A 244,468-nucleotide genomic window follows, 5' to 3' on the forward strand; every position below is an offset into this window, starting at 1 on the left:
TCTGCATAGCCGTATACACGGGAGCGGTGCATTATCAATGCAACGCAATATCCACGTACGCCCACCAGTATCGCGTTCGCAATCTCTTCCACAAACCCTTCTCACGAGCGGGGCGAATACGTAACAGAACGGCTCGGCGTGTGCGTCGGCTTGATACATTCGACTGGCGCTTACGTGTACACGCTAAACACACTCACGGACGAGCGTACGCCCATGCGAACGCATAGGTGCACACGTACGGGCACGCGTACACGGACGCGCGTGCAAACGCATACACGGACGCCGATACAAAGACACGAGAGCGAGACACGTACACGGCCGATCTTTGGAATCGACGTAGGAGGACATTACCATATCGCTAGGTCGCCTATTGTCGAGATCCGCCGTAGGATTTGCATTGGATTCACATTCGGTCAGGAAAGTAGATCGCCGCACTTTGTTCTACGAAGACGAATAGCCGGGTACCGCCTGTTCCTCCCCCTCGGAGCAAGGGCGGAACCAAGGGAGCTCTAGAATGCCACGATGCCCCGAGACCCGCAGTTCCGTCAGCCAGCCCCGAAGAAGAATCGCAGGATGTACTGGCAGTATTTATTCGGATCCTTGAATCGCGTCGAGGACTGAATTTTAACGGCGCTCCGGGGCTCGGCCGCGGCAGAGCTACTACGGTTCCGCTTGGGGGATAAACTCTCGGCAAGCTTTCTCGCTTGCCCGTCGATCGTTCTCTCTTGATCGATGTGTACGAACATAATTAAGCAGTTCGAGGAACAAGAAATGTGACTTTATTCGTGGGTTTATTTTTACTTGCAAATTTTAAGCTGAATTAAATGAATCGATAGGGGATGATTCGCTGTAAGTGTCTCCTACAGCTGGAATAATGGGAAACATATTTTGCAAGTAATTTGCATGATGAAGTTGCACTGAAATGTTAAACGTTTTAAATGTAACTATTTATGATAGTAGTTTAGATAATAACATATAAACTTAATAATATAAGAAATAGGAGTGATAATTCAATGAAGGTTTGATTTAGATATTTAAATAAAATAGTGATCAATTTAGTGACAACATATTTATTGGTAAAAGTTTAGAATTAACTTTATAACTACGATTCAATTAAAGATTAAAAGCAAAATTTAATCTTAATATCAAAAATAGAAGTAATGATGGTCTGATTTAGATATTTAAATAAAGTAGTAGGCAATTTAGCATATTTATAAATAAAACTTTAGAATTAACTTTATAACTACAATTCAATTAAAGATTAAAATGTAATACTATTGTACTATGTAATAAATAATAAATACTATGTAAATAAAAAACTACTATGTAAGGCTATTTATGAATAGACGATGAATAAAATGATTTAACCTTGGAAATGATTACTCTATTTAAAAAGAATTTAGTGTGAAATTATATCTGTATATACAAATATTGTGAAATAAAAATGTTTAATATCTGGAAAGCACTATAATTACAAGCAGCCTTGTTTTATAGCTATTGTGTTGAAAGTAGATCTCAGAATAACATTTGACGAATATTTGGTATTTCTCTTATTTCGAAGCATTGATGTCACAGCTATGCGAATAACTGTTATTTTGTATTTCAGTTATGAGCAACGTTATTCAATGATTATTCTATAAATCACAATGGAACATAGAATTGCGTTACTTAAATGAGAATAATGGAGGTACAGCAAATATCACTGCGACCTTTTGTGTAGAGGTTACCTCGGGACGAATTTTCTCGTTGCTACTGAAAGGGTTGGATCATATTTACTTCATAAATTTGCGCGCGGGTTACAGGATAATTATTTGAAAAACTGAGGAATCAAAGGGCGTAACGGAAAGTTTTACGTGCAGCGAGGCGGCAATGCGAATTTCGCACAATGCGCAATATTCGCGGTGTAAACCATTGTTTTGCTAAAATGTCATCTACAGGCTGCCGGAGTTTATGCGTTCGCGGTGTCTTGTAATTTACGAGACTTGTAACTGTTTTACACAGCAACGTTACAGAAAATTCTATATCGTAAGAATACAGTATAATTGCCACTTTTACGTTGTATTTTCTCGACCACAAAATAGCTGGCTAAGACAATACGAATCCACGTAACAATAAATAAAATCGCTATCTATTTTCTCCATTACAAAATGACAATCTAAAGCATTGGATCCACGTAACAATGACTAAAATCAATCTATACTTCCCTCATCACAAAATAACCTAAAAATTGAATCTGCGTAAGAATAGAAAAAAATCAGTCTCCCTTGCCGTTCCCCAAAAAATTGCTGCCTAAAATATTGACTTTACACGAAACCGAATAAAATCAGTCTCTCTCTCCTTCTAAGACATCAACACCACGTGAAACTAAACAACCATAAAGCTAGCTAACATCAAGCATTATTTTCCCAACGACAGAATTCCTATCGAGAACGGCGAGCCCAAAGAACCTCCGCCATAGACACAGAGTCCGCGGAAGCCGTCGACCCAGTGTCGAAGAGCAAGGACCGGTCGCCAATCCAGTCTCTCTATTTACCAACGAAACAATCTTACCGTGTCCCGTAAAACCGTGCCTAATGCGCAACCAAAACACCGTGGCCGGTTCCTCGGCCGCTGGTACGTAGGAACGCGGAGGGTCTGAATCCGCGGGGGTGGCCAGCGTACAATTCGTGCACGGTGGAAACGCGTTCGGGTAGCCGGAGAGCCTGGAGGAAATCAAACCAATGGGCGTCGTTATCTGGATATTATACAGTCACCGGTACAACGGAATCGGCTGTACCAGCCGGATCACCGGCACACAAACCCTCCGGTGTACCGCGTTCGGAATATCACGACAGGATATATCTGGATGTAGCACAGCCGCGGGATCAAGGTGAGGGATGTCGGAGGCGGCGGAGGATGAGGACGCGGAGGAAGAGGGACGGCGAGAGGTCGGGCCAGGAGGGAGGGAGAGGGACGTGCAGTGGACCTGCATCGGGGAACGGAGGAAGAACGGCTCGGTGTGAGTGAAAGCGTCGATGTTGGGTGAATGTGTGCCGGTCGGATAGAGGCAGGGAGGCACGAGGAAAGGCCGATACAATGCTGGCCTCTCCCGCGAGTCGACTTTCCTTGATACATCGCCATTCAGCCATTGTCCGCCTCCCAATGCCCGAACGAAAGACTCCGAGGACGAAAAATTCAATTCAGCTTTTAAATTATTTCTCCTCCTACCCCACCCTTTCCGCCTCTCTCGCTCTCTCTCTCTCTCTCTCTCTCTCTCTTTCTCTTCCTCTTCTACCCCGGCTGGTTCCATGCTCCCTCCACCAGATCTCTTCTTCTCCCCGCCGAACCCCCGCAGCCTCTATCCGGAGGAGGCAAAAAAATAACGTCGGTTACGTCGCTCGTCGTCCATTCTCTGTTGGCGGCGCGGCGACCGACGACGATTTCGCCCCCGTAATCGTAACGAGATCCATTCGTCTCGCCGCCCGTAATGAGACGTTCCCCGGAGAGGAATGCCACCCCGGATGCTTGACGCGCGACCAAAGCCGGGGGTGGTTTGCAAAGATCGCTGGACCAGTCTCCTGGTACAGAGGTCCTCTCACTTTTCCCAGGTCCTCTCCGCGGCGGGCTGATCAGCTGACTCTTCTCGTTGCCGAACTTGCCGCGGACGCCGTCGATTGTAATTACATGAATTTGTAAGCTTGTTCTTGTTTGCAATTTGTAATTGCATCAATTTATAAGCTTGTTTTACTTGATTGTCAGAAGGTGATTGATGTCATTCGTAACCTTCGTGGTGGAAGCTCTTGTGAAGCGAATGATACTTTCGAATATAATAGGAGATTCTGTGTGTTATTTAATGCTATTATTTGTTACCCATAGGCCGACTAAATTGGGTTTATTTTGACCCGCATTGTTTACGCGACTCGAAGATTTTGACCGTCACTTTTCTATGCAGCGGTGTTAAAGTTCACCTTCGCGAATTTTTCCTGAGATCATCGTTGCACTTTGGTCGACAACCGCTAGTGCATTGCAAAGAGTACATCTTCAAGTACAATTTACTATTTTTGTTTGTTTAAGAATGCTGGTTAACAAGAAAGTTACAGTTGGTGCAGTGGAACCTCGCTTATCTGAGCTAATCGGAAGAGCATACTCGTTCGGATAATAGAACGCAACTTATTTACAATGCAAGATCGAATCTTACGGCATTTCGTAGCCAAAGGGACGAACTTTCTTCTCCCCTTTGTTCCATTTCGATAGCTGCTTTCGTTTTCGAGATATAGGCTATAGTTCGTTACTTTTCAGCCGAACCTCGCGTTTTTCTCTAGAATAATTATCTCTACTTTCGAAATCTTAGTTAAGTAACGAGCAACACTTTCGGTATGATTTTCAAAGCGGAAGCATGTATATCATGCTTTCGATCTACCAAATGAATTTCGCGTTTCATAGGGATTATGATCGTCGGAATTGCTTCGGCGAGAATGGTTCTGAATAAGTACAGTTGGCGGTGGATTTTTTTAGGTACATTTCTCGTTAACAATCGCGAAATGTTATTGTACCGCTGGCAGGTGTCATATAGTTATTCGTCGGGGCAGAAATATATTGTCGTTACAAAAATACGAAAGTAATACAGAATATGCATTACAATGGGTATTCAAGCTCTGTTGGAGAATGGTTAATTGGGGTGCACGAGTTGATCCCCATTTCTGTGGGTTTAGATCGTTACAATGTATCTGTTATTCATTAAAATCTGCAATCAGGTGTTGTTTTGTGAGTTTCAATGGTGGCTCGGCCTGAAAGCGTTCCGTTTTAATAATACAACTTTATTGCAACGAAATTGTATGAGAGCATTAAGAGAATCAAACGAACCGTCGATACGTTTGTCGCGCTGAGCTCCCGCTGCTAACAAGAATGCCACGTTATAATAAATAATAAGAATCGTTGCGATAACGAATAATAAGAAACGTTGTAATAACGAAGGAGAAGAATCGTTGTAACAACGAATAATAAAAATCGTTGCGACAACGATTAATAAGGAAGTTTGTAATAACAAAGAATAAGATTCGTTGTAACAATGAATAATAAGAATGGCTCTAGTAACGAATAACAAGAATAGTTGTAATAACGGAAAATAAAAGAATCGTAAAACGAATGATGAGAATCGACTGAAATCTACACGTATACGTTCGGAAGCATTCGCCTAACTTCCACGAAGTTTCAAATTGCTCGATGAATAGCTCCAAAAGTTCCGTGCTACATCAAAGAATAGTCTTGTCTGTAATTAATGTAATCTTCCTAACAAGCCAACCTGCTTTCCCGGATTATACTCCGAAAATTCAAATTGTCGAATTTAATCTATTTACGGGAGCTTCCGGTTAGATGGTTTTCGCAGTCATAACGAGATTCATCCATCTCGCCGAACGTAATGAGACTTTCCACGAGAGAAATGGCTCGGGAATACCTACTCGACGTGTACACCCGAGGGGACGACGAAAATACGGGATCGTACCCGGAGATTCGTTAGCGAAACTTGTGAAAATCTTTAATTATGCCGTTACAACGCGAAACTTTGCGATTGTTCCCCGAAAATTCCCACTGTTCCACTCTGCCAACTACGAGTGCCCATTTTCCGTCGTAATTTCGAAAAAAGAAGAAAAGAAGAAAAAGGAAAAAGAAAAGCGTCTTCCACGCCTCCGAAACCGCTCCAAAGCATAATTAGAACCGTGTCGAACGAAACTATTCCGTCGACGAAATTAACTTCGAGCCTCCAATAAACAAAATCTGCTCTTTGCGACTTTTCATCGTTGTTAAACTTCGTTTCGGGGACACCGATATTAGTCTCTGATTGTCTTACGAATACTATCATAACTTCTTTCATAATCAATTAGCAGCTAATAATTATCCTGAAAGAACGAGTCAATTTTTGTTTCTGGTGTGCCTTCGTTCACTTTCGTTCCGAGATTTTAGCGATAGAATTATTAAGCTTTGCTTCGACTTAGAAGAAACGAATAACATTCACGTTTAATAGATTAATATTTAATGTTAATTAAAATTTAATTATTAATTAAATATATTAATATATTTAAATTAATTTTTCTGTTTTTATTCAATACACTTTTATGTGAATCTGGACACTGTTTCGTTTGTAATAGAACAGGTTAATAAAGTAAGCCTAATATTAAATAGAAATCGATAAATATCCTTTTCAATTTACAATATAATTCAAATTAAAAAGAAATTGAAATTATTGCGAGCAAAATTTACAAACTATTTAAATCCCTTTTCAATATCGTTGATTTTCTAATAATTCACAATTTTAAACAGAGAAAAGGCAAAAGAATGTGTAAACATCATGGTTTTTTTAAACGCCCACCAAGTTCGAGCTTTGCACAGAAAATGTTTGCTACTCATTTTCACTAAAGGAGTTAATGTGCATATTTTCACAGATATCAGATACCTGCGCGTATAAAAAATGCGAAAAGATCCACATACATGAAACAGAGCGTGCTTCTTAAATTCTAATCATCCGAAGACGTCTCGCAACGCCAATCCATTTGGCACTTGGAAACGTCCCCAAGTTCATATTCATCTGTTGCAGGTCTCCGGTAAGGTGACCATTGACGCAGCAACGTCATCCACCTTATTCAGACGCTTCAGCTGCGCAAGAAAGAGAGAGAGAGAGAGAGAGAGAGAGAGAGAGAGAGAGATGAAGATGAAGGGAGGGAGAGAGAGATAGAATCTATCTGTCAGAGTAGGAGGGCTGAAGGTTTAGAGTCGGTGCAAGGGCGTCAATTGATGTGCTCGCCAGTACGAGGTACCACCGACAGGGGCGTCGGGCGCCACATTGTTTCAACACAATATCAGCCTCCCACCCCCAAACCACCCTACCCATCACCGCCACGATTCGCAACCTAACCATGCCCCTCGCCCCTCGAGCCAGTCGCCAGCCCCCTGACTAGCAGGAAATCTCTGGAGGACACTCTCCTCGCAGCCTCGTTATTTTAATCATCCCCCATTTTAAAGCCCGTAACACGCGGACTATATGCGGCAACCCCACCGACTGCGAAACGGATCCGTAGACAGCGTCGTCTACGTGGTCGCCGTCGCCGTCGCGCGATTCCAGCCGCTTTAGTTGCCCCGATCCCGTCGACGATCGGCTGACGATCGTTAATGGCCGCTACCAGCCACCCTCTTATCGGGCTTCGACAGGGGGCGGTTTACCTAACGGCCGACAATCACAATTAGGGCCACTCGTCGGGAGCCTCTAATGTCGGGGTAATGTGGCCTCCTTGCGGCCAATCTGTCCAGCTTGCTGATCCGTCTCAGAAAGCTGTTGCGTGCTCCGTTTCCTTTAATCGTGACAACATGTTTTATAATATTTGTACAATATTGGTGGTTATATTGTATGTTTCAAGATATTTATATTGTAGATTTTATAATCTTTATATTGTACGTTTCATAATATTTATATTCCATGTTTTATAATCTTCATATTGTATGTTTCATAATCATTATATTGCATGTTTTATAATCATTGTATTGAATGTTAAAATACAAATTCGTTTAGAGTATTGTATTATTCTCTGAATACTTTATTATTGACTAAAATGGTTAGCGATATCTTAAACAATTATTGTTTAAGATAAATGTTTCTAATAACAAAGATTTTGTGTCACATTCTTCAGCTCTTCTTATCCAATATTTAAATATTACGTAGTAGAATGTGATTTCTTGTCAATGTTGTATTACAACTATGTAGATTGCAGATCTATATGCAAAATAAAAATGTCTCGAGACGATAGTAAGAAACAAAAATTAAGTAAAAAATAAATTGTTGGTACCATAAAATGTAAGCACCAAGCGCAGAAAAACGTGAACAAACCAAAATGAAGAACAACAGCTCCCTTACAGCTAAAGAAACGGAAAATTGCATTGCATTCAGTTAATTATTTATTCTTGTTTACGTGCTTAGGAGTACGTATTTCCTCCTTTTACACCGAAAATTCCATTGCATCGTAAACTCTTTTAAATTAAACTCTAATTAAATAGTCCTTAAAAATAAGATCCTCTTATTCAATTTTCTTCAAAGTAACTTCCCAATCGACTTTAGCTCGAAAAAATCATCTTGCAGCATATTGTCTCGTGGAAGCGAGACAATTCCGAAGAACGTAAATACGAAATAAAGAAAGCCAAGAAGAAAAGAGAACGAAGAACCGGAGCCACTTCGTTGCCGAAGGAAGCGAGAGGCCTGGAAGCATCGGACCAGAAGGGTCGTTCATCGTCATCGCTCGAACTTGCTCCCTCGCCGAGACCCGAGGCGAGGATGAGAGTTTTCGATCATGGATAGTTAACGAAACTCAATTTTTCCAGCCCCGAAGGACTTCTCCCTCCTTGGTCCCCTCCCCGTCAACCCTTTTCCTCTATTTCAGTTATTCCTGCTTGAACGAACCCTCTCCGACGTCCGCCCCCGCCGTCTCCTTTCGTTTGTCTTTGTCTCACTCTCTCTCTTTTTCTATCTTCCTCTTCCTCTCTCTCTCTCTGTCTTTATCTTTATCTTTCTCTATCCATCTCTCTCTCTCTCTCTCTCTCTCTCTCTCTCTCTCTCTCTTTCTCTCCCTCTGTCTATCTTTCTCTCTCTCGTCACTCTGCCTCCTTTTCCCTCCTCTGTTCTTGGTGGGTCCTGCCGGGCGCCCCGCTCCATTATGACATTATGTTCCCGGCATTGTCTACCGCTGAATGCCTGAACGTTGGCTACATTGTCGTGGCACATTGAAGCCAACCATACAACACTGCGAACGCTAACTCGTTATCGGGTTGATAGGGAGGCGGAGGCTCTCTCGTTCTCTCGCTCGCACTCTCTCTCTCTCTTTCTCTCTCTCTCTCTCTCTCTCTCCCTCTCTCTCTCTCTTTCTGCCGTCGCCAGCCAATGTCTACCATTACCGATACTCCTCGCCTCCAGCCGCAGCCGCCTGTCCCGTAAACTTATCTTTTCTATCGGAGTGATCGATTGCTGGCTACCAGACACAACGGGACTACTTTGTCCTGTCGCGGGACGGGAATCGTTGCCGCTGTTTCTCCAGTAAATTAGCGGATGACGGATCCGCGGACCGAAGTCGCGCAGTCCAGATCAAAGGTAGTGGTCCACGGTAAGAGGTATAACGCATTTTCCTTGGCCATGGAGATGATCCAATGGTCATATTTAATAATCGACGGTCAAATGAACGATAAGGAAAAAACCTCACACATCAAGTTTTCTTTATTTTCCTGTACTATATACTTTTACTATATCTACTGCATACTTATTATACACATTACACTTTCTCTTACTTTTCTTCCTACTTTGTGTTTATTTATTCATATATACGGGTGAAATGCACTTTGTTATAGAAGAAGAAATATTAAGAAAGAGAAAAATGTCATATAGATATATTTATTTATTTATTTATTTACAATATATTTACGATTTTATTGTACTCCTGCGATGGTTATATAAAATCTCTTTCTTTTTATCTCATTCTCGGTAACAGAAAGTTTTTTACCCCTATACACGAACAAATAAATTATTATCATTTTTGTTGAAAGTATCTCAACGTTCGTACAAACGTATTAAGTATTAATCTATAGCACTTTCGGGAACAAATATATTTTCCTTCCTTCGTGCTTCCACGCAGAAACATACCTTAGCCTCTGTTGAACCGTTTCAGAGTCCTCTGCTACAAAATATCAACAAGAATAAAAGAAGAAGCAGAAAGGACGAGAAAATTATACATTAACCCAACTTTGTATCGAATAATTTCCAACAAGTTTCGCTGCTTGGCGCGTCAAAACGCGACAGAAAGAAGCGATCCCGAAGAACGAGGAGAAGAAGAGCGCACGCGAGCTGCACAAGGTGTTCAGCACAATTCCCCAATTATCTCGCGAGGGAACAGAGCGACCCGGCGTTCCCGTTTTGTCGCGACGGGCACGCTGTTTAGAAAACCTCATCAATTTTTCACGGACCGGCCTGTACAAACGAATCACGAAGAGAACAACGCTCCGCGGAGCAACGTTCTCCATGACAAAAGGAAAGTATCCCCGTTCGATAAGCTCGAGGAGGGAACGAGAGAGAGAGAGAGAGAGGGGGGAGAGAGAGAGAGTTAGAGAGAGTTAGAGAGAGAGGAGGGGGTGGTTCAGGGGGCGGACGGTACAAAGAAAGGATGAAGACGATGGGATAGAGAAAAGACAAAGACGGCTTGTTACGCGAGCCAGGACCTTTGTGGATCCGCTTTGTCTTCGCGCTTTATCGTGCGACAATGTCGCGACAATGGCCAGACAATGCCGGCATTACGACGGCTACCAGCGACGGCAGAGAGAATGGCTGCTCTCTCTCTCTCTCACTCTCTTTTTATCTCTGTTTCTCTCTCTCTCTCTCTCTCTCTCTCTCGCTCGCTCTCGCTGGCAGGAAGGAGGCCCGGTGAAAAAAATGGGCGTAACAATGGATTTATAATTAGTGGCTTGTACCGCCGCGCTCGCTGCCATTGTTGGCCACCGTCTTTTCTGGCCGGTCCGCGGAAGCCTCGACGTCGAAGTTACCTGGAACCAGCCGTAACTCTTTCGCTGCGCGTTTCGTCGCCGCCGCGTTAATTGACACCGGCCGAAGTCTCCTCCCGTTTATTGTCCAAAGGTTATTAGATTGTAACTAGACGGTTCTCGCGCGCGATTACACGATTCGAACGCGGGAACATAGATTCTTCGCGAGCTGCTGTACAGTCGCGCACAAAAGTAAGCGAACACATAGAGACGATAGGTAATAACGAATGAGATTTACTTACGATCGTTAACCGATCGTTCGATTGCGGATCTTCGCGCAAAATGAAAATTGTCCGCATAAATTGCGGGACTTACAAGACGAGCCCAAGTTTATTTATCTTTTTGATCGCTTTAATTGGTTCAAGTTAGTGTATACTGACATTCTTAGTTCCTTTTAATCTTCTCAATGTTTATTTAGGCATTTATTTATTGAATGCATATGGGAAGTTATCTATTAGTTATAAAATTACGAAAAAGGAGTGAAAATACAGAGATTTAGAATGAAAAAATATGTTTGAAATTATATCTACTCGTTTCTGCCATAAATCCATGAAACCCGCAGTTTCAGTCTGTATCCTCGGAATTTTTCTTGAAGATACTCTTTGAACAATTCCAATTAATATTCACGTTTACGACGAAGGCATGTGGAAAAAGACGCGTGGAAAAGAATATAAACAAATTAGACGAATTAATCATGATGAATCCAGAAACGAATGCGAAGAACACAATAGCATCGATACGATTTCACTGTCCTTTCAATTTACCACAAATCTGATAGCGAAATGAAGTATACTCGATTTTCGTTTCCCAAAAATTGTCCATAAAAGTGTGACAGAATAATAGAATGTTTCGAAAAGATTTATGTTATTTTCGGGCGAAATAGTTTCTACTAGAATATCGTATTTCGAACGGTAACGCGGTAAAGTTTATCTCTGCAGGCGCAGATATTTTTTTCTACAAGCTTTGTCGCGGAACGTATGATCGGAGGTGAGAAAGTATTTTCAATGGACCCTTTCTTTCACGGTTTTAAAGGTTTCAAGCGAACCTGAATTTTTTCCATCTTCTCTATCCGCCGCCACCTTTGTCTGTGTTTCGGTATTTTTATTGAAAACCGATCGTTAAATCGCCGCCGGAAATTTTGACATCTCTTTGTGCGAACGCAAACATAACCGTTCATAAGACCATATTTCCCTTCAATTATAAATTTTCCTTTGAATCGGTCGTATCTTCCGAAATATTTGCGCAGAATCTAATTGATCTGTACATAGAAAATAGCTTCATGAATTTGTGGAAAAAGTGAGTAGGTCAAATAGAAAACGGTAAAACCAACAGTATTTTTACCTCAATAAAATTATTCGGAAACGAAAGCAATGTTTATGTAGCTTTTCTATATTGCAACAAATGCAGACCGGAGTTGCGCATTATTCAATTAAAATTGTATTCGAACAACATTTCAAACAAATTTTTCGAACAAAATTGTACACGTACAATCTTCCGAATAAATTCTTCGAATAAAATTTTATTCGAATAAAACTTTATTCGAACATTATATTGAATAAATTTTTCGAATAAAATTTCATTCCTTATTCGAATAAAATACAGCCAATGATCGTCGAGAAATGATCGTCTGACTCCAGCGTCGTACAATCGGGCAATTTGTTACCCGATTTAAAATTCTCCGCAGTCGGAAGCAATTAAAATCGCATCATCGAGGATCGCGATCGAAAGAAAGCCGATCATTCTACGAGATCGAGTTCCACCGATCCGAAAAATGCCGTAAAAAGCCGTCGAAGCCCTCGGAAACGCGCGGGTGTCGCCGTGTCGCGCAAATGAGGACAGCAGGCGGACGCATAAAGAACCGCAGTCGGCCGATAATTAACAACGTTCGAATAATTATTGGAGCCGTACCGCGACGGGATCCGGGAGCCGTGATCGGCAACGCTCGGCCGCAGAGAGCGGAGTTCCATTATTTTTACGCAACGGGTAGCACAAAACCCGCGAAAATCCCGGCGGAAAGTCATTAACAAAGTAACTGAGCCGGCCGGCGCGCTGGCCGTCGATCGTCGGCGGTCTGATTTTCGCAAATTAGCACCGGCCACCCCCGTCGCCTGTCCGTCCACCCTCTTTCCCCGCCATTATGCCGTGCGTCGAACAATGACCAGATAATGCCATTACGTCCACGTTAACAGCCATAATATCGAGCGACAACGACGCGACGACGGTGCCGGTGTTGCCTCGAATGATAAATGTCACCGGCGAGGAACGGAATCACGGTTGCGACTGCAAGGGGGTGGCAGCAGAGGGGGTACGAACGACAGACAAGGGTGAGTCGATGGCGGGTAAAGAAAAAAAAAATAAATACGAGCCAGTGGAGCGAACTAAATGCCACTAAACGGGGGAAACTGGGGTAAAATACATACGTTTCCGCTTCTCACCGGTAATACGTCATCGGCCTGCGCGAAAACCAGTCCCCATTGTGCCAGTTATTGTGCAAGGATAACGAATGGACGACGGTGATCCTTGCGAGCCGCTGTCATCGCTCCTCTCGCCCCTCGGCTGTTTTGATCCCGCGATTTTCACGGATCTCGTTCGATGGTTCCACTTTGCCACGCATGGCAAGGCTCAGGATCCAGCTAAAAATATTTGAGAAAGTGTTGAAAATCGTTAATGAAATTGTCATATTTGTCCGAAATAATTTTTCAAGATTTATTGGACGTCGTAATGCAGGCATTGGAAATATTTACGTAGTGCTAAAGAAAATTATTAATTGAGAGACTGAATGTAATTATTTGAAATGTCAAATAGCATTTCAAATAATTACTTAATCTACATTACATAGTCTAAATTTTTATTAAAGAGACACTGTAATCAATGGTGATCTTATTTTTAAAATTGGTGCGACAGTTGGATTTTTGAAGAGTGGATGTCTGATCACTGCGATCACATTCTACTTGAGAGTTACTTGACTAGTTTTTTCGCATTATAAAAATCGTTTCTTTTCATTCCCTCACAGTTTATTATCGGGTATTTCTATGTTTAGTATTCTCAGAATATTAATTAACAAGTGTGTGAATCAAGTTTGAAATTATAATACTCAATTGTATTGTTCTTCTAAAAAATTCCCAAAGATTGCGCTTATTCAACAAAATAATATAGTTTAATTTAAGAAAAAATCTTGAACTTTCCGGTACAAAAGAAAAAGCTCCTAAGGCATCGATAAATCATTTTTAGAACCGATGCGAGATACGGGGACGGTGCACTGTTGTCTGATCATTGCGTTCACGAACTACTTAGTTCGGTAAAGGGATGTTCTTCAGCTTTACTATCCTCTGTATTCCACATGTAATTTGTATTTCTATTCTTCGTTAAAAAAATAAGTCTATTTTCTTTACTTTTTAAAATCTTGAATCTGCATGTAGATTTATGAAAATGTACTTTACAGGTTTCCTGTAAAAGGAACAATACTCCTTAAAAAATATCCTAAAGAAAATTAAAATATCCTATTTAAAAAAGTACATTTCCAATTAGTGTATCGATATAAAAAGTACACAATTATTAACAATATTAAAATTATCAACAATATATATAACAGAATTGAATACATAGGTCGATATACAATACATAGCGATTCGTACAGATCATTTTTAATATAGAAAGTTGCTCGGGGAGAACCTCGAGCACGCGTTTGTTCGAAATTCGCGTACTTTAAACGTGCTCGGACACGTCGCAGGATTAATCGAAGACGCGACAATGGCCGGCAAATTCCTGGCCGCTCTAATTACATCGACGCAGGACCTGAGAGATTGAGTAGACTCCATTAGCGTCCCGTTTGCCCAAATAATTCCGTCTCTCGACCGGCTCGGGCAGGAAGCAAACGCGTTATCAAAAGGGATCGTTTTGTTCGGCAACAAAATCGCCCGGCGATGGAACAGGAAGACGGAGGGAAGGGTTTCTGGTACGAAGGGAGAGGACAGGTACACGATTCTGGTGCAAAAAGGAATCGAATCGACGGAGTAACACATTGTAGTCTGTACAATGGCTGTTTACTGTCTCCACTCCGCGACCTACAATGCCTGGCCGTTCCGCCGTCAGTTTTTGTCGATTGTCGTCCATCGCATATCTGTACAGGGTGCGCCAAAGTTGACCGATCGAGTTATGCTAGCATAATACTCGCACAGATCCGTGTGCAAGATCTTATGTACGCCCACGGCGATTATTTGTTAATAATAACGAATCGACTGATTTTTATATGCGCAGTTTAATTGGCACTTAGGCTTGCGTAACAACTGACAAAATTTGTAGAATCTTAGGGAATTTATAAAATACTGAACGAAGTAACAATTGATATGCATGCAAAATAATTTTCAATTTTTAGTACAGTTAAGGAGCTTTCATATTTAATTGGGGCTGCGTAACAGCTGAAATATTTGTGCAATTTTAGGGAATTTATAAAACACTGAATGAAATCACAGTTGGTATGCATGGAAAATAATTTTCAATTTTTAGTACAATTGTACAGATCTCGTAATTTAGTTATTGTATTTAAATGAACAAAATTTGTGTTCAATCTTCGGTGTTTTATTAAATACCGAACGAAGTAACAATTTAATGTTTTCAATTTTCAGTTGCGGAAAGTTTCCTGCTCCGGTTAATATACTTTAGTAAACGCTGATGTGAGTTTTAATACAGTGATGGTTTTTTTCGTGAGTTGTATGCAGCTGTGGATTATACCGGTTGAATTTGATCGTTTCATTTGGATCATCCTGTACACAAAGAGAGAGAGAGAGAGAGAGAGAGAGAGAGAGAGAGAGAGAGAGATAGGAAGCGAAGAGAGGGTTCGAAGCTGTCCGGAAAGCTTCCGCATAATTTATCAGGTTTGTTTAATCGATCGACGGAAAGGAGACGCTCGCGAACTCCGTTTGTTTTTTTATCGAGTTTCTTCGTCGACCTTTGTCACCGCGTATTTCGCAGTCGACTGTTGATTTCGTTTCGTGCGAATCGAAGTGTCGCTGGTAGTGGTTAATAGCGACTTTAGCGATTTGAAAGTGCAAAATTGATCGATCTTATCAGCTACGAATTCTAAAATATTGATTCAACTATTGACTTAGAAATTCATTCATTTGCTGTTTCGCCGAGCCCGTTCAAGTCTTCTGTTCACCTTTTGTTGAACCAGTTACACGTAAAAAATCTGTTCCAATAATTAACGTAAATGCTTTTTTTCTGTATTAGAAAAATTCTGCAAGCTGTAAATCTGTAAAACCGACTAGCTAACGCTAACTAACGGACTAAAATTAACTAACTAGAAAAATTTTGGTAGAAGAAAATTCAAGGCTATAAAAAAAATCAATAGCGACATTTGGTTATTCAATGGATGAAAGATTGAAGAAGCGAAGTTGATCAAAATTCGACGAAAGTTCCCCGGAAAATAGTGCGCCAGTGAATTGTGTATTCGACGGGAATCGATGATCGATTTCGCGTGGCAATTAATAACGATTGTCGGAGACAGTGGCGCTGCATGATCGTTATTGACACGGCGCAGTGTACGGTGTATTACTGCATTAAATCTTCCGTTTCCATTTCCCGGCCGCGCAGCCAGCCAGCCGACGCGATTTTCGAGCCCGGGAATATGTATTCCCCTCGTTCCTTTTCGCCGAGGCATCGTCAAGGTAACAGCACGGTTTCCTGCTCACTGATCGCCGACAAAAGTGCACGTCGGGAGAACCCCTTTTCGACAACGATACAGTAAACGACGAATCGGCTTCCACGACAATGCCGTTGTCACGGGTTCCATGGGATTAACGTTTGTTAATCTCGCGTGGTTTCCGCGGAGAGAGAAAAAAAAAGGAACGCTAATGCCGTCTGTTCCATAGAAATCACCGTTCACGCGCCGATGCCTTCGGTATGCTCGAAATTGCACTTACGATAAAGACGAAATCGAACATTATCTTAATGACGGCGTCGCCGAGACAGAGCAGGGACACGCGATCTTCAAATGTATTACGGAAACCGTCGCAATGTTGCACGAGAAGTTTCAGTCGTGTGTCAAACTCAGATTCGAACAAAATATATTTATAGTAGCAGCTTAATTTTTAGACATTTATCTAGCACTCTTTAGCGATTCCAGCACAATCTAGCGATCACTTTAACGAAAATTATTGCTCTCCGATTTCTGCATTGAAATTACGATTTCTTATTGTTGCTTTTAGATTGAAATTTTTAATATATTCGAAGTATGTTGTTCTAGGTTGAATATTGGATATTTTGGATTCATATCTGGCCGAAGTTGCACTTTCTCAATCATTTCTTAAACGGAAGTTGTAACTTCGAAAACAGATCTAGACTAACATAACTCCAAACTAATTACATTTAGAACTTACATTTGAGTTCGAAAAATTCAAGCTACACTTGCCTACACATTTCTGTCAAAACGTTGTAACGCACTTCGAGGATATCGTCCTATATTGTACATTGAATCTTCGAAGGTCAAACCTACCCTCTTTGCTACATTTTATTGCACGCCATCATTTCCAGCAAAACATTTGCCCGTCGAAAATTCAAGTTACCCATCCTACAAATTTCTCCCACAAAATTTCCGACAAACTCGAAGCACTGCATTCTAGACTGTACACCGTGTAACATAGTTCCGCCGGACAAATCACATTTCATTGTGCTCCTGTTTCTCCGAATCTCGCGGAGGGTAGCCGGTTCTTCAACGACAAGACCGTACACTTTCGTAAAACAAATATTTGCGCAGCACCGAAATGGACGATCGTGAAGAAATATTATTTCTTACTCGCTTCCAGTGTTACTCGATCGTACGGAGAGGAAGAAGAGAGAGAGAGAGAGAGAGAGAGAGAGAGAGTGAGAGAGAAAGAGAGAGAGAAAGATGAAAAAAGAGAGACGACGCCTCGAGACATCTTAAGGCAACAAAGGTAGGAGGGAGGCAGGCAGGCAGGTACGTATCGTGATCCAGATGCGCCTACTGAACCGAGATCCACCGATAGAACAGGTATTCAGGTGATTACAATCCACACCCACGCGGCGACACGCTGCGCCCATATTACACGTGCACACTAATCGGGATACGGACATTATACGTGTGGCCCGGAATAGGGACATTAGACACGTGCACGCCGGTGCACCGAATAGAAATCTGGCCGTTGTCTGTCGCACAATCGCGATATGAATTACACGGAGCAGCCGTGAAGAATGCGGATGCAACATCTTTATAGGTCCCTCCTTCTCTCACCCCTTTCCCCCCCGCCTCCTACTTTATTCCCCTTTTCGGAGAGGCCGCGCGATTCATCATTCCCAATCTGGATTATTCATTGCGCCCCGGATGATTCTGCGCCCGGTTCAACACGACTTAAATTGCCTTCCTAAATGCTGCTCGGAAACTCGATACCTCTCGGAGAATCTTCGCCGGTTCTTATTCACTTTCTGCCATCTCTTCTCCTTCTGCCTCCTCGTGCGAGTCGATCACGTTTGCAGAACATGCCGGTGGTTTGATGCTGTTTGCATTGGTGTTTTTGTTCAATTTGTGGTGCGTGTGCACCGCACGAACTTGGAATTACTCGATGTTGATGGAGATTGAGGAGTGTTGCTGATGGTTGGAGTGAGTATGAAGTGGTTTGTGATACTCAACAGTGATTTTATAAAGTTTGTGGTTCATGTTCACTGTCTATGGTTCTAACTTATGAAGATGATTGGCATTGGCAGAGATTGAAGAGTGTTGCTGATGGTTGGAGTGAGTATGAAGTGGTTTGTGATACTCAACAGTGATTTTATAAAGTTTGTGGTTCATGTTCACTGTCTATGGTTCTAACTTATGAAGATGATTGGTATTAGTAGAGATTGAAGAGTGTTGCTGATGGTTGGAGAAAGTATGAAGTGGTTTGTGATTACTTAACAGTGCTTTTATACAGTTTGTGGTTCGTGCATAGTCCTCGTACGACAAGAAGGCATCTTTGTGTTTACAATCCCCCTCTTACTAGCTGTCCCAATGCTGCAGCTAATAAGAGGGGGGATATAAACGCAAAGGTGGCTTCTTGTCGCGTGAAGACTATACATGGTCTATGAGTCGAACTCATGTGCACCGCTCTCTGTACGAACTTGGAATTACACGACGTTGATGGAGATTGAGGAGTGTTGCTGATGGTTGGAGAGAGTATGAACTGATTTGTGATACTCAACAGTGATTTTATAAAGTTTGTGGTTCATGATCACTGTCTATAGTTCTAACTTATGAAGATGATTGGCATTGACAGAGATTGAAGATTATTGCTGATGGTTGGAGAGAGTATGAAGTGGTTTGTGATACTCATCAGTGATTTTATAAAGTTTTTGCTTCACGTACACGGTCTTTGATTCTAATTTACAAAGATGATTAGCACTGGTAGAGATTGAAGAGTGTTGCTGATGGTTGGAGAGAGTTTGCAGTAGTTTTGCAGACTGCGTAGTTCACGTACATTTTTCTCGATTCGAATAAATAGCACCCAGATGGTGCTGGCAATCGTTTCGAGTCCTTCTACGTAGTGATTGGAGGTAGTTTCCATTGGTTTGTACCAGTCCGCATTATCTTCGCGAAGTTCGAACTTCCTGTACATGATTCCTAATTCAAATTAATTGCATCCACCACGGATCTGTACTTAATTGAATAAAGCTCCTAACGGTTGCAGATGGTATCTAACGGTGTACAGTAGTCATTATGCCCGGCAAGTCCACGGTTTCCAAGTGAATGTAAACGAGGAGGAAAACTGTACGCAATGCCGTCAAGATTCCGGCGATTACCCTTTACCGTTCCGTACGCACAGTCTCGATAAATCACACAGGCCGTGCTCGTCGAGCAAACCACGAGTCCCCGCAGGGACATTTTTCTTTTCATAATGAAATCAACGCGAAACTACTCGGCCACGTGGCGACGAGTGACTTCTGGCCCCATTAGTGCAATCGTCTTGCAATGAGCCCCGTATGCACGACAACGCGCCGTCATCCGTGAAACGTTCGATCGCTGTTAACCTTCTTGCGGCGAGGGTGAGCCTAATGGATCACTAGGGGACCGGAAGGGTGGACCGACAATATGATCCGACTTGTCAGCGAACTTGTGTCAGCTCTTGCCGAAAATGCCCGGATCAAATCGCTCGTGCTCGGCGCCTCGCAATTTAATATTCAACCAGCCGACGGATTCTGGCAAATGTGATAACTTCCTCGCAGACAAACGTTACATAACGTACAATAATTATAAATAAATAGCTATAAACGAACGTTCTATAAAGAATTTGAAGAACTTGACATGCTCTTTCACGATATTATGATTTTATAAATCAATTTTCACAGATTCCGCATTAAACGGTTACCTCATTGCAATGCACAAAAATTGTTTTTGATATTAATTGTTCATCAACCAACCAAGTTAAATCCGTTTCCTTAATTCTACCGTGGACTTCCACCTGTTATACAAAGCAAGAAAGTTTCTCCGTTCAGACTGTTCTTGTTGTATTCTTTATAATTTTATTCTTCGTTCGGGATCAATAACAAAGTAATACAGTTTATGTTTCCAGCAGATGTTCATGAAAATGTGTCCAAGTATGAATGAACGCACAATCGGCGATCTCTGTTCTCATTTCGTCGAGAATGCCGTAAACTGTATTACTCGCGCGAAGAACGAGGAACTCGGTCTGAATTACACGAAAAGGGGAGGATGATTTTCTGCAGTCATCATCAATAGAATCTCCGCAGCAACAACACGACACCGAGAGTACTTTCGCACCCCATCGCACAAATACTCGAGCCGCATCGCCGTAATAGGGACATTCCGTTTTGAAAGGGGGGCGCGGTAAGATGCTTGAAAAGTTTCGCGGGTCTTTTGTACGGCACTGCCGGGGCCCCTTTAATTCGATTGATAATAAATGTTTACATTTTGCATGTACACGAGAGCGTGCGCCGGATGCGTGGCATGTGGCAAGGCCAGTATTTGTTCAGGTACGAACGGCAAATAGTGGTCCGGGCCACCCCCGGTTCTTGTCGCCGCGCGTCTACCGCTATATTGTATTTCCCTACGTCGTCGCATAGATCCGCCAATGACGCAAGAACATCGGCTATTATACGGCGGGGACATAAGGGACACACGGTGGCATATTTCCGCTGCCCTCGAGTGATGTTGCCAAAGACTATCGTGCGCATCGAGTGGAGGGTGCGAAGGATACTTTGATTACGTTTATTTTTCGACGGGGCTGCGCACAATGGCGAGGAGATTTTTTTGGACTGCGGGTGTCCCGCGATTCCTGGTTACCGAATTTGCAATTTTAACGCATCGTGTGCGGGAGAGGTATTAATATCTTTTCAAACAAATACTGAAAATTCTCGATATATACTTGTTATTAAAACTTTATTGTCAGTTTTGCAAATATTGAATATTTCTTTAATTAAAAAGAATTAAATTGTTTAGAAAGGTATTAATACCTGTCCCGCGCACATGATGTGTTAATAAATCATCGAGCATGATTAATAGATTATCAATACTTTTAAGAAATGTTGGTGGAAACATCCATTTTAATGTTTTATTTGCCTGGAAAGTTATTAAAGTAGACTTTTCAATGACTGAATAATACATATTGTATCTAAAAGAAGCTGGATAATTTTAAATAATAATTTCAAAAGCCCTAACTACGTTATATTACTAAATATTGTTCTTTTAAGAAGCTCCCAATAATTACCCCATATTTAAAATACAAAGTTGTCCACAGGGTACTGACAAATAATAAAAATCAATATTTCGGAATCATGAAAAGACAGATTTATTACTATTTCTGTTTAAAACCACTAAAGCATGAAAGTTAATAATGAAATAGTGTCCACCATATTTGACAAAATGTTATAGTTCAATTTAAGAAGAAATTTTTTATATTCCAAGTCCAACGAAAAAGTTTCCAAGGCAACAATGTTTAATGTAACATTAGGAACAAAGGCTAACAAGTCCGCAGGAAATATCTTGGAAAGTACGATTGAAAAAAAATACAGAATAAAGCTTAAAACTGTTCTGAACATCGTCGAATAGTACAGTTGTGAAAATGGTCCGCCGCCGGAGAGTTAACCCCTTGTCGTACTTCGACGAGGGTTTTTTTTTATCAAGTATGAATATTATTCTGTCCTTTAAAATTGGAATAAAATTCGAATCTCTTGTCACCAATATTTAAGCATTCCAAATTTATAGGCACATAATAAACAAAAAATTTCTACGCCTTCTAAGAAATCATTGCAATCGTAAAATTTCTAATCGTAGCAACTATGAAAAAAAAATGGTTAACGGTACGTCAAGGGGTTAATAAACACCGCAAACAAAGATCCTAATATTTTTCCACGCATCGCGATCCTCGAACGACAACGATCCGACTAAAAATAAAAACATCCCCCGGGCTCCCGAGCGAACGAGGAATCGGCGTTGTTCACGCAAGAGAAACATCAGCGGGTCAAAGACATGCGTAACAGTCCCGTCCGTCGACCGGCAAAGGCTTGTAGCACTGGGTAGCAAAGAAGCCCACCGTGGGGGCACACACCTGCGCTAATAACGCGGCAGGAGTGGTTCGCGCAAAGTGCATCGAACTCGTGCGCGCCGACGAAAAAAAAAGTATTTGTAAGGAGAGCGCGGCAGAGAGAGGGGAGAGGGGGTTACGAACAGAAGGGAAACGCATAGAACAGTGGAAGCAGTGGCGGGTGGTAGGGAGAGAGAGAGAGAGAGAGAGAGAGAGAGAGAGAGAGAGAGAGAGGGAAGGAGGGAGGGGGTAGAGGAAATAGGCGTACAGTCGCTGGAAACAGAGCTGGAAAGGCGGACAGACAAAAGGGGTGAATAGAGAGAGAAAAAATGGGGGGACAAAAGGCAAGAAGAATTCAGGCAGCAGTGAAACACGGGACGAACAGGAGAGGCGAAACGCAAGATCCGACTCCGCGAGCGTGGAGGAGAATGGTGAGTAGACGGACGGGGCGGCGGCGGCAGCGGCGGTGGAGGAGGGGGGGGGGGCAAAAATGGGAAGAGTGGGTGGAAAAAAAAACAGCCACTGGAAAAAGTTTTCCACGGATAAAGAGAGCGAGACTCGCGGGCGGCACTTGTGTCAATTGCCGGTCGCTGTTAGCTTAACATTTCCATTGTTCCGCGGAAAGGAGCGTGGGTCGAGTGCTATTTGCTTTCAGATGAGGACGGGCGCACTTCTAATTTCACTGAACAGAAAGCGTGTGTCCCCTCCTCGCCCGCGTCGCACGGGGCCCCTCTTCCCGCCGAACCGAGCCCCGGCATCGATGCGGATCGCAGCGCGACGGAACGGTTCACTTTGCTGCGCTCTGCGCTCCGCGATGCTAAATCACCGAGCGGAGAAGAAAAGGAGCGCGCGGAATAAGGAGCGGAGCAGCCGAAGAGGGCAGGGGGGCCACGGACCGACGTGTCCTCCACCTCCACCTCCTCCTCCTCCACCTCCTCCTCCTTCCGTTCGTTGTTGCTCGAGTGTAAATATCGTTGCGCCCTTTGTCCCCGGGACCCCGGCCGTGGTAATGATGTAACGAGCCATGGAGAACCGTTTCCGCGATGCTGCGCCCGCATTCGCGGACCGCATTCAGCCTGTCAGCAGCGGTAATCGCAAAGACGCGACGCCCGAGTGCCGATTGTCAACGTTTTTTTTCAGGGAACGCTGATGGAGTGGAGGACTTCCGGTGGAGCACGCTCCTACGAACCCTGCCACCAAAGTGCTTCATCCTGAGAGACTTTTCTTCCCGCGGATGCGATCGCGGTCCCGAGATACTCTCCTTTTCGTTGATCCCGTTGTTCCCGGGTATGTATACGTTGTGCAAAAGAAGCACCCGGAATTCGTAAATGGAGCATCGACTGTTTTAGCTGCTCGTTGAAATTGTCGCCTTCGACACAAGTCGATTTCCAAACGCTGTTCTTTAAGCTCCTCCCTATTTCGTGTAGGTTTGTCGGATGGTACCAGGTGTCCCTGCAATTGTAGTGAATAAGACATTGACCACATTGCAGAGAACGGGCATGGTGGTTGGTAAAAACAGTTTTAAGCTACTCAATTGATATAGATTATAGTTTTGTGTTTTATATAGTCGTTTTTATTAGACATCCATAGAATCCGCAGTTTATTTGTGAAAGACTATATATGCAAATTTTATGGATTTTATTATATATTATATTATTATATATTATATATTATTAAATATTATATTATTATATTATATTATTTTATTATATATAGATTTTATTGATTTTATTATATAAATATATATAGATTTTATAGATTTTATTATATAAATATATATAGAGAGATTTTATGGATTTTATTAGATAGACGTGTATAGATTTTAAATAACGGCTAAATAAGACTGTAAGTGCACTTGAACAATTCAAGAGACCATTATTATACTGTTAAAATCTAAATTAGACTAAACGACTTGAATTTCTCTTAGATTATAGAGGGACTAGTTCACTAAACAATGACTAAAATGCTTTTTTTAATTTTGCTATTACTTGGAATAACAAATAAAAATAAAAGACTCAGTTTTCGACCTTTTCATAATGAAAATTTAAAAAACTATATTTTGTAGACCTCACTAACTTATGTGCATGGTGAAGATTCCACTCACTAAATTTGCTAAACGAGGAAACACGATTCCACCCAACTGCTGATCCTCAAAATTGTTTGAAAACATTTTTGCATAAAGATCCACACACCATTATATATCCACACTTGCATAAAGATCCACGCACTATTAGTCAGTGTTAATCTTAACACTCGTTTCAATCACCGTTTCTTACAATTTCTATAGAACATCTTTACGTTACACAAAGACCAGCAATCCAGATATTGGCACACAATTCCGAGACTCTTCTAACATCGGCACAGTTTGGTACTTCGGCGATCCATTCCGGTCGCGAGCACATAAAATCCTTGGCTCAGTGATGAAGATCTGCTCAGCCACAGCGACTCGAGATTCTACGCAAACAAGTCGCCCCAGCTGCAGCCTCGCAGATCACACAATTTACAAATTGGACAATAGTATCGCCAGCCCGAAGGGAATACCGAAGACCATCGAGCAAAGACGTTGCCTGGTGAAACAAGGAACGGTCGGTTGCTTCCGAATCGAAGCTCGCGGCTAGATCAATGATCGGCGCGTCCCGGTAACAGGATCCTGCAACGACCAGCATCGTTTGCACTGCAAACAATTCCCGGAAAAGTCCCCGCTTCGAGTCCACCTGGATGTGTTCTGCTGCGGCAGCATCTATCTACCGAGGTTCCCAAATACGCGTCGCCGATGTTCTCTGTATTCTAGCCTTCTTAGAGGATCGTCCTCTCTGGATGTCTCGTCGCGTAGAAGTTACAGAAACGATTCACAGCTCGAATACGCTCGACGCATGCTTCATTTGCGAAGTGTGCCGTTGGCAGCTATGGAAACGAGTATGTTAGGGAATTCACTCGAGGGTGTTCCGTCTTCATTCGATGTTTGCGTGGGACCGAGATTCTCTCTTCATTTGCTACCTGTGTCCTTCGGCATAGGCTGCAGCTCATGCTGAAAGGATCGCTTTGTGGACGAATTGTGGTTCGACTGCGGATCTTTCGGCTTTCGCGGTGCTCGCGACGTCTTACGTATGTTCGCCGTTTGGCATCCTTTTCGGTAGTGGTGTTGTCGATGAATTTAATGCTAGTCGGTAAATTGACTAACCGTTGCGTTCGTGCAACAGTCGATGTACAATCCGGTTCAACGTGGAACTAGAAAGTTTCGACGCAGGATGCTCGCTGCGTCGTATGTTATGAAGAAAGGCTACTTTGCGTTCATGTTTTATTAACGCACTATCGTCGGGAAGGGTGTTAATACCTTTTTAAATATAATAATATAGGATTACACTTAATTTTCTCATACAATTATGAGAAAATACCGGCGATATGCGGCTAAAATTTTAGTCACGCTTATTGTAGATATAGATGGATCAATCTGCGAAATTTCGTCGAAATGTCGTAATTTCTCAAAAGATTTCTCAAAAGATGGACAATTTAGAAAGAGGAGATGCGACTATTCAAGCCTTGCGGCTAGTTTTCATAGTTACCAACTATAAAAACGAGACGCAAGGCTGGAATAATCGTATGGCATCGTTCGAAATTGTCCATTTTTGTGCGCAATCTGAGCGCGAATTAGAGAGAAATTACTGTACATATTTCGCTTCTGATCGACGGAAAGCGACGATCTAAAGGATCGCTGTCACGCAATCTCGCATCTCCGGGAAAACAGCGCGGCAGGATAAAAATCCGCAGTCTTGTTCATTACAAGCGCGATTGCATCGATTGCACCGAGCTCCCGGGGCGTCGCAGAGAACGAATTAATATACGCGGCCGCCCCCGCGCCGTCAGTTTTCCATTTCTTTAAAACGCATCTCCCCGAAGTTCTTCAATTTACAACGGAAGATTAAATGCGAGTCGTCGCCGGGAATGAACGGCCGTGGAGTTTCCTGCGAGCATCGAGCAATAACGCCAAATTGAATCACTTTTTTTCCGGAATCCTCTTCGTCGTCGGTGCTAAAAGAGAGAGAGAGAGAGAGAGAGAGAGAGAGAGAGAGAGAGAGAGAGAGCGAAAGAGAGGGGGGGTGGGGCGAGAGGGAAAAAAGTGAGGGAAAAAGTGAGAAAGAAAGCGAGAGAAAGAGGAAGAAGGGCGCCGATGGATGAGAAACAATCCGCGCGCCCTTTCCTCTGTCGCCGAAGGAAACTGCCGGCGAGGAGGAACACGGTCTCACAGAGAGAACGCTCCCGTGGAATCGTCGGCCGAGATCAAAGGACGTCGGACGTTAATCTCGTAACGTTTCACTCCGACGACGAGCGGCTTCCTCGTCCCGCGAGCCCGGAACCGGAGCGTTGCAGGCTGCAAGTTGCAGCAGCCGCGCGCGGCCCCGTGCACTTCCGGCGCCAGCTTTTCACGCGAGCCCGGCCCGGCCGGCCTTTGTCGCGAAAACTCGGCGAAGTAAGAATGTCGTTAAAAAACTCGGGACTCAATGTCTCTTCCCTCCTCCGAGATTCTTCTTCGTGGGGCGCCTTTCTTGCCCGGCCTTTCTCTTTTCCGACTCTGTCCGCGCGTTTCCGCGCCGCCGACGCCCACCACCCTTCTCCTCGTCCTCCCGCTGCTCTTACTCCACCTCCTGCACCCTCTTCTTCTTCTTCTTCCTTCTCCTCTTCTTCTTCCTCTTCTACTTTTTTTACTTCTCCATCTTCGCGCTTTTCTTCGGTGTTTTTCAGGACTGTGCCTTTTATCCGCGAGTCCTCTTTCTTGATCGCTCTCTCGCGCGAGATTACTCGCCATATTGACCGAGTGTTCATTGTGACGTTCTGTGCCATCTACAACGGCCGTTGTTCCACGCGCGCATCGGCGGCTGCGTTTGATGAGGAGTTTACTTGCGCGGGAGGCCCGCAGTTTCGGCAAAGGGCTCGAGGCGGGTCAGCTGGATTTCTTTTATGCAAGTTGCTTAACTCTAGCTGCGTCACTGACTTCGTTGTATTTATCGTATTAAATGCATTGTATCCTCTTATGAAATATGATCAAAGTGTCGTCGAAGTTATAAATTCTATAAATATCATGCTATGTGTTACAATTTTAAATAATTATATTCGCGAAATTCGATGTAAAACAAATCAAATATATCGTATCTTCTTATACAATATAATAATAATGTCGTCGAAGGGGAGGTATAAATTCTCTAAACATTATGCTACATATTACGATTTTTAATAAATAAAGTATTAGAGTATCTATTTTGTCAGGAACTAAAATCTTGACAAACTCTTCACAGATTCTCAAAATATATATTGAAGATAATTAAATTAAAATGAAATGTAATCAGTGAAATCGAATCAGTTCGAATGCGTCTAAAGTCTAGACGCAAATTGGATCATATTAGTCAAATAAAAATAAATTCATATCGTCACGATAGTCCGGTAAGTTTTTTCTACAAATAGCTCGTTTCTGTTCATATTATTTAACGTTGCTCAGATTGGACAGTTGCATTCTAACCATTCGATAGAAAGACACATCCTATAAATAAAACTGTCTTCAGACATGTCTAACAGAAACCTTACCTCAGATTTTCTTTTATCGATATTCTTCTACAAAAAAGCACTTCTGAAGATCGCTATAAACCAGGGGCTATCGACTGATCGACCGCGTATCTATTCGTAGTCGCCCGCCTGTCTGATATTATCTATGTTTATCCTAAATTTAAACTTATTTTTGGCTTCAAATTACTGCTTTTCTTATGATCGCTTAACACACACGACGTTGCTAGACCGCCGCCTATAATTTAAAAAACAAGTCGCCACTAGTAATCGGAAGTTTGGCCACCCCTGCTGTGAACTCAATGCCACCCTGCTATGAGCTCGAAGCGTTAGCCAACTAAATCAGCCACAGCCTCGCTCGTGACATCCGTAAGAGGATTAATCTCGATCCCGAAACAGAGTACCTACTCAAAAATATAATACCTAAAACAAGATTGACACGCAAGAATTCGAATAGATCTAGCCACGGTTGCTGTAACATCGTCGCAGAGGTTAAGATGGAAGCCGATTCTCGCAAATAAATTTGAAAACGAATGAAGCGACCATCAGAGCTAAACAGAGATCGACGCAGCCACGCGCGCTGTTTGCCCAGGCATTTTTGGGCCACCGTCCCCACCGGGCGTCCCATCGATCGCGACATCGGAGCAAACAAGATGAACAAGGAGAGCACCGTGTACATTTCTATTTAGCGATTTCTCATGGGAAGGATCGAGGCGGTTCGGATTCTTAAATCACCTCGGCTCGCGGTTCGACGGAAGCAAAACCCCGAAGGTGCACCCCATCCTAGGAGGAGCGTCCCCGAATCTTCGCCGACACAATGGGCCGCCTCGTATGACGCTGTGGGGACGACACTTTAAATTTAATTTGAAGGCGGCATTGTGCCGCCAACACCGTCGGCCCTCCACTCGGAGGGGGAGAGATGCACTAGTTTCAGGCCTGCCCCCTATCTCGTCGGTTTTCATAATACCGATTCCCCTGGCCACCCCTTTTCTGCTTTTTCATCCTGTGTCTCGATTTTCCTACCCGTCTCGCGCCCTTCACCCTTCCCAGAGTCGGCGAAGCAAAATCCTTCGTTTGTTTACTTTTCGAGAAGCAGTGAGAAAGAGAGAGAGAAAGAGAGAGAGGGGGGGGCTATGGCAGTCGCGAGGCGACACGATTCTGTTACATAAATATTGGCTCGATTTCGGAGTACACACCTTTCGCCGCGTCTCCTTCCGGTAGAATGGCGGCGGGAGACGACTGCGAACCCGGAGCCGATGTATCTCGGATCGGTTAAGAGCCGTTTAATGTCGACGCGGTAATTCGAAATCGACCGCGGCTCGAGGGCAAGCAAATTGATTTTTATTTGAAATGACTGGCCGAGAGAATCGGTGCCGCCCCGAACGGCGGGGTTGTGATCTGACGCGGTGTCGGGATCGTTGAGGAACGTAGTTCGGATTATGTGATTTTGAAAAGGATCAGAGGTTTTTCCGAAATTTAATTGCTCGCTTTTCGATGAGGCAACCCTATAATATTGTGTTAGGCTCGTTACGAAAATCTCAAACATAATCCACTAAATGCGGGTGCTCGTCTCGTAAGGCGAAATCAAATTTTACTGCTCTTTCATCAATATTTCAACGTCGAGGTACAGATCGACATGCAATAAATATAGCAAGAAATATAATAGATATAGCAAAGGGTTAAATAGACAAATTTTTCTGCAGAGAAAGAGATATCGTCGATGAATAAAACGGTGGGCCCTTTCAGCCCTTGCGAAATTTTCTGTAATGTAAATTTCGTAATCGATTCTTGAATTTGCACAAAAATCAATAGAACAAATACGAAACTATCAAGACATTATAAAAGATTGCCTTGTCTACATTGAACTTAATAATTTTAAAATAATCAACAGACATTTAACTTCTGTTTCTCACGATAAACACAGATGATTTTTATCGTGTTTATTCGCATGACCGACCAGCCCGTGTAAACAATTTCACTGTGTAAAATATAATAAAACCAGCGACTCTAATGTTCGCAATTCTGTCATTATCGAACGAAGTAAAACGAAACGGAGAGCAACGCAATGTTGATTTCGCTGGTTTCCATCTATCTAGCTTCTTTCTGTCGACGATTTATCATTGTTCCCCAAAGTCCCATTCTTCTGCTCGGAATTCCCGCGGAACACACTTACACATCGGCATCGGAACGGACAATGCAAACAGCAGCAACGCAACAATTCCTTTTAACACAATTAAAGCGAACAGAGAAAATACATTTCGCTTCCATTTAAGGCCATTTTGTTGAATCCGCCGGCCGGGTAACAACGCCAAGCATCGGCGAAGGGGGTGAGTCCGCTAATGAGAGCATTTACCTTGGCCGTATCCCGATTTTTTCGCCAAGAAGCAAAAAACCGCTGTTCCGTCGGAGAGAAGAAAAAAAGGCAAAGAGAAAGAGAACGAGCCAACAACGTTCCGGCCCGGGCTTCGAGTTTCGAGAAAAGGTAACATTAATCCACCGCTTTACCTACGGGCGCCGCCGTGCGCGAGTTCCTTTTACCTTCGCGTTATTGCGAAATCTATGCCGGAACCTCGGCCCGGTGCTCCACAATGCCGATCTATATTTACGACTGGGACGAATAGAGACCTCAGCCGTGCTGCCGATCCTTCAGGGGCGCAGGTTTCGCGAAAGGATCGCGAAAGGAGATCGAGAATGGTGCTAGGAGATCGTAAATCCCGGACAGACAATGGAGCCGAGCGTGTCCCGTTGTCTCGGGGCCTGGCTGGCCCATTTTCACCCCGTTTCCTACAAGACTACGGACATCTTTACGATCCGGGATTTATAACCGATACGGGGCTCGCTCGGCCCGTCTAGGTTTCACGGTGTACACGGTTCGATCTGGTTCGATTATTGCCGACGGAACCGCCCCGAACGTCACGGCCGATTTATATAGGTCGGCCGGATCCGACGAGCGGAAAAAGGGGTTCGAGCGTCTAACGAGAATCGTATACACGCTTTATTACCATATTATTGCCTAGCATTGAAGCGTTAGGCGCGCGTGCTTCGACACCCTATGAAGTCTGGGGGCCCTGCATCTGCTTCGAGATTGTTACTCCCCTTGTTCCGCGCGATTTTCTTTCGGTTAAATAATTTCGCTCGGAGAAGACGGCAAAGTGATAATAATATATTGATGTGTATCTTATTAATTTATCACAAAAACGTGTAGATCGAATACAGAACGAAACAGTCGAAGAATTTAAGAACACTGTTGCATTACCTTGCATTACCTAAAATAATTAGAAGATGAAAGAAATGTCTGTGCAGCTTCTATGTCTTGCAATTGATACAGGCGAGTTTTATTTTGCATAAAAATCCTCAGTCTGACAGTTATTCTCACCACTGTAAAACAGAATAATCAGTGGGACTGAAGGAAGCAGTCTTTTTGCATTCGTAAATTGCCTCGAGGAAGGCCGAAACGCGCCTAATGTTATCGGGGCATCGTAATATTTAATAGAATTGATCGCTGTTTGCAGAAGCACGCATCTCGCAGGCCCCAACCACCATTTCTTCCCCCGAAGTCGTTGCGTATCGGTAATGCGAGCAAGCTGAAAGGCTGCCCTCTCGATTAGCGTCCGCTCGCCAAAAGAGTGACCCGAGCACGCGAGTGGACCCTTTCAGAGCCCGGGGAACGCCGGTGCACGTATCCCCGGAATGTAGGCGCTCTCGAGATTCCAGGCTGAAAGGCAAAGCCGCGGGTTAAGCCGCTTTGTAGCCTTAACCGTAGCCGCTTAAGAGGGTGGAAGTATATTATGAGCAATATTACGGATGAATGCTGGCCAGTGCGAGAAACAGCCACTTCGGGCGATAATCTCGTTACGCGAGCCACGCCGGCGTGTTTCTAATGTCCCTTCGAGGGCCCACCGGCTTCCCCGAATGGATAAAAGTGGATCAGAACGGAGGTAGAAGGTTTCGTTGACATCAATTTTGTGAAACACATGACAAATATATGACGTTTTTACCAAGAGAACATATTAATATTTTTTTCCGAGATACTTTGTGAATAGTATTTTTTACTACTTTCTCTTAGATATCTTGTAGATAGTATTTTTTAATATTTTTAGTATTTTAGCATTTTCTCCTTGTAAATACTATTTTTTACTATTTTCTCTGAGATACCTTGTAAATATGTTAGACATATGCGAGACATATTTAAAGGTATAGTAAAAGGGTGTAAAAGTGTGTAAAAGAGTGTGAAAGGAAATGAAAGCAGAGACTTCGCCCTTTAAAATGGGACCTGGCAGAACGTTGCGAGATTTTCTTACGCGAAGTTATCTCGCGCCGAACGACGACTAAAAATTGCTATATCGTTTTTCGAAACAAAATTCACACGATTAAGTTTGTCTACATTTAATCTAAATTGAATAAATCAAAAATATGTCTAATTCTTGCACGAGCAAACAGATTCCATACCATCAGCATAAAATCGAAATAAACCATAGAAATCAGATGAAATCTCTTGACTTTGAAGTTAGAGTGGCCTCGACTGCGAAGAGTTAATTACACGGGATAATGCAATTAAAGAAGAAGACATGGAAAATATATTGAGCTAAGTTCTTGGATCGTTGCTCGACGTTATTATGAGAAGGGAAGAAGAAGAAGAAGAAGAAGAAGAAGCAAGTCACAGAGTCGGGGAGTGAATGCCGAAGACGAAGATAGCGAGGGAGTCGAAGTGGGGGTGAGTCTGCGGTTGGTCTGATGGCTGATTATGAGGACGTAAATGCGGTGATGAGTGAATCGTGGATGTGATTACCAGAGAAATATTGTTCGAGGGACGACAGGAGGTGAAGAGTGATGTTCTTGGTAGCGGAATGGGGAGGGTGGTGATATAAGAGAGGGTGATTGGCGCAATTGTCGCTGGGGAACGTGCTGCCTTAAGCCTTAAGGCGATCGCGAGAACGATGGGAACGAGGTAATGAGAATTTATAATTTCGAACTTGCCCGAGCTTCCCTTAATTCTGGATTAACGATTGCTCGACTCGTGCGCGTTGCTTAATCGTTACAAGCCATCCGCAAAAATACAACATGAAATTTCTCTCATGCCATCCGAGTCACAGAGCTGAATGTATTTTTTGCCTGGAACTAAATTACCTCGCTTAATTCATCCGCTTTCTGTTTCTCGATGAGATACAATTTTTTATTACCTCCCGTTTCTGTTGCAAAATACATTCCTTAATAAATCATTTCAAGTAATAAATCATTCATTTAAAGTATTAAATTAAGTATTAAATTATATATTCTAGGATCTGTGAAATTACTTCTTAAAAAAAAAAATAAATAAAAAAACGTAGACAACCATGAAGCTCTTTTACTATGATTTCTTTCACAGCTACGTTGATTAATATTTCTCTCTCGTTCTCTTTGATCAGATTATATGCATTCATAGAAAAAATAAGTAGACAATATTCAAAACATTAAATACATTTAAAGAATTATAAAATAATCTTGTATTAACATTAACGTAGCTCTTGGATCTTGCAATAAGTGCCGACGATTTTTATTTTGCATAAAAATCGGCTGTCCATCGATAAAACCCACACAAGAAAGAAAGTATATTTTATTGCATGAATATTATATTTTATTACATTGAACTTCATTTCTATTTAAAAAGAAAAAGAACAATATTTACATATATAAGAGATACAAAGCATTAATTTCAGAAAAGTATGTACACTTAATGTACGCTTTACTCGAACAATTTCGAAGAATATCGTTTAAGAACAGTAGTAAAAACAAGAACAAGAAAAAACAAACAACAAACAATCCAGAAAAGGATTTCTTTAAAAGATCGGAAATCAGCAGAAATCGAGAACGATCTTGTTGCTTGGAAACTGTACGAGGGTTGGTCGACCGGATCCGCAGGGCCCGCGAAGATCGTCCACCGTGTCTAAAAGCCACCCCCGCAGTGCGACAACGCACCCTGTTTCGCTTGGAAACAGCGTGATCGGGGGTGGCGCGTGCTGTCGCGTAGCCGCCGCCCCGTAATGTGTATATTATGTTAACAAATAAGTGGTCGCGGTAATAAAAGCTCGCGGGGGTAGGGGCCCATTCGCCCTCGCGACTCGTAATGTATGCGCGGGACGTCTTGAACAATATTCGAGCGACTCTGTCTGATATATAATGCCGCGTATAAATAATAACGTCTTCGCATCCCTCGTTCCAGATTTCAACCCCCATCCACCCCTTTCTGTCTCTCTCTCTCTCTCTCTCTCGCACACTCCCCCTTTCTCTCTTTTCCTCTAAAACGTGGAAGACGCGGGGGTTGGACAGAATGGAGGAGTAGGGGCCGCACGCGAGACTGAAATATGTAGAAACTTGCGGCTCCTTGTTATGAGCGGTGATAAATTACCGCGGCGGAGGGACAGCAGGTTGAAAAGAGAGACGAGGAGCCAAGATCGCCGTGGATAGAGCAAGAGGCGGAGAGAGAGTTGAAGAAAGAGAGAGAAAGAGAGAGAGAGAAGGAGAGAGAGGACGTAGGAACACCGAGAAAAAGATGGGAAACGAGAGGGGTGGGCGGAGAATGGTTCCATTATAAGTACGCGGTTATAGCGGTCCCGGGGAAGAAGAATGGACTGTGTCGCGTGTTTCGGTAATTTTTCACGGACAATGTCTGGCTTTCGGACGACCCACATGCTCGCTGATTTTATGCAGATCAAGGATGCCGCGGAGAGAAGTCGGATTACGATGAACGCCGAGGGGTGGTTCGATTGAATGCCGCATAGAGAGATTGTTTCGGGGGTGGCTGGCGCTTCGCTTCTTCCAGGACAAACTTGGTTTTACTGTTTAGGGGAATTCTTATCGCTAGACATTAGACCAAGCGACATTTAGTGTGATCACTATTGTTTTCGTTCAATTGTTCTGTGGAGACTGTGAGACAGAAATCTGTAGCCATTTTTTACTGTGTAAACTGTGTAGGGTGAAAATAACTAAAACTAAAAATAATTAAAGCAAAATCAACCCTGTTTACGCTAAAAGAAGAATTAAGCAGATTGCTTTTATTCTGTACATTTTATACATTTATGGTAAAAATGGACAAGTGGAAAATTAAATAGTAATGTATTCAAATGAATTGTTTTGAAGTAAATACATTTTCATCTAACTTCCACTTTTTACGAACATCTTAGAAAATTGTTATATTTTACACAAAAATCTGCAGTCTGGTTATCAACAAGAAATTTAGATTCTTACCGCAAGAGAATTTCTCAAAACTATTGTTACATTATATACATTGTGTATTTCCTTTCAGGACGATTTACAATAGAATAACGTTAAGTATAAAAACAACGTGCTAACACAAAGTATCAACGATCATTTTAAATTCTCCGGAGCAAAATATTTAAACCCGAACCGTCTTTTTCGAATACCGTGTCTTCCACAGGGTGAGAACAAAACGCGCGATAAGTGTCCCCTAAATCGAGGCAGGAGCCGATCAACCATGAGTATCGATTTGTATCGATATCCATCAACCCTCCCCGCGTCTAGCCAGGTATTAACAATAGTCCGGGCTAATGACTACCGGAGACAAGGGGTGACATCGTCCAAAACTCCCCATCTGTTTCAGCCACTAAATCTTCCCATGGTCATACGTGCACGTCCTAATCGATTATGGGCCTCTGTTTATGGGGTAAGTGCCGAGAACGGGAGTCGAATCGTCCCCTCGTGAGGCTGCGCGCGTCCGCTTCCCGTTTCCGGTCGAAGCGCCGTCGGAAGGGTTGATGGCTGACTCTGTTTTCCAGTAAATAACAACCCCTTTTTATTTTACAATGTAGAAACAACAGCAAATGCATTGTACAATTTTATACCGAATTCGGTATAAATTCGGCATTGCAATTTTTGTATAAATTGGTCATCCAAATTCCAATTGTATAAACTTACATTACGTGAATTATTCATGAGTACTGTTCCTATAGCTTGAAAGGATAATTAATCTGTTTATAATCTATTTTACGATCGGCAGGCACTCTAAACTTTATTGAGAAAATTGCATCGCTTCCGAGTGAACAGAGACGCGATTATTTATTAGCAATCTTAACAGTTATTCGAGTCTGCATGCAAATTTCATGCACTTTGCGTCACCCGCGGTTTTCGACTATTGATTTGCTAGTATTTTAATCAGCTGATAATTGTATCTGTCCAAACATAACCTAAACACTGGGCGCGCTAGCTTCGGAGAAAATGGCGCCGACATTAGAGGATACCCGCGGGCCAAACCACTCGAATCCGGCATTCTTTCTCATAAGATTCGATAACTGGAGGCAACGAAGCGTGTCGCTTGATACGAGAATATGATTTAATACGTGACTCGGCCGAGCCGGCAGAAAGCGAGCGCATCGACGCACGATGATCTTGCAGGAACGATCGAGCCCCGGATGAAGAGACGATGACGAGATGGGAAACCGACTTAATAAAGAATTACGCGGGACCCCGGCAGGCAGGTGCTGATCAAAGAATCACTGAATCGATTTATCCCTGAATCGATCTAATCATCGTCGTCCGCCGCGACCGAACCGATTAACGGCGGGGGCGAATAATGCGCGTTTATTAGCACGCGTAATTAGGAAATTGCGACAGAATCGCCGGCCGGCATTATTACGCTTTCATAGTGATTGCTTGCAATTGTAAGTGCCGTTTTGTTCGCTCCTGCGATCCCTTCGGCCGCCATTTGCAGTCTACCGAGTCGCCGTAACGACGGCATTGATCGAATATTGGCGAAATATTCGCGGGAAAAAAGCGTGATCATTATTTGGCGTGAGTTCACGCCGCTATCTTGCTCTCGACAATACAATTAACATTGTTGGACAAACTATTCTGAACGAGAAAGATTAGCGTTGTTCCCTGTCGCGAGCATCGAAGGCTGAAAACTCGAGAAATTTAGTATATCCTGTCCTCTGAAGACTCGATAATTTAATTTAAAAGATCAGTCTCGAATACTGCAGAGACTCGATAATTCAACTTACTGTGGATGCAAAATAAAAATTGCCTGAATCAATTGCAACATACAGAAGCCACGTAGACATGTCTGTCTTCCTTTGATTATTTTGTTCAGTTAAAAATAATGTGATAGTGCTTCCAAATTTTTTGCATTTGATTCACTAAATGCATAAAAAATTAAAACTCGAAAAATATCACTTAGAAGATTGTCTCCTTTTATCGCGATCGCTTTCACCGAAGACTTTAAAAAAGGAAGAACGGGTAAATGAAACCTGAAACGAAATCTCTCTGGTTGTCAATTCACGCGCATCTGCTATGTTTATTTGAGGAACGGATCAAGCCTTTCCCGGGTAATGATTCTATATTAACGCGAGTTTCAATCACGCTATTGCCGCGATTGTGGTTCTGTCTGAATCCGTGGTATTGAGCAGAGCAGAAAAACATAAAAATACATGTATATATATACATATAAATATATGTACATATACGCAACGGTCTTTGTTTCTCGCATCATCTTCGTCGCTTCCAGTATGCGATCCCGCTACTTTCCCATTATCACCCGCAGCCTCGTTTCACGTGTGCGCCCGACAGGATGCATTGAGCCTCTCGGCGGAGAAGGCTCAGCCATTCAATCGTTCCCGCGATTTTTTTCCGGCTCCGTTCCGCGGGGAATTCCCGAGGTCAGAGGCCATCCAATCGTGAACCGAAACCGGTGTCGCCGGAATAATCAGGCGGCAAGAATCCCTGGCGAATTAATGCGCGCCGGAGTTTCGGCGATGGAAGAGAACGTCGAGCGTCGATCCCAATTTTCGTGCCGGGAAAATGGCGACCGCGTCGACGAATTGAAATGAACACTGCTTGAAAAGCATCCGAGCCTATTGTCCTCGATTTCAAGTAAATGAAATCTATCGCAGACCTTTCCATCGCCCGCAGAAGTAGCCACAGAAGAGATCACCGATGGTATCTTATTCGTAATCTCGTATTTCGGACGAATTCATCAAAGCGCGACGTAATTGCAAGAGAAATGGATTTTAACATTGGTATAATTTTCGCGAAATTATTGTAACATGGTGAGTGATAAGAGTAATTATGCGGGATCAAATTTTTCTTAATATACATTAAGATTAATATACAATATATTTCATATAAATTTCTTCTTAAAACAATAATTATTATGATATCTAAACATTCACTTGCCCATTTTTCTATCTAAAATTGTGTCGTTATAGTTGTAAAGACACATTAGAAGATAAAAAATATTCGAAAGGAATTCAAATAGTTTGTAAATTTTGTTCACAATAATTTCAATTAGCTTAAGAATTGTTTTCTTCATTTCATTGTATATAACTTGAAAAGGATATTTTTATTTATTTTTAATTTATTTAATATCAGCATTACTTTACAATTGAGATGAAATAATGTCCAAACAGTGTCCACATTTTACACAAACATATTAAATAAAACCAGGAATATTTTAGTTTTATTTAGCGATAACTCCTCGCACGTTCCTTTGGAAATAAGTCGCAAGGCAAGGGTTTAAGAAAGAATCTTTTCAAGCCGGCAAGCTGCAAGCCACACTCTTCATTTACGAAGTACAATTAAATTTGCCGAGGCACACGTGTCCCTGTCGCAGCCTCGAAAGACTAAATCCGTCCATTCGAATCGTCGAAGTGCTTGGTCACTCTGTTGATTCACTTTTTACAGCGAATCAAGAGCCTTGTGTGCTGCGCGTCCCGAGAACTGTTAAGTACATTGTGAGCGCTATTTCACTCCGCGGTAATCTACTACCTTATCATACAATTTCTATCGCTCCGCGACAACAAGCAATCTCGTATGAAGATTTCTGTCTCGACAAACGTCACCTTACGAATTCGTTTTTGCGACCTACCTCGTCATTTTACCTTCAGAAAAATCACTTGCATTTCCATTTGAAACACACGTGGCCTTCACTTTCGTTAGCTAGGTTATTTTCAGACCTTATTATTCAAATTATTTAGTCTAAGATAATGCAACATATTACATATACAAGTTATTACCTAGAAGAAAATGATCAAGCTTCTCTTAGACACATTTCAGTCATTGAAAAGCCTGATAACCAGTTAGCTATTGCAATCTCTTTGAAAAGTGCAAGTTATTGTAATTATACTGCATATGTTTGATTTTCTTCTCATTTTGTTTAAATAGATTTTTTTTAACATACAATTTAAGCAGAAAGATCAAAGTATATATTTCTTAACTAGTTAGCTGTTTACGACGATTATATTCGTCACGAAGAAATGGCAATATTTCGTGTTACGACGAGTATACTCGTCACGAAGAAATGGCAATATTTCGTGTTACGACGAGTATACTCGTCATGAAGAAATGGCAATATTTTGTATTACGACGAATATACTCGTCATGAAGAAATGGCAATATTTCGTATTGCGACGAGTATACTCGTCATGAAGAAATGGCAATATTTAGTGTTTCGACGAATATACTCGTCATGAAGAAATGGCAATATTTCGTGTTACGACGAGTATACTCGTCACGAAGAAATGGCAATATTTCGTGTTACGACGAGTATACTCGTCACGAAGAAATAGCAATATTTCGTGTTACGACGAGTATACTCGTCACGAAGAAATGGCAATATTTTGTGTTACGACGTTAACAGACCTGCGTTAACATGATCGAAACACAGCTTTTGAACGAACCACCTTAACAATGAAAACAAGCAGTGAAAAAGTGACGATATAGAACATAAATCATTTTTCCCAGAGCAAACACCTCCGATAGACCATTTACGAAACGAAAGATGACCGTTTGGAAAGCAAGCGTCGAACAATTGATCGGGAAAAGTGAAAGACCGCTGTACGAACGGCGACCGGGAATCTATTAGGGCAACTGTTGCAGCAATAGGTAACACGAATTCGTCTCTGAAGTTCCCCGTTTACCTCTGCGACGAAGAAAAGGTGGTCGGAGGGGGTGAGCAGGGGGATCGAGAAAAGATCGAGACAGTCGGCCCGCGAAAATGTGTAGTCACGTTGTTATATTGGCTGGTAGCTCGCGCGAGCACGGCCTTGTGGGCCGCGTCGCGTCTTCTATAGCGTGATTAATTCTATTTACCTGCGGCCGGTGCACCGGCGGATACACCCGTGGTATAATTTATCAGTTTGTCGGGGCTCATTGTCGCCGGTACGGCTCGTTGCTAATAGTCAACCATTCAGGAATCGAGGGAAGCCATCTATTCTTATTACGGCTGCCGTTGTCCAAAGGCTCAAGACACCACCGGCCTCCCCTCTCCCCTTAGCCAGACCACCTTTTCTCTTTGCCGGGAGGATCGACTGTCTCCTCTCGATCGTCTTCGCTGCGGATCCATCAGCGGCCCGCGATCGGCACGTCGATCGAAGATTGCGAGTTCTTTCACCCCTCGAGGGTGCACGAATATTTTCAGTTCTGGCATTCCAGTCGCGTCCCGAACTTGCTTCCGCTAGATTGACGCAAAGTTGGGCAAAATCTCATTCGAATGACGGATAAAAGATGAAAACGAACGAATAAAATTTTAGTCGACACCGTCGAATAGATATTCAATCGAATGAACATTTATCTAGATAAAAATATGTATTCGAATTCATGCGAATGAGATTTTATTTAAATAAGAATTCATTCGAAGATGAGATTTCATTTGTATAAAAATTCATTCGAATAAGAAGTTATTCAAATTATACGGAAAGTAATTGATTTGAATAAAAATGATGGAATGAAAAGTGTTTTTTCATAGTTTATTTCTTTCATATTACTTTTTTAAGGATTATTCAAATAAAATAATTTATGACGAATGATGAATTATTCGAATAAAATAATCGATGAAAAATAACGAATTATTGGAATAAAATAATTCATGACGAATAACGAATCATTCGAACAAAATATTCGACTAAAAGGCGTTCATTCGAACGATAAATAAATATTTATTCAAAACTCTTCCAACAACCACTCGAATTTTCCCCCGAACCTCAACTTAGAAAATTAGCTCCCAATAGGCAAGCGCAGGTAAACAAGGCCTCGATTACGCTCCATTCTTCCCAACCCCCAAATTAGACCCCACCTCCTACCTAAAAAAAAAAATGGAAGAAAAGACTCCGGTACCCCTGACGCAACACATTTTTTCCGTCCCCGTGTTGTGCCAGGTTTGACGCGGGAAACGAAAGGAAAGTGTCATGAATCCCAAAGTTTGATGCCACCGGTCGTAAAGGTACAACCCCTGGTTCCGTCTGGTACGTAGATGCATGGCACCGTGTCTAATCGCATAAAATCGAGCCGAAAGTGATCGATACAGGGTCAATGCAGTCAGAAATGACCGTGAATTGCTTTCTCACCCTCGAGAGGAGCCTTCCCTCTCTGTTGCTCGCGCCGGGACGAACGACAACTGCGTCTCTGTGAAGAGGCAGGGTCGGAGACAGTGGAACCTCAACAAATTGACATTGTTCCCACAATAGCTAATAAATTGTTCTTCACGGTGAGCGTCTTTTATGGGTCCGGTGCGAAAGGTGTCCCCGGACCGTTCACGGATCATCGGCGCCCCTTTCGCCGGGACGCGATTTTTGAGAATCTTGCCGAATCTAAGCGAGCGTATTTTACAAAATGTCCGCTCGGTGGGCAAATAATGGTACGCGTTTCTTTGTTGGTTCTCTGGCACTAGATTGAATTCGTTTTATCCGGATACCTAGCTCTTCTACGATCTGTCGCGTTCAGAGAAGCGCTACCGATGTTTCATGCTTCGTGTTTTCAACCCTTCTGAGTTCGTCGAGATTTTAATAGACGTAATACGCAATTATGTCTTAAAATGTAATTTATGCATGACAAAATGTTAAAAAGACAAGTGAGATTATATTATTATATAATTATATTATATATATTATATTATTATATATATAATATATATTATTATATAATTATATAATAAATTATTAGTAAAGAAACAAGTGAAATAATAATATAAATTATGAAGATAAATTGACAGCTCCGCCGATTGACTAAAAATCTCTTGACCGCTCGTGAAATGCAATTTAAAATAGAAAATCCAACGATAAAATTTGTGTAATTGAATCTAAATAAAATCTGTTTCGAACGAAGCAACATATCTTGTGATTTCACTTAACTGTCCGATATTTAATTGTCTAATATCCATTTTTGCGAAACGACGCAAGAACCTTGTAATAAACAGTACAGATGTCAATAAACAACAACGCTTCTTGTTTCCTACAACGAGAAAAATCTGTCTTCCGATTCCGATCCACTCAAACGAAGGTATCAAAGTGTTTTCCCGGATTTCCATCGGTTGATCGAAGGGGTTCGCGTGATCGAGCCCCACTCGATCCCCGAAAAATCGGCGTCTGCGATCGTCGGGGGCCGAAAAACAGCCAGGTTTCCCTTCGGTTTACTTTCTATTTGTACATGGGCCATTGTGCCCGCGGCTCGCGGCCGCGTTCCCGGCTCCTTGAGCGTGTGCGGCCGCGGAAGGCGAAAGGAGAATGAAAATATTATTGCTCGATCCGCGCGCGCGTCATGCATAAATGCATCGATCGCGCGGCGGAGGCTTCCGCTCTCCTCCTTGTCGCCTCCCGTGACAGCCAGCAGGCGGCTGTACAAACAACGATATCCATAATGTTCGAGTTACAAGCAACGGATTAGTAACCGTGCCCTGTCTCGCGGAAACGCGCGCTCGCTGTCTTCTTTCGGCGCGTTTTGTCGCCGGCACACGGCGCGCCGGCGACGCCCTTTCGGTCTTCACGCGGAGATACACCGTCGCGGATCATCCCCGAATAAACAGCGGCGTAATCGTCATCTGCCGATGGAATTTATTGGCGGCGAGAATCGCGGCCAACGCGGATCGAATCGTCCGGAGCCGCCTTTACGAGGAATTTCGTTCTCGTCGCGGCAACATCCGGCGAAATCTTGCCGATATTTACTGTCGCTGTTCACGATTGTGGGAGTATTTTAAAAATCGACGTTTTGTGGCTTTGGATTGTGTAAAGAGGCTAAGCTTTCCGACGGTCGTTTATTGGGGAAGGTAAGTACAGTAATTTCTCCCTAATTCGCAATCTGAGAAGATTGCGCACGAAATTTGATAATTTGGGAAAGGGAGATTCGATTATTCGAGCCTTGCGTCTCGTTTTTATAGTTGTTGGCAATCGGTAAGTATAAAAACGAGCCGCAAGGCTCGAATGATCGTAAAATTGTCCGCTCTTTGTGCGCAATCTGAGCGCGAATTAGGCAGAGATTACTGTAATCACGCGCTTGGACGAATTGATTTCCGATAGGAGACTCGACTGAATTAACTTGAGCATGATACATTAAATTTTTGTATTCGAAAGTAAACGAAACGAGAGAATAGAAAAATGAACGCAATGAAAGCATAGAAGAATAAACACGATAAAATCTATCAACGAGATATAGGTTTGCTGTAAAACAGAATTCGGCGTAAGATCGCGTCGATACGGGTTCCCCGAAACAGAAATTGTTGATCCCGAAGCGTAGCCGCAATCGTCGCCAGCCTTGTTACGTCGCCGGGATGGCAGCGCAGGGTGCATAATTGTGTGGCGAAATGAAAAGTCGTTCTAGGCGGCACGTAATGCAGGAACAGTTTAGCAAGACGGTAGACGATGAACTAATTAAAGGAGACGGGCGTAACAAGAAGCCATATTTCGATCGTTTCACGAGCGTTTAAAAGAACGAGCGGGGTGAACGACGACGGCGAGGGGCGCGGAGGGGGCGGGGCGGGATCGATGCCGGGAACGAGCGTAGAAAGCGAGCGTAACGGGTCGATGGTGAAAATTCAAAGGAACAAATGAGCAGAAATCGAAGCTGGAATCAAAGTACCCGTCGGAAGGAGCAATAAACCGAGGCATTCTGGTGTTCCATCGTCGATGCGAGGTGGAAGAAGAACGGCGGAACAACGCGGCGGCGTATTGGTCCGGGCAGTCGCGGAACTCAATCCCGGATGGAAAAAGGGCGAGGACGGGGGGAGGGGGTGGAAAGGGAGCGAGAAGAAAGTCTCTCAGCTGGCGGAGACGCGGATGGATGTACAGCGAGTCCCATAAGTATTCGCAACCCTTTTGAAACGGTATAATTTTGTTTAAAACTGGACCAAGCGATCTGGATTTTCTTTAAACGTTAAACCAGCGACCGGTTTATATTGTACAACGATTAATTGTAAGACGTTCGAATTTTGCCGTCACTTGGAACGACGAAGAAATAGAAAGATCTCTCGTCTTTTGGAACTTGGACGAAACGATTTGACGTGCACGTGTATAACTTACCGAGTTCTACGAAACGCATTTCCTAAGTTTTCGTTATTAGCTCGGACAGAAACGTTGAAACTCTCGCGGATTCTTTATCGTATCTGTCATTCCAGGTAACAAGTGAAAAAATTAAGAAAGCGTATTTTAGTCACTGCGAGTGTAAAAACTTTAACATCCGTAAGAAAGAAATCTCAGTCGTCTAGTACAGTTTGAAGAAAGTTATATACCGTTTTAAAGGGGGTACGAATACTTCTGGGACTCGCTGTATTAACAGGGACGCGGCTCCGCTTCGCGCCGCTCCGCACCGCTCCGCACCGCGCCGCAACGGGTCTCCGCGCGCGCGGGCTGGAGCAGGAAAGAAAATAGCAGGTCGAGCGCAGGAGCCTCCAGAAAGAAGACAAAGGGGGAGCAGAGAATTAAAAGTATCGTGGACAAAGCCGCGGGACAAGACGCGGGAGCTCATTTGGTGTCTCCTGGTGAATGGGCGTTCATTATGATGCCTCCCGGACTAACAATCGGGTTCATTTTGTCTCTCCTGCTCGTGGCAACAATGCTCGGGCCGGGTGGAGGAGGTGAAGGTTACCGGGAAGAGAGAGAGAGAGAGAGAGAGAGGGGGGAGGGGGTGTGGGAGGCCGGGAAGGACGGAGGTGGAGGAGAAGGTGGATGAGCAGGAGGAGAAGGAGGAGGAGGAGGAGGAGGCGGCTAGGGGGTCCGGGGGATAAAAGGGGACAGAGGCGCGCGGTGCTTCTGCTACCTCGAGATCCCTCCGCCATCTTGACTCCGCCGCGATGTTCTTTTGTCGACTTCTAAAGCAGCCCCGGGGAAGAAAAAGACGGCGGCTTCGCGACTGGGAAAAGGGTGGAAGTCGCGAGGGCGGAGGGGGGCCCGGACGGGGGTGTGCCGATTCGAAGGTGGATGTATACCACGCGGCAGAAAGAGAAACGAGTGGAGTGGAAAACCGGGCACAGAGAAACTACCGGCGAAGAGGAGACGGGAGGAAAAGTTCAAGAAGCGGCGGAGATACGTCGCGGGGACGAGGATTCGAAATTAGGAAGCGCGGGACTCCCCGGGAAAATGGGGACACCGTGCGTGTTGGGGGCGGAACAAGCGGCGGAGATGTTCGGGAGAAAGGACTGTTCGGTTCTGACTAATTTTCTGAAATTCGCGAGACGAGCGTGGTAAACGAATACAGCAGAATACAGTAAGTTCTCCCTAATCGACGCATAGATTGTGCACGAAAATGGACAATTTGGGAAGAGGAGATACGATTCTTCGAGCCTTGCGGCTCGTTTTTGTGGTTACTTATCTCCTCTTCCTAAATTGTCCATTTTTGTGCACAATCTGAACGTCAATTAGGGAGAATTTACTGTATTGTCCTCTGCCATTCAAGCTGATCGATGATTCAATCAGGCACTGCTGATAGCATCTTCACAGAAACAAACACAAGAACAAATTGAAGCGATAAGGGCTCACGCGTTTGTTGTCTGATCTTTTACACCGATGTTTATCACGGGGCATCAAAATCAACAAAATTCTTGGCGGAAGTGAATCGTTCGAATTTTCTGGCAAATCATTCAAAGAAGCATTAGCTTAAACTGGGGAACTCTACGCGAATTAAAACCTTTCTACCTCAATTTCAACAGACTGAAGTAAATTAAAAGTTTATTTTCCCTTTTAATTGGTTTATTTACTTATTGCTTTGTTATTTAATTCACTCGCCTACACAGTTTTGTCGTAAATGCGTAATATCCGCAGTCTAATGATCGTCCCTTCAAAATCTACGCAGTCCAAAGCTCGAACCTAACGAAATCATGTTTCGAGCGACTTCATAGTTGACTTCGCGCAAGTCACACTTTCGGTACAAGAATTAAAATACACCGTCGATATTGAACCCAATGGAAACATATTTAAATGAACTAAAAGCTGACTCTATGCGAGTACATTGTCCATCGTACTATCACGAATTGGTCAAAATGTCGACGTTAGATCAGTTTGTTGCCTAACAAGAAAGACCGTTGGGACAACCGAGCCAAAGGAGCCAAGTTTGCCAAGAGGAGCGGAAGCGAAAAATTGCGTTCCCTTACAGTGAACACGACGCGAGACAGTGCCGATCAAATTTTATCTATCGCGTCTCACGAACAGCGTGTCGCAATTCGAACCTCCGCTCCCGCGGTTCGAGGCCTTTTCTAACGATTTCTACGCCATAAAAACGCATGCCCGAGTTTCACGGTAAAGAGGAATGTTAATTCGACAATGTTTCCGTTTTAATGGGGCGAACGGCGCGGACAGAGAAAAATTGCGACACGATCCACGGCTTCATGGTCGAGCGATCCCTTCCGTTTATCGCCGGTGGCATTGTAACACCAATATGGCGGCCGGCGGTCAACGATACAAGGAGAATCACTTGCCGTGAGTTCTTTCGGCCACGCTGGGCGGTCGGTAACAGCTAGTTTTCTTTTTGTTTCCGGCAACTCCGCCGTCCAATCGGAGACTCGAATGAAACTGGCCCCCTGAATCGCGTTCCTCTCGGCCGAGAGACAAAAACTGCCCTTCCAGAGGCGCTCGTTTGGAACAGAATGGTGGACACCGGCCCCGGAACCAATCCCGAAGACGGGCGGGGGGGGGGGTCTGTGGGGGGAGGCATGAAAAAAGGAAGCATGTTGCCGCGTCACGTCGGTTTTAATTCTGCTAATTAAGACCAACAATTGGACACGTTTCTTGCAGCTTTACGGGTCAGCCTGAATGGAACGCGTTCGATTCTTGTTTCGGATCGTTCCTCTGCCATTAACTGGGTCGAGAGGGCCGGCCCTTTTTGTGGCCGCCGATGCGGCGCAACGGAGTAACTTAATGTCCCGGCTTAATAAATCATCCGCTGCTCCGTATCGCTAAATTGACTTTGTCTTAATTATTTCAACTTCGGCCGGCTCTGTTCACGGCTCCGTAAAGTATTCCTCGCGTTGCGAACACGTCCACTGTTCGAGAAGCGAAGGGAAACCGTTTCGCTGATACGTTCCTTCGAATTCTTCGAGAACGACGAAGATAATAATTATAAGATAATAATAATAATATAATATATATATATAATAATATATATTATATGTAAATAATTATATAAATAATATATATATTATAATAATAATAATTATATAAATAATATATATATTATAATAATAATAATAATTCGCGCTTAAATTACGTACAAAAATGGACAATTTGGGAAGATGCGGCTTCGTTTTTATAATTATCAATTATCAATTCAATATCATTCGAGTTTTGCGGCTCGTTTTTATACTTACCGATTGTCAACAACTGTAAAAACGAGACGCAAAGCTCGAATAATCGTATCCCCTCTTCCCAAATATTCCATTTTTCTGCGCAATCTGAGCGCGAATTAGGGAGAAATTACTGTAATTACACGGGAGTCGTACCCAGACTGCGAAATTTCGTGCGAAATAAAAATGTTGACGAGTAATCGTTTAAAACAAGAATTGAATAACAACGCGTTTCTTCGTACAATAGTTTCAATCGATCGAAAGCAATGTAACGATACCCTTAAAAATCCTTCGAATGTTTTATTCCGTATTTCTCGCGCGAATTTTTGCAATAAATGAATCAAATCCGCGGACTGGTCGTATCTTTCACGCCGGCTGGTTTGATAACGAGAATGATCCCGAGTCGTTCGATCCGCGTTTGGCAGGAACCGAAGTGGAAGAGAAGCGAGCCAGAACGCGGGACACGCGTTCTCCTGCGGCGATTTACGATCTCCTCGGACGGGAAAGTCAACGTGCAAGACAACACGGCGGATCGACGGGGCCAGTGGGTCGACATTGTGCGTGTCGAACGCTGCGAGTTTTTCCCCGGCATCTGGCCGGCGCGACGCGCATCGCCATTTTTCTCTCTTTTCTCTCCGCAGATTGTTCAATGGAGCGACAATGCGCGGCCGGGCCGGCCGGTGGTCAATTTGTTTGAATGGACAATGACAGACCGGCGGGTACAATGGCCGCGCTCGCTGTCAGGGGGCATAAATCAATTTCGAGAAAACGCTCGAAGGTGGCACGTCGCATTGAGAACGCCGACCCGCCGCGGTTTTCGCAGTTGACAAGCGCGCCCCGACACCCTTCGACTGTCGATCCCGCTGTACCCCCTCATCCGCCGGCCCCACGGTTTCCAACAACCCCCCTGCCGGCTCGGCCCCGGCACACCTAACCGGCCCGCTGTCGTCACACCGGCTGGAAAACCCGGGAAAAATACGGTTCACACTCACACTTCGACGCGCTCGCGACGCGTACCGTTTGTGCATCTCGTCGAGAATCGGCTGCGCTTTTACACGGGGAAATCGTTTAATCGGGGAAGCGGGTGAAACCTGCACGCGATTTCTTCGATTCCTTTCCGCCAACTTTTAGGGAACCGGCTCGACGAAGATCGCGTTCGGAACGGAGACAATGACTTCGAGATCTGTTAGGTGACATTTTTTATTGGAAATAAACGTCTTATTCGTGCGCGTCTCGTGTCTGGGCTACGAATTTCATGCGTCCGCGATGAGGAAATTAGGCATTTTCTTTTAACCCTTTGCACTCGGAGCTATTTCAACTCGGTATAATAGTTTATAAATAAATTTAGTTTATTTATATAAATAGTTTTCCTGATTTACAGTATTTCCATTTTGTATAACTTAAGTGTATTTTATATATATTAAATTGAATTTTGTGACTCGAACAACAATTATACTTTCGACAGTTTTTAAAATATAAACGAATTTGACAATGTTAAAATTATTTTGAAACGGTATATAACAATTTTGAGTGGTTTGTGGAGTGCAAAGGGTTAAACATTGAATTGGGAGAAACAATTCTTTTAGCAATTGAAAGATTCACTGTGCTGGCAGAACTAAATTGGAAGAGCTGTTATTTTTTTAAAATAGAATGTATAGTGAAAGATTTGAAACAATTGAAGTTCTTTCCAAAATATTCTTTCCTCCGCGATTCATACGAAAAGTGCGTCATTTCCCCCAGATACATGGAAAAAAGCATAAATTTCATATCAAATCTCTCGTTGCCAAAGGTTCTCTTAAAAATTACGAAAATTAATTCGTTCTATACCAATATAAAATTATTGATATATTTTTCTAAACATTTCAAGGAAAATGTGGGTCCGCGTAAAGATTTGTGTCCAGAAGGATCAGAAAATTAGCAGTCAGTGTATTAATTTTGTACAAATAAGCGCATTAATATGAATCAATATAAGGGAGAGTAGGCCAAATCGCCCTACTCTGGACATTTTTATTGATGTATTAATTAAATGAAATTTTTTTCAATCATAATTTTATTAATATTTTCTATATAAGTATACTTAAATAATTGTTGTAAAAAGGCCTGTCAACAAACGTAAACTCTTGCTCATACCTACAGCTAGATGCTTCTTTGCTTCTACTATACAATAATTTAAAAGAAATACAGAAAATGCGATTTAATAAACCAGTACGAATTAGGCAACCTAGCCCTATATGTATCAGTATGCATTAATATTTAATAATAAACTATCGCTATCAATTTCTAACTGGAATGCGATAATCGCGTTTCTAATAATCACGTTCACGTAAGAATCGCCGTGAAAAAAATCGAAAGTGTCGAGGGATGAGAATTTCCCGCGAACGACGATCGTCGGATCGTTGTTTTTTTCTTTTTTAATTAGCGATCGAATCGTCGGGAACGGCGGAAGCGTTTCGGTCGCGTACGCGTAAAAATATTTTCAGAGCGACCGGCGTTTTGTGTCCGGTTGAATTATCCGGGTTTTTTGAACCGGTGCGTCGACAACCGGCTTGTGAAACATTTTTCGCCGTTCGAACGCGCCTCTATCCGTTCGTTTAATTCCGCGCGGCGAACGAGCCCGCCATTGTCCGGCGGCGTGTAATGAAATTCAATTAATATAACGAGCCAATTAAGCGCGTCGACACACTGACACGGTGGTCCGGTCTGTTTTCGAAATGAAAAAATCGCGGCGGACAAAAACGCGGCGATTCGATTTTCATCGCGGTCGGCGGGCACGTCATTTGCGCCCCCGCGATTTGTAAACGCAATAGGAACTCGTTACAGCGCGCGTTAACGCGATTGTGGTGTCACAATTAACGCGACAACCCCGCCGCGAATGATGAACCATTTTTGTCGACGCGATCGGGAATGTAAAGCTGTGGGCTCCTTTGACGTTGCCGCGATGATCAGTGGCTCGTTGTTCATTGTAAATTGTATTTTAGAGGAATTGTTTGCGACAGGCGGAAGAACGATTTTATTAAAAATATTACGGGTTAGTAGAAATAGGAAAATATGTTTTACCATTTTTATATTTTGTTATTAGTAACACAATCGATGTCATCGATAGAATTTCATTTTAAGAGAACGAGTATGCGTGTTTCATAATAATAATTGTTCCTTTTTTAAATTATTATCCGCAGTTGTTACAATTAGTTTCTTGGTGAAGTTTAGTGACAGTTAATAAGGAGGGTTCCTGTAGTATACTACTGAAGTTGCCATTAAAAATAGTAGGATCACATTGGCAAGTTGTAAACTTATTCATAAGGATTTGAACAAGTTTCGAGATTGTATTCGAAAATTTTTAGACATATTAGTTCACGTGGTATTCGAGTGTTACTAGTTACTGGTATGGCAGAATGTGATGCGAATTCATAATGACAGCCTCATGAACGACAAGAGAAGATTAAAAACCGTTATCGTTTTCAAACAGATCGATACTTTGTACATTTTATCCTCCATAGTGATTAAGATATCTCAAGAGTAACCATAAAATTGAAATCGTTGCAAAATTTATTACCGTCTCCATATTTTAATAGTGATTTCAGTTAACACTCCTCTTGAACAACATTTAATTGAATCGAAACATCCGCTGAATGCCGAATTATTTTCTCCGAGTTCGTGGTCGACGTTTATTGATTTTTCAACGTGATACCGAATTTCTTGTTAAACCTAAATCAATCTATTATGAAGTACAATTCTTCGGCTTTAATTTAAGCTCACAAAAGTTTGGAAATTCTCATGGCAATACATTTTTAAATCATTTCAAAGTACCACTGAAAATTGAATCATTCTATTAATTTGTTAAATTCGAATTAGACGCTATTAACAAAATTGTGGCGAAATTAAGAAGCTACCTTCAGGGATCCGTAAAGCGCCACTGCACGTAGCGACAAAACTCTCAAACTGTTCGCCAAAATTATCGACAGGACGAGATTTTCTTCGATCCTCAGATGTCGCCACCACTGATTTCTAAAATAATTACCGACTTGAAACATCCCTCACAGGCTAAGTCTGTGCAACCCTCTTCAAGATTTCACAGATCAACGAAATTTAAATGTTTCTTAGTGAAGATCGAGTGCTTTAAAAGTTCTTCTGTACCTCGAGTTCTGTTACCTATTTTTGTTTAAACATTAGATTTTAAAACAGACGAGAGAAAATTAGAAGTGATCATAAAGAAAAGAAATTCTAATAATTATTAAACAGAGGTAGAAATAATAAATTTATTTATTATTATGAATATTTATATATATAAAATGAATTATTATTAATATTATTATATTATATTATTATGAATATTTTTGATGTAATGATTCTTAAACACATTGATGCTTTAAAAATCACTCTGTATGTTTGACGTTTTAGCAAAGGGCACGAGGAAATTTCTGATTTTTAGCGATGTCGGTATTTCAGAACATGTGACATGGTACCCCATATGGTCTGAGATCTACTTTAATACCGCGTCTGTAATAATACAGTGAATGCCAGGTCTACTCCTATACCTTATCTGCGATTATAGTTCCCAATGGATAACACAAATTCCTTGGCAGGGACCTGTATTAACCAGCGCTGGTAAGTTCGAAGGGTTGGATTCTGCGAAAAGGGGTTGATTCCTTTTAGAATGGCCAGCGAGTTGACCATTGGCTGGACAATACATTCAAGCAGGATTTAAGGATCTGGAGGAGATTGTGTTCAGCTTAGAAAAACTGAACTGGATCGTATTACCACAATGCCGAAAGAGATCATCCATCTTATCATCCCTTCTTGAACCAACAGTGTTCCTTCTACTGCTTTTCCTATTGTTAGCGTCGGCAAAAATTCCCCAGACTTTGTCACATGGAAGAATGCAATTTCTTTTGCCCACAATTCTCCAGGTTGTAAGATCTCAATTTCTAAGTTACAAGTAGCCTGATATTTTCGTTTAGATATTTCTATCAGTGGTCAAGAATCTATGTAGCCTCAAGCAAATAAAAATATGTAGAATCTATTTGCGCTAATTAAAAGTTAAATAAGAACTTAAACTCATAGTTGAGAATTTTAAGATGCAAAATTCATTAAACTTTTAATATGCTTAATATGTAATATATTGTATAAAGATAATAATATATTAAATAAATATAATATAACATAATATAATATAATATAATATAATATAATATAATATAATATAATATAATATAATATAATATAATATAATATAATATAATATAATATAATATAATATAATATAATATAATATAATATAATATAATATAATATATAATATAATATACATTGCATAAATATAATATTTCTAGTATAAATACATAACGTCTGCAGTCTAGTGATGAGTCAAACCATTTATTTCACTCAGAATTGCATTAATATCGTGCAAATTTCGCTGAGAAAGAATTTAAAGCCAAAGTGCTTGAAGTTTAACGCTAGAATTAAATGTCCCGGATCTAATTAGATGTAACTTTACAATCATTAACATTCGGTCGCCACTATAGCAACGTTAAAAAGTCAACTAATGTTCTAAAGCAGCGACCAGCTCCCAGGGGAACGCTGCCAGCCGTAAATGACTCTCTGGTAATTTCTAAACGCCTGCTAGCACGATAGTGACTCTAATGTTCCTGCATGGTATCTACCGATTTGCTTCATTTCCGCAGTCAGCGTCGTGGCACGTTCTACCGGGGCATTTATGCGCAGCCAGTTTCTCCTGTTCGATGTGCCGACTTTATCTGCCACCGTGCCAGCAACCCTCGTCTCTTTCTTCTCACCTTCCTCCCTTTTTTTTCAACGCCGCTACCAACCCCGGTAATTCAGCAAAACAAGATATGGAAAAGGAGAAACGGCTCCGTTCTTCTACCAATGATTATCTGCCCCGGCGAATCTTTCATTCTCTTCCCAGCGAATAGAATTTTACTTGTTGACACTGATTGCGACGATTCTCCTCGCGCATCATTTTGCACAAAGTGTATCAACAATTTATTTCGCGCTTGTCGATTACGTGAATTCTATTGACAATTTATTTTCCATTGGCTCTAGGTGATTTCCATTGCGCGGTTTTGCTCAATCGCAGACATCATATTGACATTATATTGACACTTATTTTACACAAATGATTAAAATCGCAATTAAAATTGCATTTTAAACTTCGCGCGCTATAATTGGAGTTACTGCAATCCTAAATGAATCACAGGAATATGTAATACGGTTACGCTGAGCATTCTTATTAAATCCGAATCGAGCAAATCATCGTTGGCCCAAGATAAATGCAGACGAACGAAGAAAAATAATCCAGCGTTATATCTAATTGCATATTGCGATTCGCGCGGCGGGCGGGAGTATCATAATGGATCCTTTTTTAATGGAGTCCCCGGGAATTTCGAGTGCAATTATTCCCGCCATAGATTGTAATAAGACTGATTCTTATATTTAAGCTCGTACGGCATTATCGTAAGTTAAGGTCTCACGAGGATAACGGAAATGGAACTGTCGTAGACGTTCGCTTTCGCGCGTTCCTCGAGTTTAATTGCGAGCCGTCTTATTCCGCAGATTGTTGAACGATTTCCAGAACTCATGAATACATTTCTGTCTCGGAACTACATCTTTTTATCTAATTTTCAATCCGGCTTGCCGCCTGCTAACTCACCTTCGTCGACGATCTATTCTCGTTTCTTCTTAATATAATAATACAGGGTAAATATTTTTTATTTCACTTTTTATTATATTTTCTATTTTAACTTTAAATACGGAATCAATGTTTTGTTGTTTTGACGTGGAAAGAGCAAGGAATATTCTTGATTGGAAATGCAGAATAAAATAATAGAAGCTGGACGATTAACTACTGTCATAAACACATTTCAACTTTATTTATAACATTCGTAGTATTTTGTAACGTCTTAAAATAAATTATTTGTCTGCATATATTCAAAATAAATCGGCTCTCAGAACGCCAATGTAACCTAATCTAAGTTAACATTTTATTCTGAACGAGTACTCAAGTCAGACGTTCGTTATTCCAGTTTTGTATGTTCGATTGTTATTTTCTTATCAATTTATATTGTACAATAAGTTTCTATAACTCGTCAAATAAATAAATAAATATTAATTTTCGTTCACAATCTTCTATTTTCCCTTTAATGAATTCGACACAGAGTTGTTCTTTCATTACGAAGAAACAGAAATTGATGTGTTCGACGATTAGTTCGGATAAAATTAACAAATTCCATCAGCGTCGAAGAAATGATCGTCGACGATGATCAGACGGGTAGAACGAGGTCAGCTTCCTGTTCGAAGGTGACGCGAAATCCTGTAAATGAACTATTAACCCTAGGCAGGCCGCGATAGTGGTTTCATTCACTACGGTCACTTGTACGGCAGATAATACGATAATCTTCGGAAGAGGCAATTTTCACGGGGCTCCGCCGTCCGCGGAATATAATGCAATAATATAAAATTGTCTTCCAGTATCCTGGAAAAAGGAACTCGCCGGGATAACGCCGTCGGCTTACTGCAGCGCGAGGAAGAAACGCGTTATTCCCCGGGGAAGAATGAACGGCACGGGTTCCAATGAGAATCGAGTAAGAAGATTTGCCGAAAGATTCGCCGAATTGACGTGGAGAAGCGGAGACGCGGCCGCGAATCGATGGGAACGCGAAGAGAAAGGAAAAATACCCGGGAAAACTGTAGCGGCGAATCGCTCGAGAAAATCTCACTTTTCGACGCATCCAGCGTTATTTTACTGTTTCAGATTTACACCGATAATATCTTCCATTATTTTTGTTTAACAACGGCGGCCATTTAACCGAAAACATGCGAAATTTGTACGTAATATGTAAAGGGTGTCCATTTAAATTTGTCCATTTATTTGACATTTGACAAGTAGAAACATCGGGGCGAACGAAAATGAAGAAATAAATTATTACAAATTTGGCGAAAGTTACGCAGAAGTTGGAAGAAAATTTCGTACACGACATGAAAGAGAAAACTGTCAATCGTACATGCGAATCGAAAGGATAATTAAAAAATTTGAAGAAAGTGGTTCACAGTTAAAGTTAGTGAACAACATCATCGCAGCGTTTTCTTTAGGACGCGAACACATTCTCATCCCTCATTCCCATCCGTTCGTCCCTCTCGATCCGATCAATTTAAAAAGTCCAACTTCACGCGCCGACGAACTGCCAGCACGATTTATTAAAATGGAAGGACGCGTCCCTCAGACGCGTTGTTTTATTTAAAAAAATAATCCTCTTTGTCTGCAGGGTTGTAAGGTAAATCGCGGGGGATTTTTTCCAGTTTATTAAGCGAACGATTCCGCGAGGCTCTGGATCGGATAGATACACAGATTCATTGTACGACGCAAATCTTTCGACAGGGGTGTGAATAAGCCTTTTATCTGCGCGACCCTGTACATTTTAAACGTATACCGTAAGTGGGTGTCCGCGGCTGGTTTGTCGTGACAACGGCCCTCTTTTCCAATTATCGATTCGATCGGCCCTTTCCGCTGCCGGGCATAAAAAAAGGATTCACAATGGCTGAAAACATACATTACGGTGTAATCTACATTCACAGGAGTCCCGCCCGCGCCCCGGAGGCCCCGGCCGGCCGACGGTAAAATCGAAATTAAATTCGCCGTATGCATCATCGTTTATTGGGAAAAATCGCGGACACGATTTTCCGCGATCGGAGGATTCAATGGAGCCGCGGTTGAATAGACGGCCAATTAAAATAGATATAGAACCGGCCACATAATATTATAGAAAACTCATGAATGGCCGGACCGAAACAATGCTCTTTGTTCGACGTTTATGATTTGACCATTCACGGTTTTTCAGCCGCGTCATTCGGCAAATTTGAATTTCATCCGAGTGCTGCAATTATTTTTACGTTTCGGGAACGTGCTCGGAATGCATCGGTTTACTCGAAGTTTCGGCGGTACGGATTTCGTCTTCATTGGCAACGGAATGCGCCGTAATTAACCCTCTGCATTCGAATATTCGTTTCAGAGAAACGCCCATCTAAACATTATACAAGACTGGACCTCCAAATGGAAAATTAAAATCAATGAAGCCAAATCCAGTCGTATAACCTTCACTCTCAAAAAGGGTCTTTGCCCCCCCCCCATATTATTCAACAAAATTCCTATTCCCGAAGCTACAACGGTGCGATACTTGGGCCTTCACCTAGACAACAAATTAACCTGGAAAAAGCACATTACAAATACAAGAAAACAAGTAAACCTCAAACTCAAAAACATGCACTGGCTTCTTGGATACAAATCAAAACTTTCACTAGAAAACAAAATTTTACTCTACAAAGCTATTATCATACCGATATGGACCTACGGACTAGAACTCTGGGGAAGTGCCAGCAAAACCAACATAGTCACCATCCAAAGAACACAATCCAAGGCACTTCGCACAATTATTAACGCCCCTTGGTACGTTAGCAATGAAACAATTCATAATGATCTCGGTATTCCCTTCGTCATTGACACCATCCATGAAAGAAGTAGGAAGCACTTCACTAAATTAAGCGAACACACAAATCCACTAATTATGCCACTCATACAACAACAATACAGCAGGAGACTAAAAAGAAGATGGCCAATCGACCTTAAATGAGGTTCAGGAGGACTTTTCATTGGGAAAGCCCTCATCATGCTATTAACGGACTACACACCAAGTCCCCAGCGATCACATCGGCCCATAGAATTTGTATTCTGATTGCTGATTTCTAATAATGAAAAAAAAAAATAATAAAAAAAAAAAAAAAGAAACGCCACACGACTGCTGCTCATTATGCTACCGACACTTTCATACCAAATTCTACTTAACCCTAAAACTACCGGGCCCTAAACATGGCTAAGGTACATATGAGCCGTTTATTTTAAAAGAGGCATAAGTCACTTTACCGTAATGAAAAGTGGTGATTTTTTAATGTTTATACGAAATTATTTATACTGAGAAAAATATCAGTATCCTGAGATAACAAATACAAGTGAATCTTCTCGAAAGTTAGCATCCATATTTTTAAACGTGTTAAAACGCAAACCCTTAAATATATCGACTTAAAAACAAAGTGACTTATGCCACTTTCAAAATAAACGGCTCATATATTGTTTTGTAACAACAATAAGAACGGATTTGCTTAAATTCCTACGATTTTTATTATAATACGTGCTCGAACGAAGAAGTTTTCGTACAAAAATTTCTAACAAAAACATTTCTTTACTATCAGCGACTGTAAAAGAACAAATCAGAGACCAGTAATTTTAACTAGTTTGGTAATTATAGTATTAAACGGAGCATTCATTTCCAACGTTTTTTTGATCATTTTATAATCGATTTCAGACAATTCTAACTCGATTAAAAATGGTGCCTGGTATGTTCATGTTTTTATATTAAACTACTGATGAAACTTTCGATCGCATAATTTCCAGGTACTTTTTACTTCGGATCGATAAGGGGAAATTTTCGTGGAATCTGGAATTTCGATCAAAATTTTCCAATAAGAAACGGTACGTTTTTGGCGACGGGATATTCCGAGTGCATTTCAAGGGAATTTCTGGAAAGTCTCCGGTCCGCGTTTTCTGTCTCGTAATCGACATCCCCGGGATCGCCCTTCTTCCTTCCACCTTGGTCTTGTGTAATCGATTTGCGGAAGTGCCGATAAGTAAAGCGTTATCGTCAGTCCTTCTGTGGGAAAGATAAACGGCCGAGCAGCTTGTCTTTCTTTCTGACAAAAAAAAAAAAGAACCGTAGCGAAAGACGATCACCGTGAATCGAGCCGTTATTTCCATGAATACACGTACTTCTTCTGCCATATCAGACACTTTCCCCCACTGCCTTAAACTTATTCCTACCAAACGTGCATGAACTTAAACGATTCCTTTCGACCGGACGAATTACAACGACGTCGCGCAAATAAAAATAAAATAAAGTCTTCATAACGCTTTCCGCAACCGTTCGAAATTTCCGAATAAATAAAATACGTTTAATGACCGATTCTATCGGCAAGCCCGATGGATATTTTTTACAGTTGATTTGTCGATTGCACGATTCAATCACGACGGCTCCCCTACATTATTATATATAGTTTCATTAAGTCGGACGCGAGCATTTCCGTTCATCGCCGCTAATAGTTTCAAATAGTCCCTAAAGGGCAGCGTTTTTTGATTCGTCAGGCTAAGGTATTGTCGAATGGGGCTGGATCCTGAATGCGCGCAAACGAGGACGATCTTTAATATTAGTTAGCAGAAGCGGAAGGTAAACAATCGATCTAACAGCCGTGGTTCGACTGCCAATCATGCTCGTGTTATATTATATAGCATAACACGCGTTGCAACTATTGAATTCTGCAGGCAGTTTCCCAATAATTTGAGACACTATTTATACACTAACTTCTATATACATCGCTATAAAAACAAGCAGAGTAATCATAATGAACGCTAGATCCTTGCTACAAATGTTTCGCTCTAATCGTTGAAACAAATCTTTCGCTTGAAATGCAGTACGGTAATCAATAATAATAATGATACGATAACTATTAACAATAAACATTGCAGCTCGTTTTTATAGTTACCGATCGCCAGCAACTATAGAAACGAGCCGAAAGGATCGAATAATCGTATCTCTTCTTCTCAAATTGTCCATTTCTGTGTGCAATCCGGGCGTCAATTGGGGAGAATTTACTGTACTTCAGAATTGGCCGTACTCCGAATTTGCATAAAACACTCGCGGGCTAATAATAGAGATGCAATCTAGCACGTAGCCTCTCTCCATTAGCATGCGAGTTTCGGCGAGCACGGTCCCCAAACAGCCTCGCACAAAGACAAACCCGTCCACTTCATCCATCCCAGAGGTCGATCTATCCGGGCAAAAGAAGGCACAAAGGCCGCAGGAGGTAGACCACGATATTGCTGCTTGTATACCCGAGGCAACAGGGCTCATATCACGCCGGCGACAATGTCCCCCATAATGCCGACAGTCCAGCATTGTCCGCTATTGGCGTCCGGGGATATCTTTGCCGGTCGCGTGCAAAACCGTTCGGCAATCTCGTCCTTCGGGAACGTCTTGCGGTGGTGCCGGCGTCGATATTGATGGACATCGGACGGACGTTTAATCGTTCGCCACGGCCCGTTTCTTCCTCACGTGTCGTTTATTTTCCGAGCCGGCCCCCGTTGTTGTGTCGCGCACCGTCAAAATTACAATGGCCGCGGCCCTCCCCCACGGACCCCGTAGCCGCCGGCGATCGCAGTCCCGGACACCTCCGAAGACGGTTTACCAAGGAGGAATCGCGGTCTTTGGGGATTCCTCCGCCACCAGACCTCGGTAACGAGATGTTATTGTAATTTCTGATGCCTGCGACGACCGAGGACCTCGCCCTTCCATGGGGGCCTTCGTGCTTCGAACCTCGCGACTCTGCGTAATTATCGAATGCTTCCTCTTCTCTTCGATTTTTTTCCGATCCGCTGCGATGAGGATCGGTGAACTCGGAACGATCGCATACGTATCGATTATCGAACCTGGCATCTGTTTTCTGAAAGACATTTTATACGTCATCAGGAATAATTACATGGACACTGCCAAGACTGTATTACCCCAAAGTTTTACCACGGGCATATTACTTTGTTCATTCGTGCTTTGCAATGTTACGAAATGCGTCTTACAAACCAATGATTTATATTATAATGTCACATCTTTAGAGAACACAGCTTGCATCATATAGTAATGTCTCCCTAATTGACGCTCAGATTGTGTATCAAAATGGACAATTTGGAAAGAGGAGATACGATTATTCGAGTCTTGCAGCTCGTTATTATAACTGTTGACAATCGATAACCGTAAAAAACGAGCCACAAGGCTCGAACAATCGTATCTCCTCTTCCCAAATTGTCCATTTTTGTGGACAATCTGAGCGTCAATTAGGGAGGCATTACTGTACATCTGAATGTCAGATTTTAATAAAATACATCAGAAAGTCAGATTTTAATAAAATACATCAGAAAGTCACATTTTAACAAAGCGCATCATAAAGTCGCTGTTTAAAGAAACACAACTTACAATGCAATGCTTTACTTTACAACGACAAATCTTCAAAAAGGAAAACATGTCTCACAAATTAATACATCAGAAAGTCACGTTTTGACATAACCAAATGCGTCATAAAGAAACACGTAACTTACGATCCAATGCTTCGTATCATAAAACCACGTCCTAAAAAACACGTCTTACGACCCAATACATCAGAAAGCCACATTTCAACAAAGCGTGCAAAGCGAATAACGTAAAGTTACATCTATAGAGAACACATCTTACAACCCAATGCATCGAAAAGTCGCATCTCAACGAAACGCATCCTACAGTCGCATCTTAAAAAGACTCGTCTATTTTCCGTATCTATTTACCCCGTATCTATTTGCTCTAAAATCTACATAGTTCCTCAACAATCGGAGCTCGACGTGCTCATTGAAAGCGCAAAAAAATCCCGAGCGATTCTGAAACGTGGAACTCGTGGATCACAGCTCGCGAAGACGAAAGTATCTCGTGAACGCATGATTGACCAACAGATCCATGGATCGTCTTGCACCTGGAAACGTTTCCATCTGACGGAGGGGGAACGGTTCCGCCGATAGCACACATCTTCACGAAGTCTAATATCGAGCGAGGGCACTCACGGAGCATATATCGTCTGTCGAATCAGCGATCGGCGTAGCCCGACGCGGGACCATTCCTCACAATTAGCGGCGATTCAGGTGCCGTTTTACCGTCCCGACGAGCCGGCCTACCCCATTCGGCCGTCCTCCACGGAACTCGTCGGCCGTGGATAATTATTTTCCGATTATGATTGATAATCCGACGACGGGCAACGATACCGCCGCGTCCCGCGGTTATCTATCACCGTGAACACGTTGTCAGCAGAATGTTAGTCATTGAACCGAGCCCGCGTTTTCAATAGAATCCTGTGTGCCGCTCGGAATCGCAGCCGAATGGGATACGGTTGCTCCGTGATAAGGCGGATATACGCGGCCAAACGTCTTCCAAGGATCGGCGGAGCCCCCATGACTATTGACGTAATAGCGCGTTACGAGAAAAGTTGTTGCGTCAGTGGGCAGTGTTCTTCTTGTGAGAAATGACTGATTCGGCGGTGAAGGCGATTTTAATAAGCGTTCGTCAATCCATTATAGTTACGTCCTTCATTGACAATTTCTTTACCGGTGCCCCGTAATTGTTCACTCGGTTCGAAAACTTGCTAAGTCCTCGATGAGAACTTCGATCACCGACGTCAACTACTATTTATCTCGCTTCGATCTTCACCGAGCTGGCTAGTAATTGATTTTCACTATGCTATGATTTTCACTTTGCTTCGCGATGCTGGAAACACTGCGAAACAATAGCTTTAACTTACCACCGTCGGTCAGATTACCGGTTTCACAGTTTTTTATTTTATAATCGTTGAAGTGACACAAAACTGCTTCCATTAGAAATTGTTGAATTTATTTGTTTACTCAGGTACACCCTATTATAAAAAATGTGAAAAATTTAAATAAATCCTATCGCTTTTAGATCTCGGTAGCTTTAGTGTTAAATTGAATGCCCTGCAAACTGCGAATTTTTTGCACTCGTGGCACTAATTATCTTTTAAGACTCGGCACAAGATTAATTCCGTTTTCAATAATTTTCTGGAGAGCTCGCAGAAATGTCCAATTGCATGATTATTAAATAGTTGAATTATTACTTCTACAATACGACAATTCGCATCAACGTTGAAACTACCCTCCGTTCTACCATTTAACGTCACATTTCATTTCAACTTGCCAATTTTATGCTTGCTTTAATTTTCAAGGAATCCTCGGACTAAATAATGAATAAAATAGGGTTCGACTTTGGACGAAGGCCAGATACGAATCGAATCGAAGCGGAAGGTAAGGCGGGGGTCGATTCATCCCGAAAACGCGCACCCTTCCGAGGACCGGTGTTCCGATTTACCTGTCCCGGTAAATTGTCCACGGCTCGCGACACCCGGGCCAGCTGCGCATCGGCGAAAACAATGTCGCGAAGCATCATCGTCGCGATTGCTGAAGCGACAACAACGGTGGCCCGCGATGCCGAATGGTAAGAGGGACGGCGCCAAGGGGGTGGGAATGGGTGCGTCGAAAAGCTCGCTGATTACTCCATTGTCGAGCCGGTTGTTTCAGTTAATCGCAACGCCCCGTGGCGTTTTGTTGTCCTTTTATCGCGCCGTTCGGCCGACCGGTCGCCAACTGCATCCACCCGGATACCGGGGTGGCAGGGGTGCATCCTGAAATTCAAGGTAACGACGACAAGGCGGCGCGGAATTCTTTAACTTCGTCGATCACTAACAAATCATCGGACGCGGCGAAATTATCAACGAAATTTCGAGCGAAGCTGTCGTGCTACGTTCTTCAGCCTGGGTTTCTAATTGGTTTCTAATTGGACCCGTGATGCAGATTTCTAGTAATCGCCATTTATGTTGTTGAGATTATTGTATTTTATTTAAGTATAATTCCTTGTATTTTATTCTGTTCTATTTCACTTTGTTGTATTTTATTTTATACTATTTTATTTATTCTACTTTATTTATTCTACTTCATTTTATTGTACGTATTTTTTATTTTATTTTTATTTACGTATAAGGAAATGGACCACTTGTAATCCGTAAGAAAATCAATGAAGTTCATAATAATCGTCATTTAAGTATAAACGTTGTCCTGTTCTTTTATGTCGGAATCAAATTCCGTGCTCTCGTCTTCAATATTTAATTACTTAAATAATTATGACACACGATAAATATTTTTCGTGTAAAACTCGCAGTCTAATTACGAGTGACACGAACACTCATACATCACGATCGTGTCACCTTAATTTTCCATTATCAGAAACATATTTGTTAAATCACTTTCCGCCCGTTGCACCGTTGCAAAACTAATGGGCAAATTAGCGTGTAAAAACGGGCGAAGCTGTTAAACGGAGCATGGTCAAACAGACGAATTGATGTTGCAGGGGATCAATATTATGCCGGGATAATATTCACGGCAGGAAATGCCCAGCCTGAAATAGCAGAAAATGCGACCGATTCGAAATAACCGGCTGGTTCCACCGCAAATGGCTAACAAATTCCAGCAGAAAGACAGGGACCACTTTGGAGCGTCGCCACAAAGGAGGATATCACTGGCACCCCTAATCCGGAGGAGCGGGCGTCGACAGGTGACCGGGGGTGTCGCGAGTCCATAGATAAAAGAAGAGGACTCGCGGGAGGGCGTTCCCCGTAAACGAGACTCGATTGTCCGTATCGCGCGAACGAACGTTTCTCGAGGCCCGGCAAAATCGAATTCCACTTTGTTTGGCCGAATATATATATGTGTATATACATATATACACATGTATACATGTATATAGTATATATATAGTATGTGTATATGTATATATGTATGTATATACATATACCTTGTATTCGGTATTCAGCGTGCGGCCGGTCGGCCAGGCGTCGCCGTATCAAAATAGAGCACGCTACAATAACTTATTCGGCCGAACAAAATCGCGTGGAAGGGTAGTATTTTATGGAGTCCCGTTCGGGTTACATACGATGAATACATCGAACGGCGGAGGGGCTCGGGGACCGTCGTATGTGACTCGAATGTATCATAAACCCGGCTACGGGGCGAACCACCCCCTCGAACCACCCCGAAGCTACGCCACGCACGTACACTTATCTCGCCATTTGACCACCGCCGATCCCTTAAAGTGTTCTTTGATATTCTTGAGGACCCGGTCCACGTGGAAATTCGTTCTGATCTCCTCGAACCGTCCTGATCACCCTCGCCGATCCCGTTGTCTCTGCGTTTTTACCATTCATTCACGCCATGACTTTGTGTTTCGACGAGAGTCGCAATCTCACGCGTTGTTCAATCCTACATGATCGTATCTAATTCGAATGTGAGAAGTTGCATAAATATTTTGTGCAAATTATTTCAGCTAGTCCGCGTTGTGTTAGTTTTTTATAATATAAATATTTAAACAAAGAATGAATATAATAATATATCCTGCATAAATATTTTATATGAATTATTTTAACCCACAGTGTTTCTTTTTTCATTTATACATCGGATAAATGTGTCAGCAAGATTTAGTGCTTACACAGGCTGAAACTACCCCTAAAAGTCTGACCGTCGCACACTCTCTTAGAACAATTAATTGGTACAAATGCAACTATAGTAATTAAACTGCGGATCTTCACGCAAGATAAAAGATTGTAAGAAATATAAATTAGATGCAAACGCCTTCTCTTTTTTAATAATAGTAATAAGTTGAAAATAATGTAACAGTAACCATAAATTCTTCTTATTTCTTCTAAATTCTTCTAATTCTTCTAATTCTTTTAAATTCTTCTAATTCTTATAAATTCTTATAAATTCTTCTAATTCTTCTAATTCTTCTAATTCTTCTAATTCTTCTAAATTCTTCTTTGTATCCATATAACCTGTCTATTTTCGTCACAAATTCATAAAATCCGCATTCCGGTCATAAATTATCGAATGAACTGTGCAACTATGGCGTTAATGCATCGAAAACCGGAATGCAGTAATTTTTCCTGAGGAGTAAAGGACGGTCGAGGACCGTCGGAACCTAGACCACCGTCCACCAAATAGAAGTCGACAAACAAATACAAACAGCGGTAATTGATCGGAGAAGAAGGACTCGGGAAGGCAGCATCCGCGGCGCAGTATCCCGAAATTAAGGAGCCGTCGGCGATGAGCCGCCGGAAAGCCGAATTGTTTCATTGATGAGGGAGCATTCAAGGCCGTAGTAGGCACCGAGACCAAAGTGGGCACGCTGGTAGGGGTTGGTGGGGGTCGGCGGGATGCTACGACGTTTACGAGTCCGCTTGCAACCCTCTTTTGGCCCACGCTGCGCGATGAATGGTATAATCAGCGGTCGCGTGGCACCCCACCGCCCTGAAGAGAGACCAAGACGATAACGGAAGGTGAGCCACGATGAACAGAGACGGCGAACCGATAGAGAAATTCCCCACCCGGTCGTGCCTTCGCTATCAGCCGGATCGAGAGAAACCTGGAAAAGTCACTTAACGCGTCTTCCTTTGCGTTTCTTCTCTTTAGTCTTTAGTTCTCCTCCCCATCACCGCTGCGTCTTTCGGGGGAGGATCCTGGATTTTCTACCCTGGCGCGAGTCGACCTATTTGTCTTCTCGTGCTGCACACATTTTGCGGAATCGTAATCGTTTCATTAAAGAATTTGACGCGACCAATGTTTTGGCGGTCTAATTATGTCTTTAAAGAACAACGTGTAATCACAGATTTGATTTTAAGGAATTAAGTTTCACTTTGGAAGATATTACATTTCCTGAAGAATTTAAAATATTTTATACAATGAAATTAGTTGTATTGTATGAGTTGTATTGTTGTCTTCTTCAACGTTTCTTAATTTAGTTTTACTCGATAAATGGCAATTTCGTCTTCCAGAAATTGAGAAGTAAATTTGTCAACAGCTTAATATCTGCTTAGATATTTCAGCTACTTTACGATTTGATTTAATGTCTGAACAATTTATAAGACACATTAATATTATCCTGAATGTTTCAACCGTTGAACAGATTGATTTATATCCGAACAATTTATAGCACACATATGAGACTCCCACGAATTTCCTACGTGCAACGTATTATTTTCTTGCATATTTATAACTATTGATCAATTTATCTTGCTCAACGTATATTGAGATATACGAGACACTTACGAATTTCTTAACGATGAGATTTTGTTATTGATCGTTGTTCGTTATGGATCTTTCTTAATAACGTTTAAAGAGCTGTTGAATTCTGTACGAACGAAGCAGCGATAAATCGGTGAAAGAGCATGTCGCGAAAGAGGGCGCGATGTTTGCCGGCGATATTGACTAATTGAAAGTATCGGCTCACAGATAAGGGTCCCGCGCGGTGACCTAACCCAGACCTTGAAAAGGGGCGCGCGAGCCCCCTTTTCTTCTCGCCGATGACTGATAAAAATCGTGTTCACGCCCCATGAATAACGGAGACTGTGTAACGAGGGGGGCGATAAAGGCACGCCGTCAGAATGACAGTCGAACCGCAGCTACTCGTGCACCGTCGTGCACCGAATTTATGATTGAGTTAATAACAGAACAAATAGCTGATTGGCTTCGATAATCTGCGAGCCCCTCGTCCCACCCTTCCTTCTTCTGCCATTGATTCGCTTCCGTCTGTCGCACGGTCAATTTTCTGCCCCTTTCTAATCTATGGTTCATCTTATTCACAAAAATCGATTCAATGGAACAAATGATTCATTCGTTGACAACATGAGTTTGGTGGAAACCGTAGGACAGCGGCTTTCAAACTTTGTTCGTTCGGTGTGAAATAGTCAACGTTTAGTTCATTATTCATTTGCGATCGGACTGCGGATCTTATGCATTTGTGATTAAATGCAAGACGGCGAGAACATTTGAATAATCGCTGAAAATAGTATTCTGTTATTTTCAGGGCATTCAAGTTATTCGGAAAGGAAACACTGGATCTTTCAATTAACGCAGAGCATTCTTATCTTCTCCAAAAAGTATATAAAAAGTAATAAAATGGTTTATATCTATCAGTGAAGTAAAAACGAAGGATCAGGATTTTTGCACATAAAATAGTTACATCAAACTTTCTAAAATATGTTTTATCGTACGATTGTTCATGCAATTGATCGTACGATTGATCACACGATTTATCGTACGACTCATTCTATCTATTTTCGTTTCATCATGCTGCTTCATCTGCGCGTAATTTGCAATATCGCGAACGCTTGTATTAGCATCAAAAATTAATGGCTTCGGCGAAAATGGTCACCGAGTCCCCGATTTTTTAATCAAGTTTGACATCCGTGTCGTTTGAAAATCGTATTTTTCTCTTGCATTGTTTCATTTTTCCTGCTCGTGACACGGATTCTCCCTCGCGCCGGCGACAAATGGATATTCCGAAACCGTCCGGAAATTCAATCGCAGGACTATACAGCCGCTGCTTTATGAAAGCTGGAATTCGTTGAGATGTTACCACTAACACACAGCCCTCTTGTCTCGTTTTACACCTCCTCGCTTTATCGTCTTATCACTGGAGACGTCTTCAGCCCCACGTCCCTACTCCCCTCGCCCCTTTCGCCCTCTTTCCGCGGCCGCTTCTTCCAGCAAGACATTGCCAGGACTGATAACATTTATTTCGAGAAGTGCCCCAGCACGTTCTTCTCGTTCACCGGACGAACAAAGTGGGGGGAAAAAATGTCTGCGTTCCATCGCGTGGACATAAAGAATACAAGGGGCTTAGGAACAAAATTTGGTCGAGGGCGTTTGTACTTGGTCGTTTTTAACGATTACAAAATGTACTCGATCGTTCAAAAAGTATTCGATCTCTACGATTCAAATCTCGAGGATGCAAATTTTCTACCTCGATTCCGAAGATGAGAGACACGGAGTAAAGAAAAATATATTTATTCCTTATATATCTTATCCAACAGTAACAAAATTGTAACAAAATTCTTCTGCAAGATATTAACAATTCGTAAAAAAGTATTTGAGAATTTTTGAATTATGTTCTCGACAAGAGTAGAAATTGGAATATCAAATGGAATATTCATAGAAAATAAAAATTGTCTGCAATTTTTGTAAAGTATAGAAACTATGTAGGACTTTCTTCCTGCTTTTAACAATTCTAATGCAATGACGATTGTTATATCGACATTCTTCCAGTCCTCTAATCTTATCACTGTCTTCAACTGCAGCTATTCATTGTTATCATAAATGCATAAAATCCACAGTCTAATCATCAGAAGCACAACAATTTCTTTTAGATAAGCATTAAGAAACTCGTTAATCCCTTAACGCATAATAATTTTCATCTGCTTACGTGTTATTCCAGAATTCTAAACAAATGAAACTTGTTTTCGCATAGTTATGAACAGAAAATTGACGTGACTCGATTTCCTTATAACAGATGCGCATAAAACATGTGAAACATATTTTCGAATTTAATAAAATTTATACGATTTAGAACTGTTCTTTTTTCATTCGTATGAAGCATTGTACGAACGAAAAACCTTCGTTTAAAATTATCATAACTCTTCCATGCAAGGCAGACATCGAGGAACCTGTTACCAAGCTTATAAAAAATCAATTGTTTATTAAACCTCGAATCGCGGACGATATTCACAACTATACTATCGACGATGTTTACAACAAATTCTTAGTTTTAGTCGTCAATTTCTCAAAACACATTTTTGAAGATATTTCTTGCAGACTTATTAGCCTTTCAGCAATTTATTTCATTTAATCGCCGAAAATTGAGTAACTAAATTAAAGTAAATTAAATTAAATTAAATTAAATTAAAATAAATTAAATTAAATTAAATTAAATTAAATTAAATTAAATTAAATTAAATTAAAATAAATTAAATTAAATTAAATTAAATTAAATTAAATCAAATTAAAATAAATTAAAATAAATTAAATTAAATTAAATTAAATTAAATTAAAATAAATTAAATTAAATTAAATTAAATACTCTAGATCAAAAACCGCCTCGCTAGGGGTAACATTAGGACTACCGACCCCTAAACGTGACCACTGCATACATCGTTTTATAACAACGACAAGATTGGATTTATTTAAATTTTCTACGATTTTTATCATAATATATGCTTCAATGTCGAAGTTCACACAAAAGTTTCTAACAAAAAGATTTTAATCTATCAGAAAAATTGTATAAAAGAAATCAGAAACCAGTCGTTTTGACTAGTTCGGTAGTTCGAATATTGAAGAACAATGATTAAATTCTTTCCGATCGTACGCAAACCTTCCAGGACCGGTCTCCGAAGTCTGATCGATCTCTCGCAACTGGATCGCGCCCGTCCAATCCACTTAAATCCGCGGATCTCCGGCCGAGCGGCATTGTCTGAAGCCATCAATGTCCCGGAAACGGGCTGACCATCGGCGTCGCGCAAAAAGGTCAGAAAAACGTGATAGTATACGATAATCTGGCTAACAGAGACATACCCGTGGCGGACGCCGCGCGCCGCTTCGTTCCGCTTCGTTCCGCTCCGCGCCGGCGACGATAGCAAGGGAAGAGGTGAACGGGATGGACAGAGAAGGAACACCTCCACCTGTTGATCCCGGCGGTGTCCTCCGTCCGCCATGTCTGCGAAGGAGCCAATCGTGTGTGCCCGACAGCCGCGAACCATAGTGGGAGATGAGGAGCATTCCTGGTTGGCCGATCCTTGTTTCCACCGCATCCCACGGGCTCCAGCTACTCCACGGTTCCCGATTCCTCCCTGGCTCATCCCAGACCCGACGCCGGAGAGGTCCTGGCTGGACCCTTGCCAGTCCTCGACACGGTATCAATCAAACAGCTCCTCGGCCCGCTGGTGTTCACCGTTCGCCGACACGTGGGGTCAACAGTTGACCCGATCCCGATCCCGGGAGCATCGTCGTCCGAACAGGTACGCGATCACGATCGTTCATGGCACTTGAGAAATCAACCCGAAGGAGGATCCTGTGAGCGAAGGTGCCCGGAAGCTGACGAAACTGTCGAGAACGCGAGGAGTGAAGCGATCCAGGGTGTTTAGGCGGCCGAAGGTCCACGAGGAGCCGGACGGTCACTGAAAGTTCAAGTTGAAGTTGAAGTTCCGAATCGTACTAGTTGACTAATCGGACCGTGTCGTGCTGAGATTGGTGGTTCCGGCGGCCACGTGATTCCACGCTGCACACGAGGTGCCTGGTGCTTCGACGACAGCTGCCGGTTTTTGGACAATGACGCACGAGGTAGGCGGGAGAAGGAGGGTAGCTCTGCCAGTGGATCCGTACGAGACTGGACGACTGTCTGGAAGCGGGAATTGAGGAGTCTAGATTGTACAACACGGAAGTCAACGAAAGAGCTAGCTATGTCGTCGAAAACGCTGCACAACGAGCACATCAAGAGGCCGATGAACGCGTTCATGGTGTGGTCCCGCGGACAGCGACGGAAAATGGCACAGGAGAACCCGAAGATGCACAACTCCGAGATCTCGAAGAGGCTCGGCGCCGAGTGGAAGCTGCTCAGCGAGAGCGAGAAACGACCGTTCATCGACGAGGCGAAACGGCTCAGGTGAGGCTCCATGATCTAATTAAATAACGTTCGTTTTGTTCGGCAGGACACAGTTCTTAGGAGGAGCTCCGTTGCTTCGTTGAAAGACTGCGTTTCTGTAAATTAGAGTGGATCATGAAATACGATCACAGTGTGGTACCATTTATTAGAATCTCGATGGTTTTAAGATTTAAGGAAATTCTCCCTAATTGTGTGTGTGACGCTCATCTTGGAAACAAAAATGGACAATTTGGGAAGAGAAGGTACGATTAATCGAGCGTTGCAGCTTGTTTTTATAGTTACCGATTGTCAACAACTATAAAAACAAGCCACAAGGCTCGATTAGTCGTATCTTCTCCTCCCAAATTGTCCATATTTGTTTACAAGCTGAGGGACAATTGGGGAGAATTTACTGTATATTTGAAAGTCTGCAGTCCAATTGTTTGATAAAAATATTTCGCGTTTATTGTAGAAACCGAACAATCATTGTTTCCTTTGATCGTTTTAATAAATTGGGATTGACACAGCGACATCCTTTTGAATTCTTCCAATCTTCTTGCTCTTCTAAACTTCACCTGGTAACTTTAGTCAGAAATTCCTAAAAACCACAATCTGAGAATGATCGACAAGAAATTCGTCACGGTTAAATTCTCAATATAAAATATTCCAACCTCGCATCGTTCACTATATTCACAAAATTGATGAATCGATCGATGACTCGTAATATAACAATGAAGTATAAAAGAACGAGTTATCAATTTATAATTTATACGGCTCGGGCTGTTTGTGCGAAAACTTTTGCGCGCAGCAGGCACATTTCGAGGTGGTTGCATCGCTTTACAAAAGTGGCTCTATCTTATAAGATATCAGACGGTTGTATGAAATTATAAAATATATTGCTTCGTTCAGAATAGATTTTACTTCGATTCAATTGCACGAATAAATTTTACGATTGGATCTTTCATCTCAAACCGCATTTCCCGAGCAAACAAGAAAATGAGACTATTCTTAGCCATCCGAACGGTAACGTGTTAATAAACTTCTCTGTTATAGAATCTTCTAGTCAATGTAAGAAACATTTCCCAAGATTTTGCTTCACGAACACGCACGAGTGCGAAACGCATCGTATCCGATCTCGCGATAAGAGAGAAAAAGGTGGCGCAAAGTTTTCGGAAGAGGGGGTATCGATCGTAAGTTCCAATTATCGGCGCATTCATCGATTGTGATCTTCGCGGCGTCGGTTGAATTGATTCGTCAATGCCTCAGTATCGTTAGTGATCGACTCCGCGATTTTTTTCTTTTGCACGCTAATTGCTCTTTAGTCGCGGCGGCCGCTCGTCCGCACGGAATTATCGCGTCGGGGCGTATCTGCAATAACCGATCGAGGGGGAAGCACCGAAACGAGAAGGGGGGCCCCCGTGAGTTCATAATACGGTACATTGTTGCTAAAGCTAAGGACCGCGCTGCGCTAAGCTAAGGGGTGGAATAGGGTGAAGTAAGTGGTATTTATGGAGGTAGAGAGGGGACAGGCTCTTTATTACGGCCCTGAATATTTAATCATTGTTATGAGTTTATTTAGTCCGGCGAGTCGGGGAACAGGTTCAAGAGATTTCAATATTTTTATCGTCTGCTCCCGGTTTAATTACCTCGCTCGTTCGGCGAGATTAAATCCCGGCGAATTTTCCGGACCGGGAACTGCGACTTTCGATCTAGCTTCAGAATCTAATCATTGTTATTTAATCGTGTACTTCGGTTACATTCGTTTTGACGATCATTTATGCGCGAAGGAAACAGTTGCTTCGAGGTGAAAGCAATAATTAGACTGTGCATTTTGTGCCATTTATGAACAGGGTGAAACACGAGACGGTAAAATAACAAAACAATTTAAGGATTCTGTTGTATTGTCTGCAACTCGCTGGATCATTGATGAAAGACAATTTCTCTATGAATATCCTATTTCTTGTAATCGATGCATGTATTTTTATTTTGTGCGAAGATGTCCACAATCTAATGGTACAGGTTATGTTTAAAAAAACGTACGAATCTCGGAATTGTCTATTTTTAGATTAATAATGAATTATGGAATTGGATGAATTGGTTTTCATCGTTACAATTTGTACCGAATTAATATTATTAATAATAAAGTGTTGATTCAAAGGATATTCACTTCCTCGTGTACTTTATAAATGATTTTTGTAATTTATTTATAGTTAATACCTGCCAAAGGCATTATTCAAGCAACAATCGCTTTTTAATTGAAATAAACGTGAACGTAATTATATGATGTCAGTTATTATCGATTAAATGCATAGCGAGCAAATACTGTTTACAACACAGAGTTTACGTAAAGAACATTCATGTAATATACAAACGATCGCGGTATTTCCTTAAATTAACCGTTCGAAAAAAAGCACTTTGAAATTCAAATAGCTGTCTGGAAGTTTATACCGCATCTCGGCTGCACTAATGCAATTCGCGTTTAAGGATTAAGGAACGGATGAAAAGCGGAACGGTCAAATTAGAGGATCGCGGTGGGGGGGGGGGGGTAGAAAACGGGACGGCAAAAATGGAAAAGGAAAAGCATAAGGGTAGAGAAATAAGCTTTAATTGAAAAGTACGACGCCGGGATGACCGACTCGAGAGCTTTATCACGGTTTCCCAAAGCAAAAAACTGCCGGTTATAGGCAATTGATAGAAAGCAGCCGTGGTCGGTTATAAACTCTCCGCGGAATCAGCCGCGCCGCGACGATGGCCGCTCGTAAAATAAATAATGGAATAATAAAGTCGTTTCTTCGGAAAACGCGTCACCGTCGATTCGCTTTCAATTGCCAAGTGCGCGTTTCACCGGGCTCCGATCCGTTCGTTTTCTCCTCCCTCCGAAAAGTAAAAAAATCAATCGATTTGGCTCTGCCGGTTTCTATCGGTTCAATGTAACGTCGAATCCGCTTTCCCCTCGATGACCGTGAACGATCTGTAAAACAAAAAAGAAAAGAAAATTGCCTGTCGATAGTGTTGCTCTGTGCCGGTTAACTATACTACAGTTCTTTCATCGTTTCACCGTTTTTTTTTTCCTTTTTTAGTATTTTTCAACGACCCGCGTTCCGCGTCTAAATCCTTGCGCACCTTTGAACTATACTTTTTTTTTTCTCTCCCATTGTTGCACGCGCAGCATTGTCGCGCGTAAATTGAAGCGCAGAAATCAATGGCGTATTGTGGATCCTCAAATACGACAATGACAACGATATTTAATAATGATGATACGTGTTTGATATCTTCTTTGAAAAGAAGCGATCAGACCGGTGCAAAGTAACGCCAGAAATATTTCATCTGTGATAAATATGAGTATGTTATTATTTATTTAGAAAGATTCTCTCGAAGAGATATATGCTATCTAGTTTTGCAAAAAAGATTCTGTTTAACAGGTGAAATAATTACAATAATTTAAATTTAAGAAGAATATTGCTATAAGTTTTAATACACAACATATTTCATTAACAATATTAAAATTCTATGTCTAAAGAAATATTTTCTACTTGTATCATTGTATACAAAACTACCCCTCGTAGAAATACTCCTTCGATTATAAAAGTAAGTTCTTCGTCTACAATTGCTTACAGAACTACCCCCATAGACGAAATAATTCTCTCACCATAGAAACAACTACTTTTGCAACAATTACCTAAAAAACTACCCCTTCAGAAGAAGCAATTCTTTGGTTGCACGGTGAATTTTTCTGCACGGTATAAAAATCGAAATGTTTCATAGACGTTAATTCGATCTAATCGGAACGCTCGCAAACCACGCGGAACAAAAATACACCCCTGACTCCTAACCTCGAAATTCATCTATCAAAGACGACAGAGAATTACACCCTGGAACACCAGCAAATCCTTCGCATCGAAGAATCTCAGACATTTTTCTCAGCAGCCCTTTTCAGAGACAAAGTGACTGCCACCTGGCAGAGCGATCGTTCCGAGATTTCGAAATATTTATAAGAACGTTCCCGAGCGAGCAGGGGTGGTTGGAGCCCGTGATTCTCGGAAGAGGGGCGAGTTTTCAGCGGGAGGAAAATTTCGGGCGGATAGAGAGATGTGTAACAGCGAATCCGCTTTTCTGGCGGATGGCAACGTCGGCTGACGACTTTGGTAACGGCGTCGGCCGCTTGGAATCCGGCGAATGCGGAGGGGTGCGGCGACGCGGACGCTCGTAAAATAAAGAGGAGAAGGGCCCCCGATAAAAGTCGTTCCCTTGGAGCCTTGTACCCGGTAGGAACGGGTTCCCCTGGAGCCGAGCCGTCACTGGCCCGACGTAATCTGTCCGTTCGTTCACGGCGACTCACAATGTGGCCCCCGAGATAACAAATAAAGCCCCATTGTCGCAATTGTGTGGATTTAAAAGGATTTGCGCGCTCCTCTGCTGGCCCCTACCCTTACACCCCCCTCGCAGCCTCGTTCACCCTCACGGCTGCTCGTTGGCTGTGCCGCTGCCACTGCCACTGCTGCTGCCTGTCCGATGATTCCCTCCTCCGACCCTCTTTTCGCCGGCTTCTGCTACCCCGTTGTCTCCCGTTCCCGTTCTAGTTCTCGTTTTCGTTCGGCAGAGGAAAACCCGGTGGAAGGGAGGAAAGGAAAACGGGGAGAATTAAAACGGTGTCGCGGAAATGGAGGAACCCTACGCGATTCTCCGCTGCGAGGGGGGTTGCTTCTCGCACGTCATGACAATGAAGATTGCCGATGTTCTCGAGACGCTCAGTTTTGGCACATATTTTTCGTCGGTTCGAAAATATCGACGCGTTTCGAAAATTTCGGATTATTCGATTGTTAGCTGTTTGTAATTGTTTTAAATACTGTTTTCACATGGTTAGAATTAACCACCTTGCGCTACGATTTTGTTCACGGTTCCATTGATTAGCACTTCTTCGATTTTTACACATTATGCGCGCGAGGGGTGTTGGTGCCTTTTCTCAAATTTAATCTATTTTTTCAATTTTGTTTTTAATTTTCTTATATATTTGAAAAAATCGCCCTTTGAAATCATGGAAATTACATAACTGTTATGAAAATCATATTGTTAGTTTTGAAAATATCGAATATCCTTCGAAAAGAGGATTCTTTCAAACGTCGCTGATTTTCGCCCGCTAGGCGTGTGAGTAAAGCTCGACCTGTGAGCCGTACATAATAGGAAAATAATTTTCCTAACTGAACAAGAAAATCTTTATTCTTTGTACGTAGACTGAGTATCTTTATGCAAAATAGAAATTGTCCACGTTAATTATAAAATATGTAATTTAGATTAAAATGCTTTCTCTCTTCGAATAACAGCAATAAGTTAAAAATAACATACCAATATCCTCAAAATTTCTCCTAATGTTTTCACAATTTTGTATTCGATCAATTCATTATCTCTGCCATAAATGCACAAAATCATCTGCATTTAATTTAATTCCTGGTAGATTCTAGTAGATTCAGAGTCTTTGTTACGCGGGATGGGATTAACATATTGCAAACAACGTGCTGCAGAATTCTAGCAGAGATTTCGGTAGATAGGTAGAATAATGTGATCCGCAGAGCGTCTCGTTGCCAGGTGGCCCCGGAGTTAGTCGAACCGCGAAAGTTCACCGTGGTGGGATCGCGAAAGTCCGCCGCCGGTCGTTGCGGCACAATGACATTTATGACGAATCGTTACACTAATGACATTCGCGGAGCACCGGCGGACAATCGTGACTAATTGTTATTGTTTCTTGTTACGGGGGCCGCGAGCGCAGCTACCGCGCGGCTTATGTCCACCGATATGATATAACGCGTTGTTTATCGCGCGGTTGGAAGTGGTGGATGCTGGAAACGGTGGTTGCCGCGGCGGCAACGCTGCCGTTGGTGGTGACGGGGGTGGGTGTTTGATAGAGAGAGAGAGAGAGAGAGAGAGAGAGAGAGAGAGAGAGAGAGGGAGAGGGACGGGGGCTCCCAGCGAATTGTAAAGATTACGCCCGATGTTTATGCATTTATGCTGAATTATTGTCGGCGGGACTTTACCGATGTTTATGCTGATTTACGCTTTGTGCTATCTGCCGGGACACATTGTCCCGGAATTATTATTCCGCTGCGTCACTCTCGCCGCGAGAAACCCAAATTTCGGATTTCGTTCGCCAGTCGGAAAATTTTGACTACACCCTCCCCAGCTCCACATTCCGCCGCCGCAATTTCACCTGGCGAAATCATTGAACGCTCGTCGGATTCGATTGATTTTTCTAGAAATATTTATACGGAATCTCTCGCGTTTGTTTAAACCGTTCGTCGAGATTTTTACCTGATTTTCGATCGTTTAGCGAGTCCCTTTTGCAAATTTCTTTATAACGTATTTTATTGGATTTCTTTAAGGATTGCACAAACGTATATTTAGCAAAGTGTACAATTGTTGTAATAATTGGTGTCTCGTTCCTTACCTCGAGCCCCGATCGAAATTTACAACGATTATGCACGGTTAATTCTAATTTGAATTCCAATGAGTGGCCACTTCCGGTAGACGTTAACAGAGGTCAACGCGAATATTCTATATTCGAGCGTCGAGCACAATGACAACGATGCAGCGAGTCCATACTTATAACGCAACATGACATCATGCATATTCAATGAAGCTTTATACGCTTAACAAAATTGTTCACGATTTATGTACGGTCTTCCGGTTTACCCAAAATCAACATTGCCGAAATCGTAACTGGAAGCTTGCGCTCTTGTCGAGAACGAAAATTGCGCCTACCAAAAGAATCCTGTATGAAGCAATTCAATGTGATCAGCGAGGTAAAGGCGTGCGGAACAATCTTCCCTGTTGAAACGATGTTGCTGCAGAAGGGGTCAAGAAGAATTAAATTAAATTAAACACGCAAGGGGGTCCGACCAAGTTGACTTTCCATGATCGACGTGCGCGACCCAACGCGACGACAAACACGCTTCTGATATTCTTCTTTCTGGCCATTATGGCCAAATCTTTTTATATTTATTTATAATTTATGAGATATATTTATTATATTATATTATATTTATTATATTATATTATTTTTTTTTACTGGCGCGTACCTTGACCACGTTGAAGTTCACCATTTCCTACGTTATCCGATTTCCGTCGGCCTCATCAGAAATATGTGTGCATCGACAATGGCGGACTCCTTCAGAAGACAAAATAGATTAAATTCAGAAATAATGAGCTAACTATCAATCTAGTTATTGGGCGCGTCGTGTGAATATTTGTCCGGTGTCGGTGCTGCAAAATCGGTTCGGTAGAGTGCTCGAAATAATTCGTGTGCAGCCCATTGTGGAGCGGTTTCCGGGCGGATTCCCCGCGCGGCGAGTCGGTTAGGAAAAAGAGTTCCCGGGCGTCTCTCTCGCTTTCTTTTATCTACGCGAGGCGAAGCATAAATAAGGACTGCGTTTGTGCGCCTCTTGGATACATAATGGAGTATTATGTGACGGAGATACCACGCGGCTCTGACTCTTCTCTCTTCGCCCCGCTCTTTCAGCAGCCCTGCAGAGCCCCCAGCCCGGGGTGTGTGTACAAGATATTTACTACAAATACCCATGGTGGCCCCGTATCGTGTTCTAGCACCATGATAATACGTCCCTTTGTACGGATAACGGTGTCGAGAGCAAAGTTTACTGAATTCTGAAGTGTCTCGTCGCGCGATTCTTCGCGTGATAACGCGCGCCCCTGGATTATCGAAGGTAGATACCGCGTTCCGTGCATTGTCTAAGAATAAAAAGGAAGAAGAAGACTCTCTCTCCTGTGCATGGTCTCTCGCCGTGGAACGGCCGTTCTATTTCGCCGGGCCGAGATCTCGCCGGAAATTCTCGTTTGTTCTCTTCACTTGTTGATGCCGAACGAATAATTTTCCAATTAATGGTTATTTATTATGCACTTCATGAGCGCGCATTGTCGGCGATTAAACGGTGCTTGGATTATGCTCGCGACCCCTCGGAAAACTATTGCCGCACCCCGTCGTGAAACTACTCGATTAGGCCACCCCTGTTACGTTCGAGCGCGAACTACCCTCCCGACGATCGCCGATCCTGCGATTTGCGGCAGCGAGTGATGAAATTGTCGGGCGAAAAATTAAGATAATATTACTCACGGATATGCAAATTGTTTGTCGATGCAAGCTGCAAGCATTTTCCTTGTTCCGCTGATATCGTATCTTTCAAAATCTCTAAATAAATAGTTTTATGTAGAACATTTAAATGAAATATTCTCATGAATCTTTTTGTACAGACTTCGACTACCTCGAAAACCGTCTATGAACACAGAAATACTTTATGATGTTCTAAATAATCTTAGTTAGCTGGAAAATAAACACTTGCTATTGCTATACCATTGGCGTACGAATTAAACGAGATATATGAAAGTTCTTCGATAGTCTTAAACAAATGATAACTTGAAAAGTAAACGGTACAATAGTGATAACGGTGCTAATGATAACTCCATCTATTAAGATAATCTAATAATACTCGCTGAGATAATATCGAATGATATTGAATAATATTCGCTGATAATATCGAATAATATTGAATAATACTCGCTGATAATATCGAATAATATTGAATAATATTCGCTGACAATATCGAATAATATTGAATAATAATAGCTGATAATATCGAATAATATTGAATAATATCGAATAATATCGAATAATATCGAATAATATTGAATAATATCGAATAATATCAAATAATATCGAATAATATTGAATAATATCGAATAATATCAAATAATATCGAATAATATTGAATAATATCGAATAATATCAAATAATATCGAATAATATTGAATAATATCGAATAACATCGAATAATATTTTACGTCGAAGTGTGGAATGTCATAAAAGACATACCAGAGACATCTACACATGTGAAGGAATTAACGAGAGAACTTCGCAGTACATCGTTCACAAAAAATATACAAAAACGAATCCCGATCTGTTAATAGCTGTCAATCGATTCCAACCGAACGATCCGCCTACAAGTTCGACAGCGAGTGAACAGGAACAACGTTTTGGTTTCAGAGCCCTCCACATGAAGGAGCACCCGGACTACAAGTACCGTCCCCGCCGGAAGCCGAAGTCGTTGGTGAAGAAGGAGAACAAGTTCGGGTTCTCGATATCGCCGCTGATGTCCTCAGGTGAGACCCTGAGCAACATATCGAGGGGTCTATTGCCGCCGCTGGCGCCGCCCTCGCACCACACGCTGATGAGCCACGAGGACCTGAAGATCCCCCGGTTCTTCCCGCCGTTCCCGTATCCCCTGTACCCGATCCAGCACAAGCTCGGCGAGGAGTTCAACGGCGGCAAATTGGCGGCGGATCTGGCGTTCCAGGCCCTGTACGGTGGTAGCACATTCTACTCGAGCCACCAGACGATGTCCTGGCCCAGCCTGTCGACGGCGGCTTGCCTGCAGCCGAACTGCGGTTGCCCGAGTCCGCCGAAAGACCCGAAGCGGTCGTACCTGCCGACGAAAATCGAGGAGAGACCGTTCCCGAGCCCGGGGAAGCCGGAAGAGGACAGCTTCCCGTCGGACAGAGACTCCAGCAGAGAGGACTCCCGATACAGGAAGATGGAGGAGGACAGTTTCTCGCCGTCCGTGGACAGGCACCAGGAGGACAGGTCCCAGGACGACCGTTTCTCGTCGTCGTCCTCGTCCTCGCCGACCGAGCAGTCCGAGAAGATCAGCCACACTGCCCCGCCGACTAGCCTGTCCACGTCGACCAAGGTCGAGAACTCGTTCTCCGTTCAGAACCTGACGTCCTCCAGCTCGAACTTGGGCGCGCACCGCGGCCATGTCATATGAAGGCCGCTCCCGGTTCTCCCGGACTTCAACTTCCGGGGGAACCTGGTACCACCTGGATGGCCGACCACAGACTGGTGGAGGGTGCCGCCGATGCTCTCGCCGATCCCCCAAGCCACCGTCACGAACCTCACCGCGCCGAAAGAGGACGAGGTCCAGTTCCAGGACGGACAGCAGAGGAGCTCCGTGATGGCCAGATCGAGGACTATCCACATCGCCAATGTACAGTGATTCCTGACGGCGGGGAGAACAGACGGAGGGGATGATCGTGGAGGGACATCGACTGCAACCGATAGCGAGTGCAATGAATGTGGAAGCAACGGAACCGCGTCGGAGGGACCCGAGGAGATCTCTTGTGTTTTGTGATAGCGTGGTAGCAAACGCCTCTGACACGAACAGTTCGCTGTCGCAAGGAATCGACGATGAAGTGTTTGGACGCAACGGGGGACGGTCGAGTGCGAAGACCAGGGTCTGGACACCTTCTAAGAACCTGTTGCGTTGTGTGATAATTCGAACGCCGTCTTTTCTACGATGAGCACACGACGAGCCCCCGATGTCCGGGGCGCCGTGGTCCGTTAGCCGTTCGTCCGCAGGAAGTCGCGGTTTTCCGGGCGGAACGCGTTCTACCCCTTTCGACGGCTCGAGGCAAAGGGGGGGCTCGAGCGAAAAAGGGGGCCGTGGGTAGGGGTCCGCGTTGCATTCGCAAAGAATTCGTTATGCGAGCGGTCGGCGTCGCCGCCGGTGGGACAGGAAAGCCGAATCGATAACTCGCCACGGCCGAAATCCCACAAAGAGAGAGGCGAAAGGGTCTTTTCTGGTAAAGCGTGTACACAGAGGCGGCGCAGGATGCCAGAAGAGTCCAATTTTGATGAGATAACCAACCCTCTCGTGGCACATATTACCGCACACGCGAGCCAAAGCGGGAGAGGACCGACGGCGCGAGCACCCACCCACACGGGAGAGGACACGTACAGACGGGCGCACATAGACGGCCGCGCGCACATGCACGGGGATAGAAAGAGCGGGCTCGTAACGCGGGAGGAGAAAAAAAACCTCTTCGGGAGCGGAGGCAAATCTCTTCTTTGGGACGCGGCCATGCGAAATAAGCCAAACATTCTGAATGCTAACGTAGATGCGACAGCGGACCTGTGTACGCGTTCCAAACCACCCCCTCGCGGCCGGCCCCGCGCGCGAGATGATTTCATTGCGTCGCGGTGGCCAGCGTTGCGCATCGATACTGCAACTCGCCAATATTTTCTCTTTCTTTGGTGCAGCCCCTACTCGGCCGCAAAGTTCCCCTCGTTTCTCTTCGCGCCGTTTCTCTCCGCCTGTAATTGCTTGCGCGATCGCGGGGGATCCGCTCGCGCGACGTTCGCGTTGCGGAGGAACGCTCGCGATATTTCGCTGTTGTTGCGTTATCTCGGTGCGCTTTAACCATTGGATGGCGGGTCCATTTTAACCCAGAGTTACAAAGATTCCGTCTGAACGCTGATTTTGTGGCAGTCGTTTGTAATTATCGACTGTTAATATTGAGTCGAATAAAAGGGTCAACTTTGGCCTTCGATGAAACAGGTTTAAAAATATACAAATGAATAGAAGATTTGAATGGACCCAGCCACCATAACTACTCAAAAATGTCCGCCGTCCAAGGGATAAGCTAGAAACATACTAATCTCGCGTTCAACGTGAAATCGTGCGACACTCGAAGACTGTGAGTCGGCTTATTTCCGTCGGATTGTTACGAAAGTAGTTTCTGTCTTTTTTTTTAAGCTATCTATTTGGAAAATCGAAATTATTTTTGCAACAATCCAATATTATTTCAAATCTGTTGAAAACAGATCGGTATCACCACACGCTGATCGTATATTGTCACGCGTGGACGGATTTCATTGCTATGATTTCACGCGATTTCACGTCATGTGACGTTAGTATGTTTCTACACTTAAAGCCCTGCACTAAGATTTCGTTCACAACCTCGGCGATTTGCATCTCACTTAACCCTTTGCACTCGAAGCCGATTTAACTTTAAATGTAAAACAGTTAAATTTATGTGACTTACGGAAATATAAATGTATCATATTTATATTAAATTTTATATGACTTACGGGAGAACTGATGCACACCGAATTTGATGAAACTCTGCACACGTGGTTAACAGCTTAACTAGTTGCCAAAATTGATCCTTCTTGTAATATATTCGGACTAAATGAATTTTTCTAAAATGCAAAAGAGTTAAAATATCAGCCGTTATGATCAATTTTTCATGGCTAAATTGTTAAATAGATCTTTTGAACACTCGAGCAAATTTTCATCAAAATCGATGCCTCCTCGCGCCAAAATCACGCGAGTTATGCATGTGAATTTGTATCTTTTAGGCAACAATTACACTCTGAACAGTTTTTCGAATATAAACGTTGATAATATAAAAGTTATTTTGTCGAGTCACCACTCGAGTGCAAAGGGTTGATAATTTCTCTGATGGAAAGAGACAAATGTTGAATCTTATGAGTTTTTTATTTTCATTTCGAGACTTCGATAACAGAAGAATCTGTTTCGCTTTGGAAGAAATGAAAAATATCTTCGTCGCGAGTCTCATTCGTTGTTACAGCACAAGGGATTAAGAATTTCTTTATCTTGATGGGAAATATCGATTTTTAGGCATTCTGTTTTGAGACGGGAAGGTGCGATTTGTTTGGAACTCTGTTTCGATGTTTGCAGGCATTTGTTGAAGTTACTTTGGCAATAATTTCGAGAACATCGCGGATTCTAACTCGAGATTTTATAGAGAAGTTTCTCCGAAGTTAGATGGTGGAAGATTCTGCGAAGGGAGATCGATCGTTTTCACCAAGGAAGAGAAACTCCTCCTTGATTGTTTTCTTTTTCTCTTAGACCATGGACATTTGTTCTATGTTGAGCTGTTATAAGTTTCGTCGTGTAAATAATTGTTGAGACTCAGGACGGTGGTTTCTGTGAGAAAGTTCGTCCTAACGAAACGAACGAAGGGGTAAAGTGCCATATCGTTCGCGTCTCGTTTCACGTTTGCGTCTAAATTCTGTGATCGCTGAGCGAACCGATCGACGTGTGTTCAAGTATAAAATACTTTACGCTCTAATTCTGTAAAATTTATTTAACACGCGTGAGTCTTTTCACGGAAGTGTCGACCGTTTTGTAAGCAACCGCCCCGACAGAAGCTATCCCTCGTTGACGCGGAATAAACAATGGCGACAGGGCTCGCGCGAAAGCCGCGTAGCCCTTCCCGGATCTCCAGGAAAATATGGTGTGTAATTAATTGAAAGGTATGCAATTAATGCGACAGTCTATAATCACGGTCGAACAGGGACACCGGGTCCGGGCGCGAATAATCGGCCGATAGGAATAAAACCGTTCAATCTCGCGCAAATTGTTTGCATTCTACCGGCGAATTGTTGAATTCGTTATGAACCGGCCGGGCATTGTCGCAGTTTTATCGGAGTCGATTTTTCCGCGATCGACGCGCACACCTGTCCGCGTTTCCGAAATGTTGCGCGACGGCTACGTGTGTCGATCCCCCGCATTTTCACCGAAAATTCGACACCGACGACACAAAAACCGACGCGTGCTGTCAGCAGACCAGAATGGAGACTAATTTCCCGCGGACACTTTCGTCCATAGAAAGAGAGAGATACAGAGTGAGAAAGAGAGAGAGAGTGAGAGAGAGAGGAAGAGAGAGAAAAATGTATACTAAATCGTAACGATCGTAGGAAATCGGCGCGCGTCCCGTGACACGTTGCGCGATCATGCCAACGGGAAACGCACGCGTTAAGCTATAATGTAAAGCGTATCTATAAAGGATAGATAAACACATATCCTCCCAGTTATTCACGTAAGTTCCTCGGCCATCGTTCGTGTTGCCGTAATGAACGAAAACGAAGATAGTAGAGACCGTATAATCCGTCGAGTTTCACATTTTACTCGGAAACGCGGCTGCGTTCCCGCCAACCCCCTCTCACCGACACGTCACGCACGTAATTATTGTTAATTATTGCTGTAATATAACGCGACGTTTGTAAATAAATTGAAACTTAATCGACAAGCCCATTATTTTCATTTCCAGCGGCGTCCTCTTCGAGATATTAAATCGCGAAACGTAGACGTAATTTCCAGAATTTTCTACTTCGACTTATCTTCGCGAGAAAATGAAAAATTGACAATTAAACCGCGGATTTTTTGCATTTAGAACAACGTTTTTACGTTTAAAACAACGGAAACATTTAAAGAATTTAAAGATACTATTGAGATAAAGAATGACAAATTAAAAAGAAAAAAAGAGAAATTAGAGATAAATTAAAAAATTTGAAGATACTCATTACAATTATTAAGAAAACAGATAAATGTCTGTTAGGCTCCTGCATCTTGCAGCCAATTTAGACAGTTTTCATTTTACATAAAAATGAATTATATTTATATACAATAAAAAAAGTCATCATCATACAATCTCTAGTTGTACCGTTTTATAAAATTCTAATTAAAGAGGAGAATACTTCGAATCACTGAGAAAATCTAATTTGATATCTTCAAGATTAAGTATCTTTTCAAGGATATTCAGGATTGTACTTCAATGATGATCTCTTCGCGTCGTTTTCGGATCTTACCTTGATCGAATACGAAAACCTTTGGTCGCGTTAATTTGATTCACTCAGTCCGTTGTCTTTGCGAGTATCGCGGTTAAAAGTCACTCAATCAACAGATTAATCTTTGCAGTGCATTGCATTCCATTACGGTTGTCCGCAATTCGCAGCAATATTCTATCATAACCAGTAAAACATCGTGAATTATTCATACGGTGGACGAATCAATTCGCGGCGCGTTCCATGGAAATAGGTTCCCGCAGGTCCTTGACACGGAGCCCCCAAAAGAAGCCGATAGGGTCGAGAGTATCCACGAAGACACCTACGAGCTCGCAGGACTAATCGGAGGGTATGTGGAGGAATCGTCGCCGAGGAAAATCTCTGGAACGAGAGCGGAGGGGAAAGCCTCGACGATCCTCCCCTTGGACCCTCGAGCAACCCCTCCGTTGCGTCGTGTTTTATTTCTGATAGCGACGCCTCCGTCGCCGCGGCGAGGACATTATCGCCACCGCGAAGGACCCTTTCTTCCCCCATAAAGGCAATCACGCTTTCTTCGTGGCGAGATAACAGCAGAATGGAGAGCCAGAAACGTCTCCGTGCACACGGGCGAATTTCAGGACGATTCTATAATTCTTCCCGCGACGGTGCGGTCCTTTCAACTCGGCCCGAGCATTTTTCAAAACTATTCCTCTCGATCCTAATAGAATCGATAAAGAAGTGACGCTCCGCGAGTAGATTTTCTTCGCTTGAAAAATCACGCGATGATTAACCTCTTGCACCGTGACGTCGTGCCAGACTCGTTACCAAGATTTGGGACACGATCTACTAACTATGGATATTATTCTCGCGTCTTTTAAGTTTAATCATAATTCTACCGACGAATATTTAAACATTAAAGTAATGATTGACGTACGATAGACGTACATTGATTAATTACAAACGTTAATCAACGTAGTTGTGCAAGAAATCGTAGTGTAACGGATTGGATAAGCGATCATTAGACTGAGAATTTTTATGAATATATTACAGAAATGTGTAGGTGCAACACAAAATAAAATCTTTTATTCCATCATAACTGTGTTGTGATTTTAAATAATTGTTTGAAATGTAAGATTATATGTAAGATTATAAAAGCCTCTGTAATGCTGTCATATTTCCTATACGAAGCACGTATGTCGTACAAATTTCGGAACAACTCAAAAACTAACGATGCTATTGAGACCCAAAAATTTGAGAATATAATTTGAACATTCTAGAACATCGTTTCCTTGATTAAAACTTGATATTCTATATAATATATTTAATGTACTTTTCCAAGTATATTAACCCTTTGCACTCGAAGCCGAAGCCCACGGTTTTCTCTTTTTATATGACCTAATGCATTTTATGTATATGAAGTTGAATATTGTGGCCCATGCAACAGTTGCTGTTTCAACAGCTCTTTAATTTTATGAATCAAATTTGTTTATATTTATTCTGAGACGTGACATAACAATTTTTAACGGCGCCTCGGAGTCGCCACTCAAGTAAAAAGGGTTAAATCAATTGTTAATTTCACTTTTTCGAAAAAAAAGTGTAGGCCATTTTGATCCTGTGTGACAGCGAAGGGTTAAATTAGCCTAAAGTGCTAATAATTATTTTCAGAGCGCCGCAAAAACTTGCTCTTTCCCCTAAGCCCTTTGTGCTCCTTCCGAGAAAAACCTCGGAGAGTCCGCTGGTAGAGAAATTCGCAGAGAAGAGAAAAATGGAAAACGCAGGTCCCGGTTTTTCCCACAAGCGTTACGCTTAGCCCCATTTGCAAGATGAGTCCGCGGTCGAGTCTGCCGTGGAAGTCCCTCAGAAAAATCCATCGGGTTACAGCGATTCTGTCCCGGCAAAAGGGAAGAACGTCTTCGTAGAGCGAGAAGTTTTCCACGGGGCGCACAAAGCGCGGTGCAGAGCGAGGGCGGCCGCGGGGGTGGCATCGACTACTGGCTGGCCAAAGGAGTCTAGGCGCTCTCCATTAGTATGCGCGGAAGTGCTGCTCGCTCGATTGTGGCAGGTATTGTCGGGGAAGAATGTCCTCGTTGCTGAGGCTCTGTACCAGCGGAGACTGCCTTTGGGTAAGGAGGCACGAATCCAAGTCAAATGTAATCACTTTCGAATCGGAACACCCACCGCGCGGAACGCGTTCCACCACGGTTCTTCGTCGCTTCCGCTCGTTCCTCGTGCTCTTCAGGGTTTTAAGCGTATCGGACCGTGTTAGGCTCGATCTCGGACCGCTGTACAGGGTGTTTCATAATTCGTGCTACGAATTGTTTCGGGTAGATTCTAGACGAAAGACAAGAATAACGAAATTGCTGGGGAGGCTTCGTTTTCGAGGAAATGATTATTAGTTATTCTTATAATTATAATCAGTCGAATGCATGCATTCTGAACAATATCCTGACTGATGATAATAAACTAAATTATAGACGAAAGTCAAGAATAACGAAATTGCTGGGGAGGCTTCGTTTTCGAGGAAATGATTATTAGTTATTATTATAATTATAATTAGTCGAATACATGCATTTTGAACAATATCCTGACTGAAGATAATAAACTAAATTCAACGAGAATGATAGTGAACAAAGCAAAATAATTGTATGCAAAATAAAAATGTGATAGAATTGTCTAAGAGGAACACGAAACTTTTTCAAGACAGTCAGGTGACTCCACCTTTCGAACGACACCCTCCTTTCGCCCCCCAGGACACGCTCGTGTCCTCGAGAGCAAGAAGAGCCAGAGGGTGAGGAAAAGAAGGCGGCGCGTCGCTAGACATGTTAATTGCGTCGGTGCGTAATTATATAAGCGCTTTTGTAGGCGCAGTCGGGCCGAGAGAGGGCCGAGCTTGTCGCGCGAATCGTTTGATTGCGGAAAATGACGGGCGACGATGGCGCGAGTGGAAGTTTTGAGTGGGCGTCGGTCCTGGCAGACAATGAGGCATTCAGGGCTGGCATTGTCGGGCCGACAACTGCGTTACCGTAGACAAACCCGAAATCACCGGCGCTATCGCCGTCCCAGATCCGATTATGCAAATAATAAAATGCAGTGAAACGGGGGTTGCATCGGAGGAGCATGAAAAGAGGGTGGGCGAGAAGTTTGTTAATGGCGCCCGGTGTCGCGTGATCGGGCCCCGCTGTCTTATCCTTCGTTTTTCACGCTCGTTACGGGACCTCGTTTCTATTCTTTCACCCTCGAATTAACGACTACCCCGGGGTGGAAGTGGTATCATCGCGGTCCTCGACCGTACAGACGTAAGATACAATGAAACAAAATTTGGAGTGATTGCGTGTTTAAGAACTGATCGAATGAGAAAGAGCAGGTGTCTGATTTCGAATTTATTATAATAAAATATTTAATAGAATAGAACAGTTGTGATTTTTAGACTATTTTTTTATCGCGATTCACAGTAGAATTTTTAGAATAATTGAAAGAAATCACAGAAATAATTGAAATTAATCAGTGATTTACATTCACAAATTTATTAAGCCAGAAGTAAGATGAAGAACGCGTTAGAATAACCAACGATACTGTTGACAAATTCTGTATGCTTGAAGAAAACTTTCATTTCATTCAATCATTTGAATTTAATAAAAAATCTTGTAATATTATTTTCTTTGTACTTCATTTTCTCGTATACGAAATTGATGTTTACCGAGTGTCTACATCCACTTTATTGCTTATACATTAACAACGAATGAATAACATTCTATTTAGATTGAAAAGAGATGCGCAGAATTTTCGTACTTAATAAAAAGATTTAATCAACCACACTATCCTTCTACCTAACATCATTGTCATACCGAAACAAAGAACAAGCAGACTTTTTGAATAACCTAACAGTAAATCTCCGTGAATATTCGCAGTATACTGTGTGCATAACGGAAAACGCAGAAAATCCAGTGACCAGTCCGCGCCGTAAAAATAAATTCGAGATCCCCGAAACCGTCAGGCAACGATAATTAGCCGACAGGCACCGCCGGATTACGCGTGTCAAGGCGAATCAATAGGCAGAAGTGGGTCGTCGTAAGGTATTCGTCTGGAAACTAGGTAACAAGGGCGATCATTGGTAGAGACCGCCGGAAACGAGGCCGTGGACCGTAGCTATGAACCGCACCGGTTAGAATACCAGGTATAATTATGCATTAAGGGTCGTCAAGTCCGGCTGAAGTTGGTGAACTTGGTTAATTAGGAACGGCAGTCAGACGCCGCCGTCGCATTGTCCGGCACTGTTGACTTCCGGCCTCTTCTCACCGCCTCCGAACCGGGCGCTAGTCGGCGCGGGTTGATTGTTTCATTGTTTCCGACCCCACTGTCAAATGCCACCGCGTTGAATGGGGTTATTGTTGTTTCAGGCCGCGGCGCAGGCAATCCAAGGGTTTTCATGATCCCACCCGACTCGCAGTTTAATGCGCAGGCATGCCGACTTCGAGGTAGCTGGCAATCGCGTTACTTTCTTCCAAAAGCGCCATAAATAATGGGACGAGAAATTATTATACGAGGGATAGAACCGATACCTTTTTGCGTTGCCGCGAACAAACGGTGCTAATATGACGCCCAAAGACAAGATTACCAACGAATGGTCCAAACCGAATGGCGGTTCAACTCTTCGGGCGCTGGTCTTTTGGCATGTCGACTTCGCTCTTCCAAAAGCATCATCAATAAACACGAATAAAGGGACGAGAGTTAATCCTTCTGTGAACCGGTAGGTTCCTCGCATTGCTGCGAGATGATGTAAATGAACGTCATCGTTAAGATAGCGTCCGAAGACATTGAATAACATGAATTTTCGAGCGAACCCCCATCAATCGACCGATGCCGATCCTACGAGCACCAACCCTCCCCGGCTCATCTTGACCGGAAGCCGGTCGGGGCTGCGGTCGCTGGCCGCTTTCGGTTTTTCAATTTCGCATAATGTCTGGGCATGGTCTATCGGCGCCATGGAAAAGCGTAGCCGTGATAAGATAGCCGCGGCCAATACCAGGGAATTTACGCTCGGCATAAGTTTGCCTTATATATGAGCGTCCACGGGAAATGCGACGATCGTATCGGCCGCAGCCGGGTCATGGAGATCCGTCCGTGAAATGTTGCCCCGCCTAGTATTTTACTAGTTCCCGGGTGGCTGACGTGCCCGAAAAGCGGTCGCCGCTGGCCTGCAAAAGTGCCGGGAACGAATGGAGATAAACTGCCCGGCCGCGTCCTGAAGAAGACTCTTTTAAAACGTAATTTGTTACCAGCAACATCGCGGCCGATCCTCCGAAACTGGCAAACATTTTCGCGCAGCTTTTATTTAACGCTCACCCTTGTATTTCAAGCTGTGTTCTTGTCGGAGTCATAAGTAGACCGTGGCTTCTTTATGAGGAATAAAAGTTGTCTGTGTTACTTACAAGACGCGTATAAGCTGGATGCAGATGTCTTTTCTCTTTGAATAATTGTAACACGGTGACGGTAATGTACAGACTGCGGATTTTTATGCGAAACAAAAATTGTCCAAATTAATTGCGAGAATCGTGAGTTCGATTTTGATCTTTTTATCCTTTCATGCATCTTACTCTAATCATTTAATCCCTTTAATCATTTCAATAAATTGTGTATAATGTCAAAGCATTCTTAATTCATTTAGCAGTTTCACAGTCATTTTTGCCAAAAACGCATAAAATCCGCTGTCTGGTAATGTAACAATATTCTGAAACTCTTCTAATCTCGTTACAGTTTTTTATTTGACACAGACTTTCGTCGACGACATTAGCAAACGCGAGTGCATTACACTACGATGCTTTAGTACAAAAGTGTTTTACCTTTTATTGTTATTTTACTTTTTTTAGTGTAGTTTACTTAGTACTTTACTGAAAGTATTTTATAAAAGTATTTTAGTAAATGATATTCTTAGACAGATACAAGTGTAATGTTTGCAATCTGAGGAAACAAACTGCCACATTTCAGAGTTACATTATTAATTAACGAACACGCGTCAAGTTCCGAAAATCAAGCCTTTTTCTGCAAAATTACAATAATTGAATTAACGGAACCGAAACTAGGAAATTCAAATTGATCATAGCAGACGATAAATCTCCTCTGCGAATTTAGAAAGCTGCTAAAAAATTGGGGTCACCCTAACGTGTTAACATCTTTTGCGCGCCATCGTTCGCGTCGCAGGCCAGGAACAGCAACGCCCGAAAAAAAAGGGCAAAGTCGACGACGGTAAACCCGATTGCCGTGTTCCAGACACCAAGAAGAATGGCGCGCGAGTTCGGCAGCCGGTCCGCGAGATCCGTAGAAAGAGGAAAAATAAGGTCGGCAGAAAGAGCCATTCCGGGAACACTCCATCACGATTTAACGCCATAAAAGTCGAATAAGGCCCGGCGCCGGTGATGCCCCGACACTTTCTCCCGCAGATTGGAAACAAAATGTCGTAAAATATCGGGGGAGGGGGTTGAGGGTTAGGACAGAGAGAGAGAGAGAGAGAGAGAGAGAGAGAGAGAGAGAGAGAGAGAGAGAGGACGGAGTGCCGAACGTTCTCCTTTTCTCGCTCAGCAATCAGCTACCCTCTTCGGCAACGGGTTCCGAGTCGTTTCCCTCTCGTTTCCACGCGTTGTACCCGGTGACCCGAGAGCAACGGATATATAATCGGGGCTAGCAGGGGCTGGCGGCTCCGCGGCGGCGGTAAATATAAATAAAAATGGAAAGCCGGCCATAATGGCCGGTCGAAAGTATGACGCATACCTATACCCGCGGCTGTTTCAAATTGATATTTCGAAAGTGCCCCGATGCAGCAACCGTACACACATTCTTTCTCGCACCGGTTCCAGCCGCCCCCGATCCTCCCGAACCACCCCCGTTCGCCGCTCTCCTCGCGCTTTCCGGTTCCACGACGTCAGATACGAGTCCTCCGCCCTCTAACCGCGACACCCTTTTTCTCTTTCTTCCCTTTTCTTCGCTCCTTCTTCGCCTCCGCGCCCCCCGCTGCCCGTGGCCGAGCGACCGAATTGATTTTATTTCCTTTCGGCGATTCTCAGCAGACCCGGCTTATCGCGACACCTCGGGCCCCGCACCGCCAATTTCTTCTTCCGACCGCCCGAAAAATCGGGCCACTGTTCTGCGAGACACTTCCGGCTTCCCTTGGCCTCGTGCATAAACCCCGGCTAGCAGGCTGGATTCCATTTTGCTGGGGGATTCGATTCTCCACGATCCGACAACGCCTCGGTATTTCCAGCTCTTTCCTCCCTCTGTGCTGTCCATCTTCTTCTCTCCGTGGCTATTAGGGTAGTGGAGCCTTTGGTTTGTTTTTGGGCATAGTTAATCTCATCGAACAATGCACATTATATTTTGTTATTCTTTTGTTTTGACTAGTTTTGAAGAAAAGTGTTTCTTTATTCTTTTGCCTTGTTTATTTTCGAGTAAAAGATTTTTTTATTCTCTTATTTTATTCATTTTCGGATAAAAAGATTTTTTATTCTCTTATTTTATTCATTTTCGAATATAAAGATTTTTCTATTCTCTTATTTTGTTTACCCTTGATATAACAAAATTTAATATGCCTTATTCGACAAATATAAAGCTAATTGTGCCCGAAAACAACACAAAGGGTCAGTAATTGGTCATCTCGCAATAACCAGTAGCAGTACCCTAATTTACTTCCATTGGGGATGATATTCTCTGTTTCCGGAAATTATTGTTTGTTTCACAGGTTTTCGTTAGAATTGTCAATATTTATGTATATTAAATAAACGCTCAACCAACCGAGCCTTAAATGTTATTTTATAAAAACGACAAGACTGAACTTATTTTGACATTTCACCATTTTTATCGTAACATCTGTTTCCATTAAGAAAATTCAATCATTCCCTATGAAACAACCTCCATGACTTCAACAATTCTAAAATAAAAAATACGGAATCGATTAATTCGAACGACATGATGGGTTCAATGTGACACTTGAAACTGGCGAATCATTTTATAAGTAGTGTTTAATTTAATTGTTATATCGTTAATAGTAATTTAAATTTAAATATAACGTTTGATAGTAATTTAATTGTTATGTTGCATACACCTGTGTTCGATAACGCCTGATTTGTTAAATAATCCTATGATCATAGATGGAAACATAGTTTTAGAAAATTGACCTGCACGTTGCGGATTCGCGACTGAAAGCTCGGGCAAGCCTCCCAGACAGGACTCTAATCGATCCCGAAGGTAACAGTAACACCAAATAGTCAGTGACACCTAACATCAGTGGAAAGGGACCACTAGCCCAAGCAAATCGCTCGACAAATACATAAACCCCGGCAGACCCGTGATCATTATCGTTTCTCTGACGATCCACTTTTGGTAACACGGCAATAAATATGCAAACGGCCCGAATGCCAGCCGAATCTCGCGGAGTCTATCACTGACAATTTTGTCGGAACGACGGATATTTTTATACGAATCTGTGGCGAGCCGTGGAAGACGTCGTAAAACTTAACTGCTTATGAAGTGGCTTATTGCTTATAATTTAACCTACATCCCTAACACAGTTCCCATTTCGAGAATCGAGGACTCTACCAATTATCGAGAACGTGACCTTAGAGTCTTGAAAAACCTATTGGTCTTCCTCGTGCTTAAATTATGAGAAAAGCAGGAATTAAAAGCGAATCATTGTTTGCTTAAACGACAGCTTGTTTGACATTGAGTTCCGCTAGGATTTATTCACTTGTTTATCGATTGTTTATTATTGTCTATTGTAATTATTCGCTATTTTTTCATGTCGCTAAATGTTTAGAAGATCGATAGGAGTCAAAAGATAATAATTAATTATTGAAATAAAATAATTTTAACTAGATTAAATATATCGATAGAATAGATAGAACTAGATTAAATATATAGATTAAATAAATAGATTAAAAGTAATATATTGACATTCTTAAATTCTCTTCATTCTGATCCATTTATTTCCGATCAAAACGCCCCGTTACCTGAACTTCAGCTGCAATTGCCTAGCCTGTAAAATGTTGCGTTTGCACAAACGTCGACGGTCTACTGGCAAGTCGGGAAAATAGTTTCCATGTTTAGAGAACTCGCGGCGAAGAGCGGGAATAAGTGGAAAGGGGGGGATGTCTTGCGCCGCGAGAGACGACGCGTCGCGGGTGCAAATTATTTTTCACGTGACAACCGTCCCCGATAGAAGCTCAGGAATCCATGCACCAATGGATATGCAGCCGAGGTAAAATATAATGCAACGTTCGCTCCTCTTCTCTCCGCTCTTCTATTTCCCGCGCCGGGGCCAACAAAGGAGGGATTTGTCGCGAAGCGAAGCTCCGCCGCCGACAAAACCTTACCCTCCCACACCCTTCACCTGCCTATTCGTACGCTTTGTAAAGCTTTTAGCCCATTACGAAAGCGTATGCGTTCGGCTCGTCGATTGGTGTAATGCCATTCTTGCTCGCGAGCATATTTATGCTAGCACGTTCACACGTGTTTTCCATATTTTAACCGATTGCACAATACGTAATACCTGCCGCGGCAATATTTTCCACCGGGAATCTTCACAATTTTTGTAAGGTAATTCTCTTCACGCCATCGGATCGGAATCTGTTGACAGATTTCGTTCGGCGCCGAAAGCGAACGAAACGGTTTTATTTTATTCGGGAAAAGTGTACAAGTACGTAAATCGCTGTGAAAACAATATGGAAGTTAACAAAGCGTGCCAAAAGGACTGCGCGAGAGTTAGTCGCGCAAATAGAATGAGTCCAGGTATATTTTCTTCTACGATTGCAGTCCCATTTTCGCGATCTTTCTGATCCCGTAAAATCTAGGAGATCAAAGACGTAAATTGAATTCTTATTTTGGGTCCTGTGTTTTCCAATTTTGGGGATAACTATTAGATTTATTTATCGTATTTCGATTCATTTCCTAACAAAAATAAGGGAAACATCTCTCGTACGTCTTGCTAATTTTGAAAGACAATAAGTCCTTTCTAGATCTCTTGAAAAAATGACATGAATTTGTAAAATGTGACAAGTGTGAATTTGTAAAAATGACAAGACTGAATTCATTTGGACATTTCGTCATTTTTATCATAACGTATGCTTCCATTCAAATATTTGTTCAACGAAAGAGTCTTCAAAACTTCAGCGTTTCTAGAACAAAAAATGTCGACACCATAGCTGCAGTGTTGAATAAAAATCGAAAGGCAACCGAGAAGACGAACATCGTCGTTTCAACAGATTTTTCTCGAAACCCGCCAGCAAGGCTCGCGTCGTCCGAAATTGCTGTTCATGCCGAACAGTCGGTTCCACCGAGAAAGAAGAAGAGAGCCGGTTCGCGTAACTAATACGTCGAGCATAATTTCTGTTTTTAAATCTGGGTCCTCGCTTACCGCGAGTAATTGAATTCTCGGCCGAGATTACTTTAGCTCTCGCCATTTACTTCCGGCGGAGCATCTTGCAGCGGAGCTCTGGGCTCGATGAAGGCTCGTTCAGCTCGAAGCCCCGCGGGTTATTTAAGATAGATTATTATTCTCCGGGAGACGGCGGCGGGGAGGATAGTCGGAGGCACCTCGGCGAAAATGGAAACGCTATCATTTACAGGGCAGATTAATTGCCGCGAATCACTTTATCCGCGGCCACCTTTCCCCCCCTCGTCCCTTTCTCTCCGCTTTTCTCGCTCGAACGTTTTAATGGGAGCCCGTTGTTGCTCGACGTTGCTGTTGTTTGGATTATACGCCGTTCAGCTGAATGCGATATCCCGGCGCGGTGTTCGAGCAGCCGGATTGTTGCGATCCGAACGAGTCCGAACCTTTTGCACCGTTCTCATCGATACGATATTAATTATCACGCGTAGCTGGCCTGCGAAATGCAGCCTTGCACGCTACGTGAAAGAAATCGCCGCACCGATTGTAATGGGAAATTGCAATCGCTGCGCCCTGCTCCTGCCTGACGAATTCGTTGTGCGACAGTTTTATCGTTCGACCGTTTCGAAGAGTTTGGATTGTACGGTATCTTTAAACTCGTTGCAATGGACTCGTTGTTCTACGTTTCGCGCACTCATTGTTATTACTGGAATGCGGATTTTGTGTATTTATCGACGAAGCGTAAATTAGCATCTTCTTTTTACAATCGCGTCGCTTCGAAGAGTGGGTTTATAGGGGGTGACATCTTATACGCATGTTGCTCTGTCTCAAAGTCTAGTTTTCCAGACTATTTTTACCAAAATTATTGTCCCAATTCTCCGAAATATAATATATTACGAAGATATATAATATAATCTTCTGCAACCTCCCGCCTCTTTACAATCGTCTTCCTCGAAAAATTGAGATCATAAAGAGAGGTAGCGTCTCATTCACCCGCAGCCCCGTTCCAAAACCGCTGCAGCTAGTCTCTGCAACCCTCTCGCACTTCCTCAGTCGGACGAAATGATCGGGATCATCGAAACAAATCAGTCGGCCTATCGGCCACGTAAGGGTTGACGGGGTGTCCTCGAGCAGCCCGGAACAACCGGGCGTAAAGTTCGCGACGGAGACGTCTGACGGTGGTTGTCACCCTTGCAGCGGCCGAGCAGTCGCCCCCGGGAGGCCAGCCGATTCGGAGGATCCTTTGACAAGGACAGAGGGCGAGCAGTTTCGACGACGCTGGCTCTATCTCTCTCTCTCTCTCTTTCTCTCGGTCCTAGTTCTCTCTCTCTCTCTCTCTCTCTCTCTCTCTCTCTCTCTCTCTCTTGGTCGCGATATTTACGGGGCGTCGAGGCGTGGGTAACGCTGTTTGCCGCAATTTCTTGTTTCCATTAGGTTGGCCGGCCTGCGGGGTAAATTCCACCCTCTCGCTGGCCCACCTACCCTTCCTGCGGGCTGGGTTGCGCAACTTCGATGGCGACGTTGCGGGGGTGCGGACGGTCGCGCCGGCGAAACGAGGATCGGGGAACGGGCGAGGGTAAGGGGGGGTGCTGGGGGTGGATCGGGCGACAAGCCTGGCAGGAGGGAAATGGTGCACACACAGGCCTCGGCTTCCACTGTGCGCGATCAAATGACGCGCGCCAGCGCCCACAATAACTGCCTCTTCACGCTTCGGCCCTATCCTATTCCGGCCTCGAACCCCTCCGCAAGTGTTCGACGATCGAGGATCGAGGATCGGACGTCGCGCAGCGTCATCCTGGCTCGCGAACGATGGACCTACTCGCTTCTAATTGTTCGCCGGGTCGACCACGCTTCGAAACTACGCGATTTTCACCCCGAGGCAGGTCCACGCCGTTCCTGAACAGCGTGTTCGTTCTTTTAGCAACCCTTTCGTCACATGCCTCACGATTCTTTTGATCGTGCAGAATTTAGTAACGCAGTCCTTGGAAAATGATGTGAAATTGATGCCGCAGACTCGAGTGCAGGGAGTCAACTTTTACTACCACGCAATCGATGATGATCAGAATCACTCGCAAATTTATTTAGCAACGTCGAGTTTCTGAAGGTACGCTATTAACGATGATCTTTCTTTACTGCTACACGATCGATGAAAATCGCGATCATTCGCTGACTTATTTAGCAATGTTTTCAGACCTATCTCCGAAGGTGCATCTTTTTGCAGACGCACGTTCTTCTTCGTGTGAAATAAAATCGTTTCGTACCAATTCCTTGAAGTAGAACAAAAATAATATTAAATAAATAAAAATAAATCCATAATGCATATAAGAAGACTTTGAAATTCTTCTCGCATGTTTCCAGTTTTGCATCTCCCTTGCCGACGTCTGTCGTAAAAGTCGCTGTTGCTTCTCGTTGAAATGCAATAAAAAAATCCGAGAAGGTGATGAAAAGGCGAGAATGGAATTCCAGCGGCGAGCGAAGAGTTACAATGCGGCGAAACGACCGTGACAATAGAAACAACAGTCGAAGGATACTTCTAGTTGTGCAGACATCCGGACCTTCGATTTGATCGGGCGGCGGGCACTCATTCTCGGCCGGAGTCGTATTCGACCGCCGTCTATTTATCTGGGTCCCTGATAATCGAGTTATCGGTGCTTTCTTTTCATTCGATTCAGTCGACAGCGGCGGGTATCGCTGACACTTCCGAGAGATCGACTATTTCGAGTGCAATTTATTAGAGAAACTCGCGGGGACATCGGCCACTCACCCTATCGGGAATCTCCTGTTTGCGGAGAACGTTTGGTCTCCAAGCAGGACTTTAGACCGCGCGATTTCTCTTCTGTGAACGAGACACCCGGTCTTGGCAACGTTTCGCTCATATTTATACGACGCCGGTTTTGTCCGATCGTTAATTACGCCCGTTTTCGGAAACGCAACCCTTAAACGGAGCCGTCCAAACGAGCTGATCGTACGTTTTTGTTAAAAACTGGTAGACATACCGAAAAAGACATACCGAATTTTAAAATACATACAATTATGTATTCATGTACTATAAAATGCATATAAAATACGTACAATTAGTGTACTGTGTTTATAACCTAATTCTATTTTATAAAGTACACATGAAACATGTACAATTAGGAATTGATAAAATAATGTATAATATATTTGTAACGCAATCGTATTTTATAAAAAGAAGTACATAAGTATTAATGTTTAAATAAATACCGATGACGGAACACATTATTTTGACCCACACCATTTGATTACAAAATGTCGAATTTTGTTCTGCAACAGTATTGTATTCTATGGTTTTGAGAGTGGAAAGAAGAGCAACCAAATTTTTACAGTTTCTTAAGTTCGTTTCGAGCCAGATTTCTTCTAAGTCGAAACAGAATTTGATTCCTCTGTCACCGAAACCTAAAAACGAAAATAAGTAAAGAAATACCGGAGACAAAAATTGTCTCGATCTATTAGAAAAATGATTAAGAACGAGAGTGCTAAAAAATTAAATCGGCTTGACAAAGACGAGGATATTGTGACCCAGAAACGCGTCAACACATTTTACGCGGGTCCAGAAGTTTGAAAAAATTCACTTTGTTAAAAAATACATAACATTTTCAAAGATAGTTATATATAAGATTTCTTTCAAATGCGTAACAAAAATTTATAAAAGTAAATTTTTAGAATGGCATTAACGCCGGTTCCGCGTATAATGTATTAATTGCTGCTGGTCCACCGCGAACGGGACGAAAGCAATCTCCGTCCATCTCGTAAAATAATTCAAGCGCGTAACGAAAGAATCGAGACGGCGCGGCGGCCGGAGGAGAGTGGTGGGCGGTCCGCAGAAAAAGGTAAAAGCAGAATGCCGGGGAGACGTTGAATGTCAAGTTTTCAATCTGCCATTCTATCATTGACAATTTCGCGCAAATGGGATCGCGGTGCAAGGGCGTTCGGGCGTGATCTCGGCGCACATTGGCGTTAAATAAGAGTAACCCGGCGAACGCGCAGCCATGGCATAATTGCCTGTGAAATCACCAGATAGATCTTGCCTCCTTGTTCTGCATTCCCGTCCTGTATTTTTGCGACCCGGGCCCAACCCGGCAGCCCACTCCCACGCCTCGAGCCGCGTAATCCCACGATCGAATTGCAGCCACTGCCGTCGCGAAATTGTTTCGCATCAGGAACCGCGGATGTGATTCACCGCGTGCAACCATTTTCAATTTTCCCGCCCGGGTTTCTCTAATTTTCACGCTCCCGGATGCCTGGGAAAAATCGAATCCGTGAACCAGCAAGCCACTAATTAAAAAGAAGCGTTTTACCTTCAAGGCTTGCGAAACGAGTATTATAAAAAAAAACACGGAGAGTACAATCTTTTACGCGGTTGTCTCTTTCTCTGGAAACGCTTTCTTTAATCGGCTGACGCGCTTTTGCATCTTCTTTTGCATTATAATTAGATCGCGGATCTTCATACAAAATTAAAATCTTCCAATTATAAAAAATTGAATTTAAATAAATACGTATTTCTTCGATTAATAATTTTAATAACTTGAAGAGAAAGTTGGCAACATTCTTAAGTTTCTCCGACGTGTTTTATTATAATTTTAGATTTATGATTTTAGAGAAGCAAGAATAATTGGAAATGTTATAACTGGAAAACGAGAATGATTTGGAAATATTCTTTATCGTACAGAAAACTGTACAATATGTTAGATCGACGTAAACAACAAACGATTTCGTTCATAAAACTAGTTACGGCTGACAGAAAGGACATTCGTTCTTGGTTAGAGGGAAATTTTTGAGGCAGACGATTTTTGCAGAACAGGAAGGTGCTCGATCAGGTCCTTTTCTTCTTCATGGCTTCCGCCACAATGGCAGCCGCACACTTTGACCAGGGAAATGCATTTCCGTGATTCGGTAATCGCCTTACCGTGGCACCGACCACCGTTACTGCCTTATCTTGTACGGGCCGCGATGTATAGAGAAAGGAAACGGAGAAAATGGAGAAAGAGTGCGCCAATTGAAATATATACAGTAGAAAACCGACTAGGAAAAAAAAGCTCTTAAAATCTATTCGATAAATTCGAAGACGAAATAAACGATACGAAAAGAAATTGCTGCAAATCCGTAACCGAGTAACAACGTAATTCATGGAGAAACCAATTTCACGTTCGAATATATACAAGTTAAATCTCCATTTTCTGAATATATTATTTGAAGAAGCCTGATAAAATCGAAAAAAAATTCAGAAATACATTCAATAACAGACATTAAAAATGATATCATTCCCGAAGAATTCGCAAATACTTTACACGAGTCAATGATGAAAAACTCGATCATTTGACTTCCATTTTCCAATGTTTAACATAAAACAATAATTATCTCATGTATCTCAATAATCTTGTTCATCCAAAGCGATGAAACCACGAAGAAATAATTAACAATATTGCGCCAAAAAACGTTATCAAATTTCCGAGACGTGCTTGAAAAATTGTCTGCAGTCCGGGGGATTAAAATGCGGGCAGCTGGAAGTAAAAATAGAAGGTCTGAAGGGAAACGGCGCGTTAAGCGTCGCGACACTATGGCGGAAACAATCGGCGCGGTCGGGTCAGGCCGCGGAAGAAGAAGCTGGCCGACAATCAATCGGAGAACAAGAGCCGGCCGTAAGAAAAGCGGAAACGAAAATGGCGAGCCGCCGTAACAGCCGCGGGTCTGCTTAGCATAAAAATGGCCAATTATCCGGCTAACAAGCCGGCCTCGGCGACGAAAACCCCGGAGAAACGGGAGGGGTGCCGGCTGCTCCTAACTCCGTTACCGCCCTCGCCTCCTGAAGAAGATTAGTTAGCGTAAATGCCGTCGGTTGTAGCATTTTTATTCCTGATTACCGTTTCTCGTCCTGCTAATCTCGTTACCTTGACATTTGAAAACTTGACTGCGCCGTCTCACCGGCGCTCTCGTTCCGCCACTTTTCTCCGACGACGAAGAACGAGAACCGAAGGAACACGGGGGACGGGAACGGGGTGGAAAAGCATCAGTCTCCGCGTTCGAAGGATACACGACAATGCCGCCATGATTTCCGCCGGACTGAATGCCATCCTAATTCTTCTGAGAATAATCGGGAGTGCAAGTTTGTTTGCCTCGACGCGTTTACCCGCGCTCCCGAACACTCTGGAACGTCTTCAACGCTGCGAACTGGCTGAAGTACATTTTGCCTAAGTGTCCTGATAAAGACAAATTTTGCAGAGTTCAATATTTTTGGTCGATTAGAGTATAACACGTTCATTTTTGTATATCTCGTGTAGTGACGAGAAAAGCAAAGGCAATAGAAAACTAAACATGCATATGGTTGTTGATTTATAGTATGATTTTATAATATTTTTTTAAACACATTTTATATACGCATAAGTTTCTAATTTTATTTCATTTTATTGTATCGTATTTTATTATATTTTGTCTTGCTTTATTTTATTTCATGTTAATGTATTTTATGGTATTCTGATATATGTATAAGGAGGCGGACCCATACTTGCAATCCTTGTGGAAAACAGTACAGCTTGTTACATTGATTTGTGATAATTAGACTGCGGATTTTATGCGCTTATGGTAGAAATGAGTATTTTCAATTTAAAGTGCCAGTGAGATTAAAAGAATTTAAAAATATCAATGTATTATTTTCAATGTAATGAAATTATTAAAAGAAAAGTGACCTTTTTATTTAGTTTCTATTTCTAGTAATTGATGTAGACAATTTTTATTTTGCATACAAATCCGCAATCTAGTGATAATTGTTAAGTTTTAACACAAATTTTTGTACTCGAGTATATCGAATTCTTCCAAGTGATATCACTCCATATTTGGTAACGTTCTCATAGAAATAAATAATCCTCACATAAATAATCCTAATAAATAGTCCTCAGAATTAAATAATAATTTATGGATCTGGAAAAATATATATGATAAACTGGACCTTGTAAATTGATATAAAATGGAATTAACTCAATCGGGCGAATAGTTTCCGAGATAAAAATTCGTAACTGTTACCTTTTTCTCAGGGTAAATTAAAATGCCAAAATTATCCAAAAGCATGCTGGTTTTACGAACTTCGATTTCAAAAACCACTGGTCCGAATAGATTGATGTTTACCTGGTAACAATTTACAATCTACAAGGTTCAACATTAATTTTCGCGTATTCTTCAAAAAGGCAGACTAATTTTCATTAGCGTAGGCTCGAAGTTAATGTGCTGTTTCCGATGCGACGCGAAAGATTCATCAGCCCCGGGATTCTAGACGTTCACGGCGATGGTATAGATAAACTTGTCTCCCGTTCTCCGAAATACATAGAATCTAATGGCTCTTGTTTTAATTAATAAAGTTCACTCGGAGAGTCGAGTTACATTACCCCGAGATTTACGATCGCAAGCCAGAATTTATTTTCGGTGTACCAAGAATCAGGTAACCAAGAAAGTTCGCTGCTTCTAGGTTTTGTCATTATCAAAGTGCATGAGCAATTTACCCTCGCAATTAACCCTCGTACGTGCCACGTTGAATCTCTTGTCTCTGTAGCTGCGTTGTGATTTCACTTAATACGGAGAATCTAAGATCATGAATATATATAAAACGAACTGGGACAAATACGAATCTGAAAAGCAAATGCCTTCTTTTGTTGCGTGACAATCTCAATTGTAGCAATTGATATAACATCAATATTCTTCACATACCGCATTTTAAAGTCATCGAAATTGCAAGGACTCTCTCATAGAAAATGATTGAACCTTAATCCAAGCATACATCGGAATAAAAATCGCGAAAGTGTAACTAAATTCAGTCTTGTCGTCATTACGACTAGACTGCGGATCATTATGCGAAATAAAAATTGTCTAAATCGATTGCAAGACATAGGAACCAGGTGTAACGTTCTTTCAGCATTAAATAATTTTCATAAGTCGGAATCAATAGATCAACATTCTTCAGTAACTTGTAATTTTTTCGCGATTATATGCTGTAACGAGCTTTCACTTTTGCCATAAATGCACAAAACCCGCAGTCCAATTACGAAGTAACAGACATCAGTGAGGTCTATTCGATGTCACAGAGGATTCCAAGTTGTCCGAGAAATCGCAGATAAATCGCCGTTACGGCTCATCCGCCAAGAAGCATGATTTCGTGGTGGGGTTGACATCTCGTTTTCTTATCGCTCGATAACCCAATAATTCGCGGAGCCCCGTAGAATCTACTTATCCAACCCTCAAAACTGTAAACCAGAAACACATGTCGACGGCGCGGGAGGGCTGGTAGGGGGTGGGTTTGCACGCCGGTTTAACCAGGCTGAGGCAGCCGAAAGCTAGAGGCGGATGTCGCGCCGGGGCAAAGTTAAATTAAATCACGGGCGAAGGCAGCTAATATTGTAGTTTATCTGGCGGGACATTAGCGGGGTGAAATATGCGCCTCCTTCGCCCCGAACTTAAAATCAAGATCCACCGAAGTTCAGAGCGCTCGCTCGGCTCCTCTCGGCCTACGCGGATGCACGCCGCCAATGCCAGCGCGAAACCTCGCGAGAGCTCGCGTCCTCCCTGCTAAGTCGCGCATGAAAATACTAATTATTATACCGATTATTAATACGAAAAGTTCCGTGCCGCTGTGCCCGTGCTGTTAAGCTTCGCCTGGCGCGGAACGCAGCCGCGGGGGCGGCCTGAGTTTCTTGAGAGACGCAGGCATCCGGATTACGCTTATACTCGGCTAAACGAGGAAAAGTGCCGCCCCCGACCACCTTTCAGCCCCCGCTCCTCGACCCCTTCGAACTTTACTACTCGCGGATCTGCAGCTACACGCGTCCGTGATAAAATGAAAATTAGAATAAGACAGGGCCCGTGTTATTCTTTCGTGCACAATGCTCGATTCGAGAGCCTCGATTCTTTGATAGGCAGAGGGCGTTCGTCGCGTACAGGACATTCCGGGGGCTTCGGATTATTTTCTCACTACGATGGAGAACTACCCTTGTGGTAGTACGCTTCTAAGAGATAGTTCGCTGCGAAATTTCACCGGGCGAATTACAATGCGGTTTCTAGCAAATTGTGTCTTGAACAGTGGTCTCATAAGGTTTCCAAACTGTCACATTAAGTAATTAAGTGTGAAACGATTGTATAGAAAAATTATGGAGTAATCGATGACCTAATAAATTCGTAGAAACGTAAAACAATGCATCTGAACCATTAAATTTAAAGCATTCAATTTATTTAGGAGAATTTATTTTGGAGAATATTAATTCTCTGCAGTTTTACATTTATAAAGGAAATATATGTATTCCTTGCGTTAATAAAAAGCTTCAAGCGTAGGAAAAGCGTCGAGAACCGCCGGTTATCTAGAACATATCTCGAGTATTTTAAAATGCCCATAATAATTGAGTTCACGCTAAAGTAGCCCTCTGATTCTTCACCCCTTCGACGAAGTTGTCCTTCTTTGCGAATCTGGCGTAGCTGCAATCGAAAGAACGAGAAATAAATATTACAAAAATATCATGCAATTAATCGCGTTGTAAACAGACACTCACATTCTCGCGTATTTCTGTTTCTCAACGTCGGACAAAGAGGGATGAGTCGATTTCACGGAGTCGATCAGATGCTTCTGAGAGACCTTGATGTCCCTGGCCTCGATTTTTCCATTCTACGATCAAATTGAAAAGACGAAGACATTAATCGTCGGTCTAAACGCGAAACACCCCGGCAAGTCGACCTATACATCTACATATGTATTATCGCTTATCAACGCGGGGACGCGTTCCTCTCCAAATGCGACGCGCTCGGGAAGCTCGCTCGCTCGCTCGCTAATTAGACGCACAGTTTGGATATTCGTGTTCTTCCGGTAGGTAAGTGCCGGCGTAACTTCGTTTTCTCAGTAGGAAGTTAATTAATAGTCCCCGAACCTCTGCTCGTTCCACGCGCACCCTGTGCAATCGGTCGTTGTACGCGTTGAACCGATCACAAAGCTTCTCATCGTGCTTCGGAACATTTATTTTACCGCGAAACCGACTAGAATTAATTCCGTCTGACATTCCTAACCGAAATTGCCTTCAGTTTCGGAGACGATCGCACAGTAATTAAATACCAGTAATTGCAAGTTACATCTATTCCATTCATTGTTGTTCCATTCAGTAATATAAATATTAAATATTAGTTAGATAGTCGATACGTAAATAAAAGAAATGCAACGAGATATTGCTAGTAGAGTTAGTTTCAAGAATTTTGAACAGGGGTTTTCGAAGCGTTCCCCACAAAGTTTTGTCTACTACAGTTCCCCCAATGTTTTGTCTACTGAAACAAATTGGCACCCTCTGTAATTAAAGAAATGTACGAAAAATATATCAACCAGCATAAATTACACAAAGAGTAGGGTAGGTGACGCATTGGCTCTTAATCCCGCACAGCGGCGTGGCGTTGTCCAAACTTGGGCAAGTATATGAAAATAACAGTGCAAGGTGCAATATAATACCACAGGTGACCGACATTCCTATAGGGTAATTCGTATCCGAAGAACCCTTAAGGAAATTTAGCAAGGGTTATTTGCTAAAATCGCCTTCGACGAAACAAGTGCTGCAATTTCCACAATGGCGTGAATTTTCCAGTCCTCTTCTTTTCCAGTGCTTTTCTAGACCTCTGTCGAATTTTCGTCTTCTAGACGCAGAAGATGGGAAAGGCGACGCCTTGGAGTCGGCAGGATGTTACAGGCGGCAACGGTGTCAGCCTTTCGATTTTGCAGGACCGCTGCAGGCCTTAAACCGTGTATCATTATAACGCATAAGATAATAACCCCCTCGACGTTCAGCGAGGCGTAGGCCAGGATGAAGTGGAGCGAGATGGGGGATGGCTGGCGCTCTCGGCAGCGTGCGCTAATAAACCTGGTCTACGTTTCCTCAGTTATATCGCGCCACCTACCCGCCTCTACCTAGCCAGGCCACTCTATATACATAGGAGAGACGGCGGGGTGTACACCTAACGATATTATCATCATTACGCACTATCTTACTTCGGAAGCTCCCTACAAATGATTCTCGGCCGGAGTCGCGCTAAAATGCTTTTCATTATTGCGCCGGGGAGAGATACGACGGGGCGGCCAACAAAACGAAACGATCGTTAGCGACGGGGAAGAGATGTTTTCTAGGAGTATTCACCGGCTGATTCGTTCCCTTATTTTTTTTTCTTTCCGCCGGTATCTTGATCTACGCCGGAACCAGCGCGTAGGTCAGCCATTTCGATCCCTTCGCTTTTGTCGGGGCCGCTAAACTGGCGCCAGGCTTTCTCGTTAGCTCGTCAGTTTTCCAGGAAATTCCGTTGACACGTCCGATGCCTAGCATCAACTCCAAACACATTCCCACGATATCGAAGGAGTTTCATTAACGAAACCGGGATTAGAAAGTTTAAACTTGCCGCGGAGGAAGCATCAGCTTCGACATTTTAGATTCTAGAAATCCTAGTCAGTTTTATTCGATTTACTAAACTGAATTTCTCGAAACTGAAAACTGCATTTCGAAACCTAGTTAAAAATCAGTGTCAACCACGCGTGACAGTCGAAGTTCGTTGAACGCTATGTTTCGAAATGGGACTTGCGTGTCCGGTTACAATTTTTAGTTAAACACCGACGACATTCGCTTCTTCAGTTAACAATGTTTTCTTGGATTAAAAACGTTTGCTCGTTGTCTTCGCGATTTCGTAAATTGTTCGATTTTGGTTCGTATTGTTTATACTTACGGGAGATTCGGCAACTGCGTCCTCGAAGGCTGAAAATCTGGCCTGAGTGACCACCGCGTTCAAGTCTGCGCCCGTGAAACCGGAAGTCATCGTCGACAGTTGCTGGCAGTCTAATACGGTCGTGTCTACCTTCTGTGTTTTGCACAGTGCTTTTAAAATAGCTTCTCTTTCGACCTGCACCAATTATGGACGAAATAAAATGACAAAGAGCTTGTGGCTGGTTCACAGAATATTAAAAACAACCCTTTCAAAACGAAATACTGAATTAAAATGTAAAACATTAGATATTTAGATTGCACACTAAGGTCTTCGATACCGAAAAAGGCGACGAATATGTAGTAATCTTTTGCAGTTGCATAATTAGATTATTCATTTGCAATGTTTCTGCTTAGATGCGAAAGCTTTGTGTCACAAATGCGACGATGTTCTCCTCCTGAAAGGCTTAACTCGTGGAAACAAAATATAGTCAGAATACTTGGATGGAAGACTGGCGATGTACCTCATCTGGCAGGGGACAATATAAAGCCTTGTCAAGACGTCCAGGCCTCAATAGAGCAGGATCCAATAAATCTGGCCTCGAAGACGCTGCTACGACCGCGACACCTTCTCTGTCCTCCACTCCGTCCATTTGGGTTAACAATTGATTCACCACTCTGTCTGTCACGCCGGTGCTATCGTGGCCCCGTCTACAATCAATGGCAAATCGATAGAAAAACGTCAAAACCATTCACAATTTACTTTCAGTCGTAGACTCACCTGGGAGCAAAACTATCGAACTCGTCGAAAAACAGAACGCACGGCTTCGCTCGAAGAGCTCTGAATTTATAAATATAAATATAAATATATATATAATATAAATTTATAAATATAAATATATATATATAATATAAATTTATAAATATAAATATATATATAATATAAATTTATAAATATAAATATATAAATATGTGGAATATTATTGTCAAAAATTTGTGCTCGGCTTTACTAAATACATTGGAAACATTAAGCGTTGGTTACCTTTCGAAAACGGTTCTGACGGATTCCTCGCTCACGCCGATGTACTTCGAGAGCAATTCCGGGCCCTAAAAATTGAATGAAAATCAAAAATATCGAACCCTTGGCGTGTAAAAAATACAGTAAATTATAGCACATGTAATACAAGACGCATGTTACGAATTTAATGAGTCAAATGTTAAAGCTTCGAGTGGCGACATTTAAAACGCAAATGAAATCTATCTAAAATTACCGTGCAGATAAAAATAGTTTTATGCTTAATAGTATGTTTATCAGAATATCAAAGAATGATTTTGGAAATCGTAGCAGACGGATGATTTGCGATTATACCTTGACGCTAATTAGATTGACGCCGCATTCGTTGGCGATCGCTTTGGCGAGCATAGTTTTCCCAGTGCCCGGCATCCCGTAGAGCAGAACGCCATTTTGGAGCTTTATCGGCGCGTTCTTAAACACTTCTGGGTACTTCAACGGCCACTGTAGAATCTCTGTGAGGCACCTTTTCACTTCCACCAAGCCCCCGATATCCGACCAAAGGTGGCCCTCGCCTTTGTACAATTGTATGCCTTGCAAAGACATCGGCGTACAATTCTTCAGGGCAATCGACACGTCCTCTTCCGTTATAACAACGGGCGGCTTCGAGGATCCTTTCATTCCCGGCGAATCAACAATGATACGATTGTTAGCACACTGGCATGCGCGCAGGCACGGACTCGCACAGCTTATATTGCCATGATAAAATGTCAATTGACTGTGTGAGCCGCGAAGTAGTCGGAAATTCTGTCGCGAGCATGCGTTTCGAACGAAGGCAATCAATTGATTCAAAGAGCTTTCGATTCGAAACACAGCCGGTTTAATGCGTTTTCTTTCAAAATTGTTGAAATTAAAAGGACCGTTCCACAGGAAATGATTGAATGAATTTTTTAATTCGATCACAAATTATAACAAAATTGACGGAACAGCTACATGAATTCATTAATGGCATTCTTTTAAAGCAACACATGTCAGTCATTTTCGTGCTCGACAGGTTTGGTGTTAATTAGTAAACGAAAGCAATTAAGAGTCATCTTACCGTGGCGCTTCCAAGCAATGAACACCGCTTTCTCAGCGAAATCGCTCAGATCTTGAACCATCCATCCCTCGGTCTTGTTTCCATAGTAATCCCAATTCACGTCTCGGGGCAGGTACAAGTTGTCTCCAAGCATTAATTGCAAAATATCGATTCTATCCACCTGATTAGAGAGCACGAGTTACACCGCTGAACGCGAATCGTATAATACCGCAGCAGACAGTTCGCAATTCCGCTAATCCGTCTAACGCGAGTTTGTCCTAACGTGCTACCCTTACAGGGGAACATATTCAAGTTACGCAAGATGATTTTCATGAGACTCACGTAAGATATAGTTTTTCGAAAAATATTTGACACGTGTTTTTTCTTATCGGCAAACATCCGCGTCGAAGCGGTGAAAACAGCCCTCAAAGTTGGGGGTTAAAATCACATTGTCTGAGACATCTCGGGAACCAGAGGTCGAAAAAAAGTTGAATTTTCGTTAAACTGTTTGTTTTTGAGTGGAGAATACAGATATGTAATGCACGGTTATGAAAATTTATTTGTTCGAACAGTATATTAAAAATTCTACTTTTTTTCTTAATTCCTTGTATTTATTGTGAATTCATTTGAATGCAAACTCGGAATGTGTGTGATCATTGCTTCAAAATAGAGGATACGTGCTTTGGGGTGTTTTTGTTTTTCGCCGCTCAACAATAATTATGCATAATGAATGATAGTCTTGTACCATGCTTGATTTGTAGAACTATGGACGTATAAACGTACAAAAGTTTGTAGCATTTTGAACGATGACAGTGGGTTGTATCTGGTTAATTGTTTTATTAGTAGTCAAAAGAGGCTGCGCAGGTACCAGTGTGATTGCTAATTGTCGCTGCGGTCTAAGGGTACCGACTTTCCTGGTCAATATACCTGCGAATTTCAGCGGTCGGCAGGCCTTCGGTTAGAATATAACGGAATATAACTCGAAAGTAATGAAAGACAGAGGTAAAACTACAGTGTACGGCATTTACCATTAACCTTTTGAGCTCTGAATACTCCTGGCCGAAACGGTTCGTAGGGACGGGCGCGGCTATCGCTGACCATCGCTGGGGGCGGAATACATTTTTGCCACACTGAAGTGACTATTCAAGGCGCAAACAGTAATAAATTATAGTGATTCTTTTGCAGAAGGTTAAATAATTAATCTTCTGATTCAATGTCCGATGATAGTGATTCACTATATTCTACTTCACTGTCGTCCCTTGTGAAATATTCCTCAAGATTTGACATTCTGTAGGGTGTCACGAATAAAAAAAAAAATCGAACAAGTTATATTCCGCGCTATCGTTGTTGACGCGAGCGAGTCCGTGAGGTTCTTACATTCACAAGACGGTACTGCTGACTGAGTCGTTTCGAGTGCTTCGAGTCGCGAAAAGGTGACAGTGCAGGTAATTATTTTGAAATCTAATTGATTAGAGAGTGGGACACATAAAATGGGATTTCAGTTTCGGAAATTCCCGATGATTTTTATGACCCTAATATTGCCCAACCGCTACCTAAGGAAGGCGAATTACTAACGAGTGCCCCTGTATTAATTTTACACGAAAATAACTGCATATTAATTGAAAAAATCGACAAACGCATATATGCGCCCTTAGTCCAGGCCGATGACTTAGAGAAAACACATAAATGCGGCCTTAGGCTGCACGGATGACTTTCGCCAAACGCATATATGCGTCCATAGAGCTCTAAGGGTTAAAATCGGCAAAATCTAACTTGAATATGTTACCTTGTTGGTTGAACGACGATTCGCCTAATTCTATCGCGGCTCTACCGATCTTTCTGATCCCAATATTTATTATTCCATCGAATTGTCTTCATCGCTATTTTAATTACTCCGAAAGAAAAAGACAATAAGATTTAAATTCGGATAAAGATGACGTGATAAAGCGTAAACACGATCGAGTACCTTTTCGAGATTTGGTATCGACAGAACCGTTCTGAAAAAGTGAGACCCCTTCGCTGGCCTCAATCTCTGTCCGATCCTGTTAACACCTGCGCAAGTTGCGACGACTGATATGTGACACACTTCCTGATACTGTGACATAGTGTTGCTTAACATGTCTGAGATCCTGGTGATAAACAATTACTGCGTTTTCTTTCATTTTTCTATATAATGGTGTACATCAAAAGTAAGCAGCAAAAAATACCTGGCGGCATTAATGGCGTCCGGAGTGATCTCATCATCGTTCGCGGACGCGTTCGTGATGGACTCTACATCATCCAGGAATATCACGGAAGGCTGATAGTAGATACTCTCGCTCAACGCAGTTATTAGAATTTTTTGTATCATTTCAACCTTTTTCCCTAAGAAAATGATACGAAACGAATGAACAGAATGTAAACATCAGTCTTCGCAAGTAAATTGAATGATAAATTGAAAGCAAGCCCTACCTTTTAGGGATCGACAGTCTATGGTCTGCGTGTGCACAAAATACGGCGCGTTCTCTAAATATTCGCAGAGCAGTTTGCAAACGGTCGTCTTGCCGGAACCAACATCGCCGGCGATCAAAATGTTCTCCCGGTCGTAGTCGAAACCTAGTTGTGTATGCAAACCGAGACTAACATCGAGCGAGAGGCGACATTCCGCCAGAGCGTGCTCTAAATGCCTGGAAACATAATTTCTTATCAGGTTCCGAAGATCAAAGGTTTGCGCTTTTCTTCTCCACAATATCGCGTGAATTCGTCTCCGACAAAGAAAGAGACTTCGATTACCGAGTAAAGTGTTGTCTCATCTTCGGCCTCTCTTGGTCCAACTCGTCCGAGACCCGCAGATGGCTCTTCTCAGCCACCGATCTCGAATGCACGTGCAACCCTTTCAGAACGGTCTCGTCGACCAGGGCGGAAGTGCAATTCTCCGGCGAAATTTTCACGACGCATTGATGATCGCTGTCGAGCACGATTACGGCGCAAGAATTAATGAACAGCCCGTCCCGAGAGAAACGAGTCTTCACGTAATTTTCGAAAGTCTCAGCGGTCACCGATTCTCTCCATGAGAACAGTTCGATGGAGGATGGGGCCACTTGCTGAGGAGGCTCCACCTGGCACAAGGTCACTTTGGCCCCTGTCCTCAAGTCCAAAGTGTGCCTCACGCTGTCCGATACGTACAGACTGTTGTGATGGAAGTTGATGTTGAAATGGTTCCAGTTAGGGGATCTCTCCAGCAAATCTTCAAGGACGAACAACCTGACAACCAATTCTTGGGCCAACTCGGGCACAACGGAGTCGTCTCTAGTTAAAAAGCTGGTGCTGGCTACGTTCGTATGCTGCTTCCTTTCCGACAGCTTCCTCACGCGAAATACGGCGAAGGTGCCATCGAATTTCGGTGCCGATTTTCGCGGCACGAACACGTGGTAGGGACCACGCACTGTTTCGTCGACGGCGGTACCTTCGACCATCCTCTTCGGCATCGGATGCACCCGATAGATGCTCGACTTCTTTCTATTGCGGAAACTCTTAAGCAGCTCGGAGCTTCTGGCTGCCTCTGGTGATTTGAAATCGCTGTGTCTGACCGCGGACTGTGCGAATCTTCTGAACGTCGTCAAGAGATCTTCTGTTATGCTGCTGGACTGCTCAGCCACTTTGATCGAGCTCTCTACATTTTTATTTGGCACAACGTCCGCCACGTGCACCTCTGTCAATTGCTCGAGCTTTCCATATCTGACACTTGGCTCTAGATGATCTGTGTGATTAAGAATGACAACGTAAAAATTTTAATACAGTAGAAGCAGAATATATATATTATTATATTATATTATATTATATAATATTTTATATATATAATATATAATATAATATAATATTATATTATATTATAATATTATATATATAGAATATATAATTTATCATCACTTCAATTAAAATATGATGCTCGAAGGACTAGAAAAATATTTTGAGGGTGAAGTTATGTTAAGGTTACATATTTTCCATCCATTTCATACCAAAAAAAGACAATTCATTGTTGTCAAGGTGGAGGAACTTGAATTACATTTGGCGCTACTATAAATGATCCTTGCCCAGATATAGTAAATTCTCCGTAACTGACCCTCAGCTTGTACACAAAAATGGACGATACGATTATTCGAGCCTTGCGGCTCATTTTTGTAGTTACCGATTGTCAACAACACTATTTACTATAGTCGTAAAGGGGATACGTGTATTAGTAATGGCATAAAATCTATGAATTCAGAGATTAAAAAAGCATTCTGAGGATACAGAAATATTCAGAAAACTTCCCTGCATCGATGTCATACCAAAAAAGTTTATTTGTAACGATTGTAAAATTCGAAGCAGGATTAAGGGGTTCGTACAGCACCAAACCACGTAATGGCAAAACGCTCAAACTGGTAAACAAATTACCGATTGCAGGTATTACAGGTACAGCATACGGCACCCGTGTACATTTCCAAGTATGTATTTCATCTGTCGGTAAATTGATCACTAGTTTCAGCGTTTTGCCGCTACGTGATTTGCCTTTGTACAGACCCCTCATCACTGTTTCAAAATTTCGTCACAAGCGGCGCCACTTGTTCTAGTTAATTCGTATCGCATTCTCTATTGTCGTAATATACTTAAATGTTACCCAAAATTACGAAACAGTTCGTAGCTCATGAGTTCTAAGGATAATCTAACAAATGTTGAACTTGCCTACGGTAAACGTTACAGAAGAGAACTTTGAAACCCATGCAACAATAGGCTGACCCTTGCCCACCACTCTGATCTGACTGAGCAAAATTGATTGCAGCTTTTCCATTTGTAGTTCCTACAAAATGATTTAGAGTTCGATCAACGAATTCTTATTTATCGCAATAAGATACAATTGTGAAACTGCTTTTGTACTTAACCACGATCTCCCTGTCGTCCGCGGTACGAGGTACAACATCAATTCTTGTTAAACGTTGCACATCTTTCAAAGAAGAAATGAACACTTCGTCCCCTTCATCGATGCCTAAACTTCGTGCGAAACTTGTGCCGAGGTATAACACCTCGTTTGGATTTGCGCTAACGTTGCAGGACACGTAATATGTTTTACCTTTGTGCTCTATTTCGATAACATTCTCCTGTAATCCGAAGTAATTGTGTTCTATTAAACTTTGAATCGCCATAGTTTTGTACAGCAGGGTTAGGCGTTATTCGAATAACATTTCCAACAATATTTTATTCGAATAACATTTCTAATAATATTTTGTTCGAATAACATTTTAAATAAATTCTCCGAATAAGATTCTCGAATAAATTCTTCAAATAAAATTTTGTTCGAACAATGCCCAACTCTGTTGTACAGTAATTTTGATTTCGTACAGCAGGGTTAGGCGTTATTCGAATAACATTTCCAACAATATTTTATTCGAATAACATTTCTAATAATATTTTATTCGAATAATATTTTAAATAAATTCTCCGAATAAGATTCTCGAATAAATTCTTCAAATAAAATTTTATTCGAACAATGCCCAACTCTGTTGTACAGTAATTTTGATTTGAACTTGATTCAAAATTTGGCGCCTCGCCACAAGAAATAGATCATCGCGACATCGATCCGTCTACGAAAGAATTTCGTACTAACTGTAATCTGTTTTATCGTTCGACCAGCGTACGAAATTTTCTATCTACCGTTGTGCTTCCAATACCGGAATTTATGTATAAATGTATGCATATGGCTATCATGTGTGTATAGTCGAATGAAATTTTATGAGACGTATAATACCAACCTCTGTTCCTAGCCTTCGTAACCAGGTGTCTGGCAAATAGGCGAAACAGTTGTTCACTTTGACGTACTTAACTACCAGCCGTTCACTTTGCATTTTCGATAATTTATACGAAAATCACGAACGAATGAGACGAAAGCCTGAGATGCTGAACACAACGACGCACACGTACAAGACGAATATATAATAACTATTAGGTATGTAAAAAAAGCCTTACAATATGTTAGCAAGAATCGCGTTTACTAAGGTTATCGGAATGCCAACGAATAGAGATGCTCGCCGCGACAGAATTTTCGTCGTTACACAGCCAATTCTGTAAGCTTCCGACTCGCGTTTGGAGCATGTACTACCATTTTACATTTGGGCGAACGGTTAAATACGGGGCAAAGGTTAATTGTTTATTGAGACATGTTAAACATTGTTGTAGCCATTTTTGCGCATATGTAGTAGAATTGTGCGATTCAACGAACAAATACATGGAAACTGAAACTTAAAGAAACATTTATTTGTAACCTTGAGATTCTACAGCAAAAAAAAAATATTTTGAATTACACTTAAACCACTCCAATGTACAAGTATCGAATGTTTCTTGGATATTGTAGTACTCAAATATGTATTATGTTCAAGTAATTAATTACCAGTGTGTACACAACATTCATAAATTAATAAAATAAATGTTTGAATATTATTGCGACAAAGATAATTTAAATGTTTAATACAGGAAAATAAGGACACGAGGAGTCAGACAAGTAACGCATGCGTCGAGAATCCCGCACAGTGGCGTGGGCGTCGCCACACTTATGCAGGTGTAAAGATAACGGTACAAGTACAATACATTAGGTGCCACCCTGTAGGTCACGCCAATGTACGGGGTTCCCGGCGCATACGACACCTATCGTACTCTTAGCATAGTTTAATTTTCTCTATTGAACATTAAAATTATTAATTTATTTAACAAAAATTTATATTATTAATTTATGGATATTTAAATGATTTGAATATTTAAAGAAATACATATTCGATAAATCGGTAATATAAGTAATACAATTATTATGTTAAACGTGATTCAAATTTTTCTTTGTATTTATACTCCAAGAAAACGTTGTTTAAAAAGAAGTTATTAAATAAATAACGACAGAGTAATAGGACCTGCTCCTGTTACGCTATTCTCACTATTTAAACGAAGTTATGTGATTGGTTGAACGTTCAACCAATAGGCGGCACGCTAAGACTTTCAAAGGCTGCAATTGGTTCCGGCCCGACCAATGGCAGTGAGCCAATCATAGGAACGGCTACGGCAACGGTAACTGTAATTTTGAATAGCGTCAACTTCAAGGTTCAGTTTAATTCAGTTGCTCTGATGAAACGAACGGACATTGTAGTAACGTACTAATGACACAAGAATTTCTTAAGTGAGAAAAATTAACACTCCAGAGTACAAGAAATAATCCCAACGGTATCAGGTTAACTAAAATCATTCGTTTATCACCGATCCGTGTAGATTTTGTAGAAATATTGCGCCCGTAAAGTAAGAATACCAGTGAACAGTTTGTTTTCATGATAGCTTGCCTTCATGGAAGCCGTGGCAAATTTCTGCTTCCTGCATGTCTCATTGCTTTTCATTGTATTCGACCTCACAATTTCGAACTGCTCGTGTGAACTTCGTTTTCGCGGAAAAAATCCGTTTTCGTGTACTTTTTAACGGTGTCCTTGATGTGTGTTCCCGCGTTTTTTCCTCCGTGAATGCATCGCGCCATGAATCAGGTCTAACAGTTGATCTTGTATGCAAAGAAAGTGGAGAAATTCTTTTGATTTATCACAGAAAGTGTTCTCGAGTTTGTTATTAGCCGATCGACAATGTAACGAAGCGCGATAAAATCACGTTGGCGGGATGGGGAGTGGACAAATTTAATCGCGTACTCTGAACGCTTATGGGTTCTCATAACTGTAGGTTTGGCCACGTATACGCGACCCACCGATGCTACAATCGTATATTTTTTCAAAAATTGAGTCTTCTTTCTCCGCGGACAGTGTTTCGGATGTCATGATACTTTGAACTGATACTATGAACATAATATATCATGTTCAACAAAAAGTATTATACATTTCGGAAACATAGTTCGCGTTCGACCATAACGTTCGTTTATTGTTTACAATGAGTCACAGCTCATTGTTTATCATATGAAATGAATGATCCTGAGTTCCAATATACAGTAAGGAGCATAACTGAACAAATAAGTTTTGTATAAATTATTATTTATTGCTAGGAATATAGAAGGATAACAGAAAATGCACACAGTTAGAAGTAACAAGATATTTCTTCAATAATATCTTCTTGAAGAATAACAAGAGCAATAGATTGACTCGGTTTTGCACCATGTCCAATACTTAATATATTAATTATTTAATATATCACAAACAATATTTAATATACTTATTTTAAATATTTCGCGCATAACATTTTTGTTTGCAAAATTGCATTGATTTGCTTTGGCATACTTTCTACTAATTTTTTGCAATAAACCAGAGATATTTGTTCCCACTGTTCTTGAATTCTTAACATATGAATTCTGAATTCACCGTTTTTAGTAAATCTCGTAGATTCTCTATGGAGTTGAGGTCAGAGCTCTACGACTTTTAATAATTTTTGAGCCACAGTGGCAATTGAAGCTTCAGCAGATGTGACAAATCATATAATCCTTCATTCATCCACTTTTTAGTCTTCCTCCAACATTTAAAAATATACTTTCACAGTATTTTTGTCTTATTCTTTGCACTGTTGACTGACTAATATTACATTCTTTTTCTATCTGACATGTTGACAAGCAGTCATTAAAAAGAGGAATAACTTTTTTAAATAATTTGAAGTAATTGTTGGAGTAATTTGCGAGAAACTAAATACTAAGTCATATAATAACATTTTGTAAACATACCAAACTGTTACATGTAAACATACTGCTAGAACATTTCATGTAAACATTTCTTTTGCAGATTGGTGTGAAAGCAAGTCAATCCATTTTTTCTTGCCATTATTAAATGAGGAAATGTGCACTTTATATTAAACTCTCAGTTTTTAACTTGTACTAAATTGTTAATAATAACTGTTTAATTAACTGTTAGTTGTATCTAAATAGTTCTAAGGATTTTTTAATTTTCTTCATAAACCTGAAGAAGTGAAACTATAAAATTATATTAACAAACTCACAATTTCACATGATTAATTTTTAATTTTTCTTGCACAGGGGAAAACCGTACTTTTATATTTTTAATCATTCATGAAAATGGCGCCATCGAAAGTATTTAATGCCCAAACTAAACAAACTAATGCTAACATGGCAACAAAAAAAGGAATAACAACTAGGAGTCAAAATTCTGTATTAAATAATGCTTTAATCAAGCCCCCAGTTGGTAAAGATCCTCGTTTTAAAAGAAAAGCTGAAGGATCCCCGCAAAAGGACAAAACTGCGAAAAGATCTGCTTTAGGAAACATTACTAATGTACGTTATCATTATATTTTTATGGTTAAAATAGGTTTTCTAACTGTTCTCTTATTTCCATAATAGGCTATTGGAAAAACGTTGGGAACACACCAGCAAGATCCAAAGAAAGTAATAAAAAAGGCAGTAGTCACTCAAACGAAATCTAACACTCAGACAAAACCCAACACTCAGACAAAACCCAACACTCAGACAAAACCCAACACTCAGACAAGTTCGATTCGAACACTTGAAAACACAGTTGCTATATCTGATAAACCTGAAGAAGTACTTCCAAAGCCAAAGTTAGTGCCACGTATAAAGTCGGTGAAAAAGGTCACTGAAAAAATCGAAATACCTAGTACAATTGTTAATGTTAGACGTAGTTTAGACTTAGAAAAATCAGACGAAAGTTCTTTGTATGTAAGTGCATTAGAGGATATAGGAGAAGACACTGAAAAAAAATCACGTAGAAGTAATGTTCAGGTGAGCAGTTGCTAATGTTATACTTTATACATTTTTATGTATAACTTTTCAAATATGTGAATTTCCATAGACTAATGAATTGGAGAAAATTGAGAAAGAAAGTGAAACAAGTAAATTACCAGTACCTGAGAAATCTGAGGAAATAGTAGTAGCTGTTGATCGATTAAATGCTGTACCCGAGAGAGTAGTAGCTGCTCCATTAAATGCTGTACCCGAGACAGTAGTAGCTGCTCCATTAAATGCTGTACTCGAGAAAGTAGTAACTGCTCGATTAAATGCTGTACCCGATAGAGTAGCAGCTGCTCGATTAAATGCTGTACCCGAGAGAGTAATACCCGAAGGAGTAAAATGGGACTTCGACGCGGAGAATTGGCTGGACCCGTTTCAAGTCTCACATTACGCTATGGATATCTTCGAATATTTAAAAAGCAGAGAACGTCTCTTCCCTATTGCAGATTACATGGAGAGGCAAGTATGTCTCTCACGATGGATGAGAGCCTTGTTAGTAGATTGGATGGTAGAGGTTCAAGAGTCTTTCGAACTAAATCATGAAACCTTATATTTGGCTGTGAAACTAGTTGATCTCTACCTGACAAAGGTAACAGTTGGAAAAGATACATTACAATTGTTAGGTGCTGCAAGTCTTTTTGTAGCGAGTAAATATGATGTAAGTATCAAAAACATATTCTATTACTAGTTCGCCCTAATTACAATGTGATTCTTTTTCTTTTTTCAGGAAAGAATACCGCCAATGATTGATGATTTTTTGTATATATGCGATGGTATTTACAAACAAAGAGAATTAATTAGAATGGAAATGAGTATTTTAAAAGTGATAGATTTTGATCTCGGCATACCACTTTCTTATAGATTCCTCAGACGATATGCTAGGGTACGTTAATGTCATAGTATTGATTAATCTTGTATGGTTTTCTTCTCTAATATACAAAAATACTAATTGTAATATTATTTTTATAGTGTGCTAAAGTTTCGATGCCAACACTAACTTTAGCTCGATATATTTTGGAGAATGCTCTAATGGATTATTCAACCGTGACGTTAAGTGATAGTAAAATGGCTTCTGCTGCACTTCTTCTTGCATTCCAAATGAAAAATCTAGGGGGATGGACTCCAACTTTGGAATATTACACTGGTTATAAAGTTGACGACATAAGAGATATAGTACATCTCTTAAATGAAGGATTGCATAAGAAGCACAAAGAGGCTTTGCCAACAGTACGGAACAAGTACAGTCATAAGTAAGTGCAAAAATAAGTACACTACTTTTATTTAAACACAACTGAAACATATCTATCTGACCCCTTTCTTTCCTTTACATTTTAGGATATTCTTTGAAGTAGCAAAGCTGCCACTAAAAGATACATTAGATATATAAGTAGTTTAAGAAAAAAATATGGTTGACAATAATGAAATTTATGATTAATTGAGATGGTCGCCAAGCGTGAATAACCATTGTTCGTTTAAAAATGAAATTAACATACCAATTTAAATTGAAAACCCTATTTAAATTATCAATTGTCTTTAAGCCATATAAATTCAAATGACCGTGAAGCTCAGTGTGAACTTTATACAGTATCCAAAAGAACATATGAGTAATACAATTTTGTTTTTTTTTTTTATTTTTTTTTCTAGTTATTTATACAACTTTCATAATTTGTATATTATTCTACAATATCAGTATTTGTAAGTTATTTTAATTTTATTTTGTTGAGAAATTTATTAGCGCCACGCTTTTATACTCTACATTCTGATAAAGCAATTGGTATTTCTAAAGCGTTATTTTATATGCATGAAAAAAGATTGAGTGATATTAATCTTTTTATATTCTTTCTCTCTTTTCTATACTTATAAGTACTATGAGACAGTTTCATTACCTTCAATTGAATTGGCCCATGTATACACGATACGAATGAATATTATGAAATTTATGCGGTATTTTCGTTTTTAACGAAGCCGTGAGGAGAGGGTGTGGCGTATTGTTATGCATTGTTGTTGCACTTTATAGAGACTGATGAAAGATACTGTATGCTCATAAGTTAAATACATAAGGTACTGTTACGTATGATACATTTTCTTAAATCATTGTGCGCATGAAAGTTCACAGTATGAAAGACAAGGAAAGAAAATGATAAATGAAAGAGAGAATCCTTTTGCTTTGCTTCTCAAGTTAACAGAATAAGAGAAAATTTATCTTTACGAGTTTCATGAAATTGATAAATATAAGTACGTAAATATGTAAACTTAACGAAAGATATCATTTTTTCTTACTCTTCATTTCTCGACATTCTATTTATTGCCATAAATTCAACACGTATTAATCAGATGTGAAACGAGATCTATTTTGTAGAATCTGACTCAGGCCATAGTTACTAATACATAATCATACTGATTAATGTACATGATATAGGTTTTTTTCAAACAAAAATACCACCTGTGATATGATTGCATTCAGATCTTCGATGGAATCAAACGCATCAAAATTCTCACTTTGTACCTCAATGAGATAGTTACGTTAGCAAATTTAGAAATACTATCGAAACGAGAAATTAGATATATATCTTCATCGAGAGGATAATTGTACATATTTATCACAATTATTAATGTGTACATATTTTCAAAAATTATTAGGACAAATTTAAAGCGATTTCTTTTTAATGGAAGCCATACAACTAGAAATATTATTCAACTATAAGACTTATTCAAATTAGGTGGTGTACATATTGTGTAATAATATATTTTTTTACAGTCAGTGAATGTATCGATGCCTACTATTTTGTAAGACGTGTGTATGTGAACCATTGTAAACAAAACGTAATTTAATAAAATCAAACAATGATTTTTAATTCGCTGTCTGCACAGTTTCTTTGTGTACCCTAAATTCCGAAACATCAGGACGTACAATGTTTTTAAGAACATTTTATTATAAATCGTTCATATTAACAATTTTTATAAAGAAACAATACACGTTTTTAATTATAGGAGAAACAGATCCACAACTACTTAGCCTTTATTACATACAAAGATAATACTCTTCTGGCCTATTTTACTTGAAACGTTATTTACATTTAGGAAGAATTATCAAACTAAAATTTATAATTAAACAGATATAAGTTAAATGCAAGATAAAAATAACAATTCACTTGACTTTCTACTGTTCAAATAAATTACATGTTTCATTATTAAAATTTTATAAATATAAAATAACATAATTTTCAACTTCATTTTTTACAATAATATATTACGTAATATTATAAATAAATAGATACGTAACAGTAAAGACTATAGTATTGACATACTTAAGCAAGTTGTAATTTCATTTAAATATCACATTTATTCAGTCTTTGCTATATGTGAAATTCACGTATGTAATAAATAAGTTTTTACTTCCAAGAAATACTGTATCTTAAAAGTTTAAATAGTTTGAACGTTACAGATTCAAAGATTCCATAAATATAAATATATTAAATTTTCAAAAAATTAAAAGAATATATAATCTGTACTAATAAATCTAAAGTGAATATAATAAATAGAAACTTAAATACCTGTAACATTAAAAATATATAGCCTTTTGGAATCGACGGTTCAACTCTCTATTCTTTAACGAATCAATTCACAAATCCCACTAGAAAACGCGCAATATAAGATAACATTACCGTATGTCAAAATTTCTCATCCCTAGATATTCGTCTGTAATGCAAACGAATACAACGTGGGCAATCTGCTTTTTTAAAGTTTTGCTTGCACTCATTATGAAAACATGCACCACACATTTCGCACCTAAATACTTTTGATAACTCCCATGGAAATATAACATCTTGACAGGAACATAATTCGCACACGAATCCTCTAGCTTGGCACAACTAAAATGGTAATTTATTTGTAATAAAAACATGATCTACAATGTAGGTATAATATTGATGGTTTACCTCGCACCCTATGATGTGCATATGGCAAACTTCAACCAATTCTTGTAATCTTATTGGCAAAATGCCATATTTAACCTGTATCAGATCCTGGATGGAATATACATGGGGATCGCTTATTATATAATTCGGTTCTTTTTTCAGTACTTCTTGAACACTAAAAAAAACATACACATAAATATTTTTTAAAACGATAATTGTTGAATAACTTTTAAATTAAAGATAATTTAACAAGTTATCAGAATTCATACCTTGTTGCGAAACGACAGGTAAATAAGAAATCTTTGAAACAAAATAATTGTGTACGCAGTAATCTCATTCTGTCTAATTGTTTGATGCGTTTGTAAAGTGATGGGTTTAAATCGTTTACTTGAAACAATGGATCTAAGGCCATCTGGTCTAATAATCTATATGAAAAGTTTGATACAGGATATCTAAAGGAATATATCATAAACAATTATAAAAAAGTTATACAATGATACATATTATATCTTTCAATGGAAACTGATGGTACCTATTGAAATCCCACTTAGATAAAATTTTTCCTGGTATCAGTGCCACTTGATTAGTGTGACAACCAGTACAGAAGTATCTACCTAAATATTCACAATAACGAAATTTGTTCACATATTTTACTGCAACCTTCATTCCACAGCCTGCACACCTGTAGTTCTGTTTGGCTATAAGAGTTCGTCGCCTGAAAATTATACAACTCAATAAAATGCCAATTTTGTTATTTCAATTCATAAACTTACACTGGCGGAAGATGTGTTGTAAAGATAATTTGTGGTCTTGGAGGAGCCCATTCCGTAGTCCCACGCAACGAAATCGTTTGTGAATTTTCTGTTTCCTCTGAACTAACAAGCCAACTTTTAGGTAACGGTAACAATCCTTGCGGTGCATCTTCCTTGGAGACTAACCATTGTAATTCGCTTGCTCTCGGCAATTGTTTCTCACTAAATTTACTAATAAGCGATAAAGCTACACCTTCTGCAGACATACTGCCTTCAGTCAGTGTTGAGTCTGTTCCATGGGAAGGCGACGATTGGTACAAATCTGCATCGGAGTACAGAGATGCCATGGAAATCGAAATTCCAGCGTTTTTCAGTTTTAATGCATTCCGTCCGTCGTTCATTTCTACATCCTCTATCTCGTCTTTAAATATATCAGATGAAGTATCCGTCGAGGTCGACAAAGGGCTAACACTCTGATCGGTTGTAGTTGTATCTGTTTTTCCGTCGCTCAGTAACTCGCGATTCCATGTCCTCTCCTTGAGCCGTTCCTCTTGTCGTTGTCGACGCCTTAAACGTATTCTTTGCTTTAAACTGTTTATTTCCTCATCACTTTCTTCGGCCGCTTCTTCCAGAAGACGCCATTGCCGGTTGCATTTTACTTGTTCAATCGCAGCTATCATAGCTTCGCACACACTGAAATGTGCATTTTCTCTATCTAATTCGGCATTAGCTCTAGAAAATCGTGCAGATGCTAGAAAGCTTGTTAAACTTTGACCTTCTGCCGGACGTGGAAAATATCCTATAGCCATTGGTTGAACACTACTACCACCATCTTCCATAAAACTTTTCTTTGGTGCTCTAATCTCCTTTTGACCTTCGATCTCTACACTCCATGGGCTGGTAAATTCAGGTGCTGATACGGGCAAAAGGGAATTCTTCCATCGTGGTTTTTGAACTATTTGAATTCCTGTGGAATCTCTTACATGTCCATCTACATCAGTTTCATTTGGTACAGGGGATGGAATTCGATACTCCACCACCTTATTTATTATCGAATCCTCATTATTTGTTGTATCAGAGCTCTCGCTTGACTTGGCAATTGTCTGACTTTGTTTCATCTTATTTCTACTCTTTGCCTTTCTTAAAGGAGTTCTAGGTCTTACAGATAATTTGTTCTCCGCAATAGTAGAGGTAGATTGCTTCAATTCAGCATAATTTACATTAATTAGCTTCGACAATTCGACTTTAGGAGTCTGAGATTCATTACTTTTATGAGAGCTAGTATCTGCAATAATTAACGAAGAGGCAGAATGTGTACCTGAAATTGTATAGCCTTTAGTTAAGGTGGAGAAACTATTCCAAGTTTCTGAAGCTCTATTATTAACTTCTTTCAAATATGTTTTATGATATATATAGTTTTCTTCAGATTTAATATCACCTTGTTGGATTATCGGATTTTCTGATATTCTCAGTGATTCTAACTGTGATTCTAACTTAACAATGTCTAACTGACAATGTTCAAGATGAATGTTTCTGTCTCTTGCCACACTGAAATTTGTAGTAGAAAAGTTAATTGGATATGAAGAAGAACGCCGATGCCTCTTAGGTCTTGCTTTAGGAGAAATCCAAGAAGGTAAAAACTAAAATCAATTATATGTAAATAAGGAATTTTAGTAATACTGTATTGTAAATGCAATACTATTCAAGTGACTTACTAAAAATGGGTCAATTTCTGTCAGCAACACAGGTTGATTTCGTTCGACAGCTCTTAAACATAACAATGTGGCTTCAGCCAAATTCTCTTGACACAAAAATGCCCATGGTTCGAAACAAGATAGTAAATGTTCCTTGTCGGATAAAAGCCAGGAAAGCTTATGTGATAAAGTATGACTCTCCAAGCTAAATTATAATAATTTTTAAATCTTGTTGCATAAATTCATATGTGCAAATCAAGTTATGAAATACAAGATTTCTTACATCTTAATATATTCATTCAATGTCATGTATACCTTTTATATAGCCACAACATATCTTTTTGTGATGTTATTCTCGCTGGTAAATTTAAAAGATAATCCTTTACTTCAGATAAAACAGGGGAAACTGCTAAAGAAGGTTGTAGCCAATTCAATCCCTGGATAAAAATCCAACAGTCCGGTTCTCCCTTAAAAGTAAAAATTTCTTTTCTCTTTTCTTTGACTTTGTTCAATGTCAACATTACACAACAAAAATCTTCATTATTATCGCTGTTCCAGTTACCATGTGACAATGATGCTAATTCGAGTTATAAGCGAGAAAAAAAATAAAATATCTTGAATCAAAACAAATAAAAAACAATACTACTGATAATAGAATTAAATACTTACAATCTATACAGCGATATGATACTTTTTCAGAACGCAAAAGAAATGAAAAAGATAGTTAATTACAAACGACATAAACAATTCGAAACATGCAACGATATAACGATATAAACAAATAAAGATGTAATCTTACATTTCGATTAAATATTCGACAGCCATGTTTAAATATCCGCTCCATTATATGGTGAAGTCGATTTAAACCACCGTAGACATTCCATACGTTTAAAACACCATCGACTAACAATCCTTCGACGGTGGTCCGTAAATTTTGTAAAAGTTGTCGTTGCACTTTAAGATGGGCGTCTTCGCACATAGTGGTGATCAGAAAATATCTGCACTCAATTCAGATCTGTAGTTTGTCAATTTGCTTATGCTTTATGAAATACCTTTTCAAACAGATCTTTTTTCGTATAGATCCTGAAAAATTTATCCAGTGGCGCCAAAAAATGTCAATTTATACTATCGTAAATATCCATTGATTCGCCTGTTACTTCCTCGAAATATTTCATTTAAGAAGTTACATGATAACAAACAAGTTTGCTTTATATTCGGATGCTGTCATTTGACGCACGTGATACTACGTAACTTCATTTTATTAGATAATTTTAATAATGAATCATATGCTGTTGGAGAAACGTTTGGGAATATGTACTTCATGAACGTCGAATAACACGAACACTGATTAATGTCAGGTTAGAAATTAATGTTATACACGCAAGTAGTTGGACTGTAAAGTCCAAATTACTAGAAGCATCTATAGCATACGCTGCATGGAGGCGCAGCTATCGCGTTCAATTTAAAGTTTAGTTATCATCAGAACGGCACATTTAATTCGAACATGTTCGAACACAGATAAGTTATACATGACATAGCCCAGTTTTGCTATGAATGGCGCCATCTATTTAAACATCAGATTTCACGTAGCAAATTATTCTTAGTACATATACAATTTACATGGTATTTTTCTTTGTTTTGTTTCCCATCATCAACAGTAAACAGATATTTGAATGAAGCATTCACTTTGAAAATGAAAAGATGTGAAGACATCTTTCAAAAGCATCAGTAAGGATATTTATAAAAACGTAACACATCTTGTTACATATAATTTCGATTGCCTTATCTCTAACACAGAAAATATCCTTTGTACCGTATCTAGTTGCAGGGTTGCAAACATACTGCATTATAGTGTCACATACATGTATTTCAGAACTGTACCCACAATTCAGAACTTCTCCATGGATAAAACATTGTGAAAACTTGTACAATGTGAAATGAAACGTTTACTTTCATCTTAACATCATTACACGCGTTTTCTTTTTCGAAGTTTCGAGCACTGATTAATGATTCAAGATCGAATATCTTTTCGAGTTTGATGCGAACGTCCTTAAGTTGAGGCCTATCTGATTATAATTTCAATATATACAATGGGAAATTGTGTACTCAGAAACTTGTGAAGGGATTCAAAATTCGGCAATGTACAGTCCGTGTCTCATAAATTTCATGCAATATATCTTCCATGATGTATCGTTAACTCTAGCAAGTGTTAATAGGCAGGTCTTGAACGAAATACGTTTCCTTCCTGGAAAGAACCTTGAAGAGTTGGATCTATTTAGCAGAACTTCCATCGATTTCCACATTCGTTGCATAGTACAAAAGTAGTCATAGGTTCGTCGGCTGAACGTGTTTGTACTTGGTTGTATGTGCAGTTGCGTTTCTTGCATTTACCGCATTTCAATAAATCGGTTTTCGTGCCTTGCACAGTGGCAAGTTGCGCGTCGTTAATGGCTTCTTTCTTGAACTGTTCTCGCAATTGTTTTATCTCATCACTTGCCATTTCTTCGGCAGTCATGACAGCAAGCCGAGCGGGTGTTATAGCACCAGCAATGAAGTTGGTTCGAAGATTAGGATTCTTCGCGTCACGCAGATTTGCAACCCTACTTCGTACCTGAAAAATTAATTACACATTTCAAATAGACTGATATAAAAGTATAAATATGTTAAAATCAAAGATTTAAATGTTTACCCTATTTTTATATCTGTTGTCAGTATTTTTGAACTCTGCATAAATAGCTTCCTCCAGTTCCTCTGCCAATTCTTCTGGAGAAGCACAGCCCTCAATCGCTTTTCCATCTACTCGCAAAGCTGCTGCCAGCAGCTCCCTACATTTAAGTCTAACAGCATCTGTTGTGGTAGGTGCAGGGAACGTTGACTGTTTCCTTTGCATATCTTTATGAGGTTTCTCTTCTTTCATTTTAACATCGCCATCAGAGTTATCCTTATCTTTTTTCTGATCTCCATCATCTTTATTTTTTTCTGATTTATCATCTCTCTTCTTTGAACTACTCGAAGATGTAGAATCCTTTTCTTTATTTGATCCTGAATAAAATGTGGACATTAATATAAGATTTATATTAATTAATCCACTTATGTTATTTATTTGAATAATTATAATCCCTTACCAGATAAGAATTTTTTCCAATTCTTTATCAGAGTTTTGGACAATGATATAACTTCCTCATCTCTGCTTGACTTCCTTAATGCATTTACCGTCATTCCAATGCGAGTTTTGGTTAAGAGTTCTAAGTCAACGGGCAGTTTCTGCAATACTTTAAGTAAGTCCAATGCTTGCTCCTGACCCTGAAACAAAAGTAATTACTTTCTTCAGTGTAAAAAAATATAAATTGCGAATATATATAAAATATTAGCATTTCATAATATAGAATGTATAATATAATATTGATAGTTCAATGGATTAATTAGTTTAAACTTGAAATTATTATTTTATCATCGTTTATTGTTTATTTTAACACACTATTGACATAAGCTCAATTATCTAATCTCATATGGTTCACTGATATAATTTACACTGATGACAGTAACTTTTTGTTAGATAATGCATAACACAACTAACAATTGTGCACACTTAGAGATTTTCCAAATACTAGATCTGCAGTATTAAAATGTTTACAATAAACATAACTTGAAACATTTTACAGAACGTGAGCGTATTACAATAAATTTTACACCTAGAGGACAATTTAACCTTTACCAACGCTTTATTACGTTAAAATTAGAATACTAGATATTCAAGCTCCACAATACATTGACCGCCTTAGGTAATACAAACATTGCAAGTTCACTGAAATTAACGCGCACATCAACATTATCATCTCGAACTATAAGTTTCAAAGATAATATGTTCGTACACGTTGCACGATCTAATGATATCTCGGTAATAGTATTTTAGTTTGAAATCTAACATCATTAACGGTGAGCGAGGCCGAATCTGTAAAGTGAAACACAACTATCTTTATTTTACTCACTTACTCACCGTCCCGTCACCGCTCGACATCTTGTTCAATTTCTTTTGAATCCGTAGCACTTCCTCCTCAGCACTCATTGTAAAAATTCGGCAGGTTTTACACAAAAAACCAATATAAATACATACAATACACTAAGGAAGCGAACAACAAACTCCTGAGGTGCGTTTATAACCGTGACTTACGATACGGAGTTCGATACTGGATTGGCAACTCGTAGCGCGTTCAAGTTTTGGTAGTCCCATCGTTGCGTTGCTTCCTATACTTGCCACGAGAGGGTACTAAGTTTAGAATATTTTTTTCGTAAACCCTTTAGTAACATATATTTTCAGTATTTTTTCCAATTAAAAATAAAATTATTACACACGAAATACCATAACTTCATTATCATACCGCGGTAATGGGATTATTTCATAAGAAAAAAGACCTTAGTCATATTACGATATGTATATGTATGTATGCTTTATTTAAGTCATGCATATCTTCATTATTATTTAGATATATTCTATGGCTCATCCAAAAGAATATGTATAATGCTAACATATTGCCTTATTGAACGCTGTACTTCTTACACTATGCTTATTATTAACTTGTAATATCTATATTAAATATATAAAACTATAATAATGTAAAGATGAAGATATTTAATGATTATAGTATTGTACATTAACGTAATAAGAATTTATTATGTACATATAGTATAAAAATTGATTTACTAATTTAACGTTTTGTTGGTGTATAACTGATAAATTGCTTTACTAATTATTGAACCAAGAACCTGCTTCTTATTCCCTGATTGAATATTAGATATTAATAGCTCCCCATTGGAATCGGATTGTTGGAAAGCGTTAACCAGTACTTTAGGTGTGGGATAATGCTCCACAATTGCAAATGCTTTGTCTACAGATACACCCTTTAACTGTAGCAATTGACGAATAAACATTTGATTTACTTTGAATACCTAAACAAAGTAAAAAATTCGTTTATATCTGTAATTACGTATAAATTTGTTAAATCAATTCAAATTTTATACTTTTTGCTTTGATGCAGCTTTATTGAATTCTTCAAATTCCATCAGATGAACGGTATCGTTTAAAATATCTACTTGGGGAAGAGTTTCCTTTTTGCATCCCACCAAATTCTTTTCCTACAATCAGTATAATATTCTTCAGTTTTTAATAATTGATTCGAACGATGTCGTAATACACAGTACATTTCATACATACATTAAAAACATCGTTGAAAACTTTTGTTAACGATGATAAATAAAACATAGAGTCTTTATGATTCGCAGTGTATTTTACTAAAAATCCATCTTGTATTAAAGTATTTATAGAAGCTTGCATTAGAGATGATCGTGGTATTGCCAATCTGTGGCTTTTATCATATTCTTCAATTATGTACATACGATTTTCAATGCCTGATTGCTTCAATCGAAACTTTACGGAACAAATTTTGTTATAATTATTAAAAAATAAATTGATAAAATAATTTATACATGCAAGCATGGTATCACCTTTTGTTCATGGAATCTTCCATCTGTAATACTAGCACTTAAATCATCTATTCTTTTTCTTTCTACTATATATGGAAGAATCAATTCGTTTCTTGTATTTCTACACCTGGCAATCCATGCAAAGTCCCCAACTTTTAAATGACGTACTTCGAATAATACACCATATTGTGATAACTCCGAAATTGTAGCATCATGTTGAGGTTTTCTCTTCCCACTGAAATGAAATTTCTAAAAAATGGTTTCCATATACCTATAGAATTAATAATTGAAATGGTACATACCCACAAGTTTCTTGAGTATCCACTAATAATATTATATCGAATTTGTTAGACTGTAAATAGATCTTTTTTTGTACATGATCAGTGGAAGAAGTTTGACCATTTTCTTTACTATATGCGCCTGTATTAATATTTTTCAATTTGTCACGTTTTTCTATAAAATTATTCTCCTTGGATTTTTTCTGCGTGGAATACTGACTGGATTGTTGCACATTTTTGTTTGTAACAAGTTTTAATGATTGAGGCTTCTGAATTTGAGAAGATTCACTTAAATTATTATGAATATCCTTCTGATATTCCCTGGCTGGATGTCCATTTAAATTTGGATTATCACACTGTTCTATGTCTGCATTTGCTAATAATTTCTGTGGAAACAATTCTCCTAAACGTGTTAGAATGTTCTTTAATGCATTACGAGAAATAACTAGATTTGCATCTGTGGCAGTTATTTCGCAGATCTTTTTTGCTATATTTATCCCCTCTTCTGTAAGACTATACCTGCAGAAATTATTGTAATATTAATTGGATTTGTAATACAAGTACAATAACATAAATTGATTTATTACCTTATTGGTGCGCCTAACATAAAAATTAAACCATTATCAAACAAGCTTGTAACTGAATCTTTTGATACATGACCACATAAATTTTCTACTTCGAGAAACAAATTCTCCTTGATAATAAGCCCTAAAAAATACTATTATAATTAAAGAAATTTAACAATACAGAAGATCAACAAGTTTAACAATATATAAAATGAAGTAAAAAATACCTGAAGAATAGGACTCTTGTGTTTTCTTGTATAATATCATTAAAACAGCATAATTTTCCAAGTTCCATGATGATAAATTAAATTTGTTAAATATTGCCAGCTCTGTCTTAAAAGGAAATGTATTTAGTATTATTGTACACCTTTTCTTTTAAATTAATCCTTGTGTCTTAAAAATCATATTATGATGGATTTTATATATCCCTACCTTCTCAGATACAGTATTTTCTGCACTTATTGAAAGATGTTGTGATTCATGTTTTCTTTTAAGAGCATGCCTTTCAGTATTTTTACAACGTGAACAAGCGTAGTTACCAGCACCTATCATATCTCCATTTTCAGCTTTATATTTTTCGAGCTTCTTATCTAACATCGAGCATAATTTTGTACCAAAATGTTGCAGTATTATGCAATCTTTTCCAGACTTTAATGGCAGGGGATATTTCTTCAATGAGCTAAGTGCTTTAGAAAAATGATTTCGCATTTCGGAATTTTGGGATGCAGCTTGTTCCCGCCATTCTTGTAACCAAAGTTCAAACAGCGGATTTGGTTTCTTTAGTTTGATCTTCACTCTTTTCATCTTTCATGTCTTTTGATTTACATTAGCTTCATACAATTACGTATCATCGACTGTGCATTTTGTTGCAAATTAATCGCCATACAAATGATACTGCACTCAGCAAAACTGTCATTTCACGTTGTAGGGATACTTTCGAGAAACCAACAGCAAACATATGGTAGACAGAACATAGAACATAAAACTACAGTTTCATTCGCAGCATACATTTTGGAGCAACTTTGCTGCCTTCGCTTGTACAAATCTTTATAATGCATTATACAAATTTTAGCGACAAAGCACAAGCATTAACAAGTTTATCTTTCAACAATGAAACACAAATAATTGAAGATTAGCGAAATCTGTGAGCACGATAATCTCGCTAACTATGATAGTAACAACAGAACAATACATAAATGCACACGTCAATTCTACATAAAGTATGTTTACATATGTACTAATTTTATGTATGTACGTTGTATGATATAAATATTATATTTGTTATTATTAACTACAATAATAGAGCTAAACGGCGATTAAGACAAAGACCATGAATAATATTTCAATACAATTTATAGAGTTTCAAAAATATTTATAGCTTCAAAATTTAGTTGGAGAAAGTTTCATGTGTACCAACATATTCGTAGTTAGCAAGGTTCTACTGTCAATACAATAATCAACAGTAACATTTACTAAAAAATATAATGTATATTTCCTTTAGAAAAATCATGCACTGTTGATTGCTTATTTGCATTCCAGTGTAAACATAAAATTCGTAATTTGTATTTGAAATCAAAAATCAGCAGAATCATGTAAAATAATTAGCAATCCTAGTTATATTCTGTTTAAGGGAATCCCAAGTTACATACGCCCTGTATGATACAGGATGCAGGCTGCATCAAGAACTCTTTCCAGGCGTTGTACAACTTGTACAGTCGGTGAAAAAGGGAACGCAATTAAATTATCGATAGTTCGCGTTTGGTATGCATGGAATTCCATAAGACAGTCAATGTGACCAATGTTTGTGGTGTGGCAGAAAATGCAGTTAAATACGCAATTATTCTAATATTGCCTTGTGTAAAAAGAATAAAGAATTTCTATGAAACAATGAACAGAGCGAGCGAGTATAAATGGATTGTGGGTATATGATTCCAGTAATCGTCTGTGAGGTATGATCTCATTTCCTAGTAAGTCATGCATTCAGTAGTTAAAAGTTAAATGTTTCTTTCTTACAATTAATAGTGCTCCAATCATTCTCACGCTTTTATTATTGTCACGAATTCCATTCAGTGTTAAAAGGTAAAATTAAATAACAACGAAAACATTATATAATAAATAACACTCATTAAAATTTGTTAAACACGTCTGTTTAATAACGACACAATTAATCGTTTGTACGATTTAACGAAAATAGATTGTCAAATTGTGTCATTCAAGTATGTTTAAAATGTATACTATACTATGTATACTAAATTATGCAATTTAATGAACCTACCTTTTTGTATAAAGATGTATCAATTAATGTTAATTAATTGATAATGTTTCTATGCAATATTCTGTTACAGTTATACTTATGTGGATAGAATTTAGAAATGGCAACAGGAGGTAGCAGTTTTATAAGTAAACCTGCCAGGGGTTGGTTACACCCTGACCATTTAGTCAGTAAAGAAGGAATTACTTATACAGTGAAAGTAAGTTTGTTGTTTTAACTTTAAGGATTCAATATTCATATAATTCTAAATTTAAGAGATCTAGATAAAGATTAAATTATAATTTCTCCTATTTTTCTAACAAATTCTAGTATATAGGATGTCTTGAAGTATATACATCCATGAAAAGCTTGGACTTCGAAACAAGATCATGCGTTGCCAAGTAAGTCTTATATTCTTACTACTTTTTAATATTTTATATTTTTGAATTAAGAATCAACCAACATTTTATAATTTTAGAGAATGTATAAATAGAGTCTGTGAAGCTGCAGGATTGAAGTCAGCAGACAAGAAGAGAAGGGTATTTATTAAAAATAATATTACTATTTCCTTTCTTTAAAGCAAGCTATTACAGCATATGTTCAATGATAAGTATTAATGCACTAATTACTTAGGTCGACAAGAAAGTGCTAAAGGCAATAGCAGACAAGCCTCGCATGGAGCATTCAGGTGCTACTATAAACTTAACTATTAGCAGTTGTAGTTTAGCCTTGACTAATATAGAAACTGGACACATAATTGCCAAACATGAAATGCCTCGGATATCTTTTGCTTCTGGTGGAGACACGGTAAATTATATTTTGTTATTCCGTTTTTATTTACTATTAATATTGCATGAAATCTCACTTGTGATATTTCAATAGGAAATATTGGACTTTGTTGCATATGTTGCGAAGAATATGCAAGAATGGAGAGCCTGTTATGTATTAGAATGTGGAGGTGGATTAGCACAAGATGTTATATCTACTATTGGACAAGCTTTCGAACTACGATTTAAAGAGTTCCTTACGAAACCAGCTTCATTACAGTAACTATAATTCATATTCAATAACTTTCATCAATGAACTTTGTGAATGTTTTTATCTAATTTTTATTCTTTTCATAGTCCCATGTTAAATGGCATGAGAGAAGCAGACAGAGATTATTACAATGATTTGCCAGGTAAAGTACCACCAGACATTGGACCTCCACCAGTACCACCTTTGCCTACTGCGGCATCAACATTACCAAATTTAAAACATCATCATTCGGGGCAGAATCATGTAACACGAAGCAGCGCACAAAATACTGTTTTACACGACTCATTTTCTTCCAATTCTGATAGACATCAACAATGGGCAGGTAACTTAGGAGTCATATGGCACCAATAAAAAACATTAATTACGCTGTGACCTATTTCATTTTACATTGAATATAATTTTTATTGATTTTATAGAGACTGGTAATTTAATTGATTTAAATTCTGATGGAACAACCACTGCAAATTTCAGTATGCCTCCTGAACATAATTATGTAAATGATAGTGTAATAGCAGCAACCAGGGAAAGCCATCGTGATCAAACATCACTTTTCGATGTATTTGACATGCGTAAGCAGTATTTAATCATTAATAATAATGTTCTTTTCTGATTACACTAAGGAAAGAAACAAGTAGATTTTTATGTTACTATGTACAATTTTTAGAGCCGTTTAGTTCTGCAATCTCGGATATGAATAGATTAAGTCCACATTCACAGAAACAACAACTAAAGCAAGAAATATGGTTTCATGGAAGTGTTAGTCGGGCTGAAGCAGAATCTATGCTTACACGGGTAGGAACAATGGAAAATAATACATAAAAAGATTTTACTAAACTTGCAATGCTATTTTAATAGGATGGGGATTTTTTGGTTCGAGAATCACAAGGTTCACCAGGCCAATATGTTCTTACTGGAATGAATAATGGTACACCAAAACATTTATTGTTAATTGATCCCGAAGGTGTGGTGAGTACTAAGTAAAAATTAATGTAGTGCCAGTAACAAATATTTATTTTCCATGAAATAGTAAACTACTATGATTTTATTTCATTTTAATTTTTAGGTTCGCACAAAAGATCGTGTCTTCGATAGCGTAAGTCACTTAGTTAATCATCATTGCGACGATTTATTACCAATTATATCAGCGGACAGTGTATTAGTACTTCGACATCCAATTCCTAGGCGTACAAATAATTGATTTTTACAGAATTTTACTAATGCTCGAAAGATTAGATACTGTTCATATTTGATATCTCACGTTTGCGTTAATATCTAATATAAAACAAATGTCGTTGCCACATATGATGCTTTCAATGATAATCCTCGAACAGCCGATCGAAAACAGCAACGTAGTAGGTCAATAACGGGTTATCTTTAATCCGTATTAGATTTTGTATTAGTACATGTTTAAAACTTATCTTTTCGATACAAAATAGACTAATGACGCTTATAATACATAAAGAGAAAGAGTTTGTTAGAAAAATGTAAAAGATAAAGAATGTACGCGTACCCTCTTTGCTACGCTAAAATATGGGTCAAAAGAAACCTTGAGCCGGCTGAGCGGGGGTTGAAAAAGGTCCATCATTCGGTATAAACAACAAATACAATGAAAATTCTATGCTATCAATATTCTTATTTTCAAATTATAACTATGCTAAGGTGTAGTTTATCAAGTTTTTTCTCTAATTCTTACTAAAACGAAGGGATGCTAATATCTCGCAAATAAAACGTTAATAAATGTAACCTTACTATTAAACATAATGATGTCAAAATGCACAAAAAAAAGTTATATTCGTAATTTTTTAAATTACTATAGCTTATAAAAATTGGCTGATATATGAAATGTCTACATGTAACAATTTTTTTGATAAAGGACTATATATACATATATATATAGTATATCATATACGAAAGTGACATAACTAAAAGAAGAGGAAACAAAAATTTTTGTATCTTATTTATTAATTTTAATTTTTTGTGTAAATTCACGGACATTTTCTATAAATGCAAATCTAATACTCGATTACAATTTTGAAAGTTTTAAAATGTATAAATACTTTTAGTATTTAGTAATTTTGCATTATTTCTTCAATCTTTACATTAGTTAACTTGTTTATGTTGAAAATTATTTATTTTGTTCGATTTATACAAGTCTGAAGATGGATTCTTATACATATTATCAATACATCTTAAAATGTGCCACAGCTACCGAATAACAAATTTAGTACTCTTTACTGAATAAAATAGAATCTTTAAATTTTTATGTACACCATGTAGATCATGGCTTTCATACGTAATGCTTTTATAACTTTATTAATTTCATGTTACATATAGGTTTTACTCTATAGCTAATATGCAAAATATATATTTTTACAAGTTTTGTATGATTCTTGTATATTATTTTTAATTCGACATTTGTAAAATATTGGCGATTTGTAATTTCAATTTTTTACTAGGGCAAACAAGTTTCATATTTACATTACTTTATATTAAAAAATATATTCAACTGAATTTAAATGAATGTATTTTAAATATTTACAAAAACAATCTCATTATTTTCACAATATATGGATATCAGCATTTTTGTATTATGTTTTACATTTATAAATATACTATATGAAAAAAGTCGAAACCTTAAATTCTTGGAACACCTTGTATAGGACCTATTTGACTTTCTAGCGCCATCTGAAGTATCACAGCGATAGTGCTGTGTGTTGCACTTCATTGGACTTGGTTGTATTGTGTTGTGTTCGGGGTTTTTATACTATGCTTGTTGTTATTTTTGACAGCCTGAATTTTTAAGGTTACGTAGTATTCGATGGTAAATAATTAATTAATATTATCGCCGTTTAAATAATTGTGCATATTATAAAAGATATACTATGATTTATATTATAAAACGGTTTCAAGTATAACAGCAACCGCTACATTTTCAGTAATAATAAATAATTATAAATTGGTGTAAGAATAGTAGATGACAATGTCCGAATACGACAAAGTAAGAACAGGGAAATTGGTTTTAAAAGGTGAAAAAATAAGGTATGAATTAATCTCTTAACTTAACGATTTGTTATTATCTTCATATCACAATCTTCCTTTCGTATTTTATAGATCAAAAAAACGTAAATCTAAAAAGCAAGAAAGAGAACATGTTACTACCACTGATGATAACGACACTTTAAATCACGGTATTTTGAAAACCAATAATATTTACAACGTCATTTCGTTTATTATAAAGTACTTTATTAAGGATTATTTTTAGGTGGATGGTGGAAAGCTACACAAGTGTCTGAAGTTACAGGAACAGTGGCAATTGAGTTTGGAAATAATACTTATATGAAAGCTTTGGATAATGGATTATTTACTTTGGGTGCTCCTCATGATGAGGGTGATGGACCTTCTCCAGAAGAAATTTTGACAGCATTTCCAATAGGCGAAACAAAAGTTGCATTAAAGTCTGGCTATGGAAAGTATCTAGGTGTTGATAAGAATGGTATTGTTGTTGGAAGAAGTGATGCGGTTGGCATGATCGAACAATGGGAACCAATTTTTCAAGTATTTTAACAACCGCCTAAATAACAAACACAATGATGTTATATAAGATTGATTCTTATCTATTCCTTTTCCAGGATAAGAAACTTGCTATCTTAAATAGCAATAATTGCTTCATATCGCTCACAGAAGAAGATGACATTGTTTGTCAAAATAAAACTGCTGGGTCCTCAGAATTTTGTACAATAAGAAGTATAATTCAGAAAACTCAGGATCCAAATAAAGACATTCCAAAGGAAGAACAAGGTTCCTTACTGGATGTTGAAGTGAACTATGTGTAAGTAAAGCAAAGTCAAGTATAAATTTTCTATAACAGGTGATAATTGCAGTGATTTCCTTTAGGAGGAAGTTCCAGAAATTTCAGGATAAGAAGCTGAAACTAAGCAAAGCGAATCATACAGAATTAGAAAAAGCAAAGCGTGAAGGGAATTTGCATGAAACTCTCTTGGATAGAAGAAGTAAAATGAAAGCAGATCGATATTGTAAATAATTTTGTATGAACTCTAAGATGTACTTATAAATTTTAATTAATCATGTATTATGTATTTATGGATATGTGTACATATACATATATATTACTCTGTTGGTATCATTTGGTTAGCAGTTTGAACGTTTTGCCATATACTAATTGGCGTTGAACAAAGCTTCATTTTCTCGCCACAAGAGGCACTATCATTACTTAAAAAGCAATTGATTCTTACTAGATTTTAGGTTACATCTTATATTAAAAGCGGCAAAGATTATGCGCTCTTTACATTCATAATAATAAATAAACTTCTTTAGTTTAAATAATTAGTAGTTATTATTCCATAGTTGGTAAGTCAGTCAAGTTTGAGCCATGAAAATTTCTAAAGTGACATATATATCCTTACCTCAAGGCAACGCTACTGCAACAATGAGTAGTCAACCAATCAGGGTTGAGATTAACTTTCTGTTGACTTTCTAGCTTCCCGCTGTCTATCGAGTAGAGCGCGACGTAGAGTCGATACTATACAAATAATTTCTTAGAAATGGAAGAACCAATAATTAACAAATTAGAGAAAGCTGCACAAGTTATTTTAGTAAGATTATATTCTTTTTTAAGTAACTTTGCTTACCTTTATAGGTTATAACAAATTTGTTTTGTAAATACTAACATGTATCAAACAATTCAGATTTGTGTATATCAGTTGTATATTATTTAAATTGTGTTTAATCCAGTTGTTTAATTTCGATTTTTTGGTGTTACGAAGACAAATTGTACATGTATATGCTTATTTTAAATTTAAAAATTAAATATGTTGGCTGAACTAGTAGAGGTATAAATAGCATTTTAAGTGTAACTATGACTTAAGTAATTCAAGTATAACTACACAATACAATTGTTTTTTGTTATTGTAAAATTCTAAGAATGTTTTTTTTTGTATATCCACAGGTATTTTGTTTAATTTGTGTGTGTGTGTGTGTGTGTGTGTGTGTGTGTGTGTGTGTGTGTGTGTGTGTGTGTGTGCATTCTCAATTATATTTTGTAAAAATACATTTCCTTGTAACAGTATCATTAATAGATCTGTTATTTTTTCAGGCACCACCCAACTTATTTACATTAGAACAACGACAATCTGCAGATGAAGTTTTTTTAAATTTTCGAAAAACTAAGTCTCCATATCAGCTTTGTCAGCAAATTTTAGAAACAAATACAAATGACTATATTCTTTTTGAGGCAGCTGGTCTTTTAAAAATAGCATTGGTAGAAGAATGGTCAAGTTTAAACAAACAAGATATCTATTCCTTAAGACAGTATCTTTTGCACTATGTAATTAACAAACCACATTTGGCCACATATATTAAAGGAAAAATATTGCAAGTTATTGCAATTATAATTAAAAGAAACAGATTCACTGATTCTGGGCAAGAACAGCAACAATTTTTAGACGAAGTAGAAGAACTAATAATGACTGGAGATTTATCAAGAGTAAATACATCTATAGACATTTATGCTGCTTTTTAATGTATTACGTACTTCTTGTTATGTGTTTTCTAATGTTTATAGAAAGTTTTAGGCTGTAATCTCATATCAGCAGTATTGCAAGAATATAAACTTGATGGAAAATCTTCAAATGTTGGGTACTCAATGGAAACTCACTATGCTGAAAAAGAAGCATTTGAAAAAGAAACTATAAAACGAATTTTCAAGTTTAGCCTTGGAATACTTGATGAATTGATTAAGAAGGATGAGCAAGATGATACTCTGGCATTTCTCAAACATTTACTTCCAATTTTAGAAACGATATGTACTTGGCAGATAATAAGTACAAATATCCTTTTCCTAATTAAATATTTGATTTTTACTATTGTAGTACTTTTCAATTACATTTCATTCCTTAACTCTATTGTACATCCTATTTTTAAATTATTTCATATTATGTATGCAGATCATACAGATCTTCTACATGAACAATTAAGATTGGATGAAAGCTGGCAGGATGTAATATTACCTCCTGCTGTACAGGATTTATTTTTTACTTTGTATTGGAAAATCCGAGGCAACCCACAGTTAGCTCATTTAGCAAGGATTTGTTTAGTTCAGTTGGGGACCTTAGATGGTTTAGTATTTTCATCTAAAGAAATGAAAATACAATACTTCTCCAATTATACTCGGAGATTTTTGGAATTTATTACAAATATTGAAATTATTGACCAAGAAGCGCCTGGAATTGCTCAGATTGTAAAGGATTTGACTAAATTTATTAGTACTAATTTTACAGCTTTACCTGAAGATGTGGTGAAAGCATTTATGGAACAGTTATGTAGATTAACCTGTCTATATGTGGAAAATTCAGCACAAGAAGAATTTGTAAGTTGCACAAAATGTTGCTTAACAATTATATTAAGATATGTATATAATTTTTAATGAGATTTTATCTATTACAGTTGTGTGCAAATGAATGCTTATACTCGGAGGGTTTGGATATCTTGTTTGGAATATGGATAGATATTTTGTCAAGAACTAGAATGAGTGAAAAAATGATTCCTTATGAATTTTGCAATCAAAGTTCTATGCAAATATTTAATGTGTATGTTCAGTGTCACTTATGTCCACCAGAAGGTATAAGAAATCTAGAAGAGAAAGACCTTAACAAACAGGAAGATGAAACTGAGAATGATGATAAAATTAGATTTAAGGAGCAATTGCAAATGATTGGTAACTTTTTTATTTAAGTCTTGTTTCATGCATTTTTCAATGAGTTCTTTTTATTGTGCGAAACATTTATATTATTGTATATTAAAGTTTTGTTAATGAGAAATTTGTTTTCTGACACAGGTTGTTTTGGAAGACAAATATTAGATCACTCTCTTTCACTATTGTCACATTTGATAAAAGACCGTACGTCGAAATTACGGGAAGTTCTAAACAAATTAGTAGGACAGACTGAATCCTTAAGTACATTAAACAATTCTTATACATTTAAATTATATGAAGATATACACTGGCTGCTACTCATATCGGGCCATGTACTTTGCATGGAATCTAGTGGTGAAATTCCTTCAATACCTACAGAAATAAAGGATTATTGTATAGAACAGGTTCGTACTATAGTAGATCAAATTAAAATATTACAAATATATACAAAATATATACAAAATTATATGTTTTAGGCAAATAAAGGAAAAATCGATATAAATCTTATATCACAATTTTTAGTAGCATCAGAGAATTGTTCTTCAGACGTTAATGTTGCTGCGACGTCAGTGGATAATGTTATACACGTTATCACAGATATTTTTCGTCTGTGCGCTATAGAAAAAACTGCAATACTTGTCCGTTTAGACAGTATTCTAAGCCCTGTATTGAGCTGTACTATACTATGGTTTTTGAACAGATGGTCACTCAGTTATCTTTTTGAAATATCTATAAGAGAACATACATTCTTAGATGTATTTCAAAAAGGTAGTTCTGGTGCATCGTGGGCTATAAACTTTCTTTTAGAAAAAATTGAATATAGTATCAATGTTTTCAAAAGCGAGGCTTCAATAATGCAGGAAACTATAAAATTATTAATGTCTCTTGTTGTTTCACACAAAAAGTAAGTATAGAACAATGATACAAAAAATATTTTGTTCTAACTGAATAAATGTACAAATATTATTATTTTTCAGAGCAACAGAAATATTGAAATCTGAACGATTTAAGCCTATTTGGAAAATGGCAGTGAAGGGACAATACCATCAAGAAGACTTTTCATCAGATGTTAAGAAGGGATTAATAAAAGCAGTGATTGTATGTATATTCATAGTTACAGATATAGAGGAAGAAGAGGCTTACTGGCGACAGACTTTATTACAACCACTTCAAGACAGGTATATAAAAATTACCTCGGATGAAAAGTTTTTAAAGTCCTACCAGCAAGAAGGAACTAAATTTGAAATTATAGATATTTTAGAACGTTTTATTGGTAAGTTTTGTATTTTTATATTTGATAAGATTATATTTCTAAAATATATATTATCGTCTGCTATATGTATCATATTTATAATGTCTCAATATAAAATAGGAGTTGCACAGGGATCTCAACATAAAATCACATCGTTTTCTTCACATCGAATTAAGATTTTAATTCGATATATGTATCCAATACTAGAGAAACTTCCTAATTTACTGTCTTTGTATCATAATTATCAGCAAATAGTACAACTAATTTTGGAATTGCTATCTGAATGCTCAAAAGTAATAGTTCCTCATTACCTGTCTGAGGTAAATATTTTTTAAATTACTGTTTGTATTAATAATATTACGAAAAAGGATACTGATGTTTATATAATTTTAGCCATGTTTTATACTTTCAGGCTGAAGAATCGCAGATATATGAAATATTCTTGAACACAATGAAAAGTTATATGCGTCACAATAATAATAGATTTGAAATCAATCTAAATGAGGAAGGCAATTACCAAGATATACAATTTATAATGGAAATGTTATATGATTTGTCACAGAGTACTAACAGGCCGAAATTGCTCGTAGATGTTTTTTTATGTGGTCTGAATATAATTATGCCTATAGTGACTATAAACTTGTTACAATTTCCAATATTATGTTCACTGTAAGTGAAAATATGTTACTATAATAATCGAGTCAATCGTAACACTTTAATTAAGTTTTATATATTGTGATTAAATAAATATATGATTATTTTTGTTATAGCTACTATAGAATGATACTATGTTTTTGTGGAAATTTCCCTGACAAAGCATGTAATTTACCCCCCGAATTGATGCGACCGATTTTAGAATCTTTAGAATGGGGTTTGTTTGTCACTATAAACCAAATATCTCAATTGTGTTTCGAAATAATTTCCCGTTTAGCAGAACACATATATTCACATCACACGCAAAATCAAATGCTAGTACCATTTTTAAAGGTAACTAATTTATGTATGTTTCTTCTTGATAGGATAACACTCATAATATTAATAAAATGTATTTTTTTAAGTTGCTGATGACTGCACTTTTCTCACAACAAATTGATGAAGATTTCGTACCGTCAGCATGCAATCCACTTTATTATTTGATACTCTGTTATCAAGAGGAATATAAGCAGCTTGTTCAAAACATTTTAGCTGCTCAGACGGATCAACAAATTGTACATAGACTGGCAGATGCTTTTACAAAACTTACGACTGATCCAAGGACTTTGAATTACGAAGAAATTATCATTAATGTAAGATTAATTTTAATGGTGAAATAAAATGAATTGAAAAACAATTTAATTTGTTTGTACTTGTTCCGCACTTGAACAGCACCCGTATGAAAATGGAAAAAGTTACATTATTAAATAACGTAAGGCGGGTTCGCCATGAAAAGAATTCGTTAAGCATACAAGCTTTTTATTGACCGATTTTATTACACGTTACCACTTACAGTGAGCCTAGCGAAAATCGAATAATAATAATAATAATAATAATAAATACAAGTTACAGCATCAATGCATGTTTCTCATAGCAAACGACCAGAAATGAATACGTTTTATGCAATAGGTTTTGTTTAAGTTACCTTATAAACAAGTATATAAACTTACATACTTGATACAAGGTAAATCATCATTAATTTCTTGCCTCCAGATGATGTTTGACATTTGACAAAATGCTTATGTTAATATTAAATTTATTTATATATTTATATAATATACTGTATTTGTATACATATATATATAAATATATATATATACATATATTTATATACATATTTATATATATATTTATATATACTTTCACATTCTCTCTCTCTCTCTCTCTCTCTCTTACATTCTTCATTCTCTCTTTTTTACGACCTTCTTTCTCTCTCTCTCTCTCTCTCTTTCTATCTCTTGTTTCATTCTCTTTAACAATGCTTATTAATCTTACCAAGGGCGTTTTGTTTTTCAATCTGCAACGCTCGTTTCAATTTTATTTTACGTTTACCCACTTACCCACCTTATATTATCTTTTTCTCTTCAGCTTCGTATGTACTTTCCAATTTCTTCATTGTTTACGGCGTTATGAACGAAGACTTTTAACCCCCTGAAGCAATGATAATTACTGTGCATAGCTTCTCTTTACTTACACGCATAATTTTTTACATACATTGTAACAAATTATTGGTAAATAATGAGATTAAGATTTAATTACTATACATCATAAGTAATACCTATAAATACTGTATGTGCCCGTAATTATTACAGCCTTGTAGAATTTATCGCGCTTTCGCCTAGATTAAGAGAGGAAAATTAAATAATTTCGTCATGCACCCATTACGTTCGACTTATTGTTGTGAAAATGCACCTTACAATTCTTCGTTTTAATCTTACGTCCGTTGCATTTATGCTGTAAATACATAATTAACTCTTTTTGAAAATAGGAATAAATACAGTCCTCAGTTTACATTCTTCAGTTCTTCAGATTTGAATGCGTTTTATTCGGAAATGTCATGAATACGTGAAAAATGCATTATGCATGCTATTACTAGTCGCTTAGAGTATTTATGTTACACGATATTCGCCTTCTTATTTCGAATAAAATACGGAATTGCTACAGTACAGTATTATGATTGTTCTTTCTTAATAAAAGAAACCCAAACAGAATTTAATATTGTATTGTTCTTATTTTTTCAAAGATGAAAGTGTTACCTACATTTTATAAATTAGTATTGCATCTCGTTTTGTTGTGGTATAAGAAAAGCCACTGTCCAATTTTCAGAGTAAATTTTATTTTTTCTCTAAAGCAAATGAAGTTGGTAAGTTGTTTATAATTATATTTTCCAAGTTGCTTTGTAACAAACTTTGATAAATTGATAGTTAATCTCTTCACAGTAATATGATCCATCGCTTATTCGTATAATTAAAAACTGTCTCTTCTACCCAAAGAGCCTTCGGTTATAAATACACAAAGATAAGATTAATAAAACTGATACATTTGAATCTCCGTTTTACGAAAATTATTTAAATAAATTAAATTAAACTAAACGTTATTCTATTTAACACATTGTTGACTGGTTGTCTTCTGATGACACGCATCGTTGACTATTTTCATAATTCAATAAAGCAATTGAACATTGTTCAATAAAATAAACGATACTACAACGACAATTTATACAATTTTGTACTTTGGCATGATGCATTAGCCAAAGTAATAAAATGCATATACAACTGCATAAGCTGATGCGTGTGCATATATGAACATACTCGCGGCAGATCAACAACATTTGTGCATGAGGACCCGAGTATGTCGTGACTCGTCAACAATGTGTTCATAAAGCAACGTCAAATAATATATTTAAATATCACATACGCAATAATTTATGATCATAGCTATATCATGTAATATATAAATTAAATGCATGACGTAGTTACATTCAATTTACAAATATAAATAATTAACTATGCTGTAATAGTGTCCTCAATAACGAAGACCACAATTTACATGTGGAAATGTGACTATACTTTTACAAGAAATGTAACGTAAACGTTATTATATATATATAACATATATATATAATACTTTCTAACTCGATCAATGGTACATGTAGGTATATTAAAAATGAAAAATTTACACGTTGAAAGGCAACAGAAATTACTGATGATCCTATCAATTTACTCGCCTAAATTCTTGCTTCAAAGGGTTAAGCGTCGAGTGCATACAACTTATTCGATTATGATCTCTCGTTCTTCACAATAAGTATGCCATAGTTAACAAAATAAAACTATCAGATTCTACAACAGTTAGCAAGCAAAAACGGCAACAGGAGCGCGGCGTACTTCAGTGTACTCCATCGCTTTTATAAACGACCGAGAAATTAATTTGCCTCGGGGGGGATTTTTCTGATTAAAACTCTACGATCTTTGAGACTAAGACAGATATATTCGTTCTTTAAATAATTATGTATATTTTACACAGAACTTAGTGCAATCATATTAGTAAATAAATAGAAGAAGAAAACGCGGAAGCTTTACTATATATGCAATTAGTTGGTTTTAAATAATACTGGGAATCGTTCACCGTTGAAAATGTACGTAAACGAATTGAAAATATGATTTAATTCAAATTTGTATCCACAGTAAAATAAAACAAAAATAATCTCTCCTTGGTTGTTCGATATCCGAGGCTTCAGACGTACTAAGGATGTGAAACAAGACAGGATGGGGTATGAAAGGATCATTTTGATGACGGTCACACATACGAACTTAATTCGTAAAATGAATACACTATGAATTATTCAACGCTCACCGACTCAACCCGTACGAAACAATTCGCACCCTTTTTCTCGGTGTATAATCTCCAATCATGAACACGCAAAAATTCGTAATCTCACTACTTCGTCCCATCGTCTATCTCCCTTTCTCTCCCTCTCTTTCTTGCTATCTTTCGCACACACATCTCTTATGGGTATACCTACAAGTGTGTATATCTCTTGTCTCTTTTCTATGATCGTCTTAGGAATGTTTTATTTAGGCATAAATACGTTCCTCTTCGTCACTATGCGGTTCCGTGCTTAAAGAGAATCGCTTCGTATGATCGACTAATATCGAGAAATTCAAATACGATGTAAGAAGGTATTGCAGGCTCGCTTGGTTCGCAGTGCCTCGTCAACGTTTAACGACGTTTCGATCAATGATCCATGAAACGAACGGAGAGGTTCGCGCGCCCAGCTCGCAACACCGAAACAATAATTTGTTGTCTTTAAATACAATTCGAACGCGTGTAACATTTGTTTCGAAAGACGAATTACGTTTCGTTTATAGTTAGTGATTTTACTTCTTTTTCCATCTTCTCTAAACGATCGTCAGCCGTGATCGGTCGGACGATCGCTAAAGCAGATGTCAAGATATATTCGGCGGCTGTCGAAGTTGGTAGCCGATCGATATGCTTTTCCGAGCCGTTTTAATAATCGAAGACTACCGAAAATCGAAAGCTACAGAGATCGTGGGACTCGAAGGCCGAGTGCGACCAGTACAGCACCTTCTCGGAGGCTTTTGTTATGACGCTTGTTACCTCGGCCAACGTTTCGACCACTCACTTGTTTTGGTTCGATTGTTGCTCTATCGGTGGAGCTAGACCGACAGGCGAAGCGTTATTTAGATTTGCAGCTGTCGGACCTTTGCGCGCTAGCTTTGATCTGGAAAAATATAAAAAATGATTCCATATCTTATTTAACACATAATATTTAGGTGGCTACTTTTAGGTGAACCATCCTAGGAAATATTTCAAACGATTTGATTTTACCTGATTTGACCAGCGAGAAGGGGATTAATAGCATAAAGCCAGTCGTAAACTTCTTTATCCCCTAAAGTTTGCAACAAGTATCCCCGATGTTTTGTAACAACGCTGAAATGAACAATAAGTGAAAAAATAGTCATTCAGGATTCTTTCACATGTGTTTGTTAACACGATTTCTGTTAATCAACTCACCTGAAAGTATTTGGTACTTTGACCATAGCTAATTGATCTTCAGAGTATTCGACTTGAGCGGTAGCTAAATTGATGAGAGCCCTTTCTACGGGATCCTTCTCTTCTCGGAAGATTAGAACGTATGGTCGTCGTACAGCCTGGACACAACAACAGTATACATGCGTTCATAGTCCAGGAATTAAGTTTTAACACTTTACCTGTCAGCGAGGACTTAATGGTCTTTTAAAAATGCAACGAGTTAATAGGCTTCCGATAGTGAAAGTGTTAAAACAGGCATTGGTAAATCTTGTTGTCCACTTGATACATACCACCCAACGTTTTTTCCAGCCGTTAGTCTTGTGCTCGAGAACATTTAGGTATCCCTTTCTGGCAATAACCGGACTGATACGGATTTCTTCAACTTCTGGCACGTAGAGCACCAAATTCTCTTTCGAGGGGGAGGAGGAACCTAACGGCGCTGGTGCGACGGTGCATGTTTGGTTGTTGGATTCACTTGCCAATATACTGTCCTGTAGTTCCTGTAGTCTAGCCCTCTCCGGTGAACTCAACCTAAGGATGCACGACTTAGTCCTGCTCCATACTATTATACCAGCAGCCTGCAAGTAACACTCCAGCATCACCCTGACCATGTGTCCCATTGTGCTGGGCGGTTGTCATTGACTCGAACACCTCGAGTCATCGTCAAGTAGACAGTAAGCAGTTCATAGAAGCCGACTGCGCTAAAAGCGCGACTTTGAATCAGCGAAGCTATCCGGTAATATTGCACAATTAGATTTTGGCGAATCGAAAAGATAAAGTGAATTTAACCATTAGTTTTAATTGAAATTGTACAGACAAAATCAAAGTTGTTGCAAGCTATATGAAAAAGGTGAGCTGATTCCGATTCGTTTAAAACACTGAAGAAATTTCGATGTTCAAATTGAATCGAATCCTCACTATCTTCACTCTTTCTGATTAGTTGAATGCCGATCGGAACGTAAATATTTTCAGTGTGTCTGTTTTTGATTATCAATTTGATCCATGAACGTCTTGAACGGATTTACGCAATACGAATGAAGAAAGAGAGTATCGCTTTCTTTGAATCTCGAGAGCAATATCTATTTTTGCTATTGTCAATGTAATACGATGCGACGAAGCGTGGACAACCGCTACTAGCAGGAGCACTCAGGCATGCGGGGAGGGTTACCTGCTCTAAGTAATCACTAGTTCTCGCGTATACTGACTCTTGGGACGAGGACGATATCACGGAAGACATCATGGATGCCGACATATCAGCCATAGTGTCTTCGCCAGGTGAAACGTCAGAGAGAATAATAGGTTCTTTGCTTGGGATTCGACCCTGAATTAGTTTGATGTATTTCATCGCTAATTCTTTCTCCTTTTCGGTTAATTCACAATGCTCGTTAACGTCTTTACTTGTTGAACGTTTGAGCTTCACTGGGCTAGCATGTGGTTCATTCGTTGCTTTTGCCATCATATTGCAAACCTCCTGTAAGAACAAATAAATATAATATTGAAAAATTTATTTTGTATTGCCATTTATACTAACAATGGCATTACCTTTTCGCCTTTCGTGAAATCGTGTGGTGTCTTATTGCAATATGGGACTATGTCGATACAAAGCTTATCCCATAAAAGTAACATGTATCTGACTCGCTCCACTTCCTCTAACCTGGTCAATTTCTCCAGTTCCCATTGATGATCAAATATTAGGCTATCTCCTCGTGGTCTCCATCCATGGAGATTCTCTTCTCCTCTGACGTAAGTGGAGCTTGTATCCAACACCCGTCGTTGTCGCCTTTGTACACCTGAAAAATAATTATGAAAGAGGAGTAGGTACTGAATGAAAGAAATATCAAATATTACATGGTATGTAAATTTTTGTTTCCAAAAGATACTTTTTGTAATACAAAAGAAATAAATCATAATTGAAAAAATGGCCAATTCATATGTATCATGATATAATAATCATTGTAGATATTGTATATTACTTTTAAGAAGATATTCTGATCTCTCCCTCTCTCTTAAATCAGAGTACCGACTTTAGTAACTATAAAGCACAATTACATCGTTTCAAATGATATAGAAAATGTACGCGACTATTATATCAATGAGAAAGGGAAGGATTGTGGGGTTGGGGACTACGCTAAGGGTAGACAAGACAAACCTGGGCTACCTGCTTCCGAAGAACGACGCAGGACTAACTCGTAGACACCGCTGAGTCTGTTAGCCTCCTGATTACGATAGCTTCCGCTGAACAAATGCTTCAACGACCGTGGTCCTACTCTGGCATCTCTACCATAGATGATCATGCTCAGATCTTTGGTAATGATAGCTGGTCTTCCACAGTTCTCTAACTAAAAATAGACGAAAATTCAAATGGCGGATCACACTTTAAGTTATTGCTAAATATAGTAACAACAAATACACATACTTCAAGGTATGCAGAGATGGTCATGAAGATTTGTTCCCCATAGGCTGTGACTCTGTTAAGCAAAGCTGAATTATGAAGCGAGCTGTCCCAAGCCGCCTCGAATCTAAACATGCATCTGTCGTCTCCAGGTACTTCGAGATATTCGCCAGGGAACAGACCCAACGAGAGCACGGAAGAATCGTTGTCCTCTTCCTCGGGCTCCGGTGTGTTTCTGATACGTCCGACCACCAACTCTCTGACGTCTTTCCAACGTAATTCAAACGCCGGCTCGTGAACGATAGTGATTCGAATGCGACGCTGAATGCCTTGGTGAAGCAGGAAGAGCCCACGACAAGGTAGATCGTCGCTGTGGTCAACTACTGACGGCACATATTCGCCGTTAGGCGCCAATTCGCAGATCTCGAACCAAACCAACACGTCGTATTTCGCATGTACGTGCGATGTGCTAGGTGACGGCAACACACTTCCAAACTTAGGCGAGCGTACCGGTTGACTGATCGGTATTGACGGCGGTAACATCCTCTTCGGTGGTTGTCTGACGCTGTTGGGATGAATGCTAAAGTAAAGGTATGCGCCAGGCATGCAGGCGATAGAATGAGAAAAGAAAGAAAAGGGACAGGGTTCATTTAATGTCTGTTCTATTCAATATGAAAAAAAAGAATAAAAAAAATTCTGAACGAATTGAATGCTCACTATTCCAATTTGGCATCTTTGTGCAGAGGATGCTGCTGATAGTGTCCGAACACCTCGAACACGATTGGTTGAGTCTTCAGATACTCCAAGAACGATTTTGTCACCGTCACAGTAATCTAAATAAGTAAGGTAAGACTGGTTAAAAAGCATTGATTCATATTGTTTTAAGTAATTCTATGGCCAGAAAGGTACTTGTTTATCGTTCGACATGATGATATTCAGCAATGTCTACTAAAGCTTAGATGGGATTACCTCGATCCTTAATTGTAAACTGTAAGCTATCTCTATCTCTAATAAAATATCTATTCCATACATTTTGAAGAAATTTTTAAGGGTAACATCTTTTTCCAGAAAAATTCCGCAGGAATAGAATCTTCTTAAAAATAAAACATAAATACTTGTTTCAACCCTTGGCATTTAGAACACTTTTCTAACTTACATTTTGTACGTGATAAAACCCTGGTGGATTTCCTTTTCCTGTATTCTTGACTGGTTCTGTTGAGAACGCTTCATCATGACGGTGCAAGAAACTGTATGCAATAATTTTATACACATTAATAATTATCGTTATTAATATTTAAAGTGTTTACAATCATTGGTGCTTTATATTAACACATACTTGAATTGGCAGAAAATATCGGCGTATTCTGTAGAAATGCCTATTGCCTGCAGTACGGTTACCCTGAATGTGAACTCAGAACCTGGTTGCAAATGATCTGGTAGATCTTCTTCCTTCATATCGCTGGAAACAGAACTGTCTCCTCTGCCGCTATCAGCATCGCCAATGTCGTCCTCGTCCTTCACATCCTTTTGCTCGTTGTGACCCTCAACAACGCGTTCCTCGTGCAATAAAATCTGTCGATTTTTTTCCAAGGTTTGAGTCAGTAGAGTGTTGCGCTTATTTTGCTTCTGATTGCCGAATAGATCATCCTCGAAGGAAATTCTAGCTGACTGTCTAACGCCGCTTGAGTACTCGCTGTTTTCCTCTTCTGGAAGAAGGGTTCGTTAAGAAAATCCTACGCCGAGTTGTTCAAGTCAAAGTGTGTCAATCATTAGGAGAAAAAATAAATTTCTATTTAACTCCTGTTTGGACACTGATACCTAGACACTGATTACGTACCAACTACAGCTTGCACGGCTACGCGTAAATAGCCTTTTACATCTCCCTTCTCATTGACTATCGCTACTTTGTGGATCAGTGGAACAGGGTACATAAGATTGCTCAGATATACAAATGACCTGTAAGAAACAATAGTGACTCAGTAAAGAGAATTAATACCTTAAATTAATTATATGTGAGTAGTAAATCTCTTTTAGCTGCTTTTTTGTTACCTTCCAACCATTCGGAACCATGGGAAACGATCATAAAACGGATCGCCCCCGGTGATAGATTCAATATTAAAATCTGGAGACGTGGGCGACAATTCTGCTTCATTGTGATACATTTCCCGCATCAGTTCAAGCCTTTGTCTGCACAAACATGAAGATATAACCGTTTCGTATGGTAAATAATATAACGTGCCAGTATTTGATCAAGACATAGTTAGACGTTGTCAAAAAGCACAGTGAAGGAGACACTCTGTACACAACATTAGCTTCTTGGAAAATATTGTGTGCGTGATGTGTATTTAGAGATACTTAGAGAGATTCGATAGAGACATTCGTAGAATGTGTACACTTAAATAAAGGGACATGTTCAGGCTTTTCCAGAACCTGTGTTACAATGATTTAATGCAGAGTAAACAAATACGAGATTAAGAGGATCTGTTAACAGTTACGCACTTCTTCTGTCCCTGTATTTTTATACAAAGGAAGATATAGAATATTGTTGAAGAATATGGTACAGTAGCGTATATTGTTTAAGCTGTTGAAGAATATATTCTACGTGATCAAATGTACTTGTTAAAATTATCATAATCTGTGTAGCTTCTTTGGCAGTGTATCGTGGCATGTGCACAACGAAGTCACAAAGCAAAAATGTGACGGAACTTCAGCCACTAGGAGCGCACGTGTTCAGCGAGACACAGTAGAAACATATACAGAAGTTCAACCCTTGATCAGCGAGACGCAATTGTAACATGTATAGGAGTTAAACCCTTCAAGGACATCCTACTTTTCATTCTACTACAAATAATTTCTGTCGCTTTTAGGAGACTACCACCGAATTTTTCAAACATTACTAAGGAAAATGCTACTCTACAATTTTGATTTTTCAAAACTCAGAAGGGTTAATTCCGTTTGGACTGTCAAACGCCAAAGGCTGGCAACATTGGCTTGGCCATGCAAGAAGTCCTCATCAATATTTCATTGAGCCCAGCGTAGTTGCAAAGCAATGTATCTTTCTGAAAAGGAACTTGTTCCAAATCAAGATTATGTATATACATGAACAATATACAGGATAAGTCTCAAGAAACAAAACACCCAAATTAATTTCTCTATGTATTTTGAAATGAAAAGTAGAAAAAATGTTGAAGGTTATTTCTTCCTTCATCTTCAAATCTACCAGAAATATTTAGGTCTCCTGACTATCATGATTCATCCTGTTTATTATATTATATACATTGATTTTCTATGTACACAACGAAAAATGGTGAAGAAGAAATGATACAAATTCGAGATCTGCTTCGGTTAAAGTTCAAGGATGAATAGATGAAGCGCATGTGGCGATAAAAAGGATAGAGCCTCGCGCGTTCGAGCACCAACCTCGAAGGCAAAAGATTTGCGAGCGAGAACTTCGGATTAGAGTAGACCGTAAGGCATTGGAAAATATCCTCTTTGGCCTCCGGGGTGCTGGGGCTCGAGTCCTCGTTGTACACGTGTCGCATCAGCTCCAAGCGCTGTCTATAAGTCAACACGTATTACTTGCGTGAGCGTCCCTGTGCATTTTCGTCTAAGCACGGTCTGATTTAAAGCGAAGATACTATTTCTGCGTCCTTATCACGGTCATTTAATTACAACAATTTCATTTACTGAGCCGAAAACGAGGCATATAAGACCGAGCAGGTGATTCCCAATATATTACTAGTCGTATCTTACAGGTGTCCCCTGTCCCAAGAAACCATGCTTAAATTATTGCTGAGAACATTTGTGTACTGTGTAAGCTTTTACAATTTTACTTTTATGTTTGTAATGCAATAACTGCGGCTGCGTATTCCGCATTAGAATGAGGATGAGAATATACTTTTCAATTGAAAGGATAGAAGGAGATGAACGCCTGAAAGAGTAGCTAATCGTCAAAATGTGCTCCTGAAAAAATCACGAGAAGTACCAAAAAATGTTTAGTCTACGTTTCGTGGCAGTTAACAGATAAAGATTTGCAGTGGGACTTGAATAACTCACCCTTGGTCTATGGGTATTAAATGAAAGTGTTAAGCGTTATTAAAATACAAGACATGGTACTGACAACGAACCTGAGTTTATCTAGCGTCCAATAATGTGTGGCTCCGTTCTTCGTATCTTGGACCTCTACGGCGACTATCGTACGAGGGAATGGTCTTTCTTCCTCTTCGTCTTCGTCCATTGACGGTAAAAGATCCGGTGGAAGTGGCGAGTAAAGCGTATCCGTGAGCAAAGTGAATTGAAATTGTACCTACAAAAAACATTTCATAAGTAAATAAAGAAGTATAAAAGAATGATGTTCATTCAATCACTGAAATAGATGCAAAATTAATGATGCAAATGGGACATAAAACAAACAAAAATGGAATCATTTGATGGAATGGTAAATAATTGTGGAAGCTTTCGTGGGTGATGACACTGAGTGACTTGATAATAAAAAATATTAATAATAAATTGACTACAGTGAAATGGAAACATGGAAGGACCAATACCTGGTTGCAGTAATATATGTATGATAATTTACAGAACATCAAAAAGGGGGTACCAATTGAGTTAACTCACAACATCAATTTTATGCAAATTTAAAAAATAATTCATTAAAAAACTTTTTTGCAAGTCGTGAAAAATGTCAGAAAGAAACCCGTTCTATAGCAAAGAATTTGATTTCATGATCGCTTGCAGTGCCAATTAAATGAATACTTTGTTATGGCCAAGTGCTCGTAAAGAAAGAAAAAATTGAAACGTGTGGTGGTAGATGCAGTTATGTTAATGACTCGAGACAAAGGAGAGCCACGTCTGAGCTTAATTCCCAGGGTGTAAAACCCCGGATGTACCTTCTTTTTGAGTTCGACAGATATAGCGTTAGCCTCTTTGAGGAATATCGCGTTGCCCCAGAGATCATCCCGAAGACTTGTAAATTGATGATACTTCCACTTGCGGAAAGCCCAAGCGGCCAGTTGGAACTCTCTCTCGGTCCAGTTGCTCTCTGCGTCAAACAAGGGGTTGACTGAAATGCAAGCCATTACCAGGCAAAACAGTCAGAAAAGCCAAGCATTTGGTGGATATATTTGTTCCTTCGTTAAAAGGAGCCACAGCGTTCGGTTCACAATCAGATGATGCACTGTTTCAGGTCGAAACTTCAGGGTCTTAAAATTATGGGCCGTTCCACGCAAGATAATCACATTTTAGATATTTTTGAAACTCTATTCATAGAATTGTAGCAGATTCAAAAATACGCAGAGTTCTATGAGCTCAAAAACTTTCATAAGAATTCAGGAGCATGTGTGTATTAACATATGGTCGGTTTGCGCGGAATAACCCTTGTAGAAAATAGTAGGAAACAATAATGAATACTGTATCACATAATCACATGCGTGCATCGCAGAAAGATAAAGATTTACGTACCACCATCTGATCGTGTCTCACACGGATCCATACAGCTGTAGAATTTGTAGTGGTGAATTATTACTTACTCATGTCTTCAGCTACTATAAAGGATCTCATTTTCAAGTGTATTTGATCAAGAAAAATCAACGAGTATCCATTACAAATTCTGACACTTTTAACGAAGAGGTAGTACAATCTAGACAAGATCGTAGCTTACTCACATGCAGAGCTGTATAAAACGATTATTATTGAAACAATAGCAGCAGCTCTGCTCATGTGTGTCTGACTAATTATAAAGGATCGTAGAGGCAGATCATATTTAAATAGCTAAACTGAATACCGTGAAATTCAGGGATCATTCGTAATGTCTACTCACCGAAGATATCCTCTTCGATGTTGTTGAAGTCCTCGGGAGTGTAACTGCTATACATTGACATTGTCATACTTTGTTCCTCCACTTGTCTTTGTAGTGCGTCTATCCGGGCTTCGTAGCTCTGTAATAATATTCATTCATTTAATTATCGCAAAGTATTCGTACTGTCTTGAAAGATTTTATTTAAGCATACCTTTCTTTGTTCTTCGAACAGCTGATCTGCCTCTTCCTTCTCTTTACGGAATTGCTCTTCAAGCACCAACACCCTCTTTGCCATCTCAGCCTTGAGATCAATTCCTTGATTTTCCAATAACTCGACCTGCGCGAAGTTCCAATCAACGGTTTCTCCATTAGCAGGTGTTTCTGCAGGTGAGCTTTTTTCCCTTCGTTCACGAACTGCACATTAAACAAGCACTTATCGTCCTTTAAATTCTAAGTACATTGTTCAACATTGAATTCGTATTACTATATTTTTCTGGAAGTTCTGTAGTCTACTTGTAATAATACCAAGTTAGTTGTTATCAAGATACCAACCTTGTTCAGGATGATTGAATCTGAACACATGATTTTTTCCTAAGATAACTCGAGATCCGGTCTTCAAAATGACTGGTTCTGTGATCTCGCGGCCGTTCACGTAAATCAAGGCTCCTTCTTTTGGCATTAAAGTGATAATGCCATCGTGATTCTCAAAGACACAGTGCTCGCTCAGTATATGTGGGCCACAGAGCTGAACATCTTGTGGTATGTTAGCTTCAGCGCTGCCAATACGCGTAACACCATCCTTGATGTAATAAATCAGACACTCGGACATCAGTGGATCCTCATTCAGGTTCACCAAGTGAGGAGTTTTCTTCGGAGAGAACACACCAACAGTGACACCGTCCTCTTTCACAGCTACTCCCATTTCAGCAAATACTGCCTCTCGTTGAAGACGAATCAACTCTGTTCGTTTCAGCTTTTCTTCCCACGTTTCATTCAATTCTGAAAATCCACAAGAAGTATTAACGTTAATATTTTTATCAACTCACTTATAGATCCTTTTTGAAGATTTTCAGAAGCTTAAGAAGTTCATTTTAGTTTACAACACCATATTTTAGTTAAAGCCTATGGATTCTATCAGGATCTTGGCGAGCGTCATTAATACATAAGACTCGTAATTTGATTATAACAATTTAAATGGTGTTATACCGGCAATCAGTTTCTCTGAAGCCTGCAATTGATCAACCGCTTCCTCCGCAATTGTTGACGTGGTGTGAGACGGGATTCTTGACCGGCTTTCCTTGATATCGTCCTCGCGTTTGTTTGCTCTAACGATTTCGTCTCCTGTGGGACAAACAGTGCAAAATTAGTCAAAATCAATCGGAAGAACTCTAGAAGTTAGATCGACGAATCAGCCAGGGATGTAAACACGCGTTTTGTAAACATCAAAAGCCATAACTAAAGCAGTGGCAGTAGTGAGAGAAAATATTCATCAAGGATTCCATCTGATGATGTCACCATGATTTGTGTTTCAATGGGAATTCAAAATTCTTTATCTCTTTTGCTCATCTCACCAAGAGATCCACAAGACACAGCTACTTTGCAAATCATTCAAGTATGCAATATTATCACCGCCCTTTCCTGAATGTAAGACTTAACACTAGAACTACCAGATGGGTAAATGTAATTTCAAACTTCTCCAAAATCTGGATAAATGTAGTCTGGTCAAGTCATTTTTCATGTTCGTAGTTCTAATGTTGTCTAAGAACTTGATATTAGTATAACTTGTCTGCAAGTAAGGGATGTCCTCCAAAAATTGTTACAATTGAAGCATAGTGGCTGGGTTAATTACCGTAATCGAATCTCAAATTATTACTGAACTTAATTGCCGAACGAGATCATTCGCTTCTGTCTCTAATAAACGGTGCTCATGTCATAGCGTTCGAGATGCGTTCGGATTGTCCGCTGTCGAGTGCCATGCAATACCTTCAGCCCGGTTTCGGGAACAAAGTGATACGTCTAAGTGGACAACAAGCGAGGCAGACAACACGTGTTCATTGGGAGGAAGAGCTCCGACGCAACAGAAACTAGGAAAGCCTGAGTTCACACCAGGGCTGGGCATTGTCGAAATTTGAATCCGCATTTTCAATCTTACTTGTTTCTTAATCCTGTCTCAACATTAACGAACTTTTATCTCTAATAAAATATTCATCTTGTTTCTCATTTGCTCTGTCATCTTAATATTAATTCAATTTTTATCTTTCTTGTGTGCCCTATTTTAATATTTCAGTTGATCTCATCGCGGTCGATATGAGGAATCTTTTCATAAGTACTACATCAAAACTGTAATGATAAACTATAATTAGAGTTGTTAATGATGTACAAATATACGGAACCAAACAATAAAAGTACATAAAAAGATGAGCTTTCAACCCTCATCAACACTTTAGCTACGTAAGATGAAAATCATGATGGATCAATGAAAATGTATTTGACATAAGGGATGGACGAGGGTTGAAATTCTATCTAATGATCTTTGTCTGCATCGATCTGATTTAGTATACCGTTAAAGTGACTCATCGCATCTATTAATTATTAACATTATCAAGAAGATGGTGCCCAATCCTGGTTCGCACATTGCAAAATGAATCACATGTCTGGGTTGCGTCAATTCAACGCTCTCGAGGACGCAGCAAATAGGATTTTATGTGGACGGTGAGTTCAATCTCGATCCTTGATTAGGTTTTCGCGTTAGCGTTCGACTAACGATCGCGTGGGTTGTTCGCTTAAATCAATCAGACCCGGTTGCATTTTAAGTTGAAATGATCACAATAGACTGTAATTTGATTTACTCTAATGGAATTACGATGATGCGTTCGTTACCAATTAAGGTGATTGTATGAGCATTCTAAGTACGTAATTGTTGTTACACGGTGAGAGTTTCTATTGCTGGTTTCTTTTTCATGAGGTATAGTCAAAAGCCGCCAATTATGCCACCTACGATAGGAAGGAGGACTAATGATTACACTCTTCCCCGGTTACACTATCGTCTTTGCTATTTGCATTTTATACGATGGGGAAAAATTGTAGTAGAACATTTCCAATATAAATTTTCACTGTCCGGTGCAGACTTTCTTGTTCATTATATTTTTAGGCTGATGAAAATTGTAATTAGCTGCTTTTCTACTGACAATTAGATTGTGGATATTTATGAAAAATTCCAATTTTTAATTTTATTTTACACGTTAGTGCACTCTGGTAGATGAAAGACAAATCGAAATTGTATTAAACACTTTTATAATCCTTGAACTGTGGAAGAGGAACACCCTCGACAGGGGAAAAGTGTATCCAGGTGGAGCGTGTACAGGGTAGAACAGAATGCGATACGCGCGGCGAAGCAAAATGTACAAAGAATCATCGGAAACGGACAAAAAATACAGATTATGCGCTTGGCATTGTGTGAGATAGAAGCGGACGTTTAATAGAACAAGGCGCAAAAAAGAGTGATCGAACGTTTGGCACTCAAGAGACGGTTTGTTTTTGCCGCTTTTATGGATTGTCGTCATTTTACTTACTAGATTCTTTCTTTTCATATGTGACTTTACCATCTGGCCCTACGTCAAGCACAAGGGAAACAAAGAAAAAAATACACTATGTAAATGGTGGCTTGCCTACAGCGCTCTATTTTCATTTTTAACATTTTGCTTTCACATCTTCTCTCCTGTATTATATAGTTCTCATATTGTACTTTATCCTTTCTTACACGCGCACGTATACGCGACCGTTCCGGTAACTGTTCTCATCTTGTTCTCTTATTAATATATGCAGTTAATAATCTATCGAATTGCAGTCCTTCTTTAAGCAGAAAGAGCAACCGACCCAGAAGAAGCATTTTTTAACTTTTAATATGCGTCACAGTATCAATGCTAAATGGCACACATATGTACTTCTTATGAATCTTTTTATAAAACATCTTAAAATGCAAAAGACATCAACATCTTTAAATTACATTAATTTGATTCTTTAATTGTTTCTTTGAATGCGTTAAAAATTGGTCGTCTCTTTCATAAGTGATTTTTCGGTTCGGATTGAGCGGAGCTTATTAATAGTTTGTCTGTAGAAGTAGTCTTTTCATCAGTCAAGTATCTTAAATAGAATGTTGAACTGCCTTTGGTTCATGTTTCTCGCACATACCTACTGTTATCGAACCAGACGTACCCGCACGCGCACAGAAAGGGAGATTTCTCTTTGAATTCCGACCCCTTGTACAAGAACAAGAACAACTCACCTTCTTGAACGTCAATACCCTCTTGCTTGAGGAGCTCCCGTAGTTTTTGGATCTCTTCCTTGAGCTCCCTAATAAGCTTAGCATTCGCATCCTCGTTAACCACTGCTTTGCAAACTATCTGTTTCGCTCTGTCTGCGTATCTGTAGTGAAAATCGACGGGGCAAATTTGTAGTAACATTCGTAATCACTCAAAACACGCACCACTTAGACTAGTTCGCGAAGTTGAAGTTCTGTGATAGTTGTACCAGGGAACCCGGATACGCTCAGTGAACTGAGTCAGTTATTGATCTGGCTAAATAAGAAATAATCACTTCACGCACGTTATGATGCAAGGTATAGATCGTCTAAATTCTTTTAAATAAGCAAACAAACAAAAAATTGTAGTTACGGATTTCACAAGTCTGTCTAAAAAATAAGTACTTCACAGTGAAATGAATGTTATTGGTCAGACTAGGTAAAAAATAATCACTTGATCACACTATAACGCAAAATTATCAAATTGCATTCTTCTTTGGAGATATAGCATTTATAATTACAGTTTAAGGAGAAAATAAACTGCTTGCAGTGGAGTAAGTTAACAATAAATCAGACAATACACAGTATAGAAATAAGAACTTGTGTCCCAACAACAATTGTACAAGTCCAGTACTAAACAATCGAAAGACTATCTTGGAAAAGATAAAATCAGCTCAGTAAAAATTTACACAGTATAATTTTCAACTTTACATGTTGAGTTAAAGTCTTACCCTAAAAGCCTTGTATTAAACAGTAGTGAATCTCTTGGAGAAAGTTCTTAAGCGCTTCTACCAGTATACTATATACTTCTACAAGAAACACCCACTACCTGGAAAATACAGGATGTCTAACAACAAATATCTTGCCATGGATATTCCATTATCCGAGGATGCTCGGAGAAGATTCATTTATAATTCATGAAAGTTTTAACGCCGCAGGTTCCCGGTACTTTGAATTATAAACTGCAATTTCCGTCTGACTTATTCAGGTCACTGCATGTTTCCGCGAAATACGAACCCCTCGGCGAAACCGACCCATACGCATGGGAATAAAAATGTGAACGTCTAGCGATATCTTTTAACAACCAGGATATTCAATAAATGTACCTCAAAGTAGAAAGTGTTTCGTCGTAATTGATGTCCGCGGGGCTTACTGCTGCGATCATCGCTGTCTTCGAGTTACCACCCAGGTTTTCTCGCAGCAACCATGTTAGAACCGAGTCTCTGTAAGGGATGAAGTCGGCCTTTTTCTTTTTCTTAGTCGCCTGAGAACATAATAAACCCCTTTAAATCACAATAACTATTTCATTCAAACGAAATACACGTTTTAAGAATATAAACAACATATTTCGTTATTCTATTAATTTCACACCATATTGATTTTACACCATTGTATCAATTTTAAACTAAAAATGAAGTGGACAGGACGGACGGCAGATCTATGAACTTACCGCCTGATGGTCCGTAGTAAAACAGCAGCGAAATGGACAAAAGACACGAATTACGTTAATACAAAGTTTTTCCAAGGTTGAATCAAAAGGTTAAATTGTACAATTTCGTGCCAGGTAATTGTGTACTATCTGACGTGAAAGTTGACAAAACGTGCAATGGTTTAGGAAGTGTATTTCATTAACTTTCAGAAGTCGTATTCTTACAACATTATTGTATATTTTCTCAGAATTGTCGATCCAATAGAATGACTCACTATTTCAGCCAGGGCACTGATGACCTTTCCGAGGGTGGTCAAACTTTTGTTGATGTTAGCACCCTCTTTCAATCGGGTGCCCTTTGCTCCAGTGGAGTCCGCCCTTTCAGAACCTGCTAGATCGACTAACGAGATTTTGCTGACTTTCTCTGTCACCAGTCCTGTTGCCGAGTCCTGTTTCTGTTGCGTGAAGAAAATTGTGAATACTGCGTGGGATCTGCTCGACGTCTCGTTCATATTTGTGGCTGCTACGGTTCTGAAATAAGAAATGGATACGATACTTTCATGCTTAATGAGTTTTCAACTATCTTCTTAATGCAACAGCTGTTCCACTTTCGAAACCTTATTTTATATTTAATTTCAAAACTTTTACGTACCTTGCTTTATTACCCTCATCTATGAGATCGTGAATGTCTTCATAGGACATCACAGCCAATTTCGAAAGATCCTCGACGTACGGACCAAGAAGAGGATGTTCTCGCACACGGAGGTTCCCTTTGTTCTTGGGGTTCAATAGATCTCGCACCCTCTCGCAGTAAATTTCCATGTAACTGACTTCCACTGAGTACTTCAAGCATTCGTTCGAGTTGCGACTTATTTTCCTGAAGAGATCCTTGCAAATTTGGGGGATAATACCCTCTTGACCTTCCTCCTGCTTGCCCATCATGGTGTACGATTTGCCGGCGCCGGTCTGTCCGTATGCGAATATGCAAACATTGTAGCCTGAAAAAAACAATGAAAACAATCGTAAAAACGCTCAGACTGATTGTGGTCTATCTTAGACTTTTTATATTTTAGATGAATATCAACAGGAAGTAGAGTATTTCTTTATCGTCCGTAAAGGGCAAAAGCAAATATTTGTTCACGTGCCCACGTAACAAGGCCCGTATACAATAGCGTGAATGCGTATCAAGAATGCCACACGGTTTCAACCCCAATTCCTGTTTTAGAGGTATGCGGACGGTGTGTTGATTCCTAGACATAAATTCCTTGGAATGCTTGGATTTTGATGTATTTGAGATATAGCCTGGATCAGTCTCGACATTTGAGAACAGTCTTACCTTCGAAAGCGTGCTCGAGCATCTCCTCGCCAATATCTTTGTAGACCATGATTTGAGAAGAGTAATTGCCATCGTTTGGCTGCAACAAAAGTAATGCGTAACTTATTATTGTCCGCCAATTATCATGCAAGAATTTTTGGATAGTACATAATATTATTGATTAGTTTTATCACTTCAAGAATCAGTGACTATGCTGTAACAGAGCATTGGTGATCCGTTCACTTAATGTAAAAACAGGATAATTTATGGAGCATGAAGCTGATAGCTACCAACGATTACCTTACAAGCCACTGTTTTAATGGCAACTGCCATTGAACCTTGACCTTAACCAAGCTAGCTGATAATGTTAGTAGTATAAGCTATCTGTGAGTTTCATCTTTATACTGATTTTATCTTGTAGACTTAACGTAATGTGTACTACTTTTTACTGATTAGATTAAAGTTGAAATTATGCCAGTGAGAAGTACAATCTTACGATACAAGATCGAAAACTTTACGGTAATCATTCGTTTATTGAATTTTTTTTCACTAATCCTGAATTCAGTTCAAAGTTTGGAAACGAATGGAGCCAACTAGCAGCAAGTACTCACGTCCATGGAAAAATAGGAATAATCGTAATTGAAGCTTTTGACTGCATCTTTGGTGCCCGATGGTGCTTTGGGGTTCAATATCGCTGAAACACGCAAAGAAAAAAAAACACGATTAAATAGAGTACCACAATTTTATTCAAATAATTTCGGTTGCTTTGTTAATTACATTGATAATTGCGGGAATTAATGTTTAATACTTCTGCAAGTATGAAACGTTTCCAGAGCCAAGCATAATCTATAGTATCAAGGATACGTGCTACGTCAACTGTGCTCACAATTGTTCTTTAACATTCTATGTTCTTTTTACTAGACAAGTCGGTAACAAGAACTTTTTTAATTAACGTTATATTGTTGCATTATGAAAGAACAGTGTCTTGCTGGCTGGCAGGTCTAACATTTTTAATTACACGCAGACAAAGGAGGACAGAACAAGAAAACATTGAATACAAGAGATAGAGAATCCAGCATATTCGAATGAACATCCCTGTGAAGAGCGCAACAGAAAAGGAGAGAAGAATTAATTATACTTACAAGTAGTGCTGCCGGACATTTCGATGATGCATTGTGCCTCACGCGAAATCTCCCGATTGTTGAAGGGTCGTACCCTCACCGCCACCTTTACCGACGACATTTTGCTACTGTTTTTAATTCAACGTCGGGTCACGACGGCGGCGGTGCTGGCGATAGACTTTTTCCTCGTTTCTCTGAAATAAAGAGGTGTCGTTAGCGGTGTCTACAACGCGGAAAGAAATCAGGCGATCGGAACATGTTCTCCCATTCAACGTGACCCGCATTCGCGGATTAATTAAAACAATGACCCTCGTTCCCGACGAATTCAGGATAGCTCTCGCGTAACAGTTAAAACGGACCATCTTTTACTCCTACTTCATATTCATAAATATGAACGGCTGCCACAGTATACGGAACCTGTGCACATCCATAATCGGACTGCACTTTTGAGTATATTAGTTGAGTGCAAAATTATTTTCATACAACTTAGGATCGTTCTCACTTTATTTCAACGTTGAGAAAACTGTAAGGACTATTACATTTTTAATTGACTCCAGTCTCTAAAATTCATCTTTAACGACCTATCTTATTCATACAGTCTTTATATATACGTTTAAAAAATATTAGAAGAGATTGTCTGGATTAAAAATGTTAATATAAAAGATATAGAGCTTAGTATATTATATTGAAATGAATGATGTCATCGTGTGCTACGGGTTTCATGGAAATATTGAGGAAATCTTGCTTCAGATTTCGCATAATTAATAAAATGAATGCGAAGCGTATACGTATCGCGTTCGTTCGCCGTTTATTATTAGATCGTTCAATAAGATCGTGCGGTCTCTATTCCATAATAAAATTCCTGCAATAAAAAGTTTTTCATTAATATTAATAAGGCCATCGATGAAAAACTATGGAGCCTCGAGTGAATAAAACCGAGTATTTCCGATAAAGTCGCCCACACAGCAAACTTAATAAAAATGGCTCCTCGCGATCTCCGATAGAAGGTTTTCCAGCATCCTCCCAACCCCCTTTGTTCCAAATCGACCGATCATCGCATTTCTTTTTCTGATAAATCGCTCTGAGCGGAATTCTTTTCGCGTCATTCGCGGAAAATCGACCTCGAAACGAATTCTAGTTAAATGTCCCAACTTTCTTCAAAACGATGTTCTTTGATCAAAATCCCCGCGTCAACGCGGTATCTCGTCACAGAAAACTTTATAATGACTGGAAAAAATAACGGAATGATTACAAAGTCATACATATTTGATAGATTCTATTCGAAATCTTCGTCGCTGGAAGTTTCTAACAAAATAAAAATTGTATTCATACAAGAGCTATGTGCACATCTGTTTCGTATCTTATTACTGTTTTGCATTTGATCTAATCACTTTTGCAAATGATATTGTATATTCTAGCAGTCCCTGTTGGGATTTGTCCGATAGAGTTCCCCAGCAATTGCGCGAAGTTCCGCAGTGCATCGATGCGTTCGTAGTGCATCGCCGAATTTCACGGCATATTTCATTAGATTCTGATCGAATCACAGCAAATTTCGTGGCGACGTCGATTACCCAGGCAATAGGAATAACTGGTGCATGAAGAGCGTCAAGGATCGATATCCCCGACAAAAGGTTCGCGGATTGGGAGATAATTACCGGTCTACTCCTGGGACAGTCGTCAAACGAGTCAATAAACACGAACGAATTGATGGGCGATCAAAAGGTGCACGGTGGTTGCCGATGAATTTTTTCGCGCTTGCCTGAACGGAACGTGTCGACAATGATCTTGATTCATGGTGCTTTCATTTTAGCTTCGTTTCTGACTAAACGAAAAATCCGAGAGGCTGGCTTAGAAATACGACGACGTGCGTCATTCGAGAAAATAATAGGAATTTATTATTTTATCATAGTCTTGAAATGAAAAGGAACCCCCCCCCCCCCTTCTTTGCTCCGTTCTTCCTGAACTTCCAGCACGGCATAAATAACGCAAGAAAAATCGATTTCTATTGTTGACAACGCAATTAATCGAAGTACTCGATGAGGTGTGCGAACATTTCAAGAACATCGAGGAAATATTTATATTTTCAAGAAAAAGGTAAGAGCTATTATTGGCTTCGGTTCGTCTGACAGCATTTCTCGATACACTCGATAGTTGAGGACTGCCTTAAAAATGCGTTAATTAGACGTTACCTTTCTCGCGAAGACGGAATTACGTTGCGAATTTGCTTTAATTAGCCTGTCGTTTACGGACTAATCCTTTCAGTGGATTAATTAGTGACGCGAGACATTGTCCTGTAGATAATCACGTCACGGCTAGTTTGTATAATGAGGATCGGCTGAATACATTCATCGAACCGATTAAGAATGAACCTTGCTTAGACTCGATACTTAATAAGCATAGAAATACAATATCTAACATATCAAAAATGTATCCAATAGAATAAACGCGTTGATAATTATCGACAAGAATTAAAGTACAATCGTTTCTGAATAACGAATAACACGGCACAGTTCATTTCACATATATCGCTAAATGAATGGCTGACCTAAGCCATTGAAACCACGTAGATACCAATATCGTTCACTTCTTTCTCGTTTACACACACAATTTGTAGTGAAGAATATTGCCATTTTGTATCAGATAGTCTACACGTAATAATAAATTGTACTGCAACGATTGTATCTAGAATGTCCGACCACTGGTTGACTCGTTTCACTTAAATCTTACCAATCGATTAATTTTCCTTTTCTTTTGTTGCTAGAACATTTTCCTAGATCAGTTTAAGCTACACAGCAAGAGAATGAAAAAGTTCTCAGTCACTCGCTCTTCTATACGTTGAATTTTGAGCATGCCTGGCCAATGGTTGATCAATTTCACTGCGAAGTACAAAATGTTCGATAGTCTCCGTACGTTACATCATTAATTTTTATCGTCGCGCACACCTCTTTTTGTTTCCACGTACATTCTTTCCAGAAGCAAAGGCAGTTCGGATAATGATCTGCGTCATCCGTTCTGTAGAGTGTTCTGAATGGCTGACTCATACCGCCCTGGATTTAATATTTCCACGCATTCTTCTCGCCCGGCCATATGGCAGAGACACATTAGTCGAACAATTAATCCTTCAGACCATTCAGACCCACAATAAAAGAGGCGTTCATTAAAAAAAAAAGAAAATCGTACGAAAATAGAATCATTTATAACAGAATTGTCCCCAGACGATGCTACTGCCTTCGATAAAAAAAATAAATTGTTAGAACGATTGAATCGAATCTCGAGTTCTCGACGAAGGATACCAAGCACGGAACAGAAACAGGAAGTGTGCAACGTACTATCGAGAATCTTCGAACTTCTGCATTTCACCTTTCCGAACTGCCGCGGCCCTAAACACTCCTCGCGTTACATTCGCGTAAAAACACTTTCGTGTTTGCGCCAACTTAGTTTCAGAAAGTTCTGGCGGCAGGAGAGAGCCTCGAATCGGCCTGTCGAAGGATCGATAAGTTGCATTCGGCACGAGAGAACTTCTAGGGAGTCAGTTCCAACACCCTTTCATTTGTAATTCGATACTATTCGGGGGAACAATGCCTGCAATTTAAAACGCAGCGAGTTAATAGAATGAAACCAATGCAAAGAGGCGATTGTTTCAGGCGCAATCAGAACGACTAGGTACGGTAAGCTTTCGTGGAGATCGGATCTCTGTTTCGTTCCTGGACTATCACGTTCCCCCTTCTATTATGCCACAGGTTTTAGTCACCTTTCGACGCATTCAACAGAAATTCATCAGATTCTTCAATGTGAAAAATAATTCGTAAACCTTTGTGCAAAATAAAAATTGTCTATCACGGTGTCCAGGTTTAATGATCAGAATGTATTCTTAAATGATGATGTACTTGCTTAGTTTGCGTTTGAATAACAAAGAAGTTACTTGTACTATTAACAAGTGGAGTAGCTATCGAATCAAGGGTTGTTTGAAAGGGTAATTTAGTTAATCTTTAAATGCTGCCAACGAACTCATGATTGCCTGTGAACGCTAAAGAACAGTGGTCCCGGTTTGGTAACCGCGCAAAAAAGAAACAACAAAGCCGATAAAAGGGGACAAAAGGAAGCCGTATTTATACGGAATAGCTTGATCCATTTTTAAAAAATTTCCCCTTTATAATTGACTCAATCTGGACGAGGAGTTGGCCCTTTGAAATGCGCATAATGCAGAGACTCTTTCGCAACCTGGCTCTCTAAGCTCTTGATCTACTTCTACTCACCATTGTGCACGATAGAACACTCTTCATAATGTCGATCGAAACGTTTAGAGGGCTTCATTTTCGAGAAACTCTCCTGTATTTCGATCGATTGTATGAAAACAATGTATCGGAGACCAGAAGAATGAGATGCGGGAGTCAAATGTTCCATTGTGAAGCTTCACGAGTACTTTTACAGACTGCTTTGTCCGATCAGTGCAAACCTTTTTCATTAATTCTACGTGTTACTGTTGTTGCGCCTGATTTTCGGATAACGCTATGAAAAGCCGTAACATTTACAGCACTTACAGATTTAAAGCATTCATATTTCTGAATGTGTCTGACCAATGCTAACTATTTCCACTAATTTTTCGTCGGACCAAATTATCGTAGAAAATGGAGAAGTTACTCTGTAATTCGTAGACAATGTCCGCGCAAAGGTTTAAAACGGAATAAAACGATGTCCCCTTTAAAACAGACAATGCCTTCTGGAAACTGTCGGATGGAAGTCCTCAGGCAACTCTACTTCATCTGAGAAATAAACGGAAGTGACATTTAAGTCGAAGAAATAACCCGACAAGATGACGCAACACCGTTCAAGGTATTAACCTACGTCAATGGCGCCTCGCAAAAAGAACAATTCACCCTCGAGACATTGGAGAATTCATGGAATTCGCTCTATAATAGTGGTCGGACGTAATACCGTAATTTAATGAAAAAACGACATCTGCTAGTCGATAAACGTATCCTTGGTACGAGAATAACGATATCATTGCTATCGCGGAATCGATAATCCTGGCTCAGAGTTGCAAAAACTGCAAGCTATCGACGTCTGACCACGCGCTGACACGAATCACTTGAGGAGTCTGTCTGAGCGCTAAACAAATCTACTTCATTGTGCGAACGGCGATTGAAATCGTTGTAACGACGCCTCGGGACATCGATTTCGTTCACGATTCACCGAAATCATTGTTAAACGAACCCCGGAACGATCAGGAAACGTGTTGTCTCCCTTCGACTTTTTATGAATTATTTCAGTTCTGAATTTCGCTGATAGCGGAATACAAATTTTCCGTATGCAACTCTGTAAGAAGCGTTGTAATTATCGTTCTGACATTATCAAGTTTAACAAGTTTCCGTTGTTCCTCGAGAACTTTACGACGAAGCATACAAACCTCAAGACGCATTAATTTTCTAATTAAAAAGCAGTTTGACTACCGAATACGCCTGCAGATCGCTTTTTACAGGCACTCGAGGCATCGGATATCGTGTTTCAGTCGATAATGCCCTTTCGACGGACGGTTCTTCAAATATTTGAGTTAAAAAAAGAAAAGACCTCGTTGTCCGTTGAATATTCCTTGCGTTACGATCTCTGCTCTAACACGCGGATATTGAAAAGCATTATAACAGTCTCCAGCTGAAATGTCGATAAAGTCTGGCGAATATGGAGCGAGTACACCAAGAATGGTAGGGCTATATGCAACACTTTAAATACATCATTCCTGCAGACCGGTAATACAGTGTTCTATATACTATAAATAAAACTAGGAAGTAATCAACGGTGGAATATAGAAGTCCATGTTACGTTACAATTGTGATTAAATCAAAATATTTGTGCGATTTACAAGATTTAATGAAAAACATTCAGCGAATCTTGCAATCAACAATGATTTGTTATTCGTGCGTTCATAACGCGACTTTTGCTGTTGATGATAGCATCATTAGGAGAATGTTGTGTTTGGTTATTAAAGATGGAGGACGTTCTATGTTCACCGTTCCGAGTCATACGAATTCCCGTTCCGACTGTTTACCCTGAAACAATGTTGCATTCGATAACAACAGACACATACTGGAACAAAACGCAACGTACGAACTACTCGAGAAGCTGAAATAACCGGAACAATCGACTATGTACCATTCCGAAGTCGGAAGTTTCCGTCGAACTGCTTTACCTACAATTCTACGACGAAGCTACAGTTCCCACGAAAGATTTCTCGCTTCCAGGACAAAAATCTTGAACGTTATTAAACCCGAACGAAATCGAATATACGATACATTATTACCTTTAATTATTATTAATTAATTATATCGATATAAACCAAAAGCTTGCTACACTCCGCGCTGTAGGTACCTTAGATAGGCTACCCTTTTATACGTATTTCCTCTGGCACTTTTACCAAAATATTTCACGAACTCGCCGAAGTTAGAACAAACCCGAAATCTTGGGGTTAGGCGAACTCGTACTCGCTATACCGTTCTTATTGCGAGGTCAAGATTCACGGCAGTTGTCTAGCCTGTGAACCTCGCCTTCGTACACCTGGATACGGGCATGCCCGACACCTAATTTTTCGTTCTCTCGAACGCACGGCGCAGATGCGGGATAAAGATGAACACGAACCTGGGTCGCGTCTTCTACAGGTTTCGTCGGGTGCCGAATATTCGCAATTTCACGAAAACATTCAACTGCTGCGCGTGTTACGCTCCCGAAATGGACATAAAAACATCAGCAGCCTGCAATCGATAACGACGCGGAGAGAGGCAGGCAGAAGGAGGAGAAGGAGGAGGAGGAGGAGGAGGAGGAGAAAGAGGTGGCGGAGGAGAAAGAGGGAGAGGAGCGGAGGGGGCAGGGGGGAGGTTCGACTTTCGCGGTAACCCCGGTCAACGAAATTCCAATTTCCGATTAGTCGTCGCTCGAACCATGTATAATTCGGTCATCCGCAATCGATTGGCATACGATTGACGTGGCAACGTGTTCTCCAGCCCAATCAGAGTAACGCTGTGTTCCCCAGGCAGCGTGTGACTCGATCTTTCTCGCTCGGAACGACTGTTGTCCGCTAGGGATCGATGTCACCGCAAGATCGCCGTGCTCCACGGGTCGAGCGTGTCGGTCCCTCGCATCGATCCTTTATCTCGCTCGGGTATTAGCTTACGTATAAACACAGATGACGGAAACGTGTGCCGATTTTACTCGTAACAATATCGCGAATGCATGCACAGCGATGCGCGAACAAAATGTCGTCGACTGGCTCGACGCTGAAGCATCGTACTTGATCGTTGATATACACTCGGCGAATTATACGGCGAAGTCGAGTCGAGAGATCTTTCGCTACAATCATGCTGGCCGATGAAAAAAGCGAAAATATCACTGTGTAATCGATACCAACGGAGTTCGAGAGCACCGCGAGAGAAAGAGAGAAGAAGAGAGAGAGAGAGAGAGAGAGAGAGAGAGAAAGAGAGAGAGAGTGAGTGAGAAAGAGAGACGGGCGTAGGTAACAGATACGTGGGTTTCACGGATCGATCCGTGCGCACCGTCATTGAGAAACGTGTCGATGATTTCGTCTTACCTGAGGTCCGATTTGGCTCCAAGGAATTTCAGACGATGGTTCGTTCACGGATGTCGTTCGGTCACTGCCGAAGGTGGGCGATAGGAAGAACGGTGACAGTTGTAAATGGCGGACGCTCGCGGGTCCTCGGGAAAGCACACGCGCGACTGTCACTATGTCGGCGCACTGGCAATTCTTTGACGGTCCTCGAAAATCTTATGGGACACGTACGCGGACATTATAACGCATTTGGATCGCACACGTATCGCTCACGGCCGAGCGTGTAACCGCCCGCGCACTTTCATACAAACACGCATACACACCGCACGCACTTGTGCTACTAAGCCACCCTCTGGTCCGACGAACGAGTCACTGCGACACCTCCGTTCGGCGGTCGGTCGTCGAGTAACGAACAAATTGGAGGCGCCTGCGCGCTCACCCCCGCCACCTTCGATCATTTGCCGATGGCCGTGTTATCGCGCATGCGCCGTCTGCCGGTCACCTGGTAATTAGGGGAGGGTTACCTATACCAGGGTGATATCCTAAATCGAACCTTATCAATTTTCTTTCGAATTAATTAATGCTGGTTCATTCATCGACAGAAATACAATGAAAGCAGAAGCACATTGCACGCGAAACCATGTAATTCCTACGGACAGTAGATTTTCGTCAACGATTATCGAACAATGTGTTTTCGTGCTGTATTGTAAGACCGTGTTGGTACCGTGGCTCCAGGAAATCTGTACACGACTTTATGCTTGAACTGTTACCATTTCGTAAAAACGGGTCGTGCAACAGTAAACTTGGGCTCATTCTAAAGCTTCAAGCTTCTACTTTCGTCGCGTATTGTTCATTTTCTTGTATCTTTTTCTTTGTTGCATTTTCTTTCTTTTTGTATGATATAACAAGCGGAAAACTGGAGACGCGCTCTTCCTTCAAAGTGTGAAACGTCTGTACAGGCATTGGAAAACTTTTCTCGTGACTGATTGTGACATAGGTTCGAAGATCGAACCCTCCATTCTTCAACGATCCCTCAAATTTTGGTGTATGTTTTGTTTTAGCCATTTTATTGAGCTTCGAATGAAAGCCATCGAAAATCGGAGAGGTTTTCTAGAGTCGTTGTATTTTTATTCCACATGTATTATTTTTGTTACAGAGGTCCGATTGATACTTACAAATAAATTGGCTGTTCTACGGTCCAGGCTCGCCAATTATTCCCAGCGATAGGGTAAACATCAAACAACAATTTTCAACATGAACTTGATACGAGCGAAGAAAATATATCAAATGGTATACTGTATAGGGAACTCTCTACTCTAATGCATCTATCTGATGACGGTCTCTGAGCCCCACGATCTTTAATTCATCTCAATGCTTCAGCTATATCTTCCTCGAATTCTGTATCACTTCCGAGACCACTGGGATGGTCGACAGTATCCGATCAATAACAAAAACGAACGCGGAGCAAATTTATTTACTTCGAGTAATGACCCGAATATGAACTGAATATCCCAGCTCCGTACGGATCAACGTGCACGGTTAGAGGTCGCCTCCTAGTTCATCAAAAGTTCCCGGGATCCTCGGGATTTTGGCCGACATTTACAACGCAGTGTAACCCGATTTCGCAACGATACTTTTTCACGCAGCTGCCAGTCGCGAATGGTTTCAGGGTTCGGGTTTCCGTTGGGCAAATGGGAGAGTACACGGTGACGTAAAATCGCAATGACGCTCTCGCCACCGCGATTTGTAAACTGAAAATAACCCTTTGCCCAGGGAGCCGTGCGGGGATTAATGAATTCGCCGCCTCGATCGAGAGCCCTTCGATAAAATTACACGGGACCGCGGCAAGAAAGCTGCGTTAAATCGATTTCACGCGCCGATCAATCGCACTCCCGTAATCGTTTTATGGGACTCATTAAACCTGACTCCTATGACTTGCTTTCGCCATTAAACGATCGCCGATTGCGAAACCACTGTGGCCGGTTGATCAAATAAACCCGGCGGAGGACTTAATCGTTGATCAACACTACTGCGCTCACCGGCGGACACCGGTGCAGCTATTTTCGTACCAGAATTTCATTCCTGCTCTTTGTAAACCAATGTGCACACATGCGGAACCAGGACCCTCTTGCCACGGTAAACTATAAACTCACGATCTCGCTGAACCGTGGCGTGAATTTTTGAAAATCCAGATCCCTCTACTTGAGAGATCCGGGAGGGTAGATGTTAATACGCGGCCGTTACGGATCCCGACGAATTGAACACGTTTATCGGAGTGCAACAATTTCTACATATTTGAAACGGTATTGCGCGGGATCGCGACTATACAAGTGGGCGTCTGTTTTTCACCTGACACCGTGGCACGTCAGTGACCGCTCGCCTAATGACCTGACTCGAGCGCGCCGACGAATTTAATTGTTCATTGCCGGAGAACGCTGCTAAAACCGACATTTCAATGTTCCTCGTTTCCACCTTATTTTAGAACCGTCGAAGCAGTTGTCTCTGCTCGAAAATTCGGAATTCTGCGCGACCAGACGATTGTACACCATTTATTCCAGTTATCAAATGATTCATTCGTTGATCGCTACTGCTCGGTTTATAGAGGCACGTTTGTGTAGCTCGGAGAGTTAGTTTTCTATTCTCCGGGAGTTGTTGTTGCTATCGGGACGGTAAAATATGGATCGCACCGGTATCGAGTAACGTCGGGTAAAACGCTATTGGCCATTTTCTCGGGGACGTCTTCGCTGTCTTCGCGGGAATGTTTTATTCGTTCGGTTCATCGAGTGGCCGTAAAATGTGTCCAGGAGTCCTGGTCGTAAGCGTAAAACGTTGCTAGGACGTGGACGGAATTTTCTTTCTTTTTTCTCTGGTCGCGAATGCGTATCTTCCGATACGTGTTGCGTGCGACTTGTATTCCCGCACGTCGCGGCGGACCGATTCGATCGATTAACAGAGGGAGAAGGACGACCCTCTGTAAATCTAACCAACGGGGCAAATAAAACTTCGAAATTACCCCGACAGCTGTAAAATGTTTAATCTCTCCGTGTCGTTCGCTACTTAAATGCGCCATCAGGGTATTTCGTGGAAGTAGTCTCCTCGTTCAAATAATAACAGCGGCAAAGCTGCAATAAAGATCTTCGAGAAATAAAGATGAAGGAATTAAGAAGAGAGCTCCGCTTATATTTTCGAGAATTACACCGAATTACTGTTTCGATGATGTGTATTTATATAACAGCTGATGCGCCGGACAAAACGGTCTGTTGCGATTGACCGAGCAAACAACACACCCACCACGTGATAAAACGTATTTACACTGCACCTGTTCGATACGATCAAATATGGTCACTCTGCCCGGGCAAGTGGAAGGTTTCTGTCCGAGGATTCAGTAGAACGAATCGCCCCTAAAGACGATACAAATATAGAGGTTGACGAGAAGAACAAAGGTCGCGCACACTCGCCCTTCGTTAGTCACGCTTAATACCTATGCTTATGCAACAGATTGTAGAAACATCACTAAACCTCAGGCTAAAAAGCAACACCTACTTCGAACAGACGATAATTGCAGAAATTGTGTCAAGAGATCGGCTCGCGAACAATTATTGCACCCTGAACGGTGCCAAGCAACGATCTGTTATCGAAAAAAGAAAATCTCATGTTTGCCGTGAAAATGTAAACTGTACGTGACGAAAGCTGAGCGAGTGGGTTTCTCATGAAATGAAAGATTTTGCGAAACGAGTCACGCGTATCCATGACGTCAGACTGAACGAACGATCGACAGCCGAATCCCACGCGTCTGTACACCGGACATTAAATTCCTGCGACGAACGGTGCAGAAGTTACCCTCCGTAGTCATTATCCTTCGGATCGCCCGCACCGGCGACGAACACGATTTTAGGGTGACGCGTGTCTGCCATTCATGCGCTCTAACCTTGAGAAGAATTGGTCTCGAGGAAGTGGCATTGAGGCTCGTGGGTGGAGACGCGAGGCTGTTTTACTTTGGAACGAGATAAGCGATAACGGGCAATTGTTTGGATAATAAATACGATTTGATATTCATCGAAGATAAAACTCGATTCGCGGCACGTTTCTCTTTAAAAAGAAGCCAACCGAGCTCGTTTATCTTCTCTTCGATCTTTAGAATCTGAAATAAATTTTGGAAGAAATCGCCCGCTAAAATACTCGATATCCTGTAACGATATATGGAATGCTCGAGCATGAGTCACGGAAATAAACTGCAATACCAAGAACGTGGAAACAGGTCAAATGGTCGTTCGTGTAATCTTCGTTCCAAATTTTTCTGTATTTTACCATTTCTGCTATTAACGAATGCACGACGGTAATTCGTTTACCGAAAAAAACACATGCCACGTTTACTGATTGTCGTTGCCTTAATAAACAAGAGAAGTCCTTCGACATTACCCTTGCGGCTGCATGGTATTTAACCGTTCGATTTGCAGCTTTCCATAGAAGCCACCATTTTGTATCGTCTTTCTGCAGCTACAAATTGCAGCGCGACAGTGCAATTTGTTCAGCGTAATTGTAGGTTCGCCGGATAATTTTCTGTAATTTGTTTTCAAGAGAGGGAACCTTGGGTTCGTTCGAATTAATTACTTTCCCCGACGTCACGGTAACCTGGATTATGTGCGATAAACGCCGATGCGGATTAATATTTTAATCGAAAACAAAATAACTCCTCCGCGACCGAATGTTTTTTTTTCTACCCCGCTCGCAATCGCCCTAATTTCCTGCCGTGTAACACGAGCGGCTCTTAGAGGGGACAGCTCGAGTGTAATTATGACAAATTGATCGTAAACGCATCAGTCCTGATTATCACGGCCCCGTAGGACTCGGTTTCGAGGAATTATCAGCAAGGTGTACTACTGGATTACTCTCCAGTGATTAGAGTCGAGCATACATACTCTGTCCCGAGATCAGATTTCATTAATTGATTCCGCATTGCGAAGACTTTTATGCGGCCCATCAAACCAGAGACCGATATTCCCAAATCGATCTGAGATAGAACGAATTATTCAAAATTCGCGTAATAATATTTGAATTTATGAAAACCGAAAATTGCCAAGGGACCCCCCGCCGCCATAGTAATCCCAAGTTCCGGAATAAAATGGCCGCCGGCGTTGAAACGGTATCGAGTAAAAAATTCTCCGAAACTCGACAGCAAAGAATATCCCTGAAGAGAAATGTCCTCAGCATCGATCTAAAAAGCCGGCGAAGATATGCGCATACGGAATTCGCCCTCGAAAAGTCGAGTAGAATCGAAACCGGTAGTGCACGGTGGTAGGCGGTCAAAAGCAATATGGCGGCTGGTGGTTGGTAGTGTCGGGTGCGCGCGCCACCCGACATCGTGGTCCAGGGTCGTGTGTGCCCGCTTTCTCCGTTTTATGGACCAATCGCATCGCGCCTAGAGGAGAAAATCAATAAGCGTAAAGGCATGGATGACGTCAGCCTGCAACCCGACGATCGACCGATGCGACGCGGGCGGCGCCGGCCAATTTCTACGGAGCAATCAATAAGTAAAGATATCCACGATGTCGGCAAACAGGGCCTACGGTGCCTTCGTTTTCCTCGCGTACACGATCCCATCAAAATGTTCCTCGGACCAGAATCACCTGGCCGGAACGTGCTATCGAAAACTTAAAGCGATCTTGTAGAGGAATCTCTGTTCTTGGTGCTCCCGAATTGAGGACCTTGGGGGGGGGGGGGGGTAAAGATGACGGACTGACTTCATAGTCTTTGTAGACCTGCACTGTCGACCAGTTAATAGAAAAAAAGCTCTACTCTTTACTATGTAAAGTCTATTATTTGAAAAATTATTTTGAGTTGTGTGCGGTTTTTTAGACGTAGCAAATATTAAAACTTCTGTCAGAAGGCTTCCAGTACTGCACCAAAGCGTACTGGTTGCATACCAGTAGGGGTGTCCTGGGATAGGGGTGCCCATAAATCTATGATGTAAAGTCTTTTCTCGTTTTATGTCGGTTATACTATGCTTTAATGTTATCGAGACCTGCGGTGATGCCAAGTAACGGAACTGCAAAGTTCAACGACTATTGATCTTTGCACGGTGGTTTGTCTTTAAATTTCGTTCCTAATTTAACTATCGATGGCGCGATTTTCTACACAGCTATATTCATGGTGGTACTACCTAGGGACACATGCGCACTGGAAATCGGTTTCGGAAAAAGGCGGAGTTTCAGCAGTATAATGGTACTCCCTGGTAAATAGAGATATTGTTGATGACGCTGCATTTGTCTCAGATGTGTGCCGCCATTAATGTTAAAAACTGATATCTACAAATTTTCTCTGATATAGCAAGAAAATCGTGGTTTCGATTTTAAATGAATATTTCTCGTGTAATAAAATAGCACTATAACCGATAAATATTTCTTTAAAATTGTTTGTCAATAATTATGGCGGAGGTCGTGAAATATGTTTAATACTGCTTTTATGAACGGGTTACAAATTTATTTTCTCACATTTCTATACTGCAACATAGCAATATCTTCTGTATATGTACATAATACCATCGACATGCATATGTATGTTGATATTTTATGGACGTCATACTGGAAACATGACATCGTACCGTTCCCTATCATAAAAGAATAGTATATTTTGCTATACATCGGTTTACGATTTTTCTAAAGAAATAAAATTCAATACCTTATGTATAAATTGCAACATATTAAAAAATATATTTGAAGTATTCTTCGAATATACTTCGCATAATTCGAAGTGTACGAATACACATCCTCGCGTGATATTAAGGGATGGCATTTGAAACTCCTACCGTTGAAACTTGAGGGGCACATTAAATGTTAATACGTTACTTATCGTGTGTTGAAATAAATTTACTAAATATTGAGGCTCGTTAATTAATACTCTCTTGAGGCAGGTATACCTTTCTGTATATGTAAACGCATGCGTTTCGCTGCAGAATTCAGAGATAAGAACGATTAATTACAAAAAAAAAAGTGGAGACGTAGAAAAAGGTTTTGCACTCGGCTGAAAGTGATAAAACAACATTGGACTAATCCTTGTATATTTGTTGACACTTAATCCCTACTTAAGTAGCATAATCCCTATCGGTTCGCAACAATAGCTTTCTATTGGCCTTATTCAATCCATTACGTTAGTACTGATTTGCATGAATCAAAGGACCTAATGTTTCTAGGACATTCCTATGATTTCGTTATTTCAAGCGAATTATTTTCCGTTCAAAAAATTTCTCAAAATAAAAAGATTTTCGTTTCTCCCTCACTTGAATTTTTCAACGTTCGAGAAAAAGCTCGAGATTTTCTACCGGTGCAATCTCAAGCTGCGCGTATATCTAGATACTCGACGTTCGATTCCACAATATGTGTCTTTAACGAACTTAGGTCGGCGAGCAGGTTTAATTTACGAACCGCGATCTTTTCATCACCAGCCTTCCGCGAGGTTGCACTTGTATACTCTAATTTTCGAAACTCTGCCTAGAAGTGTGTTACAGCCACCCTGTAACGATCCACGGCCCGGGCACGTTCGTGTGAAAGTATACCATGAGAGCAGCTTCGTGCTTTGCTGGGAGGAAAAAAATAACGAAAGAAACCTGTCACGGGAACGAAACGAGTCGATTCGACTCGCGTTGACTGGTGTGAAAGCACTCCCTTCGATCGTAATTAACACTTCTGGCGGTACACTAACGTTATGATGAATCATTCGAACCATTCTGCGAGCATAGCTCTCTATTAACGACTTCCAGATTCATTGAGCACGATGACAGTCATCGACTGTGTTTGCTCGATACCAGCACAACCATGTATAGCATCGATAATGAATAGAACTCAAATCTTTTTAAACATTCAATCCGACACCGTGAATCGTAGCATATCTATTCACCTATACCAGACATTTGCCGAACGTCACCTGATGAGAATCAGTCGATAGAATTTTCAATGTTAGCGAAGTATCGCTAAGAAACTTTAATTCGACAAGAGAACACAAATGTACATTACTTTTGGTTTAAAATGTTTGGAGCTACGTCAAATATCATTTAACATTTTAACAAGAATGAACTGATAAATCTCTTTGTATAATTGTCCCCGAACTGTCGAACGAAATACAATAACACAGAGTCAAATCAAAATAGTGGAACATATACGTTATTGAGATTTAAAAATTGTCTAGGTAGTATCAGTCCACGCGTATGTGCATTGTGCGTTCTAGATAATGAAACAAAGAAGGAATAAATAATTCATGATGCAGACTCAACGTCTGATAGCTCGTGATACGTAAGACGAGAATTAACCTACAATGGTTACGAAGATGCTGACAGGTCTCTGTGATAATAATGAACGTAGTATTTAGTGAATGTGCTTAAAGTAACAGAAATATCTGACTCACCAGATACGTAGGCAGTGACGTGAAAACAGCTGAGGTACTCCGACCATACTGGTTCTGGTTCCGCGACGTTCCCACAGACACGGTGTGTACGCTTCGCGACGCGAAGCGACTCATCGAACGAACGTAACCGATCGATTATCAAAGCCGCGCGCCAGGCGGCTTTTTCTTCTTTCTCGGCACTCGCTTGTGCAGCTGACTAACCTTCTGGCGCTGATATCCGTTCTCTGCTTGCGGACCTTCGAGATACTTCGAACACAAAACTAATTATAATACGCTGCGCAACGGTTATCGATGTATGATAATTCGAATCGTGCGCTTCAATCCGGCGCGAAGTCATTCAAATTTGACTTCAACTTTAGTTAGTCATTGAAACTTCAAACTTTGACAGTCTGAAATATTTGAATATGATGCAATTAATATTAATACTGTGCACATCGAACGCGAGGCGCTAGCGTCGAATATTTTCTGTACAATGCTGCACATTTGCAAACGTATACATACAATAGCAATGTAATAATTTGTACACAGGGTTTACTGTTAATTTCTTTCTTATTACATGATAGGTGTACATTTGATACGAAATAACGTGTATAGTAAAACGATAAGACATCTTTACAAGATGATACTTAGGACGAAATTACGAAGTCATCTTTTAGAAAAAAAAACCCCGAACTACATAAAAAATGATTTCAATGTTATATCATACTCTCAAAACTTGGTCACTATAAGCGATCATGCACTTTAACATCCCGTAGCTGCCTTGAAACGACCGTTTACATCGTTCCAGTTAATAATATCAAAAATCGCCTTCACATAACTAGGACGAACATTCTTGTATTGCAAATAATAGGCGTGCTCCCAAACGTCAATACCGAAAAGAGGTATCAAACCGGTCGTAGCCTGTAAAGGGTCCTGGTTAGCACACGTGGCTATCCTTAATGATTTCGATTCTTTGCAATATCCGAGCCAACCCCAGCCAGAACCTTGAACAGCAACAGTGCTGTCTGATAAGCGTTTTTTCATCTCTTCCATGCTGCAAAAATCCTTTTCGATTTGTTTAACAAGAGCAGCTGTGAAATGGAGTTGACTATTATCTTTACTATTTATATAAAGTGACATTGTTTTATACCAAAAAATGATTTATTCTTTTTATTTTTTTACCATCTGGTTTACCACCACTCGGCGATAAATTACACCAAAAGATTGAATGGTTTAAGTGACCACCACCATTGAACTTCAATGCAGGTCCTAAAGCAATTTGAGTATTAACATCACCCTTAGCTGCAGCCTCCTTCATTTTTTCCTCAGCAACGTTTAAATTATTCACATAAGTTGCATGATGTTTGGAGTGATGAAGTTCCATGATTTCAGCACTTATAATTGGCTCAAGTGCCTTATAATCATAGGGCAATTCAGGAAGGGTATGTTTGGCCCTAAATGCTTCTTTGCTATAAAATAATAAAAACATTAATATATAAAACATTAACTCCTTACATAAGTATTGTCTTATCTGTAATACAAAAAGAATTTCAGAGATTTTGGAGTTTCGACTCAGGTTTTGATAAAAATTTCTCATTAAAAATATTTTCCATGTAAATATTGATAAGTTCAAGTGCAAACATTAATAATTACAAGATGCTTATCTAACATATATCTGTATGTCAGAGGTCAAACTAAATTTATACGGTTTTCTATACTTAGACATACTTTTTATTATAAAAACCATGAAGTACAAATTTTTTTTATTGTAGAAAAATAAGTATAACGTAATATAAAATGAGTTTCTTAAAATAAATCTTTTTTTTAAACCTGACAGATATGTAAAATGTGTAGAACGAAAAGATCATAATTAAAAAAAAGGGCTTTCGATAAAGTAATATCACAAACTATATTTTTAAAATTTTAATTGAATTATTTAAACGACTATAATAATCAAATTGTATATTAGTTAATAGTAATAAATCAAATCTATATTACTCCAAATATTAACAAGTCTACTTTGAATAGTATTCTCTCTAATTATATTTTCAGATATAAATAATAAAGATTCTGATATAATTAAGTGAATATAGCGAATGTAAATAGAATTTCATTGTAAATAAAAAATGTACTTCTAGTGTCAAGAGATTGGATAAATTACAGGTTAGAAATTATATAATATCAACTGGACAATGTTTAAATAAAAAATAGGTAATCTTACATTGTATTGGATAACAAAGCACGTTTCACTGCAAACATGGTTGTAGCTTTAATAGATAAAACTGTTTTTTATAAAATAACGACGAAGAAATGTGAAGTACAGAGCCTATAACATCGATCGCCAAACTATTACGAACTGACGGCAACTGCCGAAGTGCCGGACGGTTCAACTACAAATTGCACCAATGACACAATATGTATATACGTACGTCACAATTATACTGTTGGCAACTGAATTTTTAATTGTTTCATTTGATATACGATAATATTAATATATGTATATTGAATATCACAATTTATAAGCATGGTAAGACAAACAAAAATTATACTTCAATTTTATAGTTTGAGCAATTTTATCTGGACTGCATTGGGAAATATTTGAAATAAATTAGTCTTTTCGATATTAGCGATCAATTTATATAAAATTTATATTTGAATTGAATTATCTCTTAATCATATTTGAGTTGTTAATTATATTAGAAAAAAATTGTTATTCTGAATACAGAATATACTTATATACGTATTGAAAATTATATACCAAAATTATAAAACAGTCGAAAAGAAAATAACTTTCACAAGAGAAACATGAAAATGACGTACTTTTTAATCTAAGAATAATACAAAATAGTAGTATGAATATTTTGTACATTTGTTCATGAAAAAAGAAGATACAAGTGTGATGTTTTATCACGCACGAGGTCAATCCGCATGGTTTACTGAAATTAATAATTTCTTGTATTTCGTATAATTTACAGTTATTTAATAAATCTAACAAATAGACCTCAATTTTATTATACACAATTCAAAGCACATTTTTTGCACGAACAACGCATATCTAGACGCGTATCTCACAATGGAAAAAACATTACATACATACAAATTATTACGCACATAATCGTGTATAAATCTACGTATGTGCGTCGTCGTGTATCAGATATTATTAACATGTGTGTATTTACATAATGGAAAAGGCATAACCTTAATTATTGTTTTATTGTTATCTATATACTCTGTGATTCTTTCAAAAAATCTAACAAGGGTTATTATCAATGTTTCAACGAATTTACAATACGCTCTTTAAAAACATCGATGCATTTGTTTACATAATAATGAATGCATATTAGAAATTTCAATGTGATTCAATTGCAAAAAAATAGTTTTAACTATCTACCCCTTTATTCCAACGCCGTGTTATGTTGTGTACATACAATTAATTATATGCATTTATGTGTAGTTCTCTTGATATTAACGTGACTTATAAATATTCAAATAAGAAACATATTTACAGATATATTGTGTAAAATAATACAAAATTGTCAATAGGATCTACACATTCGTGATTCCACATTATAATTTTCAACCAAGGAAATATAGAACATTAGATTTAACTTGTACTGTATACCAAGTCACGCCAAGCCTGATTCATATGTAACAAATTGTTAGATGTATAAAACCATCCTAGAAAATTATTCATTCCGGATCGCTTTGAAGCGTCTCACCATTAGTTAGGACTAATGCATCATCGTCAGCTTCGTTATAATCGAGAGAAAGGATACTCTCTCTCCTTTTTTTCTTGTGTGTCCTTTCATCGTCACTACCTGGAGCACTTTTGTCCCTTTTGGTCCTATCCCTACCCCTTGTTGTTCTTGTTAGCACCTCTTCCCCATTAGTTTTACTGTTACTTCTATTATGACTTTTGCTCCTTAATATCCTCTTAGTATTACGATTTTCTTCCTGTTCTTCCTCCCTATCACTTAATTCCTCATTCTCAACTTTAATAATTAAAGCGGCTGAATCACTTGAGCTTTCATCGTTATGATCAGCCTGATTAGGTTTTCGTTCTACTCGCTCTGTTCTTTCAGTACTAGAAAATTCACACTGAGGCGAACGTCCTGAAGATAACGGTGGAGTCCTAGCACCTTTGCACACATCACTATCCTCTGCTGATTTCGATGTTTTTGTTTCCGAAACGGTGTTTTCTTCTGATTCCTCTTTCTTAATTGGCGGAGTGTGTGGAGACAAACCATTCGTCAAATTATTTTCACTGGAACTCGCTTTCAACGCTGCATTCTCTTGTTGTAATAAAGTTACCGATTCACGGGCTTTGCGCAGTTCCTGTTGTAAGAAATAAATTGTGCTCTGCATTCCTTCTACATCCTCATCCAAATCTTGTAAGAATTCATCTAACTCTGTAAAAATGGATAAAAAGGAAATAGTAGTTAGCATATTTCACAAATGAATTTATCAATAATCTAAGCGGAAAAAAGAATTACCTGATTGTGATTTTTTCATTTCTTCACTGAAACTTCTCTGAAGAGCAAGGTCTCCTTCTAGTTTAGCAATTCGACCACTAGCAATCATACGACCTAATTCTTCATTTTCTTGATACAATAATCTGCATTTTGCCATTAATCGTTTCCCCGTATTGCTAGAAATAAGAACAGAACATGAAAGGATTTATAAATAAAAAAATTGTTAATTATTTAAATTGAAATTAATAAAATTGTTATCTACCTATCGGGTGTAAATTTCCATGCACTAAGTTCATTTTGAGTATCTTCAAGTTTAGCTTTTGTTGTAACAAGTTCTTGCCTCAGTTTCTGAATTAAAATGTTAACGGCTGGGTCTAGTAAAGCAGATCTTAATGCAGCAGCGGACGGAGCATGAGCAGCTTTCATTTCAGCAATTTGATTCTAAACATAAATTAAACGTTTATATGAAATTTGTATAAAATTTTGTATAAAATTTATATAAAATAACATATTTACATACAATGTATTCCTGCAATTCCTGTTCTTTAGAGGCAAGTCTCCTGACTAAGATTTTCTCTCTATGAGATGCTTCTGCATGTTGCTGCCTGTATTTGTTTTCAGACTCTCTCAACGAAGTTAGTTCACCTATAAAGCAGTATTATATTATTTTTTTCTTTTAATTCAAATTATCACTGTTTAAAGCTGTCTATGTGCTACACTGACTTGTTATATATTTAATATAATCACCATTATCATATAATAAAACTGGATTTAAGTGTATATGAACAAAAACACAATGAATACAAAAATATCCTTACAAAACTTATTATGAATATTTTCTATTCAATAATATGTTGGAGAATATAGTAAATTATAATACCAAACTTTTATATAAATATTTATCGGCTTGCATTTTATTACATAAAAAATGATAGTAATCTGCATATTTTGATTAATGTTATTAACGTTCATAACGTAAAATAAATGTAATTTTATCCATATTAACATAATTTATACATAATTATTTGTATAACTTTTTCTCTTAAATAACTGGGTGGATGTCTTTTAATTTGTAAAAGTATTTTAAAAGAGAGAGAGAGAGAGAGAGAGAGAGAGAAAAGCTTAAAATAACATTCAATCAGATGGTGAATTTTTAAAAATTGCTTACAAGCCACCATACAAATTTATGAGACACATAGAAAGCTTGAAACCTTAAAATTTATATGTACATGTATAATATAATGGTACAGAATATTCTGTACAATTCTTTTATATTCCATAATTGTATGTTTTGGTGAAATAAAGCATAGTGGTGAAAATCTACTACATACTGTTTTGCCCTAAGTGCGCATAAACAAAATATGTTTTCATAGGTATGTGACATTGACTGCCTGACAACTGACATTTTTAATTAGCGCATACTTTGAGTTTGGAGTCATTGCATCGTGCCATTTGTGAGATTCTCTGTGCTTCCACCGAGACCAAGAGTGGTTGTTACTTTTCTTCCATGAGAATTGATAGACTACTTGTTGCAGACACAGATGTTGTCACAAGATGACCTCCCGGCCTTATTCAATCAGGTTTATATTTCAGATTGGTACTTGGACATCAGGAAATTATGGTGCAGGTACAAATGCATGCATGAATTGCGTTCTCAATGGAAATAGATAAGGATGGATGGTTTAGGAACATAATTAAAGTTTTTCAGTTTCATCAGACATATTTAAATATAAGGTAATATTAAAGATATATAGATCGGGATAAGAATTGTTAGGATTGGAGAAAGCAGCTGGAATTTCAGATGATAACTGCATCAATTAAAGGTTTCGTACTTCACCAAGACTTAGGTTCACGCACCCCTGGCACAGTGTTTTGTAGGCCAAAGGATGATCTAGAGCCTCTGTTATTACTCTCCTGAGCTGTATATTCAGAGCCAGCAAGGATGTTGTATTTCATTTCATAATCCTCGCAAAGTGGAAACTCGATATCCAATGTACACACATACACACACTCACTGTTCTGCTTCTGGCAGTGTGGTTTACTACACTGTAGAAAGATACGCGCACACTGCACAGTCACTTACAAGATCATGTTAATAGTAAGCTGTGTGTGTTTATTGCGGTGAAAGGAATGATTCATTGTGAACACGTTCAAAGAAACCCATCATCTCTTCTTGTCACACAATATCACTGTTTTCTTTCAATGTACACTTTGCTTTTAGTATAAATAATTTTTAATATAAATGCTAGCGCAATTTAACACCAGGTGATAAGATTGTGGGTTTTTTGCATGATATTGCATAGACTCTCTCATATATGCGGTATACATGATCGTCGCACCACTTCTGCTCACCGATCAAATTTCAAACACTGTACATACTGGCGTTAATTTAATTACCCGCACTACACATCACAAATGTAGTTTTGGAAATTAATACAATATTACTATATCACTACCCTGCATCTATGAAATATATTACCAAATTGACCTATCCAATACTTAGACGGATACATAAAATTTCTACAATTGAAATTCGCTTATCAATGTCATAAAAAATGTTCTTAAAGGTTTCATCTATATTCTTATACTATTTACTTACTCAAGATTGTTTCAATCTTAAGGCTTATAGAAAACTTATTGTCATTATTATCCTAAACACTTTGCGATCAAAACGCTTGTATCCCTAATCTTAGCGTCCCTATAAGAGTCTTGTCTCATACAAGAGACCGTTGTGTTCTGGCATTCGTAAATTCGCTTAAGAAATGTGGTGAGTGAGATGGTCTCACTCATGTGATCTCAGTACCTTCCTGGGCTGCGGCCTGGGCCTCTAGACACTCCACATACAAGTCCTGTTCATGCCACTTGGCTGCTAGCTCGTCCTTTGTCATGGCATCCAATTGTTGCTGTGTTAGCTTCACACGTCTGGGTTGCCTAGGGGACTGGGGACTGCTTGGTTTTCCACCTACAACGCTGTTTTGTGGACTTCGTGGTGAAGAAGGACCTGCCGACTTAACATCGTTGCACTCCTCTGCCATTTTGTCAGATGTTAGTACAACCACAGCTATAGCCTTAAGAAAATTCTAAGAGCTGCTTCTTCTTCTTTAGTAGTATAGCTGCGATGAAAGTGCTGCTGATATGGTGTGAGTGCTAGCGCACATTTGTCTGAAAAGGCAATATACAATACATGTAAATTACGTATTTTTAATGGTGTTTTCATTGAAATGATATGTAGAATAAAATAATACCAAAAATAATGAGTGGAAATAAAAAATATACTTTATTAAACACTGTAAACACGTTAAAAATTGATTTTAAGTTATCACATTAAGTAATATAAAATGTTTTCTAAAAAAATGTTATAATTTCAGAATTCTGCATTTGCTGTCAACATTCACGTCAGTATCATAAATTAACTATAAAATGTAGATGTTAATTAAAACAATATAGTAAGAATCGTACAAAAGTATAACGTGGTCATATATTTTTCCTGAGAATTAATTTCGATCTTGCAATGATAGTAACATTTGTCATAAAGTACAATAAAACTTTTTCAGAGCGCAGGTTCAGACCCGGCTTTTAGAACGTACCACGTGATTCAAGTTGGTCACGTGGCTCGTTTAATGTTTTATTGCGACATGCAGGGAATGGGTAGGGAATGTAGGATCCAGTTATCTATAGTCGAAAGGAACATTGACGCCATTATGTCGACATGTCTGCCATGAAAGAAAATTTCGCGGTATAACACTAAATAGTGTTCGTTCCTTTTTTAAACGTTGTTAAAAATCATTTAGATACAGGATTTTATTCATAAAATTTGAAATTCTATTGAGAAAATACATCTATGTTCACATAAATATCCAGATGTTTGATTTTCTAATATAGATTATAGTAAAGTCATTGCATACTGTCAATGTAGTATTATGTTTATTCCACGTACCTGATCAAGTGACACGCCTATCATTCCACTGAAAAATGTTTGTATCCAATGTTCGTTATACCGTGAACCGATGAAACGCGACACCATATATGCGTATACATACATAGGAGTACACACATATGTACACAAACGTAATTTTGTAGTCCCTTGCGTGCAAGTAAAAACCTCAGTTAGCAAGTATTACGATCGATCAATTGGTGAAGCGTATAAACATGTAGAATTCGTCTTGGTATCCCGCGCATTCCAAATGCAATATTAATACGCGCACTTGAAACTCATACCGCACAGTCCCCAAAAAGTATACCACTATAACCAAACACAGTAATGTAACTAATCACGAACAATGATTACCACCGACCTGAAGAGTCAGAGTGGCTACAGAAACGAATATCAGCGCATGCTCCAATCACGATTCTCCTACTACACAGTGCTGCTGACATAGAAATGTACCGAATGTATAAATGTTGTGTATAAACAGTCTACATATGTATGTATGTATGTATGTATGTATGTATGTACAAAGAATAGAACAGTGAAAATCAACGCTACCGAAACAAATTCATGAAACCAAAAAGACTAAAATTTCTTCGTCCGTTTATCGTACTTCTGAATATTAATTTAATAATTTATTAAACCATAGCCATCTGAAGCACGACACACAATGTGTAGATTACGTATGTTTTCAAATATCAAATCACAGAACTTCTACACTGGATAGATCGTTGTGAAGTTCTACAACTGGTCTAGAACATTTCAAGATGGCAAGTGAAACCCGCCATTTTCAAACCATTAAAGGCTAGAAACTTGACATAAAAATGCGATGTATGTATCTAAAAATTGCTCTGATTGTTTCATTTGACATCATTATATACAATTATAAATATCTAAAATATTAAAAAAGGGACTAATGACAATGGTTAAAGTACTGTATAAACTTTATATGTAATATGTAGTACTACGAAAAAATATTGTATATACAACAACTTTTCTCATTTTGATTACAAATCCGATATTTTAATATTGATTTGTTCATGGGAACCATATTATGTATCTAGCATGAAATCATTCTAAAAGCAGGAGGTAAAATTGCGCTGTAGTAATGGTAACATGGATGAATCGTATATGAGGACCAGCTGCAAGTTTTATGTACCCGGTCCTTTACCTGTTCTGTAATGTTCTATGAAGTTGTACATAACACTTATTAGGAACCAAAATTCGACATATACTGGTAACTATGCTATCAATATTTTGAGTACATATTATATAATATTACATATATTATTCGAATGTATTTCTGCATAAAATTGTACAGAAACGCTTTATATGTTTTTTCTTTTAGGTTATATTTATTTTGAAGTATTTCTGATTTCTTAAGTAACATGTTGTTTGAAGTCATGAACAATTATTTATTATTTATTAAAAATTATATTAGACTACCTTTATCTTTTGATATCGTTTAGTATATATAAATTTTTCATTTTAGAATTTGCATAGTCAAGAAACAAATTTGTTTACAATGCAACGAACCTTATTGCAATTAGGTACGTTGAATGCTACTATTGCTTTAACAATATTACCTCATAATTATTACTTAGACAAATATAGGGGACTCAGAGCTAAATATCGGTAAGTGTTTGAAAATATTCAGAGCTTATTACTGATATTTATTTTAATGAGATATTTACTTCAATGTTTTTCTAAACTAGCATGAATCAAGAAGAAGAACCAGTTAAGGAAAAATGTCAAAAGAGATTTGAACAGGTCATGGATGATATGAAATTATCAGATGATCGTAGAGATCGCCTAAGTTTATTCCACGTTTATGGTTATGATATATTTTCTGCTGGATTCTACTCTACGATATTTGGTAGAGGTGTAATTGGAATTCCAATGAATTATGAATATGAAAGTATAAAGGACGTAGACAAACAGATGCTATTTATACAAGATAAACCTCTTGATTGGAACAAAAAAGAATCACATGTTTTCTTAGAATCAATAATACTTTCAGAAAATGCTCAAAAATATGCAATGGCTCGAGAAATGATGAAAATACTAACCAGAGATCTACGTTATGAAACAATGATGCATGCCGGGATTGGCGCACTTGCAATTTTATTGTTTGAATCAATGCTTTACTTTGTCAAGGTGTTTCGGCAAAGACGTGCATATCAGGTTTTAATGGCACTTTTTACATATAGTGGAGCATTTTTTACTTGGACAATAATAAAAGTTGAAAACAATTGTAATAGAGATGTTAAAATTGATGAATATTTGCTTTCACTTGGTTCAAATTATGTTAAAGGTGCTAATGAATTTTATAATAAATTATATGAGAGAAATAAAGCTGTAAAATTGATTCGGGGAGATAATAGCAAATCATCTACATATATGCATGAATACCTTTTAAGATGGAATAGAGGCCTATCAATACCTGAAAGACAAAGTTTTTTTAATTCAAGATTACAAAACATTCAACAAGTGTCATAACGATCTTGTTTATTTGAATAATTAAGAAATATAATAGGTATAGATATAATAAATGATATAAGAAAAAAGAAAAGATAACAATATATCATTAAATTGACTTTATTCATTAACATGTGATAATTACATAATTTATGTACATAATACAAGTACATTATTAATGATGGTTATTATCTTTATGAAATAAAATTGTATTATATTACAAAATATTACCTAGTTTTGATATCCTTTACACTTTATAACATAAACAATCTCAAGAAAGAGCACATGCACAAAATGCAGCAATTTTTGTTAACATTAAATGTTTATTCTACTAGTAAATTTATAAATAGTTATAAAAGTTATTAAGAACATACCATTTTTAGGAATGAAAAGTATATTTATCCTTGTATGGTAGAAGATATACTAGAAAGCGAAATCGTTGTATCTTATCATATATTTACTCAGTAAATTATGAAAAAGTTTTCATATTAGTATTTAATGTATTTCTTATATTTTCCTACACATCTATATCTATTATTCTGTATTTATAATTTTGACAAAATAATAATCGCATTTTCCACCTACATAGTTCACAAATAAGTTACTTACAAACTAATATACAAAATACTTACACAGTGTTATATTATATACATTATTTTGCACTACGTTAGACCCAAAGAACCAAGCTGAAACAACAAATCATTTAAATTTAGGCTAATTTATATGTATATGATATATTTGTTATATTTCTTTACCAATGTCATCTTATCTTCTTCTTTTTTAAGTATTTTTGCTGTTTGTTCTTGATCAAACTTAACGACTGCAGCAATCACTCTGGCTAGCACCATCGTTTCTCTTCCCATCATGTACTCAAATAAAATGTTTCTAAGATACTCTATCTCTGTTGAATCTTCTAATGTATCATGTCTTAACTTTACTATTTTTCTAAGTTCAACTAGTTCTCGCCTTTGAGCTGTTAGCGTTTGTTGAAGGGTATGAAAGGAACCAGTATTTGATTGCACTGCTGCCATTGCAACCCTTGAAGTGCTCTCTAATTCCTAATTAAAATTACATTCTTGATTAGTTTTTAATTTGAATTCATTATTTAAATCTACTATGCTTTAATAAGCAGTAATGCAAGTAAGAAGAAAAGCAAAATTAAATTTAATAATACAAGGGTAAAATAAGAAAACAGTAAAATAAGGTGAACTGTACCTTGGAAGCTAAATCAGTTTCTACATCAGGCTGAAAAAGTATAAATGAAAATAAAATTGAAAACTTAAAAAAATATATGATAACAAAAGTCGAAAAATAATTTTTAAATAAAAATATGATTTTATAAAAAAGTTTGTTGTAATAAATCGTTTGCAACCAACCCTTCTTTCATTTCGCCATTCTTTTGTTAATTCATTAATTTCTTCTTCATGTTTTGCTTCCAACTTGTCAGTCTTTTGCTGCACAATTGCCTTCCATTTTTTTTCAATTTCTTTAATTTCATCATTGTGTTCCTTCTTCATTAATGAAATTTTTTCCATTACTTGATTTATATCTTTTGATTTTTGGGACATGAGATTTTTATTTTCTAAAATTAGGTTCTCGATGTGTTCAGATTTTGCAGTTAATTCTATTTGAAAATCCTTTAATTGTTCTTTATATTGTTGAATTAAATTTGATTCGTAATTCTGTTGGCGATCTAAATAAAATGGTATATAATATTAATATTACATATATTATAATTTGATAAATAAATGAGATAAATTATGTGATATAAAATCATTTTAATGTACCAAATCGTTTTTCCAGAGCAGCATGCAATTCTTCATCTTTGTCTTGCAATTGAGCCTGAAACTCTTTAACTAATTGCTTTATCCTCATGCTTTGTTCTTCTTCGTGTGTCTTCAATTCTTCTCGTAATTTGTCTGTTTGGTTTTTTAAATCATTGTTGATAATTTGCATCTGTGACTCTTTTGCTTGAAATGTTAGTAATACTTCATCTAATTGAGCTTCTAGTTTTTTATTCTCTTCTTGTAGCTTGTCATATTTCTCCACGTGGGATTCATCCACGACATTACAACTTTGAGCACCTTCTACTTCTTTTTGTAATGCAACATTTGATTCTTTAAGACTTTCAGTTTCTGTCTGCATCTTAGTAATTTCTTCTTTCAAGTGCTGAATAGTATGTTTTGATAACTCTAACTCTGTTGTTTCGTCTTCTGCCATTGGAGATTTTAATCTTTCAATTTCTCTTAACAATTCTGTATTTTTAGTATCTAGTAACTTCAATTCAGCCACTTTTTCTTCTACTATAAATTTTAATTCATCTAATTCCGATATTAATCTATTCTTGTCCACATTCATACTTTTTATTTCAAACTGCAATTCTACATTCATAGCTTTTAGTGTGTCAAGCTCGTTTTGCAATTCGACTTTCCTTGTCTGTGCTTGCCGTAAATTAGAAATCTCGGATTCTAAATCGTTAACATTAGATTGAAGTTTTGTATTCACAGAATTCACATTTTCCAATTCTGTTAATTTCTCCTTTAAGGATAACTGTATTTTAATTAACTCATTATTTTGTGACTGAACTTCTTGTAAACTACTTCTTTCTTCATTTAAGGTTCTTAGATTTAATTTCAGTTTATTATTTTCTTCTTCAACAGATGCAAGTATGGTGAGTTTTTCTTTTAATGTCTCTATATTTGTTACAAGTTCCTTATTTTTTTCTTCTATATTATTGTTACTCTTTAATGTTGATCTCAACTCAGATATTTCATTTTGTAGTTGTTCATTTTCCTTAATAAAACGTTTCTTAACTTCTTCCGTTGCATTTTTGTACTTGGTTAACTCTTCAATTTGTGAGTATAATTCTTCAGTTTTGCAATGCAACTCTGTATTTAGTGTTGTTATTTGCGTTCTTAAATTTTCTGTATCTTTATCTTGTTCCTTCAAATTATTTTTATATAGTTCAATTTCTTTTTGCAATTTCATACCATCATCAAGTAGTTGTTGATTTTGTTCTTGATAATCTGAAATTATTTTTTTCATATTCTCATTAGATTCGTTTAGTTCTTGATTAAGTTTTAAAAATTCATTTTGTTTATCTTTTAAACTTTTATTTTCTAAATTCACTTCGTTTTGGATTAATTTCAATTGTTCTAATTCTGTAGAAATTATTGTATTAGTATTTTTTAGTTCTGCTATTTGACAATTTTCAGATTTTAGTGTATCTATTACGTTCTCTAGCGAATTTAACTGATCGTATAATTCCGTATTTTCAATGGTTATTTTGTTAATGTGACGATTTAATTGCTGTATTGCGGCATCACGATCTACCGTGATAGCTTTTAATTTTTGTAGTTGTTTTACTTCTATTGACAGTAATTCTTTAAATGTTATGTTCTCATTATATAAACTTTCTAAACTCTTTTCTTGACTTCTTAAAGATTCGTTAGAAGTATTTATTTCTTTATCCTTTTCGGTTAAAATATTTTTCAAGTATTGTATTTCTGCTTGTAAAGATTTTGTTTCATTTTCTAATACATGACAATTTAAATTTTCAGATTTTAACGACGCAATAGTATGAATTGCTTGTTTATAATTCTGTTTCAAATCTTCTAATTCTTTTATCTCATCAGTTGCTCGTTGAAGATGTTCTTTTAGCTTAGCGACCTCGTTGGAAAGTAATTGATTTGTAGAGTTGAGCTGATTGACTTCTTGTAATAAAGACTCATACTCCGATTTCCATGATTCCTTCCGCTGCTCCAGTATTAATGACATTTCTTTAAACTGTTCTTTACATGTTTCCAAATCTATTTCTAAAGTACGTTTGAGAGATAAAGTATCTCTTAGTTCAGTCTGTAATTCGTCATTTTTTCGTTTGAGTTCTTCTAGTTCTTGCATTTTCATTTGTACATTTTCTAATTCATTATTTTGAGTAGCACTATTTTTAAGTACATTTTGAAGATCAGAAATTTCATTATTAACCTGCATAAAACATTCAGTTACATTATCTTTAATATACATTCTATCTTCCTTTAATTTTTTAACAAAATTTTTATAATTTACTATGTTTTTAATTAGAACACATTTTTCTTGGCGGAGTAACTCAGCATTAGAACAATCTACTTGGAGTTTATTTCTAAGATCAGAAATACTAGATTTACAGGATTTAAGCTCGCTGTACACTCCAAGCAATTCAGTATTTTTATTTTCTAATTCCTCATTTAATCTATTTAATTCTGAATTATTCTGTACTTTTTCTTTAAGAGCTTTTATTTCTTGGTCTTGAGTATGTAACGTTTCTTTAGCTTTATCTAACGATTTTGAATACTCATGAATTTTAATGTTGTAGTTTTCACATACTTTGTCTCTATCTATCAAAGCAGCTCTCATATTGTTCAATTCTTCGTCAAGAGTTTGTATTATTCCTTGTTGTTTTTCAATTCTCATTTGTGCTTCCCTTTTTTTATCTTCAAAAATAATTTTCTGAGCATCTTGCTCATTTTTTAATTCTTTACAATACACTTTGCAACTTGAGAGTTCTATAGACAACTTTTCTTTTTCATTTTGATATCCTTCAATATGTTTCTGTAATGCATCTACTCTTTGTTTCATTTCCTGTAATTCATGTTCTTTTCCACCTATTTTAGACTTTAATTCTTCAAGTATTTCGCCGTCACCCATCTTCAATGTTTTCTCTGTATTTTCCATTTCAGATTTTTCCAATTTTTTTGAAGGTTCCTTATTACCATCAATGTCATCGTCACATTCTGATCCCATTTTGTCTTCTAAATTAATTAATTTTTGCTGCATTTCTTGCTGCATAAGTCTCAGGGCCTCCGTTTTGCCTCTGGAAATATCTTGTACGATTTCCTTTTTTTCAGGATCTAAATTTTGGGAAGAATGAAGTAATTTCAATTTTTCAACTTCCGTTTTATATTTATTAATAGTGTCACTTAAACCATCTTTTGACTCTGTCATGTGTTTCAAATCTAATCTAAGCTGCTTAATTTGTTCTTCTTTATCTTCTAGTTCCCTATGTATAGAAAGTTTGTTTTCAGCTAACGATATAGCAGATTCTTCTTCCCGCTTTTTCAAGATATTCATTTCTTCCGTTAAGTCTTTAATCTCTGTACATGCATTACTTAACTCTTTTTCCTTTTCTGTATAAGAATTTTTCAATGCTTCATAATCAATTTCTAATGTATTTTTCTCCGTTACTACTTCAATAAACTTTTCTTTATTACGTTTCAAAGAGTCCTTCCATTTTAAAACAACGTTTTCCAATTTTTTTAGTTTATCCTTTAGTTGGGCATTTTCTATTGACAATGCATTTTCGTTCAAATTACTTGATGATTCAGTGCTTAAATCAATGAGATTATCTTTCGTATTTTCTTTCTCATCATTAGCATTCGAAGTTGCACCTTCTAAATTTGTTCCATTCATTTGTAGGAGTTTTACCTGGCATACAAGTAATATTAGAATTTAATAATCTATGCAGGCTGTCACATAACTAATGTAACCACTCCAAATATCTCACTTATTATTAATAACAGTAAAAAGTGTCAAAGAAATATAAGGGAACAAATATTGCAGCAAACAAACAAATTTCCTTAATATTTTAGCAACCTATAATATCATGACCTTCAAGTAACCTCAAATAAATCTACCAAAAATAAATGAAGAAATTGGTAAAGAAAATTATTTTAACAATTTTAGTTATATTTTCTTATGACACTTTCTTTTATTATAAATAATAAACATCTGTAATAAATTTGTTATTACCTTTGTATTTAGTGTATTTATTATGTGATCCTTCTCTTCAATATCATTTCTCAATGCTTCTTCCAAATGAGCTTTAGCTTGTTGTTCTAACTGGCATTGTTCTTTTAAATCAGCTATGCGTCTTAATGCTTTATCCTGCGATTCCACTAAAACTGATTCTAACTTGCCTTTGACTCTTTCTAATTCTCGATAGTGTGTTGCTAAGTCAGTGTACCTCCCACGATATTTATGATATTTTGTTTGTACTTTACGGTAAGCTGAATATATTTGATCTTTTGTAATTTTATCCAATTGTGGACTTATATTTTCATCTATTTCACTGGCAGATTGATCCATATCAGACTACAAGAACAACAGAAATGAACATAAACGGTTAAAAACAAATCTCACTTAATTATTATTATTAATCTCACAAATATTTCACCTGTAAGTGATACACGTTAGCAGGGCTTTCATAAATTGGAAAAAGAGCTGAGGTATCACTAGTAACACTGCTAATTGATGATCTTCTAGATATACCCATGGAATTTGATGTGGGTGATATCAAATCCACATTTTGGAAACCGTGTTTAGCAGGACTATTTTTTGGAGTTTCTATAAATTAATACATAACAAATAAACTATGCTTGTGTGTTTGTTTTACTTCCACTATAACACAACTTTATGTGGTCATAGTTATCTTTATCTGGAGGCTCTTTTATCACAAGGAAGTCGTTGCATAAATATGAACTCACCATCTCCCTCTTCAGTTAAACTAAAATTGTCGTTTGATGTGGATAATTCTTGAATAGAACTGTTAGACAGAGAAGGTGATACAACAGCCTAAACATGAAAAAGATTTTGTTAATGAAAATTCATATTGGGTGGTATGAAAATTATAATGATTTGTTGAATAAAAAGTAATCTTAAGTAATCATAAGTGATTTCCAAAATTAACACAAAAACTACGTATTAACATTAAATCATAATACTGCTAACATATATTTAACGAGTATAAATTGTAGATTTTATAGCATTCAGTATTATTTGATATTTCAATGTTGAATGAAATGTCAAACCTGGGCCAATTGCTGCATGCTCGCTTGCAGCCTGGCAGGTGATTGTTTCATTTCCTCAGCGAGCTTGTCCTTAAATTTTTTAAACATTTTTCCAGAATATTACAATCCTGTTTGTCTTCAATTCAATTATATCACTTTTCATGTACGTGTTTATGTGAAATTAGGTTGGAATCAGAGGCAAAAAATGTCCAACTTCAAAGGTGGTCAGAAGCATTATCCTATGATATTTGAAATGGCATCGTCAGAAATTACGAAGATCATCGATAATTATATGTAATATTTTAATTCCTCGGAAAAAATACGTTTCCAATGTGATATTAAAAATTTGCCGTGGAACCATGTATACGTAGGCACAGTTATTACCATGGACATTAATGTCGTCAGTAGATCGTTGTCGCACATGATTTTACTGAACTGTCAGATGTACGTACTTGATGTGCATTGTATTGTATGTATGTACATATGTATGTATATATGTATGTGTGTATACACTTATTTTAAAGATAATATACTTAATTACCTAGTTATTATATATTTTCTGATATTACATACGTACAATTCTGGATTTCATAAAATTTTACTTCTACTTTAATTGTTAGTTGTAAACAAATTACATATAGGTCAATACGTACATATATATATATATTAAATAGTAAATTAAATACAATACTCAGTTGATAAGGGACAAACTTTTGTGCACAATACAGTAATAGGTCCTAGTGGGTCCTACTCCTGCACACCTCTAGGCCGCAGCTTAATCTCTTAGCGAGGTTCGATATAAAAATTTTCTTTGCTCTGATTGGCTGATGATTTACTCCTGAGACAGAATTCACTGCGGATTGGATGCACAGGAGGGAGTAAGAAAAGCGTGCAGGAGTACAGTCTCATTACGGTAATTGTCTAGAGTAATGTCCTCCTCACCAAATTTTTGCGTCTTTGCTATATTGTATATTTTGATGTGTGGATTGAGAATCTGAAAGGAAAGATTGTCGCTCTCTTTTCGGTAACCATTTCCGATTTCGATGATTTTTTAATATGTGTAGAATTCAACAATAACAACAGTTCAGCTTAGTTTTAGATAATATGTATAGGTAAAAGTTGTAAACATAAATAATTACATACCCTCATTACTGTATAATGTAGAATAAAATTTCATACGTCTGAGAGTATTTTCATAGAAATTATAGAAATATTGAAATCTTGATTGTAATACATTAATACTTATTTTACCTCGGTAATAATTTCTAGTTTATGTTTCAAAAATTAAAAAATTAAAAATTTACTGATCACTATTTATTGTATGTATGTATGTATATACATAGTATATATAAGTGTGCTTCACTATATCTACATATGTAGAATGTAGTCATAAGTACATACATATGTATACAGGAGGCATAATTAAACACAATTACAGTAGTATCTCATCTTAGTGAGCGAAGCGCGGGCAACCAGCTTAATAGCAAGAAGCAGGTTGAGAAATCTGATTGGTCGATGCTTCATAGCTAAACAGTGCTGCCCTCACGGTCCTAGACAAAGAAAGGAATGATGAGTGAGCAAGAGAGTGCGATATCAGCACATCCACAAGCAAAACAAGTCACATCGACGTCCAATGTAGCTTGTCTCATTTTACCGTGCTCGCGTTCTCACTCTTTTCGCGCATCCATATGCCTAGTGCTCCATCTGAAACACGTGGTGCGATAATTCGACTTGCACTTTTCGTCTCATAGTGAGAAAATGCTTTCCAAGCGTTAAGGACAGGTCGTAGGATAATTAGCATACAGTAATCGAAATAAGAAAGGGGATAGACATAAAAACGAATCGTAAAATTGGTGAAAGGTCCAGATCCTGGTGCTTTTCTTTTGAAAGCTCTCATACAATGCAATGTTAAAATTTCAAGAAACACGTGAATAAGGCGTTTCAAGCGATTAAGACCTTCCACTTTTACTTATTTTAGGATCTGGACCTTCTACCAATTTTACGATTCGTTTTTATGTCCTTCGTCTATCCCCTTTCTTATTTCGATCACTGTATACTAATTACCTATACCTATTACTAATTACCTATACTAATTACGACCTGTCCTTAACGCTTGGAAAGCATTTTCTTTATCTGTTCGAAATGTAAATCGTACATTCGTAAACTAAAAACCGTTAGCTACGAATGTAACTTACGGGTTTCCAAAAATTTCAATAATTGTAATATACTTAATGAATAATTCTTAACTGTAATTCTATAAAACACTGAGGTTGACAATTTTTGTAGGTAATTACTACATTAAGTTTCAGCTTCGTTCTTAAAATTTTTAACAGTAAAAATCGTATAAAATTGCGAAATTATTCGTTGCTTTCGAAACTCCTTCTCGTACAGTAGAATATTGATTATTGATCGTCTCAATTAAAAAGTATTGAGATAGCTGAATTAAAAAAATTTTGTTGATTCATAAAGTAGAAACCATTAGCTAAAATGTAGCTTATGGAATTTCGAAAATTTTAATAATTGTAGAAATGATCGTCGTTTCAAGACGTTCGCAAATACGCTGGAGTATATGGTCGAGAATCCTGGAATATATGGGGTGAAAAGTGCAAGTCGAATATTGCTTCACGTGTTTCAGATGGAGCACCAGGCATATGGATGCGCGAAAAGAGTGAGAACGCAAGCACGATAAAGCGAGACAGCCTACGTTTCTCGTCCGTGTGTACATTTATCTATAGAACCCGCTAGTTTCATTCTGTCTCTCTCGATCATCTTCCGTTTTCTCCCTAAAGCTACTGCGCGAACCTGGATGCGCAGTAAAATGGTGGGGATAAAAATGCTTTCATATTATAGTGAAGCAGAATTGCTCAGTAAGGTGAGGTATTACCGTAGGTGTAGTGTAACAGTGTTGTTGCGTGTGTTCTTTGATTTATAAAGTGTTGAATGTACTGCATTAAAAAAACAACGTTTATTTTCAATGATTTGATTTAAAAAGAAGATTCCCTTAACTTCAGGACAATGGTATAGTATTATATGCATACATCTTAAATACAATGATTAATAACCTTATTCCTCATTATTACATATTCAGTTTTTTAAATTTTAATAATTTTTAATGACATAATTTAAAATTTGAACAACATGGCAGCTATAGAATTATTTGTTCCTTTCATTTTTACGTTCATTATGTATTTGAGTTATGATTCTGTTCTTACTATATGTGACAATTCATAAGATACATTAATAATCATTTAATTGTGTACTTTCCAAGTAAAATATGTTGCTCACTAGAAATAAATGTATCATTTTAAACGTCTTAATTTTTATTTTTATTTTAAAATGTGTTATAGGCTTCAAATGATGGTATACCACCACCTGCTGCGGTACCTGGATTTCCACCAGCAACTCCAAATATTGCTTCTAGTTTTGTACCACCCATTATGCCCACTGCACCCTTTATACCACCTCCTAGCCTGCCGCCCGGTCCGCCTGGCATAATGCCACCACAATTTTCCATACCTCCTCCTGGTTTTAGTTTTCCAATAACTGCTGCTCCTCCACCCGATGCTGGAGTTATAGGTCAATACTTCTATTTAAAAACATTCATTCGGTTCTGAAAGTTTACCTTATTTAGATGTTTCTTATATTTTAGCTGCACCTCCTCAAATAACAGCTCCGGGTATTCCTCCTCCAGCACCTATAGCAAGTGAAGCTGGAACTGCTGTCCAGCCTATTACAGCAACAGCTGAGAAGAAGACTGATTGGACTGAGCACAAAGCCCCAGACGGCAGAACGTATTATTATAATAGTGTTACAAAGCAATCATTATGGGAGAAACCGGATGAATTAAAAACACCTAGTGAATTGCTTTTATCGCAGTGCCCTTGGAAGGAATATAAGTCAGAAAATGGGAAAGTATATTATCATAATGTAACTACTAAGGAATCAAGGTGGACCATTCCAACAGAATTGGAAGAACTGAAAACAAGAATTGCAGCTGAAGAAGCTGCAGCTGCTGCGGCAGCAGTCGTTGCAAGTGCTACAAACAGGTTAGTGAGATTTGTTTAATGTAAACTTTGATTGTGTTCAATCAACTTAGATACAATTATCAATATTGCTGTTTTACAGTATAGTTCCTGTAGCCATGCAGCACCTGTCTCCAAATATTGCAATTACTAATGCATCACAAACCAGTACACCAGAACCAGGTGGGAAATCTGCAATTGAGCAGGCAATGGCTGCAACACTCGCAGCAATAAACATTCCTACTCCACCTGCAAAACCAGATGAGGATAGTAATTCTGCTAAAGGCTCTGCGAACGATAGTCGCACCAGTACTCCTGAACCGAAAATGCAATTTAAGGATAAAAAGGAGGCGATTGAAGCATTTAAAGAATTATTAAGAGAAAGAGATGTACCATCAAATGCTACATGGGAACAGGCAGTAAAATTAATTCAGAGCGATTCGAGATATCCACAAATGAAAAAGTTGAATGAACGTAAACAAGCATTTAATGCATACAAAACACAAAAACTGAAAGAGGAACGTGAACAAGAAAGATTGAGGTGAGTATCATAATTTTTTAGAACCATTTGCTGTTTCCAATGATGAAGTAATGTATTGTATATTAAATAGGTTGAAAAAAGCTAAGGAAGACTTGGAACAGTTTCTATTAGAAAATGATAGAATGACGAGTACAACAAAATATTATAAGTGTGAAGAAATATATGGTAATTTAGAAGTTTGGAGAGCTGTAGGTGACTCGGATCGTCGAGACATATATGAAGATGTTATTTTTAATTTGTCTAAACGAGAAAAAGAAGAAGCAAAGCAATTGAAAAAAAGAAATACCAAGAGACTAGCACAAGTTTTAGACACTATGACAGATGTTACATATAGGACAACTTGGCAAGAAGCACAGGCACTACTTTTACAACATGCTGCTTTTGCGGAGAATGCAGATTTATTGGAAATGGACAAAGAAGATGCCTTACTTGTATTTGAAAATCATATACGTCAGCTAGAGAAGGATGAGGAAGAAGAGAAGGAACACGAAAAGAAACGTAGGAAACGACAAGAAAGGAAAAATAGAGATGCTTTTATAGTAAGTTTTCTTAAAATTTATTATACTTTCGATGAAATGATCTCTGTATAATTTCTGCAATGAATTTCTTATAACTTTTCAGAGTTTACTCGATGAATTACACGAGCAAGGGAAATTAACGTCAATGTCACTTTGGGTAGAGCTTTACCCAATGCTCTCTGCTGATTTGAGATTTTCTGCTATGCTTGGCCAATCTGGATCAACGCCGTTAGATCTTTTCAAATTTTACGTGGAGGATCTAAAATCTAGATTTCATTCTGAGAAAAAAATTATAAGGGAAATTTTAAAAGATAAGAATTTCGAAGTACAAGTTAACACTACCTTTGAAGAGTTCGCTACCGTCGTATGTGAAGACAGAAAATCTGCAACATTGGATGCTGGAAATGTGAAACTGACGTACAATTTATTACTTGAGAAAGCTGAAGCTAGGGAAAAGGAACGTGTAAAAGAAGAAACTAGGAAATTCAAGAAATTGGAAACAGGTTTTAAAAATCTATTGAAGACACTTAATGTTGATTATCAGATGACGTGGGAGGATCTGCGATCTAAAATCGAAGAGGAATCAGACTTTAAAGCGATTACATTGGAAAGCGAAAGAGTTCGAATCTTTAAAGAATATCAACACGAATTGGAGGAAAGTTGTAGTCATCATCATATCAGAAGTAAAAAGAAAAAAACAAAGAAAGTAAAACGGAAATCACGATCTAGATCTCACAGTGTAAGTATATTACATAGTCTTAAGACTTATGGTAATCCTTTTGTCTAACACCTAATTGTGTTTTTATAGGAGTCTGAAGGAAGCGAAAAAGGCGTAAAGAAAAAAAGGCATAAGTCACGTTCACCAAGCGTTCCTAGTAAGTCTGATAGTTCTGAGTCAGATACTAGAAAATCCAAAAGGAAAAAGAATAAAAAGAAAAGAGGCCGCAGTCATTCTGTAAGTATTTTTGTTTTGTAAATATATTCTTTGAAGCGTATACATTTATTTACTTTTGCAATAATGGTTTACAGCGTTCACATTCGAGGCTTCCATCGTCAGAAGAATCACCAGAAAGAAAACGAAAAGAGGAAAAACACAGAAGAGCTTCTGCTCACAGTGAAGGGTCTGTTACGGAGAATGCAGAGCACCATGAACTATCAGAGGACGAGTTGGAAAAACAAAGAGCGCAATTACTCCGAGAGTTACAAATGCAACAAGAAGATAATTAAGAATAACTCATTTCTTAATAATACCTTATGTAACTTTAGGATACTGCATTATTAAATTAAACTTTGTACAAACTAAATTTTTTCTTGATTTCATTAATATATTGAGAAGGTTCCTTTCAAGTTTTATTCTATGTAGTTAGGAAATACTTAAAAAGTTACCAGGAGATTTTCAAATATAATAAATTACGAGTCTGCCAAAATAACGATTCTTATGTAAGTTTTATTATGTATAATCTAAGTTATACACTTTTCTAATAATAATTTTAATATGTCAAAATCATGTTTCACAAAATATTAGGTACATATAAAAATTCAATTCAATTATAATACATAGATCTGATTTATGATGGAAAATATAGGATATTATCTTTTATATTTTATAAAAAAACATCTTTATTTACAACAATAAGATTTTATTTATTAATTTTATTTTGCAACGTCATATTGAAACTGCTTTTAACGTTCGTGAATGTTTTTAGCTGAATTGTTTCGCCAGTTTGTTCGCAAGCCCCTATATTTTTTGGTTCCTCATTACGGCCCTGTTTCATAGTCGAATTGACGGAAGGTGGGGGACATGTGGGGGGAGGTTTGGCTCACTATTTGCTCGATGGTAGCCGCGGTCTTCGTACTTTCGACAATTCGGTACCTTGATCGTGCTTTACGGTGATTATTGTGAACGAATCACGTTGTTAACTTTGCGGAGTTTGAGGAACGAGTATAAAAGGCGTTCATGTAAAAAGTAACAAGGGAAAGTGAAGAAAAAGGAATAACAATGTTGAGTCTTTGCCGTCAAGCCATAATAGCTAACAGTCAAAAGTGAGTATAAAATTATAAAACACCTGGCGAGGCACAGTGTTTTAACAAAAGAAAATTTCGCTGGTTTGTGTTTTATTATTCTGCAGCATGCATTAGCTCCTGGTAACGTATATTGATTATTTTCGCGCATTGACACAAGCACTGTATAACAACGTCCGAACATAAATGAAGGGGCGCGCATATATGTATGTAGACGTCAGCTTATTGGTGTGTTATTGGTCCTCCGATTCGTCTTCCTTGTCATATTTCCTCTGTCCTTATGTTGTCCTTCCTTGTCTAGGACAAGGATAGGCTACCTTGCTGGCCTGTCGGAATTTTCCACTGTACAACGAACATGAAAGGTGTCCTTTGACAGTTCATTCACCAATCTTTTCTGACTGCGTAATACTTTTGATCCGATACGCTATTCTAATTTGCTCTCCAACGGCTATTGTATTATACTCTGTACGATACACCCGATATTTCAAGTAAATGTGTCTGCCGTATGTCCTGTCAGGTGCCGACGAATAATAAGTCACCTGATTTCTAACAATGCTTACTTACTCAATGTAGTCTGAGAGATGTAGAAAACGCGAGAGCATGCGTGCGAGTATGTTATGCATTCTTCTTATGCAGTCTGCAACTTCTACATTGTTTATTTTACCGGTAACGTCTTATGTCACTCGTGTGGACATGTAGGGCCATGCTAACGGTTTCTGCTTGGACGAGGCAGAGTATATTTTGTAAAATTTAAGATCTTATGACACAAGTGCACGTTTATTCTGACATAAAAGGCAAAACTTAAATAAAATCGCGAACACAGCCAAGAAATTCAAACAGAATTTACAAACTTTAATTAACGTTTTACTCATGCGCGTCACCAACGTCTTTAGAAATCTCTAATCGGCCAGCTGCATTACAAAATATAGGCAGACAATTTGTGAAACATATTTTCGGAATCTAATCGGCCAGACGTTATTTTGTCATTACGAATGATCAGAGGAAATGATAAATTGCATTGATAATAGTTTATATTAAACGTAGCTCTCATCCAAAAATGTATAATTTTGAAATATCACGGTTTACTAGATAGATATTAATCTTTTCAACATCTCGTGTATTAATGTTAATTCCCTTACCATGTGTTTGTCATGAAATGACTTTAAGTGTTTTCCATGCCACTTTTTATACTAGAACTGTGTTTTAAACTAATAGTTTTATTTGCGTACATATACGTGTCCTTGAAACGTGATATTTCTGAATACCCATACATCCGTACAAGACACGTGACGTGGATCACGTATTTTACCGACTATTCGTAAATATGTAAATCATACAATAGAAGATTTGATAATGACTTCGGTGTTTGCTAATCGGCAGACGTTATTCTGTTTCGTTAAGATAGCCGATAAAAAAAAAATTTTCCGTTGTTTCGTTAACCACGATTTCTAATTAATTAAACATTTTTTTTAGTACTGCAAAGAATGGATCTCTTGCCTCCAACTTGGTTCATTGTTCTATAATTGAACCGAGCGTATTCGTTCATTTGGATTCCGTTAATGTTGTTGGGTCGTGCATGACGAATCTACTACTCCATTGATTTATTTCAATTAACAGACCCCCCGTTATCGAATTATTTTTTGCACAATTAGTAATGCAGCGATAACTGGGATAATATGGGTCACTAAGATTCTGTTACATAATACTATGATCATGGTATTCGTTTGACATGTACAAGCCAGTTTAAAATAACGTCTTTCTCCCCTCAAACTAAATATCACATTTATGTAACAGATACGTGGTATTCTTTTCCGTTAAAACCCAGATAAAATAAATCTGATAGAAGGCGTATTTTTTTAAAAATAATACGCTTATGCATAATTTACTGTAAATTCATTATTAAATAATTGTATTTTTTAATTTTATGACAATTTGATGTTTTCTATATTTATTGTTTCGTTTATATTCATCTTTACATTAAAAAATCAAGCATGGAAAAGAAGATCTTCTTAAAATTTAAAGATGCAGATAAGACTATAGATTTAGGTTTGATTCCCAAGTACACAGATAAATATTTAGAGTTGGTTTGGGACAGATTTCAAGAGCTAATATTTGTACATACTACAGATCTCATCATATGTAACACTAGCAAATACAAAATGTAAACAGTAAACCTCGAAAACCTCTATTTTTATTCACATACTTAATGGCTCCTTTTTCAACAGAATTAGTACAAGATGTCTGGGAACAATTGTACCAGTACCCAATCCACCTGAATTTGCATTAGAAAATGAACCTATTCTTAGTTATCAGAAGGGCAGCCCCGAGAGGGCTGAGTTGGAAAAAGTCTTGGATAAGATGGCTAATGAATGCGAAGAAGTGCCATTAGTAATTGGAAATGAAGAAATTAAAACTGACTTATCTAGATATCAAGTTATGGTAAGTTACATAGCATAACAATAAAGAAATGATAACACAAATTTTGTAGTATGTATTAATAATCATAATGGTCCGTTCGTTTAGCCACATAATCACAAAGTAAAAATAGCTAAGTACCACTGGGCAACACCTGATCTAGTCAAAAAAGCAATCGATGTTGCTGTTAAAGCCCAGCGTGAATGGGAGAAATGTTCCATTGATAAACGTATACAAATTTGGTTGAAGGCAGCTGATTTAATGGCAAACAAGTATAGGCAACAATTGAATGCTGCCACTATGCTTGGCCAAAGTAAAACAGTTATCCAAGCAGAGATTGACAGTGCAGCAGAATTAATTGACTTTTTTAAAATGCATGCGTATTTTGCCAAAGATAGTCTCAAGTACCAACCAATTTCACCAGATAAAAACACTTTGAACTCTTTGAGGTATCGTGGGATGGATGGCTTTATTGCAGCAGTATCACCATTCAACTTCACTGCCATTGGTGGTAATCTTAGCTACACACCTGCTCTGATGGTTTGCATTTTTTTTTCAATTACTTCCCTTGCTGTAGCTTCTCTTCAATGAAAAAAAAATTAAGGGGTTATTCTAGCGTAAGCCTATTTATATATGTCTGAAGTACCTAATAGCACAAATTTGTAAGAAATATTTTATCAAAAATTATAGGAAAAAACAGAAATTTTTTATTTAATAGGTTACACTAGGACTTCCCTTTAAATACTAGAAATACAAATGCATAAACAAAATCAATTTGGTTTAGGGTAATGCTGTTCTGTGGAAACCATCCGATACTGCCCTACTTTCTAACTGGTGGATCTTCAAAATATGTAGAGAAGCTGGTGTACCACCAGGTGTAGTCAATTTCGTGCCCTGTGAGGGTCCTGTTTTTGGAGACACTATCACTGCTTCACCATATCTATCTGGGATCAATTTCACTGGATCAGTGCCGACATTTAATCGTTTATGGATGCAAGTTGGTCAGAATTTGGGGAAGTATAAGAACTACCCAAAATTAATAGGTGAATGTGGTGGAAAAAATTTTCATTTTGTACATCCAAGCGCTGACGCAGAATCAGTTGCTTATGGGACCATAAGGAGTGCATTCGAATTCAATGGTCAGAAATGTTCTGCTTGCAGTAGAATGTATGTACCAGAATCTTTATGGCCTAAGGTACGTTTTTCATATGTATCTCATACATGATAGCAATTTTTACAAATGATACATTTTCATTATTAAATGTTATTCAATCTTTTATAGGTAAAAGAAGTTCTTTTATTTATCCGTAAAAAACTGACGATCGGAGATGTTAGGGATTTTACTATGTTCGCTGGAGCCGTCATCGATGCTGCTGCGTTCAAAAGAATTTCCGGATACATCGAACATGCCAAGAAATCTCCAAATTTGGAAATCATTGGCGGTGGAAACTGTAACGATTCGTACGTTTCTTTCACTTATCATTGTTCAACACGTATTTCGGTATTATTACATAATATATATGTTTTTCTAGACGAGGATATTTCGTTGTTCCCACAATAGTGGTAACAAAGGATCCAAAAGATAAGATTATGACTGAGGAAATATTTGGCCCTGTGTTAACAATTTACGTTTACAAAGACTCGAAACTCGACGAAACCATGGAACTTGTTGAATCGTCGACACCCTATGCTTTAACTGGTTCGATATTTGCACAAGATGAGTAAGTACTCCATTTATCTCGTAATAAATTGTTTTACTTCGGTCCGCTTCACCGTTATCTTCACTTTTTAGACAATGGGCGAGAAAAGCGCTTGAGGAGTTCAAGTACACGGCTGGTAATTTTTACGTTAATGACAAATCGACCGGATCGGTTGTGGGTCAACAACCTTTTGGTGGTAGTCGAATGTCTGGTACAAACGACAAAGCTGGTGGCCCTAATTATGTCCTTCGTTGGGCCTCGCCGCAGTCGATTAAAGAAACGTTTGCCCCTCTGCGCGAATATGATTATCCATACATGAGATCTTAGGTTTAAGTACACAGCATGCATTAATCAAATGAATATGTACATATATTTTGTGCAGTAGCAGCATCCTCTATTGCAAACGTGAAAAAATGCTGTTGTTCATAGATGATCGATACGATCGATGAAATATTCTGATGCATTTCCTTTTACGTGGATTCACCACGTACAGGCGGCGCTATATTTGCACCCACGATGCAAGTGACTCGTGCTTCGTAGGAATTTATACTACAAAAAGCATAATGCTTACACACACATACGATTACTCGTGGTGAAAACCTATGTTTTCTACAAACAGAGTGTTCAGTGATTGGTATCTGTCCGTACCAATTGATTAGTATTTTTGTTTGGACATTAATCCTGTTACCGTCTGATCGATTAGATTGACGTCACGAGACAAGTATTACTTGTGAACCGCTTTTGAAGCTGCAACACGGGCTCACCTTATTGTTCGCTGCCAATAGACAATGATCATGTTATGTAACGTGCGGCATGTAGAGTCAATATATTGTTAAGATCGATTTTCAGTACAATAATATTTTAATATCTCAGGAATATGTGTATACATGGTCGCTGACGGAGAGGCATTTCAGTTTTTCGGTCATAGATTGCAGTTTTGCATGGAAACTTTTATAACGATAATAGCGGAATATGTATATCGTTAATAAATTGTACAAGGCGAATTGAAAAAAAAGAAACAAGACATCCTGGGCGTATCTGGGAATTGTGATGAATGCGTACTAGTTAGAAAAACCATGTCATTGTGTTTTTCTGAACTCACCCTCTTTTTTACTATTCTTACACGGATCGTTTACACATGGCGATATATATAATATATATGCGCATCCCGAATTCATTTTACTGTGTAATTCATGAGACAATATGTAGATGCGGGACAAACACAGTAAAATGCAAGAGTTACCCTTAAATTACGTTGTAGCGTCCGATTGTCGATCGGTCGGATATGTTATTGTTGACAGTGTGATTGAGGCATTAGAGTCTTATAAGTCGAACGGTGATTACCTAATTGAATACACAATAATATCTTAGATGTTGTGGCTGATGTTATAATGTAATTTATTTTAAGTGTACTATAGCAATAAAACACTGTACGATTACACATCTTTGCTCATTCGAATTATTTGATTAAATTGATATTATTATTTGATAAATAAAGTATCTTCCTGGCAGAAAATATTCAAGTGAAATATCGAAATGAATATAAAGCAACAAAAGGTTTATTAAACAAATTATCTCATACATTTTCCCATTGCAATTTTTAATATAATTAGTATGAAATTAATTAATTATTAATAATTTTTCATGGGCTGATTCGTTCTTCTGATGCTGGTTACTGGTTAGTTTATTTGAGTGCCAACTCGTCCCTGGGATTTTCTGCATTGTGGTTCTTCTGATGCCTGTAATCTACAAGACAAGGAAAAAGAGATTGTGCATCTAGGATGAATATATCGCACAATACTAGATCCGCCATCTAACAGATGATCAGCGGTACTAATTAGCTAGAGACTTCAGTGTACTGCCACGGATGACACCATCAGTTTCGAGGTTCACTCTCCTGTCGATATTTGCCACGGGTGGCGTCACCCGCTTATTTAGTATCAGCATACCATCGCCATCTAGTTTTTTCAAATATTTATTAGCTGTCGATAAATTCGGCTAACAGTTTGAGCGTTTTGACACCACGTGATTTGGCGCTGTACGAACCCCGAACAGAGCTTCTAAAAAACGCCACGGCGGCGCTACTTTCGCCCGCGATGTTTGAATCCGGAAAGTTCGTGCCGATTTTCGGTAGGTAGCATGAGAGACCTGACTGAATATATCACAATTATTGAAAACAAATGACATGTGTATATATTCTAAAAGAGATAACTTCAGCCATATTTGGAAAAAAGTTTGGTTACGATTCGTTAATTTTTATCAGTTTTGTACGTCTTAGAATATGGTGGCAAATAAAGTGCATTATAGGCATTTAATGCTTTTCTTTTTCCGAAAGGGCAAAAATGCCGCACAAGCGGCAAATAAGATATGCGCTGTGCGGAAGTGGTTTGCTCGGTTTAAAACTGGAAATTTCGACCTTGAAGATCAAGAACGACAAAATTCTTGCCGAAAAACCTGAGAGGTTCTGGAAGAACGGAATTCTCTCAAGCTGCACGAAAGATAGAGAAAGGTTGTGGAGAACAGAATGGTACCTATATAATTTAATAAATGTATACCAATATTTAAATGAGCTGCGTTTTAATGTTCCGAAAAAATCGGCACGAACTTTCCGGACAACCCAATACATACTGAATTGTCCCGCGAGATATATTGTAAATAATTAACCGAGCCATTTTGTTGCACTCGAGTTTATCGACTTTATAAATGAGATTTTCGTGATCGGGGACGAATAAAAAAAAAAGATGTAAATATCTTTCACAAATGAAATGCATTTCATTTTGATTTTCATCTCGTATATTATATTAAGTGTGAACAAACGTGAACAACATTTACAACGTATTATTGGCCGAATATACGATTAGTTAGAGTTAAGTACACGATAGCTGAACTGGGTTTGATTATTATATCGTCGCTGGTCGCTGCGAGATGGATGGTTGGCAGATGCGGAATCGTTAATGGAGCAATCTATCCCCGTTACACTCGATAATATTTTACTACAAATATGATACGTTTGAATCGTTACGTTTTGCGATTACAATATCCTGCCGCGTTAATGCTATACTTTTGATTGTTTATTTCTCGCCTATGAACGCGATCGATCTATCGCCGGGAACGTGTTCACAGTTGAACCCGATGATCCATTATGTTCTGTTCGTTGTTTCTTTCTTCTCGATGAGATCGCAAAAAAACCGTTCGCCGCTGTAGAAAGATCACGATCACACGCGGTTCACCTTACGAACTATAATTCGATAAAAATGCTTCGGTGGTCGTACGAAGAAGGTTGTGCGAAATGGCTGATCGCGACGCGGCGATCACAAAAATTGAGTACCGTCGGACTTAAAGTACAAAGGTTCGCGGTCGAACCCCGCCAAATGAAATATACCTTATTGCGTATCGAAATTACAATTAATTACAGTTATTTAATTACATAATTACATAATCATAATTTACACGCAGAAATCAAGAGAAACAGAAGCACGTTCGGGTCCCTCGTTAATTCTCGAAAGAAAGTCCTTCAAAGTCAACGCCGATCCCAAAGATTCGCGCAGCTCGGACACGAGAATTGGTACAATAAACTTGCAACGTGAAATAACGAATACGTTCGATTTTGTACGAATTACCCCACAATTAGTGCAGTTTCTCCACTCGCTCGAAACGATTGGGAAAATGCGAGAGAACGATCATTAGACCGGGGATTTTACGCGTTCGCGATAAAATTAGTAGTCGATGCTTTTCGACGCCGAAAATCTGAATTTTACGTACAAATCCGCGGCCTGATAATCGTTTACGCAGCAGTAAACAGCGGTCAACGAAGGTAATATCAGTAATTAATAACGCACGACGAGATCTTAAACGCACCACATCTTTCCATGTCCACGCTGAACAATCCCTCGATCGCTGGTTCCTATAAAATAATTTGTCCTTTGGTCGTTTAGGCCGTCACCTCGCTGGATGTACACTTGTCGAACATCGCGTCGAGGACCTGCGTGAACTTCAGGTGTCTCTCTTCCGGTGCCACGGTGGACCCTCGACTGCCCCATAGGAATTTTATATGGAACTCGGTTCGAAACGCGTCGGAAAGCAGCTCGTCGCTCCTGGAACCTTCCAGCGCGATCTCCGCGTTCCTGCGAAACAGCGGCAGATTCTCGGCCATTTTCCGGGCCGTTTCTAAATGGGACCAAACTATCGACAGACCGCAGTCCGGCGCCGAGTTCTCCCACGGAGACAGGATGGCCGCCGTAAGGCTCGAAGGCGCAGCGGTTCCTGTAGAAACAATGCAATCGTTTCAAACGGCAAACTACACACTTCAAATTTTTATACGCGATATTTTTCTGCATAGATTTTGATAAACAATTAATTTGATTTGTATTTCGCCTTGCGAGGCGAAACCCGTGTATTTTGACTGGTTTGGTAGTTCTAGTGTTAATTTATTTTTAAATATTCTCAAGGTTATGTCAAGGTCAACATATGAAATGATTCGCAAAGCTAATGTAATAAATAATAATCGTGTTAAACGACGTAAGGGATATGTTTGTTAGAGAAATATGAAGAATATTATCAATAACCTTGACATAACCTTCACATAACCTTGACATAACCGTCACATAACCTTGACATATCAAGGTCCTGTCAAGGTTATGTCAAGGTCATGCCAAGGTTATGTCAGGGTTATGTACACTCAATAATCACCGAATAGTTTGTATAGTTTGATAATATGCAACAATATTTGGTCTGCTAAAATTCGTCGGAAAATCGTCAGATCCGCGGTTATGTCAAGGTTCTGTCAAGGTTATCTCAAGGTTATCTCATGGTTATCTCAAGGTTATGTCAAGGTTATGTACACAATAATCACCGAATAGTTTGTATAGTTTGATAATATGCAACAATATTTGATCTGCTAACATTCGTCGGAAAATCGTCAGATTTGCGGTCCGATAATCGCGTACATTAAAATTCAATACAAACATCGATTCTCTGTTTGGCTACGACTTATTTCACAGCCACGTTGATTAGCATTTGTTCGTTACTAACAAATTCCTACGTCAGACAGAAAAATGATGTTTATTATACGACAATCTTTGCTTCAATGTTTAAATACTAACGACAGATGGATCTAATCTAATTTCGATTTAAACGTTGCGAACAACGTGGATATTTTAGTAGATCACCACAACGAGCCTGGCACGATAATATAGAGAAAAGGTTAAGTTAATCAACAAACAAGAATAAATTCTGGCAAGCGTACCCAGCACATCCTCTGGTCCCCGTTCCCCCAGCAGCGCGATGGGCAGCAGATGGGGCAAGGTGGTGTTCGGTGCCTGTGGATTCGTGCACTCGTTCATGGCGCGCAGGGTGGGCCTAAGCTTCGCCTCGAAGCTGAATGCCTCGTCGGTGTGTTTCTGTCTCAGCAAGTGCCACGTGTTCGCCAGCCTCTGTATCTGTGGTAGACAGAGTCCCAGCATCACGCCGCAGAACCCGTACAGATTGCCGAGGGCCGTTTTGGTGTCGATGGCCACCTTGATCCACTTGCTGATGGTGGCAGCTCTCTCGATCGCGGTGGCTCCGGCCAGCACGGTCACCGCGACGAGCAGCTTCAGGCACTCGGACCTCTCGATCAGATCCACCCTGGCCTGTCTGCCATGCGGCAGAGTCGCTAGCTCGATACCGCTCAGCCCGTTTCTGTTCCCGGAGCCGGGCTGCAGGGCCAGTTCCAGGTCGATCTTGGTCAAATGGGAGGCCAGAACCCTGGGGGCCGAATCGTGGAGCATTCCGGAGACACCTCTGAGCGCCGTAGGGTCCAGAGGTCTGTGATCCCCGGCGGGCAACAGCAGAGTACTGAATCCCTCGATGTCCAGCGCCGTGGTGATCTCCAGGGAGGGCGCAGCGACGACCAGCTGCTCCTCCGCGGACAGCTCGTACTCGTTCCCGCCGTTCATGCCGTCGTTGCTGGTGTGATAGTGGCTCCTGATCACCACTCCCTTGATGGGTGCCGAGCCCGAAGGGTTGCTGGTGCCTCCGGAGTTGTTGGTCTCGAACTCGCTGTCCCCGGAGCCGTTTCCACTGTCGCTGCCCGACGCCTGGTAACCTTGGTGATGATGGTGGTGGTGATGGTGATGATGGTGGCCGTGGTGCTGATGGTTCGGAACGTAAGGTATCCTCGGGGGCTTCGGCGGAGCCGTTCCCAGCGAGTTCTGGTGGTTCAGGCTCGGCGGCTGGAGCGGCGGTTGCTGTTGCTGCTGGAGAGCAGGGTCCGAGATCACCCTGGTGATCTTCTGGCGACCGAGGGACAAGGAACAAGATGGCGGCTGGCTTTGGATGGGCGGCACGCGGGGCAGGGTGCTCGATTGGACCGGCACGTGCGGCGCGGCTTGCTGGTTAGAGACTTGCCGGCCATCGTGCTGCTCCGACGGATGGTGTTGAGCCGTTAGCGAGTGACTACGCTGCTGCTTCCGGGGTAGACGCGGTGGAGAGCCCGTCGACAGGGAGGACGACGAGGGGCTGGAACAGTGCTGGCTGTTCGTAGGTGCCGCCACGCAGGTCAGAGGCACCGATCTCGGCTTCGGCGTGATTATGCGAGCACCGCTCGCTTGGCTGATGGGTCGGCCGCTGCCCACGTAGAACGTTATCAAGTCGGCCACCGTGTCGAACGCCTCGTCCTCGAACTGGTACTGCGCCCTCTCGTACACCGTCTCCGGCTGGATCACCACCTGCGAATGCAGAAGACTCTTAGGGTTTGTGGTTTGTGTGAGATTTTCTTTTTTCTTGATGCGAGACTTCTTCTCGGAGATTTTTGGCAAGGCTAAAATAAATAATATATAATAATAATATATATAATATATAATATATAATAATAATAATAATAATAATAATAATAATAATATATAATAAACTCCTTTTACTTTCGTAGGTGCCGTTTAACACTAGACTTACGGAACCCGTCAAAATGGCGGGTCACTAGTTTTTTAATTTACGATTATTCATGTTACAATAATATTTGTTAAAAATCAGAATAAATTTCTTGTTGTTACTCTTATAAACTAATATAAAACAGCTGCTTTTTCTGCTTCGTAAATCTAGTGTTAAAATAACTGGTAAACGGTTTGCTTTATGAGAAATGCGTCAAATCTATTTTTTATGTTCTTCTTTTTACGTAGAATGCGTTAACGCAAGAAGAAATGTTCGACTACATTTTTCAAGGTCGTTTTATTTGAATTCTTTCAAACGGAACATTTTCGTTTCGATACAATGAAACAGCGTAAAAAGAACGAATTCAAAGCACTGTTTGCAAGTGACTTTGAAGTGACTTTCCAAGTTGTAAAAAGAAAATTTATTGTGCAACGGATGAGGATGGTCTTTTCTGACCTTTCGATCTTTACGTCGTCCATAGAATGCGCCAAAAATGTCATTTTTCGACTGTTAAATGTGCCGTTTATTTTGAAAGTGGCATAAGTCACTTTACCGTAATGAAAAGTGGTGATTTTTTCATGTTTATACGAAATTATTTATACTGAGAAAAATATCAGTATCCTGAGATAACAAATACAAGGAAATCTTATATCGACTTAAAAACACAGTGACCGACTTAAAAACAAAGTGACTTATGCCACTTTCAAAATAAACGGCTCAAATATAGTACATTAGTTTTCGTACGAGCGTTACCCACCCTGTTGATGACGAAATGAAGAGGCTGACCCTTGCACCGGACCGTGAGCACATAGTTCCCGGGCTGCGAGGCACAGTCGCGCACCAAAAAGTCACCGTCGTTCGGCACTTCCGCTTCCGCACCCTTCCGACCGCCCCGCAGCGTGCTGCCGTGGTACCAGGCGTGCGATCTCAGGTCTCTAGGATCGAGAAGTCGAAGTTCCCGCTCCAAGAGTTTGCGCGTCGACTCCTCCGGCGGCTCCTAAATTAGACATCCGAGAATCGGAATCTTAAATTACGGAACTACGATGCACGCTAGAAATTCGCGTCCGTGATGGATCCTCTTTTCAACCCTTCCCACTCGAAGCTACTTCAACTTCAAAATCGGGACACTTTGTTTCCGAACTAGAATAGCATTTTTCTATTACGATTACTTTTATTTTGCACCGTGTGACGTTCACCCCATTTGATCATGCAACACTTACGGTGTCAACAGTTTATTAAATACGCGAGCATCCCCTTTGAGAAATGCAACTTTCAAATCTCATTCTTTAATTTCGTCGATCTTTCATTTTCTCGGCATTCAATTTTCTCGCTATAATTAAGCTATCTGTATAATTCATTTGTAAGCGCAAATAAAATCGTTTCAGGTAAGAATTTCGCCCAGAATTTCTCGATTCCGTTTCGACGTTCAGAGGCTGGGACTCTTCAATCGAGAATTCTATCTACTGTTGCGTCCAGAGACAAGGGCCATAAAAAGGTCCCACCATTGGGGAAACCCTCTCAGGCCCCAACAAGGGTCAAGGCAGACACCCCCCTCCAAGGGGTGATTCGTGCCTTGACCAATAATAAACAATCTACCTCCATCCACGGGTGCTCTTCCACGACTTTCCAGCGTTGGAAGAGCATTCTTCCACCAGCGCTCGCAGAGAGTACAACACAAAAAATAAAGTTCTCTAAGACTACTAGAGACCCTTCCACGTCATTAATTTGCCGTAGGAAGCGCGAATCGAGCGTACAATAGTTCGGTCGCGCATGTACGTTAGGCGACTAACCGAACGTACGGACAAAACATCTACTACTCCATAAATTGCTATAATTCACAGCAGAGCTTACAGACACGAGCAACAAGATCTTCGATCGAGCAGTTTACAGTTGAGCCGTGTAAATCGCGTGATAGGTGCCACATTTGATCTGGACCGAGGCACGATCTTGATCGAACGTTCCGCGATTGTTTCGTAGGCCTCGGAGACAGCCGTGCGGATCAATGGAGAAGTGTCTGGACTCGGGCGAGACCACGGAATTGGCTTAACAAGAACAGCCTTGAGTGGTTCGCCCATAAAGAGATCATCGCCACGCTCGTGTGCGAGACTTATCACTGACTTACTTAGCGTGTCACGCGTGAAAACCGGCTCGCCGAGACGACGTTTGCGTACGAACGATTCAATAATGATCTGAGTAAATCGCCCGTCGACGAATTCTGTCGATGGGCTCATTAACGCCATGGATCTCTTAATGCGGCCTCTCGAATACAGTTCTCGGTCATTTAACGCTATACCTACGATGCCGGTTGAAACGACCGGTCCCGCATTTTGTATCTAGAAAGTGCTGAAATTACATAGGAAATGATTGAATCAGTTTTTTCATTCAAGCATTCATTGTAATAAACATTGTGGAAAGCCTGAATAAATTCAGTCTTGTTATTGTTACAGAGCAACACACGGTCGTCAATTTTAATGCTCGGTGGGTTCAGTGTTGAACAGTGAAACGGAATCAATCTCTTGAAATTAACGACTAAACTGATCTTTCGTGTTAACTAATTGTTTATAATAGAATCGATAGTTCTGCTAAAAGAAGTACAATTAAAATCTACTCGGTCTCCACAGATTCTCATTATCAGATCTTTCCAACCTTTTCTAATCGCTGTTATTTCAACTTTTCACTCTGTCATCCCGATATTTTGAAATCATCGTCAACGCTAGAACTACCAAGCCCTAAAAGTACTATTAAAATCTACTCGGTCTCCACAGATTCTCACTATCAGATTTTTCCAACCTTTTCTAATCGCTGTTATTTCAACTTTTCACTCTGTCATCCCGATATTTTGAAATCATCGTCAACGCTAGAACTACCAAGCCCTAAAAGTACTATTAAAATCTACTCGGTCTCCACAGATTCTCACTATCAGATTTTTCCAACCTTTTCTAATCGCTGTTATTTCAACTTTTAAACACGACTAACATACATCGTTTTATAACAACGACAAGATTGAATTCATATAAACATCCCACGATTATAATATACGCTTAAATGATGAAGTTTTCATCGAAAAATTCCTCACGGAAACATTTTTATAACATCAGAAATTGTAAAAGAAAAAATCAGAAACCAGTCATTCCGACCGGTTCGGTAGTTTTAGCGTTAACGAAAAAAAGTTCAGCAAACTTCCTGAGAGAACTTGCGAGAATCTACGCAGCTTCCAAAGGTCCACAGACTTTTCCGACCTCTTCGAGGGGTGTTGTCTTCGCACAACTCATTCCGGCTACTGGATTCTAGCTTCCAAATGGAGATCGGTACGTCGACGAGCTAAACAAGAAGAGCTCTAGAAAACTAGGAAAACGTGCACTCACCATCGGTAAATTCGCGTAGTCGCTGCTGTCACCCGTTTTCCCGGCAGACTCTCCGGAACCGGAGTCCTGGTCCTCGTTTCTCTCCGCCACGGTCTCCTCTTCCTCGGCTCTCACCTCCGACGACCTGCGTCGAAAAAGTGACGTTTCACCGCGGAACGTTCACATCTCGGCCCACCACTGAATCCAACCCCCTCGGTTGACGCGACGAATTTTTCGCGGCGCGACGGAAAATCGTGTCGAATACTCGGGGAAATCGGGATAGGGTTTGGCCACACGGCTCTCGGGCCGAGCGCGCGCACCCCACTGAACTATGTGCGTGGAAATCCACGACACGGCCAGGGCCGTATTTTTGGAGGACCCCGGAGTCGCCCTCCGTGGGGTATTAATAGCTCGGGGGGCGACTGGTTCGATCCGCGCGCCAACAAAAATATTTTCCCTTCGATGGATCGTTTTCTATTAGGTCGACCCGTAAATAACTTCCGCTTTCTTATTTCAAATTTAACATTTGTTTTACTTTCTTTCTTTTTTTTTATTCTTCTTTAATTTTCTTTGTTCTATTTGTTTACTCTGTTTTATTTGTCTTCGATCGAAAGATTGGGTTTATTTAAAGTTTCTGCGATTTTTATTGTAATATATGCTCGAACGAAGAAGTTCGGATACAAGTTTCTGACGGAAAACATTTTTGCGGTACATTGGGATTTTCAAAGAAAAGATCGGGAACCAATCATCTCGAGTGGTTTGGTAATTTCTGTGTCAAGAACGACCGAATTATTAATGAAAAAGAGGATTTTTATTTTGGCTACCGTATCCTGCAGTTGATTTACGTTTCGATTTTGTATAAGGAGCTACGATCCGATTGCTATACCGAAGATCTTTATCCGGAATGAAAATTTTACGAGAAGCAGACATCGAATGTGCTATTTATACTTTCGATGATTTTATAAAAGGAAGAAAATGATTATAGAAGAGAATACTTCGTAGATAATATACGCGTTTAGGATGGATTTATTGATTGCACGAAACAATCAAAATCGATTGCGATCCGTTTTGCTGTTAAACGGCAGCGTCTACCGAAATCATTTAATGCAAGGAACAAACGCGACGCTTTCTACAACATAAAAATGCATTAACATCCGTGCCCATTTTGAAAGACTACACCCGGAAAGATCCAATCAGAAATCCTGAATTATGCATGAGAATCGCCAACCTAGTTTCCAGTGCAAGACAAAAGTGAATAAGTATGCATTTAACCTCTTTGCCGTCGAAGATTTGAATGCGTGGTCGCGCGGCGGTGAATGATGCTTTTGTATTGCATATTTCCACGAAACACGATGGCGCTTTGCGCTCGTGTCGCATGCAACTGTACGTATACGAAGCTCCCAATTGTCTTCCCATTGACATGGAAATAGCCTTTTGTCCTTTGGCAATGATTATGGAAGCGAAGTTCGGAATCCGCAGTCGGCGAATGCGTTTAAGTGTCCGCCGAGCATCGGTTCCCAAATAGAAAAAAATTCGAACGTCGGCGCTTCAATAGAAAATATTCAAGACGAACGAACCTCTCTCTGCGAGATGAACTCGCTGACATCCATCAATAATTCAACAATTCCTTCGGGCAATGGAAATTAGAAAGAATTCATGCCGAAGACCATCGGTATACGCTTCGATAGAACTTGCGATCCGCTCGGTCAAAAAGTCTACAAAGATGGCTTCAAATTGATGATTAAGAAATCGATCCCTTGTTAGCGATTATAAAACAGCTTCGCAATTTCCAAAAGGCGAACCACTGTTACGCTGTTCACTGGCCTAATTTTATTTGGAAACTTCGAGATTTCTTTTCTTAACGCGATGTTTAATTGCTGAAGAAATAAAAAACTATATAATTAGGCGATAGCGTACAATTTATTTTACTCTAAGATCGAAAGAGAATGTTCGAATTTGCAGTTCGGATCGTTCTTGAATTTATTTTTTAGGAATTATGGTACTCTCAAGTGTCGTTATTAAGCGAACCTCGAGTACCATAATTCCTCGAAAATAAATAACTGCACATTCGAAGATTCTCTCTCGTCCTTAGAGTAAAATAAATAGAATGCTATCGCCTAATTACATAGCCTGACTTCTTTAGTAATTGGAGATTACATTGAGAACAAATGATCGACGACCTCTGATACCTGAACGCTCGGTTGTTCCCGAAGACTTCGCTCGGTCGTTACGCAACGAAAAAATTCTCCTTTTCGGCGACGGTGCACGCGACGGTGCATCGAACCTCGGATGCACTTCGTACGTCACTGCGACGCACCCGTCGCGTTCTCACCCACGCCTGCGTTCTCTCCGTTCTCGAGTGTCGGGGCCGAGTTGACACCGGCCGTTCGATCGAAGATTATTCCCATTTTTTTTTCGAACGGCGACGACGGCCTGCCAGGGCTAGGTTTTCTTATCAGTCGCCGTTAGGTATATAGTCGATAGCGCCGATGGGGGGGAACACAGAACGGGGATTATTGATCTGTTTGAGAAGGAGGAAGGGGGCGCGTAGGGTGCCGGCGCGCCTGCGTCGAACAAAAGCGTTCGATAAGGGTCTAGGAACCCATAAAACGCATCTGTGCTCTTGTTTTGTTCCTGACTGTTTGAAGAAGTTGAACAACCTCGGCCGTACGATTGATCAAGGACTAGGAAATGGTCCTTGCGGGCCGTTTATTCTAATCAGCCCCTTGCCAGGCCACGGGATCGTTTTGTTCGTCGACTGCGAGGGTTGTCCTCGGATTAGCGAACCCTGGTGGTCTCTTGGTTCCGAGTGCGATAATCCGTGGATCGGTGCAGGCGAATTGCTCTTTAATACTCTGACTGCCACAGCACCGACATTTTCGTGGAACTGAAGTATTTTATTTAATCGAAGTTAAATTAAGATTTTGACTTTGATTTATTTAATCGAAGTTAAGTTTTGCGTGCGATTCGTTCGTTTTTCAACATCCTTGCGTCTTGGAGGTTCTAATCAAATTAGGGAGATTGTTACATCTTGCTTCACTACTTTAATTTTAATTGGATTTAGTCTTCTTCTTCTTCTTCTTATTATTATTATTATGATTACTGTTGATATATCACTTATTATTGTTAATGTTATACTGTATAGAAACATCATTCCGCGATCATCATTTATCATCGTATACCAACGTCATTCCATTATCTTCTTATCGAACATCCCAAAATCATCTGCAAGCCATAATTTCACCCTTGATTCATCCTAAATTAAGTTATAATATACGTTGCTTCATTCAAAATATATTTGATTTAGATTCAATTACACAAATGAAACCTACTTTTTTGAAACTGTAATTAAAAAGAGTTAAAATTTATCATAGTGGTTGGCATTTTAACACCTCCGCATTCTAAGTATATAAGAAAATTCAATTTGCTCGAATATATTACAATAATAGTGCATTTTGAAAGTTAAACAACAGTCACCATATTTTTTAAGGTGCCCCTTCCATTTTTTTTTCATAAACATTGATCGAACATGTGAAATGATAAATTAATCGTCAGATATAATAATATATAGAATAATATGTAGAATATATAGAATAGAATATAAATAGAATAGATAGAATAATAAATATAATAAATATGATAAATATAATAATAAATAAATAGAATATATAGAATAATATTTATATGTTGGATATTAACGAGGAAACTATCGTTTCTAACATTTCGTAAAATAAACGTATCTTCGTCAGAATTCATAAAAATAAAGATTTCATGGAAGTAAGAGTTGTAGACTGCGCCCAGGATGCAACAAACGTTTTCGTAAAATGCAGTTCCTTAAGAGGGGTTCGGTAAGAAATTTTCTGGGAGCTGACGTTATAAATAGGAACGGGAAGGGTGTACAGATACAAGCGGATAGCATGGCATTCGTAGAAGCATACCGCGCGTCTTATCATTTCTGCTGCGTCTAATATCATTGTAACAGGATCTCGCGTGCAGATTTGCAACAATTGCATACTATATCTGCATTAACGGCTGCGCGATGACTGGTACCTCGAGCTACCCTAATCGCGTTGCGTAAATCACGCCTCTGTTCCCTACAAATCCGAGCATCGATTGTTATCATAGACATACTATAATTTTTGTGTGCGGATCTTTATGCAAAATAAAAATAGTCTTCGTTAATTTCAAGATATAGGAACTACAAAGACAATTATACCTTTTCTTAATGATATTAGCGAGTCGACAGCAATGCAATGATATCTTTAAATTGTTTAATTGATTTTGCTGTTTTGGATTTGATTTACTCATTTTCGTCATAAATGCATAAAATTCGCAATCTAATGATTACTTTTTTTCTGAATACTAAAAGTATTTTCTCGTTTCTGCAGATACAGTAAATTCTCCCTAATTGACGCTCAGATTGCGCTCAGAAATGGACAATTTGGGAAGAGTACTATAAAAACGAACCGCAAGGCTCGAATAATCGTATCTCGTCTTTCCAAATTGTCCATTTTCTTGCACAATCTAAGCGTCAATTAGGATTTCGAAATCCTATTTTTCTTTTTAAAATAACGATAACGTCTTATTTAGAATTTCTTTGTTAAGATTGCTAAAAGAAACAGTCAAACATTTCATAAACAACGTTGATTAAATTGCTCAAAAAATGCCTAGGTGAAGAAGATATTTTTTAGCAATTTTTGTTTATGTAGTTTCTACCGCTTTTCGTAGGAAATACGTTTGTCGATCGTGAGTTTCGTGTTTCAGACACACATACAGGCAGACATTGTCGAGACGGAAGTTATTGATATAATTCGATTCACGCGATCAATGATAGGACTGTCCTTTCGGAGTCGAAGGACGATAAGATTGTAAGCGCGTTACAAATGTGCAGATGCGGCTGTTTGCTCTGCGTGACGGTCGATCGACGCAGATGCATCCAGCCGAAATCGGTATCGATCAAAAGGAAAAAAAAAATTGATTAAAGAATTCCGTACATCGTGCTTCTCAAACATTTATTTTGCTGATCTAATATGCCATCGATCTTCTTAAGACACACACACCGACAAACCTTGTCAGATATTTCTGTTCGAATTACTTATCTAATTGTGCAATATTTACGATATTTAATTCGACAATTTATATAAACAATCGGACAGTTCATCCAAATATTTAATAAAGATCATTCGGTACCTTTTTTATTTTAGAATTTATTTACACGTTTTGCACGGGTCACGGGTCGAGCTTTAATCGCACGTCTAACGGGGTGGAAATTTTGAAAATATTCGCTTTTTAAAAAGCATTTAATATCTTCCAAACTGACACAGTAAGAATTTGGTAAGAAATATATAACGAGGATTCTTAGGATTTCACAGAGGGATTCTTTCAAATTCCACAGGGTGTCCCAAAATTATTGTACAAATGGGAAATGACCTCGAAACCCTTCATTTCTCGCTTGTACAATAATTTTGGGACATCATGTATAACGAAATTTAAAAGGAATTCAATTTTTTAAAAAGGAATTAACATCCTTCACGCACATAGTGCAATTTTCGCGAGATAATTCGTTAACCTAAGAAATACCCAAACTCGTCAGACAATAATTCGACTCGCACAAATATGCTCCAGTTTCTCGTTTTATTAAACAATTTACACAGCAAGAAAATAATGTATTCAGCCAGCTGGACTGTTCGATTAAATATTGGCGTAGATAATGAAACGAAATTTTATGGAAAAGAATTTTCAGCGCTAAAGCCTCGAATTCGGTCGGACCTAATAGAAGTACAGTGACACGAATGTAAACAATCACTGTGTTATCGTTGGCTGGAACATTGAGATAACTATGGCGGCGATTGGTGTGAGCAGAACGGAGACAAGGGGCCGGTACAATGTCTCCGACAGATTCTCGACGGGATTACGAAAGAGGTACAAGGTATACAGTTTCCCCCATTTCGTCTGGTTATGGGATTCACGGAGTCTTGTGATCTCCGGCAGGATGTTATTTCGAAGGCAAAGACCGAGTGAAACCGGTTCGGGACCTGCCGGCACCATTATTTTCCTGGACCGGTACCATCGCGTACCCTCCGACAGGCTAATTCATAACTTATGAAGAGAAGAGTCTCGACTCCGTAGGAAAAGTCCTCTCAAGGCCTCGACGCCTGGGGTCTCGGCCTCTGTTCGTCGTTCACTTTTTACCACGGGCGCATTGCACGGGACCAAAGGGAAGGTGTTGTCGATCGGTATCTCGAAAATTGTGGTGTTTTTCAGCCACGGGGATTCCGGGAACCAGCGAAACATTGTCGATCCGTAACGATCTCGTTCTTAAAGATGTGTCAGACTCTTACCGGAACTTCAGGCTAAGGTTCGAAATTAGTGGGCGCTGCTTAAACTTCATCAGATGTGTCGTAAATATAAAAGTAAAATTTGTTCTTTAACGAATGGGCATTTCGAACGTTTACGGTGATTAATAACGTTCGAGGAGCTCTTTAAAAGCCGATAATTTTTGGGAGAATCAACCTAGATGCACGCATAGCTTACGAATCCTTGAGACATTCAATAATCATTAGACTGCGGATCTTTATGCAAAATAAAAATCCTTCTAAATAATAAACATATAAATAAGGATAATAATAAAAAGTAAATAAAATAATAATAATAATAAGTAATATAATAAAATAATATATAAATATCAAATAATATAATAAAATAATAATAAGAAATAAAAATAAATAAAATAATAAAAGAGAATAAAAATAAAGATCGAGAAAAATCCAGTTCGGTTACACGAGGTTCTACTATTTTTGGTTTCATCATAATGCATGAAATCCGCAGTCGAATGAATAATTATACAATTTTTACGTCCGTTTTTTTTATGTGTTTGATCGAGAAAAGTGCAAAAAAATTACCACACAGGTTGTACGGTAGCGATGATTCGAAACCATGAAGAGGACGGCTATTAACGTTAAGTGTTGGTTCTCGTGTGTGGTGTGCAGTTAATACTGCTGCGGTTACCTTCGACTGTCTTCGTCGCCAAGATCATCCGGCGTCAGAGGAGTAACGATGATAGAGTGCTCCTTCTGAATAATGATTTCCGGTTGTAGGTGGATCGTGTGTCGCTTCTGATAGAGGTCCTTACAAGATGCTGAAGAGGACAGGCCGTTCCTCTTTCGACGACGGCCGCTGGCGCCTAGATTTTGCAGGGCGCCCATAGATGGAAACCGGAAGCTCCATGCTATGCCTGAAGCATACAAATCCATCATGTTTCCAATTCCAACGATACGTGTAACCGTCGAGAACTTGAACGCTACGAGAATTTTAAGGGTTCAACGATTAAGTTCAATTAAAATGATTTGATCAGAGAAATCATGATCGACTATTTATTTTGTTTAGTATTTATTTCGTTTTATATTTATTTTGTCTAATGTTTATTTTGTCTAATATTTATTTTGTTTAATATTTATTTTGTTTAATGTTTATTTTGTCTAATATTTAGTTTGTTTAATACCTATTTTGTCTAATATTTATTTTGTTTAATACTTATATTGTCTAATATTTATTTTGTCTAATACTTATTTATACTTATTTAATCTATATAGTTATATTATATAGTATATTTATAGTAATATATATACATAGTAGTATAGTAATCTATATAGTAATTATATAGTATAATTATACTTAATAATTATACTTATTTAATTTTATACTTAATTTATATATATATATATATATATATATATATATATATAATTAATACTTATTTAATCAACTAATAATTATTCAAAGGGAAGATAACCAAGCTGTTTTTGCTAAAAAAAAATATCGCACAGATTCAGCAAATAAAACAGTTTTACGATTGAGATTTAAAAATATTTCTTTGGGCAAAATAATAATCGAGGAATACTTCGCAGATAATCTTGACTAATAAAGAGTCGTTCCACTAAGCGGTTGATTTAATTGAAAAGCCAGCAAAAAGAGGCCGTTCAAGATGCACCTGGAAATTGTCAGAAAAATGACGTGATCATCTGCTGTTTCCAAGGGCAGATCCCTCTCGATCCACGCTCACGCAGCTGTCCTGTCGCTCGCTATCATCTCAATCCGAGAGCACTCGTTCACGGGTTAAATCGTGTCAACAGGCTGGTTACATATGTACCAGGCACGACCAATCTTCGATCAATTGTTTCTATCGACGTTACTGCCATTACCGGTGTCGACATTATCCTCTTCCACGAAGCGAATTCGCAAGAAAACGTAACGCTGATTCGATCGCGTTCGCATCAACACCGCGGAATGTTTAGCTGCACACGAACGATAAGCGAGAATGCCATTTATATATGAGCCAGACTCCTCGAGATTCGCAGCGCGGGCCCGCTCGATCGGGTTTCACTCGTGGATCACTTTTTTGAGCGTTGGATCTCTCGCGTCGATCTTGATCGAGAAGATGCGCCGTGCTCCTTCAACCACGATTTTTGTTGCTTTCGAAAACTTCGATTCGAGCGAATCTAATTGCACAGCTGATTTTACGATTCAAATCGCAAGAAAAGTATTCGCGCGAGTCGTAACAAAACATTGTTCGTAACAAAACACCGTAACAAAAATATTGGGACAACTTTTAAAATGTAATAATTATTTTAGATCTGAGATAAACACATTGTTTAAATTTTCGTTGTAGGCTCAGATAAAAAGAAAAGCTAACAAATGGAAGCTTTTTATTTTCTTTGTCATTCTAAGGAATAACAAAATTTAAAAATAGCAGTCTAGTTAATAGACCTCTGTCATCCCTCTATCATCTAAAAAATAATTCAAGTCGTTTAATCCAGTCATATAAAGAAGTTATTTCGTTTTAAAAACTATCCAAATATTTTCATTGCCGACTGTAGGTTTCTCAATTATTGAGCCGTTCATTTTGAAAGTGGCATAAGTCACTTTGTTTTTAAGTCGATATACTTAAGGGTTCGCGTTTTAACACGTTTAAAAATATGGATGCTAACTTTCGAGATGATTTACTTGTATTTGTTATCTCAGGATACTGATATTTTTCTCAGTATAATATATATATATAATAATATATATAATATATATATATAATAAAATATATAAATTATAAATGTAATAAAAGTTATATTAACTTATAAATATAATAAAAGTGGTGATTTTTTAATGTTTATATATATAATATTATATATTATATATATTTATAAACATTAAAAAATCATCACTTTTCATTACGGTAAAGTGACTTATGCCACTTTCAAAATAAACGGCTCTATTATCTGTCGTTGTAATAGAGACTGTTCTTGAATCCCTAACAAGGCATTATTCGAGAAAAGACCAGCCAACAGTACGAACAAAAGGCAACATTATTCCCTAGGACAATGCACTGTTTTCCCAAGGTTCACCGGCTGCGACAACATTTCCAATCCCAGGTTCTTCAAGCTAGTAGCAAATTAGATTCTCCCTTATTCGATCTCGGTGACCTCGATGCTTTAATTGCTCCTTAACAAAATCAACCACGACAGTAAAATGCACTCAATGAGAAAAATTGCTACTCCTTTCCCCATCCTCCTGTTCCCCCTCTTCGCGGGCTAACATTTACCGTTCACCTGTTCGGTGTATGCCAGTCTAATCTGCACAGCATAATTCAGATTCACTTTCGTTACCGATTAGGTATGCTCAAGCACACAAGAGAGAGAGAGAGAGAGAGAGAGAGAGAGAGAGAGAGAGAGAGAGAGAGAGAGAGAGAGAGAGAGAGCGCTGCATTTATACAGACACAATAATGTACAAAACCACTGAAAGTCCAATTTCTCTTTCTATTTCACATTACATTTACACCGTAAGTATATAAATGAAATATATAAATATATAAATGAAATATTAAATGAAATATATTATTATAATATATTAAAAGAAATATATAAATGAAAACATTAAATGTTTTATCTATTAATTCCTATAAAATTTTACAGCTGTATAATGGTTTTTATTTCGCTTCAACTTTTGGCATGTTATAATAAAATTGTATGTATGTGTGCTTAAAAAAAAAATGGCAAAAATCTGCAACCGATGAAACTGTTTTATTTGTTAAATGTGTGCAATGTTTTTAGTGAAAACAACTTGATTATCTTCCCTTTGAAGAATTACTAATTGATCGATATATAAATATTAGACAAAATAAATATTAAACGAAATAAATACTAGACAAAACAAATATTGAACCAAATAAATATTAGACAAAATAAATGTTAAACAAAATAAATACTAGACAAAACAAATATTGAACCAAATAAATATCAGACAAAATAAATGTTAAACAAAATAAATACTAGACAAAATAAATATGAAACAAACTAAACATAAAAGAAAGAAATATCTAACAAACTAAATTCCAATTTTCGAGTTCGAAATAAAAATCAAAAACTCGACTTCGTCGCGAAACTAAAATAAAAACGCTGCTGATGAACGCATGCTCGTTCATAGTATAGGAGAATGAAACATTTTCTGAATCTGTCATAAATGCGTACACATCGTGCAGAATATAAAAGCAGAAAATCCACGGAACAACAACAAAGCCAAATACCTTCGAATGCGTGCACAATAGCACTCGAAGCAACCTCATTTCGCATCCGAACACATCAATGCCGCACGTACACACCGAAATCGAGGCGAACAATGTCTTCTTCACTCAAGGTCACCACGCAATTACATTCGAACGAATCGCGGACAGAAATGTGTAATTTGCCGGCTCGCGATCCAGCGGCCGAACGCGTGCCCCATGCAAATACCGCAGAACAACGCCACGTATCTCCCATTGAAATTCCACGGCTGGTTCCGAACGCGATCACAGGTGCAGCGAAACGACCACGCGCATTACGAACTGGCCCCGGACAATCGTTTCTGGTCCCATTCGAGAGAGAACCGCCCACGATCGACGGTCCCTCGGCGATCGATCCTCTCGGAGAGCGGGGTCCCGGTCTGTTCACGGGGTCTCACGGGGTTTCCGGAATCGTTGCACGCCGGTCACACATCGGTCGAGGCTCGCCTTTTGTCCAGGACACGTGCGGTGCGGATCGTTCGAGCCGTTCGCCAGAAACTGAAGTCACCGGGGCTCACTTTCGCTTCGATCCGTTTATCTTCGGCCGCCTTCTAGCGCCGAGCAGATATAAACCTGTTCTCGACAGCCTCCTTTCCAGTCGCCGGGATTCGAACGTTGCCCCTTAACCCTTTCGCTTAGGTTTCGTGAAACCGGCGCGGCGAGCCGTGCGAATCGGCCGGGCGTCACTCGCGAACATAGAAAATAGATTCGATTGTTTTCAGCAGCTTTACAGTTTCGAAACTACGAAGAGTGATCATTTGATTGCGAATTTTCATCGCCATTTAAAATGGTACAGAAATTGCTCAATAGTAAACATTAAAAATTAAAATTTGGAAACTAGAAATTAAAAATTAAAAATAAAAAATTAGAAATTGAAAATTAAAAATAGAAAATTGAAAATGAAAAATTAAAAACTAAAAGTAAAAAATTAGAAATTGAAAATTAAAAATAGAAAATTGAAAATGAAAAATTAAAAACTAAAAGTAAAAAATTAGAAATTGAAAATTAAAAATAGAAAATTGAAAATAAAAAATTAAAAACTGAAAATTAAAAATAAAAATTAGAAATTGAAAATTAAAAATTAAAAACTAAAAATAAAAAATAAAAAAATAAGAATTAAAAATTAAATATAAAAAATAAAAAATTAGTATAAAATTAGTTATATAACTGATTGTAACACAGTCGATCTAAACCAGATACTATGTATGTACATCAGTGGGACTTGATCTCGTTTACAGTAAATAAATAAATTATCAAGATTGCCACTGAAGCAGGTAATCTTTACTTACAGTCGCGTAGGGAAAAGATCAAGTGGGATTATGGCTTTGCAGTTGTCGAAAATGTAGAACGAAGTTTGTGTTACACACATATAAAAGCTATGATATTTCTAATTATTTTTTATTGGAACAATGACGGGATCATTTTGTACAAGAATGAGGGTTGCCCGCAATCTTCAGTAATGAAGCTGTTGCACTTAGGGTTCACTTTAGAAATCCATTTAAGGCTAATTGAAGAGCTAATTTTAAAAGAACGCGATGAGAGAGAGAGCACTGTCGTTTAGCCCCTTCCTTTGGCAATCCGTCTTCCTTTCCTACGTTCTTATGAGCGAGACAGTTTTAAAAGGTCCCCGTTAAAGGGACACTCTACGAACGAACCTATTTAAGAGGCATTACGCGTTATAGGTGCTATCATTTGGAAAGATAAAACGGTTCGGTTAAATGCAATGACACAAACTGGTTTATGTTAACCATTATGACCGCACGAGGCGTAAATGCGAGCCTGATAACCAGTTTTCTAGTTATGTAATGCCAGCTGAGTATGCACTTAGGTGCAATCCGCTGTCATGTAATTGTTTGAACAATGCGCATAACCGTGTATACTAATAGCGCGTATCGCTAAACATCTGACAAGCAAATGTGACACGTGACGTACAATAAATTCTGGAGAAATAATTGCGTACGTGCGCGGAGGGACGAAACAACATTTTTATTTAGATGATGGTGTCATGCGTCGAGTATCTTCGCTTCTCGTTATTTCTCTTCTCGATAAGTAATTCCTGGTTCTAATTTCCCTCTAATTACACAATTTCTAATTACTTTACGTAAAATATTCAGAGAATTGGCTTCGATTTTATATCTTGAAAAGAGAACGTGTACGAAGAATACGTATTGCATACGTATTTAAGCAGCTTTCAATCTCAGGGTATCATTGTTATTATAAATATTTCCTCCGAACAATTTTTATTCTGCTGTGTCATTCACCAAATAATTTCATACATCGTACGAACAACAAATTGAAAATTTGTCTAGCTAATGTAACGATAATGGAACTCTAGGATTATTATCGCAAAATATCAATGAATATACAGATCAATCTTAACAATTTCAAAATAAAGGATCTTATAAAAAATTTAAATAAATACACGTAATATTAATATCTTTTGATCTGGAATCAAATCCCATTCTTGCAATACCGACGTTTATCGATCAGGCCAAATGCAGACACACGACAGTTATCGATTTTTAATCACTGTGCCTAGCTGTAAATTCATTTCTATCGTGTATTGAATTGCATATTCGAACATATTGAATTTAACCAGGCTGCTCAGACTGCAAAGAAGTTAACACTTAGCCAACCGAATGGGGAGATCTCCCCGTTTTAAATTCAGTCGATTGACGACCGAATGGATGATTAATGAAAAATTAAAGCTGTTTGCTTAATTTTATTAAGATTTGCACGAGGTACGAATGCTGAAGAAGTAATTGATGCCATATAAGTTTGCTTAGTAATTTTTGTTCAATAGAATGAAATATCTTAATTTTATGTACATTTTCGAGGTCTCTAGCGCGGTCGTGGAAGTGTTAAGGTACCACGCGCTGCGACAAACTTTAACTCTGTGATTTCAGTTTCGTTAATTCAATTATTTATCTTCAATAGGAATTTCCAGGGTTGTTTGCCGGCTCGTAACGAAATTGTTCCGAGGAACAATTTCCCCTAGGGTTCACGGAATTATAATAAATTTCTAAACCGTTCAATTAAGCGGCCGAGCAGCTCCGGTGTCAAAGTCGGGGCTCCGGAGTAGTTTAAACGTCGGCGGCAAGGAGACACCGGACGGAGATTTCACGGTGTAAATAATGAGAGAAAGGGAAAGAAGAGTGGAGAAAGGACACCCCGTCGGTTGAAAAAGAAGAGTTCCGAGGATTCGGAGAGGACGGGCCGGGACACACGTCGAGAAGAACGGGCTCCGTGTGCGGCGGCGGGTCGTTTCGGAAAGCGGGATCGTGGAATGCAGGTGCGTTTTGCGTCGCAAGCCGGCCTCTCGCTCTTTCGCCGGCATAATACCTGGCGGCTGATAAGGTCGCCGGTTTACCGAGATAACTATGCAACGTTTGGAGAGGCACTATCGGCTGAAAACGCCGCGATAGGTGTCGTTTCCGAGGTCGCGCCGTCGGCGCACGAATCGGAGACCGCGTTCGGAATTATTCTCTTTCTTTTTTTTTGTGTTCGGCGAGCCGATCGATCGGTTCTCTGTTCGCTAATATATTCCTATTGTACAACGGGAATACTATACCACACCGCGTGGAATGGTCGGCCAGTGTCATTTCTGTGATTAATGGCGGTGATTAGTCGCTGCAGAATTTATTTCCTCGTTTGGCCGGGAATCGAAGGACAAAAGTTTGTGTCTTCGAGTTTTTTCTTTTTCTTTCGGGACGCTGATTTATTATTCTTCTTTCGACGACGAAAGCTCGCATGTTCCTTCGCGAGATTGATGGCTGGAAACATTATTTCCTCGTTCTATAGATGGAGAATCGAAGTATACAAATTACCATCGTTCTTTTCTTTTTTTTTCGCTTCCCGATCGTGTGGTTTCTTCTTTCTCGGATCGAATTCGCAGAAACGAGTTTTTCAGTGATTTATTATTTGCTCGTCGACGTCTCGCCGATCTTTTACAATACGTGAGATACGTCTAAATAATTAAAGATTAAAGAAAAAGGCGTTTAAATAACACCGATAATAATATTTGGTTTTCGAAAATAATGAAATGCTATTTTCACGAAATTTTGTACTAATGTATATACGAAAAAGATCGAAAAAATTCTATACGAATATAGATATTTCAACCCTTTGCACTCGAGTGGTGACTCCGTGGCACCACTGAAGATTGTTATATTATGTAACGAAATAATTTCTACGTTATCATGTTTGTTTCTATTTAACACTAGATTTACGGAGCACAAAAAGAAACAGCTGTTTTATATCAGTTTATGAAAGTAACGATAAGGCATTTATTTTTATTTTTAACAAGTGTTATCGTAACATTTGTCGTAAACAATGTATAAATTGAATAAATAACTCATAAATGTATCTTTACGATATGAATAAACGTAAATGAAAAAATTAGTGACATTTCGATGGGTTCCGTAAATTTAGTGTTAAAAGACTGCTAAAAGGGTAACTATTTTATAAGTTACAAGACTTATACGCATAAACTGCACTAAGTCATATAAAATAGAAACAGGTCAGAAAAAGCTATCTTGAATTTAGTGTTAAAATGGCTTCGAGTGCAAATGGTTAACCCTTATTATTAATATATTATATTAATTATTATATTAATATAATATATTAATATAACATATATAAATAATATGATATAATATATTATATTAATATAACATATATAAATAATATAATATAATATAATATAATATATTATATTAATATAACTGTAAATCAAAAATAATTTTTCTGACTTATAGTATTTCCATCTTATATGACAAAGTGCATTTTATGCATATGAAATTGAGTCTTGCGGTGACTCGTACAACAGTTACACTTTCAACAATTTTTTAAATCTAAACTTTGTTGACATAAAAATGATCTTGGAGCGTGATATAACAATTTTAGTGGTGCCTCAGAGTCACTCGAGAGTGCAAAGGGTTAATACCTCAATATTTCTCCAAGACATGCACAAATAACGCAGAAATGCAACAGCGGGATACGGTGATTGATGCTTTCGCCATTACACAGATTATACTATTTGATATGAAGTAGTATTCGCAAATAGCGTCACGTGTTTTTCAAATGTCTCACTATTGATTCAAATCAGCGATTTGTTCATCCTACACCTATACACGCGGCGTCGAAGCATAAAAACGTCTGTCTGCATTTTAGTCCGTTCGTTTGATATTTAAGATACGTGAGATCGGCGAAGCTTGGTCGGTCGATTCGTTGAAACGACGGCCGTTCTCCTCGTAACTAAAACACAGAAGATGCAATTGGTCCGCGCGATTTAATCTGTAAAGCGTGATTAGAGTATCTCGGTCTCCAATCAGCGGTCGGAGGACAATAATAGAGGCTGCGTTTCGCAAGAAGACGATTGAACAAACGAAACAATCTTCTCTTCGGGGTACCGCAGGAAACCGGCGTCGGTTCTACCTGAACGTTTCCTCGAAAAGTTTTCTTCACGTGAGTGAAACGTGCCCCGTGATTCCCCCGTTTCCTACGCGGCCGCGTAATTATATGCGCGTTCGCGTTGCGGCTGGAATCTCAATTGAATCCAGTTTTCGCGCACAGCTGGCACAAAAGTCGACGTTGACGTTTCTCTTTTCGCGCGGCGTCGACGAACCTTGACATAACCAGAAAGAACAGAAAATCAGTCGGAAGTCACTTCGGTCGAGATTACCGAGAAGCATTTGCGATACATCGAATTTTATTGCATTATCGTTTGTTTATCGTCTCGATAGCGCGCACAGATATACGCAGTTCCAGAGAAAAGGAGTCTATCGCTTGTGAAACCTAGCTGGAACGTCGTGCGCAACTTTCGAGCTTCTCCAGAAATTATGCAGAAGAAGGGTGTCCCGAAACGTTCATTTTTTTGCCCGAACGAGTGTCGCGGCGATTAGCATAAAATGTTCGCTAATGGAATCTGCATTTTATGCAAATTTATTCGCGGATCGATATCGGAGCCACTGAATTCTTTTGCCAGCTGCTCTCGCGGTCTTTCGCAGAGAGATTCGCTCGAAAATATTTGAGACGAGTGTATAATGATCGCCGTTGAAATGCACAGATACTTACCGCTTACAGTGATCGGGTCATCGAGGTGTTGTAATTAGGCGAAAACGAACGAGGCAATGCCGAGCCCCATGTGAAGGCTCGATCTAATCTATCGATGTCCTTCTTGTTATTCGAGCAGTCACAGTGTAAACACGTACACTCGCGCACAAAAGTATTCAAAACACTAGTTAACTTTGATTAAGCAATTTTTCAGTAGCTTCGACTTCTACGCCATTTATTTTATTAAATATACATTAAAGGGGAGAAAATCCTTTGCGGTATATTAGAGTATACAAATGTCAAAGTACAAAAGAATTTTCGATTTAGTATAAAACATTGCCTAAAATAAATTGTTAATGCATCCGAAGAAATCTGTAAAATTGGAATGCATTTTTGGTTTATTTCTCCCATATGACGTCGCTATCGGCGGTTAAATGGGCCAAAGATGCATTCTAATTTCACAAATTTCTTCAGATGCATTCCACAAAGTTGGAATATAAAGCGACATCGATTATAAATAAATAATAATTCTGAAAATGTCAAACTCCTTGAAACATATTTTTAAGCAATACATGCATAAAACTAGTAATAAGAATTAAGAAAAGAATAATTTTTATAACTTTTCCACTTAATTACGTAGGCAACAATTTGTAATAAATCGAAAGAGTTCTTCGGATTTCGACATTTACGTACCGTAAAGGATTTTTTCCCTTCAATACATATTTATTTCAATAGGTGTTCGAATACTTTCGCCTAAGAGTGTACACATTATCGAAGTATAATTATACATAGCCCAGACAAAAAGTAGGTCCATTTATCGCAAAATTACAACAATTGCAAATGAGTCGCCGCGCTGCATTCCGCCGTCTCTTTTCTGGCCGGGCTCGGCCCAAATATTTTAACAGCGACGGCGTTCGACGCCTATAAAAATGTTTTCGGCGACCACCGATTGTTTGTTCAACCGCTGCCGGTTTGTTTTGCCCGTCGACGCGGCGGATTTGCGAGCCGCGCGCTAAAGGGAACCACCAACTCGCGACCTACATCCTACGGTTAGCGTGCTCCGCGCGCCGGTTTCGATTTTGAAACGAAACAGTCCGACGCGCGATTCAGCACACGTCTTGCAGGCCGATCCGCGAGCCTCGATCGACCTCGTGGGCGTCGCTCGACGATAACCGTACCACGGCACTACGCGAATTTCCCCATTATCTTGCGCCGACTGTTTGACAAACACCGTGCTCGCGGTAATTTTGCGTCACACGTTGCGACGTTGCTCAAACAAAAACCGCGCCCGCTGCTGCTCCAAATGATCATTACGCGTCGTAACGTGTTCCCAAAAAATTTGGCCCCCCTCCCGAGGGGGGGAGGGAGAGGGCGAAGCTGCGAAACTTCCGAGTCGCGAAAAAATTCCGAGCCGCGAAACCGCGGCGAAAGAAATCGTGACTCGTCGCGAATGGAATGAAATGTATACAATCCGCGCTGATTGCCCATTGCAACGATCCATTTATTATGAATTCTGAAGCAGAAATACGTGATCGAACGTCGTCCGTCCGGCGATCCAAAGCGATCTCTCGGCCTCGGGAACAGCTCGTATCGTCCAGCACGTGCTCGCCGAGCATCATCGACTCATCACTGGGCCTTTCACCACGAAACCGAATCACCTCGTCTTGATCGTGACACACGGAATAAATAACTGTCATGCTAATCCATCACCGAGCACCGTCGATCGAACTGCGAGAGAGAGAGAGAGAGAGAGAGAGAGAGAGAGAGAGAGAGAGAGAGAGAGAGATACACCGGGTATATCCGAGAATCGCACAATCACTTCCTTTCGCGAATCATTCGAAACACAACCGTAGAATGTCGACGCGAAAACACAAAATACGCTGAAACTTTCACAGAAACCGATTTCTTAAGAAAAAAAACTCCGGACGACAACCGGGACAACACTAGAATATCGTTCACAAAAACTTCCACGATATTTTCGCACTCGACCCCGTTAAGGAAGAGTCTTCGTCGAGCTAAAAGCTCTGATAAAAACCGATGTGGCCTTTGTTGAAAAATTCAATAGCAATTCACGAGATTTACAAGATTTACGAAACACTTAGAGCAAAAGTGCTTCACGGCGCGTTATTAAAAAGTTCCACGAATGTTACACTGCTGAGGACAAATTCGATTAAATTAGGCTCTTAAAAGTTAAGGATTCGCGCAATTGCAATCCGATTGTTATGGAATCGAGATACAGAGGGAGAAAGAGAGCGAGAGAGAGAGAGAGATTGCAATTAAAGGAACAGTCTAGTCGGTGACAAATTATAGCAAAATTATGCCAAGACAAAGTGCAGGACCACGAAGAACGGAGGTCTCGATGGGAGACCAGCATCGCGGTGAAAAACGTGCAAGGGCGGAAGAAAATGGTGAAAGGGGACACTGACTCTGGCTCCGTTTCGATTTCAACTTGCTGGCGGTCTTTCCCATTTTCCCGGCGAACGCATGCCAGGCGGCGCGGGTCACGTTGCACCGATTCCAGGTAGCTGCACGTCGACGAGGCTGCACCGGCGATAAAGGCGACGAGGATACAGCGGCTTGCACCGGCGCGACCGTAGCATAATGCGATACCGAGCTGACTGGCCGCAAAAACGAACGAGCAGAGTAGCGAAGGGACGAGACCGATGGACAAGCGAGTGCCAGTCGTCGGCTCAGCCAACCGAGCCGAAGGAACGAGAGAACCGATGAGAGCAGAGAGGGAGAACACGTGTGCGGATAGAGGACAGATCCTTGACGGCCGCCGGGGAGAGGGGTACCTTTTTAGACCAGCAAGCAGGATTTTAATGAACGAAAATGAATCGCGAGTTTCGGCTACGAGTAATTGCCGAGGCCCGTGACGCCGTTGAGTAATTGCTGATGGGGTTCACGGTCACCCCTTTTGGCCAGCGGGGGTGCTGTGATGTCTCCCAATGCCGGCGGAATTTTCTCCGATTTTTGGCTCGCTGTTCATGCTACTTAAATTTCATATTTATTGATATATACACATATTTATTGGCATTTATTGATATTTATTGATATATACATATATATTTACTGGTACTTATTGATATTTATTGATATATACATATATTTACTGGTACTTATTGATATTTATTGATATATATTTCTTTATTGATATTTATTGATATATACATATATTTACTGGTACTTATTGATATTTATTGATATATGTTTATTGATATTTACTGACATATATTATATTTGATATATCATTGTATTATTTTAAACACTTTTTATTTCGTTCGAGATGAGGGTTTTGTCTTTGGGGTTGGTCAATTTTTATGGTGTTTTACTTGGCTTGATAGGGGATGTGCTGTTTGCAAAACGGAGGACAAGTTTGTATGTATTTCTTTCTTCATCAGTTTTTAAGTTGAACGAAGCAATTGTCCATTCACTTGGAAATGAATTTGAAAATGAAATTGAAATGATTTATTTGAATGAATCTCACGCATAACCTACTAAGTGCGAACGTTATTCGTTACCTATAAATCGAAGCAAGGGTTGGTTCTTCTAGAAAGATCTAGAAATTAGATCTAGAGATTATATAGATCTAGAAATAAAACTGGGACGAAGAAGAAAGTGAGAGTATGAGAAGGAAATTCACGTACAATAAATTAATAAAAAAATAATAATGTATAAATATAAATATTATTAATAATATAATAATATTGATAATATAATAATAAATGTCATTAATTAATAATAATACTATTAATATATTATGAATAATATATACACAAAAAATTAATAAAATACATATACTAATCGATGTAGCCGAGGCAAAAAGGAATCGTAACGCAAAAATTTCCTGAACTCTGTGGATTGGAAGAAAGATATGTAGCTTGCTAGACAGAGATAGAAGCTCGTATTTTTCTGCAACGAATTTCTGCCGGGTTGCTTCCGCCGCTCTCCTGCCCCTGATAGATTAATATCAAAATGTAACGAGAATTTAATGTTGAATTTCTCTGGAGATTTTCCTGTACATTTTGACATGCTTTGATTAATGGATCACCGCGCAACGCCGGATACTGTGGATCGAAGGAAGGGTGGCCCGAAGAAAGGGGATGATTTTAATCAGCGAGGTTCGAGCACTACCTTCGGCTAAAGTAATTAACAAGGGCGGATGCCCGAACTGGGGGCAGGGACGAGCGTTTTAATGAGTACGTAGAGTAGACGATAAGAAGGGTGAAGGTAAAGGGCTGCCCCGACGAGGAAGGGTGGCGGTGATAAATTCAATTGGACCCGATGATTACAGGAGTCGAGAGGGTGAATCTGATTGGAGGGGTAGCGAGCGATAAGCGGTTCTAAAAATGGCATTATTACATCACACGATACGATTAGAATCAAAATTCGAGGCAGGAAGGATCGGCAGCTTTTAACAGAGATTTCGACGCGTACGCGCGTCAAAAGTCTTCCAAACGTATGTCGTATTATGAAAATGCACGCGGGTAGGTTTCTTTCGTTGTTTCCTCACCGTCGGCTCGAATTATCAAGCTATATAAATAAACGAGTCTTAGTTTGCTTAACTCGTTTACGAAACAAGCGCTGTGTGTTACATTCGAGAGACCGTGCCGGGAGAGACTTACATAATTAACACGTTTCATTCCAGCGTCGATCATTTTTGGCGATCGCGCGACTGTTTACTTAACGTCGCAGCGTTCGATTTAACGTTTATTATTATTAACTATTGGGTTGGCAACTAAGTAATTGCCAATTTCAGTTATAGATGTCTCTCACTCCCATTTTTATGATATCCGTAAATGTTATATTATAAAATTATTATTATTATTATTATGTTATTTTTTTATTATCCGTGAATGTTAGCAACTGGACAAATTGAATGCAGCGGTCAAGGAAAAGCGACCAGAATTGGCCAATCGTAAAGGTGTAATTTTCCACCAGGACAATGTTAGGCCGCACACGTCTTTGTCCACTCGGCAAAAATTGATGGATATTGGTTGGGAATTGATGTTACACCCACCATATAGCCCTGATCTCGCGCCATCGGATTACCACTTATTTCGATGCCTGGACAACTCCCTTCGTGGTAAAACTTTTAATGACGATGACGCTGTAAAATCTCACTTAACTCAGTTTTTGGCCGAAAAGGATCAGACTTTCTACGAGCGTGGAATTTTCAAGTTGTCAGAGAGATGGCAAAAGGTCATCGAACAAAATGGAAAATACATTACAGATTAAACTCCATTCCAAGTAAAAGAAATTTTTTATTTCATTGAACAAATCGGCAATTACTTAGTTGCCAACCCAATATAATCGAGAAGTCCTCGGTACGTTTTCTTCACATTTTACAAGCAAGATACGTTATCGTGAAAAGTTTCGAAATGCTTTCGAACAGAAAATAACGGAACAAAGCCATGAGAAATCTAGAAGGAATACTATATTATCTCTTCTCTCGAGAATTTGAATGCGCGGTCGACGTAGAATGATTTTCATTCGTTCGCGTTTCGTGGATTGTAAATGACCCAAGAATTTGATTTCTCTCTTGCTGAGAATTTTAACGAGGCCAACATCAAAATGACAGCACATTTTCGCGTTGTACGGGGTGGAAAAAGGAGGGCGAGAGTTGAAAGAAGAATTTTATTTCTCTGTTCTTCAGAATTTTAACGAGGTCAGAACGAGTAACACACCGTGAAAATGAACTGAGCGTCAAGAAATGAATTTTATTCGTTGATGCATGAATTCGTTCGAAATCGAATGGCAGCGATTCGTATTCCACGCGGCGCGTTCAAAAGAATTCAGATTTTCCGGAAAGGTCCGCGATGAAAAATGTTCTCAAAAAACCCGTCGAGAAATCGTAATCGGACGAAGCGTTTTCCAACAAACTCGTCCGACTTTCGCACACGTGGAGTGTACCCCGGGTGTACGAGGAGGGGGCCAGGGGGAAATGTAAAGTGTGGGAGAATGGAGGTGGAAGATAGGCCCACGATTATACATGTGGCGCGCCGTTGGTGCGGGTCCGGAGAGAGACAGATGCAGCCGCTATCGGAGAAGAGCGACGAGAAGTAGCGAAGAGATAAAGGAGACGACAGAGACAAGTGTTTAATAAGCTGTGTCGATAATGCTGTACACAGAGAATGGGATCTACTGCCCCGTTCTTCGTGGCTGCCACGAAAATCTCTTAATCGAAACGTAACCACAGAATGTCAGTTTCGAGCACGTCGAGCGGTATTTCTTAATTCTGGTTTTTCGAGTTCTACAACTCGCTGAAATAATCTGCATTTAAATCGCCCGTGAGTCATACTATAAATAGGCTCTAAAGAATTTTGTTATTTCGATTCAAAAATGACGTGCGCCTATTTTAATTTTGCATCGATAGTTCAAAGGTTACGAATTTTATTCGCGCAGTACATATTTTCACTATCTCACTCTGTTTTATTTAATTTCGATTTGTTTCTACTAAATTCTAGGACTTCTTTCGAACGGAAAAATATCATTCTGCTATGAAATCTTTGAAAATTGAGCGGTTTAGAATAATAACGGCGCGAGTCACATTTCCGAAAATTTGGACCTGTGACTTAGAAATGTCATTCTACGCATTTTTAGGCCACTTTGGAGGCAGCAGACGATGATGTAAAATTGTTTGGTGCATCAAAATCGTTCGAAATTCTTTCGGAACAGTTTCAAGGAGTGGTCAGAAGCACGCCATGATCGCGCAGCAGCGAAACAAAAATTGTTTGACAGGGGGAAGAACAGCAAAAAGTCGTTAATCGAGAGTCGGATGAGAAGCACACGACCGACAAGTGTTTCGCACACGCGTCCACGCGTTCGAAAGAACCGTCTCTGTCGTCATCTAGAACCCGGACTCCTTCCAGCTAAACGTCTCGGCCCGTCCGACGCGTTTATTCGCTCATTTATGATCCGAGAAAAAACCGGAATGCATCGCGTCAACGCGAGGATGATGCTGCGGTGCAACAAGGACGGACGCGATAATCTTGTTGCGTGAGCCACCGCGAAATCGGCGGCGACCGCGACTCCAATTTCCGGTTTTCATGGAAAATCCGCGCGTACTCTGATTCATTCATTTCGATAGGAAAATAGCGAACACGTCAATTTAAGACGCGTAATTTAGCTACGAAAAGTTGCTAAAACCATTTTCAATTATTTCTCAATTAATTCCCAATTCTTCTGCAACGTTTTTCCATATAGCGAGATCCATATCTTCTTACGATTTTTAATGGAATTAATCATTTCTTCGGAAGATGAGACTTATCTTAAAATACGAGGAACCAATATGGCGGAGATAACTGCAGAGGACCGCCCCAGCAGCCATTTTTGTTCGCCCGGAAGAAGCTATTCTGATCGTAATTTTACAATTTGTCTCCTGATTTATGGAGTTATGCATAAATGTTCTGAAACATTTCTATTCTGTTCTATTCTTGCAGTTCGCGTTTTGCAAGAGGAAATTGGTTGCGCGTTAGAGATTGATCGCAGACGTTTTCAATTCATTGAGATCGGTATTTTACGTTCACTAGGTCGAGGATCGAATCGATTTTCCTCTGCACTGTAAATAAAACGTGCCGGGAATTGTTGCAGTCGGCTTACGTCAGATGCAACGGTACAAATTGTTGGAAAGGAGCAAGGTTGCGGCTATAATTGTACGGTCATTCAGCGTTCGCGTTTTGCTTGTGCCCGTTCCCTCCAGTTGTAAAACCAGAACGTTAAGCTGCACGGCTTTATTTTAGTACGCGTTGGCTTAGACAAAGCCCCCGACTTCTGCCGCGGAAAATTTCATTGTTCTCCAGCGAATTTGCAAGAAGAATTCGAATGAAATTATTTAACGAACGCTTCTGAATTTTTTCTGCATAATTCTTTAAAGAATTTTCATTTCGTTTGTAATAATTGAATTTTTTTTTAGTAAACTAGTTAACTTGGTTTTAGAAATGTTTGATTGGCAAATGTATCTTTCTCGACATCGATTGTTAGTTAAATAATTGTAGAATGACTGATTCTAAACGAAATAAATGAGGCCCATAAATAAACATGTTCCCAGATGATTTTCAATTGAAAAATATTGTACTTATGAAGGATTTTCGTTTACGATAATTCATATCGTAGCATATTTAATTGTTAAAATTGATTAATGTTACGATAATTATCATTTTCAAAATCAAGACAATGGAAAGTGAAATGTATGCCAATTTGGGGGTGAAAAAAATATTCTAAGGGAACAGAAATGTTCGGGAGACTCTCCTGCATCGATGTCATACGAAAA

General features: G+C 39.2%; 17 protein-coding genes across 46 annotated transcripts; 8 read left to right on the forward strand and 9 right to left on the reverse strand.

Moving 5' to 3' along the window:
• Positions 1-69,513: 69,513 nt before the first annotated feature.
• LOC117225509 (uncharacterized) lies at positions 69,514-84,209 on the forward strand. Its single transcript, XM_033479143.2, has 2 exons — positions 69,514-70,334; positions 79,360-84,209. The coding sequence occupies exons 1-2, from the start codon at positions 70,132-70,134 to the stop codon at positions 80,138-80,140; spliced, it is 984 nt and encodes a 327-aa protein (XP_033335034.2). The 5' UTR covers positions 69,514-70,131; the 3' UTR covers positions 80,141-84,209.
• A 20,093-nt stretch (positions 84,210-104,302) lies between these two features.
• Pex1 (peroxisomal biogenesis factor 1) lies at positions 104,303-114,806 on the reverse strand. Its single transcript, XM_033478758.2, has 15 exons — positions 114,668-114,806; positions 113,801-114,016; positions 113,604-113,718; positions 111,672-112,638; positions 111,351-111,565; positions 111,107-111,263; positions 110,866-111,028; positions 108,921-109,080; positions 108,179-108,495; positions 107,852-107,916; positions 107,591-107,650; positions 107,334-107,520; positions 106,835-107,008; positions 104,641-104,753; positions 104,303-104,566 (listed from the first exon to the last, which is right to left on the reverse strand). Exons 1-15 carry the CDS (start codon positions 114,758-114,760, stop codon positions 104,497-104,499), a joined length of 3,072 nt encoding a protein of 1,023 aa, XP_033334649.2. The 5' UTR covers positions 114,761-114,806; the 3' UTR covers positions 104,303-104,496.
• CycB3 (cyclin B3) lies at positions 114,722-121,490 on the forward strand. Of its 4 annotated transcripts, none has more exons than XM_033478762.2 (7): positions 114,722-114,861; positions 117,907-118,161; positions 118,228-118,626; positions 118,697-119,293; positions 119,363-119,518; positions 119,605-119,885; positions 119,971-121,490. In XM_033478762.2, exons 2-7 carry the CDS (start codon positions 117,940-117,942, stop codon positions 120,020-120,022), a joined length of 1,707 nt encoding a protein of 568 aa, XP_033334653.2. In that variant the 5' UTR covers positions 114,722-114,861; positions 117,907-117,939; the 3' UTR covers positions 120,023-121,490. The 4 variants fall into 4 exon arrangements, with proteins under 4 accessions (XP_033334653.2, XP_033334650.2, XP_033334651.2 ...); XM_033478759.2 differs by lacking the exon at positions 114,722-114,861 and adding an exon at positions 115,990-116,127; XM_033478760.2 differs by lacking the exon at positions 114,722-114,861 and adding an exon at positions 115,990-116,120.
• A 58-nt stretch (positions 121,491-121,548) lies between these two features.
• Rubicon (run domain Beclin-1-interacting and cysteine-rich domain-containing protein rubicon) lies at positions 121,549-126,691 on the reverse strand. 3 transcript variants are annotated; one of them, XM_033478962.2, is made up of 9 exons: positions 125,798-126,691; positions 125,314-125,465; positions 125,020-125,203; positions 124,743-124,944; positions 123,326-124,622; positions 123,085-123,267; positions 122,822-123,004; positions 122,574-122,727; positions 121,549-122,507 (listed from the first exon to the last, which is right to left on the reverse strand). In XM_033478962.2, exons 1-9 carry the CDS (start codon positions 125,975-125,977, stop codon positions 122,307-122,309), a joined length of 2,736 nt encoding a protein of 911 aa, XP_033334853.1. In that variant the 5' UTR covers positions 125,978-126,691; the 3' UTR covers positions 121,549-122,306. The 3 variants fall into 3 exon arrangements, with proteins under 3 accessions (XP_033334853.1, XP_033334852.2, XP_033334854.2); XM_033478961.2 differs by having other exon boundaries at positions 123,326-124,944; XM_033478963.2 differs by lacking the exon at positions 125,798-126,691 and having other exon boundaries at positions 123,326-124,944; positions 125,282-125,435.
• Positions 126,692-126,844: 153 nt separating this feature from the next.
• On the reverse strand, positions 126,845-129,202 carry TfIIS (RNA polymerase II elongation factor). 3 transcript variants are annotated; one of them, XM_033478964.2, is made up of 4 exons: positions 128,996-129,202; positions 128,124-128,301; positions 127,688-128,040; positions 126,845-127,609 (listed from the first exon to the last, which is right to left on the reverse strand). In XM_033478964.2, the coding sequence occupies exons 1-4, from the start codon at positions 129,062-129,064 to the stop codon at positions 127,274-127,276; spliced, it is 936 nt and encodes a 311-aa protein (XP_033334855.1). In that variant the 5' UTR covers positions 129,065-129,202; the 3' UTR covers positions 126,845-127,273. The 3 variants fall into 3 exon arrangements, with proteins under 3 accessions (XP_033334855.1, XP_033334856.1, XP_076375358.1); XM_033478965.2 differs by having other exon boundaries at positions 128,988-129,200; XM_076519243.1 differs by lacking the exon at positions 128,996-129,202 and adding an exon at positions 128,714-128,734.
• A 411-nt stretch (positions 129,203-129,613) lies between these two features.
• Positions 129,614-132,536, reverse strand: mus81 (mus81 structure-specific endonuclease subunit). The gene is made up of 8 exons (XM_033478705.2): positions 131,756-132,536; positions 131,551-131,656; positions 131,345-131,465; positions 130,782-131,276; positions 130,501-130,714; positions 130,211-130,423; positions 130,018-130,131; positions 129,614-129,945 (listed from the first exon to the last, which is right to left on the reverse strand). Exons 1-8 carry the CDS (start codon positions 132,125-132,127, stop codon positions 129,700-129,702), a joined length of 1,881 nt encoding a protein of 626 aa, XP_033334596.2. The 5' UTR covers positions 132,128-132,536; the 3' UTR covers positions 129,614-129,699.
• A 475-nt stretch (positions 132,537-133,011) lies between these two features.
• On the forward strand, positions 133,012-136,996 carry Shc (SHC-adaptor protein). 2 transcript variants are annotated; one of them, XM_033479085.2, is made up of 11 exons: positions 133,012-133,272; positions 133,669-133,794; positions 133,905-133,975; positions 134,053-134,113; positions 134,208-134,381; positions 134,457-134,620; positions 134,699-134,934; positions 135,029-135,181; positions 135,277-135,404; positions 135,468-135,578; positions 135,676-136,996. In XM_033479085.2, exons 2-11 carry the CDS (start codon positions 133,696-133,698, stop codon positions 135,808-135,810), a joined length of 1,332 nt encoding a protein of 443 aa, XP_033334976.2. In that variant the 5' UTR covers positions 133,012-133,272; positions 133,669-133,695; the 3' UTR covers positions 135,811-136,996. The 2 variants fall into 2 exon arrangements, with proteins under 2 accessions (XP_033334976.2, XP_033334977.2); XM_033479086.2 differs by having other exon boundaries at positions 133,272-133,402.
• Positions 136,997-137,310: 314 nt separating this feature from the next.
• On the forward strand, positions 137,311-138,702 carry FRG1 (FSHD region gene 1). Its single transcript, XM_033479089.2, has 5 exons — positions 137,311-137,651; positions 137,724-137,800; positions 137,875-138,167; positions 138,242-138,441; positions 138,507-138,702. Exons 1-5 carry the CDS (start codon positions 137,587-137,589, stop codon positions 138,652-138,654), a joined length of 783 nt encoding a protein of 260 aa, XP_033334980.1. The 5' UTR covers positions 137,311-137,586; the 3' UTR covers positions 138,655-138,702.
• Positions 138,703-138,839: 137 nt separating this feature from the next.
• LOC117225491 (exportin-4) lies at positions 138,840-143,906 on the forward strand. 3 transcript variants are annotated; one of them, XM_033479087.2, is made up of 13 exons: positions 138,840-138,980; positions 139,111-139,225; positions 139,726-140,115; positions 140,194-140,458; positions 140,540-140,997; positions 141,075-141,345; positions 141,466-141,728; positions 141,801-142,228; positions 142,302-142,597; positions 142,697-142,896; positions 142,989-143,245; positions 143,347-143,563; positions 143,635-143,906. In XM_033479087.2, the coding sequence occupies exons 2-13, from the start codon at positions 139,175-139,177 to the stop codon at positions 143,887-143,889; spliced, it is 3,351 nt and encodes a 1,116-aa protein (XP_033334978.2). In that variant the 5' UTR covers positions 138,840-138,980; positions 139,111-139,174; the 3' UTR covers positions 143,890-143,906. The 3 variants fall into 3 exon arrangements, with proteins under 3 accessions (XP_033334978.2, XP_076375356.1, XP_033334979.2); XM_076519241.1 differs by lacking the exons at positions 138,840-138,980; positions 139,111-139,225 and adding an exon at positions 139,280-139,578; XM_033479088.2 differs by lacking the exons at positions 138,840-138,980; positions 139,111-139,225 and having other exon boundaries at positions 139,977-140,115; positions 140,198-140,458.
• A 105-nt stretch (positions 143,907-144,011) lies between these two features.
• Positions 144,012-180,561, reverse strand: unc-104 (kinesin family member unc-104). Of its 14 annotated transcripts, none has more exons than XM_033479095.2 (29): positions 180,409-180,561; positions 164,478-164,650; positions 163,947-164,029; positions 163,357-163,435; positions 162,673-163,018; positions 162,296-162,551; positions 161,698-161,855; positions 160,577-160,716; positions 159,864-159,902; positions 157,498-157,632; positions 156,844-157,290; positions 156,503-156,705; positions 156,313-156,430; positions 155,384-155,556; positions 154,622-154,800; positions 153,915-154,052; positions 152,544-152,681; positions 152,332-152,450; positions 151,831-152,200; positions 151,651-151,741; positions 151,212-151,327; positions 150,519-151,074; positions 150,252-150,441; positions 149,645-149,892; positions 149,271-149,573; positions 148,393-148,680; positions 148,085-148,221; positions 147,899-148,000; positions 144,012-147,791 (listed from the first exon to the last, which is right to left on the reverse strand). In XM_033479095.2, the coding sequence occupies exons 2-29, from the start codon at positions 164,575-164,577 to the stop codon at positions 147,689-147,691; spliced, it is 5,355 nt and encodes a 1,784-aa protein (XP_033334986.1). In that variant the 5' UTR covers positions 164,578-164,650; positions 180,409-180,561; the 3' UTR covers positions 144,012-147,688. The 14 variants fall into 14 exon arrangements, with proteins under 14 accessions (XP_033334986.1, XP_076375347.1, XP_076375346.1 ...); XM_076519232.1 differs by lacking the exon at positions 180,409-180,561 and adding an exon at positions 172,033-172,419 and having other exon boundaries at positions 155,384-155,535; XM_076519231.1 differs by lacking the exon at positions 180,409-180,561 and adding an exon at positions 172,033-172,419 and having other exon boundaries at positions 150,519-151,059.
• A 377-nt stretch (positions 180,562-180,938) lies between these two features.
• Positions 180,939-182,785, reverse strand: Sod2 (superoxide dismutase 2). The gene is made up of 3 exons (XM_033479114.2): positions 182,609-182,785; positions 181,570-181,856; positions 180,939-181,478 (listed from the first exon to the last, which is right to left on the reverse strand). Exons 1-3 carry the CDS (start codon positions 182,644-182,646, stop codon positions 181,150-181,152), a joined length of 654 nt encoding a protein of 217 aa, XP_033335005.1. The 5' UTR covers positions 182,647-182,785; the 3' UTR covers positions 180,939-181,149.
• Positions 182,786-183,189: 404 nt separating this feature from the next.
• Positions 183,190-189,127, reverse strand: fl(2)d (Pre-mRNA-splicing regulator female-lethal(2)D). The gene is made up of 6 exons (XM_033479112.2): positions 188,797-189,127; positions 187,663-188,021; positions 185,380-185,504; positions 185,122-185,300; positions 184,881-185,035; positions 183,190-184,796 (listed from the first exon to the last, which is right to left on the reverse strand). Exons 2-6 carry the CDS (start codon positions 187,892-187,894, stop codon positions 184,078-184,080), a joined length of 1,410 nt encoding a protein of 469 aa, XP_033335003.1. The 5' UTR covers positions 187,895-188,021; positions 188,797-189,127; the 3' UTR covers positions 183,190-184,077.
• A 340-nt stretch (positions 189,128-189,467) lies between these two features.
• LOC117225497 (transmembrane protein 177) lies at positions 189,468-191,492 on the forward strand. The gene is made up of 4 exons (XM_076519244.1): positions 189,468-189,618; positions 189,852-190,024; positions 190,280-190,422; positions 190,503-191,492. The coding sequence occupies exons 3-4, from the start codon at positions 190,313-190,315 to the stop codon at positions 191,284-191,286; spliced, it is 894 nt and encodes a 297-aa protein (XP_076375359.1). The 5' UTR covers positions 189,468-189,618; positions 189,852-190,024; positions 190,280-190,312; the 3' UTR covers positions 191,287-191,492.
• Positions 191,493-191,745: 253 nt separating this feature from the next.
• LOC117225304 (uncharacterized) lies at positions 191,746-198,620 on the reverse strand. 3 transcript variants are annotated; one of them, XM_076519239.1, is made up of 10 exons: positions 198,471-198,620; positions 198,108-198,325; positions 197,784-197,871; positions 197,474-197,643; positions 197,050-197,391; positions 193,053-196,725; positions 192,642-192,958; positions 192,481-192,510; positions 192,021-192,323; positions 191,746-191,951 (listed from the first exon to the last, which is right to left on the reverse strand). In XM_076519239.1, the coding sequence occupies exons 2-10, from the start codon at positions 198,192-198,194 to the stop codon at positions 191,928-191,930; spliced, it is 5,034 nt and encodes a 1,677-aa protein (XP_076375354.1). In that variant the 5' UTR covers positions 198,195-198,325; positions 198,471-198,620; the 3' UTR covers positions 191,746-191,927. The 3 variants fall into 3 exon arrangements, with proteins under 3 accessions (XP_076375354.1, XP_076375353.1, XP_076375355.1); XM_076519238.1 differs by having other exon boundaries at positions 198,108-198,518; XM_076519240.1 differs by lacking the exon at positions 192,481-192,510 and having other exon boundaries at positions 198,108-198,518.
• Positions 198,621-200,939: 2,319 nt separating this feature from the next.
• Positions 200,940-204,471, forward strand: Prp40 (pre-mRNA processing factor 40). Its single transcript, XM_033478766.2, has 8 exons — positions 200,940-201,104; positions 201,434-201,662; positions 201,736-202,132; positions 202,212-202,649; positions 202,720-203,188; positions 203,271-203,906; positions 203,976-204,122; positions 204,197-204,471. The coding sequence occupies exons 1-8, from the start codon at positions 201,102-201,104 to the stop codon at positions 204,392-204,394; spliced, it is 2,517 nt and encodes an 838-aa protein (XP_033334657.2). The 5' UTR covers positions 200,940-201,101; the 3' UTR covers positions 204,395-204,471.
• A 493-nt stretch (positions 204,472-204,964) lies between these two features.
• P5CDh1 (delta-1-Pyrroline-5-carboxylate dehydrogenase 1) lies at positions 204,965-210,745 on the forward strand. The gene is made up of 7 exons (XM_033478970.2): positions 204,965-205,210; positions 207,415-207,628; positions 207,713-208,144; positions 208,389-208,799; positions 208,887-209,065; positions 209,137-209,325; positions 209,397-210,745. The coding sequence occupies exons 1-7, from the start codon at positions 205,167-205,169 to the stop codon at positions 209,629-209,631; spliced, it is 1,704 nt and encodes a 567-aa protein (XP_033334861.2). The 5' UTR covers positions 204,965-205,166; the 3' UTR covers positions 209,632-210,745.
• A 1,307-nt stretch (positions 210,746-212,052) lies between these two features.
• On the reverse strand, positions 212,053-238,903 carry LOC117225320 (breast cancer anti-estrogen resistance protein 3 homolog). Of its 5 annotated transcripts, none has more exons than XM_033478794.2 (6): positions 238,623-238,854; positions 226,563-226,788; positions 219,576-219,699; positions 216,968-217,207; positions 214,550-216,011; positions 212,053-213,567 (listed from the first exon to the last, which is right to left on the reverse strand). In XM_033478794.2, the coding sequence occupies exons 1-6, from the start codon at positions 238,663-238,665 to the stop codon at positions 213,236-213,238; spliced, it is 2,427 nt and encodes an 808-aa protein (XP_033334685.1). In that variant the 5' UTR covers positions 238,666-238,854; the 3' UTR covers positions 212,053-213,235. The 5 variants fall into 5 exon arrangements, with proteins under 5 accessions (XP_033334685.1, XP_033334683.1, XP_033334686.1 ...); XM_033478792.2 differs by lacking the exon at positions 238,623-238,854 and adding an exon at positions 237,725-237,908; XM_033478795.2 differs by lacking the exon at positions 238,623-238,854 and adding an exon at positions 236,218-236,468.
• Between the last annotated feature and the right edge of the window lie 5,565 nt (positions 238,904-244,468).

Source organism: Megalopta genalis, chromosome 2 (genome assembly GCF_051020955.1).
Source record: "Megalopta genalis isolate 19385.01 chromosome 2, iyMegGena1_principal, whole genome shotgun sequence".
In the NCBI taxonomy this organism is placed as follows: domain Eukaryota; kingdom Metazoa; phylum Arthropoda; class Insecta; order Hymenoptera; family Halictidae; genus Megalopta; species Megalopta genalis.

Bases quoted from the DNA above. Each gene is read 5' to 3' on its own strand.
- LOC117225509 (XM_033479143.2), top strand. From the start codon at position 70,132: ATGTCGTCGAAAACGCTGCACAACGAGCACATCAAGAGGCCGATGAAC. The intron at 70,335-79,359 runs GTGAGGCTCCAT...TTTTGGTTTCAG, and splicing joins GACGAGGCGAAACGGCTCAG to AGCCCTCCACATGAAGGAGC.
- Pex1 (XM_033478758.2), bottom strand. From the start codon at position 114,760: ATGCAAAGTGAACGGCTGGTAGTTAAGTACGTCAAAGTGAACAACTGT. The intron at 113,719-113,800 runs GTTAAGTACAAA...ATCATTTTGTAG, and splicing joins CGGACGACAGGGAGATCGTG to GAACTACAAATGGAAAAGCT. The intron at 107,651-107,851 runs GTAACCAACGCT...TTATAAATTCAG, and splicing joins GTCAGAACCGTTTTCGAAAG to AGCTCTTCGAGCGAAGCCGT.
- CycB3 (XM_033478762.2), top strand. From the start codon at position 117,940: ATGAAAATGGCGCCATCGAAAGTATTTAATGCCCAAACTAAACAAACT. The intron at 119,294-119,362 runs GTAAGTATCAAA...TTCTTTTTTCAG, and splicing joins TTGTAGCGAGTAAATATGAT to GAAAGAATACCGCCAATGAT. The intron at 119,886-119,970 runs GTAAGTGCAAAA...TTTACATTTTAG, and splicing joins CGGAACAAGTACAGTCATAA to GATATTCTTTGAAGTAGCAA.
- Rubicon (XM_033478961.2), bottom strand. From the start codon at position 125,977: ATGTGCGAAGACGCCCATCTTAAAGTGCAACGACAACTTTTACAAAAT. The intron at 125,204-125,313 runs GTATACATGACA...ATTATAATTTAG, and splicing joins ATGTTGTGGCTATATAAAAG to CTTGGAGAGTCATACTTTAT. The intron at 122,508-122,573 runs GTAAACCATCAA...TTACCATTTTAG, and splicing joins TGCACATCATAGGGTGCGAG to TTGTGCCAAGCTAGAGGATT.
- TfIIS (XM_033478964.2), bottom strand. From the start codon at position 129,064: ATGAGTGCTGAGGAGGAAGTGCTACGGATTCAAAAGAAATTGAACAAG. The intron at 128,302-128,995 runs GTGAGTAAGTGA...CTTTTGTTTCAG, and splicing joins TGTCGAGCGGTGACGGGACG to GGTCAGGAGCAAGCATTGGA. The intron at 127,610-127,687 runs GTAAACATTTAA...TTAATTTTTCAG, and splicing joins ACAACAGATATAAAAATAGG to GTACGAAGTAGGGTTGCAAA.
- mus81 (XM_033478705.2), bottom strand. From the start codon at position 132,127: ATGAAAAGAGTGAAGATCAAACTAAAGAAACCAAATCCGCTGTTTGAA. The intron at 130,715-130,781 runs GTATGTACCATT...ATTTCATTTCAG, and splicing joins GATACTCAAGAAACTTGTGG to TGGGAAGAGAAAACCTCAAC. The intron at 130,132-130,210 runs GTATGTATGAAA...TACTGATTGTAG, and splicing joins TTTTCAACGATGTTTTTAAT to GAAAAGAATTTGGTGGGATG.
- Shc (XM_033479085.2), top strand. From the start codon at position 133,696: ATGGCAACAGGAGGTAGCAGTTTTATAAGTAAACCTGCCAGGGGTTGG. The intron at 134,935-135,028 runs GTAACTTAGGAG...TTGATTTTATAG, and splicing joins TAGACATCAACAATGGGCAG to AGACTGGTAATTTAATTGAT. The intron at 135,579-135,675 runs GTGAGTACTAAG...TTTAATTTTTAG, and splicing joins TAATTGATCCCGAAGGTGTG to GTTCGCACAAAAGATCGTGT.
- FRG1 (XM_033479089.2), top strand. From the start codon at position 137,587: ATGACAATGTCCGAATACGACAAAGTAAGAACAGGGAAATTGGTTTTA. The intron at 137,652-137,723 runs GTATGAATTAAT...CGTATTTTATAG, and splicing joins TTAAAAGGTGAAAAAATAAG to ATCAAAAAAACGTAAATCTA. The intron at 137,801-137,874 runs GTATTTTGAAAA...GATTATTTTTAG, and splicing joins TAACGACACTTTAAATCACG to GTGGATGGTGGAAAGCTACA.
- LOC117225491 (XM_033479087.2), top strand. From the start codon at position 139,175: ATGGAAGAACCAATAATTAACAAATTAGAGAAAGCTGCACAAGTTATT. The intron at 141,729-141,800 runs GTTCGTACTATA...TATATGTTTTAG, and splicing joins AGGATTATTGTATAGAACAG to GCAAATAAAGGAAAAATCGA. The intron at 143,564-143,634 runs GTAACTAATTTA...TATTTTTTTAAG, and splicing joins TGCTAGTACCATTTTTAAAG to TTGCTGATGACTGCACTTTT.
- unc-104 (XM_033479095.2), bottom strand. From the start codon at position 164,577: ATGTCGTCGGTAAAGGTGGCGGTGAGGGTACGACCCTTCAACAATCGG. The intron at 156,431-156,502 runs GTATGCTTAAAT...ATATTATTACAG, and splicing joins TGTTCGAAGAACAAAGAAAG to AGCTACGAAGCCCGGATAGA. The intron at 154,801-155,383 runs GTACATCCGGGG...TGTTTTTTGTAG, and splicing joins CTGTCGAACTCAAAAAGAAG to GTACAATTTCAATTCACTTT.
- Sod2 (XM_033479114.2), bottom strand. From the start codon at position 182,646: ATGTTTGCAGTGAAACGTGCTTTGTTATCCAATACAAT. The intron at 181,857-182,608 runs GTAAGATTACCT...ATTATTTTATAG, and splicing joins GCTTTGTTATCCAATACAAT to CAAAGAAGCATTTAGGGCCA. The intron at 181,479-181,569 runs GTAAAAAAATAA...TCCATTTCACAG, and splicing joins GAGTGGTGGTAAACCAGATG to CTGCTCTTGTTAAACAAATC.
- LOC117225497 (XM_076519244.1), top strand. From the start codon at position 190,313: ATGCAACGAACCTTATTGCAATTAGGTACGTTGAATGCTACTATTGCT. The intron at 190,423-190,502 runs GTAAGTGTTTGA...TTTCTAAACTAG, and splicing joins GGACTCAGAGCTAAATATCG to CATGAATCAAGAAGAAGAAC.
- LOC117225304 (XM_076519239.1), bottom strand. From the start codon at position 198,194: ATGTTTAAAAAATTTAAGGACAAGCTCGCTGAGGAAATGAAACAATCA. The intron at 197,644-197,783 runs GTGAGTTCATAT...ATTAATTTATAG, and splicing joins TTTAACTGAAGAGGGAGATG to AAACTCCAAAAAATAGTCCT. The intron at 192,959-193,052 runs GTACATTAAAAT...CATTTTATTTAG, and splicing joins TGCTCTGGAAAAACGATTTG to ATCGCCAACAGAATTACGAA.
- Prp40 (XM_033478766.2), top strand. The intron at 202,650-202,719 runs GTGAGTATCATA...TATATTAAATAG, and splicing joins CGTGAACAAGAAAGATTGAG to GTTGAAAAAAGCTAAGGAAG. The intron at 203,907-203,975 runs GTAAGTATATTA...GTGTTTTTATAG, and splicing joins CACGATCTAGATCTCACAGT to GAGTCTGAAGGAAGCGAAAA.
- P5CDh1 (XM_033478970.2), top strand. From the start codon at position 205,167: ATGTTGAGTCTTTGCCGTCAAGCCATAATAGCTAACAGTCAAAA. The intron at 205,211-207,414 runs GTGAGTATAAAA...CTTTTTCAACAG, and splicing joins ATAATAGCTAACAGTCAAAA to AATTAGTACAAGATGTCTGG. The intron at 207,629-207,712 runs GTAAGTTACATA...CCGTTCGTTTAG, and splicing joins TATCTAGATATCAAGTTATG to CCACATAATCACAAAGTAAA.
- LOC117225320 (XM_033478792.2), bottom strand. From the start codon at position 237,893: ATGACAGTTATTTATTCCGTGTGTCACGATCAAGACGAGGTGATTCGG. The intron at 216,012-216,967 runs GTGGGTAACGCT...CTGCATTCGCAG, and splicing joins TTCATTTCGTCATCAACAGG to GTGGTGATCCAGCCGGAGAC. The intron at 213,568-214,549 runs GTACGCTTGCCA...TTGTTTCTACAG, and splicing joins GGGACCAGAGGATGTGCTGG to GAACCGCTGCGCCTTCGAGC.